At 52.6% G+C, this 287,681-nt stretch overlaps 1 protein-coding gene and 1 non-coding gene across 7 annotated transcripts; one reads left to right on the top strand and one right to left on the bottom strand.

The window, feature by feature from the left end:
- Positions 1–120,349: 120,349 nt before the first annotated feature.
- Positions 120,350–266,507, bottom strand: ARHGEF10L (Rho guanine nucleotide exchange factor 10 like). 6 transcript variants are annotated; one of them, XM_060089043.1, is made up of 27 exons: positions 266,393–266,507; positions 230,038–230,111; positions 224,331–224,522; positions 223,511–223,544; positions 209,851–209,942; positions 208,002–208,085; positions 204,063–204,235; positions 196,373–196,481; positions 193,755–193,861; positions 191,434–191,511; positions 189,811–189,990; positions 188,696–188,812; positions 187,303–187,395; positions 186,385–186,558; positions 181,604–181,749; positions 179,107–179,288; positions 176,118–176,233; positions 175,464–175,591; positions 174,016–174,116; positions 164,992–165,113; positions 158,851–158,937; positions 157,448–157,674; positions 155,661–155,815; positions 148,637–148,785; positions 129,770–129,944; positions 122,691–122,813; positions 120,350–121,433 (listed from the first exon to the last, which is right to left on the bottom strand). In XM_060089043.1, exons 2-27 carry the CDS (start codon positions 230,069–230,071, stop codon positions 120,895–120,897), a joined length of 3,717 nt encoding a protein of 1,238 aa, XP_059945026.1. In that variant the 5' UTR covers positions 230,072–230,111; positions 266,393–266,507; the 3' UTR covers positions 120,350–120,894. The 6 variants fall into 6 exon arrangements, with proteins under 6 accessions (XP_059945026.1, XP_059945029.1, XP_059945027.1 ...); XM_060089046.1 differs by having other exon boundaries at positions 204,063–204,232; XM_060089044.1 differs by lacking the exon at positions 266,393–266,507 and adding an exon at positions 257,113–257,135.
- On the top strand, positions 236,687–236,793 carry LOC132484687 (U6 spliceosomal RNA). The gene has a single exon (XR_009531249.1). It is a non-coding gene; the product is annotated as a U6 spliceosomal RNA (small nuclear RNA).
- Positions 266,508–287,681: the final 21,174 nt, after the last annotated feature.

Genomic DNA, 287,681 nt, shown 5'->3' with positions numbered 1-287,681 from the left:
AAACAAAACAGGCAGACTGAAGAGAAGAGTCAAAACTTAGAGAAGCAACCCACATAGGGGTGAAGTTGTTTGTTCTGTTTTCCCCTTTTCTCTTGCAGCATTGACCAGAGGCAGGTTCCCAAAGAGAGTCTCAGGAGTGGGTGACTGGCAGATAAGACTAATACAAAAACCTGCCTTTCTGGCCATCAGATCAGGAAAGGGGGCCTTTGCAAGTCAAAGAGGATGGAGAGAACAGAGTCAGAGAAAGGATTCCCCTAGTTCTGTGTAGGAACTTGCTGAAGTCCCAGGCTCCTCTGTGGCATGTGGGGTTAGACCCAAAGCAGCATAGCAAAGGCCTTATGAGCTGAACTGATGTTGGGACAACCACCCACAGAGGAAGAAGACAGAATTACTGTCTGAACCCAACTGGACTGATTGAATGCTAAAACATAACAGACAAAAACAAATGTTCTCCACAGGATTTTAATAGAACACAGAGCTTCACAACATAATATTCAAAATATCCAGGAAGAAACCAAAACTATTTAACATGCAAAGAATCAGGAAAATGAAACTAATTCTTAAGGGAAAAGATCAAGTGCCAACTCTGAGATGACCCAGATGCTAAAATTATAAAGATATTAAAGCAGCTATTATAACTATGCCCATGATGTAAGGTAGACATGCTCGAAATGAATGGGAAAATAAGTGTTTTCAGAGAGAAACAAACTATAAAAATAACCAAATGGGAATTTGAGATGTATATATAATATCGACATTTTTTAAAAAATCCTGTTCAATAGTAGAATGGAGATGACAGAGGAATGCGCAAGAGAAGATATCAATAGAAATTATCCAATCTAAAAAAATAACTTAATGAAAAGAGCCCCAGGGACCTGTGGAACAATATAAAAAGGTCTAACATTCATGTCATTAAAACCCAAGAAGGAAAGAAGAAAGATTGGCACAATAAAAGTACTTGAAGAAATAATGACTAAAATTTTCCAAACACTGGTGAAAGACATAAATCTGCATATGCAGGAAACTTTGTACATCCCAAAGAAAATAAAAGTTTTAAAATGCACAAACGCATCATAGTCAATTGCTGAACGCCAAAGATTTTTTTTTTTTATGGAGAACAGTATGGAGGTTCCTTAAAAAAATAAAGATAGGACTACCATATGACCCAGCAATCCCACTACTGGGCATATGCCCTGAGAAAACCATTAATTAAAAGAATTTTTTTAAACCTTGAAAACATCTATAGAAAAATAAAAACATTATATACAGCAGAACAACAATTAGAATTACTGCTGATTTCTCATCAGAAAAGATGTAGGCCAGAAGACAATGGAACTTCTTTAAAGTGCTGAAAGAAGACTGCCAACACAGAATTCTATACTCAAGACAAAAATCCTTCAGGAATGAAGACAAAATAAGACATTCTTAGAGGAAGTAAAACTAAGAAAATTAATCACCAGTAGAACTCCTTTAAAAGAAATGCTAATGAAAGGTCTTCAGGTTGAAGGAAAATGATACCAGAATCTGTAATTCTGAGAATGAAGAAAGAGCAACGGACATGGTAAATATCTGGGTTATTATAAGAGGATATTTTTCTCTTCTTAAAATAGGTATGGTCATTGCAAGCAAAAAAATATATTAAACAATGTCTAATGAGTTTTCCAATGTATGTAGATGTAATACATATAATTATGAAAAAGGAGGTAGGGTAAGGGGATCTACATGGTTACAAGATCTACATGTTATTTGAAGGGTAAATACTGGCTCTAATTACACTTGTAGGTTAAGTAGGTATATGATAATCCCAAGAGCAACCAATAAAAAATATAATACAAAGAGATAAAGCCAAACACCCAATAGATAAATTAAAATGGAATACTAAAAATATTCAAATAATATAAAACATCACAGGAAAGATGGAACAGAGACACAAAAGAACAGAGTGGAGAGGGGGACACAAAAATTGTAGACCATGTCAATAATTACATTGAAATAAAATATCCCAAGACACATCAATTGACAGAGATTGTCTGATTGGAATAGCAACAATAAAAAGACCTAATTATAGGCTGTCTACAAGAAACCCACTTTAAATAAAATAATAAACATCAGTTAAAAGTAAAAATAAGAGGATGGAAAAGATATACCAAGTAAAAATGAATGAAATCTAAGCTGGAGTAGCTATCTTAATATCAAACAAAGTAGACTTCAAAACAAAGAATATTATCAGGAATAAAGATAAGACATTGCATACTGATAAAAGGGTCAGTTCACCAAAAGGACATAACAATCCTAAACACATATGAATCTAACAACAGATGTTCAAAACTCTTCTTTCAGCAAAAACTGGAAGATGTACAAAGAGAAATAGAAAAACCCACCATTCAACTTGTAGGTTTGAATTCATTTTTCAGTAATTGACAGAAGAAGTAGACAAGTCAAGTTAGTTCCTCAGAAATTCCCTACCTTTGCCAATTTTCTAACTGATACTCATAGAGCACCCTTTCAAACAACAGTAGAATATGCATTCTTTTCTAAAACACATGAAACACTCACAAAGACAAGCCACACTGTAAGCTATAAAACAAACCTTGACAAATATAGAAGAACTGAAATCGTATAAAGCATGTTCTCTGATCATAAAGGAATTATACTAGAAATCAAAAGCAGAATGATACCTGGGAAATCCCCCAAATATTTGGAAATTAAACAAGTGTAAATGGTTCATGGGTCAAGAAAAAAGTCAGAAAATATTTTGAACTAAATGAAAATTAAAGTAGAATCTATAAAAATTTGTGAGATCAGCTAAAACAGTACTCAGAGGGAATTTATAGCATTAAATGTTTGTATTTGAAAAAGAAAAACATGTTTCAAGTCAATAATCTAAGCTTCCACTTTTAGAAACAAGAAAAAGAAGAATGTATTAAACTCAAAAGCAAGCTGTAGATGGAAATAATAAAGAACAAAATCATTGAAACTGAAAATAGGAAACCAATAGAGAAGAGTCAATAAAACCATAAGCTGGCTCTTTGAAAAGATTAGTAAATTGATAAACCTCTAGTCAGACTAAGAAAAAAAGAGATAAGACACGAAGGATAGATATCAGGAATGAAGTGACATTACTCTGACACTACAGACATGAAAAGAATAAAAAGAAATTATCATGAACAACTTTGTGACTATCAATTTGACAATATAGGTGAAAAGAACAAATTCCTTCGAAGACATAATCTACCCAGGTCCACTCAAGAAGAAATATATAACCTGAGTAGCTCTATAACTATTAAAGAGATTGGATTTTTAGTTTAAAACCTCCCAACAGAGAAAACTCCAGACCAAATGGCTTCACTGGTAAATTCTACCAAAAATTTAAGGAAAAAATGATTCTAATTGTACCCAATATCTTCCAGAAAGCCAAAGATGAGAGACCACATCCCATGAGGGCAGCATTACCTTGATGCCAAAATCAAAGGTACTACAAAAAAAGCGAAAAAAAAAACTCTGATGAACATAGATATAAAAAAAATCTGAATAAAACATCAGCAAACCCAGCAATATATAAAAAGAATAATACTCATCAACTAAATGGGGCTTATCCCAGAAATGTAAGGCTGGTTCAACATTTTTAAATCAATGTAATTCTTTTTTTTATACATATACATTTATGTATGTATGTATGTATGTATGTATGTATGTATGTATGTATGTATGTATGTATTTATTTATTTATTTATTTATTTATTCATTCATTCATTCATTCATTCATTCATTCATTCATGGCTGTGTTGGGTCTTCGTTGATGTCCACAGGCTTTCTCTAGGAGCGGTGAGCGGGGGGCTACTCTTCATTGCAGTGCATGGGCTTCTCGTTGCGGTGGCTTCTCTTGTTGCAGAGCACGGGCCCTAGGTGTGCAGGCTTCAGTAGTTGTGGCTTGCAGGCTCAGTAGTTGTGGCTCGTGGGCTCTAGAGCGCAGGCTCAGTAGCTGTGGTGCACGGGCTTAGTTGCTCTGTGGCATGTGGGCTCTTCCCAGACCAGGGCTCAAACCCATGTCCCCTGCATTGGCAGGCAGATTCTTAACCACTGTGCCACAAGAGAAGCCCAAATCAATGTAATTCAATCTACCAACAGATCAAAGAAGGAAAAAAGCATGACCATCTCAGTAGATACAAAAAAAAAAAAAAAAGCATTGGATAAAATCCAACATGCATTTATAATAAAAACTTTCAACAACTAGGAATAAAAGGGAATCTTAATAAAGGGCATCTACAAAAACAGTTACAGATTATATCATACTTAATGGTGAAGGACTGAAAGCTTTCCCCCTAAGATCAGGAATAAGGCAAGGAGGTCAACTCTCACCACTTAATTAACTGGAAGTTCTAGCCAGTATAATAAGGCAAGAAAACAAAATAAAGGGCATAGAAATTGGAAAGGAAGAAATAAAACTATCCCTATTTGCAGAAGATATAATTGTCTATATAAAAAATCCCAAAGAACCTACAAAAAAGATCCTAGAAGTAATAAATGAGCTTGGACAACTCATATGATACAAGTTCAATATTTTAAAAATCAATTATATTTTATAAACTAGCAATATACAGCTGGAAATCAAAAATTTTAAAACAGCACCATTCATAATAGCATCAAAAACTATAAAATACTTTGGTATAAATCTAACAAAATATGTTATACAATATGCTAGGGACTTCCCTGGTGGCACAGTCGTTAAGAATCTGCCTGCCAATGCAGGGGACATGGGTTCGACCCCTGGTCTGGGAAGATCCCACATGCTGCAGAGCAACTAAGCCCGTGTACCACAACTACTGAGCCTGCGCTCTAGAGCCCATGAGCCACAACTACTGAGCCCACATGCTACGACTACTAAAGCCCATGTGCCTAGAACCTGTGCTCTGCAACAAGAGAAGCCACTGCAATGAGAAGCCTGTGCACTGCAACTAAGAGTAGCCCCCGCTCACCACAACTAGAGAAAGCCCATGCACAACAACTAAGACCCAAAGCAGCCAAAAATTTTTTTAAAATAATCTTTAAAAAAAACATGCTAAACACTGATGAAAGAAATCAAAGAAAACCTAAATAAATAAATAGATATGCTGTGTTCATGAATTAGAAGACTCAATATAATTAAGATGTTAATTCCCCCTAAATTGATCTATAGATTTAATCCCAATCAAAATCCCAGCAGGATTTTTGTTTTAGATATCAACAAGATGATTCTAAAATTTATACAGGAAGGCAAAGGAACTACAATAGTCAAAATAATTCTGAAAAAGAAGAACAAAGTTGGAAGACTTACACAATGTGATTTCAAGACCCACTATAAACCTACAGTAGTTAGGACAGTATGGTATTAGTAAAAGGATGGCCAAATAGATCAGTGGAAAAGAAGAGCATCCAGGAACAGACTCAGACAAATACAGCCAATTGATTCTGACAAAGATGCAAGGACATTTAAGTGATGAAAGATAGTCTTTTCAACAAATTATGCTGGAAAAAATTGAACTTGAGAGGTTAAAAAAAATCCTCAACCCATTCTTCACCTCTAATACAAACATTAACTCAGAATGGATCATGTAAACCATAATCATTAAACAAAAAAACTGTAAGACTTACAAGAGAAAACAAAAGAGAAAATCTCTGTGACTTTACCTAACAACATCTAAGCGCCTAAGAACATCTAAGTGGGACTTCCCTGGTGGTGCAGTGGTTAAGAATCTGCTTACCAATGCAAGGGAAATGGGTTCAGGACCTGGTCTGGGAAGGTCCCACATGCCGCGGAGCAACTAAGCCCGTGCACGACAACTGCTGAGCCTCTGCTCTAAAGCCTGCAAGCCACAACTACTGAGCCCGTGTGCTGCAACTACTGAAACGTGCGCTCCTAAAGCCCGTGCTCCACAACAAGAGAAGCCACCGCAGTAAGAAATCCATGCACCACTACGAAGAATAGCCCCACTCGCTGCAACTAGAGAAAGCCTGAATGTAGCAACAAAGACCCAACACAGCCAAAAATGAATAAATAAATATATTTATTAAAAAAAAGAACATCTAAGTGTTCTTAGATACAAAAGCAGAACCCATAAGAGGAAAAGTTTATATACTAGACTTCATCAAAATTAAAAACTTCTCCTTTTTCAAAAACACTATTATGGAAATTTTAAAGATAAGCCTCAGAATGACAGAAAATACAGTTGACCCTTGAATGACACAGAGATTCTGAACTGTGCAGGTCCACTCATATGCAGATTTTTTTCAGTAAATATGTACTACAATACTACGCTATCCACAGTTGGTGGAATCCAAAGATGCAGAACCATGGATACAGAGGACCAACTGTAAAGTTACATGCAGATTTTCAACTGTGTTGGGGGTTGGTGCCTCTGACCCCATGTTGTTCAAGGGTCAACTGTATTTGAAAATCACATTTCTGATATAGGACTTGTATCCAGAATATATAAAGAACTATCAAAGATCAATAATAAGAAAACAAATGGAGGGTGGTTCAAGATGGTGGTGTAAGGAAGATCCTGAACTCACCTTCTCCCACTGGACACACCAAGTCTACAGCTACATACGGAACAATTCCCTCTTGTAAACCAGCTCAACTGCTCCTCCAGAACAAAGGATAAAAGGGCCACACTGAGATGGGTAGGAGAGGCAGAGACACTGTCTCATCAAAAACCCCACCCCCAAAGGGTAAGCTGGGACGAAGTGAGAGAGTGGCATGGACATATATACACTACCAAATGTAAAATAGATAGCTAGTGGGAAGCAGCCACATGGCAGAGGGAGATCAGCTCGGTGCTTTGTGACCACCTAGAGGGTTGGGATAGGGAGGGTGGGAGGGAGATGCAAGAGGGAGGAGATATGGGGATATATGTATATGTATAGCTGATTCACTTTGTTATACAGCAGAAACTAACACACCATTGTAAAGCAATTATACTCCAATAAAGATGTTTAAAAAATTTTTTTAAGAAAAAAACAATACAATTACCACACATTAAAGCAGGAAATATTCTGAGTATTCTAAAAATAAAAATTAAAAAACCCACCCCAGCACAGCGACCCACAACTCGGGGGATCTCACAAATATGGAGCTTCTCTCTGGGGAGAGAGGAGACTGTGTCTCATATCAGGCACCCCCCAACCCTTGGGACCTGCACTGGAGACAGAAGCCCCCAACACATCTGGCTTTGAATACCAACAGAATTTACATCAAAAGACTCACAGGAGGGCTTCCCTGGTGGCGCCGTGGTTAAGAATCCACCTACCAGTGCAGGGGACCTGGGTTCGAGCCCTGGGCCAGGAAGATCCCACATGCTGCGGAGCAACGAAGCCCGTGCGCCACAACTACTGAGCCTGCGCTCTAGAGCCTGTGAGCCACAACTACTGAGCCTGCATGCCACAACTACTGAAGCCCATGTGCCTAGAGCCCGTGATCCACAACAAGAGACGCCACTGCAGTGAGAAGCCTGCGCACCACAACGAAGAGTGGCCCCCACGCGTTGCAAGTAGAGAAAGCCTGCGCACAGCAGCGAGGACCCAACGCAGCCAAAACTCAATCCATCAATTAATTAATTAATTAGGAAAAAAAAAAAGACTCACAGGACTGACTGCAGGGAATAGAGACTCCACTCTTAAAAGGCTTGTGTGCAGACTCACTTGCCCCAGGACCCAGTGCAAAAGCAGCAGTTTGAAAAGTGCCTGGACCGTATGTGAAGAAAATTGATTGGTTAACTTTAAAGCATCTGCTGCAGGGGAAGGGCCCTTCTGGGACTCTCTCCACGGATGGAGACACTGGCGAGCATTACATTTGCACTCTCCCTCTATCTTGCTAGAACCAGTGGGTATGCCCCGCCTCCATGCTCTCCCACTGCCCTGCTAAAGCCAGCAGGTGTGCCCCAGCCTCACACTCTCCCTTGGCCCTGCCAAAGCTGGCCAGCACACTCAGCCCCCAGAGGGTACTCCCCCTGAGCACCTGTCTCTGGTGTCCGGGGGGGCTTGCATTTCTGGGCCCCATGAGTCTGAAACAATCAGAGAGACGTTTCTCGGTAAGCTACCACCTACAGGGCACTGCACAGACATCAGACTGAAACACACCCCCAGACTTCCTGTGAAAAAGGCCTGGAGCTTAAGCCTGAGGGGCAGGCTTCAGGTTCACCACACATCTAGAGGCTTTGGATGTGCTTTTAGAGAAGCAGGCTGGGGGACACCATCTTTGTGCTCTCCCTTGACCTCACTATGGCTCACTGGTACCTCCCAGAAAGGAGCTTATACGCTTTTCTGGAGCCCTGATTTTTGCAACAGTCACCAAGGAGTCACATCCAGATTGCCTGGTCAGGAGGCCTGCAGGGTTTATGACTGGGGCCCCACAGGACTGTATATATTTGCATGCTTTAAAAGCTGCTGCCTGGGCTTCCCTGGTGGCGCAGCGGTTGAGAGTCCGCCTGCTGATGCAGGGGACACAGGTTCGTGCCCCAGTCTGGGAAGATCCCACATGCCGCGGAGCAGCTGGGCCCGTGGGCCATGGCCGCTAAGTCTGTGCGTCCGGAGCCTGTGCTCCGCAACGGGAGAGGCCACAGCAGTGAGAGGCCCGCGTACCGCAAAAAAAAAAAAAAAAAAAAAAAAGCCGCTGCCTGAGGAGGGTCTAGCTTCCAATCAGCCTGGAACTAAGTGCTGACCTAGATCCCTCCCTCTGCAACACACAAGTCTTGGTATACCCTCAACGACTGGGACCTATCAAGAAAAAACCAGGCTGCTTACACAATCACAAAAGTTCAAGAGACAACCAAGAACTAGGGCAAGGTTGAACAATAAGGTGCATCTCCTACACAAGGCCACTCCTTCAGACTGGGAGAGAGAGCTGTTTCGCCTAATATATAGATAAACACAGAGTCAAGCAAAATGAGAAAACAGAGGAATATGTTCCAAACAAAAGAACAAGATAAATCCTGGGGGTGGGGGGTGGTTGGGGTGAGGAAGGAACCCTTTAATAAAACAGGGATAAGTAGTTTACCTACTAGAGTTCAAAGTAATGGTTATAAAGATGCTCACAGAACTTGGGATGTGAATAGATAAATACAGTGAGAACTTCAACAAAGAGACAGAAACTATAAGGAAGTACCAAACAGAAGTCACAGAGCTGAAGAACACAACAACCGATCTGTAAAATATACCAGCACGGTTTAGTAGCAGACCAGATGAACAGAAGAAAGGAGGAATGTTAGAAGACAGTGCAGTGGGACTCACCCAAACAGAGCAGCAAAAAGAGAAAAGCATTTTTAAAAGTGAAGATAGCTTAAGTGACCTATGGGACCACATCAAGCAGAGTAACATTTGCATTATAGGGGTTCCAGAAAAAGAAGAGATAGAGAAAGGGGCTGAAAACAGACATCCAGATCCAGGAATCTCAGAGAGTTCCAAACAAGATGAACCCAAAAAGATCCACACCAAGGCACATTACAACTAAAACTGTCAAAAATTAAAGATAAAGAGAGAATCTTAAAAGCAGCAAAGAGAAAAGCAATTTGTTATGTATAAGAGAACTCCCATAAAAGTATCAGCAGATTTCTAAGCAGAAACTTTGCAGGCCAGAATGGAGTGGCATGATATATTCAAAGTGCTGAAAGAAAAATACTTCCAACCAAGAATACTGTACTCAGCAAGGTTATCATTCAGAATTGAGGGTGATAAAGAGTTTTATAGACAAGCAAAAGCTAAATGAGTTCATCACCACTAAACCAGCTTTACAAGAAATGTTAAAGTAACTTCTTTAATCAAAAAAGAAAGGGCACTAAAGAGTAACAAGAAAACATATGAAAGTGAAAAAAACTCACTGGTAAAGGCATATATATAGTAAAGGTAGTGGATTAATCACTTATAAAGTTAGTATAAAGGTTAAAAGGCAAAAGAAGTAAAAACAAATTTAGCTACAATAGTTAAGGGATATACAAAATAAAAAGATGTAAAATGTGACATCAAAAACATAAAACATGGGGGGAGAGTAAAAATGTAGAGTTTTAGAATGCATTCAAACGTAACTTGCTATCAACTTAAAACAGACTGTTACATATATAGGCTGTTATATGTGAGCCTAAGTTAACCACAAAGCAAAAACCTATAGTAGATACAACAAAGATGATGAGAAAGGAATCTAAGCACAACACTAAAGAAAGTCAGCAAACCACAAGGGAAGAAAGCAGAAAGGAACAGAGAAGAACTACAAAAGAGTCAGAAAACAATGAAAAAAAATGGTAATAAGTACAAACGTATCAATAATTACTTTAAATATAAATGGACCAAATTCTCCAATCAAGAGACATAGAGTGGTTGAATGGATAAAACAAAAAACAAACAAACAAACAAAACCAGACCCATCTAAATGCTGCCTACAAGAGACTCACTTCAGATGTAAGGACACACACAGACTGAAAGTGAAGGAATGGAAAAAGGAGTTTCATACAAAGGGAAGCCAAAACAAAGCTGGGGTAGCTATATTTATATTGTACAAAATAGACTTTAAAACAAAGACTGTAATAAAAGACAAAGATGGGAACTACCTAGTGATAAAGGAGTCAATATAACAAGAAAGAGAAATTAAGAAAACAATCCCATTTACAACAGCATCAAAAAGAATAAAATACCTAGGAATAAATTTAATGAGGGAGGTAAAAACCTGTACACTGAAAACTGCCAGACATTGGTGAAAGAAATTGAAGAAGACACAGATAAATGGAAAGATATTTCATGCTCATGGATTGGAAGAATTAATACTGTTAAACTGTCCATATTATCTAAAGCAATCTAGAGATTTAATTCAATCCCTGTCAAAATTCCAATGGCATTTTTCACAGAAATAGAACAAACAATCCTAAAATTTATATGGAACCATAAAAGACCTTGAATAGCCAAAGCAATCTTGAGAAAGAATAACAAAGATGGAGGCATCATGTGCCCTGATTTCAAACTATATTACAAAGCTATAGTAATCAAAACATTATGGTATGGGTATTAAAACATACATGTAGATGAACAGAATAGAAAGCCCAGAAATAAACCTATGCATATATGATCAATTAACTTATGACAAAGGAGGCAAGAATATACAATGCAGAAAAGACAGTCTCTTCAATAAATGGTGTTGGGAAAACTGGACAGCCACATGTAAAAGAATGAAATTAGACTACTGTCTTACACTATGCACAAAAATTAACTCAAAATGGATTAAAGACCTGAACAGAAGATCACAGAACTCCCAGAAGAAAACACAGGCAGTAAATTTCTTGACACTGGTTTTAATTTTGGGGATCTGACTCCAAAAAAAAAACCAACAAAAGCAAAAATAAACAAATGGATTCCATCAAACTAAGAAGCTTCTGCACAGTGAAGGAAACCATCACCAAAATGAAAAGGCAACCTGCTGAATGGAAGAGGATATTTACAAATCATATATCCAATAAGGGACTAATATCCCAAATATATAAAGTACTGAAACAACTCAATAACAAAAAAATACACAATCTGATTTGGAACTGGGTGGAATATCTGAATAGACATTTTTCCAAGGAAGGCCAACAGGCACATGAAAATATGCTCAACATCACTAATCATCAGGGAAATGCAAGTCAAAACCACCATGAGATATCACCTCACACCTGTCAGAATCACTATTATTGAAAAGACAAAGTGTTGAGGAGGATTTGGAGAAAAGGGAACCCTCGTGTACTGTTGTTGGGAATATATACTGATGCAGCCACTATGGAAAACAGTATGGAGGTGTCTCAAAAAATTAAAAATAGAAATACCATATGATCCAGCAATTCCACCTCTGGGTATTTACTTGAAAAAAGCAAAAACACTAATTCAAAAAGATATGCACTCATATGGTCGTTGCAGTATTATTTACAATAGCCAAGATATGCTAACAATCGCTAAGTGCCCATCAATGAATGAATAGCAAAAGGTGTGTGTGTGTGTGTGCGTGTGTGTATACAGAAGGGAATAGTACCCAGCCATAAAAAAGAATGAAAGTTTGTCATTTGTGATAACATGGATGGACCTTGAGGGTATTATGCTAAGTGAAATAAGTCAGACAAAGAAAAACAAATACTGTTCGATTTCATTTATATGTGGAATATTAAAAAAAAAAAACCGAACAAACAAAACTCATAGATACAGAGAACAGATTGGTGGTTGCCAGAGGGGAGGGCAAAATGGGTGAAAGGGGTCAAGAGGTACAAACTTCCAGTTATAAAATAAGTAAGTCATAGGGATATAATGTACAGCAAGGTGATTATAGTCAATAACATTGTACTGCATATTTGAAAGTTGCTAAGAGTAAATCTTAAAAGGTCTCATCACAAAAAACTTTTTTGTAACTTTGTATGGTGACAGACGGTAACCAGACTTATTGTGGTGATCATTTTGCAATGTATACAAATATTGAATCATTATGTTTTACACCTGAAATTAATATAATGTTTTATGTCAATTATACTTCAATTAAAAAAACATTATGTAGGAAGGCAGGTAGGTAGGTAGATAGAAAAAAATGAATATTTTAAAACTGGGCAAAAGATTTGAACATGTTATCAAAGAAGCTTTATAGATGGTGAGCACACAAAAAGATTCTAAATATCATTATGGAAATGCTAATTAAAACCACAATGAGATGCTACTACATACATACTAGAACAGCTAAAAAAAATGTTAAGTACAAGACCAACTGCTGACAAGGATATAGAAATTGGAACTCTCATACACTGATGGTGGGAATATAAAAAGGTACAATTAGGAAAACAGCTTGGACGTTTCTTATAAAGTTACACATATACTTGTACCATTCAACCCAGCAATTCTATTCTGAAGAGAAACAAAAACTTAGGTTCACACAAAAGCCTTTACACCAAGGTAAGAATCACTTTATACCAATGTAAATCACCAAAACTGGAAACAACCTATATGTTCTTCAACTGGTGAATGGATAAACAAACTGTGGTACCTTCATTCCGTGGTATACCACTCAGCAATACATAGAAACTGACTACTGAAACAAACAACAAAGTGGTTGACTTCCAAAACCAGTATCTAAGTGAAGGAAGCCAGACCTACTTACTGCAAATTTCCATTTATATGGCATTGTGGAAAAGACAAAACTCTAAGGACAGAGAACAGATCAGTTGTTGCCAAGGGCTGTGTGGGTGGGGGAAGGGCTGACTACACAGGGGACGGGGCAGCGGCGGGGGTATGGGACCGTATTATATCTTGATTGCAGTAGTGGTTACATGACTGTATGCGTTTGTCAAAATTTAGAACTACACATCGAAAAGAGTGACTCTTACTGCACATAAATTTTTTAAAAGAACACTTGGGGAACTATGGGTGAAATTTGAATACGGGTTATATTTTCAATGTTAAATTTCCTGCCTTTGACCACTATATTGTGGTTTTGAAGGAGAATACTCTTGATTTTAAGGAGATACATGAAGAGGTACTCAAAGGTAGAATGTCATGCAATTTATTTTCAAGTAGGTAGGGAGGGAAAAGCATGTATATATAGAAAAAGTCTCAAAGCAAATGTGGTCAGAAGATAATAACTACTGAATATGGGTGAAGGGTGCATTTTGAGGTGCACTGAACTATTCTTACACCTCTAAGTATGAAGAGTTCTTAAAATTAAAAGGTTTTAGAAAAAGAAAGGATGAGAGGAGAGAAATTGGCGATAGTGAGTATAGTATAGTAACTCATTTTGATGAGTTCTAAATACTGTAAAAGGAAGCAAAGATATATAACAATAGATGTGGAGAGATATGGGACCCCAGGAGGTTTGGGGTTTTTTTAAGATAAGAAATAATATGCTAAGGGTTTGTGCTGATGGGAAAAATCCAGTGGAGGAAAAAGTTGAATAAATTAGAACCACAGTTAAATCTAGACTCTGTACTATTAAACCTTTGCCTACGTCTCCACCTCATCTTTTACCTTCTCTCCCAGATCACAGGTCTCCAGCCCCACTGACCTTTTCCTGTTCCCTCTGTCCCTAGACTGGAGCCTGCTCCTCCCTCCCGAGGCCTTGCATGTGCCTTCCCTTCTGTCGGAAATACACGTCCCAGCTCTTCTGGAAACCATCATTCCAGTCTCAGCTCAAGGCCCACCCTATCAGAGAAGCCTTCACTGGACCACTTACTCCGCTCCCAGACAATATCACATGAGCTGCTTTTATTCTTTTCATAGCCCTTACCCCAACACATAATCACGTTGTGTGTTTTCTGGCTTGTTATCTATCTCCCTCTCGGCACCACCGGAATCTAGACTCCAAGGCGGACAAGTTTTTGTCTTTTGCTTCCATATTCCCATCACATAACTGGCATGTTTTTGTTAAATCAATGTGTTGAATGAATCAATTTCTTAGAATACACTGGTTTGCTGGCAGCATGATGGTTCCATATGGACTCCACTCCCATGTCCCTCAAACAATAGTTTCTTCTGCAGACTTTTGGTTGCTTCCCTGCTCAAAACCCTTTAACAGCTCCCATGGCCAGCAAGATGAAGTCTGAACTCATCGTGACCTGAAAAGGAACCCAGCTCCGGCCCCTGGCTGGCCTCCCCTTTTCCTCTCCCCTCCGTGCACCTGAAGCTACAGCCGGGCTGCCATCGGTGCTGCTGGAGAAATGGGCCCTTCCTGCATCTCTTCTCTGCCTGAAATTCCCTTCCACCACACCTCTCCAGTCTTTAAGATCCAAACCTTCACTCCTGAAGGCTCCTAACACCAGACAACTTCCACATGGGAGCTCATGCCTCCACAGACCCACAACACAGAACCCTTACTGAGCGCTCACTATGTGCCAGGCACTAGGCCAGGTGCTTTCCGTATATTATCTCATTTAACCTGCACAAGCCAGTGACAAGGGCACAGGACTCTAGTACTATCTCTGGTTTATGGATGGAGCAATTAAAGTTTAGAGAAGTGAAGGAATCGACTCCAAGACACCCAGGCTACAGGGCAATCAGGATTCAAATCCACGCCTGTGGGTTTCCAGAGCTCAAGCTCATAACCACCACCGTGATTAACCATGAGGCCTTAGGTTAATCAATTCTCTAAGCCTTAGCTTTCAGATGAGAAAAACTCCCTTTCATGGATATTTAAAGGAAACAGGTGCAAAACCTTAACACGTTAGCTCCTGTTAGTCTGTGGAGCCCCTTACTGCCGTCTGCCCCTGTTAATTGTCTACCTGGGGTCTTCTCTTGCTTCTGGGGCCATCACTCCCCACTGGGGTCTGCAAAGTTTTTGTACACACTGGGTATTTGAGGGTTTGTCCATCACGGCTCCATCTGGGGCCCCTGTGAATTGCTCTGTGGTTTGAAACATTTCGCAAGGAGCTCTCCACTTGGCACTTTTATCTACTTTCTCAGTGAATCTTAAACAACCTCAGGAGGTTAGGGGTAAGGTTAGTGCCGGGAGGTGGGCACCATCATCCCGGTGTTCATCGGTTTAGGGGTATCGGGACTCCACTGCTTCTGGAGAACACTCAGTGTACTTCCCACGACCCAGGCACCCTGCCGGCCACAAGCACAGCCACTCTGTGAGGGAGTACTACTGCTGGCCTCGGTTTTATATCTAAGGAAACGGAGCCACAGAAAACTTACCCTGGTTCCCACAGCTTTTGAGGGGCTGGATTAGGATTTGAACCCAGAGTCTCTCACTCCAGAGCCTGTGCCTCTCACTAAGCAGCCACTTTGCTTCTCATCCTATGGCTGCAGTGGTCGGCACAGCACAAAGACATCTGCATCCCAGTCCCAGAACCTGTGAATGTGCTAGGATACATGGCAAAGGGGAATTAAGGTTGCAGGTGGAATTAAGGTTACTAATCACCTGACCTTGGGTTAGGGAGAGTAGCCTGGATTCCCCAGGTGAGCCCAATGGAACCACAGGGGCCCTTTAGATGGGCCCAAGAGCAACAGAAGTTCAGAGTCAGAGAAGGGTGTGAAATTGCAACAGCACTGCTGGCTTTGAAGATGGAGGAAGGGGCCACGAGCCAAGGAATGCAGGCGGCCTCTAGAAGGTGGTAAAGGCAAAGAAGTGGATCCTCCTCAGAGCCTCCAAAGGAACACAGCCCTGACGGCACCTTGATTTTAGCCCAGTGAGACCCATTTTGTGCTCTGACCTCCAGAGTGTAAGATACTAAATCTGTGTTCCTTTAAGCATGAAGTTTGTGGTCATTTGTTATAGCGGCGGCCACAGGAAACTCAAACAGATGTCAAAGCAGCTCACATTTCTTTCCTGCTCAAAGCTGGGCAGGTCATCGGGGCTCTGTGGTAGGGTCCAAAGGCAAAGCCCCACCCTGAACACCCTCTCCTGGCCCCCTGTGGGTAGATCCCATCTGAGGCCCTCTCAGGCTTTGTCTGGCTACAGGTAAAACCAGACATTTTATCCCAACACCAGACATGTCTCAGCTTCCCTGCAGATCAGGAACAAAGCTGGGAGGACAGAAGCCAGGGACCCAACACAACAGGCCTCATGGGTTCCAAAGTCCCCTCCCTGGGGGCGAGGAGCTGGCGGGCCCCACCTGCCAGAGGCAGAGGGGCTGAAAATCATTACAGGAAGTCTGAGGACAAAGGTGGAGTTGATCCTCCCAAGGAGCAAGTGGGTCCAAGGAGAGTCTTTACTGAGAAAGGGGTGGGAGGCAGAAGAGAGAGAGAGAGAGAGAGAGAGAGAGAGAGAGACATCAAATTTGCATGAGGGGAAGACAGGCTTTTAATTACTCCTTTCCTTGACCTCGCTGTGCCTTGAGGTATTTTAACATTACTCTCCCTGGCAGGAAGGACTGATTGTCTCTTGGCATTCAGAAACCCTGATTAATGTAAAACTAACCAGTGGTTCTGAACTCTGGGGAATTAATCACTTAAATGTGGGAATTAACCAATAAACAGTTCAAACATGCAATAAACCAAGCCATTAAAAATTAATCGCTCGACATCCCAGCCGTGTAAACAGGGCTAATAAGGCCTGGCAGCTTAGAGTGAGGAGGAAAGGGAGGCAGTAGGGGAAGCAATGCCTTTAACCAGCTGGCCCCCTCGGACCAAAATGGACACGCCAATGTCCAGGCCACATGTCCCAGACCATCGGGGCAGGTGACAACTGGTCCCTGGGACCTTTCACCGTGGCCCTAGGACAAGGGCAGGCAGACAAGAGAGAGAAAGGAAGCCCTCCCCAGGCTGTTAGAAGAACGTGGCAGGGTTAGAGCTACAACCTGGGACAAATATTTACTGAGCACCTACTATGTGCCAGGCATTGTGCTGGGCTCTGCAGGTACAGGCAGACCTAGTTTTATTGTGCTTCGCAGATACTGCATTGTTCTACAGACTGAAGGTCTGAGGCAGCCCTGTGTCAACCAAGTCTACTGGTGACATTTTGCCAACAGCGTTTGCTCACTTCGTGTCTCCGTGTCACATTTTGATAATCCTCGTATTATTTCAAACGTTTTCATTATTATTACATTTGTTAGGGTGATCTGTGATCAGTGATCTTTGATGTTACTACTGCAAAAAGATTATGACTCACTAAAGGCTCAGATGATGGTTAGCATTTTTTCAAATAAAGTTTTTTTTTTTTTTTTTTTTTTTTTTTTGCGGTACGCGGGCCTCTCACTGTTGTGGCCTCTCCCGTTGCGGAGCACAGGCTCTGGACGCGCAGGCTCAGCGGCCATGGCTCACGGGCCCAGCCGCTCCACAGCATGTGGGATCTTCCTGGACTGGGGCACGAACCCGTGTCCCCTGCATCGGCAGGCAGACTCTCAACCACTGCGCCACCAGGGAAGCCCCAAATAAAGTATTTTTTAATTAAGGTATGTACATTGGCTTTTTAGACATAACATTATTGCACACCTAACTGACTATAGTATAGTGTAAACATAACTTTTGTATGCACTGGTAAACCAAAAAATTTGTGTGACTCACTTTATTGTAATATTCGCTTTATTGCTGTGGTCTGGAACCAAACCCGCACTATCTCTGAGGTCTGCCCGTACAGCTGTGATTAAGGAGACAGTGGAGCTGTCATTGTATGTGTGTCTGTGTGTTTTATAAAGTGAACATATTTGTTTTATAAAACACTGGCTATAAAGGAAAATAAAGCAAGGGATGAGGGTAGATATTATGGGGGAAGAAAGTTCTTACTTTAGACAGGGTGATCAGAAAAGGCCTCTCTGAAAAGATGCCATTTGCCTGAGACCCAAAAGAAGTGAAGGCACAAAGCATCCAGATATCTGGGGAAGAGAGTGGGAAAGGCCCTGAGGTGCGAGTTACCCAGTGACTGGAAGGGAGTGACCCAGAGGTGTGGGTCTGGGGGGACAGCTGTGGGGAGTGCAGTGTGCAGATCATCTAGGGCCTTGCCAGGAAAACGTAAAGAACCGTAAAGACTCCGGCTTCTGCCCCTGGGGTTTCCTGAGCGGAGATGAGAGATGATAGGAGAATCACGCTGGCTGTGGGGGTGAGGATGCATGATGGGACAAAGGCAGGAACAGGAGGACCAGTCAGGAGGCAGCTGCAACCATCAGGGGTAGCCATTTGCTGCCTCCCCTGTATCCATGTCCCCCTCCCAGTCAACAGCACCCAGCTCTTGCTTTGGACCTGCCCTTCCCCCATTTCCACCTGTGGCTTGGATGGGGTTCACTCAACTGTCAGCTCAGAGGCGCATCCCAGCAGGTTTAGTCCAATGGGCTTATCCCAACACTTAGACCACGTGTGAACTGATTGAAGCCAATGAGATAAGGAGACATCAACTCAGGGATGCTGAAAAAGAATGCTTTTTCTTATCACAGGAGTCCCCGACCCCCACCTCGAAGAACTCTCTTCTCTTGTTTAGCATGTGGCTGTCAGGTCTGAAATGGCCATGGCCCTTGCTGTGACACACCCTAAGGGTGAAGCAGACCCCTGGAGAAGGGCAGAGTCAAGAATGTCACGGAGAAACAGGACCAGCGCGCAACACCATGAACTTCTGGATCAAACTGTTCCTGAAGCCAGCTACGTCTGGGGTTTTCAGTTCTTTCAGTCGATCAGTTTCCTTGTTTTCTTTAAGCCAGTTTGGGCAGGTTAGATTCCTAACTGACACAGAACCTTATGCTATGTTTATTATTTCGCCTGGGGCTTACAAGTAGCCTAGGAAGTATGAACTAGAGCCAACTTTCTAATTTACAAATAAGAAAACCAAGGCTCAGTAAAATAAATCCCCCAGTGGCATATTGCTAGGATTTGGCAAAGCTGAAATGTGAACGCAAGTCTGCTGGTTTAAAAACCCTTGCTTTGAGCTTCTATTTTCATTCTCTCTCTCTCTCTCTCTCTCCATATATATATATATATATATATATATATATATATATATGTCTTTAAAATAGTAGGGACCTTCAGCTGGGCTGAATGATTTAATTTGGGAACAACAGGTGCAGCATACATGCCCCTCCCCCCACCACACAGACCCTTAGCAGCCTCATCACTAACAGGCATCACTAACCATTTGAAGAACTCTTTCCTGCAGGGCCCCGAAGCTGTGTGGCATCTCTTCGTATCCTTGCAGCCCCTTGGATTCCCACGTGAAGTAATGACTAACACGGCCCTGACAAGATCAAGAAGTAACACCAGCCACTGAACTGAGGCTCCCCAGCCAACGCAAGCTACCCTCTCCCAGACCCCGTCCTTCTGGGGCCGTGGAAGGAAGTGGACATGGATGCTGAAAACTAGAAGCCACGCAGAGACAGGCGGTGTCTGGGCGCCCTGTGGGGAGACAGCATGCCCAAGGAGAAGACAGCCAGGCACCATCCACCAGGGACAGCCAGAGGCCAACACTGCATCCCCCACGTGGCCCTGGTCAGGTCACAGATTTGAAAACTAACAAAAGTTTCCAGAAACATACAAAATGACAACACTGGTAAAAGAAGAAACAAAAAAGTTGAGTGGACCAAACAAACTACTCAATAAACTGAAATGGTCATCAGAGATACCCCAACCTAAGTGCCATAACCTTGGATGGTTGTATGGGTGAGTTCTACCAAACTGATTATCCCCATAAAGCAGATGTGGTACATATATACAATGGAATACTACTCAGCCATCAAAAAGAACAAAATAATGCCATTTGCAGCAACATGGATGGACCCAGGAAATATCATACTAAGTGAAGTAAGCCAGACAAAGACAAATACCATATGCTATCACTTATATGTGGAATCCAAAATATGACACAAATGAACCTATCTATGAAACAGAAACAGACTCGCAGACATAGAGAACAGACTCGTGGTTGCCAAGGGGGAGGGGGTTGGGGGACAGATGAAGTGGGAGCTTGGGATCAGCAGATGCAAACTATTGTATACAGGATGGATAAACAACAAGGTCCTACTGTATAGCACAGGGAACTATATTCAATATCTTATGATAAACCATAATGGAAAAGAATATAAAAAAGAATATATATATGTATAACTGAATCACTTTTCTGTACAGCAGAAATTAACACAACATTGTAAATCAGCTATAACTTCAAAAAAAGAGACTGATTATCCCCAGCTTATAGAATATTGGAAAAAAGGAAAGTTACCAAACTCATCTTATGAGGTTAGTTAGGATCTGAATTTCACAATGGACTAAAGATAATATAATAAAGGAAATCATAGGCCCATTTCACTTATGAACAGATTTGTAACATTCCAAAATAAAGTATCAGCTAGCCAAGTGTAACAGTCAACTGAAAACGATCCAGTGGAGAGGTGTGTGGTGTTATGGTTAAGAGGTGGAGTACAGTCAGACAGCTGGGTTCTAATCCCACCCCTCCACTCCTTACTCACTGTAGTAAGTCCCTTAGGTGCAGGAAAGGGGGGACCCCGCCCTGAACCCCACCTACGATAAGTACATGCAGACACACACCCGCTCTGTCACTCGGCCGCAGCACAACAAAACCCCTAACTCAGCATCCACACCCACAACTAACACCACTCAGGCCCCAAAAGATGCTTTGCAGCATCTCCTGCTCAACATCATAGAAACAGAGAGAACAACGCTGCTGCAGACACCAGAGGGACACAGCCGAAAGTCGCAGGAGGAACGGGGCGGCAGAAACATTTCAGTAAGAGAAGTGATGAACTCATCAAATCTTTCTCCCAGCGCTCATGCCATAGATTCCCACAGAACCAAGTACCATTCCTGGAAGCACCTGTTTCCGTTGCCACTCTTCATACTTCAATTTGTGGGAGCAAAAGGTACTCATGACCTAGCTGGATTAGAACAGTATTCACAACAGCCTCACGTGGCAGCTCAGGAACATTTTGAAACACTGAACAATTCACATGACTCATATATGCACAGGCAGACCTCAGAGATACTGCGGGTTCAGTTCCAGACCACCCCGAGAAAGCAAACATCGCAATAAAGCGCATCACACAAATTTTTTATTTCCCAGTGCATATAAAAGTTATGTGTATACTCTACTGCAGTCTGTTAAGCATGCAACAGCATTATGCCTCAAAAATCAACATACATAGCCGCATAGCACAGGGAGATCAGCTCAGTGCTTTGTGACCACCTAGAAGGGGGCGGATAGGGAGGGTGGGAGGGAGGGAGACACAAGAGGGAAGAGATATGGGAACCTATGTATATGTATAACTGATTCACTTTGTTATAAAGCAGAAACTAACACACCATTGTAAAGCAATTATACTCCAATAAAGATGTTAAAAAAAAACCAACATACATACCTTCATTAAAAATATTTTATTGCTGAAAAAAATGCTAACCATCATCTGAGGCCTCAGCAAGTTGTAATCTTTTTGCAATTGTAACACCAAAGCTCACTGATCACAGATCACCATAACAAATACAATCATGATGAAAATGTTCGAAATATTTCAAGAATTACCAAAATGACATGAAGTGACACAATGTAACACCAAGTAAGCAAATGCTGTTGGAAATGACACCAATAGATCTGCCTGATGCAGGGTTGCCACAAACCTTCAATTTGTAAAAAGCACAATAGCTGCGAAGCACAATAAAGAGAAGCACAATAAAATGAAGTAAGCCTAGATCTAGATGCAATTCGAGTTAAAAGCATGATACTCGTTATTTGTATCAGCAACTAAATGGACATTGAATGTTAGAATTATATTTTCAAAGGGTAAGTAAATTCAAGCTTTAAATACTTCTGAATTTAAACTTTTATTGATATATATTTTGCTTTTAAATGTTTGCAAATAACTTTAAATTTTAGATGAAAAACATTTTGAAAGGTTAAGAAATTGTTTTTATTTTTTACATTCATTTTATAGTTGATTAAAGTTTAATTTTGTATACTTTAAACATAATTATGCTTTATATTTTAATCTTTTATATCACTACTATCAATAGAACACAAACCATAGGAAAGTCTGAATTACCACAAAATTTAGTTATTTTTTTGAATTGGAAACAAGAAAAGTAAGTTTTATGGAATAAAGGTATAAATTATGAATTATGTATGACTTTGTTACTCATCCAAATATCTGAGATTTATCAACAGAATACCGAAATGTGTGCAAATAATTAAATTCTGTCATCTTGGTATCTTGTAGATTGGCATCTTGCAAAGATTTGATTGAGGTATATTTCTCAGATAGGAGGATGGAATATATTTTAACAGTTTGTTAACTTGTTTAATGACTTTAGATTTATTTATAATTGGTTTCTAGGCATCCATTTATACTCTTCCCCTGGATCTACAAATGCTAGAGTTGGGCCTGACTAGCTGTGGGATGTTGAGCAAGTTAATTAGCCTTTCTGTGCCCCTTGTCTCATCTAAGAAGGGGATAATAAATAGTGGCTAGCTCATACCCTTGTTAGAAGGATTGAGTTAATATTTATAAAGCACTTCTAACTCAGTCTGGCACAGAGATGGAGCTTTGTAAGTACTTTTAGACAGAGTGGGATTCAGCACAGAAGTGCACGAATTATTTCTTGAGACTGACAAAAGCATTTGATCAAATTTAACATCTATTTATTTTTTCAAACTCAAACAAGAAATTGAAGAGAAGTTCCTTAACTGGATCAATGCTACATAGTAAAACCTAAAGCAAATGCCATCCTTGGCTGAGAATCTTAGCCTTACTCCTTTTAAGACTGGAAATAAGGCAAGGAAGCCAGCCCGTGTGCTACTATTCCACATCGCACTGGAAGTCCTGCCACATTCAGCAGGACAAAACGAAATAAAATGTAAAAGAATTGGAAGAAGAGAGAGAAAACTATCATTGTTCACATTTAAGATAATAATGTCAGCATTTATAGAAAAAAAATCCAACAGAATCTGAACAGCACAGAACAAGCAACTTAAAAATTAATAGCAAAATAAAAGGAATCCAAATCAGAAAAGAAGAAGTAAAGCTGTCACTGTTTGCAGATGACATGATACTATACATAGAGAATCCTAAAGATGCTACCAGAAAACTACTAGAGCTAATCAATGAATTTGGTAAAGTAGCAGGATACAAAATTAATGCACAGAAATCTCTGGCGTTCCTGTACACTAATGATGAAAAATCTGAAAGTGAAATCAAGAAAACACTCCCATTTACCAGTGCAACAAAAAGAATAAAATATCTAGGAATAAACCTACCTAAGGAGACAAAAGACCTGTATGCAGAAAATTATAAGACACTGATGAAAGAAATTAAAGATGATACAAATAGATGGAGAGATATACCATGTTCTTGGATTGGAAGAATCAACATTGTGAAAATGACTCTACTACCCAAAGCAATCTACAGATTCAATGCAATCCCTATCAAACTACCACTGGCATTTTTCACAGAACTAGAACAAAAAATTTCACAATTTGTATGGAAACACAGAAGACCCCGAATAGCCAAAGCAATCTTGAGAACGAAAAACGGAGCTGGAGGAATCAGGCTCCCTGATTTCAGACTATACTACAAAGCTACAGTAATCAAGACAGTATGGTACTGGCACAAAAACAGAAAGATAGATCAATGGAACAGGATAGAAAGCCCAGAGATAAACCCACGCACATATGGTCACCTTATCTTTGATAAAGGAGGCAGGAATGTACAGTGGAGAAAGGACAGCCTCTTCAATAAGTGGTGCTGGGAAAACTGGACAGGTACATGTAAAAGTATGAGATTAGATCACTCCCTAACACCATACACAAAAATAAGCTCAAAATGGATTAAAGACCTAAATGTAAGGCTAGAAACTATCAAAATCTTAGAGGAAAACACAGGCAGAACACTCTATGACATAAATCACAGCAAGATCCTTTTGGACCCACCTCCTAGAGAAATGGAAATAAAAACAAAAATAAGCAAATGGGACCTAATGAAACTTCAAAGCTTTTGCACAGCAAAGGAAACCATAAACAAGACCAAAAGACAACCCTCAGAATGGGAGAAAATATTTGCCAATGAAGCAACAGACAAAGAATTAATCTCCAAAATTTATAAGCAGCTCATGCAGCTCACAAACAACCCAATCCAAAAATGGGCAGAAGACCTAAATAGACATTTCTCCAAAGAAGATATACAGACTGCCAATGAACACATGAAAGAATGCTCAACATCATTAATCATTAGAGAAATGCAAATCAAAACTACAATGAGATATCATCTCACACCGGTCAGAATGGCCATCATCAAGAAATCTAGAAACAATAAATGCTGGAGAGGGTGTGGAGAAAAGGGAACCCTCTTGCACTGTTGGTGGGAATGTGAATTGGTACAGCCACTCTGGAGAACAGTATGGAGGTTCCTTAAAAAACTACAAATAGAACTACCATATGACCCAGCAATCCCACTACTGGGCATATACCCTGAGAAAACCATAATTCAAAAAGAGTCATGTACCACAATGTTCTTTGCAGGTCCATTTACAATAGCCCGGAGATGGAAACAACCTAAGTGTCCATCATCTGATGAATGGATAAAGAAGATGTGGCACATATATACAATGGAATATTACTCAGCCATAAAAAGAAACGAAATTGAGCTATTTGTAATGAGGTGGATAGACCTAGAGTCTGTCATACAGAGTGAAGTCAGTCAGAAAGAGAAAGACAAATACCGTATGCTAACACATATATATGGAATTTAAGAAAAAAAATGCCATGAAGAACCTAGCGGTGAAACAGGAATAAAGACACAGACCTACTTGAGAATGGACTTGAGGATATGGGGAGGGGGAAGGGTAAACTGTGACAAAGCGAGAGAGAGGCATGGACATATATACACTACCAAACGTAAGGTAGACAGCTAGTGGGAAGCAGCCGCATTGCACAGGGAGATCAGCTCGGTGCTTTGTGACCTACTGGAGGGGTGGGATAGGGAGGGTGGGAGGGAGGGAGACGCAAGAGGGAAGGGGTATGGGAACAGACATATATGTATAACTGATTCACTTTGTTATAGAGCAGAAACTAATACACCATTGTGAAGCAATTATACTCCAATAAAGTTGTAAAAAAAAAGACATTTACATCAAAAAAAAAATTAATAGCATTCTTCTACACTGGCAATAGCCAACTACCAACATAATAGAAGATGAGATACCATTCATATTATCAATCAAAAAATATAAACTATTTTGGAATTGACCCAAATGCCCAAGACTTGTATGGGGAAAGTTTTAAATTATTAAATGACCAAAAAAAAAAAAAAAAACAGGAAACCTAAATGTCATGTTAACATTGTTAATATGCTAATTCCCCAAAGTAATCTAAAAAATGTAATGCAATTTCAATAACAATGCGAGCGGGGTTTTTAAAGAATTTGATCAATTAATTCTAAAATGAATCTGGAAGAAGATGTCCTCTAAGTGCTCAGCCTCAGAGAGTCAGAGCAAAGCCTCTGGCCTCCGAGGGATTAAGAGAGATCCCAGAGGTGCGGTGATAAAAACAGCTGTGACGCTCACACGAAAAGCAGATGAACCAACAGAACAGAAGAGAGAGCCCAGAAATAGAACCTTCTGGGTGTGGAAAGTCAAAGCGTGATAAAGGTGGCTCCTGAAACCGGAGGAGAAAGGATGCAATGTGGTGGAGGGGGGCGGGGGGAGGTAGGGGGCGGCACTGATTGACAGTATGGAGAAAAATAAAGTTGTGTGCTTGCCATACAGAAAACACAGAATGGAATCCAGATGGACGAAAGTCCTCAATTTTAAAAGTAAAACTATAAAGAAAGCTAAGGGAAGAAATCATGGGGGAATCTGGCCTTGGAGTAGGGAAGGACATCTAAAACCAAGACAGAAAAATACACACAATTTCTAAGGCCAAAAAAAAAAGACAGAGAGAGAGAGATGTAGGAACATAAAAATGATAGCTTTCTGTTCAGTGAAAGCACAGATGCATTGAACAGAAACATATCAAAACAGGACAAGATATTGGCAATGTCTAAAAGTGACAAGTAAGGGTCTCTTACAAACCAACAAGAAAAAAGTCCAAAACAGGGGGAAATGGACAAAGTGTATGATGAGTTGATTTGCCAAGTCGATTAGCAGATCAGCCATCTGAACAGCCAGCAAGCATGCAGAGGTGTTCAACCACACGCTGATCAGTACCACATATAGGAAAGCAAGGAGGTGTTTTACGTACATCAGATGAACGAAACTAGAAAATCACCAAGTGCTGGAGAGGATGCGGGAAAAGGAAGCCCTCAGCCCTGCTGGGACCTTCTGGAAGGTCATCTGGTGGGACCTGGTGAATTCCACCAGCACGTCTTTCCTACTCCTGGGTCTACACGCCCTCCAAAGCCACAATGGGGCCTTACAAGGACGTTCCCTGCAGCACTGCTCGTGGAGCAGGAACTGGAGACGTGACGGAGGTGGGTACCACTCAGGGAGACACTGAGCCCGGGATGCATCCATGAAAAGCGTGCCTGTCAGTGGAAGGTACACAGACATACCTTTAAAACAGAGTGTTGAGCAGAAACAGTTAAGAAATAAAACGAGCTCTTCAATAGCACAGACCAGTGACAGAAATTAACACAGAAGTTGACGTGTTTTATTATCAACGCACACATACCTCGGGACAGACAACAAGCACGTGTGTTCCATGCAGAGGGAATAGAAGCAGAGTCTGGGAATGAAAGACTGGTAAAGAGTGAAACCAGAGAGGAGCCTTGGCCAGACAAGCCATAAAATGACATGAACTGGCTTCACCTGGGGGACAACAACAGAATTTTTTTTAATTGGTTTTGGCACTTGATAAACACTGTGTGGACCAAATGCAGGACAATCACATGCATCTCCATCACCCTGGTAGAAATTAGGGCAGGACTCAGACTAATAAACCTTGAAACCAGGGCTCCCAAGAAAACTCTATGGGCCTTTCAAACCTCTCTATTATTCTTATATTTTCTATCTATCTATCTATCTTTCTATCTATCTCTCAAATGTCCTTCCCTGCACTCAGCACCCACAGGTCGGCTGCGAGTCTTCCTTTGCGAGCCTGCGCTCCCTCCAAGATGCTGTCCAGGCCCTGCCTCCCTCATCAGAGGGTCTTCTACCCTCCCGGACCCCACCCTGGCTGTGTATCCGAATTGCACATTGGCTGCCCAGCTCCCCGACTAGATGTGAGCTCCTTGGGGCACCTCGCCTGCCCCACTATGATCCAGCTCCGGGCACCTCAAAGGTGGCCAATGTTTGCAGAGTCAAGTGACAGCACACGCTACCTCCTGCAGCACTTTCACATGATTCAGGACCAGACAGAAGGCAGAGCCTGGGCTGACGAGGCTGCTTAGTTACACTGCACATTCCACAGACTTACAAACTGATGCGACCTCTGCCTTCTAGGCAGAACTGGCCTAATTAGCTAATGCTTTGAGATCCTCAGAGAGAACCCAGGTGCCCCTAGAGCAGAGCCATGTTGGGGGATGACTCGGACTGTGAATTTACCCAAGGATTTGGCTACACAAAAAAGCCTTTATGGAGAGAGGGGAACTCCCTCCCTCACCGCCGTCCTCTCTGCATTCAGACCCGATGGTATTCCAGTCTCTTAATTATTCCAGGTCCCACCTCATCTCCTCTGGAGCCAACTCACACTTCTTGCTCCACACCCCACACCCCCTTCTGCTGGTAATAAGGTTGCCCTTCACTGGGCACTCACTACACACTTGGCATTGTGCTAACAGCTTTACCTATGTCCCATCATTTAATCCTTGGAGCACCCAGAAAGCTCGGGGTCCCTTTCCCCATTTTACTGATGAGCAAAACGAGATTTGGAGAGGTTACACACAGTCAGTAAGTAGAAGACACCACCAGAGCCATGCCCAGGGCAGCAGGCTTCCAGAACCTTCTCTCAGGGATGCTCTACACTCTACTCCACAGGGAGGATGAGAAGAAGGTCTGACTGGCGAGTCTGAGAAATGCTACAGCCTTGCCCTGCCCCCCTTGGAGACTCACAGCCTCTTTGCCATTTGAGGACTCTGAGAAGCCTGTTTAACGTGGCATTTCTGACACACGTTTGGCTACAGACCCCCCTTCCCGGGACACTCATGTCTGCAGAACACAGCTCGGGAGATGCCGATGTGGTCCAGGAATGATGGGGTTCAGCTCCAAGCAATCATGGCCTCACAGGAGAGACAGGGGGATCCTAACATGACAACCAATGACGACTATGTATCGAGCACCTATCACAGCGGGGCGTGGGCACCTTATCAGCCATCACCTCAGATCCCCACAGTGGCCCCAGGAGGTGCCATCCTGCCTGTGGAGGTGCAGACACTGAGGCTCTGGGATGCTGGGAACCTGGCCCTGGACCGCCAGCCAGACAAGAAAGATTCGCATCTCCAACCCGGTCAGGTGGAAAACCTGAGCTCTCTCTGTGAACCGTTTCATAGTCACAGGTGCTCCCAAACTGGGCTGTACACCTGTGGTGGGAGAGCATGAGCCCAAAGTGATGGAGACCACACCAGGCTGCCGGGCAAGGCCCCCAACTGGCTGCACTCTGCAGAGACCAGAGCAAAGGGGTGCCTGGTCAGTGGCCAGAGTGGCTGCCACCTGCCTCGGCCCTCAGGGCTGGGCTGGCTCCCCTGGAGTCCTGGAGATATACCAACTCTATCATTCTGGAAATTCCCAGCTTGGAGGTTAACAAGCTAACTCAAGGACAAGGTAATATGCCAACAAGCTGCCACCTAAACCTCCCTACTTGGTTCAGGCTGAGTCTAGAATATACTATCAGCTGCCAGAGAGCCGTCCACCTGGAAGGGGTCAGAAGAGGAGATCAGGAAGCACACTGTCGGTGCCTGAAGCCAACTGGGCCTGCGGTTTGAATCCTGGACCAGCCCCATGGTATCTGTGTGAGCCTGGAGGTTGGAAAGTTCCCAGATCCCCTGTGCCAGGATCTTTACGCACACACACACACACACACACACACACACACACACACATACAGCCAACCTCCTTCAAGTTAAAACCCACCCAAACCACTTCTTGTTCCTCCTCTTCTCCTTCATTCTCCAGGGAATCTAACTGTACCCAGGAGAGTCGGTCTGGGCAGGCTCAGTAGCCAGGGCAGCTGGGGGTCCGCAGGACCTGCCACCCTGCTGCTGACTTCAACATTCCCGGCCTGGTGAGCCACCAGGGGAGAGCATCATGCCCAGCAGACTCCACTGAGCAGAGTGAGCCACCTGCTGGTTTCCCACTCACTAGCTCAGCTTTTAAAGGCCCCAGAGGGGTTCCTGGGGGGTGAGCTCTGGCAGGGAGAGGGTGGCAGGGGAAGGAGGGGCTGCACAACACTGCACCCCACATCAGTTTGCTTGGTGCGCCGTCTTGGAATTGCCCGAGCTCATCTTGAGTTGGAAAACAGCCACCCATGCAAACCCAGCCCACTTTGTACAAGTGTCGTGCAAATTTGGGGGTGACAATCACAGGTAAGGTCATTCCAAGGTCGTTAGGTCTACAACCCATCTGTACACATATCTAACCTCTGGTAATCAACATGGGTCCCCCGCCTTGCTTTTTCATTTCCATTTTACAGCCTCACTGATGGGAGCCAAAGGGAATCTGTTACCCCAGCGTTCGAGTGTGTGCAACATTCCCTCTCAAAAAGTGTTCTTCTTTTATTGCTCCGAAATCTTTCCTGGTGTAGCTAAAGCTTCCCTCTTAATCTCAAGTAATGGAGGGAAGGGAAAACTAAAAATAAAAGGAAATTTACATGTGCAGAACACCTGTTATATTTTACTACATTCTTATTTAATTATCACAAGAAGGCTGCAAGGTGGTGAGAGTGTTTTTCTAGAGGATATAGGCTTGGAGAAGCCCAGGTATGCACGGGATAAAGACTCTCCCAGCCTCCCTTGAAGCTAGGTGTGGTCCTGAGACTGGTTAGTGGCAAGTATAGGGGGTAGGTTTCTATCTGCAACTTCAGGAAGGGTCCTTAATGGGAGGAAGTGAGCCCTCCTTTGTCCTTGCTCCCTTCTGCCGCTGGAGCACAGACAGGATGGCAAGCTCCCATGACCAGCTTCGAACGTGAGCATCTGGGAGAATGGAAGCTATTACATAGCAGAAATAGAGAGAGGAAGGCGGATCCCAACTCAGCAGGACCCCATGTCACATGGAGAGGGACCCACCTCCAAACTATTTGAACATGATAGTGAATCAAATTCTATGTTGCTTAAGCCTCTTATTGGGGGTTTTTCTACATTAATATTAAACAGATAAAAGGACCTATATATGAGGTAATCCTCTTTTTGCAGACCTTATCAGTAGATTGTTTACTGCTTCAGAATGTAAAAGGTTAGAAGGAATTTCTAGCATTACTGACCACCCACTCCCACAAGAGTAGTTCCGTTTTTAAAGATGCTTTTCTCTGAGGGAGAAGGATTAGACACTATCTGGAAGACCAACCCTCTAGGACCTTTACACTGACCTCAATTTCCCCTCTGATGGCAACCAGAGAGCTTCACATAGGAATTCAGAAAATGTTATATAACTTCACACGATAGGTAATAAGACACAATGAAGTAAAAAAAAAAAATTACAGCAAAGAAAAAAGGAGAAAAAAATAAAATGAGATCAGGAAGACTTATATACCTGCAGCACTTTGACTGAGCTTCCTAGCAGCCAAAGCAAAGAGGGAAACACAGTCAACACATGGTGACTATTGGTTGCTCAATATCTATTTCCCAGGCTTCAAGGCCTGCAAGTCATTTCTCCTACAGAGCCTAGGGTGGACAGTGCAGTTGATGGACCACACCAGCAACAGTCCTGGTGGCAAATGCAATAATGAGTCCTGTAGCATAATATACTTAATCCTCCCAACCACCCTGGGTGGTGGTGTTGATTACCATCCACATTTTACAGATGAGGAAATCAAGGCAAAGGAAGTTAAGGAACTCTGCCCAAGGTCACCCAGCTAGGAAATAGCAGAGCTGAGATTCCAGTCCAGGAAATCAGGCTTCATAATCCAGGCTTTTAACCAACGGCTTTGAGGTTAGCCAGACCTGGCTTCAAATCTCACCCACTATCCGCTGCTGAGCAGCCACCGGCAAGTGACTGCACCTCTCTGAGCTTCTGTATCCCCACCTGTCGATGGAAATAATCCCATAAACCAAACAGGATTTTCATATAACAAAATGTGGTGGGACTTCTCCTGGTGCCCTGGAATTACAGCAAAACCAAAAGGAGAGACAAGGAGGACCAAGTACCATAAGAAGAGAGAGCTAACAAGTAACTGCCTGAAATTGGGGCCAGACTACCCCCTCTTGTCTCCTGCCAGGATCTACTAGGAGGCAACACAGCCAGCCCCAAACACCGATGCTCCCCACACATGTGCACAAAAGGTCAGCCCTACGGAGGGCAGAGTGCTGGCCGTGGAGAGGTGACACAGGCAAAGAGATGACAGCCACCAAAGAGCAGGTGCCAGGAGATGCTGTCAGAGCAGCAGAGACCATCAGGGTGCACAGAACCAGCCCAAAGCAGGGCACGGGGTCCCCACGCTCTGCAACCTGCCTGGTCCAACAAAGAGCGAGCCGCCCTCCTCCCCCACCTCCTGGAGGAGGCTGGAAAAACTTGGGGTGGGTGTGAAATAGCTTTAGACAAGGCGTGAGATCCACGATTCTAAAACAGACTGGACAACGATTTAATAACTGGAAAGGGCCATAAAAGAGTGAAATCTGCCTGAGGACATTCAGGCCCAAGAAAGGAGAACTTGAAGGAACTCCGTTAAGGGCGGAAAAATTCAAACCCGTTTTTACGCACAAAGCATGAACACGCCTCAGTTAACTGGCTATGTGGATAAATGGGCAGGAGGGCGGATGCTGCTCAGGAGAGAGGCCCCCATGAACTCTGGGATGAGAGAGGAGCCGATGTCCCTGATGTCAACATAAAGGTGGTGGTGGGGTGAGCAGGGCCCTGTGGGGAGGATAGGGTGAGTAAAAGTAGGAGTTGGGTGGAGATGAAAGAGATGGGACTTCCAGCCACCCATCTGAGGCCTGGAGGGAGCAGAAAATAAGTGTTGTACTCGAATCTCTAGCCTCCACATAGGTTTGCATTTGATAAGAAAGACGGGGCTGTTTCCTGTTTCCAATGCAACCAGAAAACCCTTCCAGATACCTGAAGGTAAAGTCATAGGGTCATATCACATTCAAGCAGTTCTTGTAAATGGGGGGGTGGGTGTTTCCACATATTTGTTCAAACCAGCCACAGGCCTGTGAAACCCAATTCTGGGCCTCAGTTTCCAATTTGTCACATCCTCTGAGAAGGGTTAAAACACATCCTCTAGGAAGGAGAGAGTCAGAGTGATGAGAATAGGTAGGTAAGGCCCTGGGTGGGGACATTTGCCTACAGGAGGCACCTAATAAGTGTTTGGTTTACCCTTTCTCGAGCTCAGACCAAGGCAGCTGTCCTCACTTGGCTGAGCTGCTCTGATGCAAAGAAGCGGGGGTCCCGAGGCAGTGCCGGGGCCTGGCTGCAGCCCAGCCACGGAGGGGCAGGAATCCAACCCAAGGCAGCCGTGAGTCACGAACGTCACAGATGGCAGAGAGAAGGGGGCCACGAACACGCCTCTCATCTCCAGTTAGGAAGAATCAGGTTGGGGACGAGTTCTTATTTTTTCCCTCTCTCTTCCTCGTATGATGTGTTTCTGACAGTAATCAGAGATCCATCCCCCTGGGAGCCAACAATAATGATTAATGGTGTTAAATATAGCCAGAGACTGCCAGGGCAAAATTAGGCGCCATGCATAAAACATCACCCTCCTCGTCAGGCAGGCAAATCAGCCAGGCTCTGAGGCCCGGTGCCTGCGAACCAGCACCCATCATCAGGGTGGCTCGATCCAGCCGGCCTCCTCATCGCCTGCCCACAGGGTGCCTGCTGTTCAGTCTGTGCCTATATGTGCCCCTACGGACCTCAGAGACACCATGGCCCCTGAGTTGACCATGAATAAAGGAATCACTGTGAGTCTGAGATTAATACATACACACTACTGTATATAAAACAGATAATAAACAAGGACCTACTGTATAGCACAGGGAACTATCCTCAATGTTTTGTAGTAACACATATGAGAAAGGGATCTGAAAAAGAATATATATATATATAACGTGTAACTGAATCACTTTGCTGTACACCTGAAACTAACACAACATTGTTAGTCAGCTATACTCCAATTTAAAAAAAGGAATTGCTGTGGAGGATGGAAAGAGAAGTGCTTGAGACCCAAACAGACCTGAGTTTAAATCCCAGCTCTTCCACTTCCTAGCTGAGTGGCCTTGGGAAAGTCACTTCCCACCTCTGAGCTTCAGTCTACTCTTCTGTGAACAGACCTTCTCACAGCCGATGGGCTGATGAAAGGATGTAGTGAGAGTCAGACATTCAGTAGACACTCAAAAAAAATGTCAGTACCCTTCCTCCTGCTCCCATCCCCAAAATAGCTGTGTGACCTAGAGCAAATTACTCAACTTCTCTGAATCCAAGTTTCTCACCTACAAAATGGAGATAGTGATGTCTACCTTCATGGGGCTTGGAAAACACCTACTCTGTGCTTAACACCTCCACCCATTATGCTGTGGACAGGGATGAGAAGCACCTGTGTGCCAGGTGCTGTACTGGGGTGACCCCAAGGACTGAGACATTTGGTCCCGGCTCTCATGGTCCCTGCTTTCAGTCTAGTGCGGAAATAGGCAACAAGTTAAACACAGTAACTACAAACTATAAAAGGTTTTCTAAAGGAAAAAAAAAAAAGAAGCTAAAATACAATGTAAGAGGGATTGGAAGGAGGTGCTCCAAGGAGGTGATACATGAGAAGCCGCAGCCCTTCCAGGAGCGAGGGAGCAGTTACTTCCTTCCTGGCGATCACTCTCTCAGATCTCCCCAACCCACATGAACGTCCCTCCCTTCTATGTCAGGGGGTCCCCTCATTCTTGGGGTGGCTGGGGGTGGCCGAAATCACTCATCCCACTAAGATCAATGGCCTCCAAACTCTTGATTGTGCATCCATCCCCGTGTGCATTTGTTTATCATTATAAGCAGGCACTGCCTTCCTAATTTTATGTACATCATTAAACATACCCAGAATACACCTTTAGAGGAGGAGGTGAGGACATAAATAGCAATGAAGCTCTAATTCTGCCTCCTGCTCTCCGTGGCTCCTTTCACACCCTCCTGGGCACCCACATAGCCCACTTGGCGACCGCTGATCACGAAGGGCCCCAGAGATGCCCAAGGCACGCCAAGAGGTCAGCTGGCCGACATCTGCCCCTCCAACACAGATGTGCCAGAAAGGAGTCAAGTTTGCAAGTCCACCAGCTCAACTCTCTCTTCTCCCACAGTCCCCTGGTGGTGGGCATCAGCTCTGGGTCCCTTTCTGTTTTGCATTTGACCTTCTAAAGCCTGGTGGCACCCCTCTCCACCCTCCTACCCCTCCCCTGCACCCACCTCCTCCTCAGGGAGCACAAGCCCTGCTGCCACCCCTCCTGCTGTCCCTCCTCCCGGGATCACCCCTCCCCACCCTCCTTCCTCGCCTGGCTAACTCAGCCATCATCCCCGAGGCATCAGCCAAGGCAGCCCCGTGACACGAAACACAGAGAAAATGATACCTGTATGGGGTATATGGATGAGGCTGCCCATGGCAGGCGGTGACCTTCCTGGGGGCTTGGGCCACTCCAGGCCCCACCTGTCTGCTCTGAGGGCTGAGGGCATTAGGCCTTGGCACACCTGTGTCCTGAATCCACACTGGGAGGCTCTGAGCTGAGGTAGCAACCTTCCTGAACCCTGCCACCTGAGCTCCATCACACTGGTTGTAATTACCTCTGTGACCCCGAGCTCCTTGAGGGGCGAAATGTTTCTTATTTATCCCACATCTGTGGTGTGTGGCCCAGACCCTGGCGCTGATCATACCCTTGGCAAATGTTTGTTAGACTGAACTGTTGATGTGAAAAGAAAGCAAATACGTGTGGGTGAGGAAGCCTTCTTAACCAAAGAAGACCACGGAGACCCAGAAACCACAGACAAAAAGACAAGTATTCCTAACTATAGGACAATTCCAAAATTTTGCATGGCAAAAGAAACCATAAACTGAGTTAACAGACAATGCTGTATCTCTGGCAAAAATAATTGCTCTGCAAAGGCCCAAAGAGGGTTAATATCTATGCTATACAGAAGCTGACAAGTTGACAAGAAGGGGACAAGTGACCCTATGGATAAATGAGCAAAGGATTCACACAGGCAATTCACAGGGGAGTGCATCCAAATGGCCAAACAGATGAAAAGCAGGTCAGACCTACTGCTTGTGGCGGCAGTGGGGGGGAATGCAAATTAAAAGTAATGATGAGCTGTCACTTTATACCTCTTGACCTGGGCAAAACTAACAAGACCAATAACAAGTCTTACTGATGGGATACAGGGGAAAGATGAGTCTCCAATTACTGGGATGAAAGTGTTATAGCCTCTGGAGAGATCAAGCTGGCAACAGCTACTCAAATTAAAAGTACAGGGCCTCCCTGGTGGCGCAAGTGGTTGAGAGTCCGCCTGCCGATGCAGGGGATACGGGTTCGTGCCCCGGTCTGGGAGGATCCCATATGCCGCGGAGCGGCTGGGCCCGTGAGCCATGGCCGCTGAGCCTGCGCGTCCGGAGCCTGCGCGTCCGGAGCCTGTGCTCCGCAACGGGGGAGGCCACAACAGTGAGAGGCCCGCATACCGCAAAAAAAAAAAAAAAAAAAAAAAAAAAAAGTACACAAACCTTTTGACTTAGCAACTCAACTCCTGGAATTATACTCCAGAGAAATAAAAGCAAAGGATGTACCTAAGCACATGCGTGTGGGTGGAAGTTTATCTTCATGCTGCTTATTATGATAACAAACAGGAAATGAATGACAATGGATAGGGGAATGGCTGGTGAAATTACAGGACATCTATGCTCTGGAATATTATACAGTCATTAAACAAGAATGAACTAGAACTACAGCTATTGGTATAGGAGGATTTCCACAGGGCACTGTTGAATGAGAAGATGATCCAGGATTGTAAAAACATTAACAGATGTTTGTGTATGATTTTGAGATCATGGGAAAATATGAAAGGATCTATACGAGATCATTAGCATGATTTCAAGCTGGGAGTCAGGGAGGATGATGTCACTGGTTAGGGGAATAAACGAAAGGTTAAGTGATGAACAAAACGAAGGAAAATTACACTAAAATGTATAATACAATATTTACGCATTTACATAAAACTGCCTATGAAAAGACATTTACTCTCGTGTGTAAAGAAGTTCCACATACATGTGCCCTTCCCTCCTTTAATCCTCTTGGCTTCATGCTCACTTTCATCCCCTATTTTCTTCACTCTTCCTCTCAGGTCATACAATTCAGATGAGAAAAACAAATAGATTCCAAATAAGAAGTAATACCTTATTGAGCTGGCACCCTTAATTCTCCAGAACACAGTCTAGAACTACAAAGCAAAAAGAGGTCTAATAGCCAAAAAGGATTATATATTCTTTACCCCCAAGGAAAGTGCTCTGAGCTAATTACTCTTATTTTATACAATTTTAATAAGCCTATTAAGCTCATGGTGGCAGACATGCCTGAAGGTGACCCCAGTGATCCACTCCATGGCATGATCCCCTCCCCTGGCATGTATGCTTGCTTCTAACCAATAGAATATTGCAAAGGTGGTGGGATATCACACCTGTGATTGTGTTTCATTATATGACTCTATCTTAGCAGGCTAAAGAGAGAGATGCTCTCCTGCTGGCCTTGAAGAAGCAAAGTGTCATGTTGCAAATTGCCTGTGGAGAGGCCACAAGGCACAGGTCTGCGGGCAGCCTCCGTGCACTGAGGTGGCCTACAGAACCGGAGGGCAGCCCCAGCCAACAGCCAGGAAAGAACTTACATCCTTGGTCATCAGACCACAGGGAAATGCATTCTGCCAACAACCCGAACAAGTTTAGAAGCAATTCTTCCCCGACCAAGCCTTCAAATGAGGACACAGCCCAGTCCACACCTTGACTGCACCCTTGTCAGATCCCGAGCAGAAGACCCAGGTAAGCTGTGCCTGGGCTCCTGGCCCACAGAAACCATGAGATATTAAATACGTGTTGTTTCCCACCTCTAAATCTATTGTGATTTGTTATCATGAAGCAAGCGAGAACTAATATACTCATCAAATGAAGAAATAAAAGGAGGAACTAAGGGTGAGCTACAACTGTAAGAAATGACCATTAGGATGAAGAACAGCAGATATACACTAGCTAACAACTGTTTGGGGCTGTCCTGAGTTAGGGCGAAGGATCCTATAAGCATCCCCATCACAGCCAAGGGCCGCTATCTAATACCCCAGGGACCAGGAAGGAGGTGAGGAGATGGAGAGAACAGTGAACATTACAACTCTCAATTGTCACTGCAGCAACCTATCAGATGGGTACTCCTACCATCCCCTGGAACAGAAGGGACCGTCCAAATCCTCTCATTAAGAGTCGACAGCACACTGCAGCACGAAACCTTTCCAGGGAAAATGGCTCGCCATGTGCACTGAAGTGGTACCCACAGACCCACCAAGCACAGGCGCTGTTTCCATTTTACAGGTGAGAAAGCAGAGGTTCCAAGGTCACATGCTCTGCCCAGTGTCTCCTCCAACCCCACAGCCCTCGCCCTTAGCACACCATGCTGCCTCCCTGGCCTCAGTCTCCTCCACCTGTAAAACAGGTAGAAGCACGAGGCTCCTCTCATGAGGAGCCGACGGGGTGATGCACAGACAGCATTTGGAAGAGCGGCTGGAAAGTGCTGAACCTCTTTCCTATCGTTCTTACTGCTCTCCAAACAATGAGGACAAAAAGAACAAAAGTTCAATTTCTGAATAGTAGTAACTCCTGGGGAAATGGGTTAATATACATCATTCTTCCAAGCATACGGCCCTTTTCTTCACCCACAGGGGTCAAGGAGACGAGCTTTCTAACATTCCTATGAGGCACACAGGACAGGGGCTGTCTTCCCATAACAGAGACCAAACAACTGAGGCCTGAAATGGTTGAGCCACTTGCTCAGATGGACCCGTCTAGACCTAGAGGGTGACACGGGCCCACTCCAGAAACCCTCACATTCTAAGTTATTAACAGTTCAAAGGTTTTCAGCCAGCTGGCCAAGACCTCCCCTTTGTACCAGCCCAGGCCAAGAGCTACTTCTCATTCCAGAATCCCAGGCTAGTGGGATCCAAGAGACATATCCCCCAGAAAACAGAGCTTCTCCTCAGAATGGAAATGAACACTTACCTGCAGAAGACGCCTAGAGATGATATCTCTAGAGCCACAACCATGCAGTTCTAGACCCCTTAAACCTCACGAGAGATGAAGAAATCACCTCTAGGACACACCAGGAGGCCAGAGTTGCAGAAGACACAGAGCAGCAAAGGTCAGTGGGAATGGGACTCCTTTCCCTCTGTTTCAAGCCAAGTCAGTCCAAGACACAGGCATAAAGTCATGAACGTTTTAAATAACAAACAGCACACAAAACAGAACCAGACTGACTCACAGATGTGGAGAACAAATTAGTGGTTGCCCGTCAGGGAGGGGGAGGGGCAGGATAGGGGAAGGGGATTAAGAGGTACAAACTACTAGGTATATAATAAACAAGTTACAGGGATGTAATGGACAGCACAGGGAATATAGCCAATCTTTTATAATAACTTCAAGTGGAGTATAATCTATAAAAATATTGAATCACTATATTGTACACCTGACCCTAACATAACACTATAAATCAACTATACTTCAATAAAAAAACTAAAAAATAACGAACATCACCTTCACAGAGAGCCCCCCAGGCATAATCTGACACAGACACCCAGCTAGGATTTCAGGAAGCATGAAAGCCAGTGCATCACCCTCAGCTCTGGGCTCCCCCATTCCCCATACACAGATCCACTGTCAAATAAAGGCTTTTGAAATGGGTCCCTGGGTAAAGTGCTTTACAGCTTAAGGTTTACAACACACGTCCCTGTACAGAAGCAGATATACAAAGAAGCTGCAAGGATGTTCACAACAGAATTGTTTATAAAAAGGGATAGAAGAAATAAAACAATAAATAAAGAAACAAATATATGGCAATCCTAAAAAAAAAAAAAAAGGGACAGGAAGCAGGACAAAGTGTCCAAAAACAGAAGATTGGTTAAGTTACATACATCCGGACATCAGAATTCTACGCAGTCAGGAAAGATGCTTCATGACCATTTATTCCCATGAAAAGGTATTCCATATTTTAGGTTAAAATGTGAGTTTCGGGACTTCCCTGGTGGTGCAGTGGTTAAGAATCTGCCTGCTAATGCAGGGGACACGGGTTCAATCCCTGGCCTGGGAAGATCCCACATGCCGCAGAGCAACTAAGCCCGTGCGCCACAACTACTGAAGCCCACTTGCCTAGAGCCCGTGCTCCACAACAAGAGAAGCCACCACAATGAGAAGCCCGCGCACTGCAACGAAGAGTAGCCCCTGCTCGCCGCAACTAGAGAAAGCCCACGCTCAGGAACGAAGACCCAACACAGACAAAAATTAAATTAAATTTAAAAATTAATTAATTAAAATATTCTTTAAAAAATATGTGAGTTTCACTGTATGTTATTACCCACTTCCTGTCAAACAAAATACAGAGGAAAAGGTTCCAAAGGTCATAGACAGAGGCGTTACCGGGGTTATATGCGGGGAATGAGATTAAAGGGATTTTCTTTCTTTTGCTTATCTGCATTTCTTCATTTTTTCTTACTGTGAACAGATACTGCTTTGTACAATTTAACAAAAAAAAAAAAAGATGAAATAAGTAATTTAGCTTTTAAAACCAAGGAGCACTTCCACCCATGGTTATCTCTTGCAATCCTCAAACCCAGAAACAGACACAACGGCCCTTCACCGCTGGACCCCTAACCACCAAACCCGACCTGAGCCATCTGAGCCGTCTGCAGTGTTTCATGCTGTTTCCTCTCCTCTGTTCTTCCAAAACTCTTCTCCTCTGGTGGGGGATCCTAACTGAGGTGTCTGGGAGTCCAGGGATGGGCTTTGGGATAGAACAGGCACGTGCCCACTGAGTCGTACACCAAAGATGTGTGTGTTGATAAAGTACATTTTCCTGGGGAAGACACTGAAAGAGTCATCTTCTTTTTTTTTTTTTTTTTTTTTTTGGCCGCACCACGTGGCTTGCAGGATCTTAGTTCCCCAACCAGGGATCGAACCTGTGCCTCCTGCAGTGAAAGCGTGGAGTCCTAACCACTGGATCACCAGGGAAGTCCCAATATTCTTAAAGATGCCCATGGCCCTGGGCAGTATGGCCCACTGTGCCAGGCCATCCAGAACACCCTTCCACCCAGCTCCTCTTGTCCCATCAGGCTCCTTCCGGTGTTGGCGCATTTCCCAGAGCCCCCTTCTTTCTGTGCTTCCCATGACCCGTCCTCTGTCCTACCCTCCCACCTGCCAGACATGTGTCCTACAAGACTGCTGTTCTCTCATCTTGGGGTCTCCGACAAGTCAAAGAAAGCTATGTGTCTTCCTGGGGGGAAACGTACGCATTGAATTTTATGACGGATCTCGGTTTGCACCCTCCTGAAGCCCACCCAGGAGTGGCCCCTGCAGTATGTTGAATAGTGTCCCCCCCAAAATTTATGTCCATCCAGAACTTCAGAATATGACCTTATTTGGAAATACAGTAAGTAGCCTACATACGAACCTTCAAGTTGCGAACTTTCAAAGATGCGAACGTGCGTCTCATGTCCGATCACGTAAGTTAGTTCACATGTCTGGCATACATTGTCACAGGTGTGCATCCTCTACAAGTGGTTGTGCTTTTGTGTACTCTACTGTACAGTACTGTATAGAGTACAGTAGTATAGTAACTTTATTTCAAGCCCAGGATATCCAGAAGCAAGCGTAAAAGCAGCTGTGATGGGCCTCCCTGGTGGCGCAGTGGTTGAGAGTCCGCCTGCCGATGCAGGGGACACGGGTTCGTGCCCCGATCCCGGAGGATCCCACATGCCGCGGAGCGGCTGGGCCCGCGAGCCATGGCCGCGGGGCCTGTGTGTCCGGAGCCTGTGCTCCGCAACGGGAGAGGCCACAGCAGTGAGAGGCCCGCGTACAGAAAAAAAAAAAAAAAAAGCAGCTGTGATGTAGCTGGTACTGTACTGTACTTTTCAAGGTACTGTACTGTAAGATTAAAAATGCTGTCTTTATTTTTTGTGTTTTTTTATTTTTATGTATTATTTGTGTGAAAAATATTATAAACCTATTACAGACAGCTGATTGTGTCAGCTGGGTACCTAGGCTACCTCTGTTGGACTTACTCACTCTTGGAATGGAACTCGTTTGTATGTAGGGGACTTACTGTAGGGTCTTTGTAGATAGAATTAGCTAAGGATCTCGAGATGGAATCATCCTGGATTTCGGCTGGGCCCTAACTCCAAAGGCTTGTAAGTTCCTGGTGTCCTTACAAGAGGCGGGGACACAGAGACACGTGGGAAGGAGGCCGGGTGAGGGTGGAGGCAGAGACTGGACTGATGCTGCTACAGCTAAGGAATACCAGGGGCCACCAGAAGCTGGAAGAGGACGGTGGCATCCTCCCACAGAGCCTATGCAGGGAGCAAGGCCCTACCCACACCTTCATTTCAGTAAAGTGATACTTACTTCCGATTTCTAGCCTCCAGGACTGTAGAGAGAACACACTGCAGTGATTTTAAGCCAGCAAGTTTGTGGCAACTTGCTAGGGCAGCCCAGAGAAACGGACACAGCCCCTCATCCCAGAGAGACTATAGGCCCCAGTGTAGACCCTCCTTGGTGTAAGCCAGTAGTTCCCGAATCTGCACATGCAGGTCAGAGCCCCCTGGACACTCCCCACGTCTGCCTCTTTGTCCTTTAGCCTCAGGGTGCTCCCCAGCCCCCCAGCCCCGCCTCTGCCCTTCTCCAATGTTCTGCTTCAGTACTGGTTCCATCCACCCAGGCTCTGAAGCCAGCACCCTCAGCCACCACTCACACCCTCCCCTCCTCTCCCACATCCTATTAATAAAACAAAGAAAAATTAAATTACTTCTAACATACCCCCAGTCTGCTTTCAAGAGGGCCGGATGGTTTGAAATTCTAATTTGCTTTCCAAGGTCTTAAAATAATTTCACAAGAGCCCCAGCGACTCCACCCCCATCCCTGCCTGCATCACAGCAGGATTAGACAGCAGGACTCCAGGCTACAGCGTCAGAAAAATAAGGAGGAGAGGACAGTGTCTGGACAACCGGAGGACTGAGAACAGTGCCTCGCCCCTTTGCAGACTCCACGTGCTGCCTCGGGTGAGACCCCTCCTGCTCTGGACCTCAGTTCCCCCATCTATAATGTGACATGGGAGGCATTCCAAGTCTGTCCAGGCTAATGTCACTTCTTGGCTACTGCCAGTCATGAAACCAGAGGCTCTAACCCGTTTTGGATTCATGGACTGTGATAAGAGCCCTTAGTGCTCATCCAGATCCAGGTCCCCCTCCCCAGGCACGTGGAAGAAATTTCCCTGCCCTGCCTGGGGCCGAGAGACCAGTTCTGGCCTGTGAAATGTGAGCAGGAGTGATCACTTCTGGAAGAAGGTATTTAAAAGTCACTGGGCTTGGGCTTCCCTGGTGGTGCAGTGGTTGGGAGTCCGCCTGTCGATGCAGGGTACACGGGTTCGTGCCCCGGTCTGGGAGGATCCCACGTGCTGCGGAGCTGCTGGGCCCGTGAGCCATGGCCGCTGGGCCTGCGCGTCCGGAGCCTGTGCTCCACAACGGGAGAGGCTGCAGCGGTGAGAGGCCCGCGTACCACAAAAAAAGGAAAAAAAAAAAAAAAAGTCACTGGGCCATCTCCATATGCTGCCCCTTTCGCAGTGATCATGGAGGCCCCATGTTGAAATGGTGGAGCCAAGGCCCACCCTGGATCTCTGAGTTACACTGTGGAAGGGAGCCATCCCAGAGAGCCACCCAACTCGTCTCAGAAACTTTGCATTGGCAAGAGCCACACTTGGCTGCTTAAACCACAGAGATTTCAGGCCACATTTATTAATGCAGCATAGCCTGGCCTAGCCTGACTAACACAGGTACTATTTCCTTTTAAGGATCTGATGATGAGAAATCTGGGCAGAAAGTAAAAGGGGCTTTCCCAAATTCACACACCGATGGCAGTCACATCCAGACAGTGAGGCAGAAAACTGAACGGGCAAGGGGGTGGGTGGTGGGAGTCTTGGATTGCCTCTAACTCAAGGTAGGCACAAGGTGCAGGGCAGAGGTCAGAGACAGCTGTCCACAGAGGTCCACTCAAGCTGAGTGTTAAAGGAGCCGAGAAGAGGCGGAGGAAGGAAAGATCCAAAAGAGGAATCAGCAGGTGCAAACACCCAGAGGAGAAACCAAACACGGAGCTGCACATTATCGAGTGTGGCTCGAATCTCAGGGGTGTACAGGGAAATGAGGGCTGGAGAGGCCAAGGTGAGAGCACCGGCGGGGGAGGAGGTGACCAGAGGCTTTTCCATGAGCCTGGCCCACCTCCAAGCACAACCAGCCCTGGGGAGAGGTGGGCCTGCAGACGGGGCTGTCCTGACCCAGAAGAGGCCTGTCTTCAGTCTCTCTATTATCTCCCCACCGGCCACTCAACTCTGGCACTTCCTCAGCAGCCCCCCTGCCACCTCATCCACACACAGGAATGTGCAGTCAATGACCGGGAGAGCGGGCCCCCGGGTCGCACCACCACTGCTGGGTTCAATCTGCAGACACACCCCGCCTGAGAGTAATCAGACCCGGGGTGTGCCCAGGACAGCCCACTTCTGCAGTTAGAGCAGAAAAGGCCCTCAGATCTCTAGTCATTCCCCTTCCTTGTACGGAGAAGAAAGATGGGCACAGAGTGGGGAAGCAACTTGCCTAAAGCCAGACAGCAAATCCATGGCACAGCTTGGGGACTAGCAATGCAGACGGGGCCCCCAGCATGTTGTTCTTTCTTTTACTACTCCACTTCTTAAGATCCCAGGGTCCTTGGGATTTCTGTTGCACCAGAAACTGGCCCTTCTCTGATTCAGCAGCCACTCCCAACAATACATCTTCAGGGTATCAGTTCTAGTTTGTATGCAGGGAGGAGGGGAAAAGGTGATCCAGGGTCTCCGTGGGAAGAACTAAGCCTAGGCACCTTCATGGGTCCTGGTAGAAACCCCAGCCCTGTGCTCCTCCCCACCCCCACCCCCAGGAGGCTGAAAGGCATTCTGGGTTATGGCCCAAGAGATGCTTCAGCCTTGCAGCCGCTCTGCCCCGTGAGACTCCACTGAGGAAAAAGCAAGCCCTGTGCACCAAGACTAGAAGAATCTCAAGGCTTGTATAATCACATCCTGTTTACCCCAAAATGTGTGCTGGCTCTTGGCAGAACACATGCTATCGGATAATCACATATCTCAGGATAGAGCAATTCCCAACTGTTCCCCAAAACCAGAACCTGTCTCCCATTCAGCCCTCAAAGCAGCCGATGGGCACCTCCACCCACGATTCCAGCTTTCAGAGCCCACGGCACGACAAGAGAGGAAAAGGCAAGAGGGAAGGTCCCTAGCCCCAGATGGCAGGTTCTAGCACACGGTCGGTCGACCACTCTGCTCCCTCGCAGTCGTGGCAGACATCACTAATCAATCATGCGATTCTTCCCCTCTAAGCACAGCCTGGAATCTCTCCACAGCCCATTCCAGTTAGCAACGGTCATCTATCAGAGCTGGCACACTAGACGAAAGCCACTTTCCACACATGCTATCGCCGGCCAAGAATCTCAGATACGAGGGCTGCCGTCCACCTCTGGGCACGCATTTGTCTGATGTCGTGAGTGAAAGAGTCAGGACACACTGAGAGGTGGGAAGGATGCATGCTTGGGGCCCCGGGATAAGGAATTTCAAGTGGTACTCTGCCTAGCAAGAGATGCTGAGCACACAGAAGTCACGGGCGGGGGAAGATGGCGTTTCCATGATGTAAGCCACCAGTTAGTGCTCTGGAGAGGCCATGAGGTTCTTTTGAGAACCAGGACGTAGAATCTCAGACTTCCTGAAGGGTCTGACCTGACACAACACATACATTACTTGCATTTTTCAAGAGATGGGCTTGCTCTGCTGTGGTTAGGTTACTGGCTTAGAAAACAGGAAATAAGAATAGGAACAAATAGGCCCCTTTGGAAGGGAAAATGTGAAAAGTGAGGTCGCCCTAGGGATTGGTGCTAGAACCAGTCTTACTTAAAATGCTTAGAAGTGCGCCGGGCAAAAGAACGTGCACAAGATTGCCAAGACTGCAGATGGTGTCGCCTGCCTGCGAGGGGAGATGAGGCCATCGGACCACGTGGCAAAGAGAAGGAAGAAGGGGGGAGTGGAAAGGAAGCCAAGACAGGGACTGCAAGAAAGCTGCCATCCACACTCCCAGGAGGCTTCAGGGAGCCTCCCTTCCAACTCCTAGAACTGCCCCTGCACCAGCGGGAGGATGAAGGGCCCAGAACAGGAGCAAGGCAGGCTCAGGACCAACACAGAAGTTCTCACAGCCCGCTCCAGGCACTGAGCCACTCGGACTCATCAGCCCCAGTGGGCTGACACAGGATCTGGCTCAAATCCATGGCCTTTGCCATCTGCTAGGTCCTCCGTAGCGCCTCCCAGTGAGGACAGTTCTTGCCAGAGCCAGTGGAAAGGGCAAGGTGAAGGCTGCCTGGGCAGGTCCTATCCTGCCCAGGACCATCCTGCTGCTCTCATCACAAGCCTCTGTCCATAGCTCTAAAGCCTTCTATGGCTCCCTGTGGGCTTCAGGGGCAGGTCACGAGACACGGATGGGGAGAAGAGTCTAAAGGGTGCAAATCCTATCCTTGTGACTTCCCGCCTGTGTGACCCTGGCCAGTGACCCCGCCATCCTGCCCCTCTGGCACCTCCACAGTGCAGATAATGACAGCTCCTCCAAGAGTGGAAGACAAGAGACAATGTGTGCCTATGCCCCACAGATCCTCAAGGGGTCGCTGTCATTAGTATCAGTCTGTACAAGGCCTTCTATGATTTTTCTTCTCCAGCCTCCCATCCAACACGCCCCCCAACCCTCAGAGATGAACAGCAGGCATGTGGAACTTTCTGCAGTCTCTCAAACATGCCGTACTCATATCACTGTGCCCTTCTGCCTGCAATGACTTCCCCCCCACCCCACCTTAGACTCCCAAGTAATGGCTCTGCTTCCAGTCCTTTCACTGAGTGATGCCTCCTCCAGGAAGCTCTCCCTGACTCTTCCAGGTAGACCAAGCACTTCCCCATACTATCCCAGGAGCCCCTGTTCTAGCTCTAAGACCACCTCCCCATCCCATGCTGGCTTCACTAGCCCTGGTCTGTCCACCCCACCAGACGGAGACATCTGAGGGAGGTGAGCGTTATGAGGGAAGGAGGAGGGAAGACAGGAGAAGGCCCCAGGAGCTCCAAGAGAGACGTGCTCACACATAAACAGGGAGTGCGGTTAAGTCAGGCCAAGAGACAAAGAGTGTATCTTTGAGTTGAATCAGGTTGAGGACTGAAGTGGTTGTTAGCGTCAGCTGTCATCTGTCACAGGTGACCTTGGAAGGGGGCTGCAGCCTTTGGATGGTCCACCCTGGTCCAGGCCCACAATGGTTTCCTTTCGGTGTCACCCTTGGGTACACCTGAGCTTTCAATGCTGATGGCACAGCCCTAGCCGGCTGGCCCGCCTGGCCTCTGGCACCTTCCATCCGCTTCTCTCTACAACCTCCTGCCTCCCCAGCCCGCTGCTGGTTAATGAACTTCTTGGCCACTCCCATCCCCAAAGGTACCTCTCTTTCCTCCATCTCCAGGCAGAGCTAACTCAGCTTCCAGAAGCCCATCAGCGGGGTGGGCAGGGGGCAGCCTCTGCAGGCCCCTCTCAGGACCCTCGTTCCTGCCCCCACCCAGCTAGACACCTTGGGCTCCAGACTTCCAGCCTGATGTCAGCCCTGGGTCTCTAACTGCTGGGTGAACTTGGGCCAGCCCCTCCCCTACCTCCCTCAGTTTCTCTCCCTGCATTTTGAGAGAGTCAGAGTTAATCCTGCTCTGATCTCCTAAGTCCTTCCCACGGAGGAGCCGGCAGGCCCACCCTCCCTGAACTTTGGGGAGGAAGCATTTCCCAGGAACCTCTAGGCCTCTCCCCTCACCCCCAGTCTCCGGGGCCATGCCTCCCGCATATGAATCAGGTAAAAGAAGATGGCTAGAGGCCATGTCAAAGAGGAGGCAAAGCCTGACAACCAACCAGGTGGGAGGGGACACCTGTCGCCAGAGACTGGACAATGACACTGGTACAAGTCTTCCAGGAGGTGTTCCTCAGCCTCCTTCTAGCTGCCCTGGAGATTAACTGCCTCTGTCACCACCCAGAGTCTGGGGCCCCAGCTGTTGTCAAAGCAGGGAGAGCTCTGACCTCATCCCCCTTGCTCCCTGCACTCCGGGATCCCTGGCCCCCTTCTGTTCTTTAAACACTCCAGGTGTGTGCCCACCTCAGGACCTCTGCACTTGCTGTTCCTTCTGCTGGAACCCCCTTCCCCCAGACAGCTGCACAGCTTGCTCTTTCACTGCTTTGGAGTCTCTACTCAGATGGTACCTTTTTAGTGGGTCTTCTCTGGCCCCTGGGGAGTTAAAATTACAAGTTTCCCAAAATACTCTCCAGAATCCCTGTCCCCATTCCCTGCTTTATCTTCCCATTACACTTACCATCATCCGACATACTGTAAGCTCCAAACGAGCAGGGGTGTTTGTCTGATATTTACTGAGCATCTACTATGTACCAGGAGCTGTGTCTGGCCCTGAAGACAGAGCAGTGGATGAGACAGCCCACACCCCCACCTTGGTGCCGACATTTGAGCCGGTAATAAACCAAGATGCCCAACAGAGCCGAAAGTAAGGGCACCACAGCTCCTCAGCTGGCAGAAGAGTGTCCCCCATTTGCAAAAAGGGGGAAATGCAGGACCAGGACCAAACGTAGGAAGCAATGATTTGTAAGGCTGCTGAGCTCTTGGGCATAAAAGCCCACTGGAGCCAAATGAGCCCAGATTTGGGGCTCAGAAAACGCCGAGCTTTAGTTCTGATCTGCCGTCTGCAGCATGCACTTCGGACTGTGCTTGTCTGTGAAAGGGAATGAAGAGACACCTCTAGGGTCACAGCGAGAACCAACCCCCATCTCTGACTGCTCCCAATGTGCCAGGCATCACACAGACACAACCCCACCACATCCTCGTGATCACCCTGCAAAGCTGGCATCACCATCTAGCAAACGGAAGCTTAGAAACCCTGTCTATCTCCCAATAACCAGCATCTAGTCAGCATGGGCCAAGCACTGTTCAAACACTTTGCATTGTTATCTCGTTTAATCCTCTCATAACCCTGTGAAAGAGATCCTCTATCTCCATTTTACAGACAGGGAAAGTCGGGCACAGAGAGGCCAAGAATGGCGCCCAAAGTCACACAGCTGATGGGAGAGCAGAAATTTGAGTGCTTGCAGTCCTATCTCTTCTCTAACAGGCAAGACCACCCCGTACATAACATAAACTAGGACACAACCTGGCACTCTAGAAAAGCTCATTCCAGATACAAAACTGCTAGACTTTCAAGCACAATAAATATATATGTGTGAGTGGGGTTTAGCTACCTGCTTTATTTGGCCATTTCTGAAACAGCCGGCATTTATTCACACTTGCTCTGCGCTAAGAAAGTGCTTCCCGTGCATTCTCATTTCACTGTCATTGCTGAGTCCTCTCATTTCACACAAGAGGGACCAGAGAGGTTAGACCACCTGCCTGAGCGCACACAGCAAGGTGTGGTGAGCAGCAAACCCCTGCTCCAGACTCCCAGCCCAGTGCTCTCCTGACTTCGGGTTGAGGGGCAGGTGCTGGCAGGCACTCAGCTGGTGGCTGCTTGAACTAAGAGATCTGCTTCTCCTAAACACAGAAAACAAGCCCCTAATCCTTGTTATTAATGTAAATAATATTCCGGCAAAAGAAAGCAAGCTCCCTGCCTCCCCAAGGGGCTTCGGGGGATTACGTGTACAGAGTCTGCCGCAGCAAGGACAATAACCAGTTGACTCTTATTAAAATTCCAATAATGCTGGTGTGATTGCGGCTTTGATAAGCGCACGCCTGTGGGTGGGAGGGTCAACGACATTAGGAAAATGTAATTAGACTAATAAATTCTGGGCAATCCTTTTGTGTTTTTTTTCCCTCTTTGCTCCAAGGAGGAGCCACTTACCAGACCTCATTACCCATGTGGAGGCCCCACTGTGGGCTCTGCTGCAAAGGAAGGTGGATTCTTAGACCGCCTGGGTCTGACCAGAGAAAAATCCCTTGGCCCCCAGAGCTCCGGCCAAACGGCAGAGGCTCCAGGGAGCTGGGAATGCATGAGTGAGATCAGATTTAGTAGAGGACCCGGTGTGGGGCCTTGAGATCAGAGAGACCAGCTGCTGGGGGTCAGAAAGGGGACAGACGTTAGGGGAGAGGCAACCTCACTCAAGTCCCAGAGGCCTGAATTGCGGAGCACGAGCCCACCTTGTGGGGTGAGGCACGACTTACAAGGAAGTCCCTATTTAAGAGACACTCCCACGCCTCCTAAGTCCTGACTTTTCAAAGTACGCTCTAACCTGCTAGAGCACTTGTTCTGAAAATGCAAATCTGTTCCAACACAATCCTTGTATTAGGGGACAGTTCCAGCATCATGCAAATTTCACGTTTGCTTCCGAGAGAGTTCATCCACAAGAAACACTAGGTAAACAGAGTGCCCTGCCCGGCTGAACTGAGCCAGGTAGGAAGACACAGACAGGACACACCTCTCTAGACAATGGGCGCGTCCACACCTGGGGCTACAACTTCCATCCAATTTCCCATAACCTTCCTCCTACCACTTCCCAGGGCAACCTCATGCCCTCCCCACTATTTCCCTTCAGCCAATTTTGTATTTTTTTCTCTCCTTCCTCTTGCCTTTTTCTCTCTTTCTCTCTTTCTTTTCTTCTTCTTGCACACTGGGTGGCAGGTGTGGGAACTGGGCGGGCGGCCAGCAGGTAGAATAGCACACACTCCCACAAGCAAACTTCAGGTCTCCTTCAAGATGAAGTGCCATACTTACTTTAGTATTTATGTATTTCTTAACCTTCAACATGGATAAAACTCGGCTACCATTTTATGTGGTTTCTATTTTTTTCATGTGCTTGAGTGTTGCGCTCTTAACCCCATTTTCCCATAAACCCTGTGGTTTTTATTGTGCGATTTTGCATAGCACGATGATTCTAAGGCACAAGTAAAGGGCTGCTACAGCAGAAGCGGCAGTTCTTCTCATGCACAAACCATCCTGTGAGGCAAGAGCAGTGATGGGGATCACGTCCCCATCACACAGGAGGGAACATAAAGCCCAGGGTGAGTCAAGACACACCAATCTCCTAATAACTTCATGCTGGCCTCAGTCTTGGGTTTTTATGTTTATTGCTCACCTATTCTGTGCCCGATGAAGGCAGGAGAGCCAAGTGAGAACAGGATTCAGAGTTAGAATTCCTGGGTTCAAATCCCAGGCTCTACCGCTCAGCTTTGTGAGCTCGAGCAAAGTATTTATATGACCTGTCTGTGCCTCAGTTTTCTCACCTATAAAATGGGAATAGCTCAGAGAGTTTGTGAGGATTACAAAATTAATCAATGTAGGAGAATATTGACTCTTTTATCCTTTACACTGTTACTTAGATCAACGTCTGGAGCATCATAACCGCCCCCAGAAAGCTGGCTACTCTCATCATCAGGGCTTACTCTATACCCTGTGGTCTCCAGTGCCAGCCAAAAGGTGGAAGGAGGTAGGGATACGGGGTTGGCAGATGCAGGCTTTTGCTGTCAGACCCAGGTTCAAAACCCGACTCTCCCACTTTCTCCTCCGTGGCCCCAGACAGGTGGCTGGGCTCTCAGCCTGGGTTTGTTCATTCATATAATGGGGTAAAAACTGCAGGCTCCTCATAGGGCAATTGTGAGAATTCATGGAGTCCCCCGTGTGAGTTGCTCCTGTGGGGGGCCCAGACCCTGAAGCCGGTGACCCTCCCAGCCCAACATCCCCACCTGCTGTCACCGCTGGACCACATGGGCGGTTGCTATGCCCCAGACTTGGCTTCACCTCCCTGCAGGCTCAGAGACGTCTGGGCTGGGCTGGAGTCACTCCATCCCTAACATCCATCCCTGCCCTGAAGATGCCGGCACCACAAGGTCAGGAGAGGATTCTGATACAGCCAACTGCTGGTGGACAGGCCATGTCCCAAAGGACAGATCCTCCCTGACCCTCCCAGGACACCCCAGCAGCCTGGGACCAATGGCTGGGACTAGGGTGGCCACGAGAGCAGACTGAATCCCTACTGTCTGTCCGCAGGGATGCTGACGTTTTACGTGCAATAACTCATTTCAGCCTTGCAACTGCTTTGTCAAGGAGATGATATACTTCCACTTTACAGATGGGGAAACTGAGGCTCAGAGAAGGTCACAAAGGTAGGAAGCAGCAGAGCTGGGGTCTGAACCAGGTCCAGGACCACAGTCTGTGTGTTTCCACCATACCACGCCTCCCCACCTAGCTGGCGGATCCGGCCAGCTTGTCCTCTATCCCCCACTCCCCCACCTGTTAAAGAGGGGTAATGCCGGACCCGTACACATCGCTGGATTATTCAAGAAGCAAGAGGGCAAGGGGCTTTGTGAATTAGGAAAGGGGACCGTGGAAGAGCAGGAATCTCCTCACCCCCTCTCCGCACAGGCCAGAGCTGCAGGAACCCAGCTCGGACCCCGGCACCTCAGCATCCATTCACCCAGTGAGCCAGCCTCCTCCGCAGCAGCATGTCAGGGGAACCTGGCCTCTGCTTGAGCACTTCCAGTGGCAGGAGCTTACTACGCCCAAGGCAGTCTGTTCCAACTTTAGGTACCTCGAGCTGCTGCTAGAGGTCTCGGAGCCAAAAATACATCAGTCCTGGAGGACACCCCTATTGGACTATCAGAACAAACTCCACCTTCCCTTCCTGAGTGCAGTCACTATGTACCCTCCCTTCCCCACCCAAGTCATCCCGTTCTGGGCCAGATATTTTACTGCCTTCAACTCACCCTCCTAGGATGAAAATAATAATGAAGGAGATAAAGGTAATTTCAGTGACTAACACTTAACGAACATATAATAGGCATTATTTTATAACAGGAGCCAGCAAACTATGGCCCATGGGTCAAATCCAGCTGCCTACCTGTTCTGTTTTTTTTTTTTTTTTTTTTGCGGTACGTGGACCTCTCACTGCTGTGGCCTCTCCCGCTGCGGAGCACAGGCTCCAGACGTGCAGGCTCAGCAGCCATGGCTCACGGGCCCAGCTGCTCCGCGGCATGTGGGATCTTCCCGGACCGGGGCACGAACCCGTGTCCCCTGCATCGGCAGGCGGACTCTCAACCACTGCGCCACCAGGGAAGCCCCCTGCCTGTTTTTATATGTGTGGCCTGTGAGCCAAGAATGGTTTTTGCATGTTTAGATGGTTGGGGAGAAAATCAGAAAAAGAGGACTCATTTGTGACGCATGAAAAGTATATGAAATTCAAATTCGAGTGCCTATAAGAATAAAGTTTTATTGGAACACAGCCCAATCCATCATTTACATATTGGCTACGGCTGCCTTCAAGTTACTACAGCAGAGTTGAGTTTGGCAGAGATTCTAAGGCCCAAAAAGCCTCAAATGTTTACTATCTAGAACCTTGACAGGAACAGTTTGCCAACTCCTATTCTAGATGCTTTACGTGTATCATCTCAATCCTCAGCATAACCTACGAGGAGGTTACTGTTATGATCTTCACTTTACAGACAAGGAAGCGGAAGCTCAGAGATGTTAAGGAAATTGCCCAAATCCCATGGTGGTGGAATCAGGAATCGAACCCAGACAATTTGATTCCAATATCTGTGTCTTATCCACTCCCCTATTCTTCCTGTCAGAGCCCAGGGCTGACAACTAACATACACCACAGCTCCAGCGGAGCTGTCTGCTTCCCCTGCCTACAGGCCCTCTCAGCTTCACTGTGCATGGTGGGAATGACCAGAATACCTGGTCAGCTCATTGGCCACTATGACCCCCCAGATCCTCTTCTACTCGTAGTGGCTCTTTTAAATGGGCCTATAAACCCATTGCTCTCTGGATACTAAAAAAAAAAAAAAAAAAAAAAAATTGATCCACAAGTACCCTCCAGACTAGCGACAGCAGCAGATGTGATAAAGTTAGGAGCTCTAGCCAGAGGTCTCTAAAACTTTATGAGAGCCAACAAATCTTGCTCTTGGGCTGCCCACTGGCTTCAAATAAACCTGTCCTGCCCACAATCTCACAGGGGTAGAAAGTAGAAGTCCCTGGGACTGCTGTCCAGGTTATGGAAATCTCAAGGCCGCTGTCCCCGCTTTTTTCTCTCTGTGAATATACGATGTGGGGAGAAAGCAGCATACTCTGTTGCCATAGAAACTAGGCTAGGCTACGTCTGCATCAGGAAGGATTAAAGATAGATGTTAGAGGCGGAAGTAATCCAGAGGGAGAGGTCCAGGCACACAAACTCCTAATCTGTGATTAAAGTTTCTCAAAGAGGTTCCTGCCCCATTATTAACTCTGAGCTTACATGCACATTATAAATCACAGAGGTCATCAATAAATACAAATCAATATATCTGGAAGGCAAATATTTGATTTTTATTTATATGCATATTAAATGGAGCCACATCTCAGCCGGCTAGAAGAAACCCAAACAATCCAGCCCAGGCACTGCAAGCCAGCAACCCACAGGCCAGCGTCCAACCATGTAGCTGCTCTTACTGGCTTCCACAATCTTTCCCCAAATTTCCAAATAAGTTGCTAACATTTAAAATTTGAAATATTTTCAAGTACAATTCAGAGTTCTGGCTTTTTTTGAAAAGAATCTGAAGATCGGGCGATAGCAACCCTACATTGCAGCAACCGGTTGGCCCTGACCGGGGGCTGGCCCTGCAGGCAGGCACGTGCCTGCCAGGCCCCTAAGTCTCCAGCACCCTCTTCTCTCCCACACCTGGCCCATTTCACACCTTGTGTCTCCTGGAGGATCCCTGTAGGTCTTTGAATTTGTGACACCCCACCCGAGTACCAGCACCCCCATTTTACCAGTAGAAACGCTTAGGCCTACGGAGGAAGAACATCCTGCCTAAAATGCGACAGTAGATTCATGACAGAGCTGGTCTCCCAACAACCAGGGCAGGACTCAGCTCAGACCTGTCTGGAACCAAAGTTCAGAGGCTGGGTTAATATCTGTCAGCTACAAATGTGTCTAAGGTAAAAATTAGATTTTTCTATTGACTCCACTTTTGCCAGCTTCGTTCCAGCTCTTTTCAGGGAAAAGGGAGGGAGGAGGGAAACCTCTGCAGAGACAAGGGGAAAGTCTCCTCGGACCCTCCCCAACCCCCCTGCCTTCGGCCATCCTTGCCTGCCCATAGCCACACTCAATGCTGTTTAGGAATACTGAGGAAGAAAAGGCTGGAGGAAAAAGAATGGGGGTCCATAGCCCAGGAGAGCTGGCCAGGCTGCCCCCGACCTCACAGCTGATGATTCTGTAGCACAGATGAGTAGAGAACGTCAGCCAGGCCTGGGCTCAAATCCCCTTTCTGTTATTTGCTCACTGTGTGATCTTGGCCAAGTCATTTAACCTCTCTGAGCCCGTGTCTCTTCACCTGCATAGTGGGGGTAACAGCAGCGCTGTCGGGTAGGCTTGCTACGCAAGTTAGATAAGGCCTAACAAAGCACTTGGTGGAGTGTCAGGCACACAGTAGGTCCTCCATAAAGCAGTGTATTCTATTACTACTCAAAATGTGCTTCCACCCCAGCCAGACACAGTCACCCTCCCCCGCCTGTTGTTCCGTTCCATCCTCAGCCAGCAGCTCCAGCTGCACGCCCCACTCCCTACCAGTGAGTGAATCACCAGCTGGTCTCCGCCTCCACTAAAACCAGCAGGCACATCCCAGCCTCCAGCCTCTGTGACTTTGCCCAAGCGGTAAGCCTCACTCAGAGCACCGTTCCCCACCCTTCCCCCTCCTACTCAAGAACACCCAGACCCCCAGTTTCCACAACCTCCCCCAGACCCAGAAACCTCCGTCCACTCTGACCTCTGCTCCTCCATTCGCTTGGAGGAATTTGGTCCTGTTCTCTAATATTCCATATGGTGACACGCTCTGCCTTTAGCATCCCGAAGGTCCAGGATGCAGCTCACATATCTCTGAGATCCTTTGAGGGGACACTAGGTATCTGTAGCAGCCAAGCACTCGTCCCCTCTTCTTTTGATACCAACACCCCCAAATTCCTGTCCAGGACTGATCCTCACTTCCAAAATGCAGTCTGGGCGTGACCACTGATCACGAAGTCCTAAACACCCCCAAGCCAAGGCTGGTCATATGACCAAAGCCCTTTCAGTTAGATCCTTCTCTCCCAGGGCACGGAAGTACATCCTGTGCAGTGCTTAAAAGCTGGGGCCGCCCATCCTGGTGGGGTCCCAGAGGCCTTTGAAAGATCTTGGTAAGAGACCACCTAGAGCTACCTGGGCTCTTGGTCTTTTTAAGCCAGTCCTTCAGCTCAGCCTCAGATCCCCCGAGATTCCTTCTGATCAATTCTTTTTCTGCTGCTGTTTGCAGAGCCTGCTGTTTGCAAAAAAGAGAACTGGCATTCTCTAGACTCCACATCACATACGTGCTCACATAAGCCTCCCAGAACCAAATCCCCAGACACCCAGTCCCATCAGAGAGGCTCATAGGTACCACTTGCGCGTGGCCAAAGAGGCCAAAACCCTCACGCTTTCAGGGAAAAAGCCAAGCAGCTTAACTCCTCCCCTGTGTCAGCAAACAGAATCCAAGTGCACTGAGAAGCCAAGTGGGGGTGATACCTCTTGCTTGAAAAAAATAAAGGTAACAATAAGATGTACTTAGCAGACTACATATAAAGCAGGTATTTCTGCAGATGCCAAAAATAAGAATTGAGGACCTAAGTAGGACAAACACAGCATGCTCGAATCTTCAACGTCCAAAGAGCCAAGGACTTACAATGTGCTGAGAGACCAAAGGACAAGACAGCCCAGCGGGCACAAAAGAGGGGCCCTGGGCATAGATGCAGCCAAACTTACCCTTCCAGGAGTGCAGAGAAGGTCTTGGCCGTGAGGGAAGGATGCTTAGAAGTCAGCCAGTTGAGGAAAGGGGAGAGGAGAGAGTTCTAAGAAGATCCTTAGAACCACCGTGGTCGAAGCAGCCAGGACCCTCTCTCCCCTGTGTCACGGCAACGGCCTCCACACTGTCCCCTCTGCCACTGCCTCCCCCTACAGCCTGTCCTCAACAGTGGAAGTCAGGTCGTATTCCTCTGCTCAAACCCCCCCACAACCACCACCCAGCACCTCTCCACTCTAATCTTTCTCCACTCCCACCTCCCTGCAGGTCCCTGAGCATGCTTCACACAGCCTGACCACAGGGCCTTTGCACATGCTGCTCCCTCCGCCTGAGACCTCCTCCCCATCATATTCTCATGGCCCACCTCTTGCCTCCCTCGGGTCTCTAACCCACCCCTACCTCTCTAGCTAAGGTCTCCCCTCTCCCATCACTCTGTCCTCCTTCCTAATTCATCTCTCTCCACAGCTCTTCCACCCTGAAACTGCATTATCTGTCTGCTTGTGGTTTGTCTCCCCCAACTGGAATGGAAGCTCCATGGGGGCAGGAACCTTGTTTTGCTCAGGACTGAATCCCTAACACCTAGAACAACACTTGGCCCACAATAAGCACCCATAAACAATGGTTGAATGTGAATGAATGAATGAATGAATGAAGTCCCTGAAGAAAAACTAGAGTACATCCAGGAAGGCTGACTTTCTGCACAGCTCACAAGGCAGGATGGTTAGAAGCTTGGCCCTTGGGGACTGCCTGGGTTCCAACCCTGGCTCTATCACCTCCTGGCTGCCTGCCCTCAGGTCAGCATGCCCCCTCTGGGTTTCAGCTCCCTCATTTGTAAGCTGGGTATTATAACAGCCCCTACCCTGGCGGGCTGTGAAGATGAAACGTGTTACGTATACAAGGCAAAGAAGATGGTGCCTGGGGTGAGCCATGAGTGCCCAAGGTTATGAGTTTTGCTTTTATATTATTGTTCTTCAAGTGTCCGCTGGGTGGTAGAATCATCAGGAAGTCCTCTCTAAGGGGGCCTCTGAGCAGGAGGGATGGGAGACAGCAGGAGAGCACGTGACCTGGGGGCAGGAGACCCAGGCTGGAGCCAGGCCATGCCACTCACACGCCGTGCAATTTAAGGGGACAGACAACTTCTCTGCCCAACACGTCAGGGCCAAGCGCCCCTCCTAGCTCACTGGCCTGCCACGAGCCTCCAAACTGGACTAGCCATGTGAATACAACATGGGAGGGACAGTGAATCAATGCGTCCCACCCTTCAGTCATGATTCAATTCACACAGCAACCACGAAGTCAAAAAGCCGGAGTTCAAAGGTGATGATGCTTCCAACACACGCCACGAAACCCTAGCTCCCTTTGGAGATGTCGGCAGTGTTTTCAAAGCCTCAATTACAAGGGCAGGGAGTGTCACCACTCCTTACGTTTCAGTCACAATATCAGCCAAGAGCTGAGGGTGATGCAGGGGAAATTATAGTAATTACTTCGCGGGAGGGCTGGCTGCGTGAACTTCGGCTGATCTAAAACTTGGGGTGAAATTTAACTCCCTGGAAGCTGGGGTGGGGGTACACCAGGGTAACCTCTGCCTCGCATCAGGGTACCCGGGAAATGATGCCAATATCATTTAATGAACTCACAGCTCTTGTCAAGCCAAGCGGCAGCAAAGTGTAGTAGTCATCAGGAACCCAGATGTCAAGTCAGATCAGCTGGCTCTGCCCTCCCTGTGCCCACCATGAGGCAGATGCTGTTCTCAGAGACCTTTTTCCCAGGGCAGTAGTGACAGGACATTCCTACATGCTATGGAGGAAGCAAGGAGGCTGATGTCTATGCAATTGGCCCAGGGGTCTGGGCAGACCCCTCTGAAGAGGCAAAACCGAAGCTGAGCCCTAAAGGATTGTGAGGAGCCAGCCATAGAGAGGGGCCTGGGCATGCTCCCTCCCTTCCCTAGGCCTCAGTTTCTTCATCTGTCAAATGGGTATAAATATCATGCCTACTTCATGGCGTTATGATGAGGGTCTGATGAGTTAACAGACACAAAGCACTGAGCACAGGGTCTGGTCCGTAGGGTTCAAGAAGAGGTTGTGGTTTGGAGGCAAGGAGGGGGCTGTCCTGTCTGGTGAAGTGTGAGACCTGCTCTGTGCCAGACCCAGTCCAGCCACCGGGACACAGTGGTGAACTAAAGCAGATACAAATCCCAGCCCCCAGAGACCAGGATGGGAGGAAGGCTACCCCACCACGGGGTACCCCACCAGTGGAGCCCTGGGTTCACTGTCGCTTTTCAGGGGCTTCCGGCTCATCCCATCTCTCCACCAACTCTGGATCCCAATGGTGCCCCTCCCCCGTCCCCTCTGGCTGAACCCCCAAATGCTGCACAGTTGCCCACTGAGAGCTGTGTGTCCCGAGTCCCTGAATCAAGGTCTCAGTCATGATCCCCTAGGGAGCTTGTGACAAAATACAGATCCCAGGGCCCCTCCCCAGGCCAGGCATTCTTTGGATCTGAGGAAGACCAAGACTTCATTCTGATGCCTGGTGACCACACACAAGGCCACGTGCCCATCATCTCTCCTCAGCCCTGAGTCCCCAGGGCCTGGCACACAGGAGGTGCTCAGCAGAGAAGATAGAGGGTGTTTAACAAAATCAAAGCCTCCCCCTCCCCCGCCAGGGCACCAAAGGCCCATCACACAAGACACGAGGGGTGACCTGCTCTGTACCTGGCTAAGTGGAAGGTAGGGGAGGGACAGGCAGCCTGGGCACAGAAATGCCTTCTTCTGAGCCTCCATTCCTCATCCTGGGAAGGGAACTCCATCTCCTCCAAGTTTGGAGAATTCAAGGCTCAGAGGATTTTATCTCGGACATCTTCCAGTCCAGCCCCTCACACACCTGAGAAGGATCCCCTCTGTCCCACCTGGACAATGGCCATCGGCCCCTGCTTGAATACCGCCAGTGATGGGATGCTCACCACCTCACTAGAAAACCCATCACACAGATAGGCTGGTCTATTGCTAGAAAGTTCTCGCTTTAGAAGCCAGTCCTGCCCTTTGACTCCACAGATTAAGGCTGCTCCTTGTTTCATCCAACTGAAGGGAAGTCACGGGAAACCTGCTAAGGACTGAAAAGAGGGCCATGGGTGGCAGCCTCCGCAGGCACTGACCCGGGTCTAAGGCCCAGGGTCACCACTCACCAGAGGTGAGACCTTGGGCAAGTGACCCCTCCAAGTTTCAGCTTCCTGGTCTGTAAAACGGGAGAAATAACAGCATGCCCATTATTACGTAAGGTTGTTGTGAGGACTGAATAAAATAAGGCTTGCTGGGTGCCTAGCTCAGAAGCGTTCCAGGAATTTTGCAATGACAAGGGAGGCTTACGGAGGAGGCAGATCACAGGGCCTTGAAAGCTGGGCAAAGTGGCTGGATTTATCCCCAGCACAGCCTTGAGGGCCTCCCTCTGTTTCCCTCATGGAGAGTGGGTGGCTGGACAAGGCACAAATAAATGACCACGCCCTAGAAGGGACCAGAGTTTGGCAGTCCCAGGGCCCGCGGCTCAGGCCACCAGGTGGATTCTGACATTTGCTGCCCGCCTGCGCCCCCCCACCGCCTGGACACAAGGCCCAAAGTCAAGCACCAGCTTGGGCTGCAGGCAGGGGCGCAGGGAGCAGCACAGAGGCTGCCGCCCTCTCCTCAGGAAGCTAAGTGGGAGCCAGACGAGAGCTGCTGCCAGTCTATTAACACACTGGTTTCTGCATGAACTCCCACGGGGAGCCAGGCGGGCAGAGTTGGAGGAATGAAGGCCTCGAGACAAGTAGAGTTTTTTTAAAGAAATATTCAGCTGTTAAAACCCAGGCTCTCGGGCCAGGCTGCGGCTGCATACCAAGTGGGCCTGGTGGATTGTCAGCAGCGCGTGGGTGAGGCGAGGAGGAGGAGGAGGCTGGAAGGGACCTAGGCATCAGGAGGTGGGGTCCACGGAAGGGGCCCAGGAGGCTGGGCCACTGTGGTCACAAGGGTACCCAGGCTCGATCAAGCCTGCCTAGCGGAATCTTGTAATGTTCCTGTACACACCCATCAGAGCAGTGGAAAGAAACAACGTGAGACAAGGAAGGAAACTCCCAATTTTCAGGCTGACTTCATACCAGTCCCCTGGCCTTGCCCCAGATTCTCATTCAGCCAGACGTTACTGAGAGCCGACTATGGGCCCAGGAATACTGACATTTGGGGCCAGAGAAGTCTCTGTCATGGGGGGAGGGGCAGCCTGTGCAGTGTAGGATATTTATTAGCATCCCTGGAGTCAACCCATTAGATGTGAGTAGCACCCACTGCCCCCAAGTTATGACAACCAAAAGTCCCCTGGGGGACAAAAAAATGCCCCCATGTCAAAGACTACTGGGCTAGAGAGAGAAAAGCAATTTAAAAGCAAGCTTGATCTCACTGCTCCCGTTTCAAACCTTCCCTGGCACCCATGATCCTTGGCATGGAATCCAAGCTCCGTGGCCTGACATTCAAGGCCTACGTGACCTGGCTCTTCTACGTCAGTTCTCATGATTCCCTGTCCCATGCTTGACCCTCCAGCAACAACAAAGCACAGGTCATCCCTACCCAGAAGCCCTCCTGCCTCCTGGCTTGTCCTTCCAACCCTCTTGTCTGCCTGCCTCCTGTCTGTTCGTGTTTAAAGATCCCATTCAGGTGTATCCTCCTCCAGGAAGCCTTCCCTGCTACTCCCCACCACCCGGGGGAAGTAGCGCACTCTCTGTGCTCCCACACCCCGTATCTAACTCCATCGTAGCACTCACCTAAGCATTTTGTGGGCAGGACCATGCTGTGGTCAGCTGCTTGCCCAGGACAGCCTTCACCCTCAGGGAACTTGCAACAGAATGAGCGTTCTCTGCCTCCTACTGAAAGGGGTCCCGCTCTTTCCTTTGGTCATAAAGGGAAATCCAGAGCTGGAGGGGACGCTGATAAACTTCAGGGGGACCCAGACTCTCAGGGAAAGACAGAGGGACCTTAGGGGAGGAGGACCAAGGACCACACCCAAGGCCAGCCCCCCGGGCGGAGGAACTAGCCAGTGGCTTGTGCACACATCAAGGGGCACAGAACCACGGCTAGCTCTGCCGCTGGCTTCCTAAGCCTCACTCAGCTCCACTCCTCATGGCTCTGTTTCCATCCTTTGCTATTAGATCTGGGACACATCACCCAAAACTCATGATGACTGTGATAGAAAGCATGAGAGGAGCCCTTTCTCATTAACCCTGGTGTCGCCCTGTGGGGTTACCATCCCCACTTAGCAAATGGGAAACTATGGCTCAGACTCACGGGGTCATCAGCTGATAAAACGAAGAGTTCCATCTCAGATCCAGGGTTCCCGAGGACAGACGCCCATCACCCACTACACCTGTCAGCTGGAAGCCCCCAACCTCCCGTTCTTTTGGGCAGGGGGCGGGGGCAGTGGGAAAATACAGGAAAAGATGAAGGAGCATTTTGCTCTAAGCGTTCCCGTGCCAGAGGCCTGGACACAAACGCAGAAATCACGGAGAAGGTCTCCGGCTAACAAGGAATTGGGAAGAAGCGATGTAATCAGCCCCTTAGAAAAGCCTCTCCAAGCCTGAGAGGGAATCTACAGTGCCCTCCAAACCATCCTTTCCAGAGGGAAATCACCAGACTCCCCTCCCAGACTAGAGGCAAAGAGCCCTGGGAGCGGCAGAGAGGGGGCGGGGGTCCTACATCATCATGGTTCAACAATGGGCAAGTGGGGGGAGTGGAACGGGGGGAGCTCAGAGCTGCCGGGCTCCAGGCCTGGGGGCTCCCAATGCCAATCCCCGCCCGCAGCCCGTTTGAGCTGGGAGACCCGGTGGGGCGGGAACATGCAAATGTGACTGAGGAAACCGGGAAGCACCCCTCCCCACCGGCACACTTCATCCATTACGTCCACTGCATGGTAGTCCCAGCGCTGCGCCTTATCTGAAACCTTTTATGCCTGGGTTGGCTTGGTCACCGTCCATCTCCCCACCCCCCCAGGGGCACCACGTGGGCTGGCTTCTGGCCGTCCTTGCTTCTCCTGCCCCTAGTACAGCACCGGGCACCAAAGGGCACGTTCAATACATAAATGCTGCATTCGTCACAGTGACAGGAAGTCCGAGCTCCGAGGCCTGAAACCAAGTCCCTCCAGCCCAGCCCCAGCATGTTTCGTCATTTGTAAAGCAGGAATGACACAGGCTGTGTTGCTATCCTGACATCAAAAGCAGGGGAAGAGGGTGGGGTGGGGAGCTGAGCCAACAAAGCCCCCCGCCACTGCTTTATACACCATGAAACCCACTGCTTTATACACCGTGAAACCCTGCCAGGGCTAAAGCTATCAGCACAATGGAAGCTCATCCAAAGACCAAACTCCTGCTGTTGTTCAGAGCCTACAGACACCAAGGCCCTTCCCTGGTGCCCACCCCGTCACAGGCTCTTTCATCCCCCAGTGGGGTGCCGGGGAGAGTTCTAGATACTCAAGTCACTCCAGCCCCAAAGCCTCCCCTCCCCAGCGGTCTCTTAGCCTGACCCGAAAAAGCAAACACGGAATCAGAGACCCACTCCTGGCCAGGGGTTTCTCTCCCACACTCTCCTCTCACTGTTGCCCTGACCCTACAAGGCAGCCTTGTCATCCCCACTCACAGGGATGGAAACCAAGTCCCCGGGAGGTCAGGGGACCTGCCCAGATCATGCAGCCGCAGCAGAGCTGGGGGCCCCTGCGCAGCCAGATTCCCCCATCCACAGCCCCCGGCAGCCCAGAGGACCAAGCTGTAGGAGGGCCCCGTCTGGGGGCTGGGGGGGACCCAGGGAGAAGGCTTCCCTGACAACAGACGCCACCAAAGGGCTCGGCTCCTCGTGCACCAGTGCCTGCCACGCCCCACCCTCAGCCCCAGCACCCATGGCTCCAGTCAGGCCCCAGGGGACTCGAGACACACCTGCTAAACGGTCACCCTCAAACCACCGGGCAGATAAAGGGGCCCAGCCCAGAGTTACCTGCACGGAGGTGGGCCCAGGCCTGGGAAGGACATCCTGATGGCTCCTGGCCCTAGGTGTGGGCTATTCAACAGCTGACTCTAAGGAATGAAAGTGCAGCCGGCTGTGAGGCCTGGGCTTGTGCCCCTGATTTTAAAAGGGTCCAAGAGGGAGGGGGCAGGCTAGTTTGTGCTTGATGGGGAGGTGGGCAGGAGAGGCCAGGGAGGGACAGAGAGTGACCACGGAGAGACCCCTGGCCTAGCAGGCTGGGGACAGTGTGTCTTCAGACTCTCAGGCCCAAGCCCTGCCTTTGAGGGCTTGGACCCTATGAACTGCTCTCTCTGGGGTCGGGTAATTCACCCCTACCCTCAGTCCTGTTTGAATCCTTTCCAGCAAGACCACTGACCTCACTGGTTCACCCCAGGAGCCCAAGTTTGCCCCCCAAACGTGGTCTTGCTCTCAGCATCTCAAGTAGGGTGAAGGAAAGGGCCTGGACTTCTAAAGCTATGCCCCTCCGAAAAAGCAGGAGCACCTGGCATCCAGGTGCCCTCAGATGAGCCCCAAAACCTTCCCATCCAAGACAGAGGATGTCACCTTCATCCTCAGATGCTGAGGGGTTAAAATGGGTCAGGCACTGGAGCACAGCCATATATTAGTAACAGAACAAGGTTGGGCCCACATTCTCAAAGATCTTCTCTCCCCAGGTTCCTTTGGGATGGACGCTTCGTAATGAATCGTCCATTTTAAAAATGAAGCTTTAGAGACGCAATGGGGTTACATGGCTGCTCACATAGAGTCTGTGACAGCAAGACCCTGGCCTAGAAAGACTGCTGCCTCTGACCAGGAGCTGGGCTCAGGCCTCAGTGGAAGAGGGAGGGGAGCAGGGAAAGCAGAAACATGCGTTCATTAAGCACCTGCAGCGAGCATCCAGGATCGCTATAAATGCCACAACCCCCAAGGTTCAAACGCAAAGGCCCCTTTGCTTCCTCCCGCTGCAGTGATGGACCTGCCCCCAGCAGCCCAGCCCCCTCCGGCCCAGCCCGCTCTGGTGATCTGGCTCACTCTGATGAGGACATCTGCAACCTTATTTAAAAGTCACTACTGCACATAATTAGAGGCACTTACCCCCGTAGGTCCATCCTTCTCCTCCGATCAGTTTTATAGCCAGTAATAACTCTCATAATTTCCTCAGCAGATGGAAATTTTATTTGACTAATCATGGCCGTCTGACTTGCTGGGGTGCAGTGGCTCGGGGCTCGGGCTGGCAGGGTGCCAGTTGAGGTGACTGTCAGGGGGCCGGGCAAACAGCCCAGACCCCAAGGCCATTTTGCAGGTCCACTCCCCAGAGGAAAGCCACAAGAAGGCATCAGAAAGCGCCAGGCGCTGGACAGCAGTGGGCAGCTGTGCTCCGCCTTTTCTGGGTCCAGAGGTGCCTCTGGGCGAGGTGCTGAGACCCTTTTCCACCCCTCCAGGCTCTGATCTCTGAATACATGGTCGCCAATGCCAGGGAGAAACTGCAACATCCTGGCTTAAACACCTAACAATATCAGTGTGTTGGCTGTCACGTCCCATGCACACCTATCCCATGCCAGCCCCGTGCCAAGTGCCCCATGGGCATCATCCCATTCGGTCCTGCCAACAATTCTATGGATACATGTGAACATTCCCATTTCACAGACTGGTTGCAAATAGATGCTACAGCAAAGCCACATGCCAGACTCACTAGGCTGAGCTGCCACCTTCATCTTGGGGAATTTAAGTTTGGTGCTCCACCCCGCCACTCACACAAGGCCAAGCAATCCTTCTAAGACCCACAATGAATCCCATCGCCGCTACAAGAAAACAGACCCACAAAACTCCTGGTAACTCCTCAGTACCCTCCAAAGTTAAAACCCATTAGCCGGGGACTTCCCTGGTGGCACAGTGATTAAGAATCCGCCTGCCAATGCAGGGGACATGGGTTTGAGCCCTGGTTCGCGAAGATCCCACATGCCACGGAGCAACTAAGCCCGTGCACCACAACTACTGAGCCTGCGCTCTAGAGCCCACGAGCCACAACTACTGAGCCCGCAAGCCACAACTACTGAAGCCCGTGTGCCTGGAGCCCATGCTCCGCAACAAGAGAAGCCACCGCAATGAGAAGCCCACGCACCGCAACGAAGAGTAGCCCCCGCTTGCCGCAACTAGAGAAAGCCTGCACGTAGCAACGAAGACCCAAGGCAGCCAAATTCATTAATTAATTAATTTTAAAAAAACCCATTAGCCTGGCCTTCACAAAGGAACCCCATTCGAGGTATCTATCCAAGCAACATGAAAACATACTACACAGAAAGGCTTGTCCATCTGGGAATATGCATAGCAGATTATTCATAATATCCTCAAATTCGAAATATCAACATGAAAATGGATAAGCAAACTATATCTATACATACAATGTGTATCACTTTGCAATAGATCAGGAGGGAAAACCACACAGTAATTTGAAGAGGGAAAGTGCCACATAAAGAATTACTGGGGGGCTTCCCTGGTGGTGCAGTGGTTGAGAGTCCGCCTGCCGATGCAGGGGACACGGGTTCGTGCCCCGGTCTGGGAAGATCCCACATGCCGCGGAGCGGCTGGGCCCGTGAGCCATGGCCGCTGAGCCTGCGCGTCCGGAGCCTTTGCTCCGCGACGGGAGAGGCCACAACAGTGAGAGGCCCGCGTACCGCGAAAAAAACACAGACTGGCTAGAAAGAAGTAAAGAGAACTCGAGCGAACAGTATCCAGGAAGAATCCCCCAAGGGCTGACATAGAGCCCCTGAGGAACAGCCCCCCTGCAACCTGGACTGAACAGAGCCCACAGGAAAGCACCCCTCTACCCCAGGATGAAAGAGTGCCCAAGGAAGAACCCCCAAGGCTGAGGCAGAACCCCCAAAGGAGTATACACACACACACACCCTCCAGAGCTGACATCCAGACCTTGTTGAGTGGGGCATGCCTGTGGCTCAGGCATGGCAAAAAGTGGTCTGTGCCACACACCCGCGGAACTTGCTAGAAATCCAACCTGTGGAACTTACCAGAGATCTGCCCTGGAGGATGCCACACAAGCGGCTCACAGGAGGCGTCTCACCAGAGGCAACCCACTGCAAAACTGCCTTTAGAAGCGTGCTGGGGGAGCAGCTGGCCGCTACTGACCACTGTGCCCTGCAGGAGCCACGTGCCGGAAAGGCCGCACGTGGCACCGGAGCCTGCCTGTGAGCGCCTGAAACCCGGAAGCAGAACCCTTTGCTGCTGCATGGGCTCTCCAGCGCCCTCTACTGATGAAGCTCACCTTGCCGGCCGGCCGGCCAGGAAAAAAATATTTAAAGGGCCCAGATCCATTTTCAGCCAGTAGGCAAGAAGGATGAGTTTGGAGCCGCAAGGCAATCGTGTATAACCAGCACACTCCGTCCCTCGGATGACTCAGCTTCCACGTGAGCCCTTCTCACACGACTGAACTCCTGTACAGCAACACAACTCTGAATTTCTACCTAAGAAGACACAGCTATCGTTCTTACAAGCCAAGCTCTCACCCTTTCCATAAAATGAAACCAACAGTCCCACAGTCATAATACCGTCTTCATTACCCCTCAAATTCAGTCACAGTTCCACAGAATATTGTCACCTAAAGACTAAATTGTAAAGCTAACCTACAAAAATTTGCATATAAAATAAAACTGGAAAGGAGAGAGAAGAAAACAGTTAGTTGCTAAGTGTCCTTATTCTAATTTTTCATTCAAGAACTGGGGAAATAACCTCAAAGTGGGTCCATGGACCCGCCCAGCCCATTGTGAGTCAGACTGGAGCCAAGACTCTATCACCTACCATCAGCCCCACTTTGACTTACGGGCCACAGTGGCACTGTAGGTCCCTAGGAATTACGGTGTACTCAGAGCCAGTGCCTAGTAATCTCAGAACCATCTGGGCATTTCCTTTTCCCCAAGGCACAATCACTCTGGTAAATGGCTGCAGGTCCCTGTGGGGGAGGTTTAAAGGAATATTTACAGTAAGTACTTGCAGCAATGATGCAGGTTCCTTCCTCAGGGGGACCTGGCCTCCTGAGGGCTTCTGGGTCGGTGAATTGACTTAGGTCTGGGAACTGCAGATTTCATGTAATACATCCAGCCCAACACTCCTTTCTCCCCAAAGCTTTGAATTCCCTCTTCCACATCATGACCTTGCAACCTCATTAATTATAGGCCACTGTTGAGTCCAGATTTCAGTCAATCAACCAAGTAAGCTGTTAGAGCCCCCCCCCCAGCTGCACTTGCTAATAATCAAACCCAGAATCTCTAGTAAGGGCATCCAGAGCAATGAATTCAGCCCAATCTAGTGTTGTATGCTGCCCTCTTCGGTCAGAAAACCTTAGAATACATTCCCACACATGTTCCCCAGGTTTCTGCTGATATATATTAGCAAAGTCCAGCAGTTCTTTTGGTTTTTCCTCGTAGGTCCTACTGTGTCCCTGTCACCAAGGGATGGGCTAAGATTTGATCCATAACATCTAGTGACAACAGGGGGTGGTTATGTAGAACCTTAAGGAAAACGGGCATCTGCCCCCACTGCGGTTATTACAGGATTTTTAAGTAGAGGAAGAATAGCCTCCTCAGACAATGGAGGGCAAACTCCCACCACCCATATGGGAGGCTCAGAGCCACTTGCAGTTTGAGGTCATCAGTTTCACCTGGGTCTCACAGATGTCCCCCGTTCCATGTTTCAGGACCCCCTTCTTTCCCAACTAATACCCTCAATTTCACATGAGCAATTTGTCAAGATGTGAATTCAATTCTCACTGTAATTCAGCAACCAACACAATTAAATTTTGTATTTGACTTTCAGCAATATCAGCCCTGGGACTGCAAGAAATAAGAGCTTCTGTAAGGGCTGGCATGGAAGCTCTCTGGTTCTCACACCAGATGAGAGTGAGAGTTAATGGACCTGAGCTTGTCGCTTTTTCTCTGTAAGTGCTCAAGAGCCCTCAAAAGAATCCACCCTGGGCTTCCCTGGTGGTGCAGTGGTTGAGAGTCCGCCTGCCGATGCAGGGGACACGGGTTCGTGCCCTGGTCTGGGAAGATCCCACATGCCGCGGAGCGGCTGGGCCCGTGAGCCATGGCCACTGAGCCTGCGCATCCGGAGCCTGTGCTCCGCAACGGGAGAGGCCACAACAGTGAGAGGCCCGCGTACCGCAAAAAAAAAAAAAAAAAAAGAATCCACCCCATCCCACAGTTCTTATAGTCATCAATACTGCCCTGTCACAGGCAGCATCACTCAGGCTCCCAAGGGATGCATCTCTGTGGCACTTTATCTCAATCAACCATGGGTGATACCTTGGTTAATTGTAAGGCCACTACGTGCCTTGGGTTACCAACACCCCATTTCCTATTGGCAAGTGCTCATGCTCGGGCCGAAAGATATGAGAAAACCAATCTGTAAATCTCATATTTACAGATCAATCTCCCGGTATCTCTCCTGACACCAATTCTATATTGGTTTGGGTCCAACCAAGAAAAAGAAACCACACAGTAATTTTAACAGGGAAAGTTTCAAATGATGAATTATTAACTTATAATAGGGGACTGAATCAAGAGGCATTGGCTAATTAATGTAAGAACAGCAGCTATAAAGAGCAGCACAACCCACAGAGTTGAGATTGAGCCCCTAAGTATCCACCACCCACCCCCAGAGCTAAGATACAATCCCCAAGGAAGATCCTCTAAGGACTTTGGTAGACCTCCCTGAGGATGAATCCCACTCCCCAACCCTGAGGTGAAGAAAAGTCCCAAAGAAAGCGTCCCCTGGGGCTTCCCTGGTGGCGCAGTGGTTGAGAGTCTGCCTGCCGATGCAGGGGACACGGGTTCATGCCCTGGTCCGGGAAGATCCCACATGCCGCGGAGCGGCTGGGCCCGTGAGCCATGGCCGCTGAGCCCGCGCGTCCAGAGCCTGTGCTCCGCAACGGGAGAGGCCACAACAGTGAGAGGCCCACGTACCACCAAAAAAAAAAAAAAAGAGTCCCCTGGGGCTGAGGCAGAACCCTGAAGGAAGAGTCCCCCCAAACCATGGCTGATACAGAAGCCCCAGAGAAGAGCCCTCACCCTAGGGCTCATATAGAGCACAGAGCCCAAAAAAAGAAACCTCTCACCAGGATAAGATAGAACCCCAAAGAAGAGCCCCCCCACAAGGAGGAGCTCCCACCCGGAGCTGAGCTAGGGTCCCCAAGCAAGAGCCCCCCTGAAATCTGGAATAAGGTCCCCCATGAAAAACCCCTTAGCTGAAGGAGAGCCCCCGGAAGTAGTGCCCACACACACAACCCTCCAGAGCTGACATCCAGACCTTGTTGAGCGGGACGTGCCTGTGGCTCAGGCATGGCAAAAAGTGGTCTGTGCCACACACCCGCGGAACTTGCTAGAAATCCAACCTGTGGAACTTACCAGCGATCTGCCCTAGAGGATGCCACACAAGCGGCTCACAGGAGGTGTCTCACCAGAGGCAACTCACTGCAAAACTGCCTTTAGAAGCGTGCTGGGGGAACAGCTGGCCGCTACTGACCACCATGCCACGCAGAAGCCACGCACCAGAAAGGCCGCACGTGGCGCCGGAGCCTGCCTGTGAGCACCTGGAACCCGGAAGCAGAACCCTTTGCACGTGGCGCCGGAGCCTGCCTGTGAGCGCCTGGAACCCGGAAGCAGAACCCTTTGCTGCTGCATGGGCTCTCCCGCGCCCTCTACTGGCGAAGTTCAGCTTGCCGGTTGGCCAGGGAAAAAAATTTAAAGGGCCCAGATCCATTTTCAGCCAGCAGGCAAGAAGTATGAATTTGGAGCCGCAAGGCAATCCTGTATAACCAGCACACAGTGAAATATTACCCACCAATGAAAAAGAAGGAACTACCGATGCCTGGATTAATAGTCTAGATATTATTTTGAGTGAAAGAAATCAGACACAAAACAACACATTCTGTAATTCATTTTTATGAAGTTCAAAAACAGGCAAACTAATCTACAGTGACAGAAATTTAAAAAACAAGATGGAGAGAGGTGTCTTACTGTAAAGGGGCACAATGGAATTTTCTGGGGTAATGGAAATATTCCCTATCGTGATTGGGGCAGGCATTTACATTTGTGAAAAACCTTCAAACTGAACATTTACTATCTGTCCATTTCACTGCAGATAACTTATAACTCAAATGTTTTAAATTAGCCCCCCAATTTCTGGTTTCAAACTTAGCCGCTATGTAGTGCTTGCACACAGTAGGCAAACACATATGTTTAAGTAAGTAAATGCATGCATGAATCACATACTTTTTACTTTTCTCACATCTAACCTGACAATCCCCCCAAATCATTAAGCTACTGGTGTGCTTTTCTGGGCTCCCATAGCCCTCAGCTCTTAGTTCAGTCATAGCTTTTATTATACGGATGTTCACTGCAGAGGGGTAAAAAGCACTATCAGAGTGACCAGCATATCGTGAGTGGTCTGTGCCTGACCCTGTTTTGAATAGCCTAATATGTCTACCAACCCACGCAGTAGTTACTTCTATCATCCCCATTTTACAGATGAGGAAATTGAGATACAGTTTGTGTACACTCTTAACTACTTTGCCTCTGGAGTCAGACTGTCCTAGGTTCATATCCCAGCTCTTCCACTTGCTAATTGTGGGTCTTGGGCAAGACAACTGATTACTCTGAGCCTGAGTCTACTCATCTCTGAAATGCAGATGATAGTTTGCCCTTGGGTTGTCAAGAGGTACAAGTTAGTTTATTCACATAGACTATGTCCAGTGTCCATCCAGAGCAATGGCTCACCATAATAAGTAAACAATGCATTTCATTGGTACTAAGACCCATATGTTTTCACGTGTTTGCATGTTTGAAAGCAGAATGTGTCTTGCAATCAGTGGCATCTCACAATCTCCTTAGACAGTGGCTGTCGTGATATAGTTGTCACAGCCTATGCAGGAGGAAACCTGATCTAGACTGTTCATATCACTGCCACTTCTATGTCTAAGTAAGTATCAATAGCTCTTTCCATAAGAATAAAATAAAAATACAGTGAGCTGAGAAAGCATCATATCATACTTCAGCTGGCGGTCACTTTTCTTTCTTAGTGGTACATAAATTAATGGTGTGTCTTAAGGTTGATGGTTTCCTAAATTTGATGAAACGCACTACAGTATTATCACAGGTCTGTCTTCCCCCCTGCAGATGATTAGATTATTGTTCCCTATTCTTCCTGCCTCCCTATTAGAGAGTTAGAAATCCGTGCCTTTGTTGTATGACTTTGCAGTTCCTCCCACCAAGTAGAAAAAGAAAATTTCCCCACCCCATCAATGTAGGGCTTGGCCACTTAACTTGCCTTGGAATATGAGCAGCAGGACAGTGCCCCCATTTCAACATGAAGCCTTAGGGGATATTGTATATTTCTGCCCAGCCATGAAAGCAGGAGCTGAGTAGCCACTGTTACAAGGAGATGGAGACAAGGGAAGCTGATCTGGACCCAACTGGCAGCCTGAAGCAGAACCTTCACAGCCAACCCAAACACTGTGAACAAGAGGAATAATTGCTTAGAGTTATAAGCCACTGAGATTTGGGGGACTATTTGTTACACAGCATTCATGCAGTAGCAATAGCTAATACACTCTCTAAACTAGGAGTGCTTTGAGGGCAAAGCCCATAGCCCATTTACCTCTGTGTCTCCAGTATCCAGACTGGTACTTGGACACAGTGGGTGTAGAGGGCACTCAGAGAGATATTAGAGATGGGAAAAGGCAGCCTTTGGAGTCAAACAGATCTAGATTCAAATCTCAGCTCTGCCACTTAGAAGATGGGTGACCTTGGGAGAGTCATCTAGAGTTCCTAAGTCTCAGTTTCCTCATCTGTAAAATGGAGACTCCTATATCCCAGGTGTGATGAGAAGTGAAGCAAAGGATGTGCAAGGGCTTCACTCAGTGCCTTGCACCAGCAGGCACTCTGGATGCACACCAGTCCCCTTTCCTTGTGATTGAATACATGACTGAGACCCCTGTAACCCATCTATACCCCAGGTCCTGCCAGAACACTCTCTCCCAGATGTTCCTGGCTCATGGCAGGTAGGATTTGGCGGGGAGGAGACATCCCTAAGATGGATGGTCTGGCAGGAGCCAGGAGAGGTGGTTGCCAAATTGCTCCCAGCAGTTCAGCCCCTCAGGGACCCTCTTTACTAATTCTATTTCCAACTTGCTTGGTACCCAGGTGCACAGGCTGATGTCAGACTCAAACTTGGCAGACTGTGTGCTCCCCCAGAATTTTCTGCCCCAGTTATTCCGGTGAAAATGCGAAGGTGGAGAAGATGGGAGAGGAGAGGGCAGCCCATCTAGTCCAGGCAGGAGGCAGGGGTGGGTCAGTTCTCCTGGCAGTAGATCTACCAGCCAGAGGGGCCCATGCACACAGGAGGCCTCTGGACTAGGGCATCCCAAGACACCCACCTTAGGCCCCACCCTGGGACAGAGTGTTCAGCAAGGAGGCCTGGATTCCAGCCCTGAGTCTGTCACAGCCTGCTGTGTACCCTGAGGCAGGTTCCTTAACCTCTCTGTTCCTCCATTGCTCTTGTGCCTACAATGAGCAATATCTAGGAATTCTCCATGGTTCAGGTCACAGTCCCATCTGAGAAGCTGGGGAAAGCCATAGACAGCCTCCCAAGAACAATGCTTCTAACTTCAGATCGCCAGGACCTTGGAGCAAATGACCCCAAGGGAGCCATCTGATGGGTGCTGAGAACCCTGTGCTTCTAGAATGTTGGGACTAGAGGTCCAGGGGCTTACCTCCCATTCAGACCCTCTTTGATATCTCTCTACCCAAGAAGTCCCACGGAACCAGGGAAGCAAACCCCAATGGACCTTCCTCCTGGGCTTCTTTCTCTGCCGTCTCAGAGATATACCGGCTCCTGGCCTCCCCCATCCCTGCTCATTAATTATCTCTTTGTTGCCATGGCTTTTCTGAGCCTTCCACAGAGAGAAGGCCAGAAACAAGCAGGGAATCAGATCAGCTGCCCTTGGGCTGAAGGGTCGTCAGAGGTGACCTAAACACACCCACATATACACACATATACAAGCACATACACACATGCACAAGTGTTCACATGCACATGCATACACGTGCACATATGTGCACGCACGTGCATACACACGCGTTCACACACATACACCCGCACATGCACACATATTTGTACACACACCCCTACATAAACATATACGGTATGTGTATGCACATGTGTATACACGTGCACATACGTGTACATGTGCGCATGCACGCGTGCACACAGACTGTTCCTGTGCCTCAGCCCTACACCCCCTGCACATACCATGGCTGCTCGCCCTCCCAGAGGCCCAGAGACTGTCACCGCCACCCTCACGTCTTCTGCCCCTCCACCCCCGATCCTGCCATTTCATTTCTGGCAAAGCCTCCAGTGCCCACCAAGGTCAGTAAGGTTTAGGGGACACAAATGGTTAAAACAGGGCATCTGGGAACCACAGGATCATCAACCCTGTTACCCCCTTGGTATGCGACTCTGGGGGTTGTCAATGATATGCTTTATGCTGTCATTGTTATATCTCACACAGCCTTCAACATGCATCATGTACCATGCAAAGTGCCTACCTGAATTTCATCCTCACAACAAACCTACAAGACAGATATTATTATCCCCATATGTTATTTACCCACTACTGTGTACCAAGTTACCCCATAACTTCACAGCTTAAAACGACAAACACTGATTATCTCATGCAGCTTCAGAGGGTCAGGAATTTGAGAGTGGCTTAGCTGGATGGCTCTGGGTCTCCCATGAGGTTGCATGCAGGCTGTCAGCCAGGACAGCTCTCTCATCTCAAGGCCTGCCTGGGCCTGGAGAATCCACTTCTAGGCTGATCCACATGGCTGTTGGGAGGCCTCATTTCCTCACCACGTGGGCCTCTCCATATCCTGCCTGAGTGGTCTCATGACAAGGCAGTTGGCTTCCCCCAGAGCTAGTGATAAGAGAAAGAGAGAGAGAGGAAGAAAGGGAGAAAAAGACAGAGACAGAGAAAGAGAAACCCAAGACAGAGTCTCAGCATCTTTAATAACCTAATATCCTAGCCTTGGAATTGAATACCATCCCTTTTGCCATGTTTTGTTGGTCACACAGACCAAGCCTGGTACAATGTGGAAGGAGATTGATAAAGGGTGTAAATACCAGGAGGTAGGGGTCATTGGAGGCCATCTTGGAGACTGGCTATCGCACCCCATTTTGCAGATGGAAAAACTGAGACTCAGAGAGACGAACTGACTTGCCCGAGGTCACACAACCAGCAGGTGATGGAGTAGAGATTTGAATGCAGGATTGTCCAGCTCCAACGTGTCTCCCTTTAACTGCATATCTTCTCCTCCATCTGGCCTTGGTTTCCACAAATAGTAGAGATGTTAGAGGAAGGAGTTAAACTGGAAAATCTTTAAGGGCGTGGCCCATCTCTTTAAAAGTTCACCAATGTTCATCGCAGTTCTATTTACAGTAGCCAGGACATGGAAGCAACCTAAGTGTCCATCAACAGATGCATGGATAAAGAAGATGTGGCACATATATACAATGGAATATTACTCAGCCATAAAAAGGAACGAAAATAAGTTATTTGTAGTGAGGTGGATGGATCTAGAGTCTATCATACACAGTGAAGTAAGTCAGAAAGAGAAAAACAAATACTGTATGCTAACACATATATATGGAATCTAAAAAAAAAAAAGATAAAGGAAAATGGTCAGAAGAACCTAGGGCAAGACAGGAATAAAGATGCAGACCTACTAGAGAATGGACTTGAGGACACGGGGAGGGGGAAGGGTAAGCCGGGACAAAGTGAGAGAGTGGCATGGACATATATACACTACCAAATGTAAAACAGATAGCTAGTGGGAAGTAGCCACATAGCACAGGGAGATCAGCTCGGTGCTTTGTGACCACCTACAGGGGTGGGATAGGGAGGTGGGAGGGAGGGAGACGCAAGAGGGAAAAGATATGGGAAAATATGTATATGTATAACTGATTCACTTTGTTATAAAGCATAAACTGACACACCATTGTAAAGCAATTATACTCTAATAACGATGTTAAATATATATATATATATATAACTAAAAATTAAATAAATAAAAATAAAAAATAAAAGTTCAAAGGCTTAATTAACAAAGGTACAGAGTGAGACCAGTCTCCTGACTTCCAACCACCAGGCTCTTGTCTACTTCAACAGAGCAGCCCTCAACCCTGGGAGCTTTTCTTCTGTATAAAATTGGCTGGTACAAGTCTCAAACCATCTCTGGGTCTCGATTACCTCTTCTGGAGAATGGGAGCAAGAGAGGGCATAGACAAGCTCTAATGATGATGCCAACCACAATGAAAATGAAGTTGATAATGATGATAAAGAAGATGATGCTGATGCCAGGGATAAAGATGGTGAAGTTGAACTGACGATGATGATGGTTGCCGTGATGATGATGGTGATGATGATGATGATAAGTAATACGTACTTTGAGCACCTCCTATGATGCTAAGAACTTACATTTCATTTCATCTTCACAAGCTTTGCCATTCAAAATGCGGTCCATGGGCCAGCAGCATGGGCACCACCTGAACACTTGTTAGAAATTCGGAGTCCTGTCTCACTTGCCCACTCCAGGAGATCGGTGTGCACAGTTGAGCTTGAGAAGTGCTCAGACTTCCCAGAATCAAAAGCTAACACAACCGGGCTTCCCTGGTGGCGCAGTGGTTGAGAGTCCTCCTGCCGATGCAGGGGACACAGGTTCATGCCCCGGTCCGGGAAGATCCCACATGCCACGGAGCGGCTGAGCCCGTGAGCCATGGCCGCTGAGCCTGCGCGTCCAGAGACTGTGCTCCTCAACGGGAGAGGCCACAACAGTGAGAGGCCCGCATACCACAAAAAAAAAAAAAAAAAAAAACTAACACAACCATCCAGAAGGGGATGTGCCAGTCTTGACCCTACTTTGCAGGTAAGAAAACTGAGACGTGGAAAATTTCCCAGCCAACAAGGGGTAGAGCCTGAATAAAGTTCTTGATCCTCACCCCAGACCTCTCCCACTCCTGCCCCTTTGGATTGAAGACTCTGTCTGTCCCTCGGCGAGGTGAGGTTACAGCCAGGGAGGACCCAGCCCTGAAAGCATCAGGACTGGTCCCAGCACCTCCTCCATCAGACTGTCTCCTGCTGGCTCACAGCCCCTCCTCCTGGCAGGGGCCTCAGCAGGTAGATCAGAGGCGAGGAGGCCCTCCTGGTAAACAGTGACCTTGTTCCAAATTACTCCAGGGGGAAGGACATTCAGAATCAAGAAATAACACTCAGCACAACATTTCTGAAAGAAGGGAAAAAATTAAGTCTTTGAAATAACATTAATCATGATAATGCTTTTGCTGGTTCCTTCCCTTGGCATTTGCTGGATGTTCTTTCCTGATGTAGGTTTAACCCTCGACAGCCCGGGCTCCCACAGAGTCCCTCGTGCTACATTCTCTCCCTGGCTTGGCCAAGAAACTCACCTGGTGCCTTGCAGCCCAGGGAGCTCATCTTTTCCAATCTCCCACCAGCCTTCCTAGGGCCAGGTGTCACTCCAAAGCAAGGTCAAAACTCAGGGGCCGGGACTTCCCTGGTGGCGCAGTGGTTGAAAGTCTGTCTGCCGATGCAGGGCACACGGGTTCGTGCCCCGGTCCGGGAAGATCTCACATGCCGCGGAGCGGCTGGGCCCGTGAGCCATGGCTGCTGAGCCTGCGCGTCCAGAGCCTGTGCTCCGCAACGGGAGAGGCCACAACAGTGAGAGGCCCGCATACCACAAAAAAAAAAAAAAAACAAAACAAAACTCAGGGGCCAGGCAGGTAAAATAAATGAAGGAAGTGGGCTGTGATTAAGACTTGAATGCCCAGCACATCCTGGGTTGCCTCGTTTTAAAAATGAAAGACTGGCGTCCCAGGAACCCCCTCTGTCCCAGGCAAACCATGAAGGGTAGTCACCCTAATTGGGACTGTTATGAACAGAAAAAAAAAAAAAAAAAGCCCTGTCCTGAGGGAGCAGCTGCTGTTCACCTTGGGCTGATGCTACACCATGATAGTTTGGATTGAATTATGTCCCCTGAGTTGACGCACTAACCCCCAGTGTAACTACATTTGGAAAAAAAGGCCTTTAAGGAGGTAATTAAGATTAAATGAAGTCTAAGTGTGGCCCTAATCCTATTGGACTGGTGGGTTTTAAGGAGAAGGAGAGACAGCAGGGATGCACATGTACAGAGGAAAGGCCACGTGAGGACACAGCAAGAAGGCGGCCATCTGTGCACCAGGAAAAGAGGCCTCAGGAGAAACCAACCCTGCCAGCACCCTGATCGTGGACTTCCAGCCTCCAGAACTGTGAGAAAATAGGTTGTTTAAACCACCCTGTCTGTGGTATTTGGTTGTGGCAGTCCTAAGCAGGTTAATATCCACGGGGAAAAAAATAACAGTAAGAAAAGACAACGTTTACACAGCCCTCACTGAGTTCCAGGCACTATTCTAAATCTCTACATGCATTAATACTTAATCCTCACAATGACCCTATAAGGAACGTACTATCACCGTCCCCATTTTACAAATAAGGAAACTGAGGCACAGAGTTTAAGTAACTTCCCCCAAAGACTCACAGCTAAAAAAGGTCAGCACTGGGATTTGAACTCCTGGCTGGGTGCAAAGCCTGGCTCTTTACTACTACACTAGGAGTAGGAGCCCATGTTGCCCAAGCTTTCAGTTTTCCAAGGGAAACTGAAAAATTGCCTGATTGTTAAATGCTGGCTGTTAATTAAGAAAAAAAACCAGTATTTATGGACATGAACAAAGGATACCTGTGTCTCAGCTGCCAGCTTATAACTGTTGCTTTTCAAGAATTTCAGCAAGTCAAAATTTAAATTTCATCCACCTCCACCACCCACACAACTACCTCTGCTTTCCAGTATGAGTGTGGATCTTACAACTCTGGGGCTGAGAGAAAATTAGATCATCAAAGAATATTAGGAACCCAGTGGGAATTTGGAGACTGCTGCAACCAAGCCCTCATTTCACAAATGGTACCACTATCCTCAGAGAGGTTAAATGGGTCACTGAGGTCACACAGCAGACTAATGTCAGGGCCAGTGAGACCCGCTCACTGGCCACCCATCAAATCAAGGACAAAGGGAGCTGCTGTGCAGCCTGTCTTCATTGCCTGCTTTTCTCTATGTCTCCAAATTTGGCTTTCTGTCCATCCATCTGTCTATCCATCTATCCATCCATTCATCCACCCATCAATGAGTGGATGCACTCATTCATTTGTCCATTTATCTACTCATCCACCCATCCAACCATCCATCCATTCATCCATCCATCCACTCATCCAGCTGGTCAGCCTAGTTCAAGGCTTGCCCTGATTGTGAATACCTTGAAATCAGGGGCTTTGCCTTGCCTGTTTTTGTATTCCCAACTGTTACACAGCACAGTGTTTAGCAACTTAACCCTTATCCAACTTAACCCCTTCCTGGCTGTTATCCTTGGACAAGGCACTTCACCTCTCCAAGCCTCAGTTTCTCCATCTATAAAAATGGGGCCATGGGCTTCCCTGGTGGCGCAGTGGTTGAGAGTCCGCCTGCCGATGCAGGGGACACGGGTTCGTGCCCCTGTCCGGGAAGATCCCACATGCCGCGGAGAGGCTAGGCCCGTGAGCCATGGCCGCTGAGCTTGTGCGTCCGGAGCCTGTGCTCCGCAACGGGAGAGGCCACAACAGTGAGAGGCCCACATACCGCAAAAAAATAAAAAAATTAAAATGGGGCCATAAAGGTACGTACTTTGTAGTGTCAAGAGGAGAAGAAGGAGATGTGGGCACCTAGTAGGTGTGCAGTAACCACCAGCTGTGATCATCAGCTCTCCTGTGGGGCTGGAGCCCATGTTGTTCAAGGCCCTTCCAGCTCCACACTGCTGAGCCTGCGTGATCAGAGGATGCGACAGGGCAGGTGAGCCTTGCTGCAGGAGAGGGGATTGGGGGGTGGAGGACTGCAGTGGGCCATAGAGCAGCACAGGACAAGGCTGCAGAAAGCTGACTGGAGATCTGGCATTGCAGAAGAAGACAAAGAGGGACAAAGGTCAGTGTGGTCACAAGGGACACAAGATCTGCATGGGGGGGATGGGGGGAGCCACCCAGCCTCAGGGTCTCTCTTGGAACCACAAACACTTTGGGAGGCAGGGCCCACCCACCCTGCTCCCCTCCTGGTACAGCTTCCAGAACGATGCAGAGCTGCACTAGTTTCTCATCATCAACTTCTGAGAAAAATCAACTGTGATAGCTGAACTCCTGTTCCATTGTTGTTATTGTTTTTTAATTATACCTCCTTTTTTTTCTTTAAGCTCAGGAGCCAAATTGGATCTAGCCGACCTGAAATTAATTTATGGTGTAACGTGATGGTGTAGAAAACTGGGCCATCCGCTCTCTCAAGAAAACTGGTCATTCTCTTCTCCCCCTTTCTTCTCCATCCTGTCCCTGTTGGGAAAAGACGTTTTCTCCTCCACGGAATCGAGGCTGAAGAAAAGCTGATGCCTGGGGATTTTAGCTCCTGTTTCAGGGCACAGATGGCATTAGGACCCCCAAGGGGATTCAGGCTCCTCATCCCACATGCCACTCCCAGGGAGCATGGGAGTCCTGGGGGGACAGTGGGGGCCCTTTTCCAAGACTGAATTTCTCCCTCTTTGTACCCTCTTTTTTCCATTATTTTAATGTATTTTTGCTCAAGGCAGGGGGCAGGGAGGATACGGAGCCCCTTTCCCTTGTATCCCTGGGCTTTTTTGGAAAGGGCTTTCCTCCTCCTCCAGAAGTGGGCAGGTCAGCCCATGTCCCAGTGCCCCAAGCTGGGAGAGGCCCTTAGGCCAGCCAGAATCCTGTGTGGCTCAGGACTCCTCTTCCCATTGCCAAGACACCCCCATCAGGGGTCCCTGCCCCACTGCTGTGTTCAGCAAGTTCTCCCTAGGGACTGCTGACTCCCACTGGCCAGGAGGAGCTGCCCCGGCTCCCTCCCCGCATCTTCTCACCCACCTGCCCTTCCTCCGTGTCAGCTTGGTACACAGCAGACATCCCAAAGGCACCACGCAGTTCTCTGGGAGGGAACATCCCCAGGAAAGAGAAGAAACATTCCCAGGAAAGAGATGACCTGGTCACCCTGGGCTCCATTTGCCTGCCACCATTTCCCATTTTCTTTTCAACCCGAGTCAACTTGGGACTCAAAATATAACAGCCTCAGTAAATATGGTCTGTGCAAGATGACCTTTAAAAAGAATACAGTGTTAGGACAAAAAATATATACTGACATTAAACTGTGAACAGCGGATGTCTTTGAGAAGGGGGAGGGTTACCAATGACTCTCACGTTCTATAGCATTTTAATTTTTCTCTATAAGCAAACATTACCTTTCTAATCAGGAAAATGAAATAGAGCAGTTTCAAAAACACAAAAGTCAAAAACCCCTGGTTCAGTCTCAGTTTGACAATCAAAGGTCTAGAACAGGGGTCAGTAAACTATGGTAGGGAGCCACATCCAGCTTGCCACCTGTTTTTAATAAATAAAGTTTTATTGGAACACAGCCACACCTATTCACTTATATATTGTCTACAGCCCCTTTAGCCCTACAACTACAGAGTTGAGTAGTTGTTACAGAAATTGTGCGGCCTGTCAAAACAAAAATATTTACTATTTGGCCCTCAGAGAAAAAGTTGGCCAAGCCCTGATCTAGAAGAACATAGTTTTGTGAAGAAAAAATTAGTCCTTGCCCAGTGCCAAGGCAAGATTACCAACATTTATAGGTTGGTAATCTGGGCATTACAGAATCCTGGGTCATTCGGGATTCAGAGGTCACTCAGTCCATCTCCTGCCTCCATCCCCCATAGAGAAGGGTCTTCTCTGCTCTGACCAATCACCTAGGGAGAGCAATACCACGACCACCTTCTGACAGGGGAAGTCCTTTCTTAAGTCTAACTTAAATCTGGAACCCCCTAGTCCTCCTGCCTCATGGCTCAGACCCCTGGCCCAACCCCAGGCACTTTGTTGGGTGACCCCATTGTTACTGGCTGAGGCTTGGATCTTGTTCAATATCCCATCAAGACAGCAAGATCTCAATTATCAGGAGGGAAGATGGCGCTACCCTCCCCCTCCCCATCCTGGCCTCCGGGCCCTGGGGATGTACACAGGCAGGGCTGACCGAGGGGGTCCACCACCCTGGCAGTAGGTAGGAGCTGATGGCTTTGGAAGCAACGTTACCACTTCTGGAAGAACGATTACTTTAGCGTTGCATAAACCCCCATCCAGACCCGTTCCTCAGGGGTAAATGAAAGTATGAGAACAGCTGGGCTGATTTATCCCAGCCAAAGGAAGCCAGAGAAATTCATTTCCCCCTCTAAACGATTTCCTCTGGGTCCTAAATATTCAATAATTTCCTAGCTGGGAAATGGATTTCCTCCCCTTCCCCGTGGCAGAAGTTTGCATTCTTACGCCTGACGCCATCAGGGTATTAAAAGGCACACTTTACAGTGGGCTCTGTAACGCAGCTCAGGGAGACTTAGTAGCATGTCAGGACCACAGATCCCCTCTGAGCGGGGGCAGCTCTCACCTGTCCCTGAGCCAGGTCTGTGGTAACTGCCCCAGCCCAGCCCACCCAGCCCACCACCAGACAGGCTGAAGAGGAGGTCTGGCCGCCCAGACCTGGAATCTGATGAGAGCTCGGAGTCTTGTCTGTCTTCCCTGCTAGGGGGTGACTCTGAGGGAAGGGACTCTCTCAGGTTTATTCTTATATCCCCATGTGTCTGTGACATAGAAGGTAGTCACTATTTATTGAAGGAGTGAATGGATAAATGGATGAATAAATGAACGATGAGAGACTAGAAGGGTCGATGAATGGCACTTTCAACATCATTCACTTGACTCCTTAGGGTGAGGACTGTGATTTATTTCTCTCTCTGCCTCAGTGCCTGCAACACCATAGGCAGCCCACAAATGTTCATTAAATTAAATGTATCAGAGAATGAACCGGAGTCACTGCCCTAACTAGTCTTGAGGACTGAGCTTCCTAACCCAACCAAGATTGGAACCTGCTCAATGGAGACTCTGACCCCTAAGTAGCCCCTACCCACTCCAGGCCTGTGGGGAGGGGGAAAGGCAGGATGCTACAGTCTGCTCTGCATGCCCTGGCCAGGGAGGGAAATTTGCATCCATTGGCAGAGGAAGGGAAGCAAGTCAAGCTGCCCAAGGGGTCTCGGAGCATCAGGCTTGGAATATGTTCATCGAGAGGGAAAGGATGTAGCCAGAGAAGAGAGATCCAATCACGAGAGACGCTTCCAGATGTCCCAAGGTGTCAGGGGTCCGAGTGTGCCTGCAGGGTTGGAGACAAGCAAACAAAGGAAAAATGGAGAGAGAGAAGCAGAAAGAAGGGGGCAGAAACAGAAGATTGAGACAGAGAGTGAATAAAAAAAGGGGGACAAAACCAAAGAAGGAAGAGAATGGGGTGGAGACATGAGACAAAAGCAGCCCCCAGACCCACCACCTCAAGACAGGCCCCAGGGGAAGACCTGCTGCCATCTTTTCTGGAGGCAGAGGGGTGGACTGGGTGAGGCTGAGATGCCCGTCACCTAGAAGCTGAATCAAGGTCTGACAAACTGGAGATGGAACCCAGGAAAAAGTGTGACTCCCTTCTTGGCCAGGTTTTAGAGACTCTACCTAGAGGGTGTGCTGGGAGCCTCCCCTACTGCCCCTGTACCCAACCCTGACCCCACTGCCTGCCCCAGGCTCCAGGCTCCATCATTTTGCCAGCCGTGAGTATGAACAAAGAGATGTTCAGATGCCAGAACACCTCTGGACCACACTTGGCATCATCAGCACTATAAACTCGAACTTGAGCTTCATGAAAGCAGGGATGTCTCTCTGTTTCACTCACAGAATGTATACCCCAGGATCTAGAACAGTGCTCATAGTAGGTGCCAAATACGCGTCTACTGAATATGGGTGAATGAATGAACAGACCCCCTCACAGTACCAGATCTAGGAGAAGCCATCTCAGTAGCTCCAAGAGGAGGGTCCTGGGCTGCCTGGGCCCTGAGTCTGGGGGTGCCCCTGCTGGGAGCTAAACCCAAGGTTCTGCCCCAAAGCCCCAAGGTGTGTCTTTCCCCCTCGCATCTCAGAAGCTCTAACAGGACACAGCTGCTTCTTCCTCACCCCCATCCCAAGCTTGGCTGAGCTCAGTGGTTCTTAGCTCTTGACCACACAACTGGAATCACCTAGAGAACTTTTTAAATTACCAGCTCCATCCCAGATCAATTAAATCAATTTCTCAGGGTGGGTAGCAGTTTAAAATCTCCACAGATGAGGGATTTCCTCGGTGGTCCAGTGGTAAAGAGTCCACCTTCCAATGCAGGGGATGCGGGTTCGATCCCTGGTCAGGGAACTAGGATCCTGCATGTCACGGGGCAACTAAGCCCGCACGCCACAACTACTGAGCTTGCACGCCTCAACTGGAGAGCCTGTATGCCGCAAACTACGAGCCCACACACTCTGGAATCCACACACCACAACTGCAGAGCCCATGCACCCTGGAGCCTGCACACCACAACTAGAGAAGAGAAAACCCACACACCACAACTAGAGAGAAGCCCACGCACTGCAACGAAGAGCCCGTGCGTCACAGCGAAAGATCCTGCGTGCCTCAATGAAGATTCTGCATGCCACAACTAAGACCCAACACCGCCAAAAATAAATAAAATACATAAGTAAGTCTTTGAAAAAAAACTCCACAGTTGATTGATTCTAAAATGCAGCCTGACATACATCCAGACAAAACAAGAATTCAAAAAGATACATATGCATCCCTATGTTACAGCAGTGCTATTCACAATAGCTAAGACATGGAAACAACCTAAATGTACATCGGCAGATGAATGGATAGAGAAGATGTGGTATATATATATATACACACACACACACACACACACACACATATACAATGGAATACTACTCAGCGTGAAAATGAACGAAATAATGTCATTTGCAGCAACATGGATGCAACTAGAGGTTATTGCACTAAGTGACGTAAGTCAGAAATAGAAAGACAAATACCATATGCTATCACTTATATGTGGAATCTAAAATATGACACAAATGAACCTATCTACAAAACAGAAACAGACCCACAGACATAGAGAACAGACTTGTGGTTGCCATGGGGGACAGATGAAGTGGGAGGTAGGGATTAGCAGATACAAACTATTGTATATAGGATGGATAAACAACAAGGTCCTACTGTATAGCACAGGGAACAATATTCAATATCTTATGATAAACCATAATGGAAAGGAATATAAAAAAGAATATACATATATATATGTGTATAACTGAATCACTTTTCTGTACAGCAGAAATTAACGCAACATTGTAAATCAACTATACTTCAATTAAAAAAATTAAAGTACTTTGAAGGCTAAAAAAAACTATATTTCAATTAAAAAAAAAAGAAAAAAATTTTTAATAAATAAAATAAAATGCAGCCAGAGCTAAGAACTTAGCATCTAAGTTCCAGAACAGAAGTTTTCACAGTGTGGTCCCGGGACCAGCAACATCAGTTTCACCTGGGAACTTGTTAGAAATGTAAATTCTTGCGCCCCAGACCTGCTGAATCTGCAGCTCTGGAGGTGGGCCCAGGCAGTGTGTGTTTTGAGGAGCCCTCCTTGTGATCGTGATGCAGTTCAAGTGGGAGAGTCAGGCTCTAATATTTCTCCAAAATCCCTCCAGGGAGAAAATCCCTCACAGGGTCTCCATCAGGCCTGGAATGAGCTCCTGGGAAAGCCAGGTTGCCGAGGGCCTGGGGATGAGAAAGGATTGTTTCTGGGGTACCAACAGCACAGGGAATAAATATTCTGGGAGGATCAATTTCCTGGGATGGGAGTCCAAGACTTCTTGAAAAACAGCATTCTTGGGTGATTAACACTCCTGCAATCACAATTCCCAGAGACTGTGGTTCCAGTGATCCTTAAATATCAGTGTTTCTGGGGCATCAACTTTCTGGGGTATCAACAGTCCAATATCAACAGTTGGAGACCAGCAAGATGGGAACTTTAATCTCCCGAGATGGGATTCCAACCCTCCTTCAATAGGAGGTCTGGCAGCGCATCATTTATTTCCAGGCTACTTTTCTCCGTGTCCTGTGGGAAGTCTTTCCCACACCATTTGCCAACTGGGGCCTGTTTCACAGGTCTTTCCTCCAGCCCCGGAGCCTTGGGGGAGAGGGCAATGGGGGTTCTGCAGGTTCCAAAAAATCCTTCCTTCTTTGCTCCCCAAGTTGTTGAAGGGCTCCTAATGGGGCAGAGGAGGGTTGAATGGCCGCCTGTTGAAACTGCAAGACTCCTCCTGGAGTCTCCGTCCCATCTTAACTCAGTCCCATCTTAACAACGGTCCAGTCAGAAGGTTAGTTTCTCCAGGGCGTGTCCAGCCCAGCTCTGGGTGGGAACAGGGAAGGTGAAGGCTCAGACCCTGGAACGGCAGCCCAAAAGGGCACAGTTTCTACCTGGCTGGACCCATCAGAAGAGGCAGATGAGGGAGAGGCAAGAAGCAGGAAGCCTGCAGCCAGGAGATGGGTTACACACTTGCTGACTGGGGAGAACCCAGATGTCCCAGCAGGAGGGAGGGCCCCCCCTGAGGCCACCTCTTTGGTGCTGGCCGTAGAGGCTGGAAACTTCTGGCCCTGGCTCCATCCCAAATGCTGTGTGATCCTGGAAACTCTCTCTTCTTCTCTGGGCTTCAGTGACCGCATCTTTAAAAGGGTAGAATGAGCCTGGATTGTTTCTGAGGCCCCCTCCAAACTTCCGGTCTAATCCAATCCATCTAATCCAGCTGTCGGCCTTCATTCAACAAAAGTAATATGACCAGGCTTCCCTGGTGGCGCAGTGGTTGAGAGTCCGCCTGCCGATGCAGGGGACACGGGTTCGTGCCCCGGTCCGGGAAGATCCCACATGCCGCGGAGCGGCTGGGCCCGTGAGCCATGGCCACTGACCTGCGCGTCCGGAGCCTGTACTCCGCAACAGGAGAGGCCACAACAGTGAGAGGCCCACGTACCGCAAAAAAAAATTTTTTAAATAAATAAATAAATAATATGACCATCTTAAAGATGGAACAACTGAGGCTCAAAAAGGGGACATGAGTTGCCCAAGGTCACGTGATAAATCAGGGACAAAGGGGAGAGCCAGAGCCCTAGCCCCTGCCCTCTAAAAAAGGACAGTACCCTATGGGGTGGTAGGATTTTGAGTTTTAAATTCCAACTCTTTCTTTACAGCTGTGTGACTCTGGACAAATGACTCCCCTTCTCTGATCCTCAGTTTCCTGATGACCTCTCGGAGGATTCCCGCATGAAGATAAAGTAAAATAGTAACCACGAACAATTTTACAGCCCTAACTTTGGGCCAGGCCCTGTTGCAGGCACTTACACAGATGGATTCATTTGTGTCCTCCCCATGGCCTCATGAGGTACGTACTGCTGCTGTAGTTCACAGTTCACAGAGAGGGAGTGGGCTCAGCAAAGTCAAATTCCTTCATCTGAAGACACTGGCTTTCTAGTGGCAGAGCCAGGGTTGCACAAGGTCCGTGCACTGAGCCGCCTAAAAGAACATTTGAGGTTTGGGCCCATGTTACACAGTTTAGCTGTTTCTCTCCCTCCTGCATCACCTGATTCCCTTCACGATGACAAGGGTCTCCCCCTGCAGCAAATAAACCAGCCAAAGTCATCTGAGCAGGCAGAAACTTCTTCTAGGGCAACATCAACCTCACTTCTCTGCAACCTGCGAGACAAGAGCCCTCGGGGGTCCCATTGGCTAATGAGACCCTCCTTCTCCACCATCACGGGTGGGTGGACAATTAAACAGCAGCCAAAGAGGATCCTGGGCAGCTCCTTTCTGTCCTGTGTTAATTATGTCCAGGGCCAGGCCCAGTGCAGGTCCGCATCTTTGCAGGCGGGAGCTCACAGGCTGGCAGTGACCCTTGCAAAGACTCACAACCTCCACCCCGACAAACCTGGACCGAGAGCCAGCCCTTCCAGGGGAACGCAGCCACCCCCTGCACGGTGACAGGGGAATGCACCCAATAGTCCCTGGAGCCAATCCAGCCCTGAGATTTCAAACCAGCCACTTGGGGGACATTTCTGCAGAGAAGCACCAGGCTTGGGGAAAATCCCAGGCAGTGGTCGGGCACCAGCAGCCACAGCTGGGGGCAGGGACAAGAAGCAACCAGCAGCGAGATAATTGTGCCCTCTTGTCTAAGAAGGAAAATCTGAGCACTGCCTGCAGCCAGATAAAGAAGGCCTCCCCCACCCCGTGCCAGAGGTGTGTGGTGGCCACAGAGTTGGCTGGGGGATGAGGTTATTAATTCACCCGTCGAACCCTGTTCAGTGGCTCCATCCTTAATTGCAATCAAGCGAGTTGGAGGCTGTGGGAGGGATAGGAGGGAGGGAGCCACCCCCAGGACTGGGGCCTGGGGCTGATGCAGCCCGGATGCAACAAGCGGCAGGGTATCTCAGGGACATCCCGTGGGCCCTGGGCTTGGCGGGGGACTGCCAGGTGGGGTTTCACCCCACCTGGGTTAAGTCCCCGTTATGTGTATGAACCAGCATCAGATAAACGCGGTTCCAGTCCCAGCTCTACCCCCCAGGCAAGCTACCCCACCAGCCTGGGCCTCCATGTCTTCATCCAAACGGGGATCAAAATAACCCATCTCAAATGGCTATCGAGAGATTAAATGAGATAATCCATGCCGAGCAGGAGACACAGCCCTGCCCTGTGCCCAGGGTCAACGAACATAAGCCTGCAGTATTTCTGAGTCAAGAACAGAATGAAAAGGCTGTTTTTAAATAACCACCTACACAAAATGCTCATTTGATGGCTCTGAAGGGAGGCTGGTGCATTTAAGACAGGAATCGATCCGGCCCTTGGCCAGGCCAAGGAAGAATATCAATCCTTGGGTACATTAAGAGCGGAATTGATGGGGAGTTTGGAGCTGTGATGAATGGAGTCTGTGGGGACCAGGCGCTGCCCCAGCCAGGCCCCTCAGGCTTCTCCCTGCAGTGGGGCTCAGGGGAGGAACCTATAGGACCCTCAGACCCGAACCATGACTCTCGCGCCTTTTCCCAAAGAGCAGCTGGGATCCAAAGCCCTTACACACACGCAAACACACACGTGCACACGCACACGCACACACACTCTGAGCTGTGCCCACATCCTAGGGACAGCTGCAGTTTGGGGGCATGGATGACAGCTCACAAACTCAATCCAGTTACACTAGTTCTTATAAAGCACCAACTGTGCCGGGCCCTGGAGCCGGGGAGGTGAATGACGTAGCCCTGCCCTCAAGGGGCTCACAGTCCAGTCTGGGATACAGACCTGCAATAGGGAATCACTGCTGAGCTGATGAGGACTCTGAGAGCCCAAGGGCTGCAGGAGCCCAGAGGAGGGGCCCACACGCCCAGGCTAATAGCCAGGGAGGAAGCAACACCTCTGCTGAGCCCTAGAGGTGGACGTCAGGCAGGGAGAGAGGGAAAAGTGTTCTAGTCAGGGGAACAGCATGAAAAAGGGCCAGAGGCAGGAAAGAGCCGGGCGTGTGTGCAGGGACCAGCAGCCATCCTGCAGCAGGCAAGGGAAAGGGGTCCAGGTGTTAGCCTGTGAGTAATAAGGAAATGAAAACATTTAAGGAGTCAGTTCTAGACCTTCTCTGGGGAGTGGGGCACAGGTCGGGGAGCAGGTGAGGTGGAGGGGAAGGCTGCCGTCCTGGGCTCCAGGAAGGCTCTGAGCAGCCCAGGATTCTCTGTGGAGCCAGCCTTCTGGAAGCTACATGACCTCTGCTGGAACCCACAGAGCAGAATGCCATCCTTGACCCCCAGGGCTGCCCCCCTATAGCTGACTCTCCGTCCACAGGCCTGAGGTTGGAATTGAAGGGAATCGTGTGTATAAAATCGACTCAGCACAACACACTTCCTACCCAGCTTGGCTTGGCCGTGTGACCCAGGGGCACTCACTCCACCTTGCTGAGTTTTCAGTTCTCATCACTGTAACTCCCCCAACCCCTGCCTTTCCCTTGGCCTTGGTAGAAAAAAAGGAGAAAGAAGGAAACTGACTTCAATCTAGTAAGTGCCAACTGTGGGCCAGGAGCTACACTTCCTTTCATCACTAAAAAATTCCTCTCTACTAAATTGGCTCTGTGACCTTGGCTCAGCCACGACCCCGCTCTGGGCCTCCGTTTCCATGCTATAAAATGCCGTGGTTGGTACTGCTTGCCTTCAAGGGTTCATCCAGGGCTAAACAGTGCAAAAAAACCATTTCGGAGTCAAAGTCCTGGCTTCTGGCTCCTGGGCTGTGTGACCTTAGGCAAGTGCCCCAAACTCTCTGGGCTTCACATTCTTCTGCAAGATGGGGCTAATAACTCCCACCTGGCCAAGAATGGTGGGCACACCAAGAGGCAGCTTATGCAAAGCACGCAGCACATCCTGAGCACACAGAAGCCCCTTCCTATATCTGTGGGGTTGGATGTCTGCATGGCTTCCCGGCGAGGAGGTGGCCCTCCTCCAGCACAGAATGGCTCTGGCCGGGCCCGGGGAGCTGGGGCTGCAGCAAAGGACAGGGCAGCAGAAATGCACACCGGCACCGGCTGTTTGTTCAGGCATTCCGTTTGGAATGAATCTCCTTTTACCCCTGCGAGTGAAGTCTCCCGCACTGGGCAACTCGTCCCAGGTGAGCGTCTGCCGTGACTCGGGCCCCCATTTATCACCCTGGAATTTGATGGAATATTCCTCCTGAAGGAATTGCACTCCCAGACACTCCTCACACCCCGCCAGGGTCTTTGAAACTTAACAGCAGGTTCTTTAAAGGGACAGGAGAGGCGAGCTGCCTCCCAATTTGTAGCTTTCCAACATGTCAACATTAAAAGAGGTCACTGTTCCAGGGGACATGGGGCCCTTCCCAGGAATAAATCAACAGCTGGCGCTGCCAGCCGACCATTTTGCTCATGTTTCCTTTCTAATCGTCCGCTGGTGCCTGGGGTTAGAGGCGTGGGGGAGGTGGACGTATCTGCACCTCCTTCACTGGACCTGGCAGGGAGAATCCTGTCTGAAAGATGCCTAGAGAGGTCGTCTGTCATCCTGTCCCTTCTGCCTTTGCCCCGTAGGATGATGGGATTTCAGTGCAGGATACCACTGAGCATTACAGAGGGTTTATGGGAGCCGGGCACCAGTCTCAGGGCTCAGGGTGCATCCTCTTGTTTCATCCTTATAGCTCCCTGGGGAAACTGAGGCCCAGAGATGGTAGGGACCTTGCCTGAAGTCCCACAGCTGTTAAGGGACTCGGCTGAATCTCCAACTCCAACTCACCTCAATCCAAAGTCTGACCTTAACCACGCACCAGGCTGCCTGTCAGAAGGGTTTGGGGGTCAAGAATTGGAGAAAATGAGATTTCCTGACCTGCAGACCCACTGGGTATGATCCCTAGTGACCTTATTTCATTTCAGTCTGGCCTTCCCTTTCACCCAGAGAGGAGGCAGGAGGTTGCTGCCCATCTGACCCCCAACTGTCTATCCTGACCCAGCTTCCTGGAGAAAAGCTCCTACAGTAGGAAATCTGGAGGCAGCTTGGCTCAAAAATTACACCCCAGGGTTTGCAAGCAGACAGTGCTGGCCCCAATCCCTGCTCTGCTCTGTCCTATCTGTGTGGCCTTGGGCAAGTGACTTGACCTCTCTGAGCCTCAGTTTGAAACATACACTCAGCCTTGGTTTGAAAACACAGCCCCTCCAGCAGGGCCTCTGCGCAGTCACGAGATGGGAGCTATAGGGTCTACGTGACCATCACCCCTACTGTCCCAGACCCCTCTGACTCTTTTTTCCCAGCACTTCACTGTCTGCAGTAATGCAGGCACAGAGCAGCCTGACCCTGTGATGGTCCTGCCACACTTAAAACTCTTGCCAATGCTCAGATGTATAATGTTTTATGTTTCTGTCATTTCTCAGTTACTGATTGTTTTATCAATAGTGCCACTTGTGTGAGGCTTATGATTTATCTGGTTCTACCCCCACCTCCCTGGGTGGCCCTGGGCAAGTCATTCATCCTCCCGGATCACCGAGCACAGGAGCTGGGAGGGAGGGACCTCGGAGATCATCAATCAGGCCTTTCATTATATCAATAAGAATCACGGCAGCAACCCAACCACTTAAGAAGCTGGTGGTAGACCAGTACACTGGGGCCCCACCCCTCACTGTGCCCCTGTGTCCCAGCCCGCAGCCAGCACCAACTGCCAACCAACCACGAGAGTGATGCCATCCTCAACAATCCAGCCGAGTCAAGCCCATCGCGGGCTGTAGCTGTGCGAGTGACCCAGACAACAACAGTGACCTTCTCAGTTTTCCCTGGGGCTCTCCAGTTTTAGCACTGAAAAGTCTCACCTCCCAGGAACATGCCTCCCCTACCCCAGTCACCCTACCGAAAACAGATGGAGTAGAAAAACCAACCCATCAACTCATCGAGTTAAGAGAAACAGTAAACAATTGCTGTTTTAAGACTCTTAAGTTTGGGGGTGTTTTGTTATACAGCGAATGGATAACTGAAACAAGTCCCTAACATGTGCCAACCTTTCAACATAAAAAGTTCCAATCTTCACAACAGTTCTTTTGAGATGGTTTTGTTACCCAGCAAGTGGAGAACATGAGGCTCAGACAGCTCAAGTGATACTTCAAGGTCAGGCATTCAGAGAGCTGGTGTTCAAACCCCAGTCTAACTCCAGCAGCTAAGCCACAATTGTCATTACAAAAGCCCTGAGTGTTACTACTGCCATTTAGCAAAGAGGAATGACAGTTGAGACAGAGGTGACTTCCCCGAGGCCACACAGCAAGTTAGTGCACAGGGCTGCATCCTCTGACATCCTAAGTTCAATAATACAAATATCTGGGCTTCCCTGGGGGCGCAGTGGTTGAGAGTCCGCCTGCCGATGCAGGGGACACGGGTTCGTGCCCCGGTCTGGGAAGATCCCACATGCCGCGGAGCGGCTGGGCCCGTGAGCCATGGCCGCTGAGCCTGCGCATCCGGAGCCTGTGCTCCGCAACGGAAGAGGCCACAACAGTGAGAGGCCCGCGTACCGCAAAAAAAATAATAATAATAGTAATAATAATACAAATATCTGCATCAGTCATTTAGGCCATAGCAATGCTGTTTAACAACCATAAAAACTCAGTGGCTTAAAACAAGCATTCATTTAGCTCATGAGTCTGTGGGTCAGCTGAGCGGCTCTGGCTTAGGCTGGGTTCCTGTGTCTGGGGTTTGGCTGGCTGTTGGTTAATCCACTGGGGCAACTCAGCTCCTCTCCATATGTCTCCCATCCTCCAGCAAGCTAGCCCGGGAATGTTCTCATGACAAAGCAAAAGTGCAAGGGCAAACAAGTGGAAATGTACAAGACCCAGCCTTGGAACTGGTGCAGCATTACTCCAGCCACATTCCCACCTGACCACAGCAATCACAAGGCTAGACCAGGCACAAGGTTTGGGGAATTAGACTCTGCCTGTTAAGTGAGAACACTGCAGGTCTTTTTTTTTTTTTTTTTTAATTTATGCAAATAAGACATTTACTTATCTTTCCTTATCATAAATACTTTTCTATGACAATACATAATGGTATAAATCATCCTAATGACTGCAAAATAGTTTATTGTAAGAATTGCCATAATGAATTTGATAATGAATTTGACTAATTTAACTGATTTGTTGCTACATATACAAGTTCATTCAAGAACAAATATTCAGTTCTTTTTTAAATTTTATTTTATTTTTTTATACAGCAGGTTCTTATTAGTTATCTATTTTATATATGTTAATGTATACATGTCAATCCCAATCTCCCAGTTCATCCCACCACCACTGCCCCCAACTTTCCTCCCTTGGTGTCCATACATTTGTACTCTACGTCTGTGTCTCTATGTCTGCCTTGCAAACCGATTCATCTGTAACATTTTTCTAGATTCCACATATATGCAATAATATATGATATTGTTTTTTCTCTTTCTGACTTGCTTTACTCTGTATGACAGTCTCTAGGCTGCCACGCAGCCTAGGTCCATCCATGTCTCTACAAATGACCCAATTTCATTCCTTTGTATGGCTGAGTAATATTCCATTGCATATATGTACCACATCTTCTTTATCCATTCATCTGTCGATGGGCATTTAGGCTGCTTCCATGACCTGGCTATTGTAAATAGTGCTGCAATGAACATTGGGGTGCATGTGTCATTTTGAATTATGGTTTTCTCTGGGTATATGCACAGTAGTGGGATCAACTGCAGGGTCTTATTGCAAAGGATAGAGGAACAAGAAAGACTGAAAAATGGAGGTTGTTAATACAATCAGTTTATCACAATAGAGTCTTCACCATGTGCCAAGCAGTGTGCTAGATCTTTTACATTAACTGTTTATTTCTTGAACCATTTAATTAGGTATGATTATTAGCCCCCATAATCCACTTAGGGAAACTGAGTCATGTGACCATTAAGCAACTAGCCCCAGAATATAGTCAGAATTCAAGGTCAGGTCTGTTTTGCCCTTAACCACTGAGCAACACCAGCTCACCAAGCTTCCTGCAGCCGCTCCAGCCCAGACATTAGAGGACAAGAGGCTGGGATCTCTGAAGGCTCCCTCTGGAGTCAGGATCCCGTTTCTTCCCCAGCCAGAAGTTTCTGCTGCTGGGGAAGGAAGTCCTGCTCACTGAGATGAAAGCCCTTTGCTGGTAGAGGTAGCTCTGCTGACAAAGGACGGGCTTCCTTTAGAGTCGGTCCTCCAGGAAGGGAGCAGGTGGGAGCCTTAGGGGTGGGGGGAAGGCTCTAGTGTGCAGCTGGCCCCTGGGCATGCAGAAGAGGGGTCAGGAGCCCACAAGCTTCGCCTGCATCGAGGGGTCCAAGGCAGAATGGGGTTTAGAGGACAGAGGCTGCCCGAGCTACTGAGGCCCTAGGGATGGTCCAGGCCCACAGCTTCTGGTACATATGGGGAAACTGAGGCCCAGAGAGGAGCAGAGACTTAGGGACACACAGCCAGAGGGAGGCCAACTGGACCCTCGGCACTCCTCCTGCCTGCTGGTGACCCAGCTCACCCCTGCGTCATGTCAGGGCATCCCTACGGGCTCCCACTGAGAAGGGGGCCCTGTAAAGGCAGGGGTCTCCGGGACCTCACATGGCCTGGTCCTCTCGTCTCCAGGGAAGTCAGGCCTTGGGGCATTCAGGGCCTGCTGAGCTATTTCTATGTCTTTTCTTCAAGGAGATTCAGTGAACATGGTCTGATCGGCAAACATCATTTATTACGTCCACTGCTCCAGGAGCTCCACTCTCTGAGACAGATAACGCACCTTATCTCAGCCTGGAGAGTGGGGCGGGGGAAGGCCCGGAGTGCTGAGCCCCGCTCTAATGATAAGGATTTGGAAGCACTAGCCTCCGCAGGTGTGAGCAAACACAACGCCAGGGGCATGCTTGGTGTTTGCAAGGGGAATTTTACAACGTGGAGCCCTCGGCCACGTAGGGACGCACACCCTGGATGCCACGCAGCCTGGGCCTTGCCTCTGCCCCTGATTCCCTGGGTGACCTTGAGCAGGTCAGGGGACCTCGAGCAGGTCAGGGGACCTCTCTGGGCCTCCTTCTCTCCATCTACATGGATGAGAATAGGGGTCTTCAAAGTGGATTCCTTGGGACCCCAGGGTTCCCTGGAATAGCCTCAGGGGCATTTTGAAGTGGGAGGCGGGGGGCAGGAGAGTAGGGGGCAGTGGAGAAAGTGGAGCTCTGGCTCTGATCCCCAGCTGCCCCCCAGACGAGACTCGCTTTTATCTGCTTGGTGTGCTGGGAGTCCATGTAAGATGTCATTTCAACAAAGGATTCCCCTCCTTTCAGGGAATCTTGAAAGCCTGGACTAGACAAGTCGTGAAGGCCCTTCTGGGAGTCTAAGGGAGGAAGATGGGGTGGGGGAGGTGGGGAGACGGGACTGGGGGTGGGGGGCTGCATGATGGGGGAGGGGTGTCAGGACTGAGAGGAGATACAGCCCCACCTGGCAGACTTCCCGTATCCCCCCATTTCTCCACCCGCTTTCAACCCAGTGCCTCTCCCATGCCTCCCTCCCTTGAAAAATCTATTACCTGCCTCGCACCGGGTGGTCTGGCCCCAGTGACAGGCAGGATGGAGATGGGGAAGGAAAGCAGAAGGGCAAACCAGCTGATGGAGGGCCGCAGCAGGAAAGAGGTCTGGCTGCAAAGCCCAACCCCACTCTTCCGAGCTGTGTGACCTGGAGCATGTGCCTTCACCTCTCTGGGCCTCCATTTCCTCCCCCTATAAAATGGGGAGGGTATAGTGCCTCCCCCATAGAATTGTGAGGCTCCAATTATATGTCACAGTGCTTAGTGCAGGACCTGGGACAGAACAGGTGTACATTCAGAAGGACACCACACAACCTATATAACGGAAGCCCAGTGGTGGTTGTTAACTCCAGACCATTGGCAAAGCAGCGTACTCCTGAGTACCCATGGGTTCGGGGAAGGGAGAGGGAATGACCAGGCGGGGCAGAGATGCTGGTACTGGACACCTCCTGAGTAGCTCTGCAAGTCCTCTCATTCCCACCCAACACCCGCCCCTTCTCCAGCCACTGCTGCGGAACTCACGCAGCTTCATGTAGGGGCCACTTCACAGCACTGAGGATGCTGACCCCTCACTACTAGCCCCTCTTCCAAAGCTGCAGCAGGACTCACACGCACAGCCAGAAGTGTGGGGAGCCAACACCCCTAGGCCCACCTCGACCAGTGGGGGACAGGAGCCAACAGGTAAATGTTTCTCCCTCTGCCCCCTAGGTGGACAGTTCAGAGATGTGTTTCTTAAGTCTTCTCAGAAGGTTCCAGCAAGGTGGAACACCGATCCCCCGTGCCAAAGGCTAACTTGATAACGCTTGCCTCCATCTCTCTTCTATTCCCCTGGTGCTTGGGATCTGGTCCCAAATAAACCACCTGCACCCAGCCTTGTCTCAGAGTCTGCCTTCTGGGTGGGGGACCCAAGCTGAGACAGACGTGCTCCAGGAGACGGGTCTCTGCAGTGATGAGCCTGCTGGTACTGACTGCTTAGAAGGCTTTTGAAGAGTCTCCTGGGGTGATTCCAGGACCCACCGCCAGCCACCAGCCACCAGCCGCCACGAGGCTGCAGGAGTGGGGGGGCAGAGCTGGGAGCACCAGCTGACTACAGCAAACTACAGGGAAGCATCACTATCCCTGTAGGGAAGATGCCACGGGCCTGGGGGAGGGTGGGAGGGAAGAAAACTTTGAGGCAAGTGGTGGTTATGTCTCAGGGAGAGTCAAGAGGACCCAGGCCCTCACCCCTCAGTGGCCCACACTCACCAGGAGTACGTGGAAGCTGATAGAGAATTCCTGCAAAACCCTGAGTCAGCTTCCTCTGCAGGCACCACAGGATAAGAAGTACCAGGGCCCCAGCCCGAGCAAGAAAGGGACAGAGAACGAGAAGGGAAGGGGAAGCTGTGGGCGCTCGAGGCAGACAGGCCAGCTGAGTCCTGCTCCGCCACCTCCATGCCGTGTGACCTTAGGCAGGTGATTCACCTCACTGAGCATGCCCCCCATCAGATCATAGTGAAGATCACATGAAGTTAAGGGTGTGAAGGGTTAGGATGGTGCCCAGTACATAGAAAAGACTCAATGAATTTGGCAAAAGTTATGTGTGGACTTTGTACATTGTGATCTCTATAGGGTCAGGGGAGGCACCATTATACCCATTTTCTAGATATGAAGCCCAAGACTCAGAGATAACAAAGGATTTGTCCCAAACCACATAGCCGGTAGCAGGCAGAGCTGGGATTTCAGCCCAAGTCTGTGTGATCCCAGAGCCCATCACCTGAAAACCAAAGCAGACTTATCCATGTCACTGTCCCTTCTCTCTCACATGGTTCCTTTAAGAGAATCCCCATAGGAAGTTCAGATGACAGCTGAACTGTCCAGATACATCAGACGACAGCACACAGGTTCCTCAGGTTGGTGCTCACAGAGCCTTTGCCTCCTCCCCACCTCCAATCCCATAACCCAAACCCTGGCCCTGTCCCCTAGAGGGCCTGGTCAGGGCTAGAATTCTAGGGCAGGGATCATATCGCCTATTCACAGCCCTGATGGAGTGTGATGAGCATAAACCAGATGGGGTTCAACCCCAGGTTGCCCCCTTACTGGCTGTGTGACCCAGGGTAAGTGACTTCACCTCTCTGAGCCTCAGTTTCCTCAACTGTAAAAGGTGAATTGTAACACATGGCTGATGTGAGACCCACTGAGACAGCATAGAAAGAAAGAGCACACAGTAGGTGCTTAGGGCCCCCCCACCGGCTCAGACAGGAGTGGGGCTGGATGTGGGGTGGGAGGAGGCTGGCTTTCCCAGGCCCATCATAGAAGAATCTAGCCTCCAAGGCTCCTGTGCAAAATTCATCCACTACTGGATGCCTCAAGAGGTGGTCATACAGCGACTCCCCAGGCAGAGCTGAGGTCAAGTCCAGGGGACCCAAGACTTCGTCACCAGAGCAGGGCACTGGCCCATGCACCTGCCAATGGGGAGCTCGGCCGACTGCCCAGGCAGAGCTGAGGTCAAGGCCGGGGGCCCAAGACTTAGTCAACCACAGCAGGACACTGGCCCATGCACCTGCCAATGGGGAGCTCGGCCGACTGCCCAGGCAGAGCTGAGGTCAAGGCCGGGGGCCCAAGACTTAGTCAACCACAGCAGGACACTGGCCCATGCACCTGCCAATGGGGAGCTCGGCCCTCCCCAGGTGAAGGTCAGCAGGGAGCAGGGAAGGGGGGCTGATCCTGAACTCCTTCCCCCTCCTTAACCAGCCCTGAGGGCTCTAACCACTTCGGCCCCTCGCTCACCACCAACACCCCTCCTAGCCCCTTTACCTTGGGTAAAAAAACATCTCTAGTCTGAACCTCAGTTTCTTCAACAACCAAAGTCAGTTTTAACACAGATTAATGAGCTAATACATGTAAATCGGTTAGAATAGGGTCTGGCACATAGTAAGTGCTCAATAAATATTAGCCGTTCCTATTTGTGGCTGTAACCAACGTTCCCCCCCAGAATCCTCCTTCATGCACCAGCATCTCCACTCCACCTCACACCCAGTCCAGACACCTGCACTGTCTTGGCTTCTGACATAAGGCAAAAGACGTGGAAGAAGGGAAGAAGGTATAAAAGCAAGGATTCTCACCCCAGACCAGCTAAGGAAGAATCCCTGGGCTGAGCACAAGAGTATCCGAGAGGGCAGGAAAATGCTAGACTCTAGCAGAAACTCTATAAAGGTACGGAAATCTAAGGCAAAGATGACCCAGCTGCCACTCCCCAATCCCTGCGTCAACACAGAATGAGAGCAGAAGACATGTCTGCCTGCGGGGTCCAGGCAGAGGGCCTGAGCTTGCTGTCTGCAAGGTCCCTACCTCCCAGAAGGGGAATGTTCCCACACACACAGAAGGCCACAAGGTGGGAGAGGAATGCAGGGGACAGGCAGTGATTAAATGAATCAAGAACTAACAACCACACAAGACCAAGAGCTTCCCAAGGAGGGAAAGAGGCAGCGGGCATGGGGAGCCTGAGCTACAGAGATTAAGTTTCTGCCCCTGGTCAGAATGGAAGGTTGAAATAGAAATTAAGCTCAGGCTTAGAGCAATAAAGAGGGCTGCATTTTTTGCACACTACCATGGGTAGATGAGCCACTGAGAACGCAGTGTTACCAGGGTTCCCCTGCTACAAGCAACACAGCACTGGACAACTTCATATTTCTTTATTGGGTGGTCCCCATCATTTAAGGATGGATTCCTAGAAGTAAAATTGCTGGGAGTCAAAGGCTACTAACTGCTAGGGCTCTTAACACAATATAGAAACACTCTCTTCCAGAAAGCTCAGACCAATTTCTACGCCACCAGCCAGAGATAAACAGCCTGCCTCACTCCACACACCCCAGCATCAAGGATCATTATTTTGTCTACTTTTGCCAATTTGCTCAGCCAAAAATGAGACTCTGGCTGTTTCCATTTGCATTCTTCACTTACTAGAGTGAGGTGCAACAGTGGGTTTGGGTAAAGTGGGAACGTTAGGATAACAAAACCCTTGTTAAGCATAGGTGTGTGCACAGGATTTTTTATGTAAGATGCCCACAATGGCTAGCTGGCTCTCCTGTTCTGGGAAAGCTCCCTCCCCCATCAGAGAGCACCATTCTGGTGCATGGCTGCTCTGATCCTCAGTTTCCCCATCCATTAAATGGGTAGAACACCTTTTTTGTAGGAAGAAAGCAGTGGGTGTTTATTTACAGTTTGGCATCCTTTTCCCTCTCCCTCTCATTGTCCTAAATTTCCTGGTGATGTGGTTTGGCCACAGGAGGGTTTGACTGGCCACAGTGATTGGTACAGGAATGGGCACATGACCCAAATCTGGCTAACCACAGGCCAAATTCTGAGACTTGGATTTATCTGTTGAGTGACTCAGACTCTTGTTTATCACAGATGCAAAGGAGGAATCAGCTGGTGACCATCCTAGAGGCAGGAGGAGTAGGCTTGCTGAAAATGATGCAACAATGGGGAAGTAGAGCCAACAAATGAAGAAAGGGAAAATGCATTGGTGGTCGTATCCATTCCAAACAGTGTCTAGAGGCTGGATCAATCCTTGCCTGAAGCAGTCCTACCTCTTTTTTCGTTATGTAAGCCAGTGAATTCCCTTTATTATTTAAGCTCCTTTGAGTTAGGTTTTCTGTCCCTGGCAACCCAAATTCAGTACATACTGAAGATGGGTATCACTTACTGCAGGGACAGTGCCTGGTTTGGCACGTAGAGGACACTCAGGAGACTGCAACCTTGTGCAGAGACCTGTACACAGAGGCATAGAACAGAGTCCTCTGGGTTTAAATCACAGCTCTCTTGTGTGACCCTGAGAGCAAGCAGCTACACCTCTCTGAGGATGCCTTCTCAGGTTTTTGTGAGAATTAAAATAAAATCCATGTAAAGCACTTTACAATTCTCAGCCCAACTCAACAAACGATCCTTATTATTTATTAACAGTATTGTTACTACAGAAATGGTTATTATTACCTATCTCCCAGGCTTGACAGTGAGCTCCTTGGTGGGAGGTGCAGGTGGAGGGAAGGCAGAGTTTTTTGGCCTTGTGCATCTATTGCAACAACCTGAATTATCACTGAATTGTTGATTGAGTGTTGCATTTTGCCTGCTTGAGCCTGGTGGCAAGTTCCCTGCAGCCAGGGCTTAGGACTCACCTCTGTGCTCTGGAGAGGGTGGAGAGGTAAGCCATGTGCCCCAAATCCTTCTTCAGTGCATAAGTGGATCCTAGGACCTGCTGTGTCTAAGCATCACAGCTACCAGGAGGCCATCGCCATTCTCCGCTTTGGGCGGATGAGGAAACTGAGGGCTGCCATGGTGATGGGGAAGGCAAAGGCCCCAGGGCCCCAGGGGCAGCAGCCGAAGCAGCATTTGAACTCAGATCCATCGAACTCCAGGGCCATGCTCCCTTCACAGTTCTCAGAGGTGGCTTTCATGGTGATGAGAGGCTTCAATGAGCTCGTGACACACCCCGATGGGGAAAGAGATGAAGGCAGCCCCAGAGCAGACTGGACTGCGGGTTTAGAGGCAAAGGTTAACATTCATTAATATTGTTGTTGCTATTATTACATATTTATATATATATATATAAAATACTAGACGGTTGCTGCTGCTTGAGGAAAAATGGTCGAGCTAGGGAAGAGTGAAGGGCCCAGAGGATCAGTGGGGAAGGGGCTCAGGCAGATGGGAGACGAGAGGTAGAGAAGTCGAGGCCTGTTGGTCGGGGACGCTGGGTCTCTGGCTCCTGGAAGCTGGACAGGGGAGTGAGGGTCTTGTCCCTGGGACCTCACTGCCTCCCCGCAAGGCAGCTCATTCAGAACCAGTAAAATGCCCCCTACTCCTGTGCAGACCGTGAATACGTCAAGGGGAGAGTGGCTGAGGGCCTGAGAAGGCCTAAAAGGGCCTGGAAAGTTCCAGAATCAGATCAGAACTAGGAGATCAGGGCTTCCCTGGTAGCACAGTGGTTAAGAATTTGCCTGCGAATGCAGGGGACACGGGTTCCAGCCCTGGTCCGGGAAGATCCCACATGCCGCAGAGCAACTAAGCCCGTGCGCCTCAACTACTGAAGCCCGCGTGCCTAGTCCAGAGCCTGTGCTCTGCAACAAGAGAAGCCACTGCAATGAGAAGCCCGCGCACCGCAATGAAGAGTAGCCCCGCTCGCTGCAACTAGAGAAAGCCCACGCGCAGCAACAAAGACCCAACACAGCCAAAAAGTAATTAATTAATTAAATTTTTTTCTCTTTTTAAAGAAAGAAATAGGAGATCGGGGAGGTTCCCTCCCGTTGGACACCAAGAAACAAACATCACGACAGCTGTGGTGACTGAACCTGAACTCTGGAGAAACTGAGGCTCAGGCAGGCTGAGCAGCTCGCCCGCAGCTGGGCCAGGGAGCCCGTTAGACTTGCAGCCCGGCCTCTTTCCCAGCACCAGGAGCCTCCCTCTCGGGTGCCTAGTCAGAACCAAAAGACATGGGCAGGCACGACCCCTCCTCCTTCCCTCTCCCTCACAGGCCCTGCCCAGGACTGCCCGCACTAAATCAGCCAGTGTTTGGTTCCCACATGTGTCTCCCAGGCCTGCGATGGGAAATCCTGCCCCCCTGCAAGGCCTGGGCAGGGTTGAGAGGCTTAGGATACCTGTTGTACAGATGAGGACACGGAGGCTCAGAGAGGACCACAGCAGGCCCTGGTCACTGGCTGGCCAGAGGCAGCGGAGATGTTAGAACCCAGGTGTGTCCCCATGCCCGGTCCCTCCTGACTCTGACCTTCCACAGCTAAGAGGAGGCGCAGGCACCTTCCTGCAGGGCCTGAGCGTCTGACAAGGTGGGGGGATCTGGAGCTTCTGAGCAGCTGAGGTTCTCAGGATGTGGAAACACAGAGGCGCGAGGCCAGACGCTCCCCTCCAAGTCTGATGCAGGCAGAAGTGACTATTTACAAGCACCTTGGGACAAGGGGGGAACCATCTCTGCAGACTCCCAGCGCCTCTAAAAGCCGTCTACCTTTCTGTTCCTTCCTCTGTCCCCAGCAGCCGTCGATCCACGGCGGTCCCCTCTGCGCCTCCCATCTCCACACCCGGCACCTGCTCAGCTCCCCACCAGCTGTCCCGCCCCGAGGCAGCCCCTCTGAACCTCAGTCTCCTCCTCTGAACCTGCAGATGATAAAGCCACACCCCCAGGACTGTTTTGAGGGTGGCCCCTGGCACTTTGTAAGGGCTCAATAATGTGGGGTTTTTTTCCTGTGGAAAAGCAGCCCAAGTCTTGGGCCCGCCCCCAGTACACCAGCCCTGTGAATCCCTCCCCCTCCTCAGGGTGAGGCTCCAGGGACACCCTTGCTGCCCCTTTGCCCCTTGCCTTCCCAGAACCCAGAGTCAGGAATGTCCATTTCCTCAGGATCATTTCTCCCAGCCCCCTTTTCTGTGGTCCTCCAGGCCTAGAGCAGGACCCCCATGAGCTCAGTGAATAATTGTTGAATGATCAGCCAACAGGAAAAACAGGGTTCAGGAAGTTGCCACCAGGAAGCCCCTCCTCCAGGAAGACTTCCCTGACCCTCTACCCAGGCTGGGTTAAGGGCTTCTCATGTGAGCTCCCCTGAAACCCCCAACTATTTTAAGTGTAGGCTCTGGGGTCCAAGCCTTGGCTCTGAACTGGCCAGCTGTGTGCCTTTGGGCAAGTGACATAACCTCTCTGTGCCTCCATGTCCTCACCTGTAACAGGAGGATAATAATAATAGTGTCTGCCAAGGAGAACTGTGAGGGGTCAGGGGACAAGCGCCGCACACAGGGTGGTACCAGGCGCATTCTGAGCGCTCACAGGTGTGAGTGGTTTTTATTAGCGGTCACTAGTATCACTCCATGCTGTCTGTTTACCAGAATGTCTTTTGCCACCTGCTCATGAACTCACTGACACTTGTCGCAAAGATGGCTGGGCGTTTCCCAGACCCCCACGGAGCCCCTTCGCAGCTTCTGTGAGCCTCCCCGCTGACTTTGGCCTCCCCCTGTGAAGTCTGCACCCACAGCTCTCCTCCAGAGGCTGGGCTGCTTTGCCCACGTCTACAGAGAGCTGAGTTGCCTGCGCCTGTGCAAGCCCAAGGCTGGCCCTTGGCCAGAGACTGACAGGTCACCAGCTGAGACCAACTGTGAGGTGTAACTTATACTCCAGAGTCCCCCGAGGGATCAGGCTGAGGCTGCTCCCTGCGGGGCTTTGCCTGAAATCACACTCTGGCTTGGCAGTCCCCCAGCCATCCCCCACCCTGGCCTGCCTTCCTCACTTTCTTACACCCAAATCCTCATCTCTTGAAGCCACCTATGGCAGTGGCAGGTGTCCTGCCCACCTCTAACCTCACTATATATATATATATATATATATATATTTTTTTTTTTTTTTTTTTTTTTGGCATGCGGGATCTTAGTTCCCCGACCAGGGACTGAACCCGTGCCCCCTGAAGTGGAAGCACCGAGTCGTAACCACTGGACCTCCAGGGAAGTCCCTACCCCACTCTTAACACAGCGCCCAGACACAAGCTGCATGGTCTCTGTGGGGGAATGGTTGACCTGAGTGATGCCCAAGAAAAAGATGTAGCGAGTCAGCCAAGGGAAGAATTCTGAGAGGGAGAAGCCAAGGCTGCGAGCCGACGGGTCTCCCCTGGACCCACCCCACCCCATCTGTACACAGCCCCCTCCCCTGCCCACTCTGGGAGCCATCTGCAGCCATAAGTGTTCAGTGGAGTATGTGGTCTTTAATGCACGGGCCTTGGGCTGCATAAACAAGGTTGTAAAATTTAAAGGCAAATCAGGCCGGGATCCCAGGGGCAGCCACACTGACATCACAGCTGGGGTCTGGGCTTGTGTGGAGTGGGGAGGAGGGAGCTTTCGACAGCATCCATTCTGGTATAGAAAGAAGAGGTGATGTGGGCCCGACTGGTGGTTGCTTCTGTTTATTTGCTTCTGTTTAATCATTGGATCTGAAATGACTAGATGGGTGCAGGCCCACATTTAGACCATACCACAGTCAAGGGGGTTGGATATTTTGTCTCTTCCAAAGAAAATGCATCGTCCTCTCTGCAGATCAATAAGGGACCCAGCACAGGATCATGGGTGTCAGGGCTTCAGCCAAGGGAACAACGTGAGGCCCTGCCCTCCTAGAGCTTTCATTCTAGAGGGAAAGAAAAAACAAGTAAACCAGTAAGTCATGACAATTTTAGGTACTGACCAGTGCGATAAAAATAAGATTGGGGGCTTCCCTGGTGGCGCAGTGGTTGAGAGTCCGCCTGCCGATGCAGGGGACACGGGTTCGTGCCCCGGTCCGGGAAGATCCCACACGCCGCAGAGCGGCTGGGCCCGTGAGCCATGGCCGCTGAGCCTGCGCGTCCGGAGCCTGTGCTCCGCAACGGGAGAGGCCACAACAGTGAGAGGCCCGCGTACCGCAAATAAATAAATAAATAAATAAGATTGGGAGGGAAGCCTACCTGAGATTGGGGGATCACAGTGGGATGACACCCCAGTAATACCTGTATGAGGAGGGAGGAAAGGGCACAGTCTGCTGCGGACCACAAGGCTGGCTGCTCCATCAGCAGGCCACTCCAGGCTTCTCCCCCCACCTCCCTGCACTGCAAACCAGGCAGCTGCTTGCAGATCAGACTCATCTTTTGCAGCCTCACTCAGGGGGATTTCTCACCCAGCTTCCCAACTCCACACAATGCTGATTCAGCATGTAGGCTTTGGAGCCACAGTCCTGGGTTCAAATCCCAGCTCTGCCACTTACTAGCTGCATGCCCCTGGACCTCGTTTCCTGGTCTGCAGAATGGAAGTAGTGACAGCATCTCCCTGCTGGGATTAACAACACTGGGAAGATGAAATGAGGCAGCGTGTGGCACAGAGCACGCCCACAACAGGGCCAGCGATTATGTTGTTTTTATCCTTATCACTCCTTCCTTGTTATGACCCATGATAGCTCTGAAGTCAACATAAGCAGACCCAGCAGATTGAAGGCAAAGGGTGGGGGCTACAGAGATGCCTGCTCCAAGAATCTGGCTGAGACCGGAAGAGAAGGAGCCAGTCAGCTGGAGACAGAAGAAGCTGGGGTGCATAGGGAGGGGCTGGGCAGAGGAAGAGGGGCCTGAGGGCCTGGGATCAGGACAAGAATGAGCACGGAGCCAAACGGGGCTGCCTCATCCAAGACATGCCACAGAGGGCATCTGAAGGGCCCAGTGGATGCTCTGGGATGCTCCAACACGCCTGCTGGAAGGTACCCAATTTGTAAGATGAGGGAGGCAGCAGAGGAGGGGAGAGATGTCAGGTAGGCCTGATCAATCCTGGCTTCAGCCATTTAGGGGCCATGTTATGAAACTCCCTAAGCCTCAGTGGTACCATCTGTAAAATGGGGAGAACCCTAGAACCCACCTCAGGGTCATTGCAATGATTGAATGAGACGTTGCGTGAGTCAGCACTCACTTAATGGAAGTTAATAGAATTAGAGTGAAGAGTCTCTGATTTTAAGATGCAGTGAACCCAAGGCTCCAGATTTTATGTTTCTACATGGCTCACGAGTTTAAGACTAAATCTTACTACCATGTTGGCTCTGTGAGACAGGGATTTGGTCTGTTCTGTTCATAGTTTTAGTTCCAGTACCTGGCACCCAGGACTTGGGAAATACATGAGGGACTTCCCTGGTGGCGCAGTGGTTAAGAATCCGCCTGCCAATGCAGGGGACAGAGGTTCAATCCCTGGTCCGGGAAGATCCCACATGCTGTGGAGCAGCTAAGCCTGTGCGCTACAACTACTGAGCCCGCACGCCTAGAGCCCATGCTTGGCAACAAGAGAATGAGAAGCCCGCGCACTGCAACGAAGAGTAGCCCCTGCTCACCCCAACTAGAGGAAGCCCACGCACAGCAACGAAGACCCAACGCAGCCTAAATAAATAAATAAATAAATTTTTAAAAAGAGGTGAGCAATGTGTATTTGTGTGTGTGTGTGTGTTGAATGAATGAGTGAATAAATGAATGAATGAATTGGCAGGGCTGACCATTCTCTGGCCAGTTGCCCAAACCAGAAAAAAGGATGCCATTCCTGACTTTTTCTCACCCCCATCCATCCATCCATCCCACCTCCTAAGGAACAGCTCTCCCATCAACCACCAAACCTCCTCCCTCGGAGCCGGACCCTCACTCCCCTGGAATGCTGCTGCAGACTCCCTTGCCTATCCTCCTTTCTCATCTTAAAAATCTCATTTACCAACAGAAAAGTTCATTAGCCAAATTGGGGGCATGCTGTCACAGGGCTGAGCCATTATCGGGCACAAAAGAAAGTCTTACCCCTGTCACTTACAAAATTAACTCCAAGGAACTCAGGCACTGCAGGCCACGGCACACCCTCCTTCCCAAGAAGCCCTGGAGTGTGGCCAGGGGGTGGCGGCAGTGACCAGGGGTGGTCACTCACAGCCCCAGACCATGACGGAGCAGGAACCCCACCATGGTCGGGTCACGCACTGACACCCCTCCCTGGTTCACTCCAGGACACTCTGAACATAAGGCCAGCCGCTCCCGTATCATTAAGCAGCTGGCACAGGCCCTGGGAAACGTCTTAAATAGATGACCACTGGCTCTGATGACCACACTGGTCAGCAAAGCTGACCACGATTCTGAGAGCAGCTGCCCTGAGCTCTACGAATCAGGATCTAGGGAGAGGTGAAAGGGCTTGTGGCCGGTGACTCCAAAGCAAGCTGTCCCTCCTCTGTGGTCTCCGCCACCCCCAACCCCCACCATGCATTTCATCCTCCTTAGACTGAAGGACCCAGGGGACCTAAAGGTCCCTGGAAACAAGCTGGGTTTCAATCCAGGCTTTGCCATGTGCCACAGAAGTCAAGTCACCTGACCTCTGAGAGCCTCACTCTTCTCTGCTGTAAAACGGGCATGACAATCCCACTTCCTGGCACTGGTTAAATGAGATACACATAAAGCATTTGACACGAGCCTGGACATAGTGGGTCCTCAGTAAACAGTAGCAGTTACTATTATTACTGAAATAAAATAATGAAGCCCCTTCACTGACTTTGTGTATCCATTTGGAAAATGGTTCTATGGGATAAACGATTGACTCCTGATTTTCATGAGACTTCTCTCATTCTGGGCTTTCTGTTCCCTTTGGGATTCAAAGGGTTGAAGAATTTGATCAAGGTCAGTCACATAGCTGGTAAGTGGTAGATGCAGGATCTGAACCCAGTATTTCTGACCCCAAAGCTAAGCTCTTCTCACCATACCATGTGCTAAGGAGGGGCAGCTGTGCAGACATGTGAGCCTGCAGACAGATGGCTACACCTGAACACATTCGTTGACCATGTTTTCCTTCTTACCAATCGTCAATTGCATGGGGGACTTCAACAAGCTTGAGTTCATACTGGCCATATGCAGTGGGTGGAAAATCTGTCATATTGGGGATCAGGAGACCCCGGGTCCAGGCACAGCTCTGCCACAACTCTCTGTGGCCCCTTAGCTGGGTCACATCCTCTCTCCGAGCCCCTTCACCATCTGTAAAGAGGAAGGAAGGTTTCTGACTCTAAACAATGTTCCAGCCCAATTCCTTCCAAGGGTCCTCCTCTAAGGCACCTGCTCTTAGGTTTGGAGGTGCCTGAAACTTCTCACCATGCATCCTGCACCCCGACACAGTGTCACCCCACAGAGGCTGAGCACACCTGAACCACCTGCGCTCCGTCTCCTCAGAGAGCAGCACAAAGGACTAAAGGTAGACTTCAGGAGTTCCCTGATTCCACATGAGGCAGTTTCGTGGGGATGAAAGATTCTGGAAACGGAAGATCTCCTTGGGATGTAAAATCCCCAAGCTGGGGTATGTGATAACCACTGATCAGTAAAGAATAATAACAATGATAGCACGAAGCCTTTTTGTCCCCTCGCTGTAAATGAAAGAGATGCATTGGGTATCTAATTAGCAAAATATTAGATAATTGGTGTAATCTGGTACTATTCCCTTTTTGACAGCCTCTGCTGTGCTGTCCCATTTCAAGCTAGAGCTGCCGGTAATATCAGCTGATAATTGTAATAGTGAAAATGAAAAATCAAATCAGAGTCATTGGAGGCTCCCATTAAATTGATTTAAGGCTGGAAAAATTAATGGGATTCCCTTGCCTCCCCCGCTCTTCCCCCGCCTGGTCTCTGCCTTGCTCTGACCCAGAGCAGAGCTGCCACGTGAAGAGAGAGGTTGGGTGGGGATCTGCCTCTCGGCCTGTGACCCACTCCCACCCTGCAAAATGGTCAGGATCCACCTCCCCTGAAGGCAGTGGTGGGAGTTCAGTAATAGAATAGGGTAAAGGGCCCGACGCCGGGGCCTAGACAGACCAGGTATATCTTTCCTTTCCCATGAGGACCAAGCCTCTGAGACAGAACAAGTTTGATAAGGCCAAGAAGTGGAGTCAGTATGATGTGTGTCCCGTCTGTTCAAGTGACAGAAATCACCTCAAACCAGCTTAGAGATAAAAGAACATTTATCGGCTCATGAAACTTGGAAGTCCAGAGGAAGAGCTGGTCCAACGATGTCACCACACTATCTTTTCTGTCCTATTCCACCACAGCTGGAATTGTTCCACAACAGGCTGGTGTGGGGATGGGGGTGGGGAACATGACCACAGACAGCTTCTGGATTCACGTCGGTCCCGGTTTAGCAACCTCAGAAGAAACAGCTTCTCTCACCCAGCATGAATATATAAAGCCCAGGGAAGGGCCCTGATTGGTTCATCTAGAGTCACATGCCCATCTCTGAGCCAATCACTATTGCCAGGTGGCTTAATATTATATTGACTAGGCCTGGGTCCCAACCCATTCCTGGGACTGAAGGAACAAGGTGTTAATAGGATTGGCACCCCCACCAGGAAAGCAGGTGAAGGGGCATCCCGAAAGGATGCTTTTACTACCAGAAGAGGAGGAGGCATGTGGTTACAGAAAATGAACCATCCCGAAGTTTAGCATCTTAGAACAACACCCTTTATGATGATGTCATGATTCTGTGGGTTGACTGGGTTCAGTTTGCTGGTTCTTTTGCTCGATGTGACATCATCTGGATCTGTAGTCATCTGGGGACTTGACCAGGCAACAGCGCCCAAGACAGCTCACCTGAGTGCGTGGTGCCCAAGGCCAGGACTCTCTCTCAGGTCTTCTCTGTCTCTGTGGGTCTGCCCCAGTTGCCTCTCCAGCAGGGTAGCTGGACTTCCCATATGGCAGCTCAGGGCTCCCAAAAGCCTGAAAGAAGCAGCTACCAGGCCCAGAAATGGCATAGTGTCACGTCCATCATATTCCATTGTCAAGCAGAAAGACAGACTCAGATTCAAGAGGAAGGTAAGAAACTTCTCAATGGGGACAGTGACAAAGAATCTTCAGCATTTTTAACCCATCCTGGGAGGATTGAGCAAACAATGGCAGCAGGTATGCCCCCTAATGTCCACTCAGCTGTGAATTAACTCCAGAAGCACTCATGGAGGCCCTGCTCAGTGCCAGGCCTTGTGCCAGGGGCTGGACCTGAAGTTGGACCTCCCCACAACCCCCTCCCTTGTCAGGAAGAGGGTCCTGTGACTGGGCTGTTGTGTATTTGTTGTCATGGGAGCCAAGCCATTCTGGAGGCACAGGTGCTCCTACAGGTCTTTCCCCATGAGGCAGTCCAGTGAAACATGAGAAAAGAAGAGGAGAAGGCCTTTCCCTGGGAAAGAGATGCTCAGGGGCTCCGAGGGGGACTCTTTGAGCTGTCAAAGAGTGGGGTTTCTCACTCTCTCTCATCAGAGCAGAAAGGTTCCGGAACCAAATTGGCCTGTGTTTGAGTTCAGGGCCTCCAAAGGCCAGACTTGAAGCCTTGAATGGGTCCCTTTGGCTCTCTGCACCTCAGTTTCCTCATCTCTAAAATGGGGTTGATAATGACCTACCTCATATAGCTCTAAGGAGAAAATGGACTCACATGTAGAAAAGCTAGTACAGTGCCTGGCACACAGTAGGTGCTCAATAATGAGGCCCTATTAGACAGGTTACCACCACTCCCCAATGTCTCAACCTGTTCCAAGGTCTGTGTTGTGTTCCAAGGACACCCTGCCCTGTGGTTTCATCTCAGCCGATTCAGCTTCTTCATACCCAGGTGCCCTAAGCTCTCCTTCCCCCCAGTCCTGAGCATCCCTGGAGGAGCTGGCCCCAGTGTCCTTCCCTGGTCTAACCATCCCCAGGAGAGCACTGGCCCCTCTGAGCTCCTCCATCCCTGCCTGTGGAGTTCAGGCCAGCTCAGAGGGGTTGGACTCAACATACTTATTTCATTTCACACACACTGAGTTCGGGCCTCTTGAACCTCATATCCAGAGAAACATGCAAATTGATGCAAATGATCCCCGATTTATGCAAAATAGCATGCAAATGTATGTCCCTGGATTTGCCAAAGAAAAAGGCCCAGTCACCTAATTTAGCAGAAATAACAGGGGGATAAAATTGTGTCTGTCAGTCAGAGTTAGGTTCAGGCTCAAAGAACTCTGGAGGCCTTCTGGAATGGAGCTGAGGGATCCCTAATCACCCTGGGCCACAGACCCTGCCCCCAACCCTTGCAACCAGGAGCCCCCAGCCCTGGGCTTGCCAACAGAGCCCAGCTTCACAGTGGTGCCCTGTTCCCCTGCAGCTGAGTTCCCAGGGTCTCCCTTCCCTCCAGATGGGGCCCTGGAATAGGATGCTCCCCAACCCCACCTCCCTGCCCACGTATACCCACAGGCTCACTACCTATCAGGCACATTGTTAATATCATTCAATTAAAAAGAGCCACCACTGAGTGGGCAGGCCCTGTGCTGAGTACTTTCCACACACGGCTCCTTCACTCCTGGCAGCAGCCCAGGATAAGGAACTGTTATCACCATCTTACAACAGGTGAAACTGAGACCAGCAAGTGGGAGGCCCCACATCTGTGAGACAACCCCCCCCCTCCGCCAACCCAGCGTTCTCTCCCCTACACATTGGGTCTCCAAGGCCCTTTTCTTTTCACACCTGTGTTGGTCTCGAGGCTAGGGGCTTAGCTCCAGGAGGGCAAGGACTGTATCTTCTCCGGAGCCCCGCCCAGAGCCTGGGGCACAGCAGTGAATGAAGCTCTGCGGTATCACTTGCTCAAACACAGGTATGTTTTCTGCAAACTTAAACTGCCTATTTTATGGACCCCTTAAACAGCTCACAATGTGATGCCTATCAGGACAGTTTTCACTGCACTTTGCCCTTATTTTCCAAAAACACTTGGTGAGAGGAACCAGTTTCTCTGTGTCCTAAGGCAGCAGAACCAGTAAGACTTTCTGCACACACTGCTGAGTTCTCCGAGCTATGCCTCTCTAAAGGAGGTGCTAAGGGCTCACAACGTGCCTGGCGCATTTAACGCTCTAAAGAGGGGCATCTCTGTTACAGACGCCTGGCAGGGCTCCTGTGTGAGATGATAATAAGCCAGTCAATGAGGGCTCACTGTGGGCCAGGGGTTGCTCGGAGCATTTTACATGAATTAACTCATTTCATCCTCAAAACAGCTCATGCGATCAGTGCTGTTACTATCCCCACGTTCTAGAAGAGGCAACCGAAGCTAAAGGTCCGCAAACATTCTGTGGCTTGCACTGGCACTTGGGTCCCTGTTCTCACACCTCTGTCCTCAGGCAGCAGAGGGAGGGGGCGGGGCCGGGACAGGGGTTGAGGATAGGGTGGCAGGGAATGCAGGGTTAAGGGTATGGGCATCAAGGCCACAGCCCTGGGGTCATCTTCTGTGTTGTGTGACCCTGGGCAAGTGACTTCACCTCTCTGAGCCTCGGTTTCCTCATCTGTAAAGTGGGGATAATAACAGAACCTCCTTGGGGGGTGGTTGTGCCGATTCCTTGCCATCAAGGTTATAACGCACTTAATACGGTGCCTGGACCCGGACGAGAGCTCAGCACCTCTGGATTACTATTGGGCAGGGCTTGGGCTCACAGAGGTGGGGACACGTGGGCCACACACAAAGTGTGACAGAGCCAAAACTCAAACCCACATCTCCTGACTAAAGGCCCAGCACCCTCTCCACCACACAGCCTGCCCATCCGTCAGGGGGGCTGGCTTCCAGGATGGGGCACCTGTAAGAATCTTTTCCCTGCAGAGAAGGAGCCAGCTGTCTGCCTGAGAGAGAGAGCCTATAATGGCCAGGCTTCTCAACAGGAAAGGTTTGTGGTTTCTGTTGATAGGAAAAGATAACAAGAAATAGCTCAGGTAATTCTATTAATCTTCCTCAATTTACACATTCTTGCTATCTGCTGTTGCCCCAGGAAAGTGTAAACGAGGAGTTGAGAGCAGTTCGGCAGCGCTGTCATTAGGTCTGTGTTGTGAGAAAGTTTCTGTTGTGTCTTGTTATCAGATCTCTTCACAGTTGAGGGTCCTGCCTCCCCTGTCAGCCTGGAAGCTCACCAAGGGCAAGGGATTATCTCCCACTTCAGGCTGGGGGTCTCCACCATCTGACTGCAGAATCCTCCAAGGCAAGGGATAGATCTCCCCCATCAGACTAGGGTCTCCTCCTGGGGAGAAACTGTATCTTCCCCATCAAACTGGCAGATCCCTGAGAGTTGGGCTGGGTCTCCCCCATCAAGTTTGGGGTTCCCTAGAACAGGCCCATGTCTCCCTGTTGGACTAGTAACTTCCCCATCAAACTAGGTGAGAAAGGCTGTGTGTGAGTCCTCCATCAGACTGGGAGTTCCCTGAGAACAAGGACCTCTCCCCCATCAGACTGGGAACATTCTCGTCTGGTTCTGTCTTGCCCATCAGACTGGTGGGGTCAGTGCTGTTAACATCCTCATATTCTGTGGCTGAAGCTGACTCCGTCCTCGTGTGGACCCCACCCACATGAACACACATGCACGTGCCTGGCAGTCTAAAGAAAGCAGGATCAGACCCACAAGAAAGCAGGTTTCAGAGGTTCTGTGACCTCCATGGAATAATGGGGCAAGTTTATATGTGTGTGTACTGGACTTTCATAGGGTCACACAAAACATGTTGGTGTCAGGAGGGCTGGTTCCCCTCAGACAGGACGAAAAGGAGCCCCACATGGTTCTGGCCTCAGGGAGGGACAGCTGAGGTCCCCTGAGCTGAGCCTAGGATTTGGAAACAGGCCAGGAGAGCCTGGGCCAGAACACAGCCCTGACCCCTAGCCCAGCCCCTGTCCCTCCTGGAACCAGACCTCCCAGAATGGCAGACCTCTGCCCCACCATCCTCATCCCCCTCCCCGGGCTGTGTGCACTGCAGGTTACTGCACCCTCTGAGCCTCCGTTTCTTCATCTCCCTCCCTTTCCAGTTAATTTCGGTTTCTGGTTTTTCTGTTGTTGTTTGTTTCTTTTGTTTTAATATTTAGTTAGTTAGTTGTGCTGTGTCTTACCTGCAGCATGCAGGGTCTTCATTGTCATGTGCAGGATCTTTTTGTTGTGGCATGCGGGATCTAGTTCCCTGACCAGGGATCGAACCCAGGCCCCCTGCACTGGGAGCACAGAGTCTTAACCACTGGACCACCAGGGAAGTCCCCTTTTCCAGTTAATTTTGAAGATTCACTGAAATAATGCTTGTAGCAGTAGCAGCAGGACTAGAAGATGTAGTAATGATAGTAATAGCTAATACCTAACATCTACTAAGCGCTCACAGCCACCCTGCAAGGAAGGCATTATTAACCCATTTATTCAGCTGAGGACGTGGAAGTACAGAAGCCTGTCCCTTGACTAAGGCCGCATAGTAAATACATGATAGAGCCAAGATTCAAATGCAAATCTGCATCACTCCAAAGCCGGAATCTGCTGCACCACACCTCACTGCCTCCAGAAAGCCTCCCTCGATTGAATCTCCTTGGCACCAGTAAGTACGCTGCTTGCTGGACTGCATGTTCCATGAGAACAAGGACAATTTCATATCCCCAGTGATTCTAGTGCAAAGTACCCAGTTGTATAGCAAGGTGATGTGTTTGAGATATAAGCCCGAGGTTTATTTTCATCCCCTATAAATCTTGATGAGTCAACATCTCCCTGGCCCCCACCCCACTAAAACAATGCCAGATAGCATGTGTGTGTGTGTAGCAAGGGAGGAGAGAGAAGTTGTTATGGGCTGAATGTGGGTCCCAACCAGCAATGTGATGATATTTGGAAGTGGGGCCTGTGGGAGGTGATTAGGTCATGAGGGTGGAGCCCTAATGAATGGGATTTGTGCCCTTATAACAAGTGGAAGAGACACCAGAGCATCTTCTCTCCATCACGTGATGATACAGCAAGAAGGCAGCCTGCAAGCCAGGAAAAGAGCTCTTACCAGACACTGAATCATCCAGCACCTTGATCTGGGACTTCCCAGCCTCCAGGACTGAGAAAGAAATTGTTAAAGTCACCCAGTGATGGTCTTTTGTTACAGCAGCCCAAGCCGACTAAGACATGGGGGATGAAAGCTAAAAGAAACAACCAGCTTTGAGTTCCAAATTAGATATTTTTGTGTCCATAGCAAAACTATCTTCTTGAAAACCTAGCTTTGTTGGGGAAGAAAACATTTAAAAATTATAAAAGCCACAGCCAGCTCTCCTGGGCACTCATTACGGCAGTCCATGCTCTACTGGGGGCACGGGGGATGCTCGGCCCGAGGCCATCTCTCTGGCTGCAGTGAAGCAGCCTGGAGGGCTGGATGAATGGCTCCAGGAGCAGCCTCAGCCAGGTACCCTACTGACGAGAGGTGGGGATATATGCCCAGTGTCCTCACCCCAAAGCCGGGGAATTCTGAAGCAATGCATGTCTCCCGAGCTCTCCAGCACAGGTCACCTGCTCAGTTAACACACACTGCTCTGGCTTCCGTCCCATCCCTGTCTCGCGTCCCATATCAGTGTCCCCAGTTCAAATCAAAATCCTTGTCTCAGGATCTGCTTCTGGGGAAACCCAGGCCAAGTCACTTCCTTTGACGAAGCAAGAGCAAAGCTCCACGTCTGAGCCCAGAGACCCCCACAGGCCACAGAGCAGCTCTTCCCAGGCCAGAAATCCCATTTTAATCAGCATGTTGGAAATGGGGGAGACTGGAGGAGACAAGCCTGAGGATAGACACTATGTGGGCTCCCCGGGAGGGAAGCGCACTCCCAGCCCACACCCTGGGCCTCACAAGTCCAGGAGAAAGTCAGGAAGATGAAGGGAGACAGAGCCGTGGGCTCTGTCAGCCCTGTCATGGAGAGGGATGGGGACAGCAGGGCACAGGATGGTCTGGGCCCACGGGTCTGCGATGGCCCAGGTGGTGAGTGTCCTTGTGTGCAGGGAAGGACAGCAGGAGGGAGAGAGCAGGCTGGGGCACCCACGGGTGGGCGGCGAGCAGCCTGCCATCAGCCTGAGATCCCCAATCAGCAGCTGCACAGACCCCAGTTGGGAGACGGGTCCAGGTCACAGCTACCTCCTGATGAGGGTCTCATCAAGAGGCTGTATCTGCTCATCGGGGGGAAAGAAAAGAGTGGTTTTCCCTCAGGCAAGGGCAAGGGACTAAGGCACATGGACTGATATGCTCTGGGCCCTCGGAGCTATGGCATCCACACCTGTCACTCCCTCCACCCCAACCACAGGGGCCCCAAGGACCACCCAGGTTGCCTCAGCCTCAGAGACCCACCCCGGACCCTGCTCCCCGGGCTCTTCGCCCAGACCAATCAGTTCTTCGCCTCCTGTTCGACCTTGAACCCCCTTCCATCAGGCCATTCCCCACCACTCTGACCAAATTCCTCTTGTCAAGGTCACCAATGGCCTCCACGTGGCTAAACTGAAGGTCAGTTCTCAGGCCTCGTCTTACCCTCTCCACAGCATTGGACGTGGAAGATCGTTCCCTCTTCCTTCCAACATGCTCATGTGGCTTCCAGGACGTCTCACCCTCTTGGTTTTCCCCTTCGTCTGGGCCGGGCCTTCTCAGGCTCCCTGGGTGTCGCGTTCATCTCCCAGACCTCCCAACAGCCGCCTTCCCTGTGCTGTTCTCACGTCTCCTCCATCTTGTCTGCTCCCCTGAGATACAGCCAGGCTCACACCTGCCTCTAGCCTGGACCTCTCCCTGGACAGCTCCAAACGCACAGAGCCACCGCGCCCCCTGCTTCTCCACTCCGATGTCCAATGGCAACTCAAATGTAACAAGCCCCAAACCCAATTCCTGGTCTCCCCCTAGAAAACCAGCCATTCCACAGCTATCTCCAACCCCCGCCCCCACCTCAGTAAATGACAGCTCCGTCCTTCCAGTTGCTCGGGCCAGACAGCTTGGGGTCATCCCTCACTCCCCTTTCCCTCCCAGCCTACCCATCAGCTAACCCTGGGGGCTCCAGCATCAGAACCCATCCACACTGACTGGCGCCCTTCACCTCCACCATGTCCATGGTGGTCCCGGCCTCCAGCATCTTGCACCTGGATTACAACAGGTGGTCTCCTGACCTCCGCACTTCTACACCTGCCCCCAAGCATTCTCCTCAACTTAGCAGCCAAGAGTGATTGTTAGAAAGCCAGAGACAGATGGCGTCATTCCTCGGCTCGAAACCCTCCGATGACCCCCCACGTCACCAAGGAAAAGGCAAGGTCCCTCCACGAACTGACCTAGTAACACAGGACCGTCTCCTACGGCCCCCCTCCCTCCGCTCCAGCTGCCCTCCTGCCTCGGCACTTTGCACTTGCTGTTCCCTCCGCCCGAAATGTTCTAGGGCCTCATGTCTGCTCCTCCTTCGGCTCTTTGTTCAAATGTCACATTGTCAGTGAGGCTTCCCCAGCCACCCGGTTTAACATCAGAGCCCCCTCTCCGGTACTTTCTAACCCCCTTCTCTGTGTCATTCCTCTCCAGAGCACAGACGCCATCGGACACACTTTACCTATTTATCTTCTGTTCCCTCTGCAACCCCCGTAGAATGGGGGGCAGGTGTGTACCGGGTGTCTGGTTCACCCGTCTACCCAGTGCCCACCTGGATCCGGGTCCTGGCACATAGCAGGCTTTCAATAAACCCTGAATGAATGGTACCCAGCTCCCATGGCAGGAACTGTTTACCATCCCCTCCCTGAGACACAGAGAGGTTAAGGTGCTTGCCTGATGTCACACAGCTAGCAAGTGGGTAAAGCACAGTCGGAACTCTGCGCTGTCTCCCAAGTCCTGCCCTTGGGGGCAGAGTCACCTGGTGGCTAAGAGTCGGCTCTGGCGGCAGACAGACCTACCTCAGTCTTGGCCTTGACACTTTTCAGGAAGCTGCTTAACTTCCCTGAGCCTCAGATCGCTTACCTGCAAAATGAGGCAAACAGAGCAGCTACTCAGGGCGCGGCTATGAGGATGAAATGAGCTGGTGCACCCAGAGCACTTGTGGTTATTATTACTCGGATGAATATCTAAAGTGAGGGCCTCTCCTCTGCTATGCGAGGCACATCCACCACTCGACTCGGGAGCCGTTTCTGACGCTCCCCGATCCTCCCTCGCTCTGTTGTCAGAGACTCGGGAGAGGAGCTGTTGACTGATATGATAATTTCACTACAGTAGCAGTCAGTCAATTGCTCAGTGACAGATTTCACGGGCCCCATCACATCTCCCGGGTCCTCTTCAGCTGAGCGATCTGCAGGGCTAGGATCTAACAGACCCGCAAAGCTCTCAGACACTAACTCCTGCACAAAAGCGGGGGACTTCTTAATATGAACAGCCTGCCTCAAATCGTTTGGAACAAGGCAGGCTACGACGACATGAGCAATCATCACAGAGCTGCCGCTGGAGGACCGTTCTGGTGCTTTCCATGGACCTGTTAACACTTGTCCTCAGTAGTTCTTCAAGGCATCATCGTGACCATGTTAGAGGTGAGGAAACCGAGGCCTGGAGGTGAAGGGACGCCCTGGAAGACACACAGCAGGGCTGTGGCAGAGCTGGACATGAATGTAGGCCTGCCGGATCCTAGACTCCAGGCTTGTCCGTTGTCCCAAGCGGCCTCTACCTACCAGTCGCTGTCCCAGGAAAAGTCCCGTCCAGCTCCCCCGGGGAGCCCCACCCAGACAGTGCACTCAGTAATTAAGTTAAGCAATGAAAATGAAGACATGTTCTTTATCCCACTTGTACTTAGAAAGGACCCTCCTCTCCCATGGGAGGTAACGAGCCTCCCTTTGATACAAGATGGGAAACTGAGGCCAAGAGAAGATGGGTTCATCTGGAGTGGATGTAGTTGGTCAGTGTCCAGGGCCAGGGTTCCTCCAGACACAGGTTCCCCCTCCTCCTCCTGGGCAACCATGCTGGAACACTCACCCGCACCACCCCCCACCCCCACCCCAGGAATAAGCCAACCTGTGCACAGGCTTTTCCCTCCACAAGGCCTTTCCCCTTCCCTGCAGCACCCTTGACCTCCCCCAGCCCTCGCCCACTGGCTCATGCCTGCCCTACCCGCTAAGCATGTACTTCCTGAGGACAAGGGACAGGGATGGCCATGGCCTTGCTCACCTCCGTGGCCCCAGCAACCAGCATGGTGCCTGAGTACAGCAGGGCTCAAGGGGCGTGTGAAAGGAGCGAACAAGGAAGTGACTCCTCCAGGGCACGAGATCCCATCAGGTAGTCGGGACACGGCTGAAATGTCCCCTCCTTGGTGGCTCTTCCCCTGGGTTCACGGAGCTTCCCATGGAATCGCATCAAGCCGTGAGGCCGGGTCTCATTTCGAGGTTTGCCTCCCGCCTCGGCTTCCCTCCTCCCTGTATCCCAGTGTGGCCGCCGTTACGTGTGGAAGGGAGGACAGGTGGGTGGGTGGGTGGTGGGTGAACAGACACGCCGACAGATGACAGAGAGGTGGATGGATGGGTGGGAAGATGGAGGGAACACTTCCCTTCTGGGTGGTGGGTTTGGGTTTTGGTGTTTTTTCTATAGGCAGCTCTAGAAACTTAAGGATGGAGATTGAGCCAGGTCCTCCCCTGCCAATCCCACCCCACAGCCTAGGCTCTGCTCCCAGCCCCTGGAACTCACGCCATCCTCCCTCAGACCCAGGGACCTCAGCCCCCTCCCTCATGGCTCTGTTGCCCATAGCAACAGCCCCAGACCCTCACCCTCCACACAGTGAAGTCCTTCAGTTTCTTTTCCTCCCAGGTTTGCCAGATGGATGCCTCCACATCATTCCAGAGCTGGGGCCCAGCCTTCTCTTCCAAAAACTTTCAGAAAAGAAACTCCCAAGAGCCCCTCCCCGAGCAGAAGAGAACTTTCTGGGGTGATGGAAACAGTCGTGCCTGTGCTGTCCGATGCAGTTGGCACTCACCACCTGGGCATCTTGAGCCACACTAGAAATGGGGCTAATGGGACTGAACAATTGAATCTGTGATTTTATTTCATTTTAATTCATTAAAAAGTTAAACAGCTACATGTGACCAACGGCGACTGCACCGGACAGCACAGTTCTAGGGCCTGGCAGTGCCTGGCCTGGATCCTTCCGGCTGGTTCCAGAACAAACCCTATCCAGCGACAGCTGCTCTGTCTCTTCCCCCATCACATCTCGAAACAACAAAACAAAACAACAACAACCCTCAATCCAAGTACTGAAGTTATTCTTGCCTTTTATTCCAGCATCTCCCAGAGCTCCAATATGTACAGACTTTATACACATATAATATACACCATATATACGTATTTATATATATTCACACACCAGCCCACACACTCTCATACACTCACACACACGCACCCTTCCAGGAAGGGTGCGTGGCCGCCCCTGAGCCCCGCTCAGGCCTGGACAAGAGGCACTGGGCTTGCCAGGCAATTGTGAGGTTTTGTGTTTTTTGCTTTTAAAAAGAAGGCCATCTTCTCCAGAGGTGTCCTCCCTCTCCCCAAACCCAAACCACTCCCCTAAACACTCTGAATTTTTTTTTTTTTTCTTAAAAAGGAAGAGGTTTTCCTCTGCCCCGCTCAGGTAGTTACCAGAGTTCCAGGCCCGTCCGCGTGGCGCCATGCACGTCCCTGGAAGGCGTTGCCACCCAGTGCTCCCTGGGGACCCTGGACCGCTGGGAGGGTCCACAGCAGGCCGAGAGACTGGCTTGGCTGTGGCCAGGTCTGCAGCTGCGTGGCCTGGGTGGGGGCTATAGTGTCAAGGGCACCTGCCAGATGAGGAGGGCGCTGTCCGTCTCCCCACAGAGGGCTGGTTTCCCGCTGCCGCCCGGGGCGCTGCCAAAGTTGCGGTAGCCCTGCCCTCCGGAGATGATGGCCACCGAGCAGATCTCCTTGCGGTGGGCGTCACGGGCACAGGGCCGGCTGCGCACCCAGATGTCGGGGTCATCAGCCATCTCATAGATGGAGCCGTCCTCCTCACTGTGCTCCAGGGCTGAGCCGTCCATGGGCTCTGGCTCCCGCACAGAGAGCAGCGGGCCCGGGAGGTGGGCAGTGGAGCGCAGGCGGTACTGCAAAAGGATGCCCTTCTTGCGGGTCAGCTCTCGGCCCACGTGGCTCGCGGGCACGGGTGCTGGCTCATGAGCCTGACCGTCCGGCTTGTCCTCCTCGGCTTGCGGCCCCTCGGCCTCCTCCTGGTCACTCCGCAGGATATCGGGGGCCAAGATGCTGGTGGCCACGGCCAAAAAGGCCACAGGCCCACAGTGACCGTTGAGCGAGACCATGCCTTTCCCTGCAGGAAGAGGGCAGAGAGAAGGGGCCCAAAGGCCCAGAGTTTTAAAGACCCAACAGGTCTCTTGGAGAATTTCTGGGTTTTGTTTTTTGTTTTTTTGTTTTTTGTTTTTTCGTTACTGCAATCTACGTTGTTATCTTCCCAGAAGGCCATGGGTCTGGGGGAGGGCTCTTCATGCTCCAGGGCTACTTTTTTTGGAGAACTGGAGCAGGGGAACACGAGTGACTGTATAAACCACATGGGGAACCTCGGTGTGAAGGCACCTGCAGCTCCCTGCCTGAGCCATCCTCACATCTCTGTGCTTTTGCCCAAGCCATTGCCTCTGCCTAGAGAGCCTTTCCCATCCACCTAACTCTACAGCTCAGCCTTGAAGCCCAGCTCAGCCCCTCCACAGGGCATCCTTCTTGCCTTCAGCCATGAAGAAATGATCACTCCTGTCTCTATGCAATGCAGATTCCAGGACACCTGCCATCATAGCACCTGCTACCCTGGCTACAAGCTGCCCCTACCAGACTCTCAGCATTTGGGGGCAGGGTCTCTGCCCAATGCATCCCTGCAACCCCAGGACCAAGCCTGGGATGAACAAATTGACCTATGTGATAAAATCATGAAAATGGGAAATCTTACAATTTAGGAAGAGAGTCTTCTTTGGCAGAGAGGTTTGAGATCCACCTGGGGCTAGTCTCTCAGGACTTCTCCCTCCCACTGCACTCAGCCCTGCCCTCCGGCAGCAGCTGAAAGAGGCCACTTCGTCATCACCCTCAGGGCAGAGGCAGAGAGGGGCCCAGAGCTCTGGGGTCTTCCCTGATCCTGGACCCCAGTGCCACAGTCAGGGCAGCCCTCCCTCTAATCCATGCAAACACAGCTGCACATGGAGCCCCAGCCCCAGGAGCCCTCAGTTATTTCTACCACTGGAGCCTGGACACTTTGAAGCTGCTGTGGGGAGGGGGCAAAAGGGGCCCAGAAGATCCTCTACCATTAGTCAGGTGTCTCAGCCAATCCCCAAGCCATCTGGCCAATATGCCTACTGTGCCCATTGCTAGATTAGGTAATTGAGACTCAGAAGGAGACTGCAAGCCCAAGGTGATTTAATTCCACTGAGCCACAGTGCCACCTGCGATGACAGACGACATTAGAGAATGGACCCCCACCCCCATATCAGAAGAGAGCGCAAACATCTGGGCACAAGATCCACCCTTCCCTGGCCATAGGCAGCTGACTCCCCGGGCCCTGCAGGACTGGCTCCCAGAGTCTCACCTGTGATCTTAGGGATGCCTTCCAGCCGAGGCACAGGCAGCAGGACGATGACACCCTGGTCAGTGCCCACCCAGAGCAGACCCTGGCAGATGAGGAGGCTGGTGACACACAGGTGCTTCTGGCCTGCAGAGGGAGAAGCCAGCATGAGCAGTACATCCTCTTGGGGGTGGGGGGCAGTGGATGGGGGCCACTGCAGGTGAGAAAATGGCACAGTCTGGGCTCCTCTCCTGAGATAAGCAAGAAGCTGGACAGGGTTGTGATTAAGATATGGGGCTTGGGAGGCTAACCTGGCTAGGGTCTGGCCCCTGGGTCCCCCAGCTGAGTGCTCCCCTAATGCAGACTCAGTTTCCTCCTATGTAAAGCGGGGCTGCCTTGGGGATGCTAGGAAGGAAGGCCACGGTACTGGCCCATGTGAGCATGGCTGGTTTATCTGGCACAAGGTGTATGCTTAAGGGCCGCCCATGCCAGGGACACAACTGGCCAGCTGGGGAGTGAAGGGAGGCCTGGGAAAGTGGGGGTTTGAGGGTGAAGCAGATGGTGCAGACGGGATGCATGGGTCCAGGTGAGTTAGCAGTCTGTTGCAGCCCCTTGGTTTCCAGCCCAGGCTTAACATTTTGCCCACATGGGCCCTTCCTCTGGCGAGGGCGGTGTACCCTGCAGTCCCCAGGCCCAACAGTGAAACAGGCACTCAGCACCAGGAACTAGCATGTTTCTGATGCCAGTCCAGATTAGTTCTTATCTGGCTATCCCCGGGGCTGTCTCTTCCTTTTAGTGAGAACAGCAATAGCAGGGAAGGCGGGTCCCTCTGCTCTTCACAGGGAGGAAGCACAGTGTGGGCTGCACAGCATGGCGGCTGCGAGCATGGCTGCGGGGCCAGGCGCTGGGTTCAAACCCCAGCTCTGCTACTTCCTAGCTCCATGTCCCGGGGCCAGAAACAAAACCTGTCTGTGGCATGGTTCCCTCACCTGCAAATATATTTCAAAGCCTTGTCCTGAGGAGTAAATGTGCCAATGATTGTAAATCACATAATCCAGTGGCTGGTACATGGCACTCACAGGTAGGGGCCGTCTGCCATCTTCGCTGCTGTTCCATTGCTAACAATTCCGGTCAACGGGAATGGGCATGAGGGAGGGGCTGGGGGCCCACTCCTGCCCCTCCAAAGGACCGTCTCACTTCTGGCCTGAATTCTTCTGCCCAAGGACAAGATTATTCTCTCCTCAAATTCAAAGTCATGCCATGACGTGAAGAGATGCTTAGAACAGGGGGTTCTCAAGCTGGGCATGCATCAGCACCACCAGGAGGAGGGCTGATAACTGAGGGGCCAACCCCAGAGGTGAGCCCCCAAACTGCATTTCCAGCAAGTTCCCAGGTGATACCGATGCTGCTGGGCCTGGGACCACACTTTGAGAAATACTGCTTTGCAGTTTCCAAAGCACTTCGTATACCTGCCCTAGCCTGACATAAGCCTTGCAACAGCTGAGAGGTATGCAAGACCCAGATGCTGTGCCCATTTTCCAGACAAGGATATTAAGGTCCAAAGAGGTCACCCAGCTGATGAGTGCGGGGTGGGGAGTGTGGAGGAGCGGAGCTCAGGTCTGCCGCGTCGTACAACCTGATGCTTTCACGGCCTCTCTACTCTCGAGCAAATTACTTGAGTTCCATACCTGTAGGTGTATGGGCTTCCTCTGCAGAGCAGAGTCTCAGAGCAGAATGGTGTGGCTCCATGGTCACCCCAGAAGGAAGGTTACTATCTTGGGGTTCACACAGCATTTCCTAACACACTGGTCGATACCATCACCCACCCATTCACTCGGCACCCCAGCACATCCCCAGGACCTACTGTGTGCAGGACGCTGCACTCGGTGCTGGAGGCACAGGGGGAACCACACACACAAAGTTCTGCTCCTAAGGAGCAAACATTCTAGAACTTTCTACAATAATGAAAAGGTTCTCTACCACACGGTCCAGTTCGGTAACCATTAGCCACATATGGCTACTGACACTTGAAATGTGGCTAGTGGGACCAAGGGGCTGAGTTTGTAATTTCTTTTCATTTTAATTTAAATGGTAGTTACCGTACTAATGCAGCCCTGGGAGGGGAAAGAGGAAAAGAAAACAGAAACAAGGAATATAACTACTAGGCAGAGGAGTGAAACGGGGCAGTGAGGCAGAGAGTGGGTGGGAGGATGCCGGGGTTTTGTGCCTTACTCTGCTTCCCGGGGGGATGGGGAGGCTGCATCCAATGACAAGGAGGCGCCAGCCACACCAAGACCCAAGCAAAAGCCCTGGAGGCGGCACGTGCAAAGGCCCTGTGACGAGATGAGCTCGCAGTCTGTGGAGGACTGAGCCAGTGCAGCTTGGGGATGAGGGCTCTGCGAGACGACGGGGGGAGGGTCAGAAGAGTGGATGGGCCAGGGCTATAGGGCTTTGACTGTTCATTCTGAGCGTGATGAGGAGGAGTTGGCAGGTCTAAGCAGGGGAGTGATGCGCCCGGATTTTAGAGGAGCATTTTAGCTGCAATGAGACGGAGGACCGGGGTGATGGCGGGAGCAAGGAGACCAGCAAGGCAGGGATGGTGGCATCCAAGACACGGTGGTGGCAGGGAGATGGTAAGAAACCAACAGGTTAGAGACAGACCTGCTGACAGACTGAAGGGGAGGGGGCAGGGGAGAGGAATCAAGGACAGCTCGGAGTTTTTTGTCTCAAGCAGCTGGGTGCATGGCAGTGCTGTGGACCGAGACCAAGGAGGAGCAGGCTTGGGGTAGGAGTCCAAGTTCAATACTGGATGTCGTCTGAAATGCACATTAGATACCCAAGTGGAGCTGTCAGCAGGCAGCGGGATATATGAACCTGGCGACATGATGCAAACTCAGCGAGTCTTATTCATAAAGTTGATTCAATGTGGAAATGGAAACCACAGTGGGAAAAAAGCCAGTTTGTCAGGGGCTATTTCACAAACCGTATCTGGGTTTGGGGGAGCGGGGACTCTTCCCCACATCCTCATCAGTTCAGAGAGTGTAGGCTCCCAACTGCTAGGACAGCCTCAGAGGACAGTCCAACCGTGGGTGCTCCCAGCCCTCGTGAAATCAGAAAGTGCAGGAGGCTCGGGCTGTGAGCCCTCTCACGTCACCACCTGTCTTCTCTTCTTGGCTCTGCTCAAGGTCTGTAATTCCTCTATTTCTCCCTTTGCCCATTTACTGTTTGCCTTCCCAAATGTAAGCTTCCTGAGGGGAGCAGCTTATCTGTGTCTCAAAGTTGATTCCCCAGCTCCTGGCCGAATACCCTGGTTCATGGTAGACACTCAAAAAGGACCTGTGAGTTCAGATCTAGAGAACAAACTAGTGGTTTCCAGTAGGGAGAGGGACCGGGGGTGGGGCAGGACAGAGGAAGGGGATTAGAAGGCACTAACTACCAGATATAAAATAAATGTGCTACAAGGATATATTGTACAACACACGGAATATAGCCAATATGTCATAACAACTATAAATGGGGTATAACCTTTAAAAATTGTGAATCACTATGTTGTACACCGGGAACGTATATTGTAAATCAACTGTACCTCAATAAATATTTTTAAAAAGGACCTGTGAGTGAATGAGTGAATGAGAGAATGAATGCATGAAAGCAGAGAAGTGAGTAAGGACACAGGTGTTGCTGTCACTTACCAGCTGCGTGAATCAACAAGCCACTGTCTCTCATTGTTCAATGAGTATCACAAATGTCCCCTGCTCGATTTTATGATTATAAGCAATATTATATATGTATATATACATAGAGAGTATGTATATAAATATATATATCTATACACACAGTATAATATATACACACAGTTGAGCACAGCTCTTGGCCCATAATATATAATCAAAAAATGGAGGCTATTAGGACAATATTTGTGATTATTAAAAGGACCTAGTCTCTTGAGATCAGCTCCGTCAGAGCCAGAAACCCACAAAAATAATAAAAGCCAAGAGAGGGAGCAGTGGTAAATGTTCCATCTCACATGCCTCTCCGCCTTTTCCAGGGCCCCTGGGGCCTTAGGACCAGCAGGAGACCATTTCCTGATGCCCCTGCCTCCCCTCGGCCCCCACTGGACAGCAGAAACCTGGCACATGAAAGGAAGGCAGCGAGAAACCAAAAGAGATGCCGGAATGGAGAAATGACTTCATCTGCAGACCTCATTCCGAGGCCCTTCCTCCTCCCACTCTGCCTCGAGGAAAAGAGCAAGGCACTTCACAAACAGTACGAAAGGAAAAAAAGGAAGTCTAATGGTGGATAAATATTTTATCACAGAGACTTAATGCAGCAGTGTTCAACTCACCCAAGCCATCTATCTGGAGATATACAACATTAAAAAGCTCAGGCTCTCAGAGAACATTTTATTAATGACCTGTCTAGTTAAGAGGAGGAGGGAGTTTAGGTTCAAAAATGCATTAATACCAGTTGGGGATGCGAGTGGAGGAAAGGGGTCGGGGAAAGGAAGCGTGATGAATTTTTAACATGCCCTTAAAAAAAATCCGCACTTAGAGGAGGAACAAATTTATTAGTAATTACACAATTATTTCATTTGGTGGTATGGGGGAAGAAAAAATACTTAAAAGCCTTTTAAAAATATCTCTAATAAAGAATTTAAGAATCCTGCTCTGTTCTTCTGCCAGGGCACAGTGTAGGGTGGATTTGATGCCCCCCTCCACCCAGGGCTGGCTCCTCTTGGGCTTGCAGTGTCCCGGCCAGCAGGGGCCCGGGCTCCCCAGTGTTAGGAAAGGTCAGGCCTGGGGGAAGGCGGCCCAGGACAGTAACTCCTCGGGACCTTCAGGAAGCCCTGAACGCAGGAAGCTCAGCCTCCACTCTGACGTGTCCAGGGCCCAGCTCCGGGAGGTCGGGCAAGCGGACAGGTGGCTTCTGTCTGCGCCGATGTGGTGGGAGGGGCCCTAACTGGAGGGTTGGGGGGTGATGCACGGCCGAAGGGGACCAGTGCCATGAGCGGCAGGGACTGCCATGAAGATAACGATGGTGGATGACACCATCACGCACTGGAGCCGGGGACCATGGGGCGCTGTCCTCACCACCTCAGGTAAGGCCCACACCTGCCCTGAGAGGCAGGGACGGAAGGTGGGAGAGGCACCCAACTTGCTCCGGTCACAGAGCTGGAAGGCGGCAGAGCCAGGATCCCAGCAGGGCCTGTCTAACTCCGGGCTCTGGTCTGCCCTGTGAGCTCCGACCCTCGCTGTACAGATGGGGAAACGGAGGCCCGGGAAGGGGGAGGCCGCCCAGTTAGTCTGTGAGAGAGCTGTGATTCGGGTCTTGGCTCTGGGCCCTCAGTGGAGTGACCTGAGGCCAGTTATTTAACCTCCTGGGCCTCCGTTTACCTGCTCATGAAAGCGAATGTCCTTTCTTCTTTAAGAGTAACTGCAAAGAACAAGTCAAGACAGTGGACGTGAAAATGCATTTTAAACCCACAGTGGGGTCGGAGTTGTGCAGCGGGAACCTGCTGGTTTTCCGCCTGCAGCGGGTCTGTCCACAAAGCCTGCCTCTGACCGCTTGATAAACTTGATTCTTTCTCTACTTTCCACCATCCCCACAGATAGACTGAGAAGATGCAAAAGGCCCATAAGATTATCTATTTCTTCCATTGTTCCACTAGCTTGAAATAATTTAGCTATCAGCATAAATGTGGAAATATTTCTGTGATACTGAGAAACTTGTACTGTAATTAAAATAGATTTACCTCATATATAAATACTATGAAAGACAATGAAGCTAAAGCTAAAAAAAAGGAAGGGAGGGAGCGAGGAACATAGGAACATAACATAGGTCCCCCAAGCCCCTACCCCAGACCCCAGGAGCAGGTTAGGAAGCCGTTTATTCTCCTCATGGATGCCCCAGACCTAGGCAAGGCGTTTTCCCATGCCTGACGCCATTTATCCTGAGCCAGGAACCACTTTCCATCCCACACAGGGACCAGAGGCTCCAGGAAGCAAAGAGACCTGCTAAGACCCAACAGTGGCCAAGCCAGGACTCTGGCCACCTCTGAAAACATCTCTTCCCCTGTTACGCCCAGTGGAACTCTGAACTGAGTCCGACCTCATGTGACTCCCTGTCCTGCCTCTGGCCACTTTACCCTGCTGAACCTCAGTTTCTGCATCTGTAAAATGGGGACAGTGAGATCCTGTACATAAAGCCCTTGGGACCTAGCTCACTGTAGGGCTCCTGGCAGGTTGGCAGCTAGTAGGTACTATCACTGTTGTTGTTGATCTTGTTTTTAGTAACCAACCCTGCCCCCCCACCCCACCCCCAAGGCCTGCCAGCCCTGAGGGCTGCTCTAAAGCCCGCTGGGGGTAGGGATGGACCCTGAGCACATGTCTGCCCTGGCTCCCAGCACAGCCCACAGGGATCTGGGCAGCGACTGGGGCAGCAGACAGTAGGGGAGATGCCTGGAGCCGATTCTACAGAGGCCTCGGCAGATGCTGGGTGGCAGCGGGGGTGCTAGGTGAGCTCAGATCTTAATCCTCTCCTCGGGTCTCACAAACAGCTCTGCAGGAGGAAGCACGGGCCCCAAGGGGATGATGTCCAAGGTCTTCACCCTCCCCTTGCCCCAAACCTGATGGCAAACTAAGGGGGACAATTGCCTTTCTTTAAAAATCTCTAAGGAAAGAGACCCTTAGTTGACCGTCTCTCTTTCCCTTTGCCTTATTCTGAAGGCGATTTGAGGCAGAAATGGGGTTTTGGTCAACCTGAGGAGTGGCAGATATAGATGAGCCTGGCTTCCTGCCCAGCGTGGCTTTTTAGTGGCCGCCTGACTTGGGCGAGTCCCCTGAGCTCAGAGCCTGACCTCCCACGAGCCCCCGCCTGCTGTGCTGTGGTGACAGCCAGAAGGGCTTTGGAAGGACAGGCCTGGGTTCAAATCCTGAGCCCACTGCTTCCCCTCTGGGAGGCCCAGTTTTCAAGGCTGACCAAAGGCTGCCTCAAGGGTTAATGAGATGGGCTGGCCTGGCCGTGGCAGCTGCTTCCCGGATGTCTGCTCCCTCCCTCCCTTCACAGCCCCAGGACAGCAGGGCACGGCCCAGCAGCAGCCTCACCTGGCAGCAGGAAGGTGGTCCTGGTGGCGATGTTGATCTCCTGCAGATGCTCCAGCGTCTCCGTGTGAAAGAGGCGGATGGAGGAGCCGGAGGAGAAGGCCATCCAGACGCCGCTCCCCGCTTTCACCATGTGTGTTACACTCGCGGCGGCGTCCTGGTGTGCCTCGAAGCTTTGCTGCGGCACACAGGGAGGGCTGTCAGTGCTGGGCGGGGCCCGCCAGCCAAGCCTCTGGGAGCCAAGCTAACCTGGCCTCTGCCTGAACCCAAGTCAGAGGGAAGAAACCTCAGGAGCCCGGCAGTGCTGTGTCGGTAAACATTTTAACAACTGGCGGGGGGAATCCTGGTGTGTTGTGTCTGATTCCCGTGGTGTAAATACTTCTAACATGGCCCATCTCGAGCTACCCACGTGACAGCACCGAACGTGGAGCGAGGGAAGACAAGCACACACCAGGCTCTACCATGACGCTGATGCAAGGGAAAGACAGAGCTGCAAGCCTACGGAAGAGGAAGTGAGAGCTTACGTATATTATCTAAAGGTCTGAAGGCACCGACAGAACAGAACTATCGGGGAAGGCAGGTGGGTGGCGTGAGCCAAACCCTCGTCTTCACTGCAGGGAGGTGAGACATAATGTCCCAAAACTGATAAATCCAGAAACAGTGGAGCACACAATTGAGTCACCAGAAAAGTGCCCGGTGGATTAAAAACAGAAGAGGTGAAAGTATTTTCTTCCAGGAAGCAGGACTGGAGACGGGGAGTAGGAAGGGCCTTTCCAGGTAAACCATTACGTGCTACTTGACTTTTTTTTACAGTTTTAAATAAAATTTTGATCTTTAATAAAAAAGGGCTTCCCTGGTGACACAGTGGTTAAGAATCCGCCTGCCAATGCAGGGGACACGGGTTTGAGCCCTGGTCCTGGAAGATCCCACATGGCATGTAGCAACTAAGCCCATGCGCCACAACTACTGAGCCTGCGCTCTAGAGCCCATGAGCCACAACTACTAACACCTGCGCGCCTAGAGCCCGTGCTCCACAACAAGAGAAGCCACCACGATGAGAAGCCCGCACACAGCAATGAAGAGTGGCCCCCGCTCACCGCAACTAGAGAAAGCCCGTGTGCAGCAACAGAGACCCAACACAGCCAAAAATAAATTAATTAATTAATTTAAGAAAAAAAAAAAAAAAACTCTTACAAAGAGAGGAGATAAACATCAGGCTTCCCATCTACTGCAGGAGAAAGTCTAAGTTCCTTAGCTGGGCTTTCCAGGCCTCAGCTCTGCCCCAACTCCCACCTTTCCTGGCAGGCTCCCTATGCTCCAGGCCAACCAGAGCCCAGGCCTGGAGGATGCTCAGGATGCACTATGCAGCCACGCCTCTGTCCTCGAGATGACCTGTCGGCAACGTGCATCACCCACTGCCCTCCTGGGAAAAGCTTTTCACCATCTTCAACCATGAAGCCCACTCCAGCCACCCCTGCACCGGCCACTTCTTCTGCCTGCCACATTCCAGCCTGACGACATCTATTCCACTCTGGCCCTGCTTGGCTGCCTCCCACACCGGTCCATGAACTCCAAGGACAGACACTGAGCCTCAGGCCCGTCAACACCCTCCCTGCTCAGCACAGGGCCCAGCGCACAGTGAAATCTGGTCAAAGAGCGAATGGATGGATGCTTGAATTCCAGCCATGACATTGAGTTGTTACTTAAACATCGACCACCCCAGCGCACCAGGCTAGATAGAGGCCCAAGCACTGGGGACAGTCAGGTAACTCTGGTGCATCCAGCCAGTGGGCTGTCCTACATCTATTCAACGTCATGTTTACAGAGACTGTGTGATGAACGTAGAAGAATGTGAATGTTATAGCAGTCATTGCAAAAAGAAACAAAAGCAAAAGGCCACATTCAACACTGGGGGAGGGGAAGGGGCAGGAGAGGTGAAACCTGCACACTGAGGATTATTCCAGGGCCGTACCTGCTGATTTTCCTCCTTTCCAGTTGTCTGATTTTCTTTTTTTTTTTTTTTTTTTTTTTCTATAAAGAGCAGATCTTGGGTGGAAGCCCAGGACAGCAGGAGGTGTTGGCCAGAACATCAGTGTGGAATCAGGCCTGCTGTTAAACCTCATTTCCTCAATAGCTTCCCAGGTCTGGGCCTCAGTCTCCCCATTTGTAGGTGGAGGTTGCCATGAGAGTTATAGGGACTCCTGGGTGAGGGAGAGCTTAGCACAAATCCAGTTCCTAATATGGCCTCATCCATCCAACAGATGTTCTTGAGCCCCTATGATATTCCTGGCATGGGTCTAGGTGCTGGGAATATAGTGATGAACAAGATAAACAAGGGGCCCACACAGATAAAACAAATAAAGATTACTCTCAATAGTAATAATACTGGGAAACATACTGGGTGCCATTAAGATTGGGTGACCAGAGAAAGTCTCTCTAGGAGGTAGTATTTGTCAGAGACAATAAAAATGTGAAGGAATCGGATCTGGGATGTGGGATGGGGGGAGGGGAGATCATGTCAGGCAAAGGGTACAGCAAGTGCAAGAGCCCTGGGGCAGGAATGAACTTGCCGTGTTTGAGAAACAGAAAGGTGGTCAGTGTTGGGGAGCACGGTGACAAGACAGAGGTGGCAGAGGCGGTCAGGGGCCAGATCACACCCGGCGGCCCTGAAGTCCACAGTGAAGAGTTTAGATTGTATTTAAGTGTGGGAGGGGGCTGAGCCTGCTAAATGACAAGTTCAGGTTTACCTTTGAAAGAAGTTCAGTTCGAGGGCTATGCGGCAGCGGGCTGGAATTCTGGGCCTCGCGTGGGCTTAGCCAGTGAGAAGTGGCAATAAAAGGACTCGTTTTCTTTTGCCGCTGTCACACCAGCCCCGGCTCAGCCCCAACTCCATCCCAGTTCAAATCACTGGAGGTTTCCCACCGAGATAAAGAAGCTGGGGCAGGGGGGTCCATGGGGAGCCAAGGGGGAGCCAAGTCAATGAACTCAGTACTCACTCCCGATCAGAACACGGGGCCCAGGCTTCCCTGGTGGCGCAGTGGTTAAGAACCCGCCTGCCAATGCAGGGGACATGGGTTCAAGCCTTGGTCTGGGAAGATCCCACGTGTCGCGGAGCCACTAAGCCCGTGCGCCACAACTACTGAGCCCACATGCTGCAACTACTGAAGCCCGTGCACCTAGAGCCCGTGCTCCACAACAAGAGAAGCCACCACAGTGAGAAGCCCGCACACCGCAAGGAAGAGTAGCCCCCGCCCGCTGCAACTAGAGAAAGCCCGCGCACAGCAACGAAGACCCAATGCAGCCAAAATTAAATAAATTAAAAAAAAAAAAAGAACACGGGGTCCCACGGAGGGCAAGGCTGTGAGACGGCTGATGAAATGGCTTTTTCTGAGCCAGTCCCTGCAGGCTGAGCTCTGTAGCCCAGATGGGGTGGCCTGACGGACGGGCTGGGGGGACAGGAAGGTGCAGGGTCCCAGAGGAAGGGCCCTGGGCTGCTCTTGGGAGGCAGGGTCCCAGCGCACAGCTCACCCCTGATGGGGGGCCCCTCGAGCAGAAGCTGCAGCTCCCTCTGGGGCAGGAGTGCCTCATCTCCATCAAAGCGGGCGCTCCAGTGGGGAGGAGGGGGTCGCGTATCAGGCCGGGCACACTCAGAGGGCAGGGAGCGATTTCCTCCCTCAGACTGGGGGCTCAGACTAGGGCCTCCTGGCGGGGTGTCTCTGTTGCTCCTTCCTTGGCTCCCCTACGGTGCCCCAGTGAAGGCCCGGGCGCTGGAGGCTCAGCCAGGCAGCCCTGGGATGTGGGGAGAGGCCTGGCCCCCTCACAGCCTCCACAAACCCGGGCTCAGTCCGTGCAGCACAGGGCAAGGGGGGGAACGTCCAAGTCTCTGGCCTTTTGCTCCGCAGTCTACTGTCCACTGCCCTGGCAGTGCTGGCCGGCAGCTCCTTTCCGGAGAGGAGCTCTCCTTCAAGGAAAGAAACCGCTGTTGGGGGTAAGGGGTGGTTATCTTCCTGCACCAGCCTGCATTCAGCTTTCTGAAAGGCTCAGACCCAGGCCGAGCCCATGGTTACAACAGGACACCCCCCCGAGGGGGCCCTTGCTGGGAGAGTCCAGCCGAGGAACCACCAACCCCCATCACAGATGAGACCCTGAGGCCGGATCCACAGTCCTGCAACGCCCGCCGTCGACGAGCAGATGGCTGAACGGATGGGGCAGCGGGATGGAAGGGGCACCCAACGTGCTTCGTCTACAGACTTTTCCAAAAACTGGCACGCACGTACTTGCACATGAATGCACAGACACATAGATACCAACAGGAAGGTGTGTGCATGCTCATACCCGTGCAGCGAGACTCCTGCCTGGCTCCCAGAGGAAGGTCAGAAGCATTTCCTGCCTCCGAAAAAGCTAAACCACACTATAACCCAGAGACCTGGGCCCATGGAAAGCTGCAGCTGAGTCTGCAGCCAGTCAGCCCGGCATGCTGCCATCAGAATCTAATTAAAAGAGAAGTCAGGGCTTCCCTGGTGGCGCAGTGGTTGAGAGTCCGCCTGCCGATGCAGGGGACACGGGTTCGTGCCCCGGTCCGGGAGGATCCCACATGCCGCGGAGCGGCTGGGCCCGTGAGCCATGGCCGCTGAGCCTGCGCGTCCAGAGCCTGTGCTCCACAACGGGAGAGGCCACAACAATGAGAGGCCCGCGTACCGCAAAAAAAAAAAAAAAATCCTGAACTTTACTTAGTAAGCTTGGTGGTGGTGATGGAACAGGCACAGTGATTCTGAAACTACACAGTGTGACTGAAGTACGCTGATGTTATTATTGGGAACCAGGGTAAACAGAAGAGTCAAGTGTAGAGTGAGAAGTTAGGGTAGAGCTCTATGACCTTGGACCTGAATTAGAGGTATCAGTATGAACTTGAGATTTTTCTCCTGGCTCTGTCCACTGAAAGGGTCTGGAAGCAATGACACCCCGGCAGCAGTGAGCACCCCACTTCTTGGTTTCTAAACACCATTCCCCGTGAAAGGGAATCCTGGAGAAATGGCTGATTAGAGCAGGGCAAGTACCAGATGAGCCTAGAGCTTCTCTAGAGGCAGACAAGCAAGCAAGTGCTCAAAGAATGATGAGGAAGTGTCCACAGGACCCAGGACCCGGCACAAAGGGGCTCCTGGTGTGCAAATCTGAGACAATTTGAGCATCAAAAGTAATAACAATGCGGGCTTCCCTGGTGGCGCAGTGGTTGAGAGTCCGCCTGCCGATGCAGGGGACATGGGTTCGTGCCCCGATCCCGGAAGATCCCACATGCCGCGGAGCGGCTGGGCCCGCGAGCCATGGCCGCGGAGCCTGTGTGTCCGGAGCCTGTGCTCCGCAACGGGAGAGGCCACGGCAGTGAGAGGCCCGCGTACAGCAAAAAAAAAAAAAAAAGTAATAACAATGGTCCTGGATGATAGCACACTGGATTTTAAAAATACTCTTTGAATTTGCAGTAGTAATAAAGGAGGAGGGTTAAGTGGGGGGAGGAAACTCCTCTTTAAATAAAGTTTGTAGTGAAAATTCACTGAGGAACAGGATAGTCTCCCATCTTCCAAGAATCCCCCGAAGTAATTACAAAGGGAAACTGGTAACTTTATGATGGGGAGACCTGGCAGATCCCACCTTAACCAAGTGATGCAGGATGGGACCAGCCTGCATTTCCCGCCTCCCCAGGGATTCGATAGGAAGGCACGGCTTCCTACACCGAATCTGGCTAAATACTCCAATCTCATCAGGAGGAAACAATGGGGCAATTCCAGCTGGTGGGACCTATGAGAAGACACTGGCTTGGATCCCTCAAAAAAGTCACTATCGTGGAGGCCAAAAAAAAAAAAAAAAGGAGAGGAATTATTCTAGATTAAAAGGAGACAAAAGAAACATGACAACCAAATGCAACATGTGTTCCCAGCTGGATGCCAGAGGTGGCGATGGGGAGTAGCTATATTTTGAAGACAACTGGGAAAACGGGCCTATGGTCGGTAGATTGATGGGCACGATACTGCTACTGAGGTTACATAAGGGAGCCCAGCTGAAGTATTTATGTATGAAGGGCAATGATGTCTGCAACTAGCTTTTAAGTGAGTTAGCCCCAAAAGGTGTGTGTGTATATGTATATAATAGGGGAAGAAAATTATGGTAAAGTGTTAACAGTTGGTTTACTAGGTGAAGACAATTTGTGCATTCATTGTACTATTCTTTCAACCTCCTTTTAAATTAAAAAGTTGGGAGTCAGGGGAGTAAAGTTATTTTTCAAAAAAAAAAAAGATTGGTCGCTGGAGGGGAGGGCCCGGGCCTGACTCCCGGCTCCCAGCTCATCTCTGGCAGGGTCACTCGGTCTCCCCTCTCATCTGCCAACGGAGATACAAGGAGAACCTGCCTTACGGGGTGCTGGGCGGTTCATGGGACGGGGCCAGCACACCGTGAGCGCCCCACGCATGCAGCTGTGGGCAGGAGCGGGTCAGGGGAGCAGGGACAAGCCAGCGTCCTGCAGCCGCCCCGGAGCCCCGTCCCCTTCGCCCTCTCCCAGCAGCCTCACGGCAGCCCTGCGGCAGACGTCTGCTCAGAGGGTCTCAGGTGAGTAATCCCATCCCAAGTAGTGCTGACACAGCCCAGCCTCAGTCTTACAATATTTATGTGCCTCCAGGTGATGCTTCTGGGCCTGGTTTCCATAAATTCCTGGCGTGAGCAGCTCAGCACTCAAAGTCATTAGAGCTGCGATATCGCCAGGAGCCGGGAAGGGATGCTGGGGCCTTCGGGGGCCAGGGGCTGCCAAGGAAATGGCAGAAGGCTACTGCTCTCTGGGCACCTACTGTGTGCCAGGCTCGCTGGGCACCTACTGTGTGCCAGCCATGCCATGTCTGGTATTTCATCTTCCCAGAGGCCTTCACGAAAGAAGAGGGAAAGAGCCCAGAACGGGACACGATGAGCCCAGGTGACCCGCCAGACAGGGGCAGAGTTGGGGTGTGGGCCTGACCTGTGGACTCCAAGCTCCATGCTAGCCCCCGACATCTTCCTGCCAAGCTCCCCAGCAGGGTGTGGGCGTGAAGGGGCTCTTGCCTCCTACTCGCTGCTCGGTCACCACAACCAGCTGGCCTGGGAGGCCCGGTCATGGCCCCAGAGACCATCCACGGAGCACTCACCAGCACCTTGCCAGCTCTGGCTCTGCTTAGTACCCCTGCAACCTGGGATGAGGACACCACCCTTCCATCCTCACCTAACAGGCAGGATGCCGAAGCTTCGAGAAAGCGGCGTGGGGTCACTCCGCCAGCCAGGGGACAGGCTGAGGATTGAGACCCAGAGGTCATGCTCCAAGCCGCTGCACTGGGCAGGCAGAGGCAGTCTTTTAAAGACAATTAGGACACAACTCCCTTCCCTTATCTATCTTATTCTTACCAACATTTTACAGCTGAGAAAACAAATTGAGAGGCTGAGTGCCGTTCACAAAGTCACTGTGCTTGGAAAATGGGGGGAAAGCCAGGATTCCAGCTTAGAGTGACCCACTCATCCCAGTTTGCCCAGAGAGACCCCAGTTGTAGCACTGGAAGTCCAACTCCTTGTCTGGGCTAAACGGGACAGTTGGTCACCCTAATGGGACTCCAAAGCCTACATCTGACCTCTCAGCCATGGACAGACACCTTTGTGGGGCTCCGTCCAAAGCTTAACACTCTGCCTTCAGAATCGGACCTGGTCAAGGCCAGGGGATGGTGTGCCAGTGGGGAGGCTTAAGATGTGGCATCCACCTCTACCTCTTACCAGCAAGTCAGTTAACACCTCTGGGTCTCAGTTTACTCATCTGTAAAGTGGGGGCGAGGCCCTTCTTGTCTAGCAAGAGACTTCATTGGGTGCTGGGCTCTCCTGGCTCAGGGCCACCCCGGGAACCTAGAAGGGACAAAGGGAAGGACGACGTCTCTGCCCTAAGAGTGATAGCCGGTCCCAAACCTGTCGTCAACAACCTATTTTGGAATTGATTGTGCAAAATTTGCTGTGTTTGGTGCATTTTTCTAGAAAGATGATCAATAGTTTTTGCCAACATCTCAAAAGAGTCTGTAAACCACTCTTGCCCCCCGCCGCCAAGTTAAAAATTCCTGCATTGAGGCTTCTTTATCACTAGGCACATAAGGAGGTGGGCACAGACCCTCCTTACCACCCACCACACCCAGAGCAAGGCCCACAGAAAGCGCCACTGCAGGGATGGTTGTCCTGCTGTGGCCACACCAACGTTTTGTCTTTAAAAACAAAACTTCAATATCCCGTAATAAACTACAGTGGAAAAGAAAACAAACCAACCAACCAAAAAAACTAAACCAAGTTGACATCCACCTGAGTATCTGGCTAAAAAACACCTCAAAGTGTGGGCTATGGATAGTCTCCTCATTAGTCCTATTTAATTTCCTTTTGTTTTCTTCAGTTATACAAGCCAGCAGATGCAGTGCAGACACCTGAGAGGGAGCCGGACTGCAGGCCACCTAGGGCCACCGAGCACCCTGGCTGTGGGTCTGCTCCAGCCTTGCTCTGGACTAGCAGGTGCCGGGCTGCACCGGGGTCTGCCTGGTGCCTGTCCCTTTCCAGCACCACAGGGACCCCAGTGAAGACCAAGCAGGAGAGCTGGGGACGTGTAGCTCGGCACCTGTGTGTATCTGGGCTGCGCTCACCGCAGCTTAGCTCAACTCTGGGAGCCCCCGCCAGCCCCGAGATTTGGTGGGACTGCGGAGCCTCTGGTCAGATGAGGAAATTGAGACTCAGAAGGGGGGTGGCCTGTCCTGGAAGTAGTGGGGCTGAGCTCGGCTGCCTGGCTCACCTTCGGTGTGACATCGCTGTGGCCTGAGGTCATCTTGTCACCTGCCTCCTGCTTCCGAGAGGTATTGAGGCCATGGGCTCAGGACCAGACCATCAGGGTCTGGGTCCCAGTTCCACCACTTCCTGCCTCGGTTTCCTCAACTTTCACAGGGTGGGTAATGAGGTGACCACCGGCATTAAACTGTTGTGAAGGTTATACAGGTCACTACTCTCAAAGAGCTTGGACCAGCCTCTGGGTGAGTCTCGATAAGCATTAACTCATGAGTGGGGGTCTCTGTCAGCCCCGTGACCCCCTCACCACACCCACACCAGAGCGGCAGGTCCATGGGGGTGGGGGCTGCTGCTGGAGCCCAGGGCCGTGCACAAGGACTGGAGCCCCAGCCAGTGCGACCCCCGAGCTGGGGGCTGGAAGAGCCAGGGAAGAGGCAGCCTGGGTGGTCAGGCTGAAGCAGGGTCAGGTGTGAGGGAGCTTTGTTCTGGAAAGAACTCCCGTGGTGGCTCAGCATTGCTTTCCAGCTCCAAGGGGCAGATGGCATTACACCTGCCGGCCCTACCCGAGCGAGCCTGCGTGGTGCAATTCCAGGCACCCACCCAGCCCTCCATGGCCCCCACCCCTTCACACGGCATCTGCTCAGCACCTGTGGCCCCTGCTTAACCAGAGGGGGGCCTCCTGCCTCGTGACGGCCTGGACTCCAGATTCCCCTTGGGCTCAGCAGCAGAGGTGAGCAGGCTCGGCCAAGGCGTCTTCTCGGCCGTCCCGCTCAGGGTACGAGTGAAAGGCTCTGCAGAGGGCCGCCTCTCGGACCAGGCGCAGATCCACACCCAAGGCGCTGGGGAGCTGTGGCAGCCATGTGAGAGATCAGGGGGACTGTCCAGAGGGGGTGGGAGCTGGGGATGCGGCCAGGGGATAACGGAGAGGGGGGATTGGTTCCAGGCTTGACCCAGGCCCTCAGGTCCCAACAGGGTGCCGTCAGCACTCTCAGATCACAGACAAGGACCTATATGACATTAATATACTCAACCTATTTCCCTCTCTCTCATGTACATGCACCCATGTGCACTCACATGCACATGTGCTCGTGAGCACAGGCACTGGAGTCACAAGCATCCTGAGATCTGGGCTCCACCACCTCCTGGGGGGGGTGGTCCCTGTGATCCTGAGCAGGTCCTGTAGTCACCATAAAACAGTGGCTGACACCTGCCCGCCGTGCTGACTCCTCACCAGGCAGAGAGCCCTGGGAGTTTTACGTACATCACGCTGCTTAGTCCTGAGGTAGGTTCTGTAATGATCCCCATTTTATAGGTGGGGAAACTGAGGCAATAGGTGGTGGAGCTGGGGGTCGAAACCAACCAACCTGGCTCCTGAGTCCACACTGACCATCATCCGAGTCTGCTCAGACCACAGCAGGGACAGCCGGCAATGCGTCTCGAAGTTCCCACTGGGCAGACCCTCCCCCAGCCCAGTGGCCAGGCTTCCAAAGGCCATGACATAACCACCGCGTGCACCCTAAGCACAGGGCACTGGCCTAAACCTCTCCTGGTGTGACCCCTCCCGCCGGCGCTCCCAGCCTCCACTGTATTAAGGCCCAGCCCAAGGCCTGGCATTCCGTGGGTCCGTCCGTGGCTCTCTGTGTCTTTGCCAAACCCCAGGGGATTGGACAACTGCTCCTATGGTGTCCCCATCCCTAATCCTGCAGCAGGGCTCAGAGGGGAGAGTAACCATGGTGGAGGGCAGGACAGACTGACAGCCAGAGATGCTGGGGGACAGTGGCTCAGAAGACAGAGGACCGCCCACTCCCCACACCTCACCCCCAGCGCCATCGTCTGCCCCGCACCATCTCCAGTCCCAGTCTGTTCTCTCTCCAACGTCCCCTCCCATCTGCCTTCCCTCTACCATCTCACTTTTCTCCTCCATGGTTTCACAGAACCTGTTCCCTGAGCCAAAGGCTTCAAACAATTTTTTCTTTAACTGTGAAATCCTTTCATCAACCCAAATCTTCCAGGATGGGGGGAAACCAAACGTCAGAGACAAGAAAGCCCTGAGCTCTTCTTGGTGAGAAGAGAGGAAGCCTGGAGCCCAGCCCCTTAGCCACCCAAGTCCCACAGGACATCCTTTGAGATATGTCCCCACAACCCCCAGACCCCAGAGCAGAGGCGGCAACCATGGCCCTGGACCACTTCTGACCCATCGGTGCGCCCCCAGGAAGGGAGCCCCACGGGATCCCCAAATCCACCCCCCACATTCTATCCTTCATAAGCTTCCTGAAAGGAAGACTTTCTGAACATCTAACCTCATTTCTTCAGGCTACTAGAAAACACTTGCATTCCTCTGGAACTTGTTACTTTCCTCCTGGGAAGCCTCCACAACCTTTAGAAAATCGAGTTCTCGAGTTTCACCTGCCAACATTTAATTCAAGAAAGAAAAACAGGATGACAACAATAACAATGACACACACACTGAAAAAAATTCAGAGAAAACTGCTGAACTGAGATGACCCCATGGAGTATCATGACTCCTGATCCACAAGCTTGGGTGACCTGAACACCAGGGCTCTGGGCCTTGGAGGCTCCCTGGACACCCGAGGACTTGGTGCATCTTTCCACGCTCACACCAATTTGCATACCATTACCCAAGAATCCCTGCGCCTGGATTTCGCTTTTGCAAATTCCCACCTGTTTCGTGTCATAAATAAGATAGGAGACAGAAAACTAATACAGCCCGGTGATGCATTATTCATGCCACATCACACTGTTATGATAGATTTACAACAGCTAATACATGCAAACTAAGTTTGGGCACTAAACGTGAAAATTAAGGCTGGGGAGGGCGGGTGTGCTTGGGATGGGCAGGGGGAAATCTGGGGTCTGATGGTGTCCAGGAAACCAGAGAAGTTTCTTCTCTGGCGTGCTTAATGACAAAAAGCATGAGTTCCAGGCTTCCCTGGTGGCGCAGTGGTTGAGAGTCCGCCTGCCAATGCAGGGGATGCGGGTTCGTGCCCCGGTCCAGGAGGAACCCACGTGCCACGGAGCGGCTGGGCCCATGAGCCGTGGCCACTGAGCCTGCGTGTCTGGAGCCTGTGCTTCGCGACGGGAGAGGCCACAACAGTGAGAGGCCCGCGTACCACAAAAAAAAAATACAAAAACCATGAGTTCCGGTATCAGAAGCCAGCACCCAGGCGCCGGGGTGGGGGCAGGGGGCGGAGCAGTCGGAGCAGACGATGCTGCAACCCCTACAAGGCGGGACTATTGACAGCACGCACTTGGGGAAGCACCTTCCGTGCTCAGCACCGAGCTCTGGAGCTGGTCAGCTCTTCTGCCCGCCCTGGCCACATGCTCCTTGCACACTTAGATTCACCACAGACAGAGCCCACTTCCCTGATGGAAACTGCTTCTCTCTCCACAGCCTTTCACTGAGCACCCACTATACATCAGCCTGGTCTTGGCACCAGGAATGTGGTGGGGGCCCACCAGGCACGGTCCTGCCCTACAGGGCCTCGATCTGGTGAATCTGATCATCATGGCAAGTGCTGTGGAGGAGAAGGGCCCAGTGCCGGTGCTGTGACCCAGTGCACATGGATGAGGGGCCAGACAGGCTTCTCCAGGGTGGGGCGCCGGGGCCCAATGAGAAACTGCTGCCCCGATTAACCCTCACAACAGCCCTGTGGAGTGGGAGCCAGGCCCACGGCCCAAACCAGACGTATCTTGCCCTGTGTGCCGGCATTTTCCAGGCAGGGCTGGGGGAGCCTTGGCCCCAGGCCTGTACTTCTGCAATCACACCCAGGAGGTTCTGGGAAGAAAGGGGGCTGCCTTGGAAACGCCTCAAGGCTGGCGCAGGGGCAAGTCAGAGGTGGGACCTGGGCCCTTGTGTGACACAGCTGTCCTACCCGCATCTGTCCCACCTGCCGAGTCCCTCTGCCCAGCGGTGGTGGCTGCTATCGAGCAGGACCCACCCCTCCCAGCCTCAAGACCCTCTGACCAGCCCTTTCCCCAAATTCCTTCCCACCTCTTTTCTGGTGTAGCCTCCTGGCCTGCTTCCTCCAAGGCACTTCTCCATCTGGCACCAGAGCCCCAAACCTCCTCCCGCCCAGATTTTCAAACACGTAAGGCAGCAGCCAGCCCCACTCTCAACCCACCCAACAGAGGAGGGGGTCCCTGCACGCTCCCACGAGCACTGGCTGAGAAGCTGGTGCAGCGCCCGGCCCTGGGATGCGCTGGTGAACAAAACAGACCGGGCCCCGTTTTCATCTGTTTATGGCTGGGTGAGTGCAGAGGGACAACAGTCCTGGAGACAATTTCAGACAGTGACCAACACTCTGATGACAATAAAGCCACTGACGTGTCAAGACCCTGACTGGGGGTGGAGGTGACTATGATGGAGCCGCCAGGGCAGGCCCCACTGAGGACGTGGCAGCTGAGCTGAGACTGGGCGATGAGAAGCAGCCGCCCGAGGGACATGCTGTGGGCACAGTGGTCCTGCTCCAGGCAGGGGGACAGCAGAGGCAAAGGCCTAGTGGTGGGAAGAAGCCTGGCATGTTCAGAGGCCAATAGAGGGGCCAGCGTGGCTGGGGAGCAGAGGTCACAGACCACAAGTCAAGGGCCTGCTTTCTAGTTGGCACCCCCATCTGCACAACGGGCCCAGCTGACCCCTGCAGCGACGCGAGGATCCAATCGCATAAAGCACACTCGCAGCCCAGCCCCTTCTCCAGCACCCCTCCCTCTCACTACTGCCCCCCTCCCCTAAGCCGGGGTAACGGAGATCCCAGCACACGCTGTGCTGGGGAGCAGCCTTGCCCCGGTGCCCTGACCAGGCTGACTCGGCAGAGTGCACCCCACAAGCCGAAGGCCTCCTGTCGGCCTGTCGCTAATTCATTTTTTTTTTTAATTAAGATGCAACAGTCATCCCACAGCCGACTTCCCCTCCAGCGATCAGTTAAAATGAACTCCAGACAACTGGATTAGACTTTGAAGGTGGCGATCCAGATAATGAACATGGAGGATGCGGTGTTGACACAGGGCCTGGTGAGCTACATTATTATTTAACAGGCCTCGCTGCTGCCCCTGCTGGGATCAAGGAGCTGAATAAGCAGTTGGTGGGCAAGCATCGAGCCCAGAGACAGACTGCGGCCCTGGCTCCGCAGGACAGGCTCAGCAAGGTCAGGGGCTGCCGGCAGAGGCCAAGTGGGCCTGATGGAGACGGCAGCTCAGAGACTCCTCCCGGGGGAGCCGCCCAACCCCATCCCACACGGCACGGGGCTGGCTCTGCTAGGGCCTGGCCCTCAGTGCTGTCTCTGCTCAGGGCATCCTCCCCGCCTCCTCTCCCCGTTCAGCATCACAGCTGACTCACCTGCCCCGCCCAGCTCAGGGATCCTGACCTCCGAAAACCTCCCCTGTCCTGTCCCTCCTCCCCGTGTCTAGAATCCCTCGCGCCTCCCCTGGGTTCCCACCAGGCCTGGGCCTGCCCCCATGCCGAGCCCCACAGCTTTCCTCCCGCTTGGCTGGCACTGACCGTCCTGGGTCTGCTCCTCATACTGGACTCCGAGCTCCTGAAGAGCTAAGAGCAGGTCTCACTTGTGCCCACCCCCCTCGACCCCCTGCACAAAAGGCCTGCAAATCAGGACACCACCTTCCGTCTGTCCACCGCGACTATTTACTATTTACTTAGAGTCCCTGCTACGTGAGCGACGTGAGCCAGATGGACATGGGGAAATAACAGGGTGCAATCCTTGGCCCAGAAGATGTGTTGGTGGGAAAAGCAGGCACTTAAACAATAACACTGCCCGAGAGTTACACAGGACAGGACAGAAACTGCAGGGGGACAATGCAGCTCAAAGGAGACCGAGCCTCTGCCCACCCAGGCAGCCAACACGGCGGTTCAGATGCCTCAGTTCAGAACTCAGTCGGAGGCCTGAGTTCAGATCCCAACTCTGCCTCCTTCTGGCTGTGTGACTTTGAGCAAGTCACTTAACCTCTCTGGGACTCTTATTTCCTCATCTGTAAAGTGAAATAATAATAGTAGCCATCTCACAGGGTGGTTTGAGGATCAAATGAGCTAATACATGTACAGCACTTAACCTCATGCCTGGTCCACACTACACACTCAATACATGTTGGTAATTATTACTTCCTGGGGGGTGGGAGAAGCAAGGGAAAGGACCTTAGAGTTGACACAATCCCTGGATGAACACTCAATGTCTGTACACTTGGGCCAGAGCCATGCGACCACACTTCGGCTGACAGGACACTCCTGGGCCCCTGGCGTGGAGCCCTAGGCAGCTCTGAGGCGCTCCAGTCCCCACAGGGGTTCTCAGCCCTGGGGGAGAGTCTAGCATGTTGCTGCCACTAAACAATGCCTCTCGTCTGAGCTGAGGCACGCTGCTGCTGCAGGACGTGTGCTGAGCCCTCGGCACCCCTTCAGGACCACAGCTGCCTGGACAGCAGCCCAGCCTACAGGCTGCTCCTCGGGTCGTCTGGCCACCAAGCCAAGCGTGGAGCTGCCGGCTGGGTCCGGCGATCATTTAGCAGCAGCCAGACAGAGCAGTTCCCAGAGCCCCGGCACAGAGATGGGCAGGCTTCCTCTTTCCCAAGCAGCAGCGAGGCGAGGTTTTATTAAATATGCATGGCGATCGCCTCGTTACTGTGCAAAGGATTGTGTGTACTGAAGGCAAGCCGCTCACATCGCGCCACGCACAAACTTTTCAATTTCCCCGGCTGCGGACAGCGGCGGGGCGGGGGGGTGGGGGGAGCGGCGGGCCTGGGCTCCCTCCCGCCCTTCTGCAGAGCCTCCTCCACCACCCCTTCCTCCACCCCGGCTGCCTCCACCCAGTGCCCTCCCGATGCCCTCCAGGTATGCAGAGCAGGGCAAAAAGGTCATATTGATCCCCTTCTTAAGGACAGCTGGTCCAGAACTAATCTTAGATCATCGCAGCCTCACGCCGGAGCCTCGTGGCCGATTGGCCCGAGGGTCAGTGGGCTGCTGCAGGGCCTGGGTGGGACTGCACGGCAGCTGGTGAGGGTCGAAATCGGGCGAGGGCCTGGCCTGGGCCCCATCCTTCCCTTCGCCCGTCTGTCTCAAGCTCCTAGGACAGCTGTCAGCAGAAGGAAGCCTTCCAGCAAGCGAAGCGAGGGGACAGCAGACCTGCAATGCGGACACACACCCCACACCCACCAACACCACCGACTCTAAAGGAGGAGCTTGATTTTCCAAACAAACCACATATACAGCAATAAGGACTTAAGTTAGGCAAACAATTACCACAATAACCGATGCTCATCCAACACTTAGTATGTGCCAGGCACTGTGTGAAACAGCCCTTTATATAAACCCTCCCATTGAGTCCTCTTGTAACTCTACACAGTACTGCTGTCATCCCATTTTACAGATGAAGTGACTGAGGCCCAGGAAGGCCCAGGGCCTTGTCCAAGGGTGCACAGCCTGGCGGGGCAAGGATCTCCCCAATCTGAAGCAGGCTGCTGGCAAATCAGTCGCCTCCAAGGGAGTGGGGTGCCCAGCAGACCCGAGGTGGGCATGGCCGGGACAGGGACAGGGCCTCTGTCTTTGATGATGTCTCCCAATTCCTCCCCCTCCCGAACGTTTCGTAGCCCTGGGAGGGGCTGCCTGGGGGCCCAGCTTTCACCAGCTCCTCAGGCCCTGCTGCCCACACCACCTGTCCCAACCAGCAGCCACTTTGCTCCCACGGGCCTGTGGTTTCAGGGTCCTACGGCCTCTGGATCCTTTCTGAGAAGATTATTCCTTGAAAACAACTCTTAGCTCACATCCTGTCTCCCACTTTCCTCGGCTGCCTTCTCCCTCTCCTGTCCCATTTTCCCTGCTGGCAGCATTGAGAATGTCTGCTGGCCAACAGGGAGCTCTGAAAGCCTGCTCCTTCCCGTCTCGTCCGCACTCCGCTTTTGGCTTCTTCATGTTTCTGGGCTCACTTTTCCCATATGGCGAACAGAGGGCAGGCTGTGTCTCCCCCATCAGACTAGAGGCCCCCAGGGCAGAGCTGTGTCTCCCCTATCAGACAGGAGGCCCCCCCAAGGGCAAGGCTGAATCTCCCCCATCAGAATAGAGGTCCCCAAAAGTAGGGCTGAGTCTCTCCCATCAGACTGGAGGCCCCCCAAGGACAGGTTGGATCTCCCCAATCAGACTAGAGGTCCCCAAGGGCAGAGCTGTGTCTCCCCATCAGACTGGAGGCCCCTTAGGGCAGGGTTGGGTCTCCCCCATCAGACTGGAGATGCCCAGGGACAGGGCTGGGTCTCCCCCATCAGACTGGAGGCCCTCCAAGGGCAGGGCTGGGCCCTCTTCCCTCTCACCGCTGCCCTAAGCTGGGCCCCAGTGCTCAGCTGCTGGCTGAGTCAGAGCCTGCGCAGGCTGCCAGCCGAGAAAGCTGGGAGGGCACTGGGCCTGGCGTGGTGACAGTGCAGGGATGCTTGGGCAGGGGCTGCAGGGGGGCCTCATCCTTTTTCCTGACAAATGTCTTGAGACCCAGGTCAGTTGGGGACCTCAAAAGCCCTGGGGAGCCAGTCCCCACTGCTCACCCTCCTCTCAGAAGGCCGAGAAGGTGACAGGCCCTTGAGGGAAGTGACAGGGCAGGGTCCGGGGCAGCAGGGAAGCCCCCAAACGAGAACCAGGGGCTGGGAAGGGAGTCTGTGGCCGCAGCTGCTCAGGGCTCCCCGCTCCTACTCCAGCTCTGCCTGGGAGAAAGAGGACCAAGAAATCCAGAAGCTGGAGTGGTGCAGGCAGCAGTGTCCTTCCTGCTGGCGCCTCCCCGGCCCCTCCCAGAGCCCACCCCCTCTGTCCAGGCCCAGCCCCGCCAGTGAGGTCAAAGGTCCTGGTCCTGTTCAAGCAGCCCCTCAAGGGTGGGTCACCTTTAGCCCCCAGCCCTCTTCTCCTCAAAGGTTGATTATAGTTCAAAACCCAAATCCTCTGATTCTGCCCACGGCGCTGCCTCTCACCCCACCTCCCTTTCCAGCACCCAGAAGAGCCGCTAATCCAATATCTCCTGGCACTGGCACTGACCAAGCATTATCTCACTCAGCGGCGAAAGGACCGCAGGGAAAGGATGCTTGTTCCCCTTTTACAGATGGGAAAACTTGTGTTCACAGACGGGGTCCCCCAAGGCCCCAGCAGGTGAGTGGGGGAACCGGAAGGCAGAGCCAGGCGTGCACAGCTCTGAACGCTGCACCTCATGCTTCAACAAAGATGGGAAAGTTAGCGCCGAGACCCTGAGGTTCAATCCCGGGTCTCAGAGCTCACCCACAGCTCCCTGGGCCTCAGTTTCTCCATCTGCCAAACCAGGACAGTGTCATCCGGGACCCGGCCCCAATCCCCTGGGATCTTAGAGTCAGTCGCCTGGCTGTTGAGTAGCTGAGGTATGGCTATACGAGAGAGGATAGAGCGGGCGAGAGAAGACGTGGAGGCAGGCGGGGGCCTGTGTGTTCTGACCCCAAGCCCACACCCACAGCTCCCCCCTGGGCCTGGTGGCCGCTCATTTCAAGCTGATAATCCAAAAATATCAAATAACGGCAAACGTCACCAAAATACCATTCAGGGAGCCACGCGGGGATGGGAAGAAGCCCCTGGACCAGGCTCTCATCCCAGCGCTGAGGATCCAGCAGTGCTTGTGACGGGACAAGGCAGGACCCAGCAGGCTCCACGTCCACACTGTTTAAAGAGCCCAGCGCCCAGGATGGCTGCGTCCACACTGGCTATCCCCTCAGCACAGCTGGGTCCTCGGTATCAGTGGGAGCACAGCGACCCCGGCTCCACCTCCACACGGAGTAGTAGACACAACGGAGGAGCTGGATCACTGCCCAGTGGGCTGGGGAGCCTTCCCCTCACAGCAGCCCCAAGGGTGCGTGTCGGGGCAGGAGGTGGGGCCCCACAGGGATCCTGGCCCCCTCTTGCTGCCCAGCAAACTCTGATGATCCCTGAGACGTGGCTGGGAGCCGAGAGCGGTGCCAGGTAGAATGCAAGAAGGTCTGCGAGAGTGTGCCCGGAGATGACCCCCCAAGGGCCTGGACCCACGAGCCACAAGGCAGGGCCGGTACCTGAGTCTGCAAGCTGGTGGCATCCAGGACAGTGACCCGGGGCCCACAGCTGGCCCACACGGTGTCGTCCAGGCTCAGCAGGGTGCGGACGGGCCCAGGTCCCACAGTCAGGCACACGGGCGGGCTCTCCAGGTCCCAGGGGACGCCTCCTGAAGGGAAAGGAAGGAAGCAGGTCAGCAGCAGGGGGTGGGGCATGGCAAACGGGTCAGAGGCCCAGGGCTCCTCAACCCTCGGGAACCACGGGCCACAGTGGTGGGCCAAGCCTGGCTCCGTGACAGCTTCTGGCCCCTTTCTCTGCCCCTCACCCTCCCCAGTGGCATGGCGGCTGTTCCCATCTGCCTCTGTTTATGTTCCACCCGCTCTGGGGGCTGTACTCCCCACTTCTCCCTCCCTCTTTTCCTCTCTCCCTTTCCCTCTCTTCTGTGCATTCAGTCCACACACACCTAGTAAGCACCTACTCCATGCCAGGCCCCGTACTGGGTGCTGTGAAGACAGAAATAAATCGGACACAGACCCTGCCCTCAAGAAAATCCCTGCTGGATGGAGAAGACAAAGGGTTAAACAGCAGTTACCATATGAAGTGCCAAGCCCAAGTGGCCAGGCGTGCACAGAGGGCCTTGAGAGCTGTTAAGATGGAAGGAACCAACTCTGCACAGGAGAATTCCAGGGAGGCTTCCCCAGAGAGGTAGCATCCACAGAGCCCTGCCAAGAAGGTGGCACATGGTGGGGAGTGTCCTGGCCCTGGTTCTGCTAGCAGCTAACTAAGGACCTTGAGTGCACCTCTCTACTTCTCAAGGCCTCAGTCTTCCCATCTGTAAAATGGGGAGGGTGCTGCGAATAAGACTGTCTCTGAGGACATTTCTGACACCGTAACTTATTGAAAATGAGTCTCGCCTTCTCACACATCTTCTCGCCTACTCCAAGGCACTCTGTCCCCTCTACCAAGATCTCTGATGACCTTCCTCCTCCAGAGATGCCACCACCCCAGGTATGGAAGGAGGAAGTCCTGAGAGGCCATCAGTCCCCAGCCCACCATCCCTGAAGACAGGCAGATGAAGGGATCTGGCCCAGCACTGAACGAGGCTCTCTCCCACCACCCTCAGGGATGCTCGGCTCACCCAAGAACATGCCAAGGATCTTCCCTGGCATGAGAGCGGTGCCCACGGAGACTGGTTTTTCTCTGAAGCTACACCTGATGCCACACAGAACCCCACAGGCTGTCCTGTCTGCCAGGGTGCCAGATGGGACAGGAGGGTTGAGCAGGATGTGGGGCACACCTCTGAGATACCGTCAGCAGTGGAAGGCAGGACAGAGCCTGCCGCTGGCTTGCCAGTGCCCGGCCACTCCCATCCCCCCCTCCACAGGGTCCCTGGAAGGGGTGCAAAGCAGCCCCGGCACAGGCCCTCCCTCTGAGCCAGCTGCTGGGTGGTGCGACGGAGCACAGCTGTCTGCAGAGCTGGAGGGGTGTGGCAGGAGGACCCATGGGAGACAGACCAGATTCCCCCACCAGCACCCTCCCCTCCCCTTCCTGTCAAGCGGGTTCTCCTCTCCCCTTCAGCCCTACTTAAATGTGGCAGACTCCCAGCTCAGCTAAGAGTTGGAAAATACACCCCCCCAGCCCCCGCCCAACCAACACACATCCAGTTCTTTCCAGCCCATGAATAGGAGCATGTGGGAAGCTGTGGCCTCTCAACCTCTGCATTAACTTGGATGGGTGATGGTGACGTCACCTCTCTGAACCTTAGTTTCCTCATCTGTAAAGTGGGCACGATAACCGTGCCTACACCTCGCCGGATGTTGGAGGGATCAAATTAAATGTGTAGAATGTTTAGCACAGGGTGGGCACCCAGTGAGAAGCGTTGACAGCTGTTGCCACATTCTGTTACACGTGGGCATGCCAGGCACTCTTTTCATGAATTATTTCATTACCTCCCACCAGCCTATGTGGAAGATTCTATTCTTATCCCTGTTTTACAACTGAGAAAACTGAGACCCAGAGTTTAGAGAACCAGTCCGAATCACACAGCTCGACAGGACCCGCTGCTCATTAGCTCTGGCCGTTGGCTGTCTTTTGACACAACACGAGAGCCCGCAGAAGGGCACTGACTGATGCGACGGCAGACACCCAGGGAGCCCAGAGCTTGAACAGAGCCACCCAAGGAGGGTGGGCCAAGCAGGGTTGGAACTCGGCTAACTCTGGTCCTGGTCTCCTTCCCCAGTCCCTGCTGCCCCCTCAGGTTCCAAGGGTTTCCAAAGATCTCTGGGGAGAGTGACCGTGACGCAGCCAGGCCTCCACAAGGGATGCTGACCCTCATCAGGACACCAGAGCCACAAAAATAAGAGGCTTTGCGCGCCCTCCAGCGGCCAGAGGTGAGTAGTGCTTGTGGCCAGAAGCTGGAGCTCCCGCCACTAAGGCTAAGGTGGGGGCTGAGACCCCTGCCAGGAAGGAAGCAGCTGGGATACTGGAACCACACCCCCAAAACGGAAATGCGAGCTCTGCCCCGTGGGCAGTAATGACCAGCAGAGCCCGTGCACCCTCTACTCTCTACCTTCCTGGAATAGCATGGCTGCCTGGGGTAGGGGGTAGCGTCTGCTGCCCTTGAGGGTCACATGTGCACTGACCACTCCTCCGCCTGCTGGGTGTCTCCTGAGAGCCCTGACTCCAGGAAAGAACGATTACCTGATAAAATGTAATAATACCGATATCCTTATATCAAAAAGGACACAGGACAGGAGCCCCTGATCCGAAGGCCCATGGTGGGACCCTAAACAAGAGGTTTCCCCTTGCTGGGACTCAGTTTTCCAATCTGCACCCCAAGGGGACAGAACTCTGACCTCTAAGGTTCTTCCCAGCCTCCACAGGCCACAAGTCTAAGACTTTAAACATAATCATTGTGAGCTCTGGGCAGGGCTAGACCCCTACCCACCCCAAGCCTGCCGGGGGATCCATCCCTCCACCTGCTCCCTGCCCACCAGTGGCTCTAGGTACACATGTTCCAGAACACACACGCACACCTACAAATTCACACCCAGCCCCTGCATGACAGCCCATTCGTGAGAGCTGGGCCCGGCATCAGCTCTCACGCCAGATGAATGGAGATGAAGCCCCCGTCTCAGCAAAAGCAACTTCAAGAGGCAGGAGTCCCTCCTCCCCCAGGTTGCAGGGGAGAAAGCCCAGCCGGTGTCCTTGGGGGTCCAGATCGAGCCAGAGCCAGAAGTTAGGACATAGAGTGCAAGTCGTTGAGATCGAGGGGGACCCAGAGGGCAGTCGGTACCCCAGAAGTAATAACAACAGTAACAGTGATGATGGTGGAAAGGTAACAGACGTGAGTCTCTGTGCCCAGGCTCCATTCTGGGCACTTGTGTGACTGACCACACCTGGCCTTCACAACCACCCACTGCAGTGGGGCTGAATTCATCCCCATTTTACAGGTGAGGAAACTGAGGCTCCAAGAGGAGCAGCAGCAACAGGCCCGATCTCTCACAGCAGGGACCCAATCCCGACAGCCTGACCACACCCCAGACCATCACTCACCCATTCCATCGCCCGGTTCCTCCAGGGGGGTGACCCTGGCCCACGTCCCCAGCATCTAACCAGGGACATTCCCACACCCCAAACCAGTCCTGGTCACGCTCCTGTCTCTGCTCGGAGCTGGGGGTGGGGGCGGACAGAGGGGGTCCAGGCAGCTCCACCCAAACACAGGATGGGCAGGGGCAGGGGTTGCCTGGCTCATGTCCCAGCACAGTGCCAGCCACCTCGTGGGCACTGAACGTGTATTTGCTGAGTGAGTGAATGAACGAATGAGGGAATGAATGCTGATAAGCGGAGGCTCCTGGGGGCAGCAGACTGACTGCCACGGCCACACTGCCATGGAGTCGGATTCTCCATCTGTCACCTGGAGCTTGGACTCCAAGGCCCCCCCAGCTCTGACAGCCCAGGACTCCAAGTGGCCTGATGACCTTAGAATCTTCACAGTCACCTCACAGCTGGTCCTGGTTTCACAGGACCTCCAGGACTCAGCAGGTCCCCAGGTTGGTTTCTGCCTGTTTCACCCAGTATTTCTGGTCCTGCCCTTCTCCAATGAGCCAAAGCTGGGCCAGGGATGCCAGCTTTATCTGGTCTTGGTCTTAGCCAAACCCAGGCAAGACGGCAAACCTGTCATATGAACACTGACACATATCTCATCAGTATCTGCTCCGCGCCCAGAATAAGGGTCTGGATTATTCACAATCCCCATGGGGCACCAGAGGTGGGTTCTGCGGGCCCAAGGCCAGGGAGGCTGGCCTGGGAGCAGCTCCCAGCTCCAGCTTTAGGGCTGGGATGGAGTGGGGGTATCTGAGGGGTATCCAAGGTCCCACGGCTGGGTCATGGGCCAGGCTGATGATTCCAGACCCAGCCACATGCAGCCCAGATGAAAGGTGTGTGGTCCTGAGAGCCCCCCTTGCTGCCCTGGCCACCTCTGGAGGACACCATAGGAAGGGGAGGCACCAGGCCAAGGTCTCTCCCAGAGGTCTCCCTGGCCAAAGCCAAACCAAAGGCCAGAGGGTGGGCTCCCATGGACAGAGTGACCCAGACTCCCCTACCCGGCTGGCTGTGGCAGCCTCCCAGACAGCCTGCCGACGTCCACTCCATCCACCAGCCAGTGCTCGGCCACTCCCAACACTTCCCTCCGCTTCCCATTAACCAAGACAAACCCAAGGCCCACAGGGTCCAGTCCATCTACTCCCGGACCCTGCCTGGTGCCGCTTCCCACTCCAGCTACTGTCCAGCAAGACAGCCTCCCCACCAGACCAACCACTCTCCTGCTTCCAGGTCTCTGCACATGCACTTCCCTTGGCGAGAACACTGCTCCCCCAACTCTTCACTGGCCTGGCTGCTTCTCCTTCTTCAGGTCTCACCTTCAGGATCTCACCCCTTAGAGAGGCCTTCGCCAACCAGCCCACCCCAGGCACAGGGGGTCAGGCTCTCACCCGACACCCTCTTCCTCCCCTTAGGACCCTCAGCACGATGTGTAATTGTAAGCTTCCTGCCTGTTCATTTGACTCATGTATAAATTTAACTTGTCTCCCTCTATAAACTGTGAGGGTGGGCTCACATCTGGTTTGCTGGCCACCATATCCATGGTGCACAGTAGGTGCTCAGTAAATATTTGGGGGACAAATGTTTGCAAGGTGGGACAGCTAGTGGAGCACCTCAACCTCCTCCTCTAGGCAAGACAGTACCCGGCCAGCCCTGGAGGGAGGAGACTTAGGTTCAGGTCTCGGCTCACCTGTGGGACTCTAGGCAGTCCCTTCCCACCCAGAAGATGAGGGTGTGGCATCTGATGGTCCCCAATGGCTCTTTTGGTTGTGACAAACCACCAGACTCCAATCCCAGGCTGAAAGCCAATGGTTAGAGCCCATCCCCCTATGGGTTGAATTGTGTCCCCCAAAATTCAGTCATTGAAGTCTTAACCCCTAGCACCTCAGAACGTGACCTTGGTTGGCAACAGGGTTGTTGCAGTTGTAATTGGTTAAGATGAGGTCATATTGGAGGAGGGTGGGTCCCTAATCCAATATGACTGGGGTTCTTATTCCAAAGGGCTATTTGGACACAGGCTCACCCAAAGAGAACACCACATGAAGATGGGGGTTATGGGGCCACAAGCCAAAGAACTACCCAAAGCTGGGAGAGCGGCCTGGAACAGATCCTTCCCCAGTGCATTCCAAGGGAGCACGGCCCTGCTGACACCTTGATCTTGAACTTCCAGCCTCCAGAATGTGAGACAATAAATTACACTGTATAAACCACTCCGTTTGTGGTACTTCGTCATGGCAGCCCCAGCAAACCGATACACCCCCTCGCCTCCTCCCAACCCGGACGCCCAAACTGATGAGTCAGGAACCAAGACGGAAAGGGCCAGAGGCAGCCGAACTGGCGGCTGAGAAGCCAGCGCGGGCAGGGCAGGGCTCCCAGTCTCCCGTGGGAGCCAGAGGGTAAAAGTCCCCTGAGAACCCCTGACCTAAATCTCCAAAAATCTGAGCCCATATTGACATTCACACGCACAGGCTGTCTGACGGTGAGAGGGATTTTTTCCTCCTCCCTCTATCCCCTTTAATTAAAAACTATAAATGCCTTATTGAAAGCTAATTTAAAATACCAACACAGTGCCAAGTGGCAAAAAAAAAAAAAAAAAAATCTCAGTACAAATATCCGTTTATAATCCTGCAACAGGCTATGATGACGCAGCAATTAGAGACGCATGGGAGGGGGAGGGAGGCTGGGGCTTCGGCACATCAGCCACCTCTGGGGGTGCTGGGGGCAGCTCTCTGCTCTGCCCAGCCCTTGTCATTGGACTGAGAGCTGAATGAGTCACAAGGGGACAGGGGACCACAGCACTCGTGTCCCTCCCCGAGTCTCAGCATCAGCATCCGTAAAGGGGAGGCAGTTCTCAAGGGTCGTGGTGCGAATTAAGATAATGCGCCTGCATAAGCATTTCACCCCATCCTGGCATACGGCAGCTCAAACGCTGTCAGCTTTGCCCTCCAGATGTTATTATCTGTGCCATCAATGACTTAATAAAATAATGGAGATTGAAATGCCTCACCCCACTGGGCACTCGCTGTGCCAGGTCCTATGCTTTGCCTTCACTGAACCTTTTACCCAACAGGTACCCATGAGCTGTGGGTGTTACAATTATTCCCATTTTACAGATGAGGAGACTGAGGCACAGAGGAGAAGCTGCTCACCCATGGACACATCTGTCATCAGGGCAGAGTGTGGACATGAAGCCAGATCTATCTGAGCCCAGAGACCCTGCTCTTATCCAGCAGAGTTTCCCACCAATGGGCTGAGCTGCCTGTATGGTAATGAGCACCCCGTTCCTGTGGGGATCAGGGATCTCCAATCTCCCCAGCACTTCGATTCCCTGATTTTTTTCTGAGCTGCCTCCTTGGTCTGCCTCCCATAGACGCTCTGGTACAGCATGTGGCTCTCAGTCAGGGCCCAGGGCTGCCCCCATCGCCCCCAGCCCCCCATCCTTACCGCTGGTCCCGGGGTACGCGGCAAGGGTCCCATCCTGCAGGCCGGCAAACAGGTGGAAGGGGCTGTGTTGCAGGCAGAGCACGGGCTGCAGGCCTGGGCTCCTGCAGGTCGCCAGGCACTGGGTGCCTGTATCCACGCTGCTGTAAACCAGGATGCTGTGGGGAGAGGTTGAGTGACTCACTTAGCCCCCCAGGTGCCCACTCCCCACGTGCCCTCCTGGTGAGAGGCTCCGAGCCCCCCCAACCAAGCTCAGCCAGCCTCCCTGCTGTGTGAACAGGCCGATGCTCAGACTTTTCCATGGGTGGCCTTTAGAGGATGGTGCCCGTGGAAAACAGGGGGCTCTGGATGCAGCACAATAGAGGGGCTAAGAGAACAGTTTTCAGGGTCACACAGACCCGAGGGTGAATTCAGACGTGCCCCATCCAGCTGACTGACCTGGACTGCTGAGCCTCAGCCCTCTCCAAAAAATGGGGCCGTGATGCCTACCTCACGGCCATAAAAAGGAATGACGCACCGACATGTGCTACATGGGTGAACCTTGGAAATGTTATGGGGAGCGAGAGAAGTCAGGCACAAAAGGCCACACACTGTGTGACTCCATTTGCCTGAAATGTGCAGAAGAGACAAATACAGAGCAATGGGAAGTGGACTAGTGGTTCCCAGGGATTGGGGCAGGGAATGGGAGGTGATACAGGGTTTCTTTTGGGGGTGGTGAGAATGTTCTAGAACTACATAGTGGTGATTGTTGCCCATCATGAATGTACTGGAAGCCACTGAATTATACGATTTTAAATGGTTAAAGTGGTGAATTTTATGTTGTTTGAATTTGATCTCGTTAAAAGCAAAGAGTGTTCACCAGACCCCTGGGTTCCGTCGACCCAGACCAGGACATCACAGAGCCTCTAGTGTCTCCAAGTTGGTTCTATGTATGTTAGCTTTTAGCTCCTCCCCCAGCTGCTTGTGTGGGAAACACTTCATAGTGGGGCTACTGTGAGGCTCACAGCCCCTGGCCCGGGGAGCAGCACACAGTAGGTGCTCAGGAAACATCCTCTCTCCCCGCTTCCCCTGACTCTAGGACAGGCATGAAAAGCTTGGAGCTATGAGGAGGACGTGGGGGTGCAGCCCATCTCAGGATCTTGTTCATCACCATCTTCACCTTCCATTTAAGTGGGATGAATATTCATCCTCCATCCACACGGCTGGACCCTCCAGCAGGCTAAACTCTGGCGGGAGTGCCCCTTGCTGCAAGGAAGTATTGCTGACTCATCAGCTCCGGGAGGGTCTTACTGGGGGAGCCCCCTCTGCCAGCAGGTCTCATAACCTGGGAACACCCAGGATGCCTACCCGCCCTGCAAAGCTAACTGAGGCCACAGCTGTGTGGATGCTGTCAATGACAGAGAAGGGACCTGAAGGCTTCACATGTCCCATGTCCTAGTGGACTCTCACAGCGGCCCTGCATGGAAGGATGCTAACACCCACTTTACAGACAAGAAACTGAGGCTCAGAGCGGTTAAATGGCATGAGGAAATAGCAGATCCAAACCCAGCTCTGGCTGACACTGGAGTCAGCATTGCCCTCGGTACCACACTACCCGGAAGAGAGCCAGCTTGCACAAAGCAGCCACTGAAGGGTCCTGACACTGGGCACCCCTGGCTCCCCCTCTCTGCTCTCAACCAGGGGTGGAGAATGTTGGTGGGTGACAAGCCAAAGCTACACGGACAGCCTCCGATGCACCTGCCCAGCCCTGCCCCAGGCTGTTCCCAGCCCCTCCTCCCCAGGCCCCTAACCTGCCATCCTGGAGCCCAAGGCAGACGGTGGGGTGCACTCCAGCCGAGGAGTCAGCAGCCGAGCACTTCTTGTCTCCGTCTCTGCTCTCCCCCTCCTCCGGCTCCGGAATGTACTCCATGCAGAGCACAGGGGCCACCAGTGGGAAGGACTTGACGGTGCGGGGCGCGGGCCGGTTCAGGGAGAAGATCTCGACCTGGCCCCCTGCACCCTCCTGCCCGCCCCCGACCTGGGGCAGAGACCCAGAGAGGCCATCAGGGGAGAACCATGAGAGCAGAGGCAGAGCTCAGCCCCTGCCTCCCAGGGACCCGTCCCGAACTTCTACTTGCCACTGGGGTTCGGTATCAAGAGAAATATCCGCCCTCCTGCCCGCACATATCCTGCTGTCACTGAAGGTCGCTGGGTCCCAGCTGCCATGGCAACAAGTTAGATTCAGGGCCCAAAGGAAATCAGGTAAAGAACTAAGGTGGACTAGATACCCGGTCAGCTTTCTATTTCCTTATCTCCAGGGTGAATTTCAACCAACAAATAGTGAGCATACACTCTGCTCTTTAAAATGTCCTTCTCTGTGCTGTTCACTGTTTTACCTCTGTGTCTAGCACATGGCAGGCACTCATTATATACTTGCTGAGTGGATGGATGGATGGATGGATGGATGGATGGATGGATGGATGGATGGAAGGATGGATGAATGGATGGACAGATAATTATAAGGATGGATGGATGGAAGGATAATGGATGGATGGATGGATGGATGGATGGATGGATGCATCATGTGCTAGACACTGAGGAAACAGTGAAGAACAAATCACCCTCAGAAGGGACATTTGGGCTGAACTCTGAAGGGTGAGCCAGAGTTTCCCTGCTTAAGTACCTGGAGACAGGAATAAGCAAGAGGAAGTAGAGGATGACCAGAGGGGTGGTGAGGCTGGAACCTCAGAGAATCTATGGGAGGCCACCATCTGCACACCAGGAGCATGGGAGGTGCGGAACACCTATCTGAATCCAGGGAGGCTCTGCCAGGAACCCCAGGGGCAGAAAGGTGGGCTGGGATCTCTGTGAGAGATGGGCGGCCCTGCCCCCTGTCTCCTGGAGTGAAGACCCTGCCATCCAGATACTCCACACAGCTTCCCGTTCATTTCCATCATGGCACCAAGGCCACTTCCAAGCTCACAAATAAGTGAGCTTATTTGTCCCTTGGTTTTCTGTTGTCCCTGGTGAGGTCACACCTGCCAACTCGGAGCACAGAGCCTGGCACAGAAGTTCCCAGGAAGACCTTGCTGGCTGAAGGTGCAGAAAATGGGGGCCACAGGCAGGCAGCTTTCTCCAGCACCCACCCTGGGTGCCACCCTCCCTGCTCATGCCCTGAGGCCAGAATCCCTGGCTGGGCCTGGGGGTTACTCACCCAGAGGTAGCCCTGTGGAAGGGAGGTGCTGACAGCCGAGAAGCCCAGCAGGGGACAGCTGACAGGGCTGTGGATCAGGGCCCCAAGCTGCAGAGACAGACAGCACACACAGGGTTAAGTGTCGAGGTGACTGAGATGCTGACATTTGACAGCAAGACCTTGGTCTGAACCACCCGAGGGGCTGTTAAACCTGCAGATTCCTGGGTCGCCTTCAGGCCCCGAGTGAGGCCCCTGAGGGTGGAGCCAGGAAAGGGGCAGGTTCCTCTCCAGGCAGCTCCTGTGCACTCGCACTGGACCATCTCTCTCCTAAAAACTTCTGGCCAAAAGGGGCCTGAATGAAACTCTGGGCCAGCAGAGGGATTTTCAAACCAGGCAACTTCCAGATAAGATTTGTTGAAAACCACTAATGCCCACCCCCCATATTTTACAAACGGGGAAAATGAGGTCCACGGAAGACACGCAATTGCCCGAGGCCACGGGGACGGTAAGTGCATCCCCCAGGGAAGCACGATGGAGGGGGATCCTCAGGTCAACAGAGGCCCTCTGCAGACGACCCCTCCAGGACCAGAGGGCTGGGTCCGCGGTCTGGGGGCTCCGTCTGTAATGGTCTGTCACTGAGAACCACCAGCCGCTTGTTCCTTGTGCATCTGCTGCCCTAAACCCCATGCCTGGTGGCTCTCTGGGGCCTGTTTCCTGCGCTAGATCTGCCCGTCTGCCTCTCCCTGTCCACATTGGCCAGGACAGCAATGTGAGGAGATGGTCTGGCCCTTTCATGGGCCTTGCTGGAAACTCCAGCCAGACTGAAGGAGAAGGAGGCTGAGTGGGGAGAGCTCCAAGGTGCCCCCAGGAGAAATGCAGCACCACCGGACCTTTTGACAGGCAGGTGCTGCCCTCTGCTGGTCCTGAAGGCCCAGCCAATCCCAGCCCTGCTAGAATATTCTACTAAAGTCTCTAATGGCCATGGGTGAGGAGACCCAAAGAGGTCACCGCATCCAGCCCCCTCATTTAGGAGTTGGCAAACTTGAAGTTTGGTGGGTGGGGGGATGTGACTGGTTCAAGGTCACACAGCAAGTTAATGGCAGAGTCGGGGCTGGAATTCAGTTTCGAAACCCAGCCTAGTGCTCTTTCTGGTTGAACTCTACCCAGAGGCCAGACTGCCAGGCTGGAGACCTTGGCACTCTGGGATACAACTTATGCCAGGCCTCCTGGGCACCCTCAGGCCCCTGTTCCCCATCACTTTGCTTCTTGGGGGGCCACATCCAGCTGGGTGCCTGGCCCTTTCTGCCAGGCTGCTGCTCCTGTCCTCTCAGACGGGGAGGGGGCAACCGCAGCCCTGGCTCAGACGTTTCCATGGCAACTCCAGCGGGCCAGATGTCAGCCCAGTCAACAGAGCCTGGGTCCAAGACGATGGCAAAAAAACTCAAACGGCTCCTTGGAGGGGGAAGGCCCTGGACCCAGAAGTCCTATCCATGCCAGGAAGCCGACTCCCCAAAATTGAGGTGCCCCATAAAGAGCAGAGGAGAGCACAGGCTGTAGAAAGGAGGCCAGCTTTGGATGCAGCCAGCGGGCTCCAGTCCCAGCTCGGCTGCTACCAGCTGGGTGACCCCACAAACCCGTTCTTTGTGGTCATGGGGACCTTGACATCTTGTCAGGATGGACTTGGGGACTAGAGATGGTGGCCCGGCAGCGGCCACTGCTTACAAGGACTTCCTGGGGGATGCGTGAGCACTCAATAAGCAGTAACACTGTCAGCAGAACAACAGGACAACACTGTGGGGGAGGGGCTACTCCACGAGAGCCGCTGTGACACACAGGAGACAGGGACCCCCGAACAGCAATTCCGGCAGATGGAGGGTGACAGCCGGGACAGAGCCCACTTAGCTAGTGTACTGAGGCCTAGGCAAGCCTGCCGACAAGACCCTCTGCAGCTCTGGGATGCAGCCCCCAGGCCCCCAAGATGCTTGCGTGTTAAATCTCCCCAGAGTGAGCAGTACCCCACCCCCTCCCCAAGGCCCTGTCCCCAGCCAGGCCTCTAACTGGACCTCAGCCCAAGGGAGAATGGGTTTGCCCTGAGCCCTCCCCTTCCCACCCCCCTTGCCCACCAGGGAGAGGCTTACACCTCGGATAGAGCCCAGGTTCAAGAAGAACCTCGCAACACCTGACAGTCAGGCTATCGGAAACCCCCCAGTACAGACACCAGTGACTTTTCTTTCCTGGGGACCAAGATGTCCTCAAATATTTGCTTCCAGTTCTTGAACTCCGAAGGCAGGGCACACAGCAGACAATAAGCATTTGACAAGAATCGTGTCATTGAACCCTCACTATAACCCAATCAGGGAGGCACCACGGCCACCCCAGGTTACGCACTGAAGACACAGCTGTGACATCAAGAGCCGAAGTAGCATTCCTGATGTCACACAGCTGGGACATGCAGAGCTGGGATTCAAACCCACAGCAGGGCTTCCCTGGTGGCGCTGTGGTTGAGAGTCTGCCTGCCGGGAGGATCCCACATGCCGCGGAGCGGCTGGGCCCGTGAGCCATGGCCGCTGAGCCTGCGCGTCTGGAGCCTGTGCTCTGCAGCGGGAGAGGCCACAACAGTGAGAGGCCCACACACCGAAAAAAAAAAAAAAAAAAAAAAAAAAACCCAGGGCAGGGTGGCTCCCGTGGGTGCTCTTGCCCTCCCCCAAGCAATTCCCTGATGAGTCTGAAGGCCACGGTGCAGCCCAGCGTGGGGACCGGCCATCCTCAGCACTGAGAAGAGAGATGCTCTATCCTTCAGCCCCAGCATCCCTGTTTCCTTGAGGGAAAGAACCCAACACACACCCCCATCTGGCTGGCAGTACAAGAGGTCTGAGCTCATCTACACTGGGAGAGGGGCTGGGATAACAAGCCTTCCCGGGAGGACAGCCTCGGCTGCAGCTCTCGTTAGGCCAGCCGCAGAGCCCGAGTCCTGGGCCCCCGGGACTGGGCCTGGGAAGAGGCGTAGGCAGGGGCCCACACGCTCACATCTGTTCGCGGTAATTGGACAAGGCCCTGGCGCTCAAGGCCCTAATCCACCTGCTGCCACACGGAGCTGATGGGCACATGTGTCTGGTCCGGGGTGGGAGGCAGGTGCAAGCAGAGGGCACGGTGTCTTGGGGCCCAGCAAACGGGGACTTGCAGGCTCTGATAAGTCCCTCGGGAGCTCCACAGGCCCATCACTCACGGGGATTCCCTCACAGCTCCCTTGGATCACTCGGGGTCGGGGCGGAGGGTGGTGCTCCTCAGGAGAGGTCGGGCAGCGGGCCGGGAGGAGGCTGAGGGTGCTTCCAGCCTACACGGCCCCAGCCCCATGAGCTTCACGTGAGGAGATTCTCAGGCCCAAGTCCCCCCAGGGAGAGGAGGCAGATGGCTGCCCGCTCAGGTGGGCGTTCCTTGCAGGGAGGCCCCAGAGGCTGCGGCCTGTCTGTGACCCCACCACCCCGTGTGGCCTGTCAGGGCACAGGCCCGCGTCCTGTATTCCCCAGAGGCCCAAGGCCCCAGGGGAAGATGGGACAATCCATTCCCCACCCCAGAAGTCCTTTTCCATGGGATGCGGTGGGGCCAGGAGAGCCGCAGGCAGAGGGGACCTGAACTGTCCCCACTCCGAGGCCCACAGGCAACCCCCAGGAGGTAAGAGCCTCCTGTAATCAATAAATAAGGACTGAAGCCCTACAAAGGCCGGGAATGTTTGGTGAGGGGATGGCGCGGGGGCACATGCCAGCCAAGCCCCAGGGAGAGGCGGGGAGGAACAGGATCGGGCAGGGGTCAAGAACACCCTCCTTGCCCAGCGGGCAACTTATCACTCCTGAATCCCTTCTCTCAGCTGCAAGGACTAGCAGCCCCTCCTCTGAGGGCAGCTGCGGGGATCAGAGTTCATCGCTGGGAAGTGCCCAGAACGGAGGCTGGCACAGATGCCTCTGGGAAGGGCCTGACCCCAAGTTGTCAAGACTAAAGGACTTTAGGTCTTATCGCTGTTGCTGTTGTTGTTGTTATTACGGCCACTGTCTACTGAGCACCCGCTACCAGTCAAGCTCAGTGCTGGGAACCTGACCCAGCCTCTCCCACTGAATCCCTAAATCAGGCTGCGGAACAGGAAACAGCAGCCCACGCCGCTGACACCAGCTTTCGGGAGCGCAAGCCAAATACTCAGCTCATCCATCCTCTCCCTCACCCTCAGCCCCCGTCTCATCTCTCACCAGTTCAGCCATTCCTACCCCAGAGCACTGCCCCACTGTTTCCCCACCAGGGCTGGGACCAGGGTGAGGAGAGCGGGTCACTCATGCCAGGGGCACATCTTCGGGGGGGCCCAACACTCAGAGATTTTAACACAATCAAGAAAATATTTTAACACAATTTGTTTACAATAAAAATGCAAAAAAAAATCCATAGTGAACAATTACTAAGAGTTTAAATAAAGACAGGACCTGACCCTGCCTCACCCTAACGCTGGCTCTTTATTTACCAAAAAAAAGCAGGCAAACCAAGGCCACAGTTCGCAGGCCTGATTTTTTTTTAAGTATTGTGTTTAAATATCAGTTATTTTGACCATGAGTGCCTCACTCGTCTCGCACTAGTCCACCCCGGCCTCCACCCTGGCCTCCTCCCCGGCCTCCACCTGCACCAAGTCCCACCCCATCTCAGCAGGACCCCAGTGCCAAGCTCTGCTCTGGTCTCTTGGTCTCCAGTCCTGCTCCCTCCGTGTCCACGGTTCACTCCCACACAAAAGCCAGAAGGATCAGATGATCCTTCCAAAATATAAACCAGATCGTGCCAGTCCCCTGCTTGGAGCCATGCTTGGCTTTTCGTTGCCAAGAATGAAATCCAAACCTGACCCAGCCTGTGAGTCCGGTGTGGCCCAGCTCACCCACCATTGGGCCTCCCCTCTCAGCTCACCGAGTTACAGCCATGCCAGCTGCCCCAACTGCTCCTATCATGGGCTTCTGTGTCAGTCTGTCTTGTCTTGTCAATATTTGAAATATTCTCCCCCTGGGGCCTCCAGGGGTTGGATCCTCCTCGCCATTTGGGGCTCACTTTAAATGCCACCTCCTCTGAGAGGCTCTCTCTGACCCCCTAACTACGTGGCTCCATCTCTGTATCTATTATATCGGATTTATTTTCTTTATAACACACAGCACTCTTTTCTATTTGCTTTTGTTTGCCGGGGCAGGGGGGTATTACCTGTCTCTCCTCTAGACTGAAAGTTACATGTAGGCAGGAACCTTGTATGTTTTGGTCACCACCATATTCCCAGTGCCTGGCACAGAGCCTGGCACACAGTAGGTCCTCAAAAATTATATGCAGAACGGATGAATGAATGAATGAATTGGCATCTCAAGGGTATTTTAGCTGTTTAGAGCCCCTATCTACAGCCTGGTTTGTCTCTTGGGGATTCACCTGGGCCTAGGTCCCCTCCCTGGAGCTCAGATGACCTCATCTCCTTGGGAGGGGGATGGGCAGTAACTACTCCAGGTGGAGGAGTGAGCTCAGCCGGGACATCGGGGACAGATGACACTGGAAGTGAACATCCTTGTGGTTACAACCTGGGGCGCTGGAGTCAGCAAGTTTCCAATTCCTACAACTCATCCTTACCGGCGGTGTTGTTTTTTTTAGAAAAATCACGTCACCTGTCTGAGCCTTAGCTTCCTTACCTGTGAAACAGATCTAGAAACATCTATTCATGGGGTTCTTATAAATATTAAAACAAGACAGTGACAGCAAAGCACCAAGAGGCATGATGGCTGTGGAGCCAAAGCTGGCTGCCCCACGGCAGCATCATAAAGGGTGAAACCCGCAAAGTCTGGCACAGCCAGGTGGGCCTATTACAGTCTATCTTCTGAGCTGGAGTCACGCCATCAACTGATGAGATCATTGCTACTTGTTAGCTCAAAATGATGGAATTTTCTGTTCAATGATCCACAGAGGGCATCTGCCCCCTTTTTGGGTGGGGGGGGGGGGAAGCTGACTCAGAGAACAACAAAAAGCCTCGATCAACTCCGTCAGCAAGAGGTCTAGAAGCTGACGCTGGAAGCCAGGCCTCCCCTGCTGTGGGCACCACCTGGAAACTCTGGTTGTCCCAGGAGCCACCTTCGTGGTGGGCTCAGCAAGACGCGTGCCACTCACCTGCAGGCGGAGGCCCCGGGAAGAGAAAGCGGGGATGCAGCAGGCCAGGACTGGGCACCAGAACGGGGCTCTGCTCTTCCTGTCCTCGTCCGGACACAGCCAGCCCGGCTGGTTCTCCTCCCCTGCGGCAAGAGGAAGGAGGTGGGAGGAGCTGGTCAGAGAGCGAGGACCAAGCGGACCGTGAGGGGCCTTGAAAGCCCGGGAAGCCACCGCGGGCCCCAGAGGCCTGGCCCGCATGCCCCACGGAGCCAGCCAGCCGCTCCCCCAGCCCCACGCCTGCCCAGTGAGATGAAATCCAGCCGCACTCCACGGTCACAGCCATGGGTCCCAGGCTGGGAGTCGGAAAACCTAAGGCTTCAGTCCCAGCTTGCCCACCTTTTCACTGAGCAACCTTGTGCAAATCCGCCCAACTCTCTGAGCCTCGATTTCTTCACCTATGAAATAGGGACGATGAAAATGCCTTCATCCTGCAGTTGCTGCGAGGATCCAGTGAAATAGCACGTGTGACAGAGTTTCAAAAAGCATTAAGACACTGAGCGCAGTCCAGGCCCCTGCTGCCTTGATCTTACCTTCTAGAGGTGGGAGGCGGCCAAAAACAAGTAGGTGGACAAGAGGTTTTTGGATTGTGACAGCACAGCCATGACACTTTTATACCAGTGATGACGATGGTCAAGAGGAAGACTCTCTCTCCTACTCCCTTTAAGACCTACCCGGAAACCTAGGAGGTCACCTGCCTCCAGGTCCCCCAGTCCAGCTGGCATCGAAGCCCCTGGCAGCCTGTTAGAAGTGCACATGCTGGGCTTTCCTGGTGGCGCAGTGGTTAAGAATCTGCCTGCCAATGCAGGGGACACGGGTTGGAGCCCTGATCCGAGAAGATCCCACATGCCGTGGAGCTACGAAGCCCGTGCACCACAACTACTGAGCCTGTGCTCCAGAGCCCACGAGCCACAACTACTGAAACCCGCACGCCTAGAGCCCATGTTCCGCAACAAGCGAAGCCACCGCAACGAGAAGCCCGTGCACCGCGATGAAGAGTCGCCCCCACTCGCCGCAACTAGAGAAAGCCTGTGCACGGCCACAGACCCAATGCAGCCAATAAATAAATTTATAAATTAAAAAACAAAGGAAGTGCACATGCTCAGGCCCAAGCCAAGCCTGGACCCTGGACCCTCACCTGGAGACTGCTGCGCTCAAGAGCATCTGCTCAACCACATTCTCTGTGGAGTCTCCTTCACATGGGTCTGGGCTCCCTCACATGCCACCACCTCCAAGAAGTCCTCCCTGACCACCCTGGCTACAATGGCCCCCTTCTCTCAGAAACCACACTAAACACCCTGTCTTATTTCCCATACAGCTTTCACAATCAAAAATCATGTTTTCTGTTTCCTTGCTTACAGCCTGTCTCTATATGTCTCTAGAATGTAAGTTCAAAGCAGCAGGGATCTGGGTTGTCTTGTCCACCACTATCTCTCTGGCACCCAGCACGCTGCCCGCACATAGTAAGTGCTCAGCGAACATGGGTTGAAAGAATGAATGAGGGAGCAAGTGAGTAAACCGCCATCTCTCCTGAGGAATTCTCCCTGCTAAGGAGCCCATATTCTTTATACTCCATCTGACGGCTGCCCTCCAGGGATCCCATGACGGCAGGGGCAGGGTGCAGCTCAGACACGCCCAGTATGTGTCCAGGCGTCAGGCACACTCTGAGTGCTTTACATATGCTCCCTGGCTAGTTTTCACAATAACCAAGCACAGTCAGAATAACAATGTTCACCTTACAGATGATGAGACTGACAATTAAGTAAGTTGACCAAGTCACGTGCACGGCTGGGTGGCAGAGTCCACATGCGGACCTAGGTCTGTCTGACTGACAGGCTGAGTTCTTTGCACTAAACCCAGGCAATCTTCCAGCAATCAGACCCCCAGTGACACCCCTTGGCATGCATGACCCTGGACATGGGGACACTAGACAATGAGGAGGTACTCTGCCCCGAAGAGCCAGAGGCACTGGACAGGGCACCCCAGGTGAGAGAGGCCACTTAACGCAATGACATCAAGATGAGGGGTGCCTAGAGCTTTGCAGATGGGAGCAGAGGTCACCAACCAAAGGGTCCGACAGCAGCCTTCCCCCCCCCACCACACACATCTACTCAGCTACAAGGAGGGAGGGTCAGCTCAGCCCAAGGGTGCCCTGCGGCCACATGGGGACCTCCTGACCAGTCTTTCTGTGCGCACTACTGCCCCCTAAGTTGGTCCTCCCCACAGCAGCCAGAGCCATCCTGCTAAACTTCCCCTGGACCTCACTGTTCCCCTGCTTAAAAATACCTACTGAGTCCCGGACCAGTTGGAATAAAATCCAAACTCTTCCACAAGAGCTGCAAGGACCCTCCTTCCCTCTCAGCCTCAGCCCTCGGCTGCAGGCTCCACCGTGCTCCGCTTTCCTCAGCAGCTTAAACGGCACGAGCCCGGAAAGCTCCCTCTGCCTGGAAGGTGCACTCGGCTCTCTCCAGGGCTGGCTCTGCTTCTCTGCGAGGCTTAGGTTACGTCTCCGCCTTCTCGGAAAGGCCTTAACTGACCATCATCCCATCTCCCACCTCCATCACTTTCTGTCTCAGCCCCTACTGGTGTGTGTAATGGCCCTGACCACAATTTCCAGCTCTTTTACTGGCTTGGCTCTTTTATCCTCTGTGTGTGTGCGCGCGTGCACTAGTGCACGTGTATATGTGCGTGCATGAGTGTGCACATGTGAGTGTTTCATTGTGCTTGTGTGCCCAGAGGCTCCCCTACAACGCCCGTGTTCCATGACGGCTGAAACCTTCCACACCGTCTCCTTCTGTACCCTCCAAACCCCTCACGTGGCGCTGGACACACAGCAGACCATCAACACCCTTGTGTGGCATGAACAAAGTCTCTTCCTGGAGCCTCATTTTCCAGATTTGTCAAATTGGGATGACGGCCACCAGGAGCAGTCACCACCCCCAACCCCCAGCCAGCACAGAGCAACACTGGAGAAATATGGTCAACTGGGGGTGGGGGGAAGAGGAGGAACCAATCCAAGGGTACGAAGCTTTGTTTTTACAAGGTGAGTAAATCCTAGAGATTATCTGTACAGCCTATAGCTAACAATTCTGTATGACGTGCTTAAAGATTGGCTAAGAGGGGCTTCCCTGGTGGCGTAGTGGTTGAGAGTCCGCCTGCCGATGCAGGGGACACGGGTTCGTGCCCTGGTCCGGGAAGATCCCACATGCCGTGGAGCGGCTGGGCCCGTGAGCCATGGCCGCTGAGCCTGCGCGTCTGGAGCCTGTGCTCCGCAACGGGAGAAGCCACGACAGTGAGAGGCCCGCGTACCGCAAAAAAAAAAAAAAAAAAAAGATTGGCTAAGAGGATAGATCTTATGTTAAGCGTGCTTATCACACACACACAAAATAACAATAATAAGGAAGAGGGCAGGAGGGAACTTTTCAGAGGGTGGGTTTGTTTATGGCGTAGACTGTGGCGATGGAGTTCACAGGGGTATGCTTACCTCCAAACCCGTCAAGGTGTATGCTTGAAATATGGATAGCTCTTTGTATGTCAATCACACCGCAATAAAGGGCTTTAAAAATGCCGTTGCCGCCAGAGAAAGGTGATGTCTGCGTATAGGTCACAGCAGAGAGGAGCCGGAATGCGGGGGCAGGTGCGGAGGCTCTTTGAGACGATGAAGACATCCGCAAATGTCAGGAATTATTATGTGAACAGCTGGCTCCGATAGAGGCTCCGGTGCCTGCCCCACCCCCTCAAGCAGTGGAGGCGCTGGACGGGGAGCTCACTCCCTAAACGGGCCAGAGGCGTCCCCGGTGTCAGGCCCTCTGCCCCACTGAGCCCTGGAGACAGAGTCGCATGAAACCCGGTTCCCGCCACCGAGGAGAAGAGGCCATCAAGGAAACGACAACGATGGCCCAGGATGGGCATCACTGAAACAGAACGGCTATGTGCGCCTCACTTCACAGTTTACACAGCGCTGTCCCGCACGTCATCCCACAGCCACCAAGGGAAGTCGGAGTTCCCATCCCTGTCTACACTGGGGAAACGGAGGTCAGGGAGTCAAAGACAGGGTCCAGGAGCCAAGCAACTAACCTCTGGGGCACATTGCACAGCGCCCGCGGCCAGGCCGTGACAGCCGAGACAAGCCCGCCCGCCCTGGGGGACACCACCTCTCCTTGGCAGGAGCTCACATGTGAGCTCACATCACAGCCACCGCGCTGCCTCTTGGACAAGCCTCCGGGCAGTGAACAAAGATGATCGAGATTGGAGAGTCTGGCCCTGCGCTCAAGGAGCTTACGGTCACGCAGACCCTCGCCTCCCCAGGGGCAGGAGCCCGAGAGAGCAGGCAAGCCCACCTGCTCGCCTGGAGCTCAGTGGGTGGACATAAGCCCCCGTGTCCACCCACCACCACGTCGCCCCGAGCTCATCCCTCTCCTCCCACCACGCACCCACAGCCCATCAAGTCCTGGCAACTTATCACTATACGTTCCTTTAATGATCTGACCTTCTCGTCTCAGATGGTGCCTTCCCTGCCTGCGACTGGGAACGTTAAAAGAAACTGGAGTTGTTGTTCCCCATCTGCCACTACCATTGTTCCCGTCACAAAACCGGAGCGGCTGAGACCAAATTAGAAGGCTGTTACCACTGGAAATTGAAAGCCCGCTCGGGATAAGTGACATTAAGAACAGGCATCAAGGGCAAAGCTGCGATTTCCAACTGACGATAAGTGGGGGCTTATTTAGCCTCCGGCTCTGTTTGTCGGCGCCCACCAAACTCGAGAGCACTCCAGGGGGGCAGTGGGAGCAGCTCCAGGGCCGGAGCCCACGTCCCCGCTCGCTCCCCCCACCCCCTGAGCCCTCAGGACCACCTGCCGGCCGCAGGAAGCCGACTCTGCCAGAAGGGCCCTGGGGGGTACAGAGCGGGACCCTTAACCTCTCCTAGCCTGTGGCCTCGTCTGGAAAATGGGGGGAATAATTCCAACCACTTGGAGTTGTTGTGAGCACTGGAAAGATTATATTTAATACCTAGTGTATACCAGACACTCAAGAAATAGTACCCATTATGACCACTGGCCTCAGGGTTAAAAAGCTGCCTATTACTATGCCTGAGGTCAGACCACCCACCGCCATTGGGCTGAGCCCACCACCTGCGCTGGCCCTGCCCTGCTTCTCCAGCCCCACCTGCGTCCCAGCACCATGCCCTTCCTGTCACTTCTGCCCCAGCGGACAGTTTGGACTGCACTTCTCTTCCTTCTTAAATCCAAGGCCCCTCTCACACCTCCCAGCACCACGGAGATGCTACTGGCCATGGCCACAGACATCAGGGCTGCCGGGACCTCAGCATGCATCTTATCCTGCAGAGAGAGACACCGGGGTCCAGGGAGGCCAGACAGTGGCCATGATCACCCAGCTGGGGTAAAACCCAAGTCAGGCTCCTGGGCCAGTACCCTCGGTCCCCCTCCTGGAGGGCAGACCTACCACTTCCGGCCAAGGGCTTGGGCGGGTCCCTGGCTCTGGGACGGTTGAGGGCTAATGGAGATGAGAGATGAGGGTTAGAACACGCTCGGCACACAGCCTGGGCCATGCTCAGGACTCCGTAACCAGATCTGGAAACCAGGCTGGAAAACTAACCAAGTCACAGGCAGTGGGGAGAGCCTGCCAGGCCACGCCCAGCGAGGACCTGTCCCTGGGAGCGTGGGATTAGCCTGGGGCCTGCCCAGCCCAGGTCCTCCAGGGGTGGGAACCAGGAGGGCCATGGAGGGAGAGGCTGCAGGGGTCCCTGGGCCAGGGATGCAGCACTTAGAGCTGTAAGGGTTGGGGGGGACACAGGAAGGGAGAGCTGGAAGCCCCAAATCTCCCCTTTCCCCACCGCCACCCCTGGAGCCTCCTATCTGCATCTCTTTTCTGGAGCCTTAATGAACAGAGACTAATTGGCAGAGAGAGGGGGAGGACATCCTGGCACATGACTAAATGTCATGTGACCCCAGGCCAGTCACTTCCCCACTGTGAGATGCAGACACCCCTTTCCTAGGAGCTTCTCCGGTGTGCCAGGCGCCTTCCAGGCACCATCTCCCCGTATGCTCACATGATACCCTATGAATATCCCCATTTTCTGATGGAGAATCCAAGGCATGCAGAGGTGAAATCATTTGCCCAAGATCACGGAGCTAACGAGCAGCAGAACCGGGAATTGAACCCACGTTGTCTGGCCCCATTTCACGCGGTGCTAAGATCCCGAAATGCAACAGGGAAAAGGCCCATGGAACTCTAGGCCAAGTTACTGAGGAAGCCTGCCTTTCTCAGGCCGCACAGCACAGCAGTGGCCACACTGGGATGTAAACTGGGTCCCCAGATTCCCCAGGACCCCTGCCCTTCCAAGGGACAGAACTGCCCCCACCATCTCGGATCCCAGGCACCCCCAACTCCAGCCCTCTCTTTCCCAATCTTCAGTGGATTATGATCTCAGCACACTGGAGTCAGGGAGAGAGAAAGATGCAGAAAAAAAAAATTAAAGGAATAACATCCTTTGTGAATAAATGTTTTTAACGGTTCTATTTCTAACGGGCCTATTTCTAACGGGCTTATATTGTTTTCCTCGGCACCAGGCACTGAAGATTAAAAAAACTGGCAAAATAGAAGAAACGATTATTCAAGCCCCAGGGGAATCCAGGCATTCAGAATAGATTTCAAATGACTCTCTTTCCTTTAAAACTTTTGCTGCAGTGAAACCATGTGGAGATAAGACAGCCGAAGGTCTTCACAGGCCGCCAAGAACGGAGATGCTCACATCTGTCGGCTCCTCTCCCACCAACGCCAAGGCCCACTCGGCAAAGCATCTGGGCTTCAAACGGGAGATGCACCTGCCTTTAGCGGGTGTACAAACAGGGCTCAGGAGCTTGCCCTAGACGCACTGCTCCATGGGAAGGGGAGAGAGTGGAGCGGGTGGCCCGAGGCCCAGCAGGCAGGCCACCTTAACCTTTCCTCGGCTGGAATCTCCGAAGTCCTCTGCCAGGGCCGGGGCAGCCTCTGCCTAAAACCCTTCCTCCACCCTCCACAGGCCTCCTGGTCGCCCAGAAACATCCAGCAGAGGCCTGTGTGATGTCAACGCCAGATCCAAGAAGGGGCTGGCTGAGCAGAAGGCTCTGATACCGGCTCCTCCAAAGCCACAACCTCTTCCCCGTTTCCCTCCCCAGTCTCCACATGCCTCTCTCCGAGTAGCTGCCAGAATGATCCACTTAATTAGAAATCAGTTCACGCAACTGTCCGGTTCTCTCAGCTCTGCAACCCACAGCCCCCACGCGTCAAGAGAGAGTTCCATGCACCTCACCCTGGCTTTCTGGAAAACCTGCTCCCCACTTCCACCTGTCTCCCCCCACACCCCACCATTCACCAACTCTGGCTACCTCAGGACCTTTGCACTTGCTGTTCCAAAGCCTGGATCGCTTTACCCAGACCTCTGCACAGCTTCAGACGTCACCTCCTCAGAGGCCCTCCTTGACAGCAGTCCCGGCCCCCAGGCTCGGTGCCAGTCACGCATCCGGTTCTACCCCCTCACAGCACCGACCCCTCCCTGTTGATTTGTTCCTCGTGTAAGTCTCTGCCTGCCCCTCATAAACTGTAAGTTCCTTGAGAACAGCGACCTTTCTGTTTTTGTCATTGTTCTTTTCCCCTATGCCTGAAATGACTGTAGAGACTCAATAAATAGTTTGGTTTTTTTTTGCGGTACACTGGCCTCTCACTGTTGCGGCCTCTCCCGTTGTGGAGCACAGGCTCCGGACGCGCAGGCTCAGCGGCCATGGCTCATGGGCCCAGCCGCTCTGCGGCATGTGGGATCTTTCCGGACCGGGGCACGAACCCGTGTCCCCTGCATCGGCAGGTGGACTCTCAACCACTGCGCCACCAGGGAAGCCCAATAAATAGTTTTTTAATTGATGAAAGCCATTGACAAAGGTCCTGACTCCTTTCCAGAAATGTTTTAAAATCTATCGGAAATACATATTTATCTAGATAAAGATCACGCCAGAAATAAAAAACAAACAAAACCCCAGAAATCACTGCTATTGACTGGAATTGGCAAATGGGAATTCTAGTAGGTCACAGCAAATAATGGTCCTGATCGGCAAGAAACTAGGCCTTTTGTCAATTTAAAAAAAGCACAAAGTAATTACAATTTAATGAATGTGGTTTGGCAGACAGAAGCTCACCAACTTGAGGAAACAGAATTGACAGGGATTGAGAGTGGGCTCTGGGAGCCGACTGCCCAGGTTCTGAACTCCTCCCTGCTGTGTGACCTCAGGCAAGTCACTGCACCTCTCTGGGCCTCAGAATCCTCAGCTGTACAAAGGGATTCACAACAGACTTACCTCTTAGAGTTATTGTGAACGTGAAATGAAAGAAATGTGTGTAAAATGCTTAGAAAAATGCTTGCCACACAGGAAGCACTCTATAAATAGAAATACCCATTATTTATCTGTACTGTTATTAGGGGGTGCATAGGAGAAAAGAATTATAAAGAGGCCTTTGCTTGAGAATCAGTTTAGTCTAACCTGCATCATTCTTTATGTAACAGTTTTATTGAGATATAATTCAGCTACCATAAAACCCACCCCTTTAAAGAGTACATCTCACTGGTTTCTAGTATATTCGCAAACTTGGGCAACCATCACCACTATCTAATCTGCGAACATTTTCATCACTCTAACCAAAAAAAAAACTTTAGTGGTGACTCTCCATTCCCTCCTCCTCCCAGGCCCCTGGCAACCACTAGTTTACTTTCTGTCAACTCCCACCATTTTACAGATGGAGAAACTGAGGCTCAGAGAGGGGAAGTAACGTGTCCAAGGTCACGAAGCAGAGCCTCTGGCCCCAGCTGTTTCTCCGCTGCACCATCTCCCTCCACTCAGAAGCCTCCCTGCCCCCCAAGACTGGACGACGCTCTCTGACTCACATATACACTCCCCAGACCTTCCCTCTCCGCACTCCTGACCCCCGGGGCTTTACTCACGGAGTCCGATCTTGGCCAAGTGCAACCTGTTGACCCAGGAGATCTTGCTCAGGGGGTTGGGGGTGATGAAGACCACCATGAAGCTGATGGGGCGGCCGGACCTGCGGTGAGAGGGCAGGAGCATGAATGCTGGAACGGGGCCTGGCTCACCCAGGAGGTACGCAGCTCTTCCCCCCAACCACCAGCCCTGGAGATAGAGCGAGGTCTGTGCAGAGCATCAAAGCATGGCCAGAGAGGCCAGTGGCCTGGCAAAGCCTCAGTCCCCTGGGGAAGGACTCCCTCCACCCACCACAGCCCCGGGGAGGGGGCAGGTAACTCCCCCGAGAGACCAGGCTGCGGCCCCCAGCCCGGCCCAGGCACCCCGGCGTGGGTGCCTAGCAAGGCCATGGGGGGTCTGGCCCTCCGCAGGCTGCGACTCGAGAGGCCCTCCAGGGCCCCACCTGGTCAGGGTTCCACAGGCCTCGTCAGACACCTGCACACGCCTGACCCGGAGCCTCTGACTCGGGCCTGTTCCCAGCACCTGGCACAGGGCATTTGCTTGGTAAATGTCTCCTGAACGGACACATGAATGAATGAAAAAATGAATGAACGGTGGTATGTACAGGCTTGGGGTGGCCAGAGGTCACTGTTGTCACCACACTGTCATCTCACCTTAGAGCAGCGGAAGCCCCTTCATTGTTCTCCAGGGCCCATTTCCCCACTGTGAGCCATCCCAGCCCCCGAGAGGTGGGCAGGAAGGTGAGGAAGGGGCGCGGAGAAGGGGAGAGAGCCGCTCAGCAGGGCACTGTGAGCCACTGTGCGAGGGCACCCAGAAGGTTGCAGGCTGCTGACCCTCAGACTCCATCCAGTCCTGGGCCTTGCATCCTGGTTCCCGGACCTGCCTCCGACCACAGCGGCCCAGTCTCCCCCTCCCAGCGGCCACTGTGCCTGTAACACTGTCCCCGCCCAACCAAGAGGTCAAAACCTGGGCTCTGAGCCCCTCACTGCGCCAGCCTAGGCTTCGGAGTCAGACTCCTCAGAACCCAGCTCTGCCACCTACTTCTGAGCCTCACCTTCCTCCTCTGTAGAGTGGGGATCAGACAGATCGCTTTCCCCATCTCTGCATCAATTCCACAAACATCAGCTGCGGGGCGACTGAGCATGAGCTCCCGTGGGAGCATTTGGGGGGAGGCTGGATCCATGAGAGGAGACCCAGGGCCTGGTCCCAGGGGACTGCACAGTCTACAATCAATGGCAGGGTGTCCCAGTAGCCTAACAGAGGACAGGCTCACCCCAGGTACAAATAGGTCATTTGTTCATTCATTCATTCATCTGACCACGAGCACCTGCTCTGTGTCAAATGCTTTGCCAGGCACGGCCCACGATGCGTGTATGCCCACACCCACCCCCGTAGTGCTGGCAAGCAGGCTGGTCCCGACGCCCCTCTCCAAGGCCCCTCTTCCTCTCACTTGTCAGGTTTCCCGGGCAGCAGGAGCCTGAGGCGGCACTTGTTGGCCGAGTGGATCTCCTCCTCCTTCACCCGCATAAGCCTCTGCAGGGCCAGGCACCAGTCTTGAGCCACGGTCATGTTCAGGTTCTAGGGTCAAGGAGGCCAAGGAGGTCACCATACAGCCCTCTGGCTCCCCGAAAACCACCCCAGATCCCACATCAGTTGGGGACCCAAGGGGACAGGAACCAGGGGTCAGCGTGGGAGCTCGACCTGGGCAGCTCACTCGGCCACAAGCGGTGGGGGGATGCCGACTCCCAGGGCTCCAGGCCTTGGTTCAGACCTCCCCCCTCCACGGCACCCTTCCTTTGAGAGGGACACACCCTCCCAGCCAGCTTCCTCTCCAGCTTGGGACGAGGCTCGGGAAGGAGCTGCAGGACAGAACAGACACTGAACAGAGAACGAAAAAAAAAAAAAAAAATGCCCATAGCCAGGCCCTGCTCAACTCGAACCAGAGCTTCAACCCGAACCGGAGGCCGCCCACCAGACTTCCAGGTAGCGACAGGAGCTTCAGCCAGTACTGCTGCTAGTGGGAGCCCAGAGGCCAGGGCGCATCGGGGAACCGGGCGGGAGAGGAGCCCACCCACACCTTCCTGCCGAGGCCGGTGCTGGGTACCTGGTAGGTGCCATGCAGCGTGCTGACAAGGAGCGTGATCTGCTCCACCACAGCCAGGTCCTTCTGCAGGTCCTGCAGCTCCTGGAAGAGGCGCGGGGGCCCGAGGTACACCTTATCTGGGCAGAGAGAGACCCTACTCAGCCTCAGGGGTGGGGAAGGCACCACCAAGGGCCCAAGCAGGTACTCACTGCAAAAAAGAAGAGCTGTCGCCCTGGAGATATGGCACTAGAGACACAGAAGGAAATGTTACCAGGCTCTCGTCGACTAGCGGGGACAAATCCAATCACGGGTAAAGTCTAGCGCCTAGGATCTGGGCCACTCTCAGTCTATACAAAGGGTCACAGGAGACCAGAAGACTGAGAACCAACTGTGCCCATGAGAGGCGAGGAGACTTCACAGGCCCAGGAGAGCGGTGGGCACTGCCAAAAAAGGAAAACCGCAGGTGCAAAGGCACTGTGGCATAAGGAAGCCCAGGAACAGTAAGTTGTTCAAAGATGTACTAAGAACCTACCATATGGCAGGTTCTAGTCTACATGTTGGAGAGACAGCTGCAACTGAGACAGACAGGGTCCCTGTTCTTGTGGAGCTTATGACCTGGTCAGGGTCAGGGAGGAGTCAATTAACAACTGCAGATGGTGGGAGGTACTGGGGAGAAAGATATCGGGGTGATAGGACAGAGATGGGATGGGGGCTGAGGGTGCCCAGATCTCTGGTGATGATACAAATGCAGTGTCGGGGACGTGGAGGGAGGGCAGCAAGAGACAGAGCAGGAGGGCCCAGCATGACTGGATGGGAAGGTCCCTGAATGCCAGGCTAGGGAATTGGGGCTGTGTCCTCTACACCATGGTTACTCAAGCTGAGATCTTACAGAATCCCAGGGAGGGGCGGAGGCATTTAATTTGGATTCTCATCGAGATGATTATCTAAAGATCAGATGCACATCCTCAGTCACCTGGATACAATGACTTTAAAGCCACATCCTGCTGCTCGGTATCAGGGCTTCCGTGGACTTTAGTACCACGTGATGGTCACCAGGTAATGAACACAGAGCGAGGTGGGCGTGGGCAGTAAGAGATATGCTCACACCAAACGAAGGGCAAAGAAGGGCTCTGCAGCGCCCCAAATGGAGTGAGCTGGTGGGAAATGGAGATCACCGTGAGGCACTTTGGGGTACAGGTGCAGAGAACTCAAAAGAACCTGCCCCATAAGAGGACCACATCTATGTTGAGAGCAATTTGGCGCCAGCAAAACAACATCATCCATCACATTACATTAATGCTGTTCATTTGAATTTGATTTTGTAGCATCACTTTTATTCCATTTGTGATTCTGTTTTGGTTTTATGGTTGTTCAAGGGATATAGGCATATGGAGTTTATTATACCTAGTCTTATACATGCACATATTTGAATAACAATATAATAAAAAATCATTCAAGGCCAACTGCGGTTCAACAAGGATTTCTTTTTTCCTCTTTGAAGGGGGTCAGGCAGCCTCGTACTCTACTTTGAGAAATGTGGCCACAGATAAAACAGTGGCTGAAGGAGCACTCCCAGAGCAAGAGCCCGAATGGAGGGGGGAGAGTGAAGTGGAGCCAGGGCTAAAGGCACCTCTGAGGGGGGCAGATGGGCCAGGAGCCCCTCCCAGGGGGCTTCTGTGAACAGAGAGCCAGGAACACAAGACAGCCTCCCATGCCTCCCAGGCCCGGGGAGGGGGACACAGCCGCTGAAGTGGGTGCAGCTTTCTGAGGACGAGAGTGTGTGGTGAGTCCCTCCCTCAGAGCCACCTCCCAGGTCAGGGATGGACAGAGCTGGCCAGTGGGGAGGGGTGACAGCCAAGTGCCTTCCTGCTGGCCATGCAGTTACGTCCTTCATTCATTCAACAAATGTCTATTAACACCCACCACACACCAGGCTCCGGAGGGCTACAGTCACACCAAGGGGAAAGACGAGATGGCAACCAGACCATCACCATAAAGGTGAAAACACACCCGGGCCTTGAGAGCACTGGACGGGGACCTAGCAAGTCCAAAGGAGTCAGGAAGGGCTTCTCTAAGGAAGTGTCACCTGAGCTAAGATGAGTAGGGGCAGATAGACAAAAACAGGATGGCAGGAGAACACTCTGGAAAAGGGCAGAGGCCGGGAGAACGCCCTGGGGCAGGAGGGGGCTCAACCCCCCAGGAACGGAGAGGTCAGGGCAGCCAAGCCCAGGGAGTGAAGGGGCGGGGTGGGCTGAGGTGGGGTGGCAGGTGGGCCCCCAGGACGGGAGTGTGGGCCCGGGCGAGAACCTGGGACTTCACCCTGAGATCAGTGGGAAGCCACCGGCGGATTTCAGGTGGAGGGTGACACACAGCTCTGATGTGCATTTTGAAGAGTCGGCCTGGGGAGGGTAGAGGACGGGGTGGGACAGGACAGGAAAGGGCAAAGGGGAGGAAAGGGCAGCACCAGGAAGTTCCTGCCCCAGCACCACGGAGATGGAGAGGATGGGGCACACGGGGGAGCCTGCCACCCCGAGTTCTCATTGTCCTTGCTGTCCAAGAGTCTGAGGGGATAGCAGAGGGGAAAGAGGATCCAGGCAGAGCCAGGCAGCCCTGAGCCTGGGCCCTGAGGGTTTCAGGGACAGGGTGAGTGTCATTGGGGCCCCTCACTGTATAGACGGGCGAACTGAGGTCCCACATGGAGGCAAGCAATGGCCAGGCAGGCACTGGAGGTCACCCTTTCTGATCCAAGGTCACTGCGTGTGCATGCATGCGTGTGCACGTGTGTGCATGTGTGTGTGTGCATGCTCGCCAGGGTGGACAGGACTGGGGTGGGCAGGGGCTGTGAGGTGTGACTGCGTGCAGCATGCATTTGCACACTCAGGTAGGGATGTGGGTGTGTGTTTGTGTACAGTTATGTACAGCAGGAAAAGTCTCTGGGCCAAGTGCCCGTGGGCCTGGGGGGGCCAAGCCCGGGCAGGTGCTCCCAGGGCAGTGCCGAGCAGGTACTCACTCTGGGCCTGGCCCGCAGCCGAGGCCTTCTTGGCGCCGGCGTGCTGGATGAGTACGTTGTCCTTGTCATAGGAGCTGCCCTCCTGGCCCACCTCCACCACCTGCACCTGGGGCAGCGCCGTGTTCCACTTCACCACATACTTGGGCCCCAGGGGCACCAGGCTGCTGATCTCCAGCTGGCCCCTGCCAGGAAGAGAGGACACGGCCCTGGAGAGCCCGCAGCACCCAGCCCCAGGGCCAGCCAGAGCCGCTCCTCAGCAGGTAAGTTCAGCCAGGCACCTCACAGCCCAAGCACAAGCCCTCAGGCCAAAACCAAGCCAGGCGGAGCGGGGAACGGAGGAGGGGGCGGAAGCATCAGGGCGTCCAGGCCCCAACCCCAGATCCAGAACCACACACCCACCCCAAGCCTTGGCGCCCCTACCTGTGGTTGGCAGGCCTGAGGAAAAAGACAAGAAGGGTTGTTATCGTTACGGAGTGGTTTCCGTAAAAACCACTGCAGCCGATGAGACCCCCCTGGGGGTTGGCCACTGGGCTGGGCCAGGTGTGGGCAGAGGGGACCACACAGAGGGCCTTCTCCCTGGACTGGGCACTGGCCTTCCATCACTTATTCCCACAGTGGCCCTGCTAGGAAGCTTGGGTTATTCCAGAAAAGGATACTGATGCTCAGACAGGTCACGTGACTCACCCCAAGTCACCCAAGATGACCCCCCCAAAAGTGGGCCACTAACACCCTCATCACACCTTCACGCCATGCTAGGCTCCAAGCAACAGGAGGGCAGAGAGGGTGTAGGTCAGATCCCTGGCACCTGCACAGAGCCCAGGATATAAACGGGACTTAAAAATTATAGTGCTGGGGCTTCCCTGGTGGCGCAGTGGTTGAGAATCTGCCTGCTAATGCAGGGGACACGGGTTCGAGCCCTGGTCTGGGAAGGTCCCACATGCCGCAGAGTGACTGGGCCCGTGAGCCACAGCTGCTGAGCCTGCGCGTCTGGAGCCTGTGCTCCGCAACGAGAGAGTGAAAGGCCCGCGCACCGCGATGAAGAGTGGCCCCCACTTGCCACAACTAGAGAAAGCCCTCGCACAGAAACGAAGACCCAACACAGCAAAAATAAATAAATAAAAATTAAAAAAAATAAAAAAATTATAGTGCTTGAATGAGGGAGGGAGTGAATGAATGAATGAATGAATGAGTCAGCCATCAGCACCGCTGCACTGATCTGGGACAGAGGCTTCCTTGCCCCAGGCCCCTACCAGGGCCGGATCCTGTCCAGACCTGTGAACTGACACCAAGTAAGAGTTCAGTAAACATTTGATGGATTAACAGACCGAAGGATGAGTGGGTGGAGGCTGTGTGCGAGTCCCCACATAGCCCTGCTTGCTCCCCGCCTTCCAGGACACGTGATCCACAACCACGGATAATCCCCAAATCTGCTCCGTGGCCATGCACAGGAAGGCACAGCGACTCTGGGTGCAGAATCTAAATCAGGCTCCTCGGGTGCCCCCCGCCCCACATGTGCTCCAGCCAGGCGGTGGGACAGCCAGGCGGGGGTTAATGCCCAGCTACGGGGGTGACTGCTTTCCCTCGTGGGTCTGGGCTGTTGCTGCCATCCTGCTGTTTCTGTGGTTTTTGAAACCACTGCCAAGTATTGAGAACCGAGATTCTCCTCCACTCGAGTGGATACGAGTATGGCTGGAAAGGTCCCAGCTGGCCTTCATTTGGTAAAGGGTCACAATCCCTGATGCCCACAGGACCAAGCAGTGGATGCGAGTGACCCGGGCCAGGTGGGAGCCCCAGTAAAGAGTTCACGCAACCCAGCTGCAGGCCCGTGTGGCCCCAGGCAGTGTGGGCCCAGAACGCGAGATCTTCACATTTCTAAGAGAAGCCAGATGTCTCAACCTTTGTGTGAATTCCCCGTAGGAGCCAAACATAAGATTTCCAGAGGCCTAGTGCAACCCACGGTCCATGAGTTTGCAAACTCTGGTCTAAAGAATCACCCTCTCCCCACTGCAGGGCGCCAACTCCAATCCCGACTCCAGGCAGCAGCCTGGCAGCCTGCCTGTGGGCATTGCTACAACCTCTGACCCAGAACCGGGAAACCAGGCTCCTGCAGGGAGTTGGGGGAAAGGCAAAGACTCTTGCTGAGAAGCACTCAGATCTGGCCGGAGGAAAATCTTAAAGCAGCAGGGATTTGGGATCTGGGCTGAGAACAGGGAAGAATCTCTTGAATGTCAAAGTGGTCAAAACTCAGCAGACTGTTCAGTTCCGATGGCAGAGTTCCAGAACAGTCCACCCTGTGCAACAGACAGCTGTTTGCCCTCAGTGACCTCTGCAGGTGCTTCCTAACTCTGGGGACCAGGGACAGAGCAGGCACAAAGGGATAGAAGAGGAAGTCAGGACATTGGAGGCTTCCGATGAGCTCATGTAGGACCCCAGCTATGACGGACTGGGACACGAGAGGAGGGGTCCCCAGGGAGGGGCGACGGCCAGGCCTGCTTACTTGAAGTTGATGTTGGCGCAGACCAGCATGTCGCTGAGCAGGAAGACCCTGCGCTCCTTGGACTTGATCAGCTGCCCGCGGTCACCGTACACAGTCTCCGTCAGCGTCTCACACAGGAGCAGCTGACGCTGGCCTGAGGTCAAAAGCTGGGGGGAGGGGACAGAGGAAGGTCACCACCGACATGGTACACGGGCTGCTCCACAGACGTCACTGTGCCAGAGACCCAGGATTCTCCCTCCACACACAAAGGGGACCACAGCTGGGAGACGTGGAGGATGAGGCAGGGCCACGCCCTCCATCCCCGGGGAACAAGAGGCACCGACCACCCACCGGCCCCAGCAGCCAGCACCCCTGCTCAGGTGAGCCAGCCACTGCCAGCCTGTCCCTATGTCACTGCCAGCGGCACAGCTCCAGAGCCACAGACCCGTGCTCTGACCTAGGTTCCCGGAGCGCCCACTGTGAAGCCCTCTGGCAGGTGCCGTGTCACCTCTCCACACCTCAGCTTTCTCAGCTGCCAAGTGGGCGATACCTCTATTGCTCACATCACCAAGGCAACGTGTGACCGGACCTGGCTACATGATCCGCAGAGCCCAGCAGAGGAGGAAAACGCGGTGCTTGCTCAGAATTATTAAGAATTTCAGGGGCTTCCCTGGTGGCGCAGTGGTTGAGAGTCTGCCTGCCGATGCAGGGGACACAGGTTTGTGCCCCGGTCCGGGAGGATCCCACATGCCGCGGAGCGGCTGGGCCCATGAGCCATGGCCGCGGAGCCTGCGCGTCCGGAGCCTGTGCTCCACAATGGGAGAGGCCACAACAGTGAGAGGCCCACGTACAGCAAAAAAAAAAAAAAAAAAAAGAATTTCAAGATGGCAATGGCAGAGCATGAAGCCAAACGTGGGGCCCTTCTGAGTGCCCGCCCTGCGTGACGGCACAGGCCACACACCCAAGGAGCCGGCCCTGCGATGGGACACCCCGCAGATGGCCACAGTCCCCACTGCTGCCACTGTTCGTGTGGCCTCAAGCAGGGAGACTCCTGGCCTGAAAGTAGGTCCCATTCCCCACCCTGACCTGTTGAACAGCCTCAGCTACTGGCCTCGTGGAAGGCCTCGTGTGGGGCTGGGAGAGATCTGCTGGTTGACAAGGCAGCCCTCTGACAAGGCTGAAGGCCTTCAAGCCTGCAGCATCCGAACAGCCGTTTGCCCATCTCGGGCTGGATTCCAAGAATGCTGCCAGCACCGGACCACCATCAGACCCAGAGACCCACTGGGAAAACATCTCTTCACTAACTAAGGATTTTGCTGAGGAGGAAAAGGAGTATTCAGCAAAATTCCTTCCCGAAGCCCATGATTCTGATAACAACAGCTAGCGCCTCTCCGCCCCATCCTCACAAGGGAAAGGGCGGATCATCCCAAAATCTCTCCTGGAGAGAACGTCCTTCTGTTCTGGGAAGAACGGTGTCTCTCCAGGCGACACGAAAGCCCGAGTGACACCACATGCCCCTAGATAGTCCACCTCTCATTTAATCGCCTCAAGAACGCTGAGGCCTCCCCATTCCTGGACAAGGGGACGGAGATTCCAGAGGTAAAGTGACTTGCTGAGACCCAATGCCGGTTGAGCGGCAGGGCAGGACACAGCCAGGCCACACACGCTGTTCCCAGCACCGGGCAGCCAGCCACACGCCCTCTGGCTCCTGACTGGGGGTTAGAGGAGTCAGAGGAAGCCCACTGCTCCCAACACACACAGAAAGTCTCAGGGTACCCCAGGGATACCCCCATGACTGCTAAGACTGGGCTCCCCCAGCCCACAGCCTCCACCAGCAAGCTGACTGCCAGCTCGTGTAAACACAGCTGGGACCCTGCAGACAGCAGGCCCCTCAGAAGACAGCCAAGTGTGCCGTGACCCTTTTCCTCAGGGGAGAGGAAAGTCCCCTGGCTTCCGACAACCATCCTCCTGCCACTTAAGCGGATTAAAAAAAAGAAAGACAAAAGAAAACTCGGATATTGCACAAACAGCCCCCTGCAGTCACGTCCTGAGCAGGCACATTTTGAAACAGCCGACACGGTTCCACTTCGGGCACACCCAGTTTCATTTCCACTTCTCTCTGGGTGATGGGTGGCAAGAGGGAAATCACTGCACTGGCCTCAGAGCTGGCCGAGACTGCCCCAGGGGGGCCCTGGCAGGGGAAGGCGTGGTGTGCGGCCACCATCACTCTCTCCATGACACCATCCCACACTCATGTGACACACCCACTTGACAGGTGGGGAAACTGAGGCTTGGGGCTGTCAGTTCCTCGCCCAACACCCAACAGGTCCCCCTGACCTCCAGCTAGTGACCACTGCTCCTCACAGCCCGGGTGCCCCCCAGCAGACAGAGCAGAAGGGAACAGACAGCTCTTCCCAGAGCAAGTGCTAAGGAGAAGGGTTTCCTTCTCCCGAGTGATCTCACAAGTGTGTGAACCAAAGCGAGAGAAACCCTCTTGGTTACAGGAAAGGAGCTAAAGACAGAAGAAGATACTTCCCAAGTGCAAAGACCATCAAACACTAGCATGGTGGCCATGGCTGGGCTAAGGTCTTTTTAACCCGAGAGACATTTCAAAATAGAAGGCTTGGGACTTCCCTGGTGGTCCAGTGGCTAAGAATCCGCGCTCCCAACACAGGGGGACCAGGTTCGATCCCTGGTTGGGGAGCTGGATGCTGCATCTAAGCGTCTGCCTGCCGCAACTAAAGATCCCACGTGCCGCAACTAAGACCCGGCACAGCCAAATAAATAAGTAATTTTTTTAAAAAAATAGAAGGCTCGTGTGGGACTGGCTGGGTAAGTCCTGCCTGGAGGCGGGGAGGGGGGATGACCCCCACCCTTCAGGCCCACCCTGAGCAATCCTGGATGGGGATACACCCCAGGGAGGGGCCCGGCTCCATCCCCTGCCTCATCTTTTCTTCCCAGCTCTATACTCCTGGAACAGGCAAAGCAAACCCAGGTGCCTGCAGGGCCAGAAGTAACCTCAGTGAGAAGAACTGGATGTGGACTGAGGGGGCAAGGGCAGCCGCTACTCAGGTGACTGGTGCCACATAGGAAGGTGGGCCAGAGTGACAGCTCTTCCGACCCTTAAGAAGATACATGAGTCTAAATGTTGTGGGACATTTCTCCATTTCTTAATGTTAGCAATTAATCCCATTTTCCTAAAAATACCGTATGGGCCTAAATACACATGTACAGCCTGAATTTGGCCTGAGGTGGGACAGTCTTAAGATGCAGGACCCTGAAGCTTAGAATTGCAAGGGACCCTGCAAGTTAACTTGTCCGGGCCTTGTTTTGCAAGCCTGTGGTGAAAATTAAACATGACAATGCAGGTTAGAGAGTATCATATACTGTAAAGGGCGGGGCCACATGGTGCTCCTGGTAACACTCCCCAAACATTAGAAAGTTCCACTCCGTCTGGCTGAAATCTCATCGGCCTTAGTCACTGGCCTTAGTTCTGCTTTTGGGGCCACAGAGTGAGGAGGCTCCCAGTTTTCCCCCAGAATACCTGAACACCTCCTTGTCACCCCACAGGATGTCCCTTCCCCAAAGAACAACGCTTGCCCTCGCCAAGTACCCTGGGGTGGGGGTCACCTCACCCCGAACCATCGGGGCCAAAGCCCACACTCTGGTGGGTGAAAGAAGGCGGGGCCCAGGACCTCCCAGATGCGGGTGCAGCTGCAAGCGGCTCATGTCACAAGCCATTAGGGAAACAGAGGACTAAAGTTCACCAACAGGGACCTCCCTGGTGGCGCAGTGGTTAAGAATCCGCCTGCCAATGCAGGGGACACGGGTTTGAGCCCTGCTCTGGGAAGATCCCACATGCCGCGGAGCAACTAAGCCCATGCGCCACAACTACTGAGCCTGAGCTCTAGAGCCCACGAGCCACAACTACTGAACCCGCGTGCCACAACTACCGAAGCCCACGCACCTAGAGCCCGTGCTCCACAACAAGAGAAGCCACTGCAATGAGAAGCCCACGCACCGCAATGAAGAGTAGCCCCCGTTCGCCACAACTAGAGAAAGCCCGTGCACGGCAACGAAGACCCAACGCAGCCAAATAAATAAATAAAATTTTAAAAATAAAAAAATAAAGTTCACCAACAGGTGACTCTGGGAGGTGACTAATTTTTTTGTACCAATTTTGTGTTTTAAAAACAGAGTTCCCTAATAGACTCATTTGAAATTTTTTCAAGATTTTTTTTTTTGCTAGAATGTTCCTAAATTGCAATTCCAAAACATGGCATGGATTTTTCTTTCTGCTTCTTAAAAAATAACACTAATGATGACAACTGCCACCTTGTATTAAGGGCTCTGGGTCTGCCAGTTTGCCAGCTCTCTCATTTGCCTCACAGAAGCCCTGAGGGTGAGGCGCCATCGAGCTCTTCTCATTACAGAGGAAGCAACTGAGGTTCAGAGAGGTTGGGTGATTCCCCTGAGGCCACACAGTAAGCACCAGCGGCAAAATCTGGATTCAAACCCAGACTCTGACTCCACGGCCCACTAGTTTAAGCACAATACTAGGCTATCATTTCTGGCATCTTTACTGGCAATTACACTGCTGAATAAAATCAGCTTTTATCCTAAAATCACATGAGTATAACGAATGTGGAGGTCTAGTCAAGATTAAACCTTAAGGTAAGGTCTGCGGGCTCAGAGAGAAGCAAGGAGTCGCCTCCCTCGGAGAACACTGCCACCTGGTGGGTGCCACAAGGCAGGAGGCAGAGCGACAGGCGACGCCAGCTGCAGGGCAGGTACGCACGCACCTTGTTGAGGCTGCTGCGGTCACTGACGCTCTTGGTCAGCTGCTGGATCTCGGCCACCTGGTCGGCCAGCCGCTTCTGCTCGTTGAGCTTCTCGGCCAGCGTCTCCAGCTCCGTGAGCGCCAGCTGCAGCGAAAGCCTGTCCGGGTGGCCCCTGGGGGTGTTCTTCAGCATGTCCTGCCGGGGCCCAGAGGGAGCCACGACTGAGACCCCCACCCCAGCAGACCCTCCCCTGGCTGGGGTCACAGCCTCCGCCTCCACACTCGGGCCTGAGAAGGGCCCAGCTTGTAGCCAGGACAGGCGGGGCCTGACACAGAGCAAGGCCTCAAGAAGCAGCTAGTGAATGAAAAACTAAAATAAAATAGCTGTGTGGACCAATCCCTGATTCACTGATCAACTGTACACTGAGATGAGACCCATTCCTGCTGCTGGTTGCTCTGAGAACAGAGAGGAAATCCTGCTGGGGCCCTTGGGCTGGCAGCCAGCCTTCCCCCCAGGGGGACTCACCCCCTGACTGAGGACCCCCGGCAATCAGGGGGTTGCCTCAAGCTCTCGGGGCCCAGCGTGGAGGCTAACGCTCCCTCAGGAAGCCTGAAGTGCCGAGATCAGAGCATCCACGGGGCATCTCCTCACTGCCAGGGGCCCCACAGGCGCTCGGATTCCACGTGCCTTCCCACAACCTGGGCTAGTGTCACCACCAGTCACCAGGTTCCCACCAGGGGAGGGGAAAGTAAGCTCGATGGGCTCCACCCTAGGAGTGGGAAAAGAGGGCCGGGGGGCCGAGGCCCTGCCCACCGTGCACAGATGCGTGGGTTGTGGGTGACGGATGAGAAGCCAGGCCTCCTGCCCCAACCCCATGAGGCTCGCACCAGCCCATGCCCCACCCTGCAGGTTGGTGGTCGCCGGAATCCCCCGTGGTACCTGAAGCAGGAGGATGAACTGTGGGAACCTCTGGATGGGCTTCACCATCAGCCCATAGAGCGTGACGCGGTCGGGGCTACACACCTGCCGCCGCTGTTGGAGATGAGGGGGAATAATTCACTGAGCTTCCACAGCAAGGGCCCAGCACCTGGGGTACAGATGTGGCCCATCCCGGGCTCCCCTCCCCGGGCCCAGGACCCTGCTCAGCCTTAGGCCCAAGAGAAGAGCCCAGGAGGTCCCTGGTTCCACAGTCAGGGGTCCCTACCACCACAGGGCTCCCCTGTACAGCCCCTCACCCTGGAAAGCCTAGAGTATCACGTTAAAGTCTCTGGACTAAAAGCATAAGTAGGACATTTCAGCAACTTATCCAAGAAGTCAGGCTACTGAAGGTAGCCGAGACAACCATTTCCTCCACCTAAACTAAAGCGGACGGGCCCGGGCCGGGGTGAGGATCAGCCACGGGGACGGTTCTTACTGTCCTGTCTCTTGCTTCTATTTCCACCTCTCCATCCACACACCTGTCACCTTGACCCGGGCCCTCAGCCCCTGCGACCCAGGCTGCCGCCACAGCTTCCCCACCGGCCTCTGCCTCCATCCAAAACTTCAGTGGCTTCCCGCTGCCTGAAATACGACATCCTATCCCCTGGGCCAGGAGGTCCAGATCTGCCCAAACTGAACTCCACTGCTCTGGGCCTCTCTCCCGGGCACCCAGTGTTCCCAGGATCCAACCAGACTTGCCTCTGACCTTTGCCCTATCACCCTTGCACCTGGAACACCCTCTTCTCCATCTCCCCGTTTCAACCCCACTGACCCCCCCAGGACCCATGTCAGATGGCACCCCATTGAGAAAGCCCCCTGACCCTCTGGGATCCAGGCTGTAGGCTCCTCGGCTGAGGCCGGGGGCCCTAGCCCACCTGCGCCTTCTGCTGGGTGGCACGTCTCTGACTCACCTAAGTGTGCGCCTAGGAAATGGGGATTGGGGACCTGGTCCCACAGCTACTTGAGGCCTATAGTCCTTTAAACTCTATTCTCCCACGTGATCCCCAAAGCACCGCTTTAAGAAAAAGGATCATCCCGGCCACAACCTGAGCCACACCAAGCCCAGCCACCATCTGCAGATGTCACAGGCCTACCCTTCCACCTGTCAAAACTCCAGGATCCCAAGTGGCTTACAGAAACTTTAACTCTTTTTCACCCTCCCCTTGGGGGAGTGGGGAAAGGAGAGGCAAATTTTCTTCCCGTGGGACTGGGGATGGCCCAAAGGAAAGAAGAGAGGTGTCTGGGCCAAAGAAATGATGCTGCAGCGATCCCTCCCTCCTGAGAAACCTCCCTGTCCCCGCCCCCGACAGCCAGGGCTCCATTGAGAGGGGCCCCGGACCACCCTTGGGCCCACCTTGAGGAACTCGAGGAAGGCGGGCTTGGTGAGACAGGCCTTCTTGATGATGGACATGGCATTGGTAAAGTTGTTCACGTAGTCGCTGTACACGTCTAGCACCACGGACTTGGAGAACTGAAACAGGTGTGGGCGCGGCCCGGGAGGGTCACATCCATGCGAGGGGGAGGGCGACCAGCACCCCACCCTCACTGCCGACCACAGTCCTCCTCTGCCTGGAGGGTCTCAGCTAGCCTTCAGGTGAGGAAACCTGTCACCCGGTGAGGGGAGGGGACAGGGCTCAGAGAGGCGAAGAGACACCAAGGTCACAGGGAGGAAGAGGTGGTGCTAAGGAGAGCCCGGGGAGGCCCCTCGTCCCCCAGCATGGCAGCCTGGCCCACAGGCAAAGGGGGGCATGGAGGCCCTTTGCTACACCCCCCAGCCCCCCACCCTCAAGGATGGTGCTCCTGACCTGAGCCCCATGGACACACCGACCAGGGTGCTGGGTTTTTTGTCTTTTAGCAGAACCCAATTGCCTACAACATATCGAAGCAGGTTCCACCAGTCTGACCATCTCTCACCCCATGAATCTCTCTGGGGCCCACAGACTTCAGTGTCAAAAACCATGAGTCCAGCACACCCCCTTCTTCCACAGATGGGGACCTGAGCCCCAAGAGGGCCCTGGAGCTGCCCACGTTTGCACAGCTGAGCTGGGACCAGGCCAGGTCTCTGGAAGCACGACACTGTGGCCTGGTCCCGACACCCTGCAGCATCCTCTGGGGTCAAGGCCATGCTCTGTGTGAGCGTCGCACAGTGGTCCCTCTGCGAGCACTCGGCAGGGAGGGCTTGAGATCGGCCAGGTGGCCGCCCACAGTGGCCCGTCTCCTGGAGGCGCTGTCACCTAGGCGGAGCCCGAACAGTGAGCGGGCGCCACGCCGGCGGACACCTCCAAGGACACGCTGCAAGGTGTCACGCCCACCCCCGTGCAGGCCAGGCCGACTCAGGCCCGGCCACCCTCTGACCCCGCTGGCTTGGACGAGGTGACCAGGTGGAGGCAGAAGGCTGGCCCGGAGAACATCCAGATCAGGGCCGCGGTTAGCACCTTGGCAGGCTGGGGAGAGTCTGGGGACACCTACCGAAGCCACGAAGAGGTCCCCAATCTTCTCGGTGGAGTCCCACTCGGCCACGCGGGAGGACAGGGCGATCTGGAACATGGAGTGGCAATGCAGGATCTCCTTCACGCGGAAGAACACCACCTGGCACTTGCGGGCACTCAGCGCCTTGGGCTCCATCTCCATCAGGGGGTTGCGGTAATCCTGGGGGGGTGGGGCGGGCGGGGTGAGTGCCCCGAGGCCAGGCCACAGCCCCTGCCCCCACTGCCCTCATGGCCACCTGGACCGGGCCAAGCAGAACTCGGCAGACCTTCCTGTGGGGGGAGCACTCACCCCTCACTCTTCACCTGCCCTTCTGGAAGCGTCTCCATGAACGTAACACTCCTGACCCTTTTGCCCATCCATAACCCACCCCCGTGACTTATGTGTTAAGCTGGGTTTTCAGGCAGACCCCTGCCTGCAAGGAGCTCCACGGAGGCAGTGCCCAGGGGCCGGCCCAGATCGGCTTTGCCCACAGGTGAGCCAGTCTGTCTAACGGAGCAGTGGTAGTGACGTCACAGCAAGACCTAGAGCCACACTCTCCAACTAGCTTTGTCAGAAACTCGGGATATTTGTGTCTCCACCTGCCTGAGGTCTGGCCGCCTCCACTGTGGATCCAAACTCAGGAGGGGAAATGAGGTTGTTACTCGCGTCCTCCCACCCCTACAATTCCCCTCCCTGTTGTCCTCACCGAGAGCCCACAACATCCCAGAAGGTGCACCTTTCCAGGAATGCAAACTACAGACCAGGCCAGCACACCTTAGTCACGCAAGCATCTACTTAGCAATTCCTGTGCATCCAGATCACAGGGGAGAGGGCGCACCCAGGGAGCTCCAAGATGACGGGGAGACACCAGCCCCTGCCCCGGGGGCTCCCAGAGTGGCGAGGAAGGCACAAGAGGCACCACGTGCCCTCAAGTCCATAGGATAGAGCTCATTTTATTTTATTTGTTTATTAGTTTCTGTTTTATAACAAAGTGAATCAGTCATACATATACATCTGTTCCCACATCCCCTCCCTCATGCATCTCCCTCCCTCCCACCCTCCCCATCCCTCCCCTCCAGGCGGTCACAAAGCACCGAGCTGATCTCCCTGTGCTCTGCGGCTGCTTCCCACTATCTATCTACCCTACGTTTGGTAGTGTATATATGTCCATGCCTCTCTTTCGCTTTGTCACAGCTTACACTTCCCCCTCCCCATATCCTCAAGTCCATTCTCAAGTAGGTCTGTGTCTTTATTCCCGTTTTACCCCTAGGTTCTTCATGACATTTTTTTTTTAATTCCATATATATGTGTTAGCATACGGTATTTGTCTTTCTCTTTCTGACTTACTTCACTCTGTATGACAGACTCTAGGTCTATCCACCTCATTACAAATAAGAGCTCATTTTATTGAACCCCGACATGGTTTCAGAAAATGCAGTCATCCTGTGAACACCAAGGCATCTGGAATTCTTGGTGTCCCCCATCTGAAGGTCCTGCTGTTTCCATAAAAGCCTTGGCCTTTGGCTCCTTCCCCTTAAAAATGCCCACAGTCACCAAACGCTCCTTGTAAAATGTCCCTCCGGGGTCTCCCCTGCCCTCCCCCCAGACCCCCCGGAGTCCTACCTGGAGTACCCGTTTCAGAGACTCCACATAGCTGCCTTCGCTCTGCACGATGGAGCCCAGGATGTGCCTCCGGACCACCTGCTCGGGCGGAAAGCACAGTCAGCATCTGTGCCAACCATGGCACAGAGCGAGCACCGGCTGTGTGCGGAGCCCCGGCTGATGGGGAGAGGAGTCATGACGCCCAGTGGAGCTGCCGGCCGCGGGACAGAAGGAACTCGTCTTTCCCAGAGCCGCTCCTGGACCACTGGGGCCTGGCAGGCCAGCATTCCCTTCCAGAGCCCCTGCCAACCCCAGACAAATGCCCGTGCTCCCCAGACTGCAGCATGGGGGCAGGGGACGCCGGGACTCGAGTGCCCTGCCTGGTCTCTGCTCCCACACATCCAGGGATGGGAAACCACCACTCTCCTCCACGGGGATGGGCGGCCTCCTCCATCTTTGGACAACTTTAGCAGAAAATTCTTTCTTAGATGAAATTGCAATCTCAGCTCTCGACACTTATAGATCCAGTCCTTAACCAATCCCTCTCCCATCCCCACCAAGTGGGCTCTGCTTCAAGCTAAACATCCCAGCCCCTTATCCTTCCCCACTTGCCCTCCCTATCTCTCCTCAGCTCAAATTAGTGCATCTCTCAGGTGCAGACCGACCAGCACCCAGTCAAGAAGCCCTCACCTGGATACAGCAGCATGCGGGCTGGGAGGGGGGCTGGTGGGAGGACTTTGCTGCACCCTGGAGTCATGTGGCTTCCACTCCAGACATTCTGAATGAATTGCTATGGGGTGCAACCTCGGTAACAGTGTTTTTTAAAGCTTCCCAGGTGGTTCTATCATGCAGCAAAGCTGGGACAGAGCTCATGAAAGGTATTGCACATGAGAGGCATCCGAGGGGGGAGCCTATCCACCTTGGCCCAGAGCTGGGAGGGTGACTGACCCCCACTGTGCCCCCAAAGCCATCCTGAGAACACCGATCCAGGCGCCCACCACCATCTCCCCTGCTCCCCTCTGCTTCCTCCCTCCTGCCTCTGGCACACTCTTTGCATCTCCTCCCACCACCCTGCCTGCACCCAGGCCTGACCATGGCCCCTGGCGGTGTGACAAGCCAGGCCACTGTCCTTCAAGTTGCCCTGATGCCTTGTCAAGGATCCCCAGTTTCCCAGGTGTTCCCAGAGCAGCGTTCTCAACCTCAGCATGCTGATGTTTGGGGCCGTCCTGTGCGCTGTAGGACGTGTAGCAGCGTCCCTGGCCCCTACCCACCAGATTCCAGTAGCACCTGACCCCCCGCAAGCTGTGACAACCAGAAGCATCACCAGACATTGCCAAATGTCCCCTGGGGGACAAAATAAACTCGGTTGAGAGCCACTGGCCTAGAGTAACGAACACTGCTGATCCAAGAAATGTAAAAGGCTCCCGAGGAGACAGACCTGGCCGACATCAAAAAGGGGAACCCCGGATTATGAGCTGGCAGCCCAGGGTCCTGCCTGGCTCTGAGCTCTGATGGCTCTGACAGTGACTCACTGCATAGGGGAGGGAGCAGGGGGGTCACCACCTCAGTGTTGCCAGGGGCCAGGCAGGAGAAAGAAGGAAGGAAGGAGGCGGATGGACTCCCAAGACGAGAGGTGTGGCCGTATCTCCGATTTTCAAAAGGGGCCCATCATCAGGATTTGCTGCCAACTCCAAACCGGCCAACCCCCTCATTGCATTTGCTGCCCCGACATGTCTTGCTCAGAGCCCTCATGACCAGAGGGAGGCAGGGGTCTCTCCCCCTGCCTCATGGCTAAGAAAACCCCAGTGGGAAAAAACTCAGACCTGGCTCTGCCGAGGAAGGTCCCAGAGCACAGCCACCCGGATCTCAATGTGACACTTCTGGAGAAGGAAGACATCGCCCGAAGAGTCCCGCTCCTGGGAAGCCTGCGGTGACTCTGGGGTCTGAACTGATGACAGGTGGGTGGATTGGGGGAGGGGGGCCAGGCACCTCCAGGGTCCCCCCCTGAACTGGATTAGCTCGATGCTTCCCAGAAAGGGACTGTGGGCCCTTTGTTCAAACACCTTCGTTTGACCCAGTTACACAGGAGCTGGGAAGCAAGAGCTCCACACGCAGCCCCACCGCCACCCAGGATGATGGCGTGGAACCTGCAGGGTCCAATTTGGAAAGTCTGTGCAGCAGGTCGAGAAGAGACCCCAGGAAGTCCCCCACCCAGCTGGGGCTCTGTCAAGAGCCCCCTGATCATCACCTCCCCTTCCAGACCCAGACCTGCATGGTCCCAGGGAGCAGGCTGGGGTCCCCACCATCCCTCCCCCTGAAGATACCCCGGTCCTCCCACAAACCTGCTGCGGGCTCAGGCCATCTGGCATGGGGCCCAGCTCCGGGGCTGGGGGCTTCATGTCCGTAACACTGACCTCCAGGAGCCCCATGTCCTCCTCCTCCGAGTCACCTGGAAAGTGAGATGGGCTGGTGACACAAGCAAGGCAAGGATGACACACCTGCTCAAACTCCAGGAGCTGGAAACCACCCTCCCCCCCACAGACCGGGGTCCTGGGATGGGCGGCTCCTGGGGCCACAGAGGATTAGGGCCTACTCACTGTCCTCCTGGCTATACTGTGCTAGAACAGTCCACCCGGAAATGGAAGTGAGGGAGGGATGGAGCGAGGGAGTAGAAAACAACATGCAGCAGGGGCTCGGCTCTCAGAACCCACTCTGCCAGGAGTCTCTGTCCCCGCTCAGACCCGCCCGCTTCTGGGCTGGCAAAGGCCAGAAGTGATGTCCCCATCACTAGGCACTAAAAATAGTTTTCTTCTGGATGCCAAAAAGGGGGGAGAAAGTAAAGCCCCGAGAAGAACAGGGCTGTTTGGCTCTGTGTTTTCATCTTTCAAAAAAAGAGACCCAACAGGGAAGAAGTCCAGCTGGTGTCCAATAGGGCAACGCAGACATGAGTGGGGGCAGACCTCAGAGGACACATCGAGACAGACGGAGGCGGGGGCGGAGGGAAAGAGCGGAGGTCAGGCAGAGCGCAGTAACCCGGCCGTGCAGGGCGCCCGCCCCACGAGCTACAGGCACAGGCACAGGGAGACGGGACCCCGCTGCTTGCGGCCCTGAAACCCGGCTGCCCAGCAGGAAGCGGGTGCTATGGGGAAGCTGGGAAGAGAGAAGTGGCGGTGGCTCCCAGGGGCCGAGGGAACAGGGACACGCAGACGGGCCTTACCTGAGCAGGAGACAGAAGAGGAGGAGGAGGAGGGACAGTGGATGACAGTACGGGGGTCGGGGTGGTGGAGGCCCTCCTGCCTGGCCCACATGGCACCCCGGGCATCACTCTGCACCCACCCCAGCCGCTGGCCCCACGGCTTCCTCTTCCCCCATGCGCCACTGGGTAACATTCTTGGCCGGTGATTCGAGCCCTGCCGTGGCTATTAATAACGCCTCTGGTGGGAGGGTCGCTTTAGGAAAGGCTCCGGGCTAACAGGCAGGGTGGGGAGGGAGCCTGCTGGCCGCCCGGCTGGCCTGGGGATGGGGAGGGTGACCAGGAAGAGCTCCCAGCCAGCCAGCATGTCCAGCCTGTCCCTTCTCCAGGCCACTCCAAGTTCGGAATGGCTCCTCAGCCCATCGTCCCCTCCCTCATCGGGGGGTAGGGCTTCCCCAAAAGTTTGGCGCTGAATCAAGTATATGCAGTGGTGGGGTTAACTAAACCCGCTTCACAGATGAGGAACCTGGAAGTCCAAGAGGGGAAGAAGCGGGCAAGGTCACACAGCCAGGAGGCCGTGGAACCAGGATCGGATCCAGATCAGCAAGATGCTGTCCCAGCACCAAACACCTCCTTTTTGTGGCTGCCACTGGGAATAACACCTGCCACACAGGGGTCAGGAGCTGTGCTGGGCTCTTTCCATGTACTACTGCTGCTCGGTCATCCTCACCAAAGCCCCCTGAGACAGATGCCAGATTAGCCCCATTGTACAGATGAGGAAACTGAGGCACAGAGAGGGTAAAATACATAGATTTCAAGAGGGTGCAGAGCCTCAAAGTCCTCCCTGGCTTGAATGCCTGTGCTAACGGGGCCCTGTTCTCTCACCCCTGCCCTCACTCCAGCCAGAGGAAGCCTTTTCCGTCCCCTCCACGCCTGTGTGTCCCCAGGCAAGACACTGACCCACTCTGTGCCTGTTCCCCCATCTCCAAATGGGAACAAGACAGTCCTCTGTCCCTGTCTGGTGTTTATAAGTATTAAATGAGAAACTGTAAAGCTCTTAGGAGAGTGCCTGGCACACAACAGACACTCCATAAACGATGACCATCATGAAAATCACTTCTTGAACGTTTCATACCTTCCCACCTCTGGACCGTTGGACATGCTGGCTCCTCTGCCCGGAGCACCCACTCCCTGCCCCGTTCCCTGGCCTGATGGACCTGGGTCCCCTTCTCCTTCTGCTCTCAGCCCTTCCCTGCCCTTTCATTCGTGCATTCCACGCTCACTTCCCCCACGCTCCCACCGTGGCACCCCACCATGTGGCTGGTCACTTCCTGTTTGCATGCCTGTCTCCGTACTGTCCCAGGTGCTCCTGCAGGCAATACCACCTAACTCATCTTGGTGTCCCTGCACCCAGCACGGGGCATGGCACTTAGTAGGTGTTCAATAAATGTTGGCTGGTGGAGAGACAGGTGCATGGATAAAGAAGGGAATGAACAGGCGCATTCAAAGATGAGGTCAGGTGAGCCTGGGAGGCAAGAGGCCAAGGAGGAGGCCACGACAGAGACCAAGGGCAGGGATGCTGAAGGGAGAGGCCCACATTTCCCGGAAGAGATGGGGTCCACCTGCCACAGGCCGAGAAACAAGCTGGCACATTTGGGGATCAGTCCCCAAACCCCACCGCCAGAGGAGCCCGGACACCCAGTGACCTCGCCCACCCACCCCTGCCGAGCACGGAGCCCGCCCCTGGCCCGACCCGCAGCGCCTCACCGAGGACATCCTTCCTGTGCAGAAAGGACACTTTGCGCATGACTGCGATCCTCGTCTTCTCCAGCCCGTCCTTGGTCCCGCTCTTGGCGGCCTTCATGAGCTGGGTCATCTGAGCAAAGGCAGGGGGGCTCATCAGAGAAGCGGAAGGAGGCCTTGCGACATCTGCTACCAAGGGCCACCGGCCCTATCCAGGCCTCCCGGCCGGGGCTACAAACATGAGGACCCCGGAGCCCAGTGCCTCCCAGGGAGGTGGCAGCAGAGGCCAAGAAAGACAGCAGGGCAGTGCCACCCCGAGACCTCCTGGGAAGCGGTGGAAGGGCATTCACGCCCTGGGGGACCTTCCGGGGGGAACCCTCTTTACTAACCCAGTTTTTTCCCCTTGGGTGTCAAATTAAGGACATGGGGTGACACTGGGGAAAAGGCTCAAGGCCTGGAGTCCTAGGCCTGGTTCAGATCCCAGCCCTACCGCTCCCCCCCTACCGCGTGACTCTGGACAAGACCCTGAACCTCACTGAGCCTCAGTTTCCTCCCTGAGACCCGCCAGAGCCTGTGAGGACTAAACAGTGTCTGGGGAAGCATGCTGAACAGTAAAACGAGCTGCACAGATGCCCAAGCTTACTTCAGGAGGGGAGCACCCCCATCCCCTCAGTGGAACCCCGGCCCCCCCAATAGCCGGGTTTCTTACTGAGCCTCTGCCCAGGAACAAGGGGGAGGCTGGTGCCTCCACAGAGCCAGGCGCAGCTTCCCTCAGGTGGGGAGGACCTGTGAGCACGGGCGCAGCAAGCGAAGCAGACACGGGGCGCGGGCGGAGGCAGGCCCAGGACGGGGAAGCGGCACCCTGGGCCTGCAAACAGAGCTGCCGTCCCCTAACTCACTGCTTTGTCCCCTCAGCCCCCAGCCCAGTCCTGGAAGCTTCCCTGACACACAGCCAGTGCTAGAAGTTTCCACATGGTTGGCAATGCTCCCTGTCTGCGCTGTCCAACCTAGCAACAGCCAGCCACACGTCACCACTGGGCACTTGAGAGCTGGCGGGTGCGACTGAGGACCCCAAGTCCTGGTGATCTTTAATTTTAATGTACTTAAATGTAAAGAGCTGGGTGGCCATCATAATGGCCGGTACAGTTCCAGGAAACCCCCTCCTCCCTGAAGCTCTCTGCTGAAGGTGGGAAGCACTCATCTGGGGGTCCCTGGTCTCTGCTCTCACCATCACCTTCCTCCAAACACCCGCCCTGGTCCCCAGCATAAGGGCCCTGGCACTTCTCAAGGGTGTGGGTCAGGAAGGCTTGCTGAACACCAAGTGGGCGCTAAGGCTGGGGGCAGGGTGGTAACTTTTCAGGAACAAGACGACTTTCTGGAAACAACCAACAGCCAGCAGGGGAAAGGGAAGTCCCGGGCCCCTCCCTGCCTCTAAATGGTATGATTCTAGAGCAGCAGTTCTTGGCCTTTCAGAGAGGTGGGTGGGGCTGTCCTAAACACCTGTGAGAATCTAACGAGAGGGACATTCGACCCCAGACCCCAGAAACCGTACGAAGATGCTCCTCCTCCTCTGAGGGGGTCATGACCCCCAGACTGGAAACCTCTCTCCTGGAGCCCAGTTCCTGTCTCAGCAGAAAGCCATCGGGGGGCTGTCCTAGGAACCCCCAAAGTGGTCTTTGGGGGAACCATCAGAGACCCTTCCTGGGCCAAAAAAGAGCAACAGGTGAGCACCTGGAAGGCGTCCCTGGGTCAACCTGCCACCTCCACTGGCTCACAGCACTGAGCACAGAGCCCGACCTGGGGGCCGACTCAGGGGCCGGGCTGGGGAAAGCACCCTGGTCTCGACGCCGCCCTCCACGTGCTCCCTGCTCCTCCCTGGGCCGCAGCTTCCTGAGAAGCTGAATCTGCCCCCACCTCCAGTCACAGGGCTCTCAGAGGGTGTCCGTATAAGGGCCTTGCAAACTGTAAAGGGTCTCTCCGCCTCCTCCAGAGAGGCCTCCGGTTCTGAGAAAATGGGCAGGGCTACAGCACAGAGGGCGGGCAGGCTCTGGCTTGCACAGACCCAGGCTTGAACCCCAGTTCTGCCGCTGACCGCTGGTGGGACCACCAGCCAGTTGCCTCACTTGCTGGCCTCACTAACGCTGAATGACAGCAATAAGACAGCGGCCTCCCAGGGCGTCTCAGGGAGAAAACGGTCAGGCACACAAGTAGTAATGGTCACCATCCACTGAACTCTTAGGCTGTGCCCGGCGCGGCCCTAAGCACCTGACGGTTCTGAGCTCACATCCACCCTGGGGGCTGGTACTGTTCATGCCGCCATGTCACAGGCAAGGCAACTGAAGCTCAGAGAGGTCAAGAGGCCTGCCCAGGGTCACACAGCGAGGAGGTGGTGGGGCTGGCATTCAAATCCAGGCCTGCAGGCCTCCAAAGCCCACAGCACACAGTAGGTGCTCAAGGAATGGAAGCTACTGCTGTCCATATCATCACCCTTATGCAGAGGTCGGAGTCCCATCTGAGAAGAAGGTACTGCGGTTTCTCCTACTGGCCTCCTTACCCTGGACCTCTCTGAACAGCTCCGAGGCAGAACGTCCAATGTCACCAACAGTCATATTTTTCAAAGTGTAACCCAAACCCACCTGCCATAGTTACCAAATTCATAGATTCCTAGGCCTTGGCCCAGACCTGTAGAATCAGCCTCTCTGGGGGTGGAGCTCAGGAATCTGCATTTTTCAAAGCACTCAGGTGATTCTGAGGGCCCTAAAGTTTGAGAGCCCACACAGGAATTCTTATCGATGGTTAAGGTGTCAGTTGAGGGTGGGAAGAAAGAGATGCGAGGACATGGACAGGAGCGAGTCAGCCTTTGGCAGCAGCCCGCGCAGCCGTTGAAAGATGCCACCAAGTTCCAGGGCTCGAGGCAGCTCTGGGACTCAGCCCCGCCCCTGCAGCCCCAGAAGCAGCAGGAAAGGCCCCGGGAGCCCCCAGGACTTGGAGGGACAGACAGACAATACCTTATAATCGTACTTGTGCTTCAGCTCCTGCATGTCTCTCCCCCCAACTCTTAAAGCCAAGATGTCTCTCTTAGTCCTGGCGCATCGCTCCTTTAGCCTAGTCAGGTCTGGAGAAAGCTGGAGCCCCCAAGCAGCCAGGCAGAAGGACAGCAGGTGAGAGGAGCAGGCGGGGAGGGCAGGAGACAAAACACCGGCAACAGAGTAAAAAGGAGACTCAGGTGAGGTGGTGGATAGACAACTTGGGGCAGGTGGGATTGGGCACCTGGGGACCACCAGGCTCCTGCCTGGAATGAGCTCCAGCAGCATCCATGCCAAGCAGTTGGGGGCTGGGTCTCTGTAGCTGTCGGGGAGGAGAGGTGGGAGGGGAACAGCCCAGGCCCCCTCCCAGTGCTCGGAGGACAAGGACTGTGTCTCGGTCATCTCCCCATCCCAGGAGCCCAGCATGGGGCTCTCGACATAAGAGGTTCTTGGCAAGTTTCTGAGATGGATGAATGGCAGGTGGATGGATGGGTGGAATGGGTGGGCAAGGGGATAAATGGATGAGTGGGCAAATGCAGAAAGATGGGTGAATGCAGAGAGGGGTGGTTGGATGGATGGACAATAGACAGATGGGTAGATGGACAGGCTCATAGATGGATGGATAGACAGATAAATGGATGGATGGGTGAGCAAATGGATACATTTAGTTGGATGACTGTACAGCTGGGCAAATGGGTAGAGGAATGAAGAGACAGTCAGGTGAATTAATAAAAACATGGATGGATGGAAGCAGTGCTGTGCTGGTAAATATTCAACAAGTGGTTCTCCAGGAAAAAGAGCCCTGCCTTGTAGTATTTCCACGGCGTGAACACGCCCACCACAGCCAATTTCAGACTACCAATGTGACATCACTGAGTGTGAAGTTGGAAAGGGATGTGCACAATTGGTTCTTGGTTTCTTTTGAGCTAGGATGAGCTGGCTTGAGCACACCACTGGAGGAACAGAGGGAGGAATAGATGGAGGGAGGGATGGGCAGGCAACCGGATGGAGGGATAGGTGGCTGACTGGCTTACATACTATCTGGGAAGATGGACAGATAAATGGACAAACAGACAGACATTCAAATGCATGAACTGTAGGAGCAATAGTGATATTTGGTAAAATATAGAGAAGACCAGGACTGGGACTACTTGTAGAAAAGTAGACAAGCAGAGGAATCGAAAGCATGAGCTTAGAGGCAGGTGGGCCTACATTCAAATCACTGCTCCCCGCTTACCAGCTGGAAAAGTCTCTTTCCCTCTCTGAGTGACAGCTTCCTCACTGGTAAAGTAGCCATAATAATAATTACCTCATAGTATCACTGAGAAGGTTAAATGGACAAAGCATGTAAACCCCAGAGCTTAGTGAGTGTTCAAACAAATGGAAGCTTTTTTAGATATTAGACTATCTTTCAAATAATAAATGCTCAATATTTGTTGAATGGATGGACAGTTGACTGGATGGATGGATGGATGGATGGACAGATGGATGGACGGACGGAGGGATGAACAAGGTACTTCCTTTCCAATCCTATGTGATGTTGAGCTGCGGTTCTACAACCTACTTGCTGTGTGGCCCTCACCACAACATCTAACCTCTCTGAGCTTCTGTCGCTTAGGTCCTCTGATCAACAAAATGAGACTCTTAAAGCAAGTAATGCCAACCACTCTAGGGTATTAGGAACAATAAATGAAACTGCTCTGTCAGCTGTAGCCCACTGGGCAAATATTCACTATTGTTATACAAAGAAGTAGCAGGACAGGGATCCTTCTGAGAGTTACTCAGACTCCCCAGAAAACTGGAGTCCTGTTTCATCTGTAAATAAGGCTGACATGATAAATCATAAAGGACCTGGGCCTCTGCCTCTCTCAGGGTCCAAAGAACTAGATTCGAAGGTCAACTGCAGAATTAGCTGGATCAGAGTCAACCAGCTGAGGTCAGAGCTGGCATTGCTGCCCAGGCCCCTGGCCAACCGGGTCACGGTCACCTTAATTATGAAGAGATCACAGTCAGAAAGTGGAAAGGTTCAGTGGAACCCATTTCACAGCTGGGGAAAAAAAAGACATAACCTCCCACGGACCATGGGGGGCGACCAGCAGGCCCTCATTAATCAGGGTCAGGCTCCTGGTCACAGCTGGGTCAAGTGCTCCTGAGGAGGCCCCTCTGCAGACCACCAGTCATTTTCTTTGGCAAAAATCGGCCCACTGAGGGCTGGCTTGGCCAGACACCTGCAGGAGGGGCCCCACTAGTTCTTTTGCAGCTGCACGGGGTGCCAGGCTCCTGTTAGACTCTAAGGACAGGACCCGACTCCACCCAGATCTCTGCTGCCCAAGGCGCCCCAGCACAAACTACATACAGGCAAGCAGCGGTGGCGCAGGAAACATGCAGCGGCTGCAGCACGACGCGTAGGAGCAGTTGCGCCCCAAGCAGCTCAGGAGGGCAAAGCCCTGCAGGTGGGGCTGAGGTGGGGCGGTTCCCAGGCAGAGGGGGGTGTCAGAGGAAATGCCCCCCTACAATCCCTGGGAGCCTGCTGTTCAGGGAACAGGAGGGCCTGGGCCCATGGCCAGAGGAAAGTCCTCATGGTCAGAAATTCCAAGAACTCTGCATCGTTTGTCTGCTGAGGAAGAGTCCCAAGCCCCCAGCTTGAGGGTGTGCGGGACACAAGCCCAGGGGCAGCCCCCAGAGACCCCACCCCTGGGGCCAGGCCAAGGTGAGGGCCCGCCCAGCATTTCTCACGGTGCTCTGTGGGCCCCTTGCATCCCCGGAGGACAGAGCGCTGTTAAAAAGCAGATTGCCAGGCCCCCCCCAAACCCCGAACCTGGGAGCGAGGCCCCGACATCTGCGATTTCAACCAACTACCCACGTGATCCCGATGCCTGTGCAAGTCCGAGGACCACCATGGGAGAGCCCAAACTCAGCATCCCCACACGTCCTGCCCTGAGAGGTGCTGACGGTTCCCTCTGGGTCCCCAGCAAGAAGGCAGGGGGCCGGGGAAGCGGCCGTGGGAGATCAGATGGGACAGTCAGAGGCTGAGAACAAGGGCTGGCCCAGGCCTGGGGTCCCACCTGCTCACACCCTCAAGAGCCGGGCTGGGACACAGGAGTCCCACCCCCCCATGCAGAGGCTACCCAGGGCACGTGGCGCCTTCATAACCAAAGCCCCCTCTCTCCCCTAAACTAGAGCATGCTGCCCCTTCTAAGGACAGAAGCAGGAAGAGGCCTGTTCCTGGGCTTTCGCCTGGGTCATTCCTCCAACTGGGGACACCCTTCCCATCTCCTCTGGCTTCTGCACCCCAGCTCCCAACCCGCCTCTCTTGGAAGGAAGCCTCCTGTGATGAGGCCCATCAAATCCCACCTGTGTCGGGCAGGCGGCCATAGGTACACGGGCTTGTGTTCACAGAAAGGCATGTTTTCTTCATTTTTGACAAATCGTTTCATATTCGGTATCTCCTCCTAGACCACAAAGGTTCCCCAAGCCTGGGCTGGGTCTTCCAGTCCCCCTGTACCCCAACCCACACCCTAAGATATGGACTAGGCACAGAGTAGGTGTCAGAGATGCTTAACTTTTTTTGCTAGCAGGAGGTCAAGGCTGTTTTCCATGGTGCCACCCACGGGGGCCCAGCCGAGAGAAGACCACGTTTCAGGAGAGACCTGCTCAGCCCCCAGGCTTCCTGAGGACTTGGGAGCCCTCTTCATCTGAGTAAAGTCTGTCTGAAGACTCTTAGGTGTAGGTGCTGCTCTGGCCTGCGCCTCTCTCCCAGAAGGGATCCCCAAACTCAGAAAGGGGCAGGAGGCACTCAGAAAAACTTGGGAGTTGGAGGCCCCTGTAATCCAGCGTGGGCCTGGGGCCCCTGCCTGGTCCCTGCCCCACCTGCAGGCAGGACTCGCTGACAGGTTGAGCCCACTTGCCTCCCTGTGTCTTTTCAAAAGGAACCTTACAGAGACCCAGTCACCTCTGGTCGGGCAGGGCCTGTCTCTAAGAAGCTGCTCCCATTCAATCCCAAATCTCGGCATGGATAGAACCTGCCTTCTGGTGGCTTCTAGAGAACAAATGGGACAGGCAAGGCTGTCACAGAAAAGGAGGAACCAAACAATCCATCCTCCTCTTGGCTTCCGTGGCTCCTTCCATGAAATCAGAAGAATGAACTCTGTTCCAGGCAGAAACACTGGAAGCAATCAACGCATGGATGGCACTTTGAAAGGCTTTGGAAAGAAGCCTCCCAGGCACCTCTGACTTAGCCCGCTTGCTCACTTCCCCAGGGCAGAGGGCTGTGGGGGTCTCGGATCTATCTGAGAAGCATCCTGTGAGGCAAGGAGATCAAGCTGATTTCATCCATGTGTCAACTGTAATCAGTTGGTTAGGCTGCCCAAGCACTGTGTCGAGGAGGATTCTAAAGCCAGATCTGAGCCCGTGAGCATCGTCATCAATTGCTGGGTCTGCCACAGGCCTGGAGCAGGGGCAGCACATGTGCCAGGCACTAACCACGCCCGTCCTAGGTTTAGGGCTCTCCACGGCCAATCAGCAATGCAGGTGGGTCACTACCTGTCTCAGGATCACTGGGGCCACTTCTCCCTCTCTCACCATACATTCCTGGGAATCACTGAGGTTTAGGTACGAGTCTCAGGCCTGGCCCTCACCACCCCACTCGCAGGTGCCTTGGCTGGGGTGAGAGACGCCTTCCCCCTCACCTTGGGCTGGAAGGACACTCGGTGCTTGGCAGGCTCCGCCTCCGGCTTGGCCTCCTCCCCGGAGTCCTCGCTGTAGCTCTCAAACTCACTGGAGCTCCAGCCTAGGTCCTCCGTCTCCCGGGGTGCCCCATCCCGGTGCACATCCTCGTAGAGCAGGTTCCTCTCTGCCCCTGCTGGCCAAGAGACAGGGCTGGTGAGCCGAGGACCTGAGGCCAAGCCCACCAGCCCCTATTTCTGAACCCAGGCAGGCAGGTGGGGGCGTGGGTCGAGGTGGACCTTCAGCTCCACTTCCAGGTCCATAAGCAGGAGGCAGTGAGAACACGACATCCACCCCGCAGAGTGAAGAGGACGTGAAAAATGCAGAGAAGCACAAGAAACGTGCCTGGCACACAACCGGCTCAACAACTTCCCCTATCCGCATCACCTTGCTAGGATCTGAACGCTCATTTGAGGCTTCTGTGGCATTTTTTAGAGGAAAAGAGAAGCCCTAAGACCACATCCTGACTCAGGCCCTCAGCTCTGGCCTCAGCATCCTAGGGGGGAAAATGAAGATGGTCCGGGGCATTGAATGACTCAGATCCCTCACCCCAAATCTGAGTTCCCCGTGAGGGTCCAGGATGGTCCAGTAGGGGGCGCGTCTAGCCCAGCGTCCAGGAATGTTCCCTTTTCTTCCCCGGCCCCACAGGAAATGCCTTGAACGGGAAACTGGGGGACAGAGACCTGACAGTCCACTGGCCTGGAGGGACAGGTACCACGCCACCAGGGCCGGGCACTCTTGGGGTCCCTGTCAACTCGGGTTTGAGATGCTGTTTCTAGACTGAGGTGGGAAAACCAGTTTCCCGGGCCCAGAACACGGGGTCCCAGCCCCGGCCCCAGCTCCACCTCTGGGAGCTCTCAGCCTCACCTTCACCTCTGAGCTTCACTTCCTGGGCTGTTACCTGGAGAATAACTGAACTGCAGGCCTCACAAAAGTAAGGGCAGACTCAAAAAAAGTGCACGAAGGTGAAAATGCTTTTCGTTAACACAGACAAAATATGGCACTGAGATGGGTTTAAAAAAAAAAATCTGCTCAGAAACCACGCATTCTAAAGAGCAGAGAACTTTGGTTATTGGAGCCCTCTCTACAAAATGGGGATGATAAGCTGAAAGGTGGAGTAAATATAATATTTGCACAAAAAGCTCTTAGCCAAGAGCCTGGCACATGGCAGGCGTTCAGCAAAGAGCAGCTGATTAGTCGCGGGGGCTCTGGGTGGGCTTGAAGGTCTCCACACTGACCCCAAGCCTCCACCTCCCCCACACGGGAAAGCCGGGGGTGAGGGGTCAGGGAAGATTTTCAGCCAAAGAGCAAAACAGACACACTGGGGCTTAGCTGGAGACTCAGGTCCCAGGATCAGGAGGAAGCACGGGGTTATTTTTCAGCAAAAGATGATAGTGACTAACATCTCCAGGGGGTGGAGCAGCTGGTGACCAGGCTGTGAACTTCACAAGGCTGGGCTGCTTGTCCTATTACTGCAGTGGAGGCCCCGCAACCCGTGAGTCCAGGGGCAGAGCCCAGTTCTTGGGGCTGCCCCAGAAGAAGAACCACGTGGCATCTACTTCCCCTGACTTCTGGCCCCGCCCACCTACATCTACATGCCGGATTCTCCCAGCAGCCCTGTGGGGCTGGAAATTATCACCACCTCCCATCAGACAGATGAGAAAATGGGGCCCAGAGAAGACATGTGCTTGCCCGAAGTCAAGCAGTGAGCGGGGAGGGGGCTCCATCCACTCACCGTGCTGCCTTCCACGGAGGCACTGCTGTGCTGACGACCCCCTGGGCTCGTCCAGAAATACTCTCTCCAGTGGAGACAGTGTCACCAGATTCCTAAGCCTTCAGAGGCCTCACAGTGGCCTGGTCCCCGCTGCCCCCCACCTCCCCCCGCCTCCTGGGGTCACGGGCTTCACTAAGGCTCAGGAACATGGCTCCCCTTTCAAAGCACTTACCACCACCCACTCAGTGTTCTACATCAACTATCTCATGGCATCCTCCCCACAACCCAAGGAGGAAGCTAGCATTGCCCAGTTTTACAGATGCATCGACTGAAGCCAGAGAGATTAACCAGAAATTTTGCGGCATGACCCTCCCCAAAGTCCTGTGAGGTCAGGACAATATTCTGATTTCATACGAAGAAGCCAAGGCCCAAAGCACAGAGCGCTGTGCCCTAATTAATGGCAGAGCCGGGATGAAAGCCCAGGGCTGTGTGGGTCCACTGGCCTGTGCGGCCTGCACCTCAGTGGACAACCTCCCCACCGAGCGCCGGCTGAGCCCACAGGCCGTGCGGGTCAGTGTGGGGCCCTGGCAGGTGTGATGCTCACAGTGCTCCTCGTGGGATGTACCTGCTGAGGGCTGGGCCCAGCCTTGCCAACTCAACCCTCCCACAGCCCCGAGAGAGAGTGGGGGTCTCAGGGCAGGGGTCCTGGTCCTCAGCTGGCAGGCTCAACTGGCTCCCAGGCCACCTGCTCTTGCCCACCTCAGGGTAAACCCCAAGACATGCCATATCCCCACACCCTGGGGACCCGAGGGTGCCCAGTGAAGACTGTGACCAAGTGATTCGTGGCTTGATTGGATTCAGGTGGGAGAACAGCCCAAAGGGGTCAAATAATGGCCTCAGGCCACTCCGATCTCCTGGCTCTGGGACCTTCATCCAGCCACCCTTTCCCACTCTCCCGGATTCACATGAGCTACAAGCAGGAATGGGTTCCAGGCTCCTCCAGGGCTTGTTAAATGGATGGGTGGATCATGGGCCCACCCACCCTGCTCCTGGGACAGGTGTCAGGCGTGTGCCCCCGGGGGACGTCGGGCCTTGTCATGTTGTCTGTCTCTCCCGTTGGACTATGTGCTGCCCCAGGATGGTTACAGTCGCCCCTGTCAGACTAGGAGCTCCACAAATGCAGGGGCTGTTTCCCCCACTAGATGGGGAGCCCCTGAAGACAGGCAGAACAGTGTTGTAGAAAAAGCAGAGCCCAGCAGATGTCTATTCAAATTCTGGCTGTGTGATCTGGGGCTGGTGGCTTAACCTCTCTGATGTGACTGTCAACTGGAGCCATGGGCCCTGCCCTACTGACCTCACGGGGCTGACTGAATAGGGGAAGCAAATGCGTTTCATCTTTCATAAAATGCCACCCAAGTCCTTTTGGGGGGGAGGGGACAGAGCACAGACTTGGAGTCAGAATGACCCAGGTTCGAATCCCAGCTCTGCCTCTACAGTTTCCTCCTCTGAAGAATAAGGAGGTAATACCCTAAGTCAAAGTTCCAAAGCAGATTACAGGAGGTAAACCATGAAGAGCAGCTGGCAAAACGTGTTTAAGCAAAGACGGCTCTTACTGTGAATGGATATTAAATATCCCTCCTCTCTGGGTAGTCCTCCTTCCAGCTAGGTGAGAATGTGGGCCCAGTTCCAGCAGCACTCACCCTCCTCCACCCTGTTTCTCCTCTGTGGCCCCAATCTCCCTGGCAGGACCCAGGCTTTCCCTGGCTTTCTCTGCTTCACCATTCAGCAAGTCTGGATTATTAACCCATTTTCAGGAGGAATGGAGGCTTGGAAAAGTGAGTGATTTGCCTAGGCACCCACAGCCCAGCATGCCCCTGCACTTTAAGCCCTAACCCCTGCGCTTGAAGCGTTAACCCCTCCCCATGAAGCCCTAACCCCTCCCCATGGAGCCCTAACCCCGCCCCGTGAAGCCCTAACCCCGCCCCAGCCCCAGCCTGGCCGCGCCCTCAGCCATCTCCTGACTCTCCCGGGAAGACGGCCGTGGTTTTTAAAAGCAAGGAGGGGCCATGGACTGGGTGGGGCCGGGGAGGAAGTGGAAGGAGAGACCCTCCCCAGGCCCCGCCCTCCCGCCGCCCCTCCCACCCCTCCTCTGTCCGGAGAGAAGCAGGACGCCTGAAAGAGGCTTTACCGGGTTGATGGGCGTCGAGGTTCTCGCAGGGGACGTCGTCGTAAATCACATCTTCTTCCAGGGCGGGGAAAGTAAACCGGTCGACTGGGAGAGAAGGGAGAGGAAAAGAGCACGAAGGAGGCTGTGGTGGCCCAGGGCGGCTGCCAGACTGACAGCAGGACTGCACCAGCTGGCAGCTCCCTCCGCCCGCCCGCCCGCACCCCCACGGCTCAGCTGGGCCAGCATCCTGCAGCCCAGCCCCTGGGGAGCCCTGCCTGCCACTGCTCTGAGAGGACGCAGCTTCCCCTGCCTCTTCCCGCTCCCCGGCCCCTCCAAGACGCCCTCCCAGTGACTGCGGCACACGCCCCCTGCCGCCCCGACACCTGCAGGCCTGCCCCTCTGACTGATGGCACCTGCAGGGAGCATGAAGCAAACCCAGCACCTGTGCCCCAGGGCCCGGAAGCCTCTTCAGCCGCCCAGGCCCCCAGGACCACCCCAAAAGGAGTCACCCCCCCACACCCAGAGGCGGGGGAGGGCAAGGCAGCCATATCTAATGAGCACAGGATACGGCAGGAAGTGGGGGAATGGATTTGGAGAGTGGGGTTAAGGAGAGTCCCCCAAAACTCAGCCAGCGGGGTCCTGATTGGTTAAAAAAAGAAAAACAAAATTCTGCAAATGAGCACATCACTCCCCTAACAGTTTGCTGGGTGTGCTATGAGCAGGGCAGAGAGCACAGCCTGCCCATGTTACCTGCTCCTGAGCTGGAATATTTAAAGAGGTCTCCCCCCCATAACTGTGTGCCCAATCTCTGCCCTCTCTAGGGGCATGTGGCCCCAGCAGAGCGAGGGTATGGAAAACCAGTCCCCACCCCTGATGGTAGCCTGTCCTCACCCCACAGGCCTTCCAGGAAGACAGAGGACCAGATGGACTCTGAAGTCCCCGTTCCTAACTGCGTTGCTCCCTGCGGTCCCAGGGCCCCCAGAGCCCTGTAGGAGCCTCACCGCCCCCTCCCCACCGACACAGATTCTGCCTCCCACATGGCTCAGACCTGCCCAACCTCTCTCCAGGTCCCTGGCTCCAGCCACCAGCCTCCCTCCCCTGGACAGCCTCCAGCCCACCACCTTGTCTCGGAGCATCAGTGATGGGACTGAAATGCAGACGTGGTCTCATGGCTTCCTCTTGGCCTCTTATGGCTCACTGTCACTTTGGGGAAAGCACGGCCTCCGAGGGCACCCCACACACACTCTGGGAGGAACTGGGGAGATGGCAGCCTCACCTGGCCCTGCTCACCCCTTAGACCCTCCCCTCCACCACACCAAGGCTCACTGCTTCCGAGGTGCCAGGCATCCCCTCGCCCTTGGGCTCCGGCGCAGGCTGCCCTCTCAGCCTAGACACTCTTGCCCGGACCCCTGCTCCTTCACTCTCTGCCTCAGGACTCGTGGGCTCTCCCAACTCCCACCTCCCCAGCCTAGCACATGCGCTCTGCATGGTAACCGCCCGCCTATGTGTCTGGTTCTGCTGCCAGAGGGACCTCGTCTAGGTCACCGGTGTACACCCACCACCCAGATCACCCTGGCCCGCTGGAGGAGCTTTGGAAGTATTTGGGGGACAGGTGAGCAGCTGAATGTGTGATCTACTCCTGGATCACGACTCACATCGGGTGGCAAAGGGGGCAACTCTCAAGGGTGGGCAGTGGCCGGTCCACCTCAGAGCTGCCACCAAGCCCACAGCAGCCATGCAGCAAGGACAACCCCCCGGCTCGCATGAGCCCACATCAGCTCGCTCGGCCTAGAGAAGGGGAGGCTATCCTGACACCAACCTCCTGGGGCTGAGACCTGGGGGGCAGGGCGGGGGGATGCAGGGGACTTACTGCGACGGGAGCTCTTCCGTCTCCAGCTGGAGCGCCGGACCCCAGAGAAAGCTGTGTCCACGGCATCCCCATTGCTCACCACGGCCAGCACCCTGCGGGCGGAGAAGCAGGGCCAGTGAGCCGGGAGGATGGGACAGCTGGTTCCTTGAAGCGTCAGACAGCCCCTCACCAGGTGACAGCGCCACTTGCCCCCAAGGCCGAGCTGGGGAGGCCACAGCTGGGTTGGCCTTGGACACGCCCCGTCCCCTCTTGGTTTCCTCACCTTTAGAAGGCACTGTAAGGCCGACCTGCTGCTTTACAAGAGCATAAAGGTCAAACGTATTCACGGTGATAAGGGATAAGGGTCAGATGCTCTCCGGGCCAGGGCACCCTGTCTCTCCTCCACCAGGGCAGACTCAGTGGGCATCTCCATCTCCCCAGTCTCCACATGCAAAATGGAGGAGAGGACTGGGGGGCCTTGCGTCTGAGAGACAAGGACCTGCAAAGCTTCACAAGACCATGCACAGAAGGCAGGGCTTAATTCCCACACACACTTGAGGATGGGCTGGACCAGAGGCACACTTCCCGGTAGCAGAGAAGCAAAGGGAAAGCAGTGGAGAGACAGCAGACACCGCCTTAACCAAGTGGTCAAGTGAGCACCCCCAGTGCCGTCACTCGGGCATCATGTACTCCAGATACGACGTGATGAGAAGGGTGCTCACCTCTGTGGGATTCTAACCCCAAGCCCATAACCCCAGGCTAATCATGAGAAAAACACCAAACAAACCCAGATGGGGGAACATGCTCTAAAACACCTGCCCACTACTCCTCAACGCTCTCAAGATCAGGAAAAACAAAACTGAGGAACTGTCACAGAGCAGAGCAGTGTAAATGACAACTGGATGCCATGTGGGTCCTGGATGGGATCCCGGGACAGAAAAGGAACATAAGCAGAAAAACTGATGAAATCCAGATAAAGTCAGGAGTTCAGAGAATGGTAATGTACCAACATTGGTTTCTTAGTTTTGATAAATATCCCATGGTCGTGTAAGACGCTAACAATGGGGAAAACAGGATGAGGTGGTATATGGAACTCTACGTGCTACTTTTACAACATCCCTGTAAATCTAAAACTATCTTAGAGTGAAAAGTTTTTGTTTTTGTTTTTTTAAGCCCACGCTCAAAAAAAAAAAAAGCCACATCTGGCAACCCAGAGGGTAGAGGCCTTCTACTGTCCAAGGCAGCAGCCACTGTTATGAAGAATTGACTTGAACTTGCCAGCACGCAAGCCCTTAACAGAGGAGGAGGAGAGGGAGGGGGAGGGGGAGGGGGAACGGAGGGAGGGGAGGATGAGGGGGAGATGACAACCAGGAAGTGCAGGGAGAGGGGAGGGAGGAGAGTGAAGTGTGGAACACCTCCTTTGAGCAGGCCCTTGGCCTCGCCTTCGCAGTAGCACTGACAGGTAGATCCTGGCATCCTTCCCACTTCGGCAGGTGGCAGGCAGAGGAACCTGCCCAAGATCACTGGCCTGTGAGTGGCAGAGCCGGACAGTGAAGCCAGCCTGCTGGGCCCCTGAGCTGGGCTCTCAGGACTGCGTCTCAGGTAACAGAGCAAGGACGGCTGTGACAATGGAAACATGCCACGTCTGTGCTGTCCAGTGAGCCACGCGTGGCTACGGAGCACTTGGAAGGTGGCTAATGGAACTCGTGTGGCTAAGGAACTTAACTTTTCATTTTATTTCATTTTAGGTCATTTAATTTTAAATAGCCACATGTGGCTAGTGGCCCCCGAACAGGACAACACAGGCCGAAGCCACCAGCACTACTGGAGAAGCAAGACTCAGCTCCAATTTTACCGCCAGAAGTCAGCGGTGTCGCCTGGGGGTGAGGGGCACGTTTCAGTCCCGGGGTAACGCTTTCCATCAGCGGGAAGTTAAGGCCAAGAGGGGACAGGGCTGGTCTGGACCAGGACGGGTGCTGGGCTGGAGCCACCTGAGTCCCAGTCCCTAACAGCGCTTCCCTGAGTCACCACCTTCTCAACCTGGAGACGGCTTCAAGGTGCTGAGTCCAGCCGCTCGGAAATGCTCAGACAGAACCAAATCATTCCAGCGGGAGCTGACATGAGAGTTTGGCCGAATTTGGTTTTAAAGTTTGCTTTGCTACGTTAACCATGACAGCTGGTGACTACTGGAAGAACATGCCAGGTGCTGCTTGTTGTGCTTTACCTATATTTGCATATTTCACTACACAAGAGTGCACGTGAGGTAGGCACTGTTGTCCTCATTCTAAGATGGGGAAACTAAGACTCACGAAGTCTTGATGACGGACTCGACTGAAGTCACTCGGCTCATCAGAGGGAGCTGGGATCTGCAGCCCAGGCTGTCCGCCTGCAGAGTTTGCTCCTTCCACCAGACCATGTGCAAGTAGGGAACCCGCAGTCAAACATTCACCGACATCACAGATTCACTGTGTCACGACATCACTGCACCTCGCTTGACTACTCTCCCAACCATGTTTTTAAAAAGGAAAGAGAGAAAGAGCTCTTGGCATAGTCAGAGATGCATGTTCAAGGCTCTGTCCAGGAGAAATTGTGACACCAGCTCCAAGGCTGAGGTGCGTTTCGACAGTGAACACCCCAGAAGGTCTCGGGTAACCTCTAACGGTGACATGGAGGCGGGATGGGCATTTTGGGGTAAGGTCAGACAGCTTTAGAAGGGATCTGTGGGCTTCCCTGGTGGCACAGTGGTTGGGAGTCTGCCTGCCAATGCAGGGGACACGGGTTCAAGCCCTGGTTTGGGAAGATCCCACATGCCGCGGAGCAACTAGCCCCGTGAGCCACAATTACTGAGCCTGCGCGTCTGGAGCCTGTGCTCCACAACAAGAGAGGCCACGATAGTGAGAGGCCCGCGCACCGCGATGAAGAGCGGCCCCTGCTTGCCGCAACTGGAGAAAGCCCACGCACAGAAACGAAGACCCAACACAGCCAAAAATAAATAAATAAATAAATAAATAAATAAATAAATAAATAAAGGGATCTGTAACTGCTATGACATACTAAAAGCCAGGATGGGGCTGAAAATATGAGCCTCTAGTTTGCACGTTACCAAAACACAGTGAACTTATTTTTTCATTGTACTTCATTTTGAGTAATTTAATTTTTAACAGCCACATGTGGCTAGTGGCCCCCAAACAGGACAGCGTGGGTCTAAGCCACCGGCACTACTAGAGAAGCTAGTCTGGGCTCGTGCTTCTATTGAGCAGCCACCGAGGTACTGGTCCTGGCTTCCTGGGCTGGGGAGCAGGGGCCACACAGCAGGGCAGTCACCTTTATGCCCACCCTAAGTGCCTCAATGGCTGAGGCAAGCAGAGACACCAGGGGCCCCAAGGGAGGGAAGAGGCCAGTGCCCGTGCAGGCACAGGTTTTCTCAGGCTTGGTTGGAGACCACCAGCACCCCTGCCCTGCACTTTGCTGGTATCTTCTCTGCACCCAGCCCTAGGCAGAATGCTTGAGGACAAGTGTGTGTCTTATTGTGACCATGTTAAAGATGAGGAAAGTGAGGTTCAGAATTGGCAAGTACCTTGCCCCAAATCACCTGGCCAGCAAGTGGCAGAGTTGCGCTTTGCCTGCAAAGCCTTGCTCTTGACACCAACTCTGCTGCCCTCAGACCGGAGCAGGTGTTCCCCAGGCAGACGGGATGGGGAAGAGCCTCCCAGGCCAGGGAAGCAGTGGGCATGGCAAGAAATGAGGCTGGGGGTGCCTCCTCCCTCCCTGGCCCTTCTAGCTGCCTGCCAAGGCCACTGACCCACCCTGAGCCCACCCAGGGGCAGCCTCTCCCAGCTGCTGCCTGGCTGGAAAATCTAACTCTCCTTGTGAGCAAACACTCCTGGAGCCTCCCCAAAGGTTTCAGATAATAAAAGAGCCATAAAAAAGCAATAAGAGGCCAATTATCTCGCCCTTATCTGAGCTTCCTGCACTTCTAATGCTTCTCAGCTTGCACAGGCAAGAAAGGCCAGCCACTAAGATGACACCGTCTTACAAAGTGAGGCCTCCGCCACTCGAATACCAAAAAAAGGAGCCAAGTCCGTGGAGAGGAACAGAGAACAAGAAGCTGGGCAAAGAAGAGGAGGCCCCCCCATGACAGCGTTCACCGGACCAGACTGAGGTCAAGTACACCAGGAGTCCACCACAGAGCTCAAAGCACCTTCTGAGCCCACCTCCTCTCTCTCCAGGGACACGCCAGGGACAAGAGGGGAATGAGTGTCCTGTGACAGCAGGGACCTGCTCTGGCCTGGTCACCCCATTCCGTCAGCCCCTTCACACGAGGACACTCAGTGATGATGGATGCCCCCGCCCCCTGGCCTCTTTTAAAGACAAGAAGCCCCACTCTGAGAATGGCAGCACCCCTGCCCCTGCTGCTGCTGGGCCCGGTTGCTCAGCAGATTCCACAAGGTCCCTTCCCAGAGGCTACACAGTGTGAGTTATCAGAGAGAAGACCCCCAAAACCAGGGTGGCTGGGTGTGTGTGGGTGTGTGTGTGTGTGTGTGTGTGTGTGTGTTCGCGCGCACGCACACACGGTATTCCCGATGCCTTTTCCAGGACAAGGTATGAAAAATATGAAAGAGGAAAGAATTCCACCTTTGGGAATTGAAAGGACCAGAATAACATGAGCCTTATAAGGCCTTGAGTAAAACCCAATCTGCAGCAGACCGAGGGCTGGGACAGCAGGGCTTGCCCAGGACGGCCCGACTCAAGAGCATCACTCCCCTCAAGAAATCCCCCACCAGCACCACTATCACTATCCCTAAATCCAAGAGACACACAAGAAAGGCAAAAACATCAAGCCTGGATTAAGCCTGCTGCCAGTTTTCTTTTTAGCCCTGGCCATTTTCTAGTTCATATAGCATGTTAAAACCAGAAAGGGGGCAGGGGGGAGAGATAAAATGGGAGACTGGGATTGATATATACACACTACTATATATAAAATAGATACTTAATAAGGACCTACTGTATAGCACAGGGAACTCTACTCAATACTCTGTAATGACCTATATGGGAAAAGAATCTTAAAAAGAGTAGATATATGTATATGTGTAACTGATTCACTTTGCTATACAACTGAAACTAACACAACATTATAAATCAACTGTACTCTAATAAAGACTTAAAAAAAAAAAAAAAAAAAGAAGGACTTCCCTGGTGGTCCAGTAGTTAAGACTCTGCGCTTCCATTGAGGGGGCACAGGTTCGATCCCTGGTCGGGGAACTTCCACATGCCGCACGGTGCAGCCAAAAAAAAAAAAAAGGCAGAAGGACCTTGAAGATCACCTGGTAGGAGGATTCAAAGCAGCTGCCCACAGCAGTCATTTGGGAAGCTCCTCAGAGATACAGACCCAGAGCCCCTGCCCCAGTGATTCTGACCCATCGGCCAGGAGGGGCCCAGCATTGGTGTTTTTAAAGCTCTCTGCTGGCTCCACTGTGCAGCCAGGGTTGAGAACGGGGGAATCATGGGCTTAGGGTGGGAATAGACATATGCTCCAGAGCCAACAGACCTGGGATAAGATTACAGCTCTGCCACTTGGCTGTGGACCAGGACAGTGGCTAAACATCCTGGAGCTGCTGAGGGATGGGACGAATAATCACTCTACCTCCTGCCGTGAGGATTAAATGAGATAACACAGATATGGCACTTGGCACCTCTCTGTGCCTCAGTTTCCATATCTGTGAAATGGAGCAATAATACTTCTCTCTTTGGGTTCCGGGAAGGAGTAAATAAAGGCTTGTAAAACTCTTAGCAGAGGGTCTGGCCCATGATAAATAGCCCCGGTGCACTGTTTCCCTTCCCCCTCCTTCCCCTCCACCCCTCCTCCCCCTCCACCCCTCCTCCAGCTAACAGGGTCCCTGTATGCACTCACCTCTTCACACTGAGCCCGGCCACCCCTCACATACGGAATGGTTCTGGGCCCCAGACTGTTTGTACTGTGCCATCCCCCACATGGTCACAAATCCACTTACTGAATGAGCAGAGTGGGGAGGGGCCCCCAGGGAAGTCGGAGGAGGGGACCCTGACTTGATATCTATAACACAGTCCTCAGTGGGAAGCAAGCATCAAGGCCCCTGGGGAACCATCTTTCCCCACAGCCATAGACAATAACCCAGACCCCACCTTGGCCTTCTGCTCTGTGGTGCACGCACCTCCCTCCTGTCATCTCAAGGGCCCCAGGCTCAGCAGTCAGACCCAGGACAGGCACTGTACCCCCAGCAATAACTTATCAAGAGCCTTGTGGGGTATTGAAGAAGTTCCCATGGGAAAATGCTCACCCTATGTAATTCGGTCAAAAGGTGAGCTGAGAAACAGCATGTGCAATAAAACCACAGTTCTATAAAATATTGGTATATATACATATGTATACTTCTATCACAAGGAAGCTGGGTAGGAACATACAGTGATAGAATTAAAGGTTGCTGTTAGTCTATCATTTTCTGTACTTTCCAATTTTTCTACAATAAACATGCATGACTATTAGAAAAAAATAAAGAAAGAAAGGGAGAAGGAAAACACATCCCAGGCACCGTTGAGCAACAGATTGGCCAGCGCGGGGTCCCTTGTGCCCTGGAGTCCTGCTCCAGGCAGACCCACACCCTTTGAGGACAGTGATAAGAGCAGCTCGCTGGAGCATCTGGTCCTCACATTTCATTTAGCCTCCACTTTACAGAGACGAAATGGAAGGTTAAGCAGATCAGACAATGAACGGGTCCTGGGTTGTGGAGCTGATGTGGAAGACAGGCAAGGTCCCAACCAGATCTATGCAGGAGACGGGAGGGCAGGGGTTAGAACACTGGAAGCCAACCAGGTTCAACCGTGGTTCTGCCTCATCTCAGCTCCGTGTCCTGAGGCTGACAGCGTGTGTTCTCTGCACCTGCTTCTGCATCTGTAAACTGGGGATTACAGTAGCACCCACCTGTGAGTGTCACGAGCATTACTGGAGGCGGGAGAGGCTCTTAGAACAGGGCTTGGTGAATAATAAGTGCAGAATACGTGCAGGCCATGATTATCTGGCTACAGAGCCCATAAACACACCAAGGCACAGAATGTCAGCCCCCCGAGGGCAGGGACTGTCTGCCTCGGTCGCGGCAACGCCTGGCACATTGCAGGCACTCAGTAGAGAGGTGGAGGATGGAGGACAAAGGGGAAGGGCAGGGGGACTCCCAGCAGAACGCTGGCCTGGGTGGGCAGGGGGCTGCTGCGGAAGAGCAAACAGAGCCCCGGCCCTCTGGCTTTGAACCCAAGCGCCACTACCTGCCACTCGGCTCCCTTGGACCAGTGACTGCACCTCTCTGGGCCTGCACAACGGGACCCATAAGAATTGCCTCTTTCCAGGGCTGCTGTGTTAGTCTCCTACTGCTGCTGTGACAGTTACCACAACCTCAGTAACTTCAAACAACACAGATGTATGTTACAGCCATAAAGTTCCGAAATCCACAATGGGTTTCACTAGGGTAAAAGCAAGGTGTTGGCAGAGCTGTGCTCTTTCCGGCAGCTCTAAGGGAGAATCTGCTCCCTTGCCTCTTTCCAGCCTCTGGAAGCAACCTTGGCTCGTGGCCCCTCCTCCCTCTTCAAAGTCAACTGCACAGCATCTTTCAATCCCTCTCTGACTCCACAGGCCCCCTTATAAGGATCCTTGTGATTCCGTTGGGCCCGCCTGGATAATCCAGCATCATCTCAAGGCCCTTAACTTCATCACATCTGTACAAGGTCGCACATTCCCAGGTTCTGGGAATTAGAACATGGAAGTCTTAGAGAGGGACATTAATCTGCCTGCCACAGTTGTGCAAATCAAAATGAGATGCGCGTGGAAAGGGCTACATAAACTGTAACGTCCGTGCACATGTAAACTATTAGTACCATGTCTTCTTTGTACCAGGCACTGGGATGGAAGATGCATAAGGCAGAGTCCTGTCACTGCGGGGATCCAGGGGCGGACTTGACACATTCCTGAAGGGGGACTCGATGTAATGAATGCAAACCTGTGTACATTTTTTCAGGCCAGAGACTGTGTGGCCTTCATACTGGGGACTCAAAGGGTCTGTGACCCAAAGACCATAGCTCCTATATGGAAACCCCTTGTAGCCAGGGGTGGAAAAGGGGAAAAACAAAAATATAATTTTTCCAATTTAGGGACTGGTAAGGGGCCAGACAGAGGTCTTTCATGGGAAAAGGGTCCCCATAACCCTCCCATGAGGGACTCCACTGGGAGGGAAGCTTGTCTCTGTCAGTCCCCGGGTCCCATGGAGACCCTGCAGGACAGGACACAGGAGGCTATGAATGCTCTGGATCTGGGGAAACAGCAAGTTAAGGGCAAGCTCGGGATGCCAAACAACTCCAGACTGGGTCTGCAGCAATCTCACAAACCTTTATGGACACCTCCATTTCCTCCCGGGGCCAGGGGATACTCCAGCCTCGTCAAGCTGCCCCCCAAGAGCCCCCATGCTCCCCAGACCCTCGGCCCTCAGAAGCCACAAGGCCAGGCTGCAGGCAGGCCCTCCAGCGCCCTGTTTCCATCCTGTTCAAACACTGCTCCCCCAAGCCTGGTCTGATCTTCTCGGCACCTGATACGTCCGGGGAGGATGGGTCTCCTTGGCTCTCCCAGCTGCCCAGCTGCTTCCCTCAGGCTCCAGGCCCGGGTGAGAGACGCTGGCCAGTGGGCAACACAGTCCATCTTGCCTGGATAAGCCCAGGAAGGGGCAGGACAAGTACCTCCCGGGAGCCACTGAGAGTCCCTGCAGCTGGGCCAGGAGCCAACAGGAAATACTGAGGCTGCAGTGGGGCCGGTGGGGATGGCAGCGAAACTGGGCAGGAAAAGCAAACAAATGCAGAGGGCGTGGTGCGCTCAGAGGTGAGAGACACGGCCCGAGTCCGGGAAAACACAGGGAGCTGGCGACCTACGCGATCTCATTTCCCAGCCAGTACTTACTGGGTGCTCGGAGTGGCTGTGAGTTCACAGGTTTCAAAGTCCACCAGAAAGGCCAACCCTCTGAGCTCCAGCGGATGGATGGCTGTGGAGTCAGACGGGCCAAGCTCCAGCCCTGCCATTCACCAGCTCTGCAAGATCTCAGGTAAACTACTTCAACTCTAAGCCTCAGTTCCTCATCTGCAAAATGGGCATAATCAGTAGCCCCGCCTCCTAGGGCTGCATCGCCTAGGAGATGAGATCTTGTGCAGGAAGCACTCAACTCGGAGTGTGACTCAGGAAACAGCAGCCGACATGAGTGGCATCGGCGTGATCAGCCGCTCAGCCGCTTGAGGCCTCCCGTCCCGCTGGCCTCTGTCCTGGCCTCAGTCAGCTGCCAGAGTCGGAACCCCGGTTCAGAGATTCTGTTTCCACACGGTTTGTTTTCTCTTCATTTTCACGGAGACACTGAGAGTCACCTTTCAGACCCGGCTCCTCCTTCTGTCCCTTGGAATCCATCGTTCATTCAATGGGGATGCCTTCAGCACTCGCCCCGTGCCTGGCACCATGCTAAGCTGGGAGGATATGGCAGCAAACGAAATACCCGCCTCTCCCACCAAGAAAAATCCCTGTCCCCATGGAGCCGTCCTGCAGGTGGAGACGCGCTTCCACACCCCTCTACCATCACAAGACCTCTGTGTGGGGCAAGAGGGGAGGGGGCTGCTTGTACTCTGCTCCCATCTCAAGGGAAGGGGCGCCACCCAGAATCACACACAGGCAGGGCCGAGGCCACTCTGCTTGGCTCCCCAGGTGGGGTCTATGGAACATTCCAGCAACAGCTTGGACACTACTCTCCCAAGAGCTCAAGAGGCAAAGTTAGATCTCATAAGAGGCAAAGTTCTTACCCCAATAAACACACACCGAAGGGGATCGTTCATATGGAGCCAGCCACCCCTCCCAGCATGAACCGAAGTCTGAAGTCCTGAGTCCCCAGAGCATCCCTGGAGGGTCGGGTGATGGTCAAACACCTGGCCTCCTGTCGGAGGGGCCCTGGTTCTAAGTCTTTGTTGAATGAACATGCACCATCTATATGTAACTCTGGCCACCTAACCTCCCCAAGCCTCAATTTCCCACCTGTGACATGGGTAATGAAGTGTCCACTTCCTAGAGACAAGAGATGGGACTGGGCATTTAGCCTGGTGCCTGGTACACAGGTAAACACAATCACTGCTATTACTATTATCATTCGCTATTATTGCTGTTGTCATTGTTGCTGTTATCTGATAATACGTCCTGTTTCGGAAAGAGAAAGTGGCAAAAGCTAGCCGAGCAGGCTGAACGTTCTTTTGCCCGGCGGCAGGACGGACGAGAGCCCAGGCCCCCTCACTCCTTGGGACTGTGGAGCAGCGGGGCCCAACCCTAAAATCACCCCGTGGACCTCGGCACCACACACACTCAGCAAAGCCAGCAACTCTGCCTACCCCATAACAGCCTGGCTGCCTCCTCTGGGCAATCCCACCTACCAGGTGAAGGGACCCGGAAGTCCACAGGCCTCACAGCCAGACAGGGACCCGGTGCCCCTGCCCAGGTCACCTGGACTGCCCGTCAGCCTCAGCAGTCCTCGTAACCAGTGATGCAGCACCGAATAAATGTTAACTTACATACACCTCACAGAGCCCTGCAAGAAAGTAGATTTATTATCCCCATTTTACTGATTAAGAAAGTGAGGCTCGGGACAGGAAACAACTTGCCCAATGACACACAGGTATTAAGTAACAGGTGAGACTCGAAGCCAGCTCTCTGCGGCTCAGAGCCCGAGCTCCCAGGCCCTCAAAGACCAGGACTCCAGCCTTCTTCACTTTACCCACGGCGCTCCCACCCCCTTCCCTCCCCAGCTGTGGATGAGAGCTGGGGAGGGAGTGAGGTCACTTTGAGGCTGCCCGGATCTGGGCAGTGGTTCTAACTGTGCTGTCAGGAGCCTCAAGTCAGGCAGCCCTTGCTTTTCTGGAGGCCAGGTAGGCAGCCAGGCAAAGCCCAAGGCCATTTCCAAGCCTTCAGGCAGGGACCGTGAAAGAAATGCAGTGAGAAGAGATGAAATGTCCTCCACTTGGAGATTTGTTTTTCCAAAGCAATGTCTGCTTAGTGACTACCTTTGGGGAAAAAATTTTTTTAAAAGAAAAGAAAGAAAGAAAACCAAGATACTTTTTTTTTCCCTTTGTCTTGGATACCAAGGAGAAGGAAAGCGATCTGGATTGACTCTTCTCCCAGAGGACTCCAGAGTGGAAATTCACCATCCGGGGAAGGAGGTGGAACTTAAGTAAACGGAGACCTGGAAGGGAGGGAACAAAGCTGGGAGCAGCACAGAGACACTTGACGGACAAGGAGTCAGGAGGCCTCCAGCATCTCACTGGGTGACTGTGGGCAAGCCCCACCCCTCAGTCTCTCCATCTGTAAAATTAAGGGGTGAGAAAGGAAGTCTCTCGGGACTCCTGCTGCAATCAATATTATGCAGGGGACTCACAGCCCACAAATGCCCCATCAAGGGCTCTCAGAAGTGATGTTTATTCACACCTGTTGGCAACCCAGGCCCAGCCCAGGAGTCAGAGGCACTGGGCACACAGTCTCCGCCCCTTCGGCCCCATCGCACTGGAAACATCCAAACTGGTCAGGAGGCAGGAGCAGAAGCAACCAGCCTCACTTATTCCTCACGATGCTTAGCGGCAGAGAACACGCCCATCTTACAGATGCAGAAACTGGGGCTCAGAGAGCTTCACAGGGAGCCCAAAGCCAGCCAGCTAGTGAAGGGCTGAGTGAGGATTTGAACCTCCAGGAGATGGTGTTCAAGGGAGCTGGGCTAACACCAGGGCCAGGTATAGGATAGGTGGGCGTGCTACGGAAGGGCGGGTGGTGGGTTAAAGGCAGAGGCTGGGCCCCTCTCCCAGAAACGCGTGGCCCACGCTGAGTGATTCTGATGCAGTATAGCACCAGCTCTGGGGGCCACTGCAACAAGGCCTCCACAGGGCACCAGCACCAGCCAGACACAGCGTCTGGCCACAGTCACCAGGTCTCCAGGACACACAGAGAGAAGGTGGCAGGGCCAGGACAGATGGCTATGCTCCTGACTCTGAGGTCAGGGAACCAGGGTCTCCAGAAGGATGGCCTGAGCAAACCAAGTGCCAGACCCCTGGAAGGGGTGCACTTGCTGGCTGCCCACACCGTTTCCCAACCCCCTGCCCACCGTCCCTGCTCAGTGGCTTCCTCGTGTGGAGTCCTCCTCTCTCTCCACGGGTGAATTTATTCTCCCTTGCTCAGCCAAGACCCCCCTAGCCCCCCTCCGGTCAGTGTCCCTGTTCCCTGGGCACCCTCTGTCCCACCTGGATGAGTCTGCTTCCCTGTCCAGACTGAGTTTCTGGGTGGCTTTATTCCTGGCCCAGCCTGGAGGGATGTAACCCCTGGGAGATCACAGCAATGTCAGGACTTCCCAGCCCAGGTGCAGAATCGCTGATTCATTTCAGGTCCCTAACCAGGGAGGAGAGCCTGGCCCCTCTTCTGGCCGTAATTACACAGTGGCAAGCCCAGCAGAAACCCTCCCAGGACCACCCACTCCAACAAGCAAATGAGCACAAACAAGGACTCCTAGGCTTGAATTTGAATCCAGAACTGCCCTGGCTCCCGGACCCAGGGCCACAATCTGCATCTCTGAGACCTCCAGCTGGGTGACACCTACCTGAGAATTAGCCGCCCAGATTCAGCTCACTCTAGGAAAACAAAGGGAGGCTCAGACACCCCTCCCCAGACTAGGGCAGCCAGGATTTAAACTCAGGACCCCAGGGGCCCCGGCCATCAACTCCAGGGCCTAGATCCACCACTGAGGCTTCCCTTAGAAGAGGACTCTCTAAACACTCAGGTCCTGAAAGCCAAGCAATGAGCAGCAGTGAGCAAAGCTCCAAGAGGCCTCAGCTTTCACAGCCCCCGAACCCCCAAATGCGCGGTCCAACTTGCTGGAGACCACCGAGGGAGTGGTGGTAAAACTGCCTTGATTAGGTGCCTGCAGCGTCCCTAGGTGTCTTACCCAGCAGTTCTTCATTCTTCTATGGAGGAAGCAGTGGCCCATTTTACAGATGAGAAAACCAAGGCCTGGGGGACTGGGACTTACACAAGGACCCATGGCCAGTGCTGGGCCCAGAGTACGATGCAGGCTATCACCCCAACACCCAGGGGTGTTAGCCTCAGACAGACTCCCAGGTGGAAAAGGGCAGAGTCCCCAGCAACAGTCACAGGAAAGGGAGCAGGAATGGCACTGGCAAAACAAGTGGCGATGGCAAAGACAATTACAGAGGGTGGCACCGCGTGGAGCACCAGAGAGCTGTTTAATTCCCAGCCACAACCCAACGGAGTGGGTAGGTACTTCATTGTTTTCATTTTGCATATGAACAGACTGACTTTGGAGACTTTATGTGACTCCTTCTAGCCACACAGCTGGCAAGGGACAAAGCCAGGATGTGGAGCCAGGCCTGCTTTCTACTTCACAGGCTTGTGGGAAAAATAAAGGAAAAAGTAACACGTTTTAGGGACTGACCTCTTCCCTCCGGCCCAGGGATCCTGAAATGTGTTTCTCTTTAGCCAAAGACCTGCCCTGAGCCTTCACAGCCGCAGCTCCACCCCTTCCCACACCTCCTGCCCGGTCTCTCCTCGTTTTCCAGCTGCCAGAGCAAAAGAACGAGGCTCACTTACTGTGTCTGGGCCGGTGCAGCCGCTGGGTCTGGGTCTGCGGGAGGAGAGCAGAGGCAGAGCCCGTCAGGCCAGGGGTTGGCCCGAGGGACTCAGGGCATCCCCACCCCCTTTCCCATCTTCCCCGGGGGCCCCAGAGACGGGGCGCCAGCCCGGTGCCTGCTGCGTCCCTGCCTGCCTTCCCCCAGCCCCACACTATCATTAAGCTCCCCTACCAGTCCTACCTGCCTGTCCCCACCCCCAGCCCCATGGCCCACATCCCAGCTCTGACCAGAACCAGTCACGCTGCCTGCTCTGGGCCTGCCCTCACCCGCAGCCCCTCAAGGAGCCCCTTGTCCCCAAGCCTGCAAGAAGTCCCTGCCAGTCCAGTCCCCAGTCCCTCCAGATGACAGAAGCTGTCATTTAACCCCGGCCTTATCAGGGCCTTCCCGCCCCCAGGGCTCTGGGAGGCTGCTGCTCTGGCGGCTGTGATTCCCTGGGAGAAGCTGCGGGGAGACGGGAGCTTCAGAGAGACAAGCTCTGGGCAGTAACTGTCGCTGAAGCACAACCGAAGGCCAACCACTGCCATTGACGGCCAACCACTGCCATTTACGACGTGCCAAAGTGCACCAGATGCTGCAGGAATGCTAGGAATCTCCAATTCCCAATGGGAGCGATGGAATGCAGCTTCTTCCCAGTGGTCTGTCTTCCCTTCCTGCTTTGTAGGGACAGTGGAGGAGCCAAAAGGCATCACTGGGAGCCTGGAGCCTCCACGCAGCCCTGAGCTCCCTGTAGCCCCAGAGGCCCGGAAATGGGAAGACCCTGGGCTTCCAGAGCACCTTACCAGCGATGGGGGCAGAGTCCAAGTGGATCAGTGAGGCGTCTTCTGCCTCCTTCTCTGGAGCAGCGCCTGGGACGCCCAGGCCAGCGCTGGTGTCCTCGTCATCATCGTCACTGTCATTAAACTCAAAGGCCTCGCCAGGGTCGTCCTCTGCCTCGGGGGAGGGGTCTGGGCCTCCAGGAAGCAGCTGATCTCCTGGAAGGGAGGAGGAGTTAGCCTGCTGTGGGGTCTCAGGGTTTGGTCCAGAGAGAGGGCTGGAAGTGGGGAGCAGCTGGGGGTCTGAGAGAGAGCACGCGGGCAGTTCCCAGAGACTAGATTAAACCCATGCCCAGGTCAGGTGGCCCTCCTGTGCCCCGAGGTTCCTGTGGTTGGCTTGGGGCTCTAAGCAGATAGGCAGCAGACGGAGGGCAGGGAGCAAGCTTCCAAGGCAAGCGTGTGTGCATCTGGACTTGAATGTAAGTCTCTGGTTTTCTTGTTTTCTACTTTCCTATTTTGTAAGCAAGGGGGTTTTATAAATGCATATGCCCACGTGCGTCTGGGCACACACCTTTGTGTGTATTTCCACGTGTGATACGTCTTTGCATTTCGCGTATATGCGAATGAACTCGGCACCCTGCACTTTATTTGGTGTGCATGGGGGAGGGGAGCCTGAAGGCAGCCAGCTTTCGGGTACCGGGGCACAGACTGGCTGGGGCAGGGCTCCCAGTATGAAGGTCAACCCGGCCTTACTCCCTGCTTCTCTCCCCTGGGAGTACCCCTGCCCGCATCCCTTCTCTGTCTTAGCCTCTTGTTTTCTTCATCTGTTCCTGTAAAATGTGTAATGATTTATTTTGCCCCTTTAAGGGGGCAGGTCCTGGCCTGGGGTATGTCACCAGCCACATCAGTAAACAAAGGATGTTGCAGCCATCTAGGCATCAGCCACTGCAGCCACCCCAGTGGTGCACCCTGAGGGGATTCAGGACCGAAAGAAAAGGATGCTGGCCCCAGATAGCTAAAGCGCATATCAAAGGAATGATTTCAAGGAGCACAGCCTCTTGCACTTCCCATATAGAGAAGAGTGCTAAATTCATTAACTTGAGATGCCTGGTTTTCTTTAGTTAACAGTAATCTTTTGATGTTCTCACTACCTGATCTTTGCTGCAAAAACTCCTCTATATCCTGGCTCCCCCCTCACCTCTTAGGAGCAGTCGCTCAGAGCTATCTGAGAGGCTGCCTCCAGGGTTTCAGTCCTCAGTAAGTCCGTCAAGTAAAACATAATTCTCTACTTTTAGGTTGTGCATTGTTTTTCAGTCGACGGGCAGAACTCAGAAAACTTGAACAAGAACTTCACTTGTTTCATTAAACAAGTGAAGAATTGGATCTTCTATCCTAAAGAGCATAACAAGCCCTCGCCTTCGGCCCATTTCAGCAAGCTGAGGTCCCGCCGTCGTCTTCCTTAGAAGACTTCTTTTCTAGAATCTGAGCCTAAACAGAACCTCAAGCGTCCATTTAGCCCATCTCCCTACCTCGTGCAAACCCACTCCCAACCCAAGGGACAACGTGGGCTGGTTTGAAGCTGATCGCCCCTCCCTGGGCTGCCCAGAGCAGGCCTGTCACAGCTCATGTCACACATTTGAGGGCACGAGCTTGGGGCGCGCCCAGTCCTGTCTGGGTCCCCTTCGCCTCTCTGAACCTTGGTTTCTTCCCTGTAAATTGGAGAACGAGACAGCACCTACCTCATCAGGCTGCTGTGACTGTGACGTGAGGTGTGGGTCAGGGTTTCTGAGCCTCCTATCGGGGCTGCATGGTCTGTGCGCTAGGGGGCTCTATAGGATGTGTAGCAGCATTCCTGGCCTCTCGCCTCCAGCTATGACAACCAAAAATGTCTGCAGACATTGCCAAATGTCCCCTGGGGGACGCAACTGCCCCTGGTGGAGAACTGCCCTGGCAGATGTAGCTCTTGGCATAGTGCCTGGGATGTAAGTGTTACACAGTGACACCTGCTGTAATTTCTGTCCCCTCCCTGCCTGAGATCCTTGAGGACAGGACTGTCCACAGATGGATCGATAAGTAAATGGGTGGGGAGGTGGATGGAGCAGAGAGACAGCTAGACAGGCCAGCGGATGGACAGATGGACATATCTGATTCTAGCAGTCTCACTGACCAGAAAAATCCAACCCCGCCCCATCCACAGTGACCTGGGGTTTCCAGAGCAGAACATTTTAGGTGCAAGTGTATCAAATTCAAGAAGACCCTTCCTCAGCTGCTTGACTGCAGCAGAAACCCAGAGCTAACTGGCCCTCCCCAGTCACATTTGGTATTACTTTTTTTTTTTTTTTTTTTTGCTGTACGCGGGCCTCTCACTGCTGTGGCCTCTCCCGTTGCGGAGCACAGGCTCCGGACACACAGGCTCCGCGGCCACGGCTCGCGGGCCCAGCCGCTCCGCGGCACGTGGGATCCTCCGGGATCGGGGCACGAACCCGTGTCCCCTGCATCGGCAGGCGAACTCTCAACCACTGCGCCACCAGGGAAGCCCTGGTATTACTTTTGATAGTGCTTTCAACACTTCCGTTTTGGATATGTATATGTACACACACATATAAAATGTGTGTATAGCATCTTCTACTGTTCTCCCCTTGCTCATTCCACTCCAGCCACACCGGTCTCCTTGCTATACCGTGAAAGTGCCAGCTCTGCTCCTGCCTCAGGACCTTTGCACTTTCAGTCCTGGGGTCCAGAATGTTCTTTCCCCCAGGCGTCTTCTCCTGCTCTCACCTCCTTCAGGTCTTTACCATATGTCAGCTTCCAATGAGGCTGGCAGGACCAAAGTTGCCCCCAGTGACACCCGGGGGCTCCCGATTTGCCTTGCCTGCTTTCTTTTTCTCTGTGGCCCTTATCAGCGTGTGACACACAGTATGTTTTATTTATTTTACTGTCTGTCTCCTCTGCTAGAATGTAAGCTTCCTGAGGGAAGGTATTCTTGTCTGTTTCACTGTCATATTCCCAGCATCTGGTAATGTGCCCGACATATGGTAGGCACATAATAAGTATTTGCTGAATACACACACACACACACACACACTCTCTCTCTCTCTCTCTCTCTCTCTCTCCTATTGTCAGGTCTACCTACGGGTTGCAGTTTTAAAAGTTTAAAAAATACTGGAATAAATGACCACAAAGTCCCTGCCCACTATTTCTGGACCACCAGGTTCAGACCTATCCTGACCAAAGGGGCTTCAGTGCCCACGGTCCTGCCCTCTTGAATCTGCTGGGCAGACAGTGGGGGGAGGGTTCCCTTTGCACATGGCCTGTATCATTGTAGTCACTACGGTTTCACAGTCAGACCACCTGGGTTCAGACTCCAGGTCTCCCTTATACTGGCTGTGCGAGTGTCAAGTTATTTCACCGCCCTTCCCCCTACCCCACCAAGCTGCAGTTTCCTGATCTGTCCAATGAGGACAATAATAGTAACTGCCTTACAGGGTTTTTGGGAGGATGGCATGAATTGACAAACATTAAAGCACCCAGTGCGAGGTATGGGCTCACTAAATGTTAGCGGTTCTTACAGTGACGATTCTACTTAGCATCACTGTCATTGCATCATCATTATCGTTATTACTGTTATTATTGCCTTGAGTCATAGCCCTGGCCCTGACCCCGGGTGAGATGCAGAGCCCCTCCCCATTCCCAGGCCAGGCCCAGCCCCAGACCCCCAGGCTGTGTCCAGGGACTTAGGTTACTTCTGCACCTTCTCCCTTTAAGAGTACCAATAGCTTCAGTTTGCCCAGCAATCCACACAGTCAGGCCCGCATCCAGTGAACTGTCCCCGAGAGCCCCTGGGCCGGGAGGGTCAAGCAGAAGACAGACATGGCCCCTCAATGTCAAGGAGCTCACTACAGGGTGAGGCAGGCAGATACAGCCAGAGAACAATGTAAAAGCCCAGAGACTGAGCTGGTGCTAAAGAGAGGAGGGGGCTTATGTGGGGCGCGGCTTTGGCACAAGGCTGCCCCTGTGCAGAGCCTTAAAGGGGGAGCAATGGCCTGACAGGCTCAGGTTACGGGTCAGGGGGTATTCCAGGCTGAGGCCAGAGCAGGAGCAGAGAAGAACAGCAAGTGGCCCAGTGGAAGTGAAGACGTGAGCAAGGATGATGGGGGTGAGAACACGGCTGCGAGGTGTTGGGGGGATTTGAATTTATTCGTGAAGACCATGGGAAGCTCTCAGAGAATCAGAAAGTGGCAAAGAGACTGGTTCAACCAGATGAAACCAGCCCGCAATGTCAGATACACCCAGAACAGTAAACTTTCATCAAATGTTTGCTGAACGGAACTGAACTGATTTCATCATAAGATACTTTTGCTCTCAGTTGGCATGTCTGGCCCCTTGGTGTGTAGGAGAAAGGGTTCAGGGTGCCTATGACAGTGGTCGGGGGTGCGGACATCCTGGGACCCAAAGCTATGGCCATGAATCAGGAAATGACCTTGTCCCCAAGATTCTGTTCAGGATCCTGAGACCCGGACAATTAGACACAGCTCCTTATCAAAAGGAAAAATCAGGAGGCCCATCCCCGGATAATTGAGAGCTGAACTGAGCCCTTCCCACCCATCCAGACAGTTGGCAGGGCTGGAGGTGACCACACACGCCTGTCATGTTCATGGACGTGCCCCGTCCTCGGGAGAGCCCACCCCAGCGAGTCCCCAGCGAATCCAGAAGGCCGGGACCCAGGAAGCCACCCCACGCTATGGAGAAGGTGTGTCCACCGTGCTGGTCCCCCACCCTTCAGAAAAGAACACGGAGGCTCGCGGGGGAAGAGAGTCCTCCCTGGGCTCTGCCCGGGGGCTCAGAGCAGAGCACAGGCGGCCCGTCCTGCCAACACCCCAGTGATAGCAGCTGTCATGTACAGAGCCATGGATTACCACATGCCCGGGTCCCACCTGTATTTAAACCTCGAAACATCACAGCAGAGGGTGTCGTTATTATCCCCATGTTTGTGGGTGGTGAAACGGAGTCAGAGAGACACCAAGTCACTCAGCTGAGCTCACAGTGGCAGTGGTAGGGTTGGACTGGAGAAAAAGCCCTGGCTTGTTACCATTCTGCTACCTGCCACTCCACAAAAAGAACAAGAGGTCGGAAGCTGGGCCCAATGGCAGAAATGGCCTTGCATCCAGCTCCTCCAGGACGGGGTCCGGATTCTACCAGCAATGTCCAAGGCCCCACTGTTAGGGTTGCCGGATAAAAATACAGGACAGCAAATTGAATTTCAGATAAAAAAACAATTTTTTTTAGTATAAGTATGTATTTTTCTGCTTTTTTTTTTTTTTAACTTTAGCAGCCCCACCACTGCTAGATGACCCGGCTTCCTCCGTTCCTTAGCAGATGGAGATGGATGGCCCAGCCCTTCCCCTGAGCCCCAACTCCCCACTCAATTCATAAGCTTTACCCCCAAGCACACCTCAGTCCCCAGAGGGGATCTGCTCATCTCTCCAGGGGACCTTAGGGAGAAAGGTAAAGAGTCAACCCTTACCTGGAGCCCGCAGGAGGAAATCTTTATTTCCATGTTGTAGGCAAGGAACCTGAGGCAGAGGGGTGAGGTCACTTGCCCAAGGGCACACAGCTAATCGCCAGTAGGGCCAGATTCACACCCAAGGTCAGCCTACTCCAAAGCTAGTGGCCCTGGGACAGGCCCCACGGCCCCGTTCAGAAGCGGGAGAAGCAGGCACCCGGAGTACCATACCTATGGCAGCCTGTGGAGGATGGGAGGAAGCCATCAGACAGGGTGCAGCTCACCAGCACCGTCCCAGCGCTCGCCTGCAAACAGAAGGCCAGAGATCTGATCAGAGGGTGTTCAAGGCTGAAGTTCCAGTGACAGAGAAGGGTCACTGACTCGTGACCTGTGCACGCCAGCCTGCCAGCTCTCACCCTGTTCCCCAGCCACTTCGGGAGCACAGGACAGCACCAGCAAGGGCCCAGCCCTCACCTTCATAAATCATTAACCTGCAGAAAAAAACAGCAGCGGCAGAACCCTAAGCCATCTTCCCAGAAGGCCCCTGCCTCCACAGACCTTCCTCTGCCAAGGAACCTCGGGAGCCTGCTGGGTCCAGCTAGGCTGACAGGTGGGTCCCCACTGGCTGACAGGTGAAACTCCAGCCTCAGAAGCCAGGATCACACTCAGCCCCCGTGTTGCAGAAGCTGGATCACACCTAAACTGTCATGGACGTGGCCGGACATTTCCTCCTCCATGGGCACCCTTGGGTCCAGCCACTCTTCCCAGCTCCTGCCCCAGTGGTCCTACGGAAGGCCATTCACTCTCTCTCTGTCTCTCCCTGTGCTGCACCCACGAGGCTGGCCACTTAGCACGTGGGTGTGAGGGAAATAAAGGGCTTCATGGAGACAGGTGCCTCGAGATTGGGGTGGAATCCCAAATGCTGGGAGCTGGGGGCAGTTTCTCCAGGCCTCGCAGTGGAGGATCCCGCAACCAAGAAGCCAGTGCCTCCACCGGGCTTCCTGGGCCCTGGAGCCAAGCTTGCCTGATGCCCCCTGCCAAGCAGTTCTCCCCACTCCCGGTTCACACCCCCGATTCTGAGCTAGAGGCAGTCCTTCTAGACTTCCTGGGGAGAGGGGATCGACTCTGGAGGGAAAGCCCCGAGCCCTCCTTTCTAATCAGCGCCTGACACAAACTGGCTGCAAGCCTATTATTTTCCTTTCCAATCGTTAAAGCTTCTATTTGTATTAGCTGGTTTCCTAAATAAAAATAGAATGCATGCAAAGGGCAATTAATTAATAACAGCAAACATCTATGCAGTGCCTACTATATCTCCGACATTATTCTGAGCACTTTACAAATATGAAAATCCAAATTATGAGAAAACGAGGCCCAGGATGGTTAAGTAAGTAGCCCAAGATCACACAGCTAGTAAGCAGCAGAGTCAGGGTGTGAACCCAGGCCATGGGCCCCAGTGGGTGCTCATTATGTAACCACCATGCTCTACTGTCTCTCAAAGTCCAAACAATACAAAAGATGTACAATGAAAAGTCAGTCTCTCAAATCCCCCAGGAGTGACCACTATTACTGGTTTCTTATGAATCTTTCCAGAACTATGCCATGTATGCACCAACTTGTTTATCCGTATACACGCCTTGTTTTATACAGGAGGAAGCACACTGCACACCCGGTGGTGCAACCACTTTTTAAAAAAATTTTTTTTAATTGAAGTATACTTTATTTACAATGTTTCAGGTGTATAGCAAAGTGATTCAGTTATACACGGGCACGTGTGTGTATACCTATTCTTTTTCAGATTCTTTTCCATTATAGTTTATTACAAGATATTGACTACAGTTCACTGTACTATACAGTAGGTCCTTGTTTATCTATTTTATACATAGTAGTGTGTTAATCCCAAATTCCTAATTTATCCCTCCACACACCCCTTCCCCTTTGGTAATCATAAATTTGTTTTCTATCTGTTTTGTAAATAAGTCCACTTGTATCAGTCTTTTTAGATTCCACATATAAGTGATGTCACATATTTGTCTTCTCTGTCTGACTTACTTCACTTAGCAACCACTTTTTTTGCTTAAGAATCTCCATAATCAATTCAGAACAGTACACAGAAATCAGTCTCACCTTTTTAATGGCTGCGTAGTATTTTGGGGCAGATGGGCTATACCGTAATTGACATAATCCCTATCAAGGGACACTGAGGTTGTTTCCAGGCTTTGGTGTTATAAAGCCTTCCTCCGTACACTTGGCCTTGAGCGAATGGATGCATGAACCTGTCAGTCACACTCCTAGGCCGGATCTGCTGGGTCAGAGAATTGCACTTTTCATTCTGACTGAACGCAAACTGCTCTCCACTAAGTGTGTGACTGTGTCTTTCACCCACACTGAAAACTCTCAGCAAAGGGTTGGGGAAAGCAAACTAAAATGTCTGCAAATCACTTTGCAAGTTGAAAAGTCAAACAACAGCTGCATAGCAGTCCCCCTGCAGGTCCGTCCTCCCTGTGGGCTCATTCAGAACCACTGAAGGAGGAGCAGGGAGACATACCCATTTTGCAAGAAGAAAAAGGAAGGCACCCAGCCCAGGTTCATGTGCAAACTGCTCCTTAAATATTTACTTTAAGGTATGTACATTGTGTTTTTAGACATAATGCCATTGCACACTTAATAGACTAAGGTATAGTATAAGCATAACTTTTATATGCACTGGGAAAAATAAAGCGTGATTCGCTTTATTGCAGTATTCGCTTTATTGCGGTGGTCTGGAACCCAACTCAAAATATCTCCCAGGTACGCCTGTACTAGTCATGGTAACTTTGATCACTTAGTTAAAGTGATGTCTCCCTGAGGTTTCTCCACTGTAAAGTTACTATTTTCCTTTGTAATTAATAAACATCCTGTGGGAAGAAATATATATATATATGTTTTCTGATCAAGCAGAAGCCCAGGATCCTTCCCTCTAGGCCAGAAAGTCCAATGTCCTCTCCTTTTTCCTCATTTTCAGGGATGATTCCTGCCCTCCCCTCCAAGCCCAAGGCTTTTCCCAGAAAGGAACAGAGACATCAACATATAAGGAGCCCAGAGATTTATCTGCATTATTTCATTAACAGATGAGGAAACCAAGGCTCAGAGAGGTAAGGATTTGCCCAAGGTCACAGAGGCAAGTGAACAAAGGGACAACACTAGGATTCAATCCAGGGGTATTGACCCCAAACCCTAGTCTCAACCCCTTAATCACACGGCCTCCCTGGACTTCAGGGCTGGCATCTGGGAGGCGTTTGCTGCAGACTAATTGGGGGCAGTGAGGTCCCCGGGCAAGGGCCCCAGCCAGCAAGCCCCGTGCACACCCACAGGCCTGTGGCCACCATTTTGCACACACATGCCCCAAGGCTCAGAAGGATGTGAGTGAGGGAATAGGCATGGCTCAGAGCAGCGAAACTCCCTGCTAGACCTTCATGGCACAATAATTAGAAAAGAATTCAAGGCTACCTGATACCACCTGGGCCCACTACTCAGTAGCCATAATACCTTGTATGAGTTACTTAACCCCCGTCTCTGTGCCTCAGTTTATTCATCTGCAAAATGGGGATTAAAAAGTACCTACTGGGGCTTCCCTGGTGGCGCAGTGGTTGAGAATCTGCCTGCCAATGCAGGGGACACGGGTTCGAGACCTGGTGTGGGAAGGTCCCACATGCCGCTCAGCAACTAAACCCGTGTGCCACAACTACTGAGCCTGCACTCTAGAGCCTGCGAGACACAACTACTGAGCCACCGTGTCACAACAACTGAAGCCCGCGTGCCTAGAGCCCGTGCTCCATAACAAAGAGAAGCCATCCGCAATGAGCCCGCGTACCGCAATGAAGAGTAGCCCCCGCTCGCCGCAACTAGAGAGAGCCCGCGCACAGAAACAAAGACCCAATGCAGCCAAAAATAAATAAATTAAAATAAATAAATTTTAAAAAATACTTCTAAGAAGTACCTATTTCATGGGGTTCTTAAGAAAATTAAAAGTAAATACATGCAACACTCTTGGAGGGGTCCCTGGGACACGGTAGTCTCTGTCATTTAACACCCAGGGCACAGACTGTGATGACCAAGCTCTACCTTGGGAGTCAGGGATCCAGGCTGGAGTCTCATCTCCACTGGCAGGTGAGCTGAGCCTTGGTGTCCTCATCTGTAAAATGGGGTTCCTGCTACCTGGCCCATCGGACTCCCAGCAGCATCCCTGAGGTCAACCGCAAAGCCCTAGCAGGCTCAGTCAGTGCCAAGATGCCCATCCTTGACGTGTCACCACCAAAATGGGAAACAGCAAATGGGACCATGTGTCTGGATTCTGCATCCCAGGGGTGTGAGATACCCTGGAGGAGGCTCAAAGGGGAACCCCAAGGGCTTCCAAGCTGTGAGGGTCTGGGGGCAGCCAAATCCATCTGCAGGCCAGGCTCTGCCTCCTCCTCTCGGTGTGACCCCAGGCCCCCACCTTGGCCTCTCAGAGCTTCAGGCTACACCTCTGTAAAGTGGGCATGACAGCACCCGCCCAGAGGATGCCACAGGCTGCCACAGCCAGCAGCCGGGGCATAGGTGTGAACATGAGCAAACAGGTGGGGTTGCTCGGCTATTTCCTTTTTTTATTTTTTTTTAAGTCTTCCTTGAGCTATGCATGGTCTGGAAGCTTCAAGGTCGGAGGCTAAGCTGGAAGAAATGTGTTGTGATGCCCCTGAAATGAGCCTCGCTCTTAAAAGCGATCCAGAACCCTCCTGCCACAGCGGTCTCTGGCAAAAGAGGCAGTCTGGCTGGGGAAGGAGCGTTGACTGAAAACCAAGAGTGGCCCAGAAGGATTATCTACAGAATTATCTACACTCAAGGATTCCAACTGTTTCTAAAGTGCAGAGAGGAAAAGGACAGAAGGAAACTCACTAAGGTATATGAACAGTGTTTGCCTGGGTGGCAGGGCTCCAGAAGGTTTTCTTTTGACCCTCATTCCATTTTTCTGAATTTTCCAGATCTTCTACAGTGAGTATTATAAGGATGGAAGATGAAAAGAAGCATTCTCACTTTTAAAAAGAGGACTAAGGGGCTTCCCTGGTGGCGCAGTGGTTGAGTGTCCGCCTGCCGATGCAGGGGACATGGGTTCGTGCCCCGGTCCAGGAAGATCCCACATGCGGAGCGGCTGGGCCCGTGAGCCATGGCCACTGAGCCTGCGCGTCCAGAGGCTGTGCTCCGCAACGGGAGAGGCCACAACAGTGAGAGGCCCGCGTACCGCAAAAAAAAAAAAAAAAAAAAAAAAGAGGACTAAGGCAAAACATCACAGGTCGGACCAGACAGTAGCTGCAAGATGGTGTTGAGAGGGTGGGATCTGTTGCTAGATCTGAGTTTGAATCCCATCTCTGCCACTTCCAGCTGTTACAATTCACCCCCTTCTCCCCAGCACCCACCTCACAGAGGTCCTGTGCTCATGAAACAGGACCGTGGCGTGTGGTGGTGTAGCTCTCAGCCTGCAGTGGCCACTGTTATCACAGTGATATTCACAGTGCTCCACGTGGGTGGTAGGGTTATGGAGACTTTCTTCTCTGGGGGGTCATCTCTTTAAAAACGACTGCCAAGACTGGCTAGGCAGGCAGACCCCCGAACGGTGCTCTTGCCCGTGACCCTACACAGAACGACCAGCAGCAGGCTGTACTTCTCAAGCGCGTTCAGACAGAGCGAGAAGCAAAGGAGCAAGCCCAGCTCCGGGTGTGCTCCCCAAGCAGGTCAAGTTCAGTGACTGGGACCACCCAAGAGCGGCCAGATTAGCACTTCCCTCCACCCTGGGCAGCCCTGCTCACCACAGCAGGTGTCTTCCAGGCTCTAATTGAATCAGACCCTTATCAGTTCTTCCTTCCTCTAGAGATCAAGGTCCAACCAGCCCAGAGACCCAGCAGGAAACCCTCCTCCAGCCTGCACGCACCCACCCCTCCTCACTAGTTCCTGAGATTCACGCCATCCCTGACCATCTCCCACCTCCCACTCAAGTGAATGGCCCCATCAGCTCCCCCTGAATGAGGCTTGGAGAAATACACCAGGAGGCTCCTGAAAATCAGGGAGGCTGCACAAACCAGGCCAGGAGTTTGAGGACAGGGAAGGCGGGACTCAGCGGGGAGGGGAGGGGAGGGGAGGGGAGGGGAGGGGAGGGTGGGCAGGGGCCCAGGTAGGCAGGTAGGCAGGCAGGCAGTCCCAGAGGGAGATGCTGGCATAACCGAGTCGGGCAGCCTTGCCAGAGGAAAGATAGATGCCACCCTGTTCTGCACAGAGGGAAACGGACCGGGATCTGGCCCAGGCCCCCACCTCCAACTCTGGCCTCAGAGGCACCCTATCTGTCTCCTGGAAGCCAGGAAAAAAGTGGGGCACGGGAGGTAAGACCAGGGGTGTGGACCAGAGCTCCTCCTGCAACCACAGCCTCCGGGAGGCCTCTCCAGGTTTCGGCCCCTGCCAGATGTGAGCTTGACCAACACACGCCCACCTCTGCTGCCACAGCAAGGGTTCCAAAACACACAGGCTCAGACTCGTCCTCGTCACCTTTGCCTTCGGAATGCAGGTCCTCAGCAAGGCCCTCCCTGACCTGCCACACCACCCTCCCTACTGACCTCTCTGGTCTGGGCGGTTCCCACGCCCGGCCTGACTGTTCCAGCCCTCATGAAGGGCTTCAGGCCCATCGCTTTGCCGACCTGTTCTATATCTCTGGGTCTTTGCTCAGGTTGTTTGTTCCCTCCAGGGAGAATTCTCTCTCAGAACCAAAAAGCAAACTCCTACTCAACCTTCAAAACCCAGACCCTTCTCCTCTGTGAGGCCTCCCCAGACCCATCTCATGCAGTGGTTCCCAAGCCTGGTTTAAAAAATACCTGAATCTGTGCTCACTTCAGCAGCACATATACTAAAGTTGCAACGATACAGAGAAGATTAGCATGGCCCCTGCACAAGGATGACATGCAAATTCGTGAAGCATTCCATCTTCTTTTGTTATACAGCAGCAACTAACACAACAATGTAAAGCAATTATACTCCAATAAAGATGTTAAAAAAAAAAAAAGAAAGAAACCTATGTCCCAGGCCCACAATTCTGAATTGGTAGCTTGTGGGTGCAGCCTGAGAAAGTCTATTTTCAAAGAGCATAGGTGATTCTGGGATACCTACAGCCCCCACTAGAACGGTCTCCCTTCCTAGACTGGACTCTTCTTTTCGTCTCAGTGCCCAGAGCACCGACCCACACGCTAGACAACAGCTGAGCTTCACTGAACTAAGCCCAGAGCCTGAGAACTTTCATCTGCTTGGGATCCACTCACTGAGGAGACCATGAGGCTGGCGTATCCCTGAACCTGGGGTGGCTGCAGGTATGGGGCTTCCTGACCAGCGGAGGAGGGGCACAGGCCCAGATAGGAACCTCAGCCCAGGTGTCCTCTGCCCTGCCCGGAAAGCCCTGGGCCAGGAGGAAGAGCAGGGTCTGCAAGCTGTATGTTGGGGGCACCTCTGCCCTGGGAGTCCCTCATCGCAAACACCCCCCTGCTGCAGACTGTGGAGGGGGCTAGTTCGCAGGGGCTCTGGAGAGACAACGTGCCTTAGCCAAGAGAACACAGATGGAGGTACAACAAGAAGGACATGTGTCCAGGACTCAGAGCCCCAGAAAGCACTCAGCCTGGGGTCAGAGAGACCAGCTTCAGATGCTGAATCTGCGCTTGCCCTCCAGCGGCCAGACCTCAGGAAGTTACTCACCCTCTCTGTGCTTCCTGTCCTCATGTGTCAGATGCAGATGTAAGTGGAGTGACATCTGAAAATGCCGGTAGGCCCTTAATAAATGTTAGTTCCCTTCCTGGAGTTCCTGCCGCTCCTGGAGGACAGTGTTGCCCCATTCTGCAGATTGCTCAACTGAGTCCAGGCCGACGGTCCACCAGAATATCAGCCCTGACCTTTGTGACCCTCGTCACCCTTGAGATCACAAAATGATCATCTTAGAAACGATAATAGCTGACGTCTCCCAGCACTGCCGTGCACCAGAACCCCTGCTGAACATTTTACAGTGTCTGTCTAATTTAATTCCCACAACAGATGAGGAACAGGAGGCTGAGAGACTGAGGATGTTCCCAAGGCCACGCAGTGGCTGAGCAGGGTCCCTGGGTTGTGAGCTGGGAGAGCCAGGGCGGGACCTTCGGGCTGGTTCTCACGGGATCCCAGCACGGACCAGGTGCCAGGTGGCTGAGGGTGCGGGTGAGTGGGGAGAGCATCCTCCCAGACCCTCCACAGCCCGTGGCGGGAGCCTCCAAATGCCAGAGGGACAGAGGGCCAGCTCCCCTCCCTGCACACGAGGCGCCAAGCCACTCAATGGGCTTCCTGCCATGGGCAGGGGTGAGGCTGGCCAGTGGCTGAAGCCTCAGACAATGGAGGCTCTGTAACTGTGCGGGCTAAGTGTCCCCTCTCCCTAGGCGTGCCCCTGGTCAATGATCCCCAGGCAGGACAGGTTGGGGGCAGGCCCCCTCCCACACCAACCCCGAGGAGGCCTCTGGGCCGAAGGGACCCCTGGGGTCTGTCGCTAGGAAACCACAGCCAGCCTGGAGAAGCTGCTGCCGCCAGAACAGCCCCCAGACCCTCCCCATCCTCCTCCCCCTCCTCCTCCGCCTCCCAGCCCCCAGGCACATTAACCCCTTTGTCCCCAGAGGTCCAGTCCAGGCAGAAGGCCCGAGGCTGAAGGGCCAGGTGAAAAACTGCCAATCCGAGGGTCCCATATTCTTGGCCACATCCTGGGTGGCCCATTCGATGGGGCTCCCCAGCACACACACCTGTAAGCTGGGAGAGGACAGCATGGAATATGCACCACCCCTTCACCTTTCTGCACCTCAGTTTCCCCATCCAAAGCCCGGGCAATTTAGTGCCAGGGCGGCTCTAGAACACTCATACCAGCAGTAGAGCATTTTCATGCCAGAACCAAACCCAAGAGGTGGCTTTGTTCCCCGCTTTTCATGGACAGGGAAGCTGGGGTTCAGACCGGGGAAGCAACCTGCCCGAAGTCACCCAGGAAGCATGAAGTGGGACCAGGAAATGGAGGGGTCTTGACTCCAGGCAACTTCACGGAGCTGGATGTGGGGGAAGGATGGACGGTCCAGGCTGCAGGAATGGCCCAGGCAAAGGACCTCCAAATGCTGGGCTGCTCTCAGGCTCAGGACTCCAACCTCATCTTGATCTGCACCTCCCCAGGCAACCTCACCCGTTTCATGGTTTTTAAGACCATCTCTACGGTGACACCACCAGCCTGACCTTCCCTGGAACTCCAGACCTCTGCCCAGAAGTATGCCTGCCCAGCACGTCCACTCACTGGTCTACAGGGCATATTGAATTTAACATCCTGCTCCCCACCCTCACTCCTCCCAGGCGTCCCATCTCACCTGACGGCAGCTCCAGCCTGCCAGGAGCTCAGGCTAAACACCTCAGGCTCATCCCTGGCTCCCCCCTCTCTCTCACACCTACATGCCACCCGTCAGCAAACCTCGTTGGCTTTACCCTCCAAACATGTCTAGGATCTGACCACTTCGCACCACCTCCCCTGCTACCACCCTGATCCACACCACCATCATCCCTTCCCTGGATCATTAAAATAGCCCCTTGACTGGTCTCCTGCTTCCCGCTTTCACCCCCTACCCCCCACCCCACACACTTTGTTCTCAACACAGCAGTTCTGCTCAAAGCCTCAAATGCCTTCCTACCTCATTCGGATTGGAAACCAGGGTCCTCACCTTGGCCAACAAGGCCCTACATGATGTGGTCCCTCCACCAACTCCCTGACTTCAGAGCCTACCTCTCTCCCCATAGCTTTTCTACCCTAGTCACAATGACCACTGGGCAGCCCCCAAACACCCTACCACAGGGCCTTTGCACTTGCTGTTTCCTCTGCCTGGAACACTCTTCCCCCGGATATACACATGGATGACTCCCTCACCTCCTTCAGGGCTCTGCTCAAAGGTCACTGTGTCAGAGAGGGCCCCTCCAACCACCCGCTTTAAAATCGCACATACAGGGCTTCCCTGGTGGCGCAGTGGTTGGGAGTCCGCCTGCCGATGCAGGGGACACGGGTTCGTGTCCCAGTCTGGGAAGATCCCACATGCCACGTCGCGGCTGGGCCTGTGAGCCATGGCCGCTGAGCCTGCGCGTCCGGAGCCTGTGCTCCGCAACGGGAGAGGCCACAACGGTGAGAGGCCCACGTACCGCAAAAAAAAAAAAAAAAAAAATCGCACATACATTTCCCCATCACACTCTTTCCTCTGACTCTGCTCTCCCCGCCTTCATAGTATTTAACACCTCCGGGAATCTATACATTTTAGTTGTTTACATCAGTTTCCTCCTACCAGAATGTGGACATTATCGTTTATGTTCATCGCTCCAACCACAGCCCTGGAATGGTGCCCGGCACACAACAGACCTCAACACACACTTGCTGAATGAAGGAAGGGATGCTGGTCTACACCAGCCGTGCCACCACCATCAGAGGAGGCAAGAAGGTGGCCGAGGCCTGTGGGGCACCCGCTCTTGGGGCCGTGCCTCCTCCTGCCCAAAATCAGCCTCGGCCAGGACAGCTCCTCCCAGGAGAGCTGCACAGAGTCAGTGCCGAGCTGTGCAAGAGGCGGTTCCCCCAAAACCAGGCTGGGAAGAGGCCTGGGGCCCATGCCAGGGTGTGATCAGGAGAGGGGCGGGGCGGGTGCGAGGAAGGACTTGGACTATTTTTACAAACTCGCTCCCAAAAAGACCACATTCTTGCTCTGGTGAGTCAGAGGCATGTGGTCAGGAGAGAAGACAGGACGCCGAAGCCCCGGTGGCTGCCGCCCTTGGCCGCTCGGGCAGGCAGGTGAGGGACCCTGGCGTACACCCGGCTTTCCCGGGAAGGATCACGGGAGCCCCCAGCTGGCCGGCCACCGAGAGCAGAGGAAGCCTCCCTGTCAAAGCCCACAAGGGTCCAGTCTGACTCCAGTCTCTTCTTCTGGCCCAAGCTCTGCTTCCCTCTGAGAGGGGGCTGTCCACTTTGTCCCACAGAGAGCTCCGGGCAGGAAGAAATAACCTTTGCAAAACTCGGAGCTAAAAATAGCTCAGCCCACCCAAGCAAGGCAGGGTAAGCTGGCTGGACAGCACCTGAGGTCTCCCAAAACACAAGCCCCGCAAGGAGCCCCAGGGGACCCAGAGGCCTCAGCCCCAAAGGCCAGCACTTAAGCTTCAAGCCACCCCCTTCACAATGTGCGGCCCTTCCCCAGGGAAGATGTGAGTGTCATTCCAGCAGATCCCTGTCCTCCGCAGCTGCCAGGGAGAGACGGAAATGCCTGTCCTCCCACCAGCCCCCAAAGGGGCGGAGTACCCACGAGTGGATGGGATCAGCCCCATTTTATAGAGAAGGAAACTGAGGCTCAGAGAGGTAGAGAGATCTGTCCATGTTCAAGAAGCTCATCAGAGGCAGATCCATGATTAAGCTGCAGGTGGAGAGGTCTGGCCACGTCGCTGTAGCAGGGTGCCTCGCCCTCAACAGACCAATGGATCCATCCCACTCCCTTGCGATGAATACCACACCTCTGACAAGATGCTGCCTGGGGCTCTGGGAAGGGGGCAGAGGAGACTGGGCTGGAGGTGTTGTGGGGAGGCAGGGTTTCAACCATGAAATAAATTTGCCCTGAATTCTGCTGTCCTGGGCTGGAGTCAAATCCTGGACTGTGACCGCCACGGGGAACTGGTCCCAAACACCGGTCCTCTTTCATTATCAGCTTTGGCGAAAGCTTAACTGATGCTCTCGACACCAGCCCTGTACTTGAACTCTTGAGGGACTGGCACCCACAGCCTGGTCCTACAGAGAATTCCCACCCTCCCTTCTCACAGAAACCGCACTGGGGCTGTGAGCCCACCTCTGCCTGCATCCTGTTGCCCGGTGGAAAATGGGGGACCCGTTGCACTCAGGGTGCCCCCATCCTGAGGCAGTCTCTGGTCCTGCAGGGTATCCCTTGGGTGCCCCTTTGTGCCATCATCATGCCCCAGGTATGATTTTTAGGAGAGTGAGTCTGCAATCAAACCTGGTTGGGTTCTGGCTCTACATTTCCTCACCGTGACACAAAGACATTATTTCCCTGTTCTGATCCCTGCTTCCCTCTTCTGTAGGAAAACTCTAAAAATCCCCACTGCAAAGAGTTTCTATAAGGATTAAATGAGAATAATTCACATAAAATACCTCGCTGAGAGCCTGGAACACAGGAGGCGCTCAATAAATGTTTATTGAATGAATGAATGACCACCTCCTTCTAACTGGACAGCAGCCCTGGCCTACAAGAAGGGGTGGTGTCCCAGGTAGAGCTGAGAAGTCCCAGGGCCCTCCCCATCACTGTCCTCCAGAGTCTTTCTGGGTCAGTGAAAGCCCTCCTGCAGCTTCTGACCATGCAGTGTCCCCCACTGAGGGCCAGGGGTGCCCACTGATGTGCTCTGGGACAGCCACCAGCTTGGCCTGGCCCTGAAGCTAACACTCAGCTCCCCAAAGCCTCCACACACCTCCTGCTCCTTTTAAAGTCAAGATTCCAAGCAAGAAGGTCACATCAGGAAAGGAGAGGACCCAAAAAATGACAGCGATGCTGAGTTCCCTTAGTTGGTGTGAAACACAGTGATGACCAAAGCTCAGTGCGTGGTGCCAGGGAGACATTCCAATTGCCTGAATTCACGTGGTCAAGGGGAGGCGGGGCCTCGCAGCTGGCTGCAGATGTACCCCTTATGTAAAGCACCCTGGCTGGAGAATCAGCCCTGGGGAGAGTTGCAAATATCAGGATGCTTCAATTTCCTTGCTTGAACTCAAATGTATTCTGCTGAAGTCAGGGACAGCAACCCTGCCTCCAGGCAGCAAACTTACAGTGACCCACCCCACCCCACCCCGCCTGCCCACGGCTGTCACTTGACACTGCATCAGGAGCATCCTCAAGTGACCTGTGGAAAGAGACAGGCCTGGGAAGGCAGGATCTGGTGCTCTCTTCCCTGCTTGCAGCCAACAGGTGCTCCAAAATGCTAGATGGCGGCAGGGGGATACATGCGCGAACACCTGTGCATTTCCTGCCAAGGCTGAGCCTTTGCCAGGTTCATCCGAGGTCTGTCCTGTGGCCAGGGTTTGGGTCAGAGGACGGAGACACCATCTCCTTTCCCATTAGGATGCAAACCAGGAAGTGAGTGAGGAAGGTCACGTCTTCCACATATGTGCCATGTATGTCAGAACTGAGGTCTCCAGGTCCCACTCCCTCCTTCTGGGAACCTAAGAGCGTTCAAGGGGAGGGCAGGAAAGCCCACCTACTTTTCTGGATCCACCCCACAATATCTCTTAATCATTCCACAAAAATTGATTGAGCACTACTGGATGCCAGGTACCATGAAAGGTTCTGGGGGTTTGGATCCTGCCCCCTTGAAATTCACAACCCCACAGGGATGCAGATGCTAAACAATTACACAAGTCCATACATCTATACAAACCAGGACAGGCACTCTGGGTGGGGGGAACACCAGGGCTTAACTGAGATCGAGGCAGCCAGTCGAACATTCCGACTCAACTCCCCCAGAACTGATGATGGTCGTATGTACACCCTACGGTTGTTTGATGACCTGCCCTACATTGTAACCACACAGAGCAAGGCGACACAAGGCCTGGCGATGGCCCTGTTCTTTTGCCAGAGGCTCTGCCTCCGGTTGGCCTGGGCCAAGGCACACAACTGCTCAGGCCTCCAAGGGCTCTCCCACCTCCCATCGGATGTTTGCATTTCATGCCAAACCCAAGGAATACAGGATGTTGTGGGCGCTTTTTTCCTCTTTTGTTTTTTTTGGAGGGTGGCAGTATTGGATTTCAAATTTTCCGTTCCATCTTGATGTATGCAATTACAGTTTCACTGATCCTTCTAAGGCAGAGGTTCTCAACGGGAGCGACTTTGCCACCCAGGGACACTTGGCAATGTTTGGAGACCTTGGGGTTGTCACAAACGGGGAGGGAGGGGGAAGCTAGTGGCCTGTAAGGGGTAGAGGCCAGGGATGCTCTGCATGTCCTACAGTGCAGAGCCCGGCCTCCACAGCAGAGAACTATCCAGCTTAAGTGTCGACAGTGCTGGGGTAGAAAACTCCTGGTCTCGGGGCATCTGGTCAAGTCCTCTGAGGATCTAGAGCAGACACTGGCCTGTTAATGCAGGGTAGTGTTACTGCTATTAGTCACAGGGGCACAGAGAGCAAAGTCACTGCCACCGGTTTCCATGGCAGATAATACCAGGTTCCAAGTCTCTAAAGAAACTGAATTATGCTCTGGTTACTTGTTTTTGTGGATCTCGGGGCAGAGACTGGGGGCAGAGACCACAACCTACTTTTCTGTGTGCCTCCACCACCTGGTGTGGCATCTGGAATACAGGAAGTGGGGAGGGAGGGAGAGAGGGCAGGCTGCAGCCTCTTCAAAGCAAGGACCACGCCTTACGCCTCTCCCTCCTCAGCACCCAGCACCGTTCCTGGCACCTAGCCGCCATCTCTGAGTTCACAAATAAACAACCAGACCTGAGCTCTCCTGGGCCAGGGCCGATGGCCCCACTCCCCTCTGACCGCCCCCGCCCCCCACCGCCCTGAGCCCAGCCTAGCACATGGCTCAGCCCTGGACACTTATTCATCAAGCATCTCCAGCGTGCTGGGTGCCAGGCGAGGCCCCACTGGGCTGGTGTAGTGGTGAGCAAGGCGGACACGGCCCCTGGCCCTCGGAGCTCACAGTCCAGCAGGGGAAGGTGAACTGAATGGGCTCCAACCGTCAAGAGCAGGTGGTGCTTCTGCGGGGGAGACCTGGAGGCCTAGGGGAACTCCGGGGAGTGGCCCTGAACCCGGGGTCGGGGCATGTCAGTTAATGCTCCTTGAAACAGTCAACAAAAGCATGAATAGTTCATCTCTGCAAGGCCTGGGACAGGGGAGCAGGAGAGAGGGAGGGAGGATGGTAGAAAGGGGGCTTCCAGGGGGAGTCACAGGGCCCCCTGCACTGCCCTGGCTCGTCTCTCCCCACCCAGCAACCTGGCCCAGGTACTCATCCACAAAAGTGGCACTGAGTGGGTGGAATTCAGGGCCCGGACACCGGGCACAGAAAAAAGGCAAACGCTCGCTCCTTGAGTTGCCCCCAAGGAGTGAGTGCCAAAATCAGCATCACAACACGTCACATGTATTAACTGCTAACTAAGGGCCCGGAGCAATTCCAAGTCCTTTACTCCTATAATTACTTTAATCTTTACAACAACCTTTTCAGAGAGGAGCTATTATCACCCCCATTTTACAGATTAGGAAACAGAGGCACAGAGAGGGTAAGAAAATTGCTCAAGGTCACACGGTCAATACAAGGGGGAACTGGGATTGGATCCCAGGCCATCTGGCTGCAGGGCTGTGCCTTGAACCCCTACGGTGTTCACACGTTCGCACCTCAGCCACTAGCCGGCCACCAGTCCGCTGGGCTGCTCTGCTGCCTGGGAAATGCTCAGGTGAGCAGACGGGGCCATGGGGAGCTGGTGGGACAGGGACCCTAAGCAGCAGCACATCAGGAGAACATGGGGGGCCAGCAGACAAAGTGCTCCGGCCCGGCGGCCCTGGGCAAGTGTTCTAGCTACGATGTCCCCAGCAGAGCCTCAATAAGCGGCCCCCTCCCAGAGCAGCTGAATGCAAACATGTCAAGCCTCGCTGGGCATCCTTGTCCAGAACCACCTGGGGGCTGAGGGCAGGCACAGGTTCCCGTGAACACCAGGAATTCACCCTCACCGATCCAGCCACTCCCCTGGAGCAGGCACCTGGGCAGGGTCGGCCTGAGATTCATGTCCCACTGTGCCGGCAGTGTGCCAGCCACCACCTGAGCCAGCGGTGGCTGAGGATGCCCAAAACGTCAGGCCAAGCCTGGCAGGACCCCCTTAGGGCGGGCAGCATCGATCCCCTCCTAACCCCTCTCTTTGAAAGGGCGCCTGCTGATCAGAGCAGGCCGGGTGATCCACTGTGATTCGCAGCATTGGCGCTGCCATTAGTTCTGAGTCAAGCATGTTGTATTTTCCCACAGTCAGTCACTCTCAGAAGAGAGGGATCTCTGAGAGGCTGAAATCCAACCTGTCAGCCAGGGCAAGAATTCCTTCTTGAGGATCCCAACAGACGGGTGGGTCAGAGCACAAGCTTTGCAATCAGGCAGCCCTGACTCCAAATCCTGACCCCACAACCCAGCAAACATGTGACTTGACCTCCATAAGCCTCAGTTTACTCATCTGCATACTGGGTGTAATAACACCCCTGAGACCCAATTAAGTAATATACTCATTCATGCATTCAGTCAATCAATTCCCATTTATTAAGCACCCCTGTGAGCCAGGTACTGTTCTAGGTGCCTGGGATACATCAGTGAACAAAAAAAGAAAAAGCCTCCCTGCCCTGATGGAGCTTACTGAGCCCAGCCCTGTGCCAGCCGCAGAGTGGCTATTCCATAAATGCCTCACCTCTACCCAAGCCTGAGTCACTGTCCCACATCATATTCTCATGTTTGAATTCCTCCTTTGGCAGAAGACTCATTGTCCCACATTAGAAAAGTCTAAACCTGCCCTCATTTCATCCTGTGAAGCTTCTCAGGACGAGCCTCCTCCCTCCTGCATGGGACACCCATAAGCTGGCCCTCCTTCCCCGAGTCAGTCACACCCTCGCTAGGATGTGTTCCAGGCTGCCACTGTCCCTCTCATTGGTTCAACAAACACTTCTTGAGTACCCACTACATGCCAGGAGGTGGACCACCCTGGAACATCATCTGGGTTGCATTTCCTCCTTGCCACGGTTGGGGCACACGTGGGAACACGGCAGCCTCAGCTCACCACCGGGGACACTAACTCACGTCACCAGTGTGCGTCGAAAATCAAGGCCGTCCCTCCAGAAGTAGGTCCTGCGCTTTTCTGCTAACAAGTGTGAAATCGAAATGACAGTAATTGACATGAAATCCCAACTACTGCTCTGGCTAGCTGGGAATCAAACTAAGGCTCACTATGATCTCCGAGTTTCTAGTAAAACCAGGAGCCAGGTGTGGGTTTTCACACGTGCTTCGGGTTGGAAAGCCCAGTCCCCACGTGACTCCCCACTCAGCCTTGAGGCTCCCGGAGGACAGCGGCTGAGTCTGCTTGCTGCTTTACCGGAACTGCCTAGCGCCATACCTGGCAGCTAACAGGGGTTCAATAAATGTGGGTTGGATTGAACTGAGTCCGAAAACTGAGGCTCAGAAAGGCAAAGGGACTTGCCTGAGGTCACACAGGTATAGAGCGGGCAGCGAGCTCCGGACCCAGGTCTGCGCGGCTCCAATGCCTCTGCCCGGCCTCCCTTTAAACTTACCCAGGTTTGAGTACGTGCAGTCCAGCAGCCTAACGGGAGCCCTCCCAGGACAGGCTTCCTGGGGCAAAAGTCACCACTCCTCCAGGCCCAAAGAAAGGAGAGGTGAAAGCCAGCCACACAAGACCTTATTAGGGAAAATTAAAGAAAGGAAAACCCAAAGCGCCCTGGTGGAGGAAAGGCCAGCCTGTGAGTCATGTAGCCCAGAATATTCCATTCATAGCTGGCTTCAGGGCGGGCAGGAGAGGCGAGGGAGGCCAACCGCCCCAGGGGCCCACCCCAGGTGGCTGATGGAGCAGCATCAGGACCGGGTGGACCTCGGGCTAGGGGTCAGGCTGCCTCTGCCACCAACTCCCACCAACGCTCCACAAGTCACTTCCTCTCCCAGGCTTCTGATTTTCACAGTCTGTGAAAACAGCCAAGGGTCTGGGGCTGCCACTGCCTATAGGGCTGGGGGTGGGGAGATCAGGTAAAAGCCAACATTCCCCTCTCTCCCCAGCTAAGCTTACCCCACATCCCACCCGTCCTGTTGTGGAGCGGACGCCCCGTTCTGCGCCATCCCCAGTTGCCTGCAGGACCAGCCCATGCTACTCCTAGACTGCTGGCAGCACCGGGAAGCAGTCTTCACTCAACTTTCAGACCTGCTGGTCACTTTCAGCCTTAGAAGACTATCCCCTGAGAGCCTGAGGAGGGCAGCTTTGAGAACACCATCTCACTTCCTCTTCGCCATGGCCTGGTGAAGTAAATTATAATTCCTATCTTTCAGAGCGAGCTGCCAAGGCTAAGCCAGACGGAGGCACCTGCCCAAGATCACACAGCTAATAAGACCTGGAATGCAAACCCAGGTCCTGAAGCCCCAAACCTATGTTCTCATTCTGGCTTGTGTATCGGCTCCCAGAGGATGGGAACTGTGGCTGGGCCCTGGGTGTCCCTCTCATACACGGTCTTGAAGAGAAGGCTTATTTGACTGGCTAGGTGGTTACTCCCAAAGCCCTGCCCAGGCCCCAGGAGAGCTTTGTACATTGAAAACAGGAAGCGCTCCCTGGGATCTTGCCCCCAGCTTCACTGCACTCAGGTGTCCTGGGCCCGGTCCTGCCTGCCAGGGACCCCAAACAAGACTGTCCCCACTTTGCAAAAAGGGAATCTGAGGCCCAGGCTCAGAGGAGCCAGAGAGCAAACCTCAGCACCTGTGATCCCCACAGCATCCTGGCATGGCCCCAGCAGCAGCAAGGAGACCACTGGGGGCCCAGGGCCAGAAAAGCATGGGCTTTGCTGAGAGACCCTCCCGGGTCCAACCCCAGGTCCCCCCATTAGCTATGTAAACCTAAGCAGACCTCCTGCCCTCTCTGTGCCTTGGTTTCCTCCTCACTGCAAAACAGACACAGCAGCCCCTGACCACTGGACAGTAATGGCAAGTAAAGGCAGTCACGTGGAATGGAGCAGGTGCCCTTTCTTCCCCTGGAGGGTGCTTGCCTATCCTAGCCATCAGCTGGGCGGGAGGCTCAGAACCTGGCAGTCCCCCAGGCAGCCAGCCCAAACAGGTTCCCATTCGGAGCTAGATTTCTGGGTTTAATATTTACCTGCTTGTGACCCAAATCTTCTGGGGCATCAGGCATGCCCAAATCACTCAGCCCTGAGCATTCAAACCAAGCAGGGACATGATGTGGGAGAGGGACAGGTGGCTGAAATCCCGGTCTCTCCAGGGCACCCAGACCCAGGCTGGCTGGGGAAGAAGACTCCCTTCCATGTGCCCCTACAGACTAGTGCGACCCTCCCGCCATAGCACCCTGCTCTGAAGACCCCGTGCCCCTGTCATATGATGATCCATTTCCAAAGGACCCCAGAAACCAGTGAGGGCATGTGAAGGGGGGACTGGGACCAAGAGAGGTGGCCCTGAAGACATGAGACCGACCCCCAGAGTCTGCGGGCTGTGGAGGTGACCATCCACACCACCCTCATCAGATGGAGATTTCACTCTACCGGTTAAGACCCAAGTTTTCGGACTTCAGTAATAAGCCCAGTGCAGAGAAGGAACCACCAGACTCCGTGCTCCTCCCAGCAATCCTACGGGGCATCACAGATGAGAAACCTGAACTCAGAGCCTGAGTCAGCTTGCCAGGGTCTCTATAATTAGTCAGAGGTAGAGGTGGGATTGGAACAAGGCCTTCTGGCTCCAATCACCCCAGCACGACTGCCTCCCAAGCTCCACACTTCAACTAACATTTATCAGATGCTTTACTGGGTGCCAGGCACTGCACTGAGTGCTTTACACACGACAGCTCTCTTAATCGGTTGAAGAACAAACTGAGAAACTGAACTGAAACACGAGGAGGTTGAGACACTTGCCTCAGGAAACACAGCTGACAAGAGGCAGAAGTGAGGGCTTCTCTGGTGGCTCAGTGGTTGAGAATCTGCCTGCCAATGCAGGGGACACGGGTCCGAGCCCTGGTCTGGGAGGATCCCACATGCCGCGGAGCAACTAGGCCCGTGAGCCACAACTACTGTCTGGAGCCTGTGCTCCGCAACAAGGGAGACCGCGATAGTGAGAGGCCTGCGCACCGCGATGAAGAGTGGCCCCCACTTGCCACAACTAGAGAAAGCCCTCGCACAGAAATGAAGACCCAACACAGCCCTAAATAAATAAATAAATAAATTTAAAACACATAGTGCCATGTCCCACCCCAGAATTCCTAAGTCAGTGGAGCTGGGGTAGGATCTGAGAATTCGCTTTAAAAAAAAAAAAAAAAAAAAAAAGAGGCAGAAGTGAGAATCAAAACCAGGCTGATGGGGCTTCCCTGGTGGTGCAGTGGTTAAGAATCCACCTGCCAATGCAGGGGACATGGGTTCGAGCCCTGGTCCGTGGAAGATCCCACATGCCGCGGAGCAACTAAGCCCGTGCGCCACATCTACTGAGCCCGTGAGCCACAACTACTGAAGCCCACGCGCCTAGAGCCTGTGCTCTGCAACGAGAAGCCACTGCCATAAGAAGCCCACTCACCGCAAAGAAGAGTAGCCCCCGCTCGCCGCAACTAGAGAAAGCCTGCGCACAGCAACGAAGACCCAATGCAGCCAATAATTAATTAATTATTTTTTTTAAAAAAAACAGGCTGATGCCAGAGGCCAAGGCTCTCAGCCACCCACCCTTACATCTACTCACCTCCTCAGAGCACCCTGTCCTCCTCATCCACCAACAGAGGCAGAGCCCTTGGGTTGCAGGAGAGACTCACTCTAGGAAAAGAGCCATGGGCTCAACGAGTTTTCACAGAGGCAATGGCTCTGATCCGCACAAGGAGAGAACTGAAGGCCCAGGAAGCCGACAAAGGTGAGAGCTGGGGGGCCCCCCTTGGTCATCTCCATTCTCCCCCTTCCCCCAGCCAAGGGACCAGGTGATGGTCATTCCCCACCTGCACCCTGCCCAGGGCCCACAGAGCCACAAGCTCCTCAGTGTGGCCCACAAGGCCATCCCTTCTTCCAGGTCACCCCACACCTCCCCACTCACCAACGACGAATGTTTGCTGAGCACCTACTGTGGACCAGGCCTCATGGAGAAACAAACATGGAAAACAAAAGACAGAGCCTGAGCTCCAGGAGCAGAAGAGGTGCCCCCACCTACCCAGCCACAATGACCTGCCCTCCCCAGAGCAAGACCCTTCCTTGGCCTGGAAGCCATGCCCTACGTTATCTGCCTGGGACCCTCCCACTTACATTTTGAGCCTTAACACAAGCCAGCTTCAGGTAAATCTTCCATGAGGCCCACTGGGAGAACCAGCCACTCGCCCCTCTGAGCAACTAACACTCTGGATTGGAATCATTTGCTTTGCTTTCTGACCCCTCCACCCACTAGACTGTGAGCTCCTTGAGGGTAGGGACAAGGCTTTTCATTTCTGTCTCTCCAGTACCTAGTGCAGCCCTCAACACACGGTAGATTCAAGAGTGATGCGTGGACGGGTGGATGGATGGTTAGGTAAATGGGTGGATTAGTGGATATATGGATGGATGGTTGGATGGATGGATGTGTGGATAGATGGATGGGTGGATCAATTGATGGATGAATGGATAGATGCGTGGATGAATGAATAGGCGGATAGATGGATGGATGGATGGATGGATGGATAGATGGATGAATAAAAGAATAAGTGAAGGAAAACATGACAGGTGTCCATAAGCAGTGACCAAAGGCCACTGGGCTCAGGGCTCTACTTCAATCTGGAATTTACCAGGAAGCCCAGCTTTGCCCAAGTATTTAATCTGACCCAACCATTTTCTAGACATATTTCCCAAACCTGGCTGAGCATCCCTATGTGATCACTGTCTGTCTCCTTCACCAGGCTGTAGCATAGGTGACATAATGTCCGAGACTGCGTCTGGTCTAACAGTTAAGTCCTCAATGCCTTCCCCTGGGCCTAGACCATTGCATGAATGAACGACAAACAAATGAACCAAAGACCTAGGGAGCTTTTGAAACATGGAGTTTTCCTGTCCCAGCCAAGATCTGCTGGCTTAGAATCACTAAGTGTGAGACTCAAGGATTCGTATTTTGTTCAAAAGCTTCCTGGAGATTCTGATAATCAGTCCGGTCTGGGAAACACTAGCTTGTCGGCGAGAAGAGTAACCAGCTACTGAAGGCTGTGACCACAGATGAGGGCAGCTCAGAACAGGGTCACACAGCGTCATCACCAAACCTGGCAGGTTGTCACTCTCCTAAGCCTTTTTCGGCTCAAAGAGAGTCTAACGCCCTTTTTCAAAGTGTGGTCCTTGAACTACTGACTACACAACAACCTGAATGAAGGGGAGGCTTTTTTAAACTGTAGACTCTAAGGTCCAACCCCAACCTACAAACTTAGAATCTCTAGGGGTGAGGCCCGAGAACCTGCATTCTTTGCAGGCTGTCGGGGCAATGCTGGCACACACTAACTTATAAGAATTACTGGCTCCCAGTTCCCAAGGGTGCTCAGAGCACCTGCTTGTATCTGGCACCTTCATGCACACCTAACCTCCTGAGAAAGAAAAGCTCCTGTCAGGACATCTGGGGAGTTCCCTGGTGGCCTAATGGTTACGATTCTGGGCTTTCACTGCCATGGCCCAGGTTCAATCCCTGATCAGGGAATGGGGAACTGAGATCCCACAAGCTGTGCAGTGCAGCCAAAAAAAAAAAAAAAAAAATAGGGGGACATCTTGGATGACTCCAAGAACCCAGCAAATGAATGAGGGTATGAGACCAAAAGGTAACAAATGTGCCCATTCCTCAGAACATCAGCCCCAAAGGAAACCAACAAATCACTACACCTAGCCTCTTATCTTACAGATGTGGAAACTGAGGCCCAGGGAGGGCTGTGTCTTGCCCAAGGTTATAAAGGAGTGAGTGGCAGAGCTGACCTAGAAGCCAGGTGGCCATGCCCCAGACTCACCCCATGGTCCCAGGCTGCCCTGCCTCGCATCCTCCAAGCCTGCTCCCAGGTGAGCCTGGTAGCAGGGCAGCAGCTGCCGGCCCTGGACCTCTCAGCCAGTCTTGCTGTCCCAGGAAGACAGGGTGGCTCCAACCAGGGGAGGCTCCTTCTGTTTCCACCACGTATGGTGATAAAGCAACTCGTGCTCCAGGAAGGACGAGGCATCAGAGAATGGAATGAGCAGAAACAGTCTGGTCGGTTATGCATCCCAAGGAGACTGGTGAGGGTGCTGTATGTCACAGCTCAGTAGGGATGTCTCCCCAAAACTCTACGATCAGTCCACAGTGCCTGAGTTCAAATGTTTAAATCGTCCTGAGGAACCACCGACATCAGTGTTTCTCAGTCTGCACATCTGGGGGAATACCTGTGTCCTGAAATATGCTAATAGATACTCAGTGCAAAAAAAGGTGTCCAGTGGTCAAAGACCATGGAAGAACCAGGGTAGAAATTGCCCTTCTAGACGTTAAAGGCGCTGAAAAGTCCTGCAATTTCAGAATCTGCTTGAATCATGATACAGATGAAGAAAGCTGGAGGCTGAGAGGAGTTACGTGCCTTGCCCAGAGTCACAGGGCGAGGAAGGGGGTGGGGGGACGGTAAGGCTTGAGCAAGACAGCCTGCCTCCAGAGTCCATACTGGCAGCCACCGTGCTTATACTCGGCAAGATGATTCCTCTGTTTACTATCACTGTACTTGTTCTCTTTTTTTTTTTTTTTTTTGCGGTACGCAGGCCTCTCACTGTTGTGGCCTCTCCCGTTGCAGAGCACAGGCTCCGGACACGCAGGCTCAGCGGCCATGGCTCACGGGCCCAGCCGCTCCGCAGCATGTGGGATCCTCCTGGACCGGGACACGAACCCGTGTCCCCTGCATTGGCAGGTGGACTCTCAACCACTGCGCCACCAGGGAAGCCCTGTTCTTGCTCTTGATCTTCTGATGGAAGGGAGAGAGGGCGGGCAGCAGCAGGGCCTGGGCAGGAAGTCATCCCCATGACAGTGGCCAGAAGGAAGCTGAGGATCCAGCTTCCCAAATCCTCTTCTGTTCTCGGGTCTGCTGTCACTGGCTGTGTGACCTGGGGCAAGTCACGGCCCTTCTCCAGACTAAGATGTCCCATACATAAAATTAGGAGCTTGGAGTAGATAATCCCAGAAGGCCCTTCCAGCTCTAGACAAGAGTCTGACCCCACTGTCCTACCCTCAGCTCCCATTTCCCTCCCAGTCAGCCACAGCCTCTCCCTGGTCCCAAATCCTCGACCCTGTAAACAGCCGCGGCCTGCGCTCTGTGTCCGGGCTGCCAGGTTAGACTGAGCTCTGGCCGACGGCAGACTAAGCACTGCTTTGCTCTCCCTGCCATCATCCCTTCATCATCCTCCCTGTGACTCACCCGTTGAGAGTTTACAGACTGGACCCCAATCACCATTGCTCAAGGGTGGATGGATAGGGTGAATTTTTCCATCTGGGGTCCCAGAGAGCCGGTTTTACCAAGAGCTCTGTACGATGGGCCACAAGGCAGGACGGATCCTGCATAGACCCCTAGCACTGCCTCTGGGCTTTTAAGTCCAGTTCTCATATAAAGGTAACTGTATAGCCTGGCCCTCGGGAAAGTTAGCTAACCTCTTTATGCCTCAGTTTCCACACCTGCAACGTAGCTAATAATATCCACCTCCCTGGTGAGCACACCAATCAGTCATACGCACAGCGGCCAGCTCAGTGCCTGGCGCACGGGGCGCTCCATCAATGCTTAGATCATAAGCTGCTATCTAACTATAGGGCCCTCTGAGTTGTTTTCTCAATTCAATCTCCCCCTGCCCCCCAGGCAACAGAGGACAGGAAGTAGAAAAAAGTGGCAGATGTTTCACGCTTGCAGACTCCCAGAAATCTGAAATCCTATACTCGTGGATTATTAGAATTGGTAGAGACCCTATATTCTCCGCCTGCTCATTTTGCAGAAGAGGAAACTGAGGCTTAGGGTGAAGTTAGAGGCAGGATGAAACGTTGCCCAAGCTTTCCTGGCTGGTTTGAGGAAGAGGTGGGATTAGAACCCAGGTGCCAGGCTCCCAGTCCGGTGGTCTTCCTGGGGCCCTGGGGTAGCAAAAGAGCAGAAGGCCAGTATCCCTGGGATGCTGGGATTCTTGTCCCAAGTCTGGTCCAAGTGGCTTTGAGATGATGAGCAAGGGGCTTAGGCCCACTGGGGCTCCAAGACATCATGATAAAACTTATGGGGTTGGACTAGATTGGTGTGCCCCAAAGTGGGGTGGCCAGAAAGCTGGAGCCCCAGAAGATTCTATCAGGTGATTTGCCACGGAAGTTTGACAGGGACCAAAGGGGTTTCAGGGAGGGGTCCAGAGTCAGACGGATCAGTGTTCAAGTTCTGCCACTTACAAGTTGTGTGACTTCAGGCAAATTACCCTCTCTGTTCCTCGGCTGCCCCATCTGTAAAATGAAGATAACCCTACATACCTCAAAGGTTGCCACATGGGGCTTCCCTGGTGGTGCAGTGGTTGAGAGTACGCCTGCCAATGCAGGGGACACGGGTTCGTGCCCCGGTCCGGGAGGATCCCACATGCCGCAGAGCGGCTGGGCCCGTGAGTCATGGCCGCTGAGCCTGCGCGTCCGGAGCCTGTGCTCCACAACGGGAGAGGCCACAACAGGGAGAGGCCCGCATATCGCAAAAAAAAAAAAAAAGGTTGCCACATGAAGTGAAAGAAGATAATGCATGCTGCCTGGCACACTTGAGGCCCTCAGTAAAAAACACCGGTTATTTTTTCAATCCCTCGGGAGCACGTTTAATATTATCCCTCCCTCACAGATGAGGTAACCAAGACTCCAGAGGGGCAAGACACCTGCCCATAGTGACAGGACTCACAGGAACAGGGCTCTGGGAACTGCTCCCCATCTCTTCCAGCCCCCCAAGAAGGAGGTCTCTGCCTGGCATCAGTAAAATACAGCCATCCTCCCCAGAGGAGACCGCCGCCCTTGCTGGCCTCCCATGACCTGGCCCAGCCCCAGAGAGTTTTCTCATCACTCACTGGGGAGGAAGCCAGTTCCCCAGGAAACTGCTTAAACACGGGCCCCAGCTCCTGGGAAGGCGGACTCCCAGTTCCCAGCAGCAGCCCAGCTCCTCCCTCCCAGAAGTCCCACCCAGCCTCTGAGACCGGTAAAAGGACAACATTTAAAGGCACAGGAGGACCTGCAGGTGGTGACGGTCCACTGGAGCCTCCTGTGAGCCCCTCGCAGAGGTTACTTGCCACCTGCTTCCACCTTTGAGACTCTGGTTGTTTCACTCAAGAAACCAGCAAACAGGAATAATGACACAGACCTACTTGAGGATATGGGGAGGGGGAAGGGTAAGCTGTGACAAAGCGAGAGAGAGGCACGGACATATATACACTACCAAACGTAAAATAGCTAGTGGGAAGTAGCCACCTAGCACAGGGAGATCAGCTCAGTGCTCTGTGACCGCCTGGAGGGGTGGGATAGGAGGGGTGGGATAGGAAGGGTTGGAGGGAGGGAGACGCAAGAGGGAAGGGATATGGGAACAGATGTATATGTATAACTGATTCACTTTGTTATAAAGCAGAAACTAATAAAAAAAATAAAAATTAAAAAAATTTTCAATTAAAAAAAAAAAGAAACCAGCAGAAGCCTGGATGCCGTGTTATGCTGCGTGACCTCAGGCAAGTTGTTTAACCTCTCTGAATCTCGGGAACCTTTCTAGACAAGAGAAATGAGCAGAGTTTGGGAAGCACGAAGAAAGCAGCAAGAGTCCACAGAACAACCTAGGAATCAGAGGGCCTGTAACAGCCTCTAAATGTCTCCCTGATGTCTCCTGTCCCTTCCAACTCAGCCCCCACCAGGACAAAAAGTTCTGACCACGCTGATCATGCCCCTCCCCAGCTAGAAACAACTGAATGGCTCCCCATGGTCAAGATAAAGTGCAAGCTCCTAGTGAGACGGACAGAATTCTCAAGTGGCGTTCCTGACCGCACCCATCCTGACCTTGCAGGGTCCTACTTTGCACTCACCTCCAGCCTCTGTACACACCTGGGACGCTTCCCTCTCCCAGAACCAACTCTGCCTCTAGGCTGCTTGGCCCAGCACTCCCTGGGAAGCTCCGGTGAGCCCCTATGCCTGGGTCAGGCACTCTCCCCTCCCTCCATCGGTTACCTGCCTGCTCCCCCAACCCCAGATAGGTGGTCACCATACTTCACTCATCTCTAGCTCCTAGCCCAGTACCCAGCTCCCAGGGGGTGTCCAGTAAATATATGCTGGGAGGAGAGGAATGCGAGGACAAGCAACTGAGAACAAATTAACGAATCCACGAGCTGTGGGGTCCTCCTCTGCAAAACGGGCATGCGTGGGAGAAGCAGCTGGACTCGCTGGGTGCAGACCCTCACCCCCCTTTTGTGGCTGGCACAGGCTTGCTGGGTGGTATTGCACCTTTAGGGACCCTTCTCCCCGCTGTAGAGAGAGGACAATAACAGCACCCGCACCTCACTTACCGTGAGGACTTAGTGGACTAATCTTCCCAGAGTGCTCATTTCAGTGCCTGGCAGGAAGAGGTGAGTTCCTTGCACTTGACCTCTGGGGAAGAAAAGTGGGAGACGGGCGTGACATGGGGCGCTGAGCTACTGCTGCAGGGTCTGAGTGTCCTTGACACCACCCTCCCAACTGGCTTGGAGGCTGCCCCCATCTGCTGGCACGGGACCCACACCCCAGCAGCCCAGTGCCCCAGAGAACATGAGCACCACTGAGTCGGGAATGAGGGCTCAGCCCCTCTGTGCCATCTCAGACCAACCACTGACCTCTCTGATCCTTTCTGTCTATACAAAGGCGGGCTGAGGCTGCTTCTGTCATTGGGGGGACCCAGCCATCTCTGCCTGTTCCTTTAGTGGCGGCAGAATGACCTCTCCTGGGGGGGAGCAGTCTTGGGGGGACCTTACCTCACTGTCCTCTGGTCCAGGTTTCATTGAGAAACATGAGGCCATCAGATGGGACTGTCCCCAATTTCTCCTCATGTATAATCCAAATCTATCCCATCTTCTCCCATTTCCTAAGAGCATCCTGGCTCCCATCAAGGGCCAATGCCTTCCCCCCCCACCGCCCCGACTCCCACATCATCACACCGGGTACCACCCTCTCTCATTTGCCTAAAGATCCGGCTCCCGTAGCTGCCCCCTGTGTCTTGTCCCCTCTCGGAGCAGTCCTGGCCATCAGCACAAACCACTCTCCTGGGTCCCCCCACTTCCCCTCCACCCGAGACATCTTTTTCCAACCCCCCTTTGCCTGGCCAACATCTCAGCGCTGTCCGCACACGCTGTCTCTCCTTGCTCCCCTCCGGTCCCAGCCACTCTCACTGCAGATTCCAGCCCCATCCCTCCTCCAAAAGTGCCCTTACAAAGGCCCACACTGCCTCCGTGTTTCTGTCTGGTCTTACTTCCACTCTCAACGGCCTGCAGCCCTGTGGCCCACCAGCTCTCTTCTGCAACAGGCCCCGTGGCGTGGCATGGCATGGCATGGCATGGTGGGGTGGGGTGTGGTGTGGTGTGGTGTGGCCTGGCGTGGCGGCTTCCCAGAGACCCCACTCTCCTTCCCTTCTCCTCCTAGCGCCCTGGCTGCCCCTCCTCGGCCTCCTCTCCTGGATCCTCCTCCCCCACCTGGCCTCTGGGTGGTCCCACCTGTGCCATCTATATGCTAATGACACCCAGCCAAGGGGCCCCCACCTCTCCCGTGGACTTCTAAGCCAGCCTCTCAACGTGAACCTGTCCCCAACTGGATTCCTGGATTCTCCAAAAACATGCTCTCAACCCCCTCTGAACCACCTGTTTGTAATGATACCACCACCCACCTAGACACTCAAAAGAAGATTCTAGAAATCTTGGCTCCTCTTGATTCCTCTCTTTCCCTCAGCCCCTGTGACCAATCCACAGCAACTCCAGCCGATTCTTTCTCTAAGTCTTCTCTCCAGCTCCATGGCCACCTCTCATACCCGAGCCACCCGAGCCTTTCCTCCAGGCCCAAGTCCACCTGGGTGCCCACAGCCAGTTCTCCTCCTGCAGCCAGAGGGTCCCTTCCTGAGGTGAGTCAGGGCCCACAGGCTCCAGCAGGCTGTGGGAGGGGTCAGCGGGATGGCAATGCAGGCACGCAGTCACCAGTCACCAGTCACCTGCTGGCGAGGCCTCCCCTTTCTCATCTATGAGTCCATCCCTCACCCTCCAGCATCCACTCCAGTGCTTCCCTGTCATAGGCACTCAGTTATTTCTGAATGAATTATCTGAAAAAAACATAAATTTCTTTCCAGAGCTATTTATAGCTGGAATCTTGGGATTGTATTTCGTGAATAAAGGTATTTACAGGAAACTAAAAAGAAACTGCTGATGGCTTCCTGCTGCACCTGGATTAGCCATCCTAACTGCTTGCCTTGATCCACATGGCCCTCTACAGCATCTCCTTATACTGCCCTCCCCGCGTTGGCTGCTGCAAGCCCTGGGCTTTCTCCTGTTCAAACCAGCCAAGATCATTCTGACCTCAGGGCCTTTGCATGTGCTGTGCCCCTGCCTGGAACACGTTTCTGTCTGCTCTTTGCAGGGGAGGGGGGTCCTCCCTCGTCATTTGGGACTCAGCTTAAATGCCTCTCTTCAGAGGGGCCCTCCTCACCATCTCCAGCTGACAAATTCTGCACCACTAACCCCCACATACACCCCCTCCTCTCCCAACAGCCTCCCCCCAGCCCCTGCTATTCCCATCCTATCACATTAGATTGTCTCCTTGGCAGGACTAATTCCATGACATGCGGTTACTTTAACTCGTTTGTCTGGCTTTTGTCTCCTCCGCCATCACATAAGATCCACAAGGGCAAGGCTACTTACAATTGGCCTGGTCACTGTCGTAAGAACCACCAATTCTGCCGGGACAGTGGGCCAGGCACTGTCCTGAGCAGTGTACTTGTATTACGCCCTTTTTACAGATGAGAAAACTGAGATACAGAGGGGCCAGGTGAGTTACCCAAAGTCCAGCATAGAAAGAGGCCCAGCAGGGACTTCCCTGGCTGTTATGATTAAGACTCTGCACTTCCACTGCAGGGGGCACGGGTTCAATCCCTAGTCAGGGAACTAAGATCCCATCTGCCACACGGTGCAGCCAAAAAAAAAAAAAAGAAAGAAAGAAAGAGGTCCAGCAGGAAGCAGGGTACCATTTACCTGTGCCCACTTCACGCCCAGCACAGACCCAGCCCTTTGTAGGCCCTAAATTGGTACTTGCCGAATGATCAGATGAATCGCTGAATAAATGAATGTTATACACTGCAATACTGAGACAGGTAGTGCAACAAGGGGGATTTTAATCTTCTTCTCCCTGTATATTCCAAGTTTTCTTCAATGGTCACATAATACACGCATAATTTAAAGTAAAATAAACCCTTATTTTAAAGAAATTCAAAGGTTCTGGGTAATGTCAGGGTTCCGAAATATTTTTCTTCGACTTCCAGAGACGGTTATTCCTCTACTTCATTTAAACCATTGTTTTTCTAGGGAAATTGAATAAAAAGCCCGTATTTTTAAAGCTCACTCCAAGTCTGCCCACTTCAAACAATGAAGAGGGCAGTGATGGGAGCTGGTTCCCGCCTTGCGCGCTCAGGGCTGGAATTCAGGGATGCATACTAATCAGGCAGCCACTGAGAGGGGGGTCCTGCAGAGGCCAGCCTCTCAAGTAGGAGGGGCTCCAGACCCAGAAATGCCACCTTGCCTCAGGCCCAATGTGCAGTCATGGACAGGGGTCACCCCAAGCCACCTGCACTGCCCCGGACCTGCGATGTCCCTGCAACGAGGTGGTGGTGAGGCCGGGGCCAAGGCTACCCTCCCAACAGGTCAGTGGGAAGGTGAGCCGCTTGGCAGGGGGTTCTCTCTCGACAGACAGGTCAGGAAAAGGTAAAGCTCTTGGCTCAGCACCAGCCTCTGACCAAGGGGTGGGCACAACCTGCACTGCTGGCCAAGCGATCGACTGCCCGCCCCGAGTTCCCACGGCACGTGGAACCCGCTGCCAGGGGCTGTCAGAGGCACAGAGAGGCCAGGCCCTGGAAGGGGTGGCACGGCTCCAGGACACAGGGTTGAGAGCTGGGGCTCTGGGCAAACAGAACAAGGTCAAGCAGTGCTGCTTTCGCTCCTCCGCGCTACGCGTCTCTGGGCAGGCAAGATAACTTACCTGAGCTGTAAGACGGAGCTGATGATACAGCCCACTCGTCAGGACTGCCCAGGACCAAACTCCTGCGAGCCCCGCCCCGCCCCCGCCAATGAGGCTGCCGCTCTGTCAATCTGAGCTATTACAATTAGCGCTCTCCATAAACACAAGCCATTATATAAGCACTTTCCAGACACCAGGACTAGCGGTCCACCTGGGCACCGAGTTCTATTCTAGGCCTTGACCCTAAACCAAAGGGTGATGAACCCAGCTATATGCAAGAGAAAACACGCATTCACTTCCAACGAAGAAGGGCTGAGTGTTTTGAGATTCCAGACATGTGTCGAATCTTCTCTTCCTCCCCTCCTCAAAGGGCAAAGGGGAAAATAGAACAAAGGGGGACTGTAGAAAGAGCTCAGGGCCCACCTGGTTCGAATCCTGCCACTTATACTGTGGCCTTGGGAAAGTCACTCAACCTCTTTAAGACAGTTTCTTTATCTATAAGATGGGATAATAGTACCCACCTGCAGGATCAGTGTGGGAATTAAATGAATTGATGCATGAAAAATGTCTGCCACACAGAGGCATTAAAGTAACATGAGGGGCTTCCCTGGTGGTGCAGTGGTTGAGAGTCCGCCTGCCGATGCAGGGGACACGGGTTTGTGCCCCTGGTCCGGGAAGATCCCACATGCCACGGAGCGGCTGGGCCCGTGAGCCATGGCCGCTGAGCCTGCGCGTCCGGAGCCTGTGCTCTGCAACGGGAGAGGCCACAGCAGTGAGAGGCCAGCGTACCGCAAAAAAAAAAAAAAAAAAAGAAGTAACATGAGTTGTCTTTAAACAAACAAGCTCCCATGCCTAAAAGAAGGGCAAAAGTAGCAGAGGTAATCAAAATATTGGATAACCTAACTAACCGTTACTTTTATCTTTGGGGTGGAGGGAGGGCAGCAGACCCACCTTCCCAATTCTGTATTTTTTCGGCCTGATATTAAAATGGAAATTTTTTTATGAAGCCACCAGCCACAGATGCTAGGGCTGGAGCAGCAGCAAGCTTGAGGATAACAAGAAACTACCCGGAAAACTTAAAGATTTTCAGGGGAGGGGGTGATCCGCAGAGCACGATGCCCCTGGCAGAAGAGGTCTGGCAGCGTTCCTTTGCTGGTACCCAGATGATGCTGTGCACTCTGACCTGAGAAAGGTTCAGGACTTCGCCTGCTCTGCCACCAGCTCTGCAGGCTCCTGGCTCACCTGACACCTGAGCCAGACTGAACTTCCAACAGCTCATGCCTCCAAGCCTTTGCACATGCTGTTCCTTCCACCCAGACCCTTGCCCTCTCCCCATCCATTCTTCTGCTGCACTCTGCACACACTCCCGCTGTATGTAACTGTGCTCATGCCCCTCTCCCAACCAGGGCTCTCAGACTGTACAAGAGCTACAGCCTGCCCATTCAACAGTCTGACTCTACTCTGCCCCTGAATCCATATGGATGGGTCCTGTCCACTGTTGCCTAAGCCACCCCCAGGCAGCTCTAGCCACCGGAGTCCTGGCCATCACACCTTCACCAGCCCCGAGCTATTTGACTGGTCCATAGTCTCTCCTCAGGCACCCCAACCACTTTGCCTCCCAGACACCTGAGTCATCTTGAGTGTGGTTTTCCAATCAATGGCAAAGCAGGCTCTCAATTAACTGAAACCTATCCTCATCCCACGTCCCCTCTTCTTGGTGCATGGGAAGATAACTCAGCTTCTGGAGTGGAGAGCTCATTTGAGGGCCACTTATAACCCTACCATCATAGCAGACCCAGCCCAGCGGCTGCCACTCTCACTGGGACGACCCTGAACCAGCCCTGGAGTTTTGTCTCATGAGAATGCAAGCTCCAGGGAGGGGCTGTGCTCAGGGAGCTCACTGCTAGATCCCCATGGTGTGCTGGTAAAATGTTTAACAGCTGGTTCTCCACAGGGGGGAGAACTGGGACACCTGCATCGTTTTCCAGTTTCTGTGGTATAAGTGCTCTCACCGTGGCCACTTTGAGCTACAAGGTGAGACCGCTGAACAGAGTTGGAAAGAGATGGGCAGGAGCACACCCGTATGTACATTACATCCCCAGCTTACAAAGGTTCAACTTTTCAACTTTATGATGGTGTGAAAGCGATACGCATTCAGTGGAAACTGTACTTGGAATTTTGAATTTGGATCTTTTCCCAGGCTGGTGGCATGCAGTACAACACTCTCGTGATGCAGGGCAGGGCAGCAGGCTGCAGCTCCCAGCCAGCCATGCAGTCACCAGGGGAAACAGCCGACACGCTTACAACCATTGTGCACCCAGACAGCCATTCTGTTTCTCACTTTCAGTACAGTGTTCAATAAATTGCGTGAGATGTCCAATACTTTATTATAAAACAGGCTTTGTGTTAGGTGATTTTGCCCAACTGTAGGCTAATGGGAGTGTTCTGAGCACGTTCAGTGCAGGCGAGGCTAAGCTAGGACGTTCAGTAGCTTAGGTGTATTAAATGCAGTTTCCACTTATGAGATTTTATTTTTTTAACATTTTATTTATTTATCTATTTATTTATTGGCCGTACCTCACGGCTTGCAGGATCCTAGTTCCCCAACCAGGGATTGAACCCGGGCCCTGGCAGTGAAAGCGCCAAGTCCTAACCACAGGGACACCAGGGAATTCCCTCGACTTATGGTATTTTCAACTTACAATATTTTCAACTAACAATGGGTTTATCAGGACCCATCAGAAGTTGAGGAAGATCTGTATGTGTGTATATATATGTATATACACACACACATACACACACATATAAAAGGATCTATCTATCTATATACACACACACACAAAAGATATAAATAATCACAAATACACAGCTATCTGTGAAAAACAGTGAAATAATCAGGAAGTACTGTATTCTGAGTACTTATTACCCTTGTTTTTGGTATAACTTATTTAATTGTAAATTTATATACTACAGCCAGCTTACATACTATAAACTTGCAGGTTAACAGCCAACTCGAAAAACGCCTAAAATTTATCAACCAGATCTCATTCTTCAGTACAGACTCCAGCACACCACTGCCTGGGGCCGAGCACAGGCCGTGTGAGGATGGGTCACTCCTGGGAGCTCATTAGACTAGGACCCCAAAGGAAGGCGACTCAAATGCCCTCCATTGAGGCAAAGAGAGACCAAGGAACTCTTCAGGGACACATGGCAAGAAAGGAGCTGAGCTGGGGCCCAGGTGGCACAGTGAACACAAAGAGAACTTTGGCCTACTCTGCTATTTATGAGTTTGACTGTCTTTCCTGGACTTGAGAGCAAGCACAGCAGATGAGAATCCAAAGATACTAAAGACAAGCTTGCAGAAGAAAGCAAGGACTGGGCGGTCAGGGAGACCCAGGCTTGAGTCCTTCACTGACGGTGACCTTCGGCATTCACTTAAATGCTGTGCTTCATCTTCCTCATCTGTAAAATGGGTGTATGAGCCCATCTTCACTACCTAATTATCAGGGTGGTTGTAGAAACAGAAAGACAGCAGACATGAAAGAGCAACATAAATCTAACCTACTATTATCATACATATATATGCAGTATGTATCACCCACTTTATCTTTTTAAAACTTATCTAAGAAGATTGTATTCTTTCCACTCTTCTCCATCCCACCGTTTAAAAGATGACATATATGCACCAGCCAGCCCAGCACCTGGCACATACCGGGTTCCATAAAGAGCTTTTAATTCACTGTTGATTTATCTGTTAATTTACTATTTATTTAAATAACAGTAGGCCTTCCTCTTAAACGAACCTGGTACCTGGGTCCCAAGAAGTCCACCAAGTTTTCCCCTCCCCAGACTCCTTCAAAGCTAACCTGTGAAACAGGACAATTTAGGAAGCATTAGTTCCAGGGCATCCACATAATCAGCAACCATTTACTGAGCACCGACTATGTGTCAGGCGCTGGTGATCAAGACAGACATGGTCCCTACTCTCGAAGGCTTATAGTCCACTGGGAGGGGTAAAAACCCACCCCGACCGCAGTGAGGGCTCTAAGAGCATCACGAACAGGAATTCTGGAGCCAGCCTGGCTGCCCAGAGAGGAGGAGATCCCTGAGTGAGAAGCGAAGAGGGGAAGGATGGGACCAGCTAAGGCAACGTCTCTCTGGTAGAAGAGGAAGGAGCAGGGGAACTCAGAAAGGCAAGTGTGGGGGAGCAGAAAGACGCAGGCACAACCCGAGGCCTCACAAGCCAGAAGAAGAGCTCCATCCCAAGAAGTTTTAACCCAGCCACAGGGAGCTTGGAGATTTCCAGACTGTGCCCTCCTTTCTAGTTTATATACCCGAGGCCTGGACACTGTGGGGCATAGTGCTGGGTGGACAGACAGAGGGACGGATGGATGCTGCAGCTCAGGGCCATTCAGGCAGGGCCTGCAGAGAAGAGCTGAGCATGTTAATAAGCCTGCACGACCTGTCCTCTCTCCCCAGCATCCGAGGAGGAACAGATGGGGCTTCCGCAGGCGGAGCATGACTTCCCCGGACTGAAGCCCTCCAGAAGGCCAAGGCCTTTGAGGCAAAGTCTTAGCTCCAGAGCCCGTGGGCAGGGCGGCCCACCCCTACCACCTCCCTGCTGTGGCCCGAGGCAGGGTCCTCAGGCTCTCAAGGCTAAAGGAAGCTTCCTGACCCCCTGCCCCAGGGCCCCAGCGTGGAAGAGGGAGAAAGAACTCCCCCCAGACTTCCCTACATCAGGCCTGACCTTCCTCTCAAAGACCACCCCCGGAGGCCCAGGGGGCTGGTCTTCATCTTCACAGAGCCTGTCCCGGACACACTTTTCTGTCTCCAGGAGTGTCCAGGCCTGACCGGGTTCTGTGGCCTTGGCCTTCCGGCTGACCAGGGCATCATCTCCTCCCACACTCCCCTCCTCCAGGAGGCCGCCCCGTTCAGTCTCTGGGCAGGGGTCCAGGGTGGGAGAGGTGGGCCCAGAGCAGAGGCGAGAAGAGCATTCCTGACTCCACTTAATCCCAGGGACCCTCAGGTCAGTGCAGGGGGGAGCTGAACCACAGTGACAGCAGGACCTGAAGGCCTGGGTGAACCAAAGGGAAAGTGAAGCCCAGGGTGGGGGTGGGGGGGGATTTCCAAACTGTCCCTGCCAGAACCTGCTGAGGTCACACACACACACACACACAGATGCACAAAAGCCAGACAGGAGTCATGCAGAGGGATGGGACACCCGAGGGACACAGAGTCTCCCATGGGGGGAGGAGACACACACACACACATACACACACACGTAATACAATCGCTCCAATGTCACAGGAAATACATACACACTGAGAAGAAACCCCAGCTCCGGGACCTCACCCCCATACACAACCGGGCACACGGAGGAGAGCCGGGCTCCGGGAGAGACTCTCCCCCGGAGAATCGGGGACACAAGGATCAAGCAGGAGCGGAGACCAGGACCACGCGGGAGACCGAGACCCCGGACTCGGCAACACTCGCACAGGGACGCCCACGGCCCCGGAGAGACCCGGAGCCACACGGACACCCTGACGGGGTCTCGGGGATCGCGGAGCCCCCCGCCCGGCCCCGCGCCCCGCGGGCCGCACTCACCGGCTCCGGCCGCTCGGCCGCGCCTTTGTTGTCCGCGCCGCTCACAAAGGCGCCGGCGGCCGCCCCGCACCTCAGCTGCCCTGGCGGCCGCGGGCGCCCATGGCCGGGCCGGCCCAGCCCCGCGCCCCAGCCGCCCGGCCCGCCGCCGCCCGAGCCAATGGCCGCGCCGCGCGCCGCCCGCGAGGTCACGGCCCGGTCCGGGGTGCGCCCGCCGCCGCCGCTGCTGCCGAGCGGCCTGGTCCAGCCGCGGCGCACAACGCAACGCGGCGCCGCCCCCGCCCGCCTGCCAGCCCGGCCCGCCGGCCTGCTCGCTGCGGCTGAAGTCACCGCTTAACCCCTGCTGGCCAGACCGCCGCGCCCGGCGACCCCCGGAAGGCCGGGAGCTCCCCCAACCGCCCGCCACCCCGCGGCCGGAGGAGGGCTTCCCTCCCTCCCGCCCACCCAGCCTCTCGCCACACGGGTGGGGAAACCGACGCCCGCAGGGGCTGGGGCAAGACCCTCCAGGTTTCACAGGGCTTCCCCTCCTTCATCCCCACCCCCGTGTCCCCCCCTTCCCCGCTTCTCCCTTGGAAAGGTCCCCGGCCCGCGCCGGCTGCTTGCTTCTCCCTCACTTATAGGAGCTTGCCCAGGGCTACCCCAGAAGGGTGAGGGATGCCTGGGTTGGTCCCGGAGGAAAACCCAGACCTGCGATGGGCCCCCACCGAGCACCTGCTGCAGAGAACCCTCCTGACGCATTACATCAGCCCTGCATCCTGGTTTCCCATAATAACCTCAGGAACCATAATCCTGGCAGCTGCAGGCATTGCGGGCTTTGAACTAGCAACCACCCTGCCATGTAGCTCCATTTGCTTGATGAGGAAACGGAGGCTCAGAGCTGTAACTTGCCAAAGCCCACCCAGCAAGGAAGTGGTGGAACCGAGATCCTAGCATGCCCCTCCCTTCCAGTACTCAAAGCTGCCAAACCCGGGCTTCCCTGGTGGCGCAGTGGTTGAGAGTCCGCTTGCCGATGCAGGGGACACGGGTTCGTGACCCGGTCCGGGAAGATCCCCCATGCCGCAGAGCTGCTGGGCCCGTGAGCCATGGCCGCTGAGGCTGCGCGTCCGGAACCTGTGCTCCGCAGTGGGAGAGGCCACAACAGTGAGAGGCCCGCGTACCGAAAAAAAAAAAAAAAAAAAGCTGCCAAACCCTAGTTACTCCCTCTCAGAATTCCAAAGAGGGCCTCCGGATATGATGCAATTAATTACAGTTATCAGCTCATTAATTAAAATGATCCCTGTTGGTATTAAACACTGCCCTGCTACCTCCCTATATGCAAAGAAACTCACACTCAGGCTTATCAGCAATTACTCCTGGCTTGATAATGAGTTCTGCAGCCTCCAAAGGGCACAGGTGTATGTAGCCTGGAGTCTGTGTTGGCCTGTGTGCGTTCTTTCCTACAGCCAGCAAAAACATTTTTTCTTTTAAGTACTCCCTGTTGGGCAGGCACCAGCCTCGGGCTAGGAATGAAACAAGGAACCAGACAGACCCTGGCCCTGCCCCCTCGGCTCTCCTAGGCTAGGAGGAGACAGGGATAACAGGCCACTACAGTGCAGCAAGACAAGCCACACCAGTCCACGCTCTCTGAAATCATCTTATTCATTGATAGGTTTGCTTGTTTATTGTCCATCTCCACACAAGAACATAAGCCCCATAGAGCTTGTCCTAAGAGTCGTTCATAAAGTCATCCTAACCCCCAAGCCTAGGGCAACCCTGGGCTCACACTGTACAGCCAGTGAATATTTGCTGAGCACTTACTATGTTCCAGACATCATTCTAGGTACGCAAGAGACATCAGTGAACAAAACAGGCAAAGCTCCTGCCCTGTTGGATTGTCCATTCCAGGGAAGAATAAACAATGGCCGTGACAGCAGGGAGGAAAGTTTCTGGAATGCCAGGAAAGCAGCAAGAACATCTTCAGATGTCTATCCAGTGACCTCGGGGCTCATGGTATTAAGCCTTGGACCAGAATTTAGATATTCGGGTCCTGCTGGCATAGAAAAGGTACAAGTCCCTGGACCTGCATTTGCAGTCTTTCAGACCTCTTCCAGCCCCCCTCCCTGGCTATAGTTGTTTCCCTCCCGGGCCTGAGCCCTCCTGAGTCCTCCAGTCTGGAATGCCTGCCCCCTGTTTGGTTGCACTAAGGTCTACCCTCCCTCCCAGAACAATCAGAAGGCCCAGAATCTCCAGGAAGCTGCCCCACATGGCCTCTGTTCCCCAACCACCTCTCCCTCTGAGCTCTACAGCACTTCATGCTTTGGTTAGTTGCTTCTGTTAGCGCTTTTGTTTCTGTTAGCTGATTCTGGACATGTAATGACTCAAACTGTCTCCAGCTTGAGGGCAGCGGCCATACCTCAGGCCCCCATTGTGCCCCCAGAGCCCAGCACAGGTTAGGGGCATACCAAGTGGACACCCTCAAACCCTTATCAATAGAAACTTCTGGATCCAGGGTTGCAAACTACCAGCTCATAGAACAAATAGAGCCTGCAGAAGCATTTTGTTTTGCCCGCAGTGATTTTATTATTGTTAATTAGCTACCAACATTTAACAATTGAGAGATTTCCCATCCATTGCCAGACTGCTGGCTTCTCTTAACAAATCTGACCATCTGGTAATGCCAGGCCCCCATGGCCACACCCTAGAGGCCCCAAGGAGCAGTGGCCCCTTAGAAAGAGCCGTGTCCTTCCACTTGTCACCGTTCCTCCCAGTCCTGTGTCATCCATTTGACCTTGAGGCCCCTCCTCTGTGAATTAGTGTTTTCATTTCATTTTCCATCTACATCCTACTTATACTGTATAAGAAAAAAAAAAGCACATCATGAAACACATAGTCGAGAATAAATGAGCCTGTAGCCCTCACCTTCTAGGTCAGCCCAGGCCCCAGCCCAGCCCAATTCTCCTGCATTCTTGCTCTCTCCACCATCTTGCTCTCCTGACACGCATACACCCCTTCTCTCTCGCCTGCCCAGCCTCACATGCTAAGCTCCACAGCACGAATGAATGTACAAGGCGTTTCACTGGGTCTTTGCCTATACTGTTCCCTCTGCCTGAAACACAATTACTGCTCCATCCCTCAGACACTGTGGCTTTTTGATGCTCTCCACATAGAAAACACCTTCTCAAGGATCTGTTCTCTAGTGCCCCAAAACTGGGCTCCTGGGCTCCCATAGCATCCTACAGTCCCCTCCTCCATGCACCCATCCTACCGTGTTGTGTAGGGTATTTGCCCCATGTCTTCCCCCGAACTGTGAGTCCTCAGGAGCTGGGACTCTGTTATCTCATTCATGCTGGAATCCCCAGCACCTGGGACAGAGCCTGATGGAGCATAAGCACGAGACAAATATTTGCTAAATAGTTGAACAAATGGGTTTCAATAGCCACAAAAGGAACAAAAAGGATTTCTGGGAACGTTTCCATGTCCCAGAACATTCAATTAACCAGAATTTCCCCCTCGCTGAGCATTCTGGTGGGGCGGGATCTATTGTGTAAGCATAATCATGGATGATACATCTGGATGGGGCTGGGACTCTGTTCTCCCTGGTCTCTACTGCTGACCCGGGAAAGAGGAAGGGAGGGAGGGAGGGCATGGTGGTATTTCCCATTGGTCAGAGGGGCTAAGTGACTTAGCCAAGGTTGCCTGGCAAGCTGGTTGCAAAGTGAGGATGGGAACCCAGGGCTCCTGCCTCTGCCTCCCAGCCTGGCCCTGCTTCCATCGGCCCAGGCTTGTAGAAGATCAAAAAGGAAGAGGGTAGGGGCTTCCCTGGTGGCGCAGTGGTTGAGAGTCTGCCTGCCGATGCAGGCAACATGGGTTCGTACCCCGGTCCGGGAAGATCCCACATGCCACGGAGCGGCTGGGCCCGTGAGCCAGGGCCGCTGAGCCTGCGCGTCTGGAGCCTGTGCTCCGCAGTGGGAGAGGCCACAGCAGTGAGAGGCCCATGTACCGCAAAAAAAAAAAAAAAGGAAGAGGGTAGACGGGAAAGTGGACTTCCCAAGTCCAGATACCACCCCTGCACAGGCAGTATGAATGGAGAGTGTGCAGAAAGCAGCTAGTCCTTGTTATTTCCTGTATCGTCAAACCAGTCATGAACAGGCTCTTATCTAAGAGAGGCTGCATCGCATTTTGATTGTGAATGAGGAGGACATAATCTGTCCTGCCAAAATGAAACTCTCTTCTAGCAACACTGCTGTCCCTGTCCAGTAGGACGGGCATTTGGAAGGCAGCTGGGCCGCACTGAGCAATCTCCCCACCACCTCCCAGTTTCCTCATAACTCAAGACCTGCCATTTGTGGGGAAACACACAGCTAGAGGTGGTTTGGGGGGCTCAAGTGAAGAAGGAAACCTGATTTTCTGAGCTACCACTTTACGGGCCTTGGTGTAAGGGGGAGGACAGTCTGAGCAGCTCTTTCTCTTGGGGATGTAGTCTCAGAGTTCTCCCAAAACAGCCATTGGGGGTAATGGACACTTGTCCAGTGGGCTGGACACAGACACGGGACAGGGCTCTGCACCCCACGCTCTCCATAGGACCCTGAGAACAGCCTTCAACCTCTTCCACTTGGTCCCAATGCCTGTAAAAGAGCAATAATCCTTTTGCCCTCTTCTATCTCATAGATTTTTCAACATCTCACCAACAAAATTAGATAAATACGCTATTTGACACTATATTATCATAAACGATCATACGTATCATTGATGAGAGGTGTCCTAGTACAGTGGTTGTCAAGAGTTCAAACTCCCAACACTGTTGGAGAAGGGAATACAAATATGAAAAGGGAGAAAAGTAGAATGAACCCTGTGGTGCTGGACCGGAATTGGAGATTTGGGTGTGAGCTCATAGCTCTGTCCACCAAACGGGCCTGGGAGCAGGGACACCCCATGACAATGAACACACTTAGCAGTCAGATCATGGTTTCTAAATACCATCCTCTGAGACTTCCCTGGTGGTCCAGCGGTTAAGACTCTGCGCTTCCACTGCAGGGGGCATGGGTTCGATCCCTGGTCGGGGAAATAAGATCCTGCATGTCACGCGGTGCAGCCAATACCATTCTCTGTTAAAAGGAACCAGAGCTCCTTGGAGAAATGGCTGATTCCAGAGGAAGCACAAGCTGTGCCTGAAACATATTGTTGGGCCAGAAATTAATAAATTGCTCAAGAAATGACGGAAACATAGCAAAAGGACACAAAAGCCAACTCAAAGGGGCTTCCACTAGCCAAATCAAGGGCAATCTGAGCATCAAAATAAATGATGATTATAAGGATTTACATTCCATTAAATACAATTGGAAACCAAGAGTCTATACTGATGTAAATAAGTAAATGAATAAATTGAAAGCTAGGAATGCTATTCGCAGAGTCTCAAAGTACTTCTTCACAAAATACTTATTAACCACAAAGGGGGAAAGAGCAACTTTACAGTAGAGAAACTTGGCAGTTACCTTCTCACCCAAGTGGTCAGATTGGGTTACCATGACCAGCTGGGAGATATTTTGACATCATGAGTCTCCTGATGTGATTCGCTGAGAAAGACACAATATCACTTCATGATCTTCCTGCCAAATATCCACAACTCACACAATCACAAGTAAACATCAAACAAACCCAAATTGAGGGACATTCCTCTAAACGTCTTCTAAAGTGCCAAGGTCACAAAAATCAAGGAAAGAGCAAGGAACTTTTCCAGATTGAAGGAAACCAAAGAGATTCGACAACCAGATGCAGCATGTGGTCTGAACTCCATCCTTCGCCTGTAAAGGACATTATGGGGACAATCGGCAAAACTTGAATAGGGTGTGAGGATTACGTGGTAGAAATGTATGATGGGAATTTCCTGACTTTGATGGTTGTATCACGGTTGTATAGGAGCATGTCCTTGTTTGTAGGAAGCACATACTAGATATCCAAAGAGAAGGAACGTCACATCAGCAGTTTCCTTTCAAATGCCTCAGAGGGAAAGTCATATTTTACTTGCAGCTTTTCTGTAAACTTAAAGTCATTTCTAAAGTCAGATGGCCCGTGCTAATATAGAGCAAGTTGCTTAATTCTCTGAGCCTCAGTTTCACGATCTATATAGTATACGTGAAAGTAATAATACCTGCCTTATGAGGTTGTTTAGAGGATTAAATGAGGTAATATTTGTGGACTATTTAACACAGACCTGGGCTCATGTATATATTCAAAAATTTTGAAAAGCTACATAATTTTTCTTGTTCTTTACGCAGTTCCCTTCCCTGGGTAAAAGCCAGTGTATGGAGTAAGGTAGCAAATTCCAGGACCTAGGGGGTCAGATAGGAGATGAAAATGGGAGAAGCAGGCTGAACATGAGCACTGACACTATGTCTCAAGGTTGGAGGCCTGGAAAGCACTGCCCCAGGTAAAAGGGGCAGTCACCACCCAGTTCTAGAAGATGAGTCACTGTGCACTATGCAACTTTCTTATTGTTTTTCCCAAGAGAAGCTAGAAATCCAGATTTCCATATGAAATCCCCTGATTTTTAATATTGGCAACTATTTCAAATTTTAAATGGACCAATGATTTGTGAGCCAAACAGGCTCCAAGTGCCAGCAGCAGGAGTTCTGAAAACTTGTCCTGAACACTTAGAAACATGGAATGCTCCTGTGGATTGACAGAAAAAGCACCAAACCGCTGTTCACAGTTCTTCTGCCGCTCTGATAGAGCCTCTGAAGAGGCTGGACTGGACGTGCCAGGACGCGTGCACCTCCGTGTGCCGTGAGAGCAGCCCATTCCCCAGTGCACTTGATTGGACAACAGGGTGAACATCTGACCAACACTGGGCCTATCAGCTCGTCTCACCCAAGAATTTGGCATCAGAATGCTGAGAGGCTGAGTCAGTCAAATGACCACGGACGCTGAACCTGAAAGATGGTGCAGAACCAGAGCTGGCAATCATGCTGCAACAAACCACAGCCAAGTTCAAGCTGAGGTTCTGGGAGATCAGAAATGCCACAGAAAAACAAAAACACCACCAACAACAACAAAAAAAAGTAAAGTGGGAGAAAAAGACAGTGAGGCAGAGATCACCTAGCCCTAGCAATAATAAGAGCAGATTCTTCCATAACACTCTGTACTGAGCTCTGTTTAATCACTTTCATGTATTAACTCATTTAATCCTCACAGCAACCCTATAAAGTAGGTACTTTTATCCCTGTTTTACAGATGAGGAAACTGAGGCACAATGATATTCTGTCCTAGCCTTGAATGTCCATCTGAGTGAACTGTTGTGTCCTTACAGAGACAACCCCCCTTCACTGCATGCACCTGAGTGGATTTTTATTCATATGATAAAAGGAGAGTGGTGCCCACTGCCCATGGCTACCATCTTAGTGCAGGATGAGGGGGGGATTCTGGGACCAATTCATGTATCCAAACATCCTGCTCTAGTCTCTCTGTATCTCCCAAAATGGAAAAGATGAAATGGAAAAGGGAAAAGTCGCAGCCTGGGCCATCAGAGGCAGCTGCAAACATGTAAAGATCCTCTGCCCATCAGCCCATGCCCACCAGCCCCGTGTGCCAGCCCAGTCTACACTAGGAAGCCAGCCTCACCTACTCCTTGGGGCAGCCTCCGCTGGGGATAAGCAGGCAGAGGACTTGGGGCTGCCTGCGGAGCCAAGGGGAGGTTGGGTTTCTCTGCCTGGGACCTGGCCAAGGAGCCAGAAAGGACAGAGAGACAAGGTCTTCTCTTCCTGGCATCAGGTTACTGCCCCTACCCAGGGCTCAGGGTGCCAGGCAAGCCTCCCAAGCAATGAGAGTTGCCAGTCAGCTGACAGCAGACAGAGTCCAAAGCCTATTCTAGAAGCTGCCGTAAGAATGAAGAGGATATGGCACCGGCCGCTGAGGAGGGGGAGCAGAAAGGGAACCCCGCAGACCCAGGGAGCCTCCAGCCTTGCCAAGCAGACCAGGCTGGGCACTGGGGACCAGACAGAGGGTCTCTAGGAGAGAAGGTCCTAGGCCTGGGGAAAGGGAGGCACAGCGGCTGCCAGCCTGACGCTGCAGTGACACTCCAGGGAGGCCTTAGCCCCTGTCAGCAGGAGGGCCTGGCCAGGACTGCAGCCTGGCACCAGCCCCAGAAACCTTCAGCATCCCCCAGTTTCACCGCCCAGGGCTGGGAGGTTCCATAAGCTCCCTGGTCTTGCAGATGAAAGACGCTTTCTAAGAGTCATAAAACCGTCCCCACTGGAAACAATGGGCCCTTATCCCGCTGTGTCCTTCACATAAACTCCCATTAGCAACGCACCAGAAGCTGCAGGCAGGAGTTTTATAGACTGGATTTTTGGACCAGCCCCAGCGTTCATTAACACCTACTCCCTCGCCCTCCGTGGAGCCTGCACAAATCACTCCCCTTTACAGAGGCCCACTGTGTGCTCAGCCTCCAGAGAATCCTGCAAGGAAGGTGGTTTTGTCCAGTTTTATGAATACAGAAACAGACCCAGAGAGGTTAAGTGACTTGCCCAGGGTCACACAGTGGGAGAGGAGAGGAGAGGGGATTTAAATCCAGAATCTGCTCCTTCCCCCCTACCCTGTGGCCTCGGGTTAAGACCACCCAAGAGATTAAGCCAAATGGTTTCCTAGGTTTTCTCCTGGAAACAAGCAACTTCTGGGACCTCAAAGCCTTCACCAGGATGGTTCTATTCACCTACACAATATGTCAGCAGAGACACAGCGGGCCGGGATTCCCAACACATCAGGGAGGGACCTGAGCCCCTTCCCTCGGATGAAACGCAGAGTCCCTCACCGTATCTCACATTCACGCTCACAAAGGCTTTTCACCCCATTCCTCCCGGATGGCCACCAATGATAAAGCCAGCCCCCTTTACTGGGCAGTAAATCCCCCTTTACTGAGGGATATGCCAGTCCCTGTGCTCTTCATGTATGACCCCATTTACTCTTGTAAGAACTCTGTAGAATGGCTGCTTTCAAGATCCCCTTTTGTTCACATGATGAACTTAGGCACAGAGAGGTTAAGTAGGCCACCTAAGGTCACACAGCAAGTAAGCAATGGATTCTAGGTCTATCTGACTCCAGCTACCACACCTCCCCCCAAACATCACAATGTGGGGTTCAACAGACACTCCATCCCCACCAGCCCAATCCCACAGTCGTGGCTCACAACTCTGGGTGTCACCCTCGATGTGTGGAAAACGACAACAGCTGTCACTTCTAAATCCTTTCACCATCTCCTGTCTACCCAACAACCCTCAAGGCTGATGTTGCAATTCTTATTTTGCAGATGAGGAAACTGAGGCTCAGAAAGGGGAAATGTCTTATTCAAGGTCCCACAGAGCTGGTAAGTAGGGGTACCAGGGTTTGCACCCACTCTTGTGGGTTCCAGAACCACTGCTTCCTACAGGTAAGCCAGCATGATAGTTAAACCAGACCATCCCAACAGCATCTTGGCGTGTGTTGGGCTGCACCCCATAGGCCTGCCAGCCCTGTACTAGCCCAGCCTCAAGACCGAAGAAAGAGCCTGGAGTCAGCAACAGAGACATTAATGGTTTAATTGATGGGGGAGCTTACATGTTTGAAACAAGGTCCTGGAGCGACACCCTTCCACGCACGGTGGACGGTAGGCAGGACATGGCTGCCGTCTTTGCTTCCAGGGTTTGGAGGGAAGAGGTTACTAGTTATAGGGGGAACTTACATCAGGATGGCTCATCGGTTACCAGGGAAACAAGCAGAGGATCATCCCCTCACTGCCCCTTTGTTAAGCTATGGTGGAGATGTTCTGATCCAAAGATGAGAACAATCACTAGCTGGGCCAGGGGGCAAGTATGTAGACATTTACAGATTAGGCTCTGTGATTAAGAGGAAAGGTCAGTCCTGTGAGTAGGGTGTAGGTGAAGCAGGGACTGGTGTAGCCAGGGATGTATGGAGAGCAAGAGAACAGCCGTCTTGGGTGGCCTGATCATACAGCATGCATTCAACTAATACTCCCCAATTAAGTGCCTAAGGTTTTCCTGGCACTGCTCCAGGAGCTGGGGGCACAGTGGTGAATAAGACTGCCATCCTCAACCCTCATCAGCCCCATGGGGGACCACCAGGGACCTCCTGACCACTTATGGCTGCTCCCCCTAGAATCTCATCCATAGCCTCCCCCTGCTGAGCCCCCAATGCAGGGGTTCATCCCCACCTCTGCTGCCCTTGGCTGCCCTGCCCTCTCTCAGCTTCTGGGAACTTTCCAGATAGCCTGCTCCAGCCCTGCAAAGGCAGTCTACAGCACCTGGTCTCATGGCTGATTTCACCCTAAGACGCTTCATAACCAACTCCTAACTGGGCCAACCAGAGAGGCAGCTGCGTTGGCTCAAGCTCCCCCTCTGACCCACACACCCTGCCGCCACATGGCATGGCCAGCACCCTCGGCCCCTTTGTTGAGATGATTAGCTCATGGACTGCCCCACCCTGAGAAGCTGGCTCGGGGCCTGCCCTTGGTCACCATTCCCCTATTACCTGCTGCTGCCCAGAACAACTTATGGATGTGCATGGTTGCTAGTCAGTGCCAGGCACTGTTTCAGGTGATCTGAATCATCATCGTCTTTATCATGTTGTTTTATCACAGCTAACACTTACTGAGCACTTTACTACGTGCCAGGCACGGGCCAACTCTTTACCTGTATTATCTCATCAAATCTTCTCAATACCAGGAGATAGGTACAGTTACCATCCCATGCGACAGATAAGGAAACTGATAAATAGATAAGGCCATAGCACCCCGGGTACTATATTGCCTAAATTGTCTGTCAGTCACCCCTGCTATCCTATCATCTCCCTAAGGATAGGAGGTCTGTTTTGCACAGAGTTGTATCTCTAGAATGTAGTGTCTGGCACAGAGCGGACACTCAATAAGCAGGCTTTGGATGGATGGGCACATGGATAGATGGATGGATGGACAAATGGATGGATGAATACAATTGAAAAACTACAGGAAAAAACCCACTCACCCCCTGGGTGAAGCAGGAAGAAGCTGGATACGGTTTCTCTACTAACTAGAAAATCCCCCATCCAGGATTCCAAGAAAAGCAGAGAAGATTGTGCTGATGTTTAGGGGAAGAAAAAAGAAATGTCTTTTGGGTAATGAGCTTTGAGATAAGAGCACGTAGCTTTATCAGGCACGTTCCCCCTTCCCAGAAACCACCACTTAGCCAGGGAATTTCATCTGCTCCATCCCCAAATGCACGTCTCTGAATCAGGGGCAGCCATACAATGCTCCATCTTCAGTGAGCTGCCTGCCCTGTGGCTCCAGGGCTGGGCCGAGGAATACAGCTGGGCCAGACCCCAGGCTTTGGTTGAAGTCAGCTCTTTGGTTGAAGCCAACCCTTTCCCTGAGTGCGCTCTTGGAATTCTGGACCACCCCCCAGGAGCCTTGAATTTTAGGGGGCTCGTTCTCTAGTTCATTGGAGAGATCTCACCCTGACCCATGAATCCTTATACCTTGTGAATTCTGATCAGTCGTTTGAGCCAGCCAGCCAGATGTGGGGATGAGGTCAGTGTGTAGCAGGCTGCCCCCCTCCCCACTATGCCCTGGGTGGAGCCTAGGGTTCCCGGTTTTCCGTGGGGAAAGCAAGACTCAGGGTGGGGGGTGAAGAAACCCAGCGGCCCCAGGAGAGCAGGCATTGAGGCATGTGGCCCAGTTTTGTAGTTTCCAGAGCAACTTTAAGAAAGAGGAAGAGGAAAGACTAGAACTAGGGCCATATCATCCCTATCACACCTGGAGACATCCGCTCCTCTGCATGGAATGTGTCACTGAGATCCCGGACGAGGCGTCCTGTCATTCTGCAGCCACGAGGGATCAGTTGGCACTGGTGCCAGGGACCTGTCCTCTCTTTTATTGAGCATCTACTCTTCGCTGGGCCAAGTGCTCTGCCTGGGAGAACTCATAACCCTCATAACGTCTCAGTGAGTTCAGTATTATTATCTTCCCTTTCAAATGCAATAACTGAGACCAAGCAGCCTTCCCAAGTTCACACCATCAGGAACGACAGAGCTGGGATTTGAACCCAAGTCTGACCCCAACGTCCACACTTTTTCCACAAACAACAAGGTGGAAAGGGCCTCAGGCAGCCTCTCCCCTGTAGTCAGACAAACACTGGCACCCTGGGTTTATTCCAAAAATCGGCCAGACAGAGTCGGAGCGGGTTTTTATGGACCTTACTCCCATCTTTGCGAGTCCCCACGTATCAGAAGCAAACGGGAGCCTCCCCTGCATTCCTGTGCTCCCAGGGCCACGTGGGGAGGAGAGAGAGCGGGCAGGGAGCTCAGAGGGCACCTCGGGGCCATCCACTCAAGCAAGTCAGAGACTTTCAAAGCTGGCAGGGCCCTTAGGGATGATCCAAGCCAAGCCCCTCCTTTCACAGAAGGGGAAACTGAGGCCCAGAGAGGGCAAAGGATTTGCTCAAGGTTACACCAGGCATGAAGAACGCAGTGGGAGAAGTGGCAGCCTCCTGGCTCCCGGCCTGGGGTCCCCTGGCCCACCCCAGCCAGTCTCAAACAAGCCATGATATTGGAGCCCCTCTTATCAGATAGAATGAATGGTTATCAGATTCAATTACGACACTGCTCAGGAGGAAAAGCAGGGAAGAGGGAAAGATGGGGAAGGAAGAGGTGGGCAGAAGTGCAACCTAACCCCGATGTGTCTCTCCCTCTGCCAGGGCATCAGACGACTCTCTGCAGTTGCTGAGCTGGGCCAGGAGGAGGAATCAGGGTTACCTTCAGGGCAGGTCCCAGAATGGCTCCGGAGTGCTCCCTGTTTTCCTGTCCCTTTGGGACAAGGAAGGATGGGGGAGGGGAGGTCCCTCTCATTCTGCTGAAGGGCCGAGTGGGAGAGGCCTGAGCAGGGGAGACAGGGACTCACCTCATGGCAGCAGTGCCCCACCTGCCTTGAACCCACCTGCTAAGCTCCTGGGACCCTGCTCTTGGGAGTCTGACCCCCTGGAGCCAAAGGGTCGATATCTCCAAACCCACTCACTGCTCCAAGCCTGGGTACCCTGGGACATCCCCATCCCCAAGGAGCTCTCATCGTGACGGGGGTGTTCACTTCTGAGGTCAAATCCCTGCTTCCCCACCTACTAGTCCTGTGACCTCAAGTGAGTGACTTCACCTCCCTGAGCCTCAGCTTCCCTGCCGTAGAGCCGGGCTTGTGTTCCTGCATCCCAAGGTAGTGGTGGGGATTCAATGTCAAGGCTGTCCCAGGCACAGAGTGGACTGGAGATGCTGCTTGGGTAATTACCTCTCGTCACACTAATTGTCTGCATGCATACTGTGTCATGGTTTGCTGTTTTGTTTTGTTTTGTTGTTTTTTGTTTGTTTTTGGCCACACAGTGCGGCTCGAGGGATCTCGTTCCCCAGCCAGGGATTGAATCCAGGTCACTGCAGTGAAAACCCAGAATCCTAAGCACCAGGCCACCAGGGAACTCCCTGTGTCAAGGTTTTTAAGGCATTCCCAGCTGTGACTATAATTCACAGCCCTCCGTGAGATCACAGGAAAGAAATGATCAGCTCCTGCACCCAGATAGGGGTGACCCAGGCCCCCAGAGGCTGAGGGGCTTGCCCAAGGTCCTGTAGTATTTAGAGGCAGAACACGACCAGATACCATGTTTCTCAAGTCCCACCACAGTGCAGCCCAGCCCAGAGTAGCCAAGTAGGAAAAGCTTGAAATCTGGGGTCAACCAAGCTGGACCCTGGCCCTGGCTGCACCGTGAACTCAGCGTGCAACTTTGGATGATGTGAGCTTTCAACTTTCTGCTGATGACTTCAGTGCCATTGGCCAGCTGTGTGACCCTGGGCAAGTGACTTCACCTGAGCCTCAGCTTCTTCATCTGTGAAATGGGAGTTCTCAGAATGACTGAACAAACTATGGCATGTGGGTTGCCTGACTCAGAGCTTAGCAGGTGGTGAGTGTCCGACAAATGGAAATGGAGCAATGGTGGCAGGACCAGTAGTCAATATCGCTGTTGATATCATTATTATTACCAGGAGGAGAGAACAGAGCGGAATCACCCTGGGGACCTCTTGCCCACGTGACTGTCCTAGGGAGGGAGCTCTGGAAGGAGACCCCAGGGACTCTTCTCACCTTCTAGGTGGTAGGGATGTGAATGGGGCCAGAACGGTCCCCACCCTGAAGTTCCCAAAGTCCCACTAACTGAGGAGACCCAGCTGGAGGGCTGGTTGCATTAATCCCAGAAGAGCTCAGCCCTCGGGGGATAGAAGGGAGAGGGTAGTCCCCAAACAAGCCTCAGGAGACCCTGATTCAGGAACCAAAAGCTGGGGAGGCAGCCTCACTCAGACACTTCTGCCCCAAACGTACCAGGATCCTCTGGAGGAAAAGCTACCCAGAGGAGGGGCCGGCCTGGTGCAGCACACACTCTGTTAGGAGCCAAGAGGGAGAGTCTGACTCTCTGCCATCTCTTAGCTGTGTGACCTCAAGTAGGTCACCTCACCTCTCTGAGCCTTGCCCCTCTCCCGGGAGGTCAGCCGGAGGGGCACACAATCATCTAAATTCCCCATTCCAACCTTGGCCTCGCCATGCCCAGCAGGACTCCCCACCCCAGGAAGCCTCATCATCACCCAGCAGTGACCAAGTCACAGAGCTAAGGGCTCAGTCGGGCTCTAGAACCAGACTTGTCTGACTTCAAATCTCAGCTCCCCTTGTTCAAGCTGTGAAATCTTGAGTAAGTTACTTAACCTCTCTGTGCCTGTTCTTCAGCTATAAACAAGAATAATAAGAATAAAACTTACCTCATAGGAGTGTTGGGAGGATTAAATGCATTCGTACATGTAATGTACTCCATTAGCAAAGTGCCTGGCACCAAGTAAGTGCCCAGCAAGCATTACACCGGCCTTCACCCGACAGCAGTCACACAAATGAAAAGGCCACCTCCAAATACAGTGAGTTCTCCATCACGGGAGATATTCAAGCTGGGGCTAAACAGCCACCTGTCAGAGACTCACGGCCAGGACTGCCCGGGTGACCTTTCAAATGCTTCCAACTGTGAGTCCATGAAATCCCACCCGTGAGATTGCGTGCAATGCATTCCTCCCTCCTAAGACAGCCAGGATAGGATGAGGCGCGAGAGGGCTACCGAGGTGGGCCAGGAGCACAAACGGCAGCGCAGGCCCCGAGGAGCCGGGAAGGAGCCCTGGGCCGGGAGGCGCAGTTGATTCTGGCTTCCAGCCCCTGCTCCGCCACCAATTCACAGCGTGACCTTGAGTTACTCCCTCTCCTCCAAGCCTCAGTCCTCCCAGCAGTAAAATGATGCCTTTGAACTAGATGTCCTCTGAGGCCTTATCCAGCTGCAACTATCAAACTCTGTGACCCTAAGAAGGGAGGTGGGGAAAGTTCCCACCGCACACACGCCCCAGCCAGGCTCCCGCTGCGTTCCTCACCCCCGTGTTGCCCTGACCTGCCCCACAAGGTAGCCACGAGGGTCAAGGTCATGTCCACTGAGGCTCCCAGCGGAGTTCTCTTCCCTGAGTCCAGCACAAGGCATTCCAAGCCCCACCACCACCTGGGAGGGAGCAGGGTGTCCCTGGGTCTGAAGCCCAAGGATGTCAACGGCAACAGAGACCCAGACACACCCAGTGACCTCCAAAGTGTCCTCCTCCAACTCAGCGAGGGACAGAGATGTTTAAAAACCAAAAGCCTGACCTGGATTCTGTGCAGTCCAATTCCAACCAAGGAAGAAGGGAGCGCGGGTGATGGGGGCGGGCCCCAGCAGCAGGGAAGGGTCCCGTCTGGTCGTCGCAGCAGCTGACAGGGCGAGCAGGAGACCTGGGGTCATGTACACGGACTCCCCTCGTTGGGTGTGCAGTGGACCCAGGTGCGTGAGTCACTTACTTGCCAGACCTGCCAGGCGGGCGGGCAGGAGGACAGGAGGCGGCCCCTGGCAGCCCACAAGGAAGGGCTACACTGAGTCAAGCCAGGCAGGGCAGGGCAAGGCTGGGCTGGGCTGGGAGGACCAGGAAGTTGCCAGGATGAGGAAGGGAGGAGGGGCATGAACAAAGCGGGGGGGGGGGCCTCTAAAAGGGGGTTCTGAGCAGAAGGGCTGAGCGCTGACAGCTGCCTGTTGGCTCAGGAACAGGTGGAAGAGAACGTGACTTTGAAGTCGGAACGTTTCAGGTTTGAATCCCAGCCCTTTTCAGCTGCAAGGCCTTGTCTCTCAAGCCCCAGTTTCTCCCTGTTCAACTGGAGTAATTATAATAGTCCCAATATGACAGCGTTCTCATGAGAATTAAACGAAACTGTGTAAGGATAAAGCTGGAGTCCCGGCTGCCAGAGGACAGACAATACGTTGACTCTGATCACAGGATGCTTTTCAGGAAAGCAGGACGGCACACTCAGGGCTGACCCTGTCTGCATTCTCATTGTCAGCATTAATCACCCCCCAAGATTTTAGGCAAACATCTGCTGAGCTGATTAAGAGTATGCGTATCTGGACATCAGGGAAAAAGTCATTTAACCACAAAGACTTACCCTGCCCTAACCATGTGCTTCTGAGAACCCAGGATGGGGTCTCAAAGGATATCAGCCCCTGCCCTTAAAATGCTCACGGACAGCTTGCACTTCACACCAAACCTGACCTGGACCCTGCTCCACCTTCTGCTACAGGACACTGGCAGTCAAGCCTCAAGGTCTTAGATCAGGGCCAAATCTGGCCCTTCACCTGTTTTTGTAAATAAAGTTTTATTGAAACACAGGCACGGGCATTGGCTTATTGTCTATGGATGCTTTGGGAGAGACAAAGACAAAATTGAGTGGTGACAGAGACTGCAGGTCTGCAAAGGCAAAATATTTGCTGTCTGGCCTTGAAGAGAAAGTTTACTGATCCCTGCCTTAGATGATGAAGATGATGATAATAATGATAATCCTGGGTTTTTGCTCTTAAATGTTTTAGCCACTCCATGAATAACTTCATATAAGCCTTGCAAAAGTGTCTCCCCCTTTTACAGAGAGGGAAACTAAGGCTTCTGAGAGATCAGTAACTTGCCCAGGGTCACATGGGGAGTGCAGTAGATGGATATGTTGAATCATGGGCTGATGGAAGCAGAAGCCTCTGGTGAGCACACAGACCTGGGGCACGAATGGCTCAGCAAACCCTAGTACGATCGGAAGTCCTGCCCCACGGGAGAGAGTAAACAGGTCCGGTTCACTGGATTCCCACCTGGGAGGCTGCCAACCTCTGGACCAGAGTCAGGCCACCTCCTGGCTCCACCGGGAGCCAGCTGTAAGGTGGGCATGGGAATAGTGCAGAATGAAAGCACCTGGAACAGCATTGGGCAGGCGGGAAGCCTTCTGTCATTTCTAGAGCTTCCTTGTCATTATTATTGGGGCCTAAAGTTTGAGCAAAAAGAAGGCCATGGAGGAGTGGCCCCTCCATCCACAGAAGTGGCAGAAGGGGAGGGCTCTCCGTTCCAGAGGGCCTGGCCGGGGTTGGGAGGGATGGTTCCTGGTTCCAGGGGTCTTGAGACGAGAGATGCTGTCTATTACCGCTTCCCTTGCCTCCATTCCAGCACCTTCCCTCAGCTCTGGCCGGGGAGAGGCTGCCATGTCAGGAGGCTGCACTCTCGTTCCCAGAGCCCCACCCCAGAGGACACTGCCTTCACCCACCCAGAAGGAGGGCCTGGGCCTTGCTTCCCAGAAGCAGCAGCACCAAAGGTCATGGAAGGAGGGTGGGAGGGGCCAGAGTCACTCTTAGTGCTTTTCTTTGGAAATCTGGACCACCACCCCACACTCCCATATCTTCTGAAAGGTATAAAGGCATCTCTCCTGCTCTCTGGGGGTCTCCTCTGGCCCCTGCTCTCCCCACCCACCCCCAAGGCCCAGTGGCAGAGGAGGGGCTAAATATTAGTTGAGAAAAAACCATGAGTTCAGAAAAAACTCAATAAATCTACCTCCACTTCTTTTTCCCAAACTGTTGGTCCCGCCAAGAGGTTAGGGGAGGTTTGCTTTCCGCCATCCACACCATAACTGGTTTCCTGAGCAATGCTCTGCTAGGTGAGGCCACAGGGCGGCATTCGGGAAGCACCTGTTGCCAACAATGGCTATGCTTACCCACAGCAACTTATTTATTCGCTGATCCAGTGTCCCAAAGAGCCCCTCCCCACACCAAGCCTTTGCTCCTAGTCTGCTCTGCCATCTGTGCAGGGCCTAAACAGCTGCATGCCAGGCTTTCCACTAACTGAGGAAAACTTGGATGTAAAAACAGAATCTAAGTGCTCACTACATGCCAGACCCTCAGCTCCCTTCCCACCCTAGGGAGGGGCTGGGTCCTTTCCATCCTTGAATCCTCACCAACGTCCCTCCTCCCCCAGCACCCAGCACCAAAAGGTGCTCAAAAAGTCTTGCAGAATGAATGAATCTTCCAAGCGGCTCTAGACCAGTGTTTCTCACCTTTGGCTCTGCTAATGTGTTGGACCAGCTAACTCTTTGTTGTGGGAACCATCCTGTGCTCAGTAGGATGTTTAGCAGCTCCATGGGTCTCTAATCCCTGGATGCCGGTGGTACCCACCCCTCCTGGTTGTGTCCATCAAAAATGTCTACAGACATTGCCAGATGCCCTCAGGGGGCCAATTGCCCCCAGTTGAGAACCCCTGCTCTGTCGTCATCAGTTTCATGTGACACCTGCACCGACATCTAAAGAAAACAGACAGGTATTATTAGCCATTTTATCACTAAGAAAACTGAGGTTTCATAATATCAAGAGATGTGTCTCGGGCTTCCCTGGTGGCGCAACGGTTGAGAGTCCGCCTGCCGATGCAGGGGACACGGGTTCGTGCCCCGGTCCGGAAAGATCCCACATGCCGCGGAGCGGCTGGGCTCGTGAGCCATGGCCGCTGAGCCTGCGCGTCCGGAGCCTGTGCTCCGCAACGGGAGAGGCCACAACGGTACAACAGTGAGAGGCCCGCGTACCGCAAAAAAAAAAAAAAAAAAAAAAAGAGATGTGTCTCATGTCAGTTAGTTAGTGGCTCATAGTCACAAAACAGAAGTTGGAAAAGGTACAAGTCACTCTACTGAGGGGCCTGAAGGATGAGTGAGGATGCTGGGGCAGAGGCAGGGCTAGTCCAGGGACCACCAGCCCCAGAGGTTTTGAAAGAACAACTGGATGACACTCCCTCCTCCCATACCTGCAGCCAACTGGCCTCCAAGGCAAGCAGGTCCCCAGGCCAGGTCAAGGTGTCAGCCTAACCAGGGCCCAGGATGACTTATAGAAGCCCTCAAAAACAATAAGTCAGGTGACACAAAACATGCATGTATGCAGAAATTAACAGCATTTTTTCTGAGTCTTCTGATTTTAAAATTCCAGATAGGTTCATCAAAGTGGAAATATTTCCATCTGGGGGTGTCCTGGCTTAGTTTCTTTTTTAAAAAAATATTTAATTATTTATCTATTTATTTGGTTGCTCTGGGTCTTAGTTGTGGCAGGCGGGCTCCTTAGTTGCAGCTCGAGGTCTCCTTAGTTGTGGCATGCAAACTCTTAGTTGCGGCATGCATGTAGGATCTAGTTCCCCAGCCAGGGATCAAACCCTGGCCCCCTGCAGTGGGAGCACGAAGTCCTAACCACTGCGCCACCAGGGAAGTCCCTTAGTTTCTTATTGAGGAGGAGGTTGCCAGGTCGCAAACAACGGCCATGTCCTTTCTGAGAACCATTCCCTACTCCCAAGGATGGATTCCATATTGGTACCATGTAAGCCCATGCCATGGCATATACATGTGACAGTCACAGTCTCTGCTTCAGAAATTTAGAACTGGGTTTCTGCTGGAGGCTGGAACTGAGCACTTTCAACTCAAAAGCTGCAGGGTGGTCATCTCTGCCACAGGCCCAGAGACACTGAGAAATCTGGTCCCAGATGCAAGGAGAGAAACAGAGATGAGATCATGTTCTTGGCATTACTCACAACAACCAAAAAGCAGAAACCACCCAAATGTCCATAGATGGATGAATGGATAAACAAAATGTGATCCATCCATATAATGGCATATTATTCAACCTTAAAAAGGGATGAAATTCTGCCACAAGCTACAACATACATGAACTTCAAATACATTGTGCTAAGTGAAATAAGCCAGACACAAAAGCTCATGTTATATGATGCCACTTATATGAAGTACCTGGAATAGGCAAATTCATAGAGACAGAGGTAGAATGGTGGTTACCAGGGGATGGGGGCAGGAGCATGGAGAGTTGTTCTTCAATGGGTGCCGAGTTTCTGTTTGGGATGATAAAAAAAATTCTGTAGATGGATGGTGGTGATGGCTGCACAGCATTGTGAATGCACTTAAGGCCACCAAACTGTACACTTAAAAATGGTTAGAGGGCTTCCCTGGTGGCGCAGTGGTTGGGAGTCCGCCTGCCGATGCAGGGGACACAGGTTCGTGCCCCAGTCCGGGAAGATCCCACATGCCGCGGAGCAGCTGGGCCCGTGAGCCATGGCCGCTGAGCCTGTGTGTCCAGAGCCTGTGCTCCACAACGGGAGAGCCCACAACAGTGAGAGGCCCACGTACTGCAAAAAAAATAATAATAATAAATAAAGGTTAGAATAATAGGTTTTATGTTATGTATATTTCACCACAATTTCAAAAAAGAGAGAGACAGTGGGAATAGAGACAGGCAGTGCTGCCTGCGTTCCCAGCCCCTGTCCAGCTCCTGGTATCAGCCCCCATGAGGCCAGGCCAGCTCTCTGGATTTCTGAGACACCCCTGAATTCTCAGAATATATGTTCCTTTTTTTGCTTGAGCCCATTCACTCAGGGCTCTGTATTTGCAAATGAAAGGATCTCAGTCGAATATCAGGGGACAGTTAATTCTGGGAGGGCATCACCCTCTGTCCAAGGTCAGCCCCGAAAAAGGTCTGGTGCCTCCATACCCCAAGCTTCTCTTCCTGACCTGTAATAGAACCACCCTCCACACATTTATTTTAAAACTGCTTAAATTAGAACCATAGTCCTCCATAGCAGAAAACCTTTCTCCACCCTCCACCCTCCGCCGCCCCCTGCATTTTAATTCTAGCTTTCCCTTGTCAGCATTTCCCAGTTCAAACCTCCACCCAAAGTCAGCAGTCTTGGATCCAGAAGATTCCTTGCTAATTCCAAACACCAGACCCACCCTCAGAGGATGAATGGACCTCCACTGAGAACATTCAAAGTGGTGCCACAGGTTCTGGGACATTTCCAAGAGCCAAGTTCCCCAAAGAGCCTCCTGACAGGCGACCACTTTGGAGAAACAACATCTCTTACAGAGATAAGCACGCAT

The sequence above is a fragment of the Mesoplodon densirostris genome, chromosome 2 (genome assembly GCF_025265405.1).
Source record: "Mesoplodon densirostris isolate mMesDen1 chromosome 2, mMesDen1 primary haplotype, whole genome shotgun sequence".
Taxonomy (NCBI): domain Eukaryota; kingdom Metazoa; phylum Chordata; class Mammalia; order Artiodactyla; family Ziphiidae; genus Mesoplodon; species Mesoplodon densirostris.
The sequence above is the reverse complement of the archived record's forward strand: the minus strand, read 5'-3'. Positions and strand labels throughout refer to the sequence as shown.

Coding starts and splice junctions, on each gene's coding strand:
- ARHGEF10L (XM_060089043.1), bottom strand. CDS start 230,071: ATGGCTTCCTCCCATCCTCCACAGGCTGCCATAG. Junction 174,117..175,463: donor CTGCCCGGGAAACCTGACAA/GTGAGAGGAAGA, acceptor CTCTCACCGCAG/GTCCGGCCGCCCCATCAGCT. Junction 157,675..158,850: donor TTCCACAGGGCTACCTCTGG/GTGAGTAACCCC, acceptor TCTCTGCCCCAG/GTCGGGGGCGGGCAGGAGGG.